We start from the raw sequence: 288,358 nt of genomic DNA, 5'->3' as shown, positions 1-288,358 counted from the left end.
GCGGATTCATTAGTCTTCAAAAAAGAAACTACATTGAAAAGCATTTACGTGTATGCTTTTCCCAACCATGCATGAAGCATGAAACCATGCAAGCAATTATGATTTACATAAGAGGACTTTAAAACAAAATGCAATGAAAGTGGTCAAAAATATACATTGCTAAATCAACTGATCCTACAAGATTACATTATTCCTATTATTAAAACTTTTCAGTGCACCATAAGGCCTTTCATTACCACCAGCAGTCTCTGACAAAAAAAAAAAAAAAAACACCTAAGTCCTTCTATATTGAGTTTCTAGCTTCAATATTGTTCTCACAAAGTGAGATATCTCTTTCTCTCTCGCTCGCTCTCTACAATGCAGTACCAGTGCTGGATGGGGGTCTAATAGACTCTACTGGGACCCAGCATTTAGCACTTCTGAAAGCACTGGCGGGATTCCTCTGCTCCTTCACTGGTTTTGTTTAATACACTATAATACAGTTTTATCCATGGAGGAGAGCCGTTCCATCTCTACCAGCCTCCGGCCTCTTTGATCAGCGGCTATGTCGAACATGGTACCTTCGCTTTGTGCACATTTGCCAATAGAGACCACTTCCCAAGGAGTTGTGGGTATTCTCCGTGCAGTGCTTCAAGAAAAAAAAAAGCTCCCTTAGCCACAATGATGAACTAAATGCATTACAATATGAGAATATAAAATACACGAGGTAAACCAACAAATGAGTACCAACAGTGCTCCTCGCATGCACTTTCCCCTGAGAGGGCGGCCTTGCAATCTAAATGTTTTGAAAGCAAAGAGCAAAAACGCATTTTATGCTTTCAATGAAACAACACACATGGCCTAACTGACCTCTGTCTAATAGAGCACCAATGTAAAACAGCCACTGACCTTTAAATATTATATGCTAATAAATAGCTGTGCTGAGTCCTGGATCCCCAAACATGGGATCTCAGGGTGCCGTGTGGACTTTTAATAAGGCAGGTTTCTTTTTTTAAAGATCCCAATGCCAAGTAATTGATCCCAAAAGGAAGGGCTTTCACCCGCACACCAGGAGAATGACACTCTGTGCATTAAAGGAGTAGTTCACTTTTAAAAAAACTTTTGCTGATAATTTACTCTCCCCCATGTCATTCAAGATGTCCATGTCTTTCTTTCTTCAGTTGAAAAGAAATTAAGGTTTTTGATGAAAACATTCCAGGATTTTTCTCCATATAATGCACTTTACTGGGAACCAAACGGTTCAAGACCCAAATGAGAGTTTTAGTGCAATGCATAGGGCCTTAAACGATTCCAGACGATGAATAACAATAAAAAAATAACAAAATTTAAGTTTTATAAGCTCAAATGGTCGCCTTAAAGCCCTTTGAACAGTTTGCAGTTTGCACTGAAACTGTCTTTTGGACCTTGAACCATTTGGTTACCAGTAAAGTCCATAATATGGAGAAAAATCCTGGAATGTTTTCATCAAAAACCTTAATTTCTTTTCGACTGAAGAAAGAAAAACATGGACATCTTGTGAGTAAATTATCAGCAAAAGTTTTTTTTTTTTCTTTAAAGTTCAGCCACACCGCTCTTTCTCACAGGATAGACAGAGTGCATGAATGAAAACATCCTGAAGCTACTAGTGGTTACACCAAAACAAAAGTTAATAAACTAATGTGGTAGAACGAAACCTGGCATTTGGGGAGATTCAAGGAGTTAAAGAGTCTCTTGTGGCTAAATGAAGGGTGTTTGTTTGCCGCAATCATCTCAAGCTCACAAAACTTGCGAGTGCTCTCATGACTTATAAACATGTTCGCGCGCACAAACAGAAGTGGCGTCTTCTCATCTAGGACGAGAGGCGGAAATCGTTTTCCATTTCTGCAAGTCGATGCAATATCCGCACGCACAAAGAGAGATTATTCCTAAAACAATTAGTCTTCTCCTTCCCTTGTGAAGTGGAGCAATTGATCTGGTGATAAACAAGAGACTTATGGGCTATTGACTCCGGCCGGGTTTAGTGTCTGCCTAGAATTACAGCTGAATGCAATCCATAGAACATCTCAGTGAGACGACTGGACAAACAAAGAGTCAAGGCTTTTCAGGGAGGTCGGAGGCCTGTAATGACCCAGCGGCATTGTACAGGTTTAAAGAGATTGTCTGACTAAGCCAGGTTACACCAGTCAGGATTTATTACAGATGTGATGTATACTCCACAAGCTATCAATCATAAGAAATTTTGTATGAGTAATGTGCCAACAAGGTTGATTTAGAGGGTTGATAACTGTGTGTAGACGCTAGAGGTCATGTAGAGTCAGAGAAGATATCAGTGAAGATGGTGTGTCACAATAAGTTTTCTAAAGTGACACTCCGTCATGTGGCCATCTTGATGATAAAGTGTTGTTCATGATTGCTGATATGCTTTTATGTGTATATGAACAAACTAGAGAGATGAGAAGAAACACACAACTCCAAAATCACAACACTTATCATATCAAATCACTTCATCAACCTAAAGAGATGAGACTTCAGAGAAAATGACTTCAAATGATGACTTTCACACGGCAGGAACACGACAGCAAAACTCAATGGAATTAATCAGTCCAGTGCCTTCGGTAATTGTAAATTCTTCCGTGCAGAATTTCGATATAAATAATATATGCCATGTACACACATCACGATGTAATCAACACTAAAGTTGGAATACAAACAACTGTCAGCCCCAGAAAGAAGAGACTCGACGCCAAGATCTATAATTGATTTATGTGAAAATAAGTTTGGCGACCATCTCCTGGGTAATCTGCTTTGAATGATGCACGACTGCTGCGGGTTTCATATAATTTCATATATCTTGCCTAGGTGCTTCAAGTACATAGAAACTGCAAATAAAGCTATTAAATAAAACGGTAAACACCAGCCGGGCCTGTTGGGGAATAACAAGAAGCCCTTTAATTGACAGATTTGAAATCTGAGGCCAATTCTCTCCACTTCACTGTGATTCCTGTATGCACGTTGCCTCTAAACTGTCCCATAAAATCCTATCACTGCACTTAATTGTTCGATATCAAGCCGAAGCGTCCGAGGTAATTCAAATGTCTTTTGCACGATGAATATGTGCAATGGTTCTCTTTTCCTATTCTAATTTAATGCCATCTGGGCCACATGATTGGCCCGGTGTTGCCATTGCTGCCAACCGAGGTCAGCATAACCATCAAGCGCTGTAATTGAGTAGTTAGTAGCAATTTTCTCCCTTTAATTTCCATCTGCAAAACCCAGGCCTGGCATGGCAAATAGCACATTACACCCGCACAATGCAGCCGGCCAGTAATAACATCATTTCCACAGTTTGAAAACTTCCATGAACAAATGACGAATTGTCGGTGTACATGTCATCTCATTCGCCGCACACAGGCATCCGTACCTATTCGAAACGTGGAGATATTCTCCTTAGGAAACCGATCTCTATTACCAACAAATGATCCCAGTTGAGCGGGAAACAGTTGACTTTCTTCATTTTGCATCTGCGCATCAGATTTATGAAACCCTAATCTTTAAGCGATGCCAATCCGCGTTTATTTCCCGCCAAACAGGACAAGGTGCTACTGCAAACTAATGGTCCAACGCAGTCTATCGTTGTGACTTGATAAGTTTCGCCGACAGATTTATGAGGATCGTAAAGCAAAATCAGGGACGAGAATGTAGCAGGCCGACGTTTAATGGCTGCTTATCACACGAGGGGTTTTATTCGTCTGCACGCGTGTGTACACACACACACATACACACGCGTGCAGACGCACAGGATCGCATTCACGTTTGGCCAAGTGGAAAATGAATGCTTTATTCTCGTCCTAATGATGTCCTTCTGAATGTGAAAGGGATGTTTTTAAGAAAATGTTATTTAAAATAATACATTAAGCACTGTCAACTCAAGACACAATTCCCTCGTAACATAAATTTGATTTTTATATCGCTCGCGGAGAATGGAATGCCTTTTTATAAAATTTTGTAATTACTCTGATGCACTACATCAAAAGGAAAAGTAATAATAGTTGTAATTTAATCTATTCTCACAAGTCATTTTCATAAACTCTCCCTCTGTCTGCCTAATGCACGTTTCATTCATTATTTATAATGCGCTGATGATGTGGTAATGACAATGCCATTGTTTTTTACACTTAGCGGTGATTCAGAGCTTTCATTACGGGCACGGCGGGCCGCGGATTATCAAGGGCAAACAAAAGATAATTAACGACAGGAAGTAGGGCAGCCGAGCCCGGCTGGGCACCGCCAGGAACCCCCGACTCAGGGTTCAGCGAGCACAGGTCTATTTAGAAGACTTGGCTTCTGTGAGGACTCAAACAGCATAATTAGTGAAGGCTCCCTGTTAGGAGGGGAATGCAATTTATTTTTTACCTCCTCCTCTTCTTTGCACCTCCTCCTTCCATTCTTCCATTCCCTCTGTCTCTCTCTGAACAGATATCAACGCTGAGATGGAGGTGTGAGAATCTAAGCATGAACATAGAGCGATCAAGAGGAAGTTAAACAATGGACAGTCAACTAAATGACAAAATGTAGCAGGAATGATCAAGTTTTAAGTCAAAAAGATGATGATGATGATAATTTGTGTGAGCGTATAATTTCATATTTCATATTTGTAATATACTCATAAACTGTGTATGTGTGTGTGTGTATATATATATATATATATATAAATAATAAAAATAAAATGAAAGAATACACACACATATATATATATATATATATATATATATATATATATATAAACATTATATATATATATTTATATATATACATTATATATATATATATATATATATATATATTCATTATTATTTTTTGCTTAAGCTTTTTATTCCTAAAAATATAAATACATATATTCTTTATTATAATTATATATATATATATATATATATATATATATATAATTTTTAAATAATATTTTTTTAAATATATATATATATATATATATATATATATATATATATATATATACATACACACACACACACACACACACACACACACACATATATATATATATGTTTTTATTTTTATTATTATTACTATATTATGACATTCGAAACATAAAAGATTATTTGTTAAGTAGTGCTGTTTGGATGCCATTAAACGACAGTTATACCCCTTTCCTTTTTATTCAGACATGAAATGACATTATTCACATGCCTTACCATCATCCTTTCTTTGTGCTATTCCAGCTTTTCTTTCTCCGCCTCAGACAAATAAACGTTCTGTATGGCGGTGGCTGACAGAACCCCATGTGTTCCTGTATGTTGTTTGACAGTGAGCAGGGAGTGACAGCTGTTCAGCAGTACAGATCTCAATCTGTCCTCAACTCCTCAAGAAGTGTGTACTGCCTTTCACACCTCACACACACACACAACAGGAGACCACTGCACCGACTCCACATCACACCTGGACCACAGACGTACAGTGTGTTAGAATGATTCCCATCATGCATTAGGAGCAGCAAGCCTATGGCATGTGTGTTTCTAAACTAGTTTTTACAATATTGTTCATACTGAAGTAAACCTGAAAACTTTTGGGAATGTTCTCAAATGGAGAAGAGCTTCGTTTCATTTTTTCCCAATGATCAATTTGAATCTATAGCAATGATTATCTATATGTAAAATGTATGCAACTCCTCCATTCAAATACCCAGTTTAATGTGTCTCTGAAATTATTATCCATACTTTTTTTTTTATTGTTCAAAACTGTCTCCAAAAGTGAGATTAAAAAAAGATGTTTAAATATATTATATTATGTACATATTTTTTTACACAAGTCTAAGATATGGCCCCATTTAGACAGGAAAGTAAATGTTTGTGTGTGTGAGAGACTGAACACACGTGGGGTTGTTATGTGCATTCACTCTCTGCCATGTTTTTCTGAAAATATACATGCACAAGAACAATCTGAAGATTCAAAGAAAGAAGTAAATACAGCTAGAAGAAAGAGTTCCTGTGAGAGAGTGTGTGTGTGTGTGTGGGTCTGGGAAAAGCACTCGAGGACCTGTAGCAGACTTGACTGGCATGACACCAAAGAGGAACGCCTTCAGTATGACTACTAAGAGCTTTGGCAGGATTTTTATTAAGGAGTTGGGACAGCATTCATTTTTAAAACCTCCTCAATAAAATATCATACAGTCGTTACATATTCCTCTGGATTATAATGATATGAATATTTAATTTTAAATGCATTCTGAGCACGAGGTCTCCTCTTCAGTAAGGCATCAGATCTCATTTTCTACTTAAGCTGCCCCGTCATGTTTATGCATCTCCACATGCATGATACATCTCTCTCTCTTTTTTTAAAGCTTCTTAATGCAACCCGGGTAATTTTGCCTGACTTTAATAGCCAATGACTTTTCATTGGTGATCTTTTTTCTTTCTGCCTCCAAAAAACTATAATATGATCAAATGTTCCTTTCATGCATAACACACCATTATCTGAAACTTCACACTTTGTTGCACTTGAAGAAAAAAAAAATGAATCCTTAAACTTAATCAGTATTGCAGTTCGTTTCTGATATGGAGAGGTATGATTACCATGTATACACGAGAAGAATGTGACAAGTACTAAGACGAGGCGCTGATTAGCAAAGATCTGTTGTGGGAAGATAAGGTGCGTTACGAATCACAAAAAGTAGCCAACGTTCATTCATTACGTGCTTGGTGGAAACTAGTGCTTCTGTGACAGACCCTAGCGATTTTATCTCTGATCTTTCAACTTCCTTGACAAGATGTTGTCATTTTATTTTTTGATGGGTTTAAAGACGCTGGGAGATCGAAGATCGTCTGACATACAGTAGATGACTCAGTTTAACTCAGCCAATGTTTAATTGAAGAACATTCATCTCTGCTTTATGAGAGTGCCGTATTTCAGTATCAGCGGAGGTGAAGCATGTTAATCATTTCTTTGTTTTCAGAACACAGACGGATATGTGAGAATAGAGAAACTAACCGCAACAGTTGCATAGAGGTCCCTCCTTCCCCAACTGTTTACATTGTTTGGCCAAACAGATAGTCCCGCCCCCATCTTTAGTTGAGCCAATGGTGTGAGCCAATCTCAGGAAAAGCCAGTGTTTATTCTTGTAATGAAATATGACGCTCACTGGACAGAAGAAAATTAAAAATGTTGTTCTGTGAATTTCCAAGGTCCAAATCCAATCATTTCAATTATAATCCATGCAATGGTGAACTTTGTGTGAGATTTTCCAATGCAAGCTGAGAAAAATTCTAGTATATAGACAGTGCTCACAGTGTCATGGTAATGCACATCACTAAATTAGTGCAATAAACATTAGTCTAACAACATAAGAAGTACACTGTAAAGTAAGTTCAGTTTAAAAGTCCCGTTCTTCGTGATTCCATGTTTCAAACTTTAGTCAGTGTGTAAAGTTGCTGTAAGAGCATAAGGGGAGGGGGGGGGGGGGGAACGACACATTGACATGCAGCTTTAAATAAAATGAAACTCCCATTAGTTACTGCTTGTATGAGCGAACACTGGCTCAAAACTCTCCACTTATGTGAGGACGGAGCCAAAAGCGAGGGAATGGATTTCATCCCTCTTGACCCGGTGACCCCGTTCGCCTCTGAGGGTGGTGTGGTTGGCGAGTCGCGGTGGTCCCCGCCACAGTCTTTGATGTTGGGGGTGGAGTAGGTGGGTAAATGGCGAGAACGCGGTGTCCTCACATAAAACGGAGACAGTTGCCGGCACTTGGCATTTCCAGTGCTGACAGGCTGGCTTGTTTGTTCACTCTAACGAGCACTCGGACTCCATTAATGAGCGGACTGAATCCATTATCATCATCATTTCAAAAGGCAGCGCTGCACTAAACAGCTCCCCGCATTAGCTGCCGTTGCCCTTGTTGTTTCATTTGATCAGCGGTGGCAGCAGGGACTTGCCCCTCTCTAGCCTTCCAAGCTTAAACACACACATACACACGCTCGTTTTATTACCCCATTGCAATGGCTGCAAATTTATGGGGTGAGAATTAAGCACGGAGTGAAAGTTACAGATGCCACGACCCTGACAGGAGTTAAAATGTGAGCTAACGGAGTAATGACATTGGAAGTAGGGATGTGCAACATATTTATAACAACGGCTTGTCAATGGGTTGCATGTAGTCTACTTATGGATGTACTGCATAATTAAGCTGATTTGAGTCCACGCGTTTTGGGCCATTGACAGCACGCAAAAGTGCTTTGATGAGTTTACAGACGCAACTTGAGCGTGAAAAAAAAATACACTTTCTGAGAATTATCATAATTCATCCCCCCCCCCCGCATTTGAAAAAAATAAATAAATAATATAAAATAACTGCAATGACAACAACATTATAATTATTACTACTCCTACTATTACTGTTGTTGCTTTAATTTTTCAACATTTTAGCTAAAAATAATCAGATGAAATTGTTAAATAATAATAATTAAAAATAAAAGCATTAAAAATATCAATGTGCCAGAAAAAAATATCAATGTCAAATGTATTATTATTGTTGTTATTACACTTAGCAATGATGTATTAGCTAAAAATACAGGGAATTGTTTTTTTAACAGATAATAATAATAATAAAATTAAATCTCTTGTAACAATTAAAAAAAAAAAACTTGTATTATTATTATAGGATTGCCTCTAAAAGCGAGTGAGGAAAGAAAAACTCACTTGTTGACCTCACTAATCGAGCATCCTGACCCATCACTATTAGAAAGCGAGAAAGAGGCAGGGGAAAAAAGACGCGCACAAGAGAAGCACATCTTTTGTAAATCGTAAACAATCTAAGCTGGCAACCATTATGAAAGTGGGCGACGATAACATTTCCATCTCTCTGCCACCTTTCTAAGGGACATCAAAGACCCAATTAAGGCCCTCTGAGCAAATGGCGTATGTGTTCGCTGCTCTGGAGAGCTGTCACAGCGTCTGCGTGTGGCTGTCGACGTCCCAACTCACTGACAGCCTCCTTTACAATCCCAGCCCAGCTCCATGTGCCCCGCTCTTTCTCTCTCTGTTAAAGGATTTTAATTAGGCCTTGCCTGCTCAGGCTCACACAGCCCTTTTGTATGTGCTGAATGGTACAAGGACTGTGATTTGGAAGCCCTTCACAGGCAGTCACTGATGTGAGAGAGAGAGAGAGAGAGAGAGAGAAAGAGAGAAAGAGAGAAAGAGAAGGGGCTCTTTCATTTTGATATGTGCTACTTCACTACAACGAGCCCTTTCCCCCAACCCTATTGTGCGATCTCCCCTTATGAAGAACTGGAAAATATTCAAATGTTAACGTGCCCGTGTGTTGGCTTTGATATTTAAGACAAAAGGGTACAGCGTGATACTTACAGTGACACTTCACAAACTAGAAACGGGACACTTCATCTGACGCGTCATGATCTACCAATAAGCTTTCAGTCTTTAAGAGCGTGTATTTGAGCGGTTGATTTCTTTAGTGTGTATGTACATGTCAGATTTTACTGTTATAGTTTTCTACAATTAAAATGTTTGCCACAAGGTTTTGCTAAAACAGTATGTATACCAATGTGCTTACTAATGTGAATACATGTACATGTATGTCGGATACAGTTACAAATAAAATCATAAATGTGATCTCTTTAACATCTCAGTTGTTTCTCCTAGACACAGATCAGATTATTTGGAAGTATTTTTTTCTCTTAATAACAGAAATAACAGAAATCTTCCTCAGTATTTTTTGTCTTGTTTTCCAGTAGAAATATATAAACATTCTAAAATCAAGATATATTTCTTGAGAATCAAGATATTAATTGTTAAATTAAAGTGAGTTTTTACCTAAAACAAGATATAATATCTGCCAGTGGGGTCAGAAAAACAACTCTTTTTTTTTCTTTTAACCCCATTGGCAGATATTTTTACTCTCTTTAAACAAAAACTCACTTTTTTGATGAATTTTTAAGTTATTTTGCTTCTCAAGTAAATGTCTCCTGATTTAAGAATGTTTTAGAAATTTGTACTAGAAAAGTTTTTTGTTTTTTGCAGCGTTCAAAAGAGATTCAACAATTTCTCAAACTGTGCTCAGATTTGCAAGCAATTGTACTTAAGCAACTCAAACATTTCTCTCAAATTATCTTGGCTATACTGGCCATAAATGTTTCAGCTACTAATTTTACAGTACGTAAACAATTTCGTCAACTGTGTCGAATTAAATTTTCTATAGAATTTAAAGAGAAAAATCTGTTGACATTCAACTAAGTAACTTTGCAACTAAATGTCAACTAACTCTCATTAGAGTATTAGAAGACTGTAGCAGACTGTTTGTAAACTGTTAGATTAGGTTTAGGGTTAGTTGAAAAAATTAACACGTTACAATATGATTAGTACAATGTCTAAAGTGGAGCACTGAAATAAAGTTTTACTGGAAAATCTCAGTTGATATCCAAAAGTAAAAAAAGTGCTCCATATCTATGCATTAAACTTTCAGTACAAAACATTCATACAAAAATACACATAAAAAAGTCATGATACATGGATACATTTTACAGCCAAGCATTTCCTATCGCAAAAGCGTGTCTATGTATACAGCATGTGGAGCTTGATCAAGCCAACTCTCCAATCTCACAAGCCGATGGCACGCTGCCAGCCACCCTCCTCCTCCTCCATTGCCCCAGAATCCTCTCTTTTGGATCCTGCCGAAGCAGGGTCCTCCGTTTACCAAGTGTGCCCGGAGCAGGCAGGCATCGTAACCCTCCCCAAGCCAAGACGCGGTGTCCCCCCTCTCTCTCCCTGACATTCCTCTGTGACAGCCCTTTACATCTGCCTGCGCCGCACTCCGTCGGCAGACAAAGAAATTAATACCCCAAGTGACTGTGTTTTAATTAAGCAATTTCATGCAAATTACACATTTTAGATTGTCAAATAATATACTGCGCAAAATGGAAGGCTGGCTGATCTGATATGCATGGAGCGTTTTTCTTCCAGGGCACTGTGCATACATGGAAAATGAACAAAAATGCTAATTTCTAATCTATTATGCAAACAGTATGATACTTACATAGATTTGCACGCCTTTCTCGGTATGGCTGAGCAATGCCTTTGTATTGTGTATTTAAGGTGCTCGAGTGTTTAAAAGTCTTGTTTTTGTGCCCTTTTGGCCGCATGTTTACTTGCGAAGCTATTCGGTTTACGCCGCAAATGCAAATGGTTCAAGTTTGTTTTCATTTGTTTGTGTTCCCGTATCCAAATAACATCGCGACACAATCTAGCATAATGAATTGCATGAATGCATAATGAACAAACAAATTATACACCTAAAGTAAACCTATATAAAAACTAACTATTCAATGCAGCCATCATGAAAAATATCGTCCTTGCTTGCCTCACATTGTTATGGGATCAGCCAATATAACTAACAATATGTACAAATTATTCAAATGTGAACAAAAGCCTTTTTTCCCCCTCCCCAAGTTGATTTGATTTAATATTAGAGTAGAACTGCGAAGAAAGGCCTCTTGAAACCACAGGCACAAAAGTCGGTGAGCACAGGTAGCACAATGAGGCCCTCATTAACAAAGGCAAGGGAGGATTCTTGCTGTTTCTTTGTGATTCAAATACATTTAATCAAAGGTTTGTTTCAATATACTAGTACTTAATAGTGTACATTACCACATACAATACGTCTGAATGAATTGCAGTCCTTCGAGTAGGCTTTTTTAATGGGATCAAATAGCAGGATAGAAGTAGGCAACCGAAGCAGTAATGGCAGGGTACGACATGGCTGTTGACGCGGTTTCTTCGTCTTCAGTGCAGAGTTGTTCTTTAAATGGACCCTCATACCAACCATAATCGTTCCCCGTGAGCATTAAAATCAGGAAACAATACAGGAACAGGGATTCACACCCGGTCTAAAATATCCTTTCCCAATTACGAAAAATTACTTTGAAATCAGACTTATGAGCCCCTCATGTGTGTGTGTGTGCAAGTGTGTGAAGGTTTTCAAGCGATCCCACTCACCTTAATCAAGTCAACAAGGGGGTGGAGGTGGGTGCCTGGATGGTGCTTGTGTGTGATTGAATTTTGATGTGCCGAGATTTCCAAGAACCGAACTGGTGGTAGCGCAGCGTGACTTCTCCTCAGGTGGACGAACGCACTTCATCTGAAGGTCACGTCCGTCAGATCTGTTTGAGGTGAAATAATGTTTGAATCACTGACAAACAAGTGAGGAACTAATGGGAAACTCTGTTAAATTCACCCTCGATGAATTGAGTACAAAAAATTAACTAATAGATAAACACAAACTCTTTAAAACGCATCCAAAGAAGCCAATTAAACTTCACTTTAAGGCGAGCCCTTCCACAATTCCTTGTTTCGCTACACTTAACGTTTCCATCTTAATGTTCCTCAGATTCTTAACAGGAATCTGATCTAAATTTGAGTGCCCCTCCATGTCCAACTGGAAGACAGCGGGTGCTGAGTGAACCCGAGGCGTCGGGCGGCCCGTGAGAGTGCCTGCTGTCCTGCGGTCGGATTCGCGGATATAAACACCGCTCCAATGACAGAGCGGGGAATCATGATCTTCCAGCAAGGCGTTCTCCCTCTGTTCACTGTAACCGGATATTAAACAGTAATTATATGATCCTGAGGCAATCTGATTAGCACAGAGAAAAAGCTTTATTGATCCCAGGTGCGGATCAGCAGCCAAGGATAAATATTTATTCTACATCTCTCGCTATGATGGTATAGAGCCATTCAAAACATGCCCGTCAAACAGAGGGAGTTTATGCCAGTATCAAGATGAACCCGGTCTGTGGCGGTTGGTCTTGCGGACAGAGAGGATGGAAATGGAAAGTTGGCAGGGAAACGAAAAAGGGGATAGAGACATTTGAGGTTGGGCATTACATCACTTATACAAAATAACTTGTATAAATATAGACTGATTTTACTCACTGCGGACCTGGCACTGAACTGGGGACCTTCAATTCAAGAGTTTACCATAGCACAGCGATGATAATGTATCAGATATTCAAGGTTCCAATGCAGATACATGGTACTGACTGATTGCTATATTCATATATCATGGTAGTTATATGGTACATCTGGAGAAATGTACCAAAAAAAAAAAAAAAAACACAATGGAGGAACAGTTTCAGTGCCATGGTGTATATGGCAAAGTACTATTTGATTACATCAATGGTACTACCATAGTATTTTTTTAGGGTAAACAAATTGAAATAAATACTACACCATAGAAGTCAAGGTATTTCAGAGAATAACATCATATTTTAAAAATAAAAGGTTCTCGAAGCGATGCCAGAGAATCATTTTTTGGATTTTCCAAAAAACATCTCAGGCAACAGTTCTTAAAAGAACCATTTTTTCTTAGTGTGAAGAACATCTAAATAATCTTTGGCAATATAAAAGTTCCATGGATGTTAAAGGTTCTTCATGGAAGCATTGTTGCAAATAATGCAACAATGGACCTTTCTTTATTGGAGTGTATGTCCAAAAATCCATTGTTTTAGCATAGTACATGTAAAAAAAAACTTGGAATAACTATAGTACTCCAACGAATATTATGGTAGTTCCAGGGTATATGACCAAAAAGCCATAGTAAAAAAGCCATTTCCAAACAATCACGATAAAACCATGGTGTCATGTTCAAAAACAACAACATAATAAAGTGACACTCAAAGGCATTTCATAGAATACCATGGTAATACTATGCGAGCGGTGTAAGTGGCATTTTGGGCAAATATGAGTTCTTTATATCAAAATAAAGGTCTCAATGAGCTCTATCCAATGGTGCCAAAATACCTATCTGAGATCAAAATGTATTGAATAAAGCAACAAAAAGGCGTATCTGACGTATTTGACTTTTTTTATTTTTTTTAAATGTTTTAGAACATGTTCATTGTGTTAATAGGTATGCCATACATTTTTTTACTTAAATACTTATTCATGCAAGTATGCCTGTGGTTGCAGTGTTTGTGGTTTAAAGTTAATAATCCAGGTGATTGAAGTGTGGTCAAAATTTTGTTTTGTCTCTCCTGTAAAGTTTGTTAAAAGCCACTTACGCCCCTCTGGCTCCAAGCCCTCGTATGGTAAATGTCTAAAAATTATGGTATAATCATTGTACCATGTTAAACACACTGTGGTATTCCAAGGTATATCATAGAATACTATAGTAAACTAAGTCTTTCACAAAGTTTTCGCTATTGTTATGACCGCCGCTCAAGACGTCATTTGCTAGAAACTGTTCCGAGAGAATGACGAGTCTCTCTTGCTGAGATGACGGGGGGCCACAAACATCCTTTGCGGTGTGCGGCTCATTAAATCTGCCTCTGGGTAATCCAATTGATCTGCAATTCGTTTTAAGTAGCATTAAATCAATGCGCACAGACATGAAAAGCCGGGCTCCTCGTTGACTTCAGTGGAGCTACCTGCAACACTTTGTAATATTGATAATACGCCACTCTCTCCATTTGAGCTTTCTTTTTTCTCATGCAAATGATTGCTGTTTGTAACCGGGCCTGATCAGTGGGGTAAGAAAAGGGAGTTGAATGCCGCGGGGAATTGATTTAACTCTAGAACAATGCAAGGAAACGCAGCGCTTTTCTCTAAGACTGCCTGTGTGTAGAGATAGTGTTTATCTTGAGTGTAATCCCAGCTTCTCTGCGTCTTTAGCAGACACTGTGGGCCTAAAGCAAGACAGACGCTGTAAATAAGGATTTCCACCTGACGTTTTACACACCATACATGCTAAGTGAAGGACTTAATGGTCCAAACACTAGGGAAGAGGGGTATGATGTGTCAGTGCACTGCAAAAACTGTTATTTTTTAATGAAAATTATCTAATTTAGCATTTAAATTATCTAAAAAATCCTTGAAAATGTACTTGAAAAACCAACACTACATAGGATGCATCTTTACTAAAAAATGTTTTAACTTTGTTTAAGTAAAAACAGGGATGGGGAAATGTGCCAGTTCGTTAATCATTTATAAATGCAATCTATGACAACAAGCTTTTCAAGTATATTTATCTTGTTTTTTGATTTTTAGATATTTTCAAAGAAAGTAATTAAAAAGTCATTAAGAAGTTGTTGTTGTTGTTGTTGTTGTTTTTTTGCGAGGTGGGTAAGATGCGTCACCCTGGCTTTAATGCACAATTTGTCTCACAAGGAAAGTAAACATAATCATGTTGCATTTCAAGTAAATTTCCTACATGACAGGTCAAATTAATTATGTCAAAGGAAATTTAACCACGTCTAAAAATGCAATACACCTCCATTATTTGGCTAAGGAAAAGCAATGACTTCTTAAACAAACAAATCTTTCCCAGAATATGATGGTGTGGGTTAAAGTGTGTTAGATGCTTTGGCATAAAATCTGCCACTCAAAGGAAATACTATTAATATTACTAATTGTTGCACTAATGCATACTCACTGAAAAACTTTTATTTGTACTTTTTTATAGGGACAATGCTCATTGATCAACAAAGTTACTTGCTGTAAACAAGGCCTAGTTAGCTACATGTGCTTGTCCCTAGCCAGATCTTAACAGACACCCTAAAATACAAAATTCTATAAAAATACACAATACATTTAATAAATACTTCCCTAATGTTGGGCAAGTTACAGAATGTATGCTTTCTTCTGATTTGATTTTGAGCAAACATCCTGAAATCTAATAATGCATAGTCAGTGTCCTTTTAATGGACAACTCATATAAAAAGTGGCACAGCTTAACCCACTCTTGATAAATCAAAACATCAGCATGGACATGGATTTGCATATTAATAGCATATATAGTACAAGGTACTAGGGTTGAAGGTATAAACAAACACTGTAATTCCACAAGTAAAGCACTGCATCGCGTCAGACATTACAATCCCAGCTATTGACGAATCAAACTAAATAAAATTAGAAATGGATTCCAAAAGCAAGCTCCCGGTGTGATGTGCAGCCCTTCATCTGAATATTACAGCGTAATTAGGTCAGACTGTTGAATTTTTAATGCTCTCTGAAATCATATTCGTGCTCGCTGTGTGTCAGGTAGAGCCTGGCTCCGACGATACATCATCATGCAGTGACACCAACATAATGGCCATCCCTTCAAATGTGTGACCTTTTCCAAGCTTGCACACCCCAGTGCGACATATCCAGCCACCACGTTTGGCAGGAACCCCCTCACGTGTCACACACACCAGAGGGAATAAATGCTCAATGCTAAACTATGAAATAAGACAGTCCAGCATTTGATTCATAATTATTATAGACAATACAAGGCCATTTTACAGCTACTGTATTCATGTGGTGGACAGTACTAGTGCACTTACGAGTGTAACTAATCCAGCACTGCTTGAGATATTAATGAACTGTTTTTCTAAGTGATCAGACATACAGTTTATTAAAAAGGCAAAAAGTCCAATATAACATATCAAGTGTGGTCATCTATTAACTTGGAATTATTATTAAGAAGTTAATCACACATGCCCAGGGACAGTTACTGTAGCTGAATGTCTAATGTATAAGGAAAAACTTTAGGAGTTTCAAAGTCATCATCTGATTGGTTGAATTCTACAGGATTCGTCGAAGATGTGCGTCGCGTTCTTTAACAGAAACAAAGCCGTCGTAACGCCAAACCCCCTCATGGAAGAAGAAACATTTTTGGGATATTGCACAACAACAAAAAAAAAAATGCTGGATTGAAATGCCAAGACGTGCATAAATTCTAAACGTGCAGAAATGATGGAAACATATTTACAGAATAAGTCAATCAAAGCCGTCAGTCTGAAGGTCTGGCTATGCAAGACTATTAAGAAACCACCCAGCAACACCATAACTTTCACTGAATCCTAACAATTCACTTTTTTATTGCCAATTTATGCTCTCATGCTGAAAATCTCGCTAAAAAATACTGGCACACTGTCCGGACACCCTCACCTCTCTCTGGTGTATGGTATGAGAGCTGATACTCCAGTCCAGAGTGGAAGTGGCCACCGCAAGGCCATAATAAAGAGCCCTTTCTTTAATGTGAGCAGCTCTGTGAACAAGGTCAAAGGTCAATGGTACCCACTTTCATGACACTTTTAACCCTCTAATAGACAAGAAGAGACAAAACATACAATTACCACGAGGTCAGACCGGCCCGTTGCTATTAAAACCGGTAGAGGGAAAAAAGGTGTGGATCAGAGAACTCTAGCTGACACTTTGCTCACCCTCAGTGTGTAAAATCCTTCATTAGAGAGTGATAGCTCATCCCACGCCAGCTTTTCAACACAAACCCCACTTCTGATCCCATAACTATCCCAAGATGGAAATGATTGCATCTGGAGTTTCTGAACTGACAACTCTATTTGCACTGAAATAATCCTCTTTCTTGGCTCCTGATACCTGAGAATAATCTACCCAGTGGAGCGGGAAGACACCGCATCCCCCTGCCCGCACCCCGACGCAGCCGCTCGCTAATTTAGCCATCCAACATGGGCTTTTTGAAGCATGCCGTATTCTAACTGGAGCTTTTAGCTTAGCCAGCTATGCAGTAATTTAGGCCGGGCTCGGAGGATGACAGCTTACATATGTGCCGGGATTGTTGTGGGGATCCAAAGATTACAGCACCTGGCAATAAAATGCGGAGGAGCTTGGTATCGATACGGTGTGAAATGGACCCTTCAAAATAAAGATTTGGATTGATGGATGGATGGAAGATTTGGATGGATGGGAGGAAGATTTGAATTGATGGAAGGAAGATTTGGATGGATGGGAGGAAGATTTGAATTGATGGAAGGAAGTTTTGGATGGATGGATGGATGGATGGAAGATTTGGATGGATGGAAGATTTGGATGGATGAATTGGATGGATGGATGGATGGATGGATGGATGGATGGATGGAAGATTTCGATGGATGGAAGATTTGGATGGATGGATGGATGGATGGATGATTTGGATGGATGGATGGAAGATTTGGATGGATGGAAGGAAGATTTGGATGGATGGATGCATGGATGATTTGGATGGATGGATGGATGGATGGATGGATAGATGGATAGATGGATGGATGGATGGATGGTATGAAAATATTATTTAAAAAGCAAATATTGCAATGTTTAATAAAAAAATAATCATAATAAAAAATAAAATAATAATAAAATTTAATAAAAAAATTTTAATAAAAATTTAACTCAAAATGGCTTTACACACCAACACACACCCACCCACAGAGATATATAATATAAAATAATGCTTCTATACACTTCAAGTTGATATTTTAAAGACTTTTTTTATATGATTACACTTTAAAGCTGTTTTTTTAAACAAACTGCAGAAGAAATGCTGTAGAAAAAAAGTGTTTAATAAGAGAAAACGCGAGTCACGCTGGCTAGAAAATTAATAGAAATTGCACCTTAAAACAGCATTAACAACTTATGAGGGCCATTCATTAACCGGCCGGGTGTTAATCCATCACTGAGAGGGAACCATGAAGGACGTCCTCTTACAGCGCCCTGGCAGGAATAATCACACATTTCTGAAATTAAAATTCAGAGGAGGGTCCATGTATCACCGGCTAGTGAGAAGCCATGAGATAATAAAGGCAACGCAGGTAATAATAAATAGAAGACAGTGAATGGGAGTCATAAATACCCCAGCGAGCGCTAGTACACAGTCACGTTTGACAGTATCGTGATGATGGGTAAATACATGCTGTTTATCCATTTGACCTGACACTTTCAATGAAGAGAAGTGTGTGGGATGAAGGGATGAAGAAAGACTCCCATCATAAGTAAAGATTAAGAGCAACTATAACAACTATTACAAAGGGTTTGTTTTACTGAGGAGTAGAGATGTATTTTGTGATTCACTGATAGCATTATGCCACACACGCTGTTAATAGCCAGAACATTCCTTTAAGACTTTTGCTTTCATATGTCAAATTAGGATCATAAGCCCTTTAAAATGTTAGACTCTGAACTCTTAAATCTTTTAATATACTGTATGGTATATATTCATAAAGAGGCACCATGATTGAATGCATGACACTGCAATATTCAGACAACCGTTACAACAATGTTAATCAATTAACATTGATTTCAAAGACATGGCGTTTCTTTCATGATGTTAGCATCTTTAGCCATTGAATAATAATAATTAGAGCCCTTCCTCTCTGGCTTTACAGGTTAAGTAGAAATCAATAAACAAATAATCACAGTGTTTCTCAATACTACTTGTAAAATAGATTCTGATTTGTTAATGCACCATTTCAGCAATACTAAATACTTTATGTATTTGTATGTAGTTAAATGTAAGAGTTATTATCTATATATATATAATATTACATATGCATTACAAGATTTCAATTTTACAATTTTCAAAAACAGTCATTTCCAGTCCTCAGTGTCACATGATCCTCCAGATATCATTCTGATATGCCGTTGTTGTGCTATTAATATTTTTTGTGGATAAAGGGATAACAATGATTTGTTTGATGAACAGAATGTCTTCACTGTCAATTTTGAGCTATTTAATGCATCCTTGCTGAATAAAAATATATTTTTTTTTAATTAGTTGTAGCCAAGTCGGTTTGAATAACATTAAAAAAAATAAAAGCAATTTAAGGTTACCTGACACCCATAAAGAAACCATTTTTGCCATGAATCTCTGACCTTATAGTTAATCATTCACAGTTCTGAGTCACCTGTGAAAGACCAGAAGAGGTTATGATGGTGAAGATGGACCTCAGTCAGGGTGCTTCAGTCACAGTGTGTGTGACTGTGTGTGTGTGTGGTGGCAGATTCTCCCTGGGCATCTAGGGTCACTAATAAGGAGATGTTTATGCAGAGTGTGTCAGAATCTTGCTGTCTTTCCCCCTCTTTCCTTCCCTTCTCTGTTTTCAATTATTTACCATTTTTGAGCAGGAGAGAGGAAGAGGGAGAAAAATAAGAAGAAATAAGTAGTCAAGCTTTTGGACGTTTCTCGATGCCGTACTGCACTTTTCTCAGAAACATCATGCATATTTAAAGTTAATAAAGCCTATTCCTTACCTTTTATCCAGACTTTTTAATGTTGCGCGAGAGAGGAAGAGCCGGGAACATAAGAGTGCTACTCAGAGGCATCGTTTGTGTCCTCAGGTTCAGTGTGAAGAACCAGACCACGTCCCTGAGGAAGACATACACACATCATTATTACACTAATGACATGAAAACAGCACCAAATAATAAAGCACTGATACTCTAGAGATGCTTTTGGCTCAGAGCGGGCCTTGCTGCTAATCGGCATCATGTTTCAGCTTTGGTGTCAATTAAGTTTTTGTGCACTTGGTTTTCATACAGAATTTACGGAAGAGTAGATTGACAGAGAAGGAAAACAAGAACAGCTTTAAACTTTTAAGATTGTGGAACAATCACATAATGTTGTGTCACTCTCTGCTATCTGTAGCCAATGAGTATTGTAATGGACATTAAATATCTAAAGCAAGTGTATACAAAATAACACTTGTCAAAGTAAAGGCTTTAGCGGATAAATAAAATATAGCTGTTCACCAGTTGGTCGGTAACTTTCGTGGATATTTAAATGAATTAAAATAATGCAAAATATAGTTTCATGTCTGCAGAAATATATTAATATATAATTCTAATAAATAAATTATTTTAATGATTAATTTATGAAAAGATATTTATGGCTAGTAAATGTTCTTAATTCACCCACCATTGGCTTATAGGTGCTGTGGTAACCAAATAGCCGGTAAACGATTATGAAACAACTTGGCATGAAAACCCACTATCAGTGACTTATTCTATGTAAACAGTAGATTTATATACAGCATTTGGAAACAGCCTTTCTTCTCACTGCTGTTGTCTTCTGAAGACAAAATTGACAGTCCAACTGTACCAGTCCTGTGAGCGATTTGTCTTCACCTTGTGCGTATGCGTAGTCGTGCTATCGGCTCAAACGTGGGCATCTCCACTCAAGAAAAAGGCAGCGGGTGGATTTGGTAGGGAGTCTGCCAGAGACGGTCATAAATCAGGGCTGGCGTGGCAGGATTCCGACTGGTATGGCTTTATCTGCTGAACAGCTTTCATCCACCCCAGCCCGTTTATGCATATCCACTGGATATCCCACCTCCATGGCGTCCAAAGCTCGGGCTCAAGGCCTCTCCAAACCCGCAGTCTTCCCAGAGATCCCTATTCCCTTTCCTGCTTAATTGATTCTGCTGGGGTGTCAAAAAAAAAGAAGAGAGAAATATAGTGTATATCTCATCTTTTATTTAGGCAAGCTTTGATATAGGCGATATTTAAAAAAGGTTAATATATATAAGGCTTAATCTCATGGGTGGGTTTAAAATTTCATGAACAACTATCCTCAAAAATAAAAAAGATCTAGTTGCAAGCGTTAAATGCGGGGGTCGGGGGTTCATTAACTGACTTGCAATTTACAGCATCAATGCAGAGAAAAGTTTAACTTTAAACAACTTTAAAGTCAAATGTGTAACACTTTGCAAACCGTTTTACTTTAATGTGGTGTATTTCAGAGAGTATCCAAGAGAAAAAAGAATATAGCATTTTATCCATCAGGAATAGACTGGATCATCAGAATTGGCCTGCGCATGACATGTTCAGAGGGAGGGATTGAAAATTGGAGGGCTTGAAGATGTCATCTGAAAAAGGAAAATTGTTTTAGAAGCGGAGCAAGTTTTATTCACCTAACCACCTACATATCCATCCATCCATCTACCTAGCTATCTATCTATTTTATTTTTCAACAAAACAGAGGTAATAGGTTTAGTTCTTAGTCTCAATGGACAACTACCGTTGATTTCAGATCTCAGACTCTCAGATCGGCCTACAGTCTCCTGACGTAACGTGCCTGTAATCTCGAGCACAAAAAGGGGGAAAGGAGAGGAAGGTGGAAGCACAGGGACGGTGGCGGCCCAAGATGCCGGCCGAGCCGTGGAGAGCGAGCAGGCTTCAGCCCCCAGCATATTCATAAATCAGCTCTTTCAGGAGCTGTCAGCCACTCCATAATGAGGGTTATTATTCAGCTCGGGTGTCAAAGTTACTATCAAAGGACCGTCTCTGGAAGGCCTTCTCACTCTGCTCCTTGTTAAATAAACAGCGGCGTACACAAAATGGCAAACAAGACGTGGGTCAACCTGATACAGAGCGGGGCCACGCGGGCCTCTGGAGTAATTTACCCTTCGGGAATAGCCGACTGGGGAGATGGATGGTATCAGGCCTTTCAGAAAAGATTAATGGAGAGAGAGGACAACAAAAAAGAAGAAGTTAGAGCAACTGAGACGTTGGAGAGGTAGATGGAGGATAAGGAACGATGGCATCACATCTTTCTAACTAGAAGGGGTAATAATGTTTGTGTTCAATGACCAAAAAACCCCAACATGTATCCCTAATTAGCCATTTACCCATATTAAAATAACTACAGACCATAAAAGGGCTTCCATACATTAAGGCATAAAATAAAGTTAAACGAATAACGACTAAGCTATCAAAATTGCATGGCTCCTACAACTGACAGCAAAATTCCCCACATCACTTGACCTCTCGATGATAACAGTCTAATATTAACCCTCTACGAATATAGTATGCTTTAAAAAATTGATTCTCTTTATTACTTTGTTAATATCAGACAGTGGTCTCGGAGCTGAGGGTAGTATTAATTTTGAATACTTGAAGGGGGCAGAGGAGACGAGGGGGCGAGAACTGAGCTGTATGGCAAATGAAAGGGCTAATCTCTGTTTAACATTAACAAGGGCTCCACACATCCAGAGAGCAGCAAGATTATAGCTCTCAACGTGGGACTCCGGGTTATGGCTGCACTGAAATACTTGACTGAATATTAAAAAATGAACTGCGTTTTCATACACAGTAGGTTATGGAGTAACTTCCAATGAAATAGTTGAGTAACACTTTAAAACGACAATAGCAAATATTATAAAATACTTGATTCTGATTTGTCAATCATGTCATTCTGCAATCGAATATTTTTGCATAATGATGACTAAACTGTTTAATTGAATTTAATTAACTACTAATAGTCTCTTATAAAATTAAATCATACTGATAAACTACACTCTAAAAAATGTTGGGTTGTTTTAAAAGATGGACAACCCAATGTTGGGTTAAACATGTAATTTAAACATTTAACCCAATGGCTGAGTTTGTCCATATTTGACCCAAAGATGGGTGAACAACCCAGCATTTTTTAGAGTGTATTAATAATAATAAGCTGTAGTTTTAGAGCAGCCAAAATGCAAGCAGAAAGGGTGGAAAATAATTATTTCTTCATAGAGAAAGGGTTTAGAATATGATTATATTTAGTTGGCATCTTGGGTGGTAAAATCAATTAAATTCTGCATTGAGTAAATGGGAGGAAATCACTGATAGTTGCAGGCCATTCCTCAAATTGTCATAATTACGACAGCCAGAGGGGTCAGCATCACTGACTCTGTTCAAGGACAAAAAAAGACTTTCCCAGGAGGAAGAGGAAGCGCTTTCCTCTTGTGTTTAACTCCAAACAGTGAGGAGTCGTCATCGCGGGCATTGATTTTCATCTCACCTACCTGAAGGCAACAGATTAATCTTTTACATCTGTGAGTTTGAGACAGGCCTTCACGCTGTGCGAAAAATCACCAACGTACCCGAGACCAATTAATGATTTTGTCATTTTGGTGCCGGGACAGTGCATGTTTGTCAAAGTATCTCTGCAACGGTAATTTGTGCCATCTGTTCTCGTAGAAGTGAAGAAAGCTGAAATATGTGATGCGTTTAAACTCAATAATGTGTCATATGACTGGTGTGGGCCTTGTCTGGTGGACATGAAGAGAACATATGTTGTCTTCCAGCCCGCGGGCTGACATTGAAGATGAGAAAAGACAGTACTTCAAGGCAAATGCCGTCCCTGAAGAAAGCCTGCCAGAACCTATATGGCTCAGTGTATTGACAAATCTCTTGTGGACGGCACAGACATGGAGGTTTATGAGGCTAGTCTCTTTCGGTCCCCGTCGCTGTGATGGGAAGAACTGAAGTCTTCAAAACATCACCGTCCCGGGGCGGCTTGGGGGAACCCCGATGACACGCTGACTGACACCTTGTGGGGCCAAAGTTAAACCATCTTGGAATTGAATTAAAGCGCTGAAGATGCAATAACCTTCACTGTTTCTATATTTGATCTGGTTTAACATGCCCTGCTTGTTTATTACACACGAGAGGTTGAGGTTTAATTGCAGTGCTGAGGTGAGACTTTGGCCTGAAGATGGATGATAAGGAGATAGACTCCTGCCATTGGAGACTGCAAAACATCCCGGCACCACCGGTGATGAATGATAAGTCAGAAGCTCAGTTTTCCCATAGGAAACCATCTTGTACAAAAGGTAGAAAGTGTGACAACCAACCTTTACAGCTTCCCAACTCCTCGTCTAGGCTAAACAGTGGAAGTTTCCACACAATATACTGCTAAGCTTCAATGGTGGCAAAGGATAAGCCAACGTTTAGTGTCAAAATATCTTGGAGGATAGACAAGAAGAAAGGGAAACGAGTAGCAAGACGAAAAATAGCAAGTGGCACATCTGCAAATTAGCTTTGACTGCTCAACAAGGAGCATGTGTTGACAAGGGAGAGAGCTGATGTGATTTGCTGACACCAGCAAAGAAAAAAAAAAGAGAGACAAAACAAATCTAATCATCCCTTCCCATCAAGAGGAAATCGCTGCCTTCTTCTTTCCACAAAGACCCCCTTGGCTTAAATCAATTTCTAACAAACTTGATTCTGAGGCGGTAACGGGGGGAATCAACAGTACCTTTCAATTTAATTCAGTGCCGCGCTCTGGGAGAGAGCAACTTTCATCCATCACCATCATGAGCCAGGAGCACAGCTGTAGCGCTTATATACAACACAAGACCCGGTGGAGGGAAACCCCCATGAAAATACATCTTTAAATATCGGTTTACACGGCCAAACCACTCACATCGGGTTGTGATGGGAATCACCGACTTTTCCTATAGAATTCCGTTTTTGAACTCTTGTAAATGTGTATCTTTACACACTATCATAAATATCTGGTAAGAAAGAAAGTTAAGATTCAGTAACTGTGCTTACAAATTCAGTGTGTTTCGAACTTTAACTTTTTGTGTGATTTTCAGCATTTTTTAAACACAAAATTTAGCACTTTCTCCAGAGATAAAAGAAGCTGATGTAGTGAAGTTTGTACTCAGTCAAAGGCAAGAAAAATCTAAAGAGACAAGAAAGAGAGGTCAAAAAACTGTTGTTGTTTTTTTACTCATTTTGTTTTACAAACTAAAAACTGCTTAAAGCGGCAATACAGTTTCCTTCAAATGGTAGTAACCTTAACCCTGTAAAGCCCAATATATATATGAAATAAATCAAACACATTATTTTAAATGGAACAATGTATGGATAGTTAAATAAATAAAGTTGCTTTAGTCTAGTAAGTGTTCACCTAACAATACAAGTTAGCAATAGGTCGGCATGAAACGGAAGTTGCAATAGTCAATTTCCTATTGTGACGTACAGTATATCAGAGTGAAACGGCTTCTCATACAACAAAAATGTAGAGCGGGACTCGATTTTGTTCATTGGGAATTCACTGGTTGGTTGGGGTTTTTATTGGTCGATCTCACCTCATGTGAGTGACAGGTTGTCCCGCCCTCAAGCCAGTAAACACGTCATCACAGAAGAGAAGAGAGGTCGCGCTGCAAGAAGGAGACGAAGATTACGAGGGCGCATGAATAAAAACGGATAAATAATTTACAATAAATACTGCAATATTCCAAGATTTGCCCAAGACTTGTTCATGGGGACTTTAGATTGCGCACAACAAAGCCACGTTTTGATCCGATATCAAAAATGATACTGTAGGCTTTATAGGATTAAAGTGTCTCCAAACCGCTTCTCCACCATGATAGCGGTTGACCTGAACGAGAAAAACTGACTGTAAAAGGACAATTTAATCTAACGCACGTTTCAGCGCCCCTAGTGGCAGTGTTGAAAATGCAATTCACTCTTGCTTGCATAGCTAAAAGCGTCTGCATTCGCAAACTCACAGAGAGTGCGTTTGGAGCCCAAGACTGGCAGCTTGAACATGCGGCAGCTGAAGAAGATGATTTGCAAGAGGAAGCGAAGACCCTTCTGAATCGTTTCTCTTCCTACTTCACTCTGGCCACATCCTTCCTTTCCCTCCACCCCTACCGCCACTTCCTGTCATTAAGCCTCTCACTGCCTGTCCCTAAAATAATCCCAGCAGTTTTTTGTCAATCCACTAATAATTCAATTTAGCAGGCCCGGCGCAGAGCTTCGCCATTAGTTTTGAGGACGTGATTTAAGATTGATGACTTGTGCCCCTTGGGAGTCTGTTTCATGAGGTGCTGGGGGGTAGCGGGGGGCGCCACGGCCAAGGTACGGAGGGAGAACAGGCATGGGAGTCGAGCGAATTAAACTTTGGAATTGATTTTCTTAAAATTTGAGTTGACTAATGTGACAAGTCGCAGCTGTGAACGGCAGAGCGCCGGGTTAAAAAACCCGCGGCCTGTCTCCTCCAGGCTTCTCACAGTGACACACCAGCGAGAGAGAGAAAATGTGTGTTAGGAGGCCTTTTGCGCACACACACACACAAACATATGCTGCCGCTCAGTCGTCAACCTGCTGTCACCGACACAAATTACAGCCAGGAGAGAGAGAGAAAGCAAAGAAGAGAGACAGACCTCACATCACCACAGCCTCAGAGTTGCAGGTACTGCGGGTAGTGCTGACAAGGGACAGGTCACTGCTGTGACATTGTTGAATAATTCAAGAAACGAAAGAAGGAACGAGGGGGGAAGAGAGAGAGGGAGTAGATAAGTCAATGACAAAAAGTATAGAACATGTATGGGTGGATACTCTCGGCTTGTCGTAACACTCTGCTGTGCCATCAAAAGCAACATATTGCAGTGTCTACAAGTTACATCACCGCAATACAATACTTCTGGTCTGGGAGGCCACATCTGCTAACATTTGCATCCGTCTACTCTTCTGAGTGCAAATCACAGGCTTCTCGGTCTTTCTGAAATTTAAGTTGACCCTGATATTAAGTCTCTTAAAGGTATATAAATTCATTTTTTTCTAATGAAACAATGTTGATAAAAAATGAGTGCTTTGAAAAAATCTGTTGAATGTGGAAATAATTGAGCATCAGTAGCCAAATAAAAGCAGTTTCATTTTAACAAGGAGTGGGTCACCTCATGGAGGCCGCCATTTTGAGATCACATGGTCAGTCAAATCCAGTTCCCTTTATCTCGGTCATCCCTCTTTTAGAGACCTTTACTTTACTACTACCTTTACTACCTTTAAAATAAATAAATCATGGACAAGTAATGCATTTCTACAACAGCATTGAAAACCTAAAAATATATAATATACATATAGAAAGAATTATATATATATATATTCCTAGATTTCTTTTCTCATTGAATATCAGAAATATATTAAATTGACAAAGCAAAATGAGTTGCGAATGCTATTTTGTTTAGTTGCACACTGGAAATTAGGCCTTTTAAACCCTCATAATAATTTGCTCTCCAAAGTACAACCTACTAGACCACCAAACACACTGAATTATTTTGTTCATTAACAGCAGCGTGGCTGTAATTCCCCGGCCAATGTGACTCACAAAGCGGTCCTGCTTGATCCAATGGCGCAATTCAGAAACGACTTAAAGAAGCAGTAAGCAAACAGAGCCGAGCGACGTGGCCCCTGATGAGTGAACGCTGGAATTGGTTTCACGCTCGAGCGCAGCCTTTAAGACAAAGTACCTCAGGAGATAATTATAGTGTCAAGCATCAGCCAGGCCGGCCGTTGACGATTGGCCAATATTTAGCTTTAATTAAATCAAAGCAGAAATGTAATTTCTCCTGAGTGATCTTTACACAGAAAGTCGACTTTAGAAAAACACAACATAAGTCTTAACGCATCTCCTTTCGTCCCCTCTGTCACTGCTGAAGTTTATTTTGCGACCAAACACCTCATCCAGCGTATGTGAATCCTACAAACTGAAGTAATGAACTTTCTAAAGTGTTCATTCACCTGAGAGGCATTGATTTAATGAGTTGGCTCTTAACTTTGGGGTCTGTCAGAACTGTATATTATATTTTCATGACACAATACCAGCTGGATTTAATACAAATGATATTAAATGGCAAATTGTGTTAATCTTAAGAATATAATCGAGATGCTACAGAGTTTAGCTTAATACTTTGACACTAGTGGGGTTGCAAACATTTTGGGACCTCAAAAATGGGATATGGACCAAAAAAAAAATGAATGTGCGATTTTACAGCAAAATGACCATAAAGTTGAGGAACGCACTTCATTGGAATGACATGAGGCCATAAGCTTTTTGAATGTTGCTGAGAATGGCACACATACAGCGAATTGTGCACATATCTGCAGTAAGACTATCTTAAAATAGACATCCCACACAAAACACTCACCGGAGACATCACAAATATTTAAAATCTATTACTTTCAATGCCTGTGCTTAAAGTCGTGCTGTTGATTTCATTTGCTGGCATCCCACAGAAAGGGCTGTACTTTTTCCCTGCCGGCTGTTTGGGAATATGGGAATGTTTGGCTATAATCATAGAGTGGACTATTGATCTTGCTATTTTAATATGTTGTGTGAGCAGCTCTGTTTGACTGCCTTTTTTCATTAGCCGACGGCTCTCTGCCTTCAAGCCGGGGAATTAAAACTGCCTCTTTCTCTGTTTGGACTGCCGGATGAAGCCGGCTAAGAAAGGTCAATACAAAATTAATATGGGCATTAATATTCTTAATGCAAACCTGACGCGTGCAAAGTCTTAGTTTTGACTGAGGTCCGCACAAAGTTAGATATGATCCTCCCGAGGCGGCCTCAGGCGCAGAACACCTGCGGTCACGCATTAATTGCGACTGTCTTGTGCACATCATAAACTCACAGCTGATGGTGATCAGAGTGCTTCGGCGATGACTGTGAATCTCCTTCATTTTAATTGATTGTAAAACAGCGGGAGAAAAAGTGCTTCAGCAGCGAAAACATTCGGAGGTTGCCTCTGTGTTAAGAGATTTAATTACATTTATAATATGAGGAGGGATTTGACTATGCAAATGCCTTTAAACTGAAGAGTGTTGTATGTAAACACGCCAGTTGATCGGCGCTCAGGAGGGGAGCGAAGGGATGATCTGTCTGTATAAGAGACCCTACATAGTCGCAGAAGAAAAACCAAGACGATCCATAGTTAAATTAGGCTCATTAGAATTAGTATAGACTAACTAACTGCTAAAGCTACTCTAAACTCTTACTGTCTTTATGTGGACATCTGGAAAGAGAGACATTTGGACCACATAAAAAGCAAAACCTGAAAAAGTACACACTCACAGGGCATTACACTTCCACCTCCAGCTTGCCGTCATCCCACAGTGCATCACTGGTGCACACGTACACGGCTGTGATTTGTGACCACTGTTGGTATATATACATGATCAGAAGTGGTCACTGGAGACGCTTTAAGATTTTTGTGTTCAGATCACCAGAGACAAATATTAATAACAGGATAAACAGCCTTGATTATTGGTAACTAACCAGAAAGTCCCCTTTTTAAGATTTTAGGCTATAGATTTTGTCTTACAGAACAACGAGTACAGTAGTAGCGTGTTTTCCGAGTAAACCGAGGGCTTGGCTGTAGAATTCCCATCTGTGTAGATGTAGATGTACCTGCTGTTATTTATGAGGGCTCTTGTTTAGGCATGCACACCACAGATGCTGGTAATTAATCCAGCGTGCAATTAGATATTGTTTCAATTCACAGCTGAGTGTAATTAACTTCTGGAGTCCTTCCTCTCGGAGCGAGCTGGCACTGGGTTGAATTAGATAGTATAAGCATGATTTCTAATCTCTAACCTAAGGCAAGAAGTGCAGGACTAATTTCATGTTTTCTTTCAGAAATAATCAATTTCCTTTGAAAGTGTTTCTAAGGCTGATTAGTTCACAGACCGTTTAATTGGCATGTTGTTCAGATCATATGAAGACAGAGGTCACATTTGCAAACCATCTAGAAACGAGAAGTTAGTATTACATTAACTTTGGATACCAAATCCAGGTAGTGATAGTGATGGGGCGTACTTGTTTCACCAGACTCGTGAGGGCCAAATTTCTCAAATATAATAAAATGACGTTATTTTTCTTCTATATTACTTTTTTTTTCTCTACCGGCAATAACACTAAACTGAAAATGGTTACAATAACTAATAATAAGCCAATTTTAGGTGGATTTCAGCATAAAACGTGAATATATACAGAATCTGGGGTGCTTTTAAACACTGCTCAGAAATGTATATACTGTATATGCCAACATATCTTTCAATACTTAATACAATGTCAATAAATCAATCGATGGCCAATTGAATTATTAAATGTGAATGTTATTTATCGACACATTATTTTGGAAGAAATGTTTATTAATATAGACAAAAGGCTTAAGGTAGAAAGAAAATTGGTTTCTCCCAAGTCTTTACCCTTTAACTTTCAGCTTTTGAGTAACTCTACAGCTGCCTCCCATAAGACCTCTCTTTGATCCGTGTTAATAGGGGCCGTAAAGGTATTTTTCAGTGTGTGGACGCATGGAGCAGCTCCGTTTATGTTGCTTATGAGCACATCTCGGGTTTTAGGCTAACTGGGAAGCAGACCACCTATGACTCTGGCTCTGCTGGGTCGTATTGCCATATCCTTCACTGGGGTGATGCTTCACGGGTACGCCTTGACCTCCCCACCATTTCCAGCCATCAATCTGAGCCGATATTGCCTTCCGCCTTTGTAGACGGGCACATCTTTTTATTCTAAATCCGCTTTCATTACGGTTCCTCTCAGCTGGTCACTAAGAAGACTGCAGCTGAAAGTTGGGGAGGTAATTGAGCGGATCTTTCCCTCCGCTTCAGTACTGAAGCGAAGGCCGGCCCAGCTCCTATTTGCCTAGATTCAGGATGTAGTGGCTACGGCTGAGCTGTCGGCCGGACTTCATCTGAGCGTTCATGTCTGGGCAGTGGGTTCGACGCCTCATTATCAGCTGGTAGAACTGTCAGAAGTGGGGAAAAAACATGGTTGTAATGTAATCTGGTCACTGGACTTTTTCCTCTTCTTAATGATGGCCTTCCTCGATCTCTCTGCCCTTCTACTCTTCCTAGTCACGTCTGATAGACTCACACGGCGAGGAGAACAGGCCGATTGCATAATGATATTGATCTTCACTCCGGGGCAAATGCTATTATCCCTGATAACCACATAGATGAGACAAACAATCTAAAATGAAGAAAATAATAGAAGGAAAGAATGCATTAATTTGCCGTGCAAACCTCCGAACATCTGTTAACTAGTTAGGCTTGGTTAATAAGCAAAATAATTAGGGTTCTATCTTGTTTGATTCCCTCAGCTTCTTCTTCTGTATTCATATCTGGAGAGCAACGAGCGCTGCGACCCTCAGGCAGAGGAAGCAATAATATGAGCCCAGGAGAGCCATTCACAGGCAGGGAGAGAGGAGGCAACCAGAGGAGGCTCCCTGGCTCTCCACCTGGGCGTCTGGGAGGCTAAACGGCGCAGATATCGCTTATTAAACCATCTGCCTCATGCTAATTAGATTATTGCAGATAAAGAGAAGGAGTTTTCTTTGTAAATTTTAATGAGATAATGTGTCAACCAATTGCACAGGGAAGATGGATGTAATTCGGGGACTCCGAATGCAGAATTTCAGGTGAAGGTGTGCAGAGGAACAGATGCGGATATGAGGGTAATTAATTGCGTGCATCCGAAAAGAAAACAGCTAAGGGGAATGAAAATAAAAACAGAACCGCACATCCGAGATAAAAAAATAAAAATAAAAAAAAACTTTATCCGAGAGCTGCAGCGATATCTTGGATCACATGTTTTGGTTTCTTCAACTACTGACACTTTAGATTTTACTACTACTAGAAAAAACTACGATTTTTAAATTTGCTATCTGAACATCAAACTGATAATATATAAAGTGAAAAACCATTACTGTATGAAAATGATAAATTAAGTAAATTGCATTTGACACTCAACTGTCATTTCCACCATGGATCTGGTAGAAATTAAATTAGTTTGTATCTCTGTTGATGACTGAAAAAAGTGTATATTATAAAAAGACATAGGACTAAAATAGCCCCAAGTTAAATAAATAACATTATTATTCATACTAAATATAATCTTAAATCTGGCACCAAACAAGGTCAGTATTGATTTACTATTGTACACCAGTAACAGGACTGACAAAGAACAACCTGGTCTAACAAGCACCTGGTTTCCCCTTTTTGCCATACGTAGATAAATTTCAGCTTTGAAGGAGAGAAAACTGAGAGCTCTGCTAACTAATGAAGCAGAGGCTATCGATTAGGGCCGTCACAAGAGGAAGGCATAAAAGTACACATTCAATAAGGGACTTCATATCCCGTCCAGCTAGTGTAAAGGTTAAGTGCTAAGGAATATTACCAGGATCAATACGTGACTGCAACTTCACATATGGCGCGCCATGTCTTCTCACAGTATAACTTGACGTATACAGAAGGAAAGGAAGTCCCATTTCCGTGGAAAAGGTAGGAAGCTTGCATCACAGTGTGCCAACCCCAGTTCATTGCTTACTCGTGGTTAGCGCAGTTCTGTAATAAAGCCTTCGCTGTCATCAACAACTCAGCAGTGTAAACTGGAGCTTATTAAAATTTAATAACCGTCACTTTGTCTCTGTTCACAATAAATAACAAACTCAATTTCCTCCCCGTTACGGCAAGAGAGGCTCCTTAAGCAAGACAAATGAATGGTTTGCAGCACAGACTAACAACATTAACTGGCTAATTAAACAACAATAGAGGATGCTGGGGCTTCTTGCGATAATTATGCAATGTAGTTTAATGAAAAGGTTAACTGTGCATGAGGAATACGATGTCTTTGTCTCAGTGCCAGACCATTTGGGGAGCAGAAAAAGAAACACATTTGCTGGATTTTCCTCACTTAAACAAATTAAATGTGTTGTGCAGCTTCTGCTTGGTGTTTTCCACAGATACCAGCCATTAGTATACCAGATAGCTCAAACCTTAAATGATATGCAAGTGCATCCTCCGACCATGGCCTTATGTTTGGATGTGGGTTTGAATCAAGTTCACATTTGGTCCTAGCTCTATCCTCCTCATCCCATCAACTCCTGCCAGATTTACAGCCACAGGCCACTTTATTAGGTACCCCATTTTGTCTTCAGAACTGCCTTAATACTTCATGGCACAGATTCAACAAGGTGCTGGAAATATTCCTCAGAAATGTTGGTCCATATATTGACGTGATAGCTTCACGCAGTTGCTGCAGATTTGTCGGCTGCACATCCATGATGGGAATCTCCTGATCCACCACATCCCAAAGCTTCTCTATTGAATTGAGATCTGTGGAGGTCATTTGAGTTTAGTGAACTCATTGTTATGTTCAAGAAACTAGTTTGAGATGATTTGAGCTTTGTGTCATGGCACGTTATCCTGCTGGAAGTAGCCATAGGAAGATGGCAAACTGTGGTCATGAAGGTCAGCAACAATATAAACTATGTTCAATTGGAACTAAGGTGTCCAAAGTGTGCCAAAACCAGTAACCTGGACGGATCCATGCTTTTATGTTGTTTACGCCCAAATTCTGACCCTACCATTTTTGTCGCAGCAGAAATCGTGACTCGTCAGACCAGGAATCCAGTTTTTCCAATCTGAGTCCCAATTCAGAGGCTGCATTCGAAGGCCGACTGCATCCCCGTGGCACGACGAACTTGAAGGCTGTCCTAATTCCAAGGCTACTTCAAATGCGGCCTCCAAATGAGTCATTCGTTTCCCGTGCAATGAAGGATACAACATATGGATCCTTCGCGGTCTTGCCTATCCCAGAATTCATTGCAAGCCAAGTACGACAGGATTTGTTTTTAAAGAAATTGCAGAATTACACTTTTAAACGCAAGTATTGGGTTTCAACTTCAAATATCGAATGATGATCCAAATCTAATGATAAAAAAAGCAGTTTAAAGTAGTTAAAATGTTGACATATCTTCTAATTGTATGGAGAAATGGACCATGGTGAATTTATTCAGACATGTTTTACCCTGTTTCGTTTTCAGACGGTTTAATAAAACTTTCAAACAAGTCCAGGGATAAACGTTACTGCCACACAGCAACGGCAATTGTCACAGTATAGGTAACAAAAACAATCCCAGGAAGGCTAGACCGTCCCGATTAACAAAGCTTGTTCCGACCTTCGTGGCCGTTTTAGGTCAGCGTCCTTCGAAGGATGCAGGCTCTGAATTGGGACGCAGCGTGGTCCGAAGTGTTGTGCGTTCAGCTCTTCAGCAGACCTCGGTTGTATAGAGGACATCCTCACACAAGCTGACCCGTTGTGCTCCATATACTTGTATGGCTTGAGAACCTGGTGACGGCAGTATTATCCAATTGTGGCCTGCTCTCACTGAAACGTTCTGAAAATGTAATTACAGCCCCTGCTGAGAGGTACGGATAGCCATTTCAGTCAGCCACATTTCCATAAACTAAGCCTTTATTATATTCCATTAATTGATAATGTAAATGCCCTTGAGACGCAGGCTATAAGCTGGTAAACCACTACCAGGGCCTCCTTTCCATTGCAACCCTAACATCTCAGAAACCAAAGCTCTTCTAAAACCTTCCAACGAGCCCAAACGACCCTACTGTTTCTACATCTATACAACAAGCTGCTTTTTGCATCTATATCCCAACACGTGGCCTATAGGTTGATGAAGTTTACTAGTGTGAAGGGTTTAGGTGTGGCGTTAACCCTCCCGGCAGTGAAATTCACCTTGAAAAGTGACTTTTTTCTTCATTCTGTTCATGAACATTTATGATTATACAGTTAGCTAAACTCAAGTAATTGTACTTTGGGTGAAAAGGCCACACTGGTCCTGTTGCTACTCTTCAGATGAGATTGATTACGGTCACTCAGTTTTGTGTACTGACCCTTCAGAATGGCTTTTTGGGAAGGAGATCAGGAGAAATCTTACCTGTATCACCCATATGAGCATCACAGCTAACTCTGCCTGAAGCCTCCAAGGCTCTTATCTGCCTTCGATGGTCTGAAAAAATGAGAGAGAAAATACATTTAATTAAAAAATACATAAATAGACACACCATAAATGCGCATAGCATAATGCTTAGAGATGTGTGAGAGTGTGTGTGTGTGTTTATTAATTGAAATAGAACCCAGAGAAGTCAAAAACAACCAAGGGATCAATAATGTATGGCTGCGCATTGTGCACACGATGCTGCTGTTAATTATTCAGTAAACGAACTGACATAAAAGTCCATTAGTGTTTTTTAAATGCAGAATTACTGTGCAGAAGAGCAGCTAGCTTTCATTTTTTCATGGCTTACGAGCTTAAAGAATTTATGATAGAAAAATATTTATCTCGTTTTGAAAGCGTAGGATGCAAATCTCCAATGATGAACCATAATGGATGATGTCTTTTCAAAAATAAATGCGCTGTACAGAGCATTCCCACCGCACGCATTTGAGAGGCTTTTGTAATGAATTTGTGATGAAGTGTTGGTTGACAAATAGAGAAACATGAATATTGTAAGCATTTACAGCGTTTTACTTACAAGTTGACACATTTAATATGCTCACTAAAAGCTAACAGGTTTAAATGACTTTTCCTTTAGCTGAGTGCAGAAATGTATTTTGTATGCAGGAGTGATTCTGCATTCTTGTTAAGAGGTGCATGTGTATTCTTGTATGACATCAAAGCATCTGTTCATAAAATTTGCATTAAAAAAAATGCAGAATACTACCTTGTTCAGCAAATGGTCACACACTAAGAAGCATGCACATACATGACAAATCTGCCACAGATAATAATTGTAGCATTTTGGGAGAAAAAAAAATTAATTATTGGGACTGTAAACAAGAAAAACAATTACATATGATGATTAATTATATTATATTAAGTTAAGATTATATTTATATTACGTTAATTGCATATTACTATTTGTATTGTTGTATATGAACACACACACATATATACATATTATATATATATATATATATACACACACACATGTATGCTCTGTTGTTGCTCTGTACACATACTATACAAAGAGAATTCTGTAAAAAACAAATTCATGGGTTTTGGTGTGCATACATTTTTTATATAATAGAATTATTTCTTATATAATTTAGTTATTTTGTGTCCTTTCAGAGTCTCCAAGGGTCCTTAGTTTTTGAGAATCGCACTTAATTTTAATTGTTTACTTTATTGGATAGCAAATGACAACTAAATGTGACAAGAAGTGTGCGATTAATCACACAACAAAAGTGTGATTAATCCGATTAAAAATAATCTGATTATTTTATTGCATTGTAATTTAAAAAAAACAAGTATTTTATAATATCTGTTTTGTAATGCCAATCTAAGGATCGAAGGCCCAAATGTTATCCATCATATCTGTTTGTTACAAGTAACCACACCAAGGCCTTTGATCACTGGTTAGCCGTGTATATACATTAAAGATTTATTTTTCCTACACCCCCGGAGGTATGCTTAAAGTATTTTCACACCCTTTCTTTCCATCGCCTCATCTATCCCACAAACATGTCACCTCGTTACGAAAACTGACAGGAGTCAAAAAAAAAAAGCAGAGACTGTAAACAGCTACACGAGTGCGGGACCGAGCATTGCTTTCAGAAGATCACAGAGCAGAAATTGCACCTGACGTTTCAAAAGACAAAAAAGTTACGTGCACACACGCTCCGCTGACAGAGTTTCTCCCCCGTTTCCCTCTCTGGGGTGTTTCTTTATTAATGAGCAGCACACATAAAACGCAACAGTATGACTGAGGGTGTCACTCATCAAAAAAACTCCATTCACAGCCGTCGCCTCGCATGGAGAGGAGCGATTCTTTTTTATAAGGACCAGAGACAATCGCTGATTGCCCGGTCTTTCAGATGACCAGACCTTCAAGCCTCATTTTTCAGACACGGTATGAATATTGTATGCAAAGTGAAGCTAGTTTTTGGCAGCACAGGAAGGAGCCGCAGATATAGAGAGGAAGGCTTTTGCTCAAAGACGGCTTTACTCTGTGAATTTGTGTGTGTGTGCACACATGCAGGAAAAAGTGAAACCAAGAAAATGCTTGAGTGAGTGACACTTTTTTTTTTTTACCCAAGAAAGAACTGTTATTTTATTGTTCTAACGCAACACGCCGACCTCTGGATATTGTTTTTTTTCCCCTTAAAGATGCACAGAAATAATACACTAATATCTTTTCCTAGCAAGAACATTCCCAAAATAGGATCACACTCTTTATTTAATTGTGTGTATAATCAAAGAAGTGCAGCACAACAGAAGTTTTGGTGTGCACAGCACAGTAACTCATAGCTGTGGGGCTAATAGGATGGGGGTGGGGGTGGGGAGTCTGGCAGGGACAGGTTTGATGTGGAGCTGTCACTGATGGAGAAGGTAGCTGAGCATGTCCAAAACACCAAACACAGACCTCTGCTCCTCCTCTGCTCCAAAAAACAGAATACAGGAACACAGTTGTTTGAATAATAAATACTTGTGGCACTCGAGTGGCAGGGTGCCTGCCGAGACGCGCGCCCAGAAAACGATGTTGATGTGTAGGGAAAGCCTGGCCCGACATATGTTGCCATGAATAAGGTATACAGGAGACATCAATGCAGCTTCCGGATTTCCAGGTGCAGGAGTTTCTCTCTGGCGTAAATTGACACATCCTGAGAGGGAATAAACTTTTGGAGAAAAGCAGCGTCCGTCGGAGAAAAAAAAAAAAATCGCCACAATTCATTTCCCGAGATGCTGACCAAGTCTGTGGAACTTTTCTACCTGTTTTCTTGGGTGATGGTATCTTATTACCGATTTAAAACCACACCGCAGAAATATATAAATCTCTAGCTGGTCATTAGCTTGACTCCTAGCGGATATGGCCGAGGTGACCTGGTAGACCATCTTGGCAAAGGATGCACTAATATTAAAATTCTAGCTATTCATGATTGACTAATTATTGTGAGATAGATATTAATGGCTGATATCAAAATGATATACTGTATTTTCTCCAAAAAAATTACAAATAAAACACTAAAAACTAATGCAGTCAAATCTAACATAAATGTTTGTGTTTACATAATATTTGTGTTCATAAATTATTAAATTGACATATATCATGTATGCCTGTGTATATAGACAGTATATATGGGTATAAATTAGGGCTGTGCAAGGATTAATCACGATTAATCGCATCCAAAATAAAAGTTTGTGTTTACATAATATATGTGGGTGCACTGGGTATAATTATATATATATATATATATATATATATATATATACACACACACACACACACACACACACACACACATGCTTGTATATATTTAAGAAATATTTTCATGTATATACTGTATATAGATTTGTATATAATTTATATTCAATATTTTATATTTATATATAATTTATATTATATATAAATATAAATATTTTATATATAAATATTTTTTTCTGTATTTATATATATACAAAAATAATTATACACAGTGCAACCACACATATTATGTAAAAACAAACTTTTATTTTGGATGTGATTAATTGCGATTAATCGTTTGACAGCCCTAGTATAAATATGTGTGTGTGTGTGTGTGTGTGTGTGTGTGTAGTATATATTCACACAGACATAAACAATATATATATATATATATATACACATATATATAAATGTAATATATAATAACATATTATGCACACACAAACTTTTATGTTAGATGTGATTAAACCCGATTAATCAATTGGACAGCACTACTCAACTAAAATCAGCTTCCTAGTCTAGCTTTCTAATAAACCTGGCAATGAGTATTACTGGCTCTGTGATGCAATAAAATCTTTAATGTCTTCGATCTTGGGCTAACTGGATAATGCTGATTAGTTAGTAATATTACAACCAAATATTACAACCTTTCTAAACACACGTTCCCCTGGTCTTACTGTGTCCAATTTATATTCCAAGCTTGCTTCAAATGACTTTTGACTTTCCTTTTTGGGATGGGAAAAGTAATGTTAACTAAGGCTACTAAGTGATGCAGCCGGTGGCGTTTCAAAATGCGACATTATGAAGTAATATTCAGCTCTGGCTCCGTTCTAGTGAGGAACACTTTTCACATTGAATATTGTGTTTCATTCTGAAATATGACACATTACATAAGTAAGATGGGTTGCAAATGTCATTTCTGACTTTAACTGTGTTTCAAGACACACTTTGACCACATTAAGTTAGTATAACTTAGTTTTTTCCAACAGGGAGTGCACTCTAAAAAAAGAAAGAAAAGGAGCTTGGGAAAAAAAGATCACTGAGCAGGTGACTAATAAAAATCAAACTGTACGCACGCAGGTGCGGGTGGCAGAATATTTCATCCATTTTGGGACAGCTGTGTCTTTTGATGGCCCTGTGAATGGAGCCATTTTAGTAGTTGATGTGTCCATCCGTCGCCGATATCTAATACGCGGTTACGCCGCGCGCCGAACATGACAGAAAATCATTAGCCACCATTGGCTGCTAACTGTCAAATGAATGATTGAAGAAGCAGCGAAGCGTTCAGTTTTGCGTGGCAGTTAAACGTCTGCCCGAACGAGCGAAAGCCCAGCGAGACCCATGATGAAGCATCTTGGAGCGAGGCCACAGTCACCCTCCTACACAAAGACAGAGAGAACGAGAGCGGGAGGGGAAAGAGCACCTGTGTTACAACCAGCCGAGATCCGACACCGGGGTCAATCCAGCCATATGGAGTCTGCTCTATACCAAAGAACTCTAAATGCCATGGCTTTGCACAGCTAGCCGGACACAAAGAGGAAGTCAACACTTGGAGGGCACAGAGGGGAATGGTACCTTCATAAAATCTCGGTAATCCTAGTCCCAAGATGCTTTGAGAGGATTTGCCTAGCAGACCAGTGGACGGGTGCGCTGCCTGCAAACTGGAGGAGAGAGTCGCTCTGACACAGTTCCCCCATGTCTGAGCCTCTATACTGTAATGAAAGGCTGTTCCCCATACTGGGCCGTGTAGAGATTCTCCAGAGTTCCCCTGAGCCCTATCAGCTCCTCCTGAGAGAGAGAGAGAGAAACACACACACACACACACACACACAGTGAGATGGAGAACTCCTCAAGGGATTGACCAGTCTGTCTATGCTCACTGACTAGAGTCGCTGTTATTCCGGCTCCCTCTCGTCTCAGCAATCCCTGTTCATTAAGGTCATTACTGTAAAATGTTTTTCCTTCATTTCAAAGTGGGAAACACATGAATTAAAATGGTAGAAAATTGTCAAATTACAAATTGAGCCAGCACCTCAATTATTTGCTTCATTTGATAATAACGTGTGGTTAATTATTCAAAGAGGTTAATTAAAACGAGCTTGATGAAACTGGAATAATGCGAGGGCTGCTAAAATTTTCACGTTTGTGTCCAACTTGCATGTCTGAGCTAAATATTTTTGACAATTAAATCCTAATTAATATAAACATCGAGGAATATTAAATCAACACTCATCTGTTCACTCAATCATGGGTCTCTCAGTGCTAAATGGGTTTACCATAAAATGTACAGGAATATTTTTTTTATGCTTATTAATTTTACTCCAATTTTAATCTTGACTATATCAGGAATCGCTCAAGACCTTGTTCTTTCAAAATAATTTTTACACTTTAAATAAAAATAACAATGACCATGCTCACCATACTATAAAATATGTAAAGACAGGCAGTGTATTGCAGTGATTTTACCACGGTTAACAGTGTAGTTATGCACACTGAAGCAGAGCCAAAAACACTCTTAAACTGGTAAAAACACTATAATAAGCAAAAATGACAAAAGACGCAGAGATTAATAATTACATTATTATTATACAATCCAATTAAAATTATAATGTAATTATTAAACATGGGATATTTTGTTGTCTTATTATTACAATTAGATTGTATAATAATAATAATTCCATCCCATTAAAATTCTTCATTTACTGTGATATACTGGTTCATAGTATGGTTATTTGCTCATTATTTTAAAAAACAGAAATCCAGATAAATCCAGAATTGTGCATTTTATAAATTTGTCATTTTATCATCCAACTATGGGTGTACTGCAGTACTATTAAAGTAAATGCAATTTGATTGGAGTGTGAAAACACTGGTTTAGCTGGTGTGTGCCAAACAGGGAGGTAAAAGCTCTGGCTCAGTCCCACTGGAGCGTCTTGACGTGAGCCCTACGGGGCATTATTATGGGACCCGGAGCGATCCCAGTCTAACCGCCCCGCCAGTCAGCTTGTTTTATTTACTCCGAGCGCTGTGTCCGTCTCACTGATGTGTCTGCAAGGACTGGGGAAATAAAGCTGTTCGTCTTTTTATGGCTGCCGGTACTGTTTACGGCTGATGTGTCCTAACCGCCAGACGACACTATTTATCTGCCTCCAGACGTCCGGCTCACTCGATACCATTCCCTCGTGCAATATTTCACCTCGAAAGTCCATTCCTCAACTGAAGTGTGTATGCTCGTGTGTGTGTGTGTGGGGGGGGGGGGGGGGGGTTTGCCGGGTGAAAGATACACAGGTAATCACTGTTGATACAAAGGTTAACAGCTTAAAATATGGTTGGTATAAATGTTAATCTTTCTAGCAGTGGAAAATATTAACCTTAAGTATACACTTTGACGCGTAACTAATTAGTGTTACATAGATTAACAATATCTTATGATTCACAATTTATTATGTTTGACTGGCAGAAAAAAAAAATCTCTAATTCTCGCATTGAAAAAAAGAATCTGGTCCTTAGCGAGGAGTGTCATAGAAACGTAAGGATCTGGTCTTTTGACTTGGGCCACCTAGCAACCACTTTGAAACCACCTAGCAACACCGCCCCAATCTCCCAGACAGTTTTGGCACAGGTACATTTTCTTCAAAAAATAAAAATAATAATTTAGATAGGCAAATAATACTATAAAATTATTATAAAATTACAAAAAAATAATACTAGAAATAGCTCAAATATTTTATTAATAATTACCAGTTATTAAAAATAACAAAATTTATTAAAAAAAACAACAACATGTTTAGAAATAACTTTTCCATATTAAGATTTTTTTTTTATGATCTTTTACTACATGAAAATAAACTTGTTTCCAATAAAAGCATCATGAAAGAGCCTGCCGTATTTCCTTTTCCCCGGCCATCTCGTCAGTGGGAACTGACCAGGTTTTTCTACTTAAAAATATTTTCATCATGGGCAGGCAGCGCCCTTTCATGCTTTCTCCTGCTGATTTCATATAGACATGCTTGGTCTAAACCACCTTATTAAAGAAAATAAAAAAATAAGAGATTGCAGGAGGAGGGTGAGAGTGCGGAAAGAAAGAAAACGAGAAAAAAAAAAAAAGATGCTGGGGCCTGTAGTAAATCCTGACACTTCCACGCACACTTGAATTTCGTTTCAAACACTTGTCTTTCCGTACCATAATAGATGTCAGCTCCTCTGATGTCGCACTAGCAGGAGGCAGAATAAGGTCTCTCTCTTGTGCGTTTTGAAGCTATCAGTCGACGCGACTGTGTTGTGCCACATCAAAAAGGGGAGACACCGCGTCACCTGCCGTGCTCTGAACGAAGTATCTTCAAATCAGTTGTCCAAGACATTTCCCCCTATTAGTGCTCCACTCCCACACAGGCTTAAGACGCAGACGGGCCCCTGTTGGATGTGTTAAGCGGGCCTCTGTGTTACAGCTGATAGATCATACAGCCTCGCTGCTTTTATTACGCCGTGTGATGACACGTCCGTCAAAGCTCTGCGCGGAGAAGCGAGAAAAGAGGCAGGGGATGTAAGACGCAAGCCGATACGCAACTAATAAACAAAAGCGTGCTTGTGTTCACCCAGCCGCTGGTGAGAGGGTTGGAAAATGCCATGTTTAAAGGACCTAGAGGAACGAGAACAAGGCAGAATGCATTATCATAACAGCTAATAAACAGGCAAGCTGATCAAGATTTCAATATATTTGGGCTGTTGTTATATATGTGTTTTGGGAATCAAAGATAAAAGAGTAAAATGAGTAAAAGTATCATATAACCAAACAGCAAATGTATAATATATATATGAAGAGTTCAGATGCAAAAGCCTCTAAGTGCCATTTGAAATTTTCTTCTAGAATGATCATTTTTATCAAGCTTGTATATTTAAGTTCAGTAATTTCATTTAATTGTCATTTAAGTGAAATTACTGAACTTGAATATATAAGCTTGATAAAAATGATCATTCTAGAAGAAAATTTCAAATGGCACTTAGAGGCTTTTGCATCTGAACTCTTCATATATATATATATATATATATATATATATATATATATAAAGAGTTCCAGTCACAAAGCAGCTCAACCAATTGAAGCCTAATGTTTGTTTTACATGTGTTTAGATGCAATGAATTTGGGGTTTCACAGTTCACAAAGACAAAATATGTCAGAGCCATGGTATATACAGTAGGTAACATGAAAGCTTTTGAAATGTTGTAGCTCTGGTACTCTCATGGGTGACGCGGGTTCAAGAAGCCTGTGATGTTTTCTGAACTCTTCCCAGCAATTTAATGTCTCTTCCTTACAGTATCTCTAAATCTCTAAAAAATAGTTTCAAAATGGCTTCAAAAGCCCACTAAAATAAAAAAAATAAATAAAAGGGTAAATCAACACATGATTTACCCTTTTTGGATTTCAATTTGGATTGTAAAATTAGCTAAAAACTGCAAATAAAATACAATAATAAAGTAAAAATAAAAAAATACATAAAAACAAAACACAAAACAATAAGTGTGTGTGTGTTTCTGCAATGGAAGTAGTGTGAGGTGTCCATATACTACAGGTATGTGTACAGATGCAAGACTCAAGGGTGTCTGTTTGCCTGTGTGTGTGTGTGTGTGTGTGTGTGTGTGTGTGTGTGTGTGTGTGTGTGTGTGTGTTAATGTATTTCCTGAAAGCACGTGGGTACTGGAGCTGTGTGTTTTGGGGGTGAGTGTAATCTGAGTAGATCATGTTTTCCAGACCTCAGATGAAGAAAAACAGCTCTGGCAGTCTGCCGTTTCATCTCCTGCACTGGGGTCCAAAACAAAGAGAAGATGATTGATTGGATGATGAATAATTTAGGGGCAGAGAGCTGTGGGATGAGCAGCACAAGCGTGAGGCTGCCCCGTTCCTGGTCTCTCCTTAAAGATCGCGTTACAAGAAAAAGTTGCCCCTGATTATGCTAATGCCTGTCACTGTTCATTTGCTAAACGGATATATGGAAAGCGAAGGAAGCCAAAACAGAGGGGCACTCTGGGAGACATGGAAACGGAGGATCCCTGTGCAGCCCAACTTGAACTTCCAGTGAGAGGATTCAATGTACCTGCTCATACTCAAACAGAATCCTTTCCTACAGATCTTTAGGCGGAGGTGGCCTCCTCATTACATTATCTCTGTAATGTTTGAACATATTTAATGAACATGCATTAGAGCACACTGAATGAGCATAGATTAGCACTTCCTTAAAATACAGCAGCTCTCAGTTAGGAAGACTTCCAGAGACTGGCTCAACACCATCCCCCATTGCAGTTACACCACTGACCACAGGGGGCGCTGATGTGATGCATTTGCAGCCACACAAAATCAAGAGGAGATACACGCTGGCCTTTTTTTCCAATATCTCAACTCTCATGAAATTTCATTTGGATTGTAAATGTACAGTAATTTACTATCATAAATGTGTAATAGGCCCCTGAATCCACTGACATTGTGCTGGCTAATCAACTCATTTAAAAAATGAATAGAGATCTATTAAGAAAGAACTACGCATTGAGCATGGTTAAAAACTTGACTTTGCGGTGAAAAGCAAGGAACTTTTTAGGGGAGCGTTCTCATTTCGTGCAAAACAGCCTACACTTACATTTATTTCCATTTCAATTTTTCAAAAAGTCCTATTCTCATGTGATTTGAAGATTTAAAGTGAACCAAAATTCTTACACTTATAAAACGAAACAGCATTTGCAATGTTATTTGACATTTTGGAATAGGATTGTGCACTACAAAACATTATAGAAATGTCTGTTCAGTTAGTTATTTATGTTTATATTTTTATTTTATTTTAAATATTTCCAATCTGCACATATTTTATTTATAGAACTAACTTAGAACTTAGAACTAAACTTAAAACGTCAAGTCTAAAACAAAACAAAAATGGAAAATGATATAAGTTCACATCACATTGATGAAAAACCACTATGCTAATATCCCAAGAGGCAATCCACTGTAAAAACATGTAATCAAATTGAATTTCAATTTTGTGACCAAGTGGTGTGTAATGGAAAGATTGCTGGATGCAAATCACCTGCGCTTCTAGTCAGAAATCAAGTGCCGTGTGCATGCGCCGGTGTGTGTGAGAGCGAGAGTATAATTCACCCCCCGGTAAGAGTAAATTCAGAACGGTGAGGGTGAATCAGTGGCGAGGAGAATGATTGAGTCCCTCTTCCTCAGATCCCACCATCAATGTACAAATGAACAGCTTGGAGGTGAGATACCCGGTGAGGAAGAGGCTCTATCACACCAGTCGTCATTATTCGTCTCCTCTAGTCCCTGAGAATACTGACGGCGAGGGTCCGGGAGGGGGTAGGTCGAGATGGTGTCCTGTTCGAGGCTTATAATGGCCTCCAGGACAGAGAGAGAGTGTGACAAGCCGTCGCTGCACTCTTTTAATTCTATCGCTGTCTCTACTCCGTCGCTCCAGTGCGGGTGCGGCGGACGGCGCTGGGAGGGCAGCGGCGTGTGTGATATGAAGAGGACGAGCATCCACACACTCGCACGTGCTAAAAAATTGACTGAAGGTTTAAATATTACAGTGTGTTTTATGGTTGTGGGGCGGTAAGAGTTGTAAGGTCATAGTAATTAAGAAAAACCTGGATATCGCTGCACACCTTAAAGTCCTTTTAAACTACATTCCCTGTGCTTTTTGTGCTTAAACGGTTAGTTCACCCAAAAAAGAAAATGATGTTATTAATTATTCACCCTCATGTCCTCCAAACCCGTAAGACCTCCGTTCATCTTCAGAACACAAATTAAATCCGAGAGCTTTCTGACCCCCATATAAACAGGAACGCAACGAAAAATCTCAAGGCTCAGACAGGTAGCCAAAGACAATGTTATAATAGTCCATATGACTCCAGTTGTTCAACCTTAGAGTGTAGATAAAAGCGCCGATAATACTTTTAGTGTGCAAAAAAATACTTTATTGAATAATTCTCTTCGGCGTAAAGCCCAATTTATACTTCTACGTCGACCTCCCGCCGTAGCTACGTCGTTGGCTGTGCTCTACAAAAATGTAACAACGCGTCGATTCTACACGTACCGCAAGCGCTGTGATTGGTCCGCTAAAACCGCTCCTCGGGTTTCACATGCATAATTGCGTGTCAAGGCAGACAATGACGCAGAAGTATAAATGAAAACCACGTGTAGTCTTTAGCGTAGAGGCTCCGGCGTAGGTCCGACACAGAAGTATAAATCAGCCTTAATAAACACACTGTAATAAACACACTGCGACGCGTCAGGCTCTACATCAGCATTCAGGCTCTGTGTCAGCATCACACGCATGTGTCGTAGTGCTCACGTGAACAACTTCGCCCAATTGGTGTCAGCATTTGACTTAGAACTCGGAAGCGCTGCATTGGGTTTAATACGCCAACAGCATAGGAGACTGGCAAGGAAGAGAAGAAATTCTTTAAGTCGTTAATTTTGTTTTTTGCACTAAAAGAAATCCGAGTAATTAATGGGGTAAACTAACCCTTTAATCACAGTTCACTTCGGCCCTCTGCATTCCACTGTGGTCCGCTCACTGTTCGCATGGCATAATTTACCATCAGGAGGGCCAGCCCAATTTTTTTGTCTGTGTGGACGGTATGCATAGAACAACGCATTTGAGAGCTTGAAAACAAATGTCAACTAGATAGTTTGCACACGCTGAAAGAGTCTTTCCACGCTCACGGCCAAGGAATGTACTTTAAAAGGCGGAGCGGAACGCAGAGAGATTGTTTTCATTATTGAAATGTACAGGTTTTGATGATCTCAGATGCTAAGAGTTTAAAATAGTTCACCTATAAATGAAAATTGTAAGCATTAGAAGTTTATGTTTTCACCAACAAATGACAAAGAGAACAGAAAAAAGTATCTAAACAAATTTGGCACAAAAATTACAAAGCAAATTATGTGAGGGAAATGTAATTTTTGGCAAAATTAACACTTGAGAAAACAAATGAGATTTGAATGGAAGATTTAAGGTGATTAATGACTTAAATTTTGACCTGTTGTGTGAAAAAGTTATGGCTTTAGAAGACTCTGAATGTAGTGTATAAGCCATATGGGCCACTTTTATGATATATAGACTTGTTAAGAACTGTTAAGAACCCAAAAAAGTTGTTTCCCCTTGTTATGCATTGCACATCGTATTGTACCAAAAACCCTGTCAATTGAACCTTACCGTTAAAATGATGCTGCACAGTTCATGCCAATGAAATAAAGTGTCCAACAATCCCCGCTGCTTCTCTGTGTCACTGAACTCGCAGGTAATTTTGAGGTGAGGTAATTTTAACCTCTGAACACACACACACACACAGGTTACAGCTGAAGTCTCTGGAAAAGAAAAAGAGGATGATGGGAAGGCAGTAAATATCAGTGCTAGTGAGGTAATATAGTATTCTCCTGACAGGAACGAGACTGACATCACTTTAAGCAAAGATTGACGACACCACACCACACGCTGAAAACAATCCGAGCAATAAAAAAAATGGATATTGCATTATTGTATCTACATGCAGCAAGTGAGTTTATGCTAAATAATTAAAGAAAAGGGTAATTATCTAAAAAAAAATTTACACTAGCCTTGTAAACGAGTAATTTACTGCAATTATACTTTTCAAACTGTATTTCAAAAGTTCATCCTGCAGTGCTTCACCTCAGTCTTCAAATGTGAATCTGTTACTGTAAATTAAATTTTCTAATTAAATAAATTACAGCAAACCTCAGAAATAAATACTTTTCTAATACATTTGCATGTTTCTTGCAGAATCTGTAAGATTATAAAAATGTTTAGTTTTTTGTTTAATAATGTCCAAAAAAATAAAATCATAATGGAAGTTACCCAAATTATCCTGTTTAGATATCCTTTTTATCCTGTTTAGATATCCTTATCCTTTTGCGTCTCTCAGTTGTTCTGAGAGTGACAGATTCTCAAGCGACAAAATTAGCTCGATTTTAACACCATTGAGTCACTGAGGAACGAACTCAAATGTGCAAAGCATGCTGGGAAACCAAAGAGAGTATAGAACCAAGATGATTTTTAAGGCTTCTCTGCTAAGGACAAATCAACACAAAAGACTGTCACGGATGTTCGATTACGGACCAAGAGTTTGCAAAATTCTAAGATATTTTAAGAGATCAGGACAGCATTGTTTCTGTTCTTTAAAAAACTCTTGTAGATCATGTAAAGTGAATAATCACAAAAGTAACAGCTATATATATGAAATCCAAATGAATTTAGAACAAAATATTAGAGACATAACTTTAAGACACTGAAAACACCTTTAAAGCGGTGCAGCTGAAATACTTTAACCGTCTTCTCCTCAGTTCTTCACATGCCAGTCAAATCACCTCAGAGGCACGTGCGTTTGGAGCCTGTTTAAAAGGCCAGACACATAAATATGGTTTACAACACTGTGTGAGTATAGGCAGAGAGAGAAAGAGACAAAAACACTGCCGATATTTTTGAAGCCGGCAGACGCTCCACATGGGGATTGCGAGCGCTCATCATCTTGTTTAGAGTGTATTAGCAGGCAGTGCCTCTGCCTCCTTTGCTCTAGTTTTCTTGTTGTCGGGGTGGAGTGTCCTAAGGCGATAACAGGAGCTATCCCTCCCTCTCTTTTCATTCGCCAATACGCAGGGGCCTAATTTTCCATCAGCAAAGCATGAAATCAGCAGAGAATGCCACACAACAAGAGTCGCTGCAGCTTCACCCTGTTAATTTTGGCCTCTAAATAAAGTTGAACTCCGGGGTGGAAGTAAAGTGGTCGTGTCTGCTTTTGCACACTTTTTTCTGGTGAGTATAATAACAGACACCCTTGCACTTATCTATCATGCTACTATTGGGGATTTGAACAAACCTCAATCTACTGTACAAACAACATGACTAAAATCATGCTATTACTTTTCTAAGTGATTATACAATTCTCACCAGACTTGATGATAAAAAGTTATATGCAGGGGTCATCATTCTACAAAGAGTTGGATGTGGGCTCCACCTGAAATCTCCCAGAACACCCTAGCAACTACCTAGTAACATCTCCAAATCCACAGCAATCCACTCCAAAATGGTATTGACCAATGTACAAAAAAAAAAGTTTGGCCTAAGTCTCTGTAAAAAGTCACATATGCTCACCAAGACTTCATTTATTTAATCAAAAATAGAGTAAAAACTGCTATATTGTGAACAGTTATTACAATTTAAATTAACGTAGGTTCATTTTTTTTTCCACAAATTTCCTTTGATGGCAAAGCTGAATTTTCAACAGTCATTACTGAAGTTTCCAGTGTCACTTACATTAAATTTCAGTGTCCTTCCGTACTTATTCTAATATGATGATTTGGTGCTAAAGTAATTTTTTTTTTGTATAATAATCAATACTAAAAACAGCTGTACTGCTAAATATTTTGAGGAAAACAAAAGTTAAAAATAATAATATAATAAATCTAATATATACATGTATATATTTATATATATATATATATATATATATATATATATATATATATAAATATATATATATATATATATATATATAATTTAATAAAAAAATAATATTTTTACAACACATTTTTGCCTATAGAGGAATGTGAGGGATGTTTAAGTTTGCTCAAAAAGTTTCTTTTCATTTGAACTTCCAGATCTGGTTGCTTGTGCCACTCCAGCATCTCTCCAATCACAAATTCTGTCTCTTGTTCTGCCACTCAAAACAATTTCCTTCATCAGAGGACAGTTACTCAAACAAACACACACCCTAAGAGAGCTACAACACAAGAGCTATTTCTCTATACTGATTGACAAAAAAAAAATAAAATAAAACATTCAAAATAGATAAGAACACAAAAAAGGGCACATAACAAGCCGGAGCTCAGTTACGATGGTTTTCCCTCTCAATAATGAATCGCCATCAGCGTAGCAACAACATGCAGAGAAGAGGAAAATAAGCTTGGCTCTCTCCGAGAACAAAACTTCTATATTTAATCTGTGCAGAGAGCGCCTTGTGTGCAAAGTACAAAAAAACAAAATGGATCACAAGTTCTGTGGCATGCAAATTGCATCCCGGATACACTCTGAGCTTAGCTGGCCTTGTCTTTGTGATTGACAGGATTTTTTTTTTTTTTTTTAAATGTGCAGATTATAAATATTTATAATTGGGTTGATATCAGCGCCGCTGAGTTGCCAACTGCATCTATTGAACTAAGGGAGGCAAGGAGACAGCGCTGTAAATCTTAGAGCACAATATGGCATGCAGATGGCATGGCACGCTGATAAATAAGCCTAGCTTTTGAGCGCTGCCACTTTTTTCCGCGAGTTAATGAGTGGAGCTATTTCAGTTTGGAGCTGTCAGCGCTGACGTGCGGTGCGGTGCGGTCCTCTGTGGACTGTGCTCGGCTCCTTGGGTTCAGGGTGAAGTCTACGGGAGCTCTCCGGTTCTCACGTAATGGGAGGTGACAGTGAAACGAAGAGAGGAGAGGGTGGGGAAAGATTTGGAACCATGCGCAAAAGAACCTGATCCAGAACCCGAGAAAGGCTGTCCGTTTCGGCACGTTTTATCCCAGACTGCATCTGTCTTACATAAGACGTATGCTATATATATATTGCCTGACGGGGCGACTCCCTCTTTTCCCCGCCGTACACCCTCGACAGAGCCATCCAACATCAACATCCCCTCTCCGAATAGGAGCTCCGAGCCTCCTCTGGTCCTCGGAGTATTGTGGTGGAGTAAATCTCCACACACTGGGCACTATTCTTCTAGAAAGGGCTTCAGGGTGAGGAATTTGGACACAGCCACAATGGCTTCATTATTCTTCTGTTGCCTGGCCCACTGAGAGTCTAAAACAGCTCTCTCCAGACTGCTGTCAGCCTTGCCCGTCGTCTGCCTCGACAGACACAGAGCGAGCGAGAGAGAAAAAAGGGAGGGAAAGAGAGCAAGCACACTGATATGACGGCATGTCCGAGACACAAACATTTTGCCTTTGAAAAAAACGAGAATCAAACCAGGAAGTCTCAGCAGAGGGCTAGAGTTTGACAACTAGGTCACTTAAAGGCTCGCTGGCATATCTCTGCTTAGTGTTTTCCATTAATAAAACCACAGAATATTAAAGCTTCGACTGAAAACTACAGCATCAACTATCTCTGAGTTTTTTGACGCTATGGGAATTGCTTCGGTTGAGGAGCTGCGGTTGTGATTTCAGCGATACGGTCATGTACGGCCTCGGCGGTCGTATTGAACTGGAATCTACTGAACCTCGGCCAATCTGAAATGGCCACCCGTCTTTGATTGCTTTGTGGCGTGTGGTCTCATATCTCACCGTATCACGAGCTCCTCCAGCCGCCTAGGATCAAACATTAAAGTACAGCATAAACTCGTCTGCGTTAAAGGTAGACCTGCACACCTTCTCTTCTAGTTCAGTGTATATATGTTTTTATTTTTTTTTAAATGGCTTGACTGCTGTCACCTTTGCCAATGAGCCAGTGATCAGAGATATTAGCACACCTAAAAGTAAATCTGTGCCACCAAATTGCAAACAAACAACACTAATCAATTTTTCCCCTCGTCCTCTCATTCTATGCTATATTAAGTCCCACGGGGTGTTTGAATTTAAAGCAAGCATGAAATCCAAACCCTTCAAGGAGATTAAATTCAGAATCAAGCAGCCCATGTAAATGCTGTGACAACAGGGGGCTCCGTGCAATTAGTATGCCGGCTACTGCTAGTGCAATTAGGCAAACCAGACAGCAAGAGCTGGGGGCCGGGGACATTGAGGAAGGCCTGTATTTACATTTTATTCAAGACACACGCGTGTGTATCCAAACGAGAGGAATACATGTTCCTGTCTTAACTTCATTCACAGTAATTTTTTTATTTATTTATTTGTTGCTATGGGGACATTTGTCAGTAAACAAGCCCAGAGCAGAGAGACTGTTGGGAGAAAGACCCATTTACAGGAATCTCTCAGGTGGATCCATCAAAGTGGCAAGCTGTTGCATGAGGAACCCAATGGAAGGACCACCTGGAGGAATAAAACGCTCTCATTTGAGGGTACATTATAAACAAGCATGACAGGCAAATTCTGTCCCAGTGGAGATGCATGCAAACACTTTAGACCTAAGCAAGGGGTAAAATTAACATCTGTAAACAAAACCTGAATTCAGAGGGATGCAGAACGGGAGATGAAAAGTACTTGAACTACTAAAAGAAAATGAAATGCAACGGGAGAAAAGCATTACATTTTTAAAAGCGACATGCTAAAACAATTTTTCTATTTCAAATAAATGCTGTTCTTAGTTTCTATTCACCGAAGATAATGAAAAAAAATCAACAGTAATAATTTATTTCATCATCAAAGAAAAAATGTGATTACAAATAATGAAAATATTTTTTACAGTGTTGTGATACTGAAGACTGAATGTAAATGTAGCTTTATATGTTTTTTTGTTTTTTGTTTATGTTTATTAACACACTCTAAAAAATGCTGGGTTATTTTAACCCAAATTTGCGTCACATATGGACAAACCCAAATGTTGGGTTAAAAAATGTAAATTAAACATTTAACCCAATGGCGGAGTTTGTCCATATTTGACCCAAAGATGGGTTAAAACAAGCCAGCATTTTTTAGATTGCAGTTATATGTATTGTGTATGTGAATGTTGATATAATTGTACATTAATATTAAGAGATATTAAAATACATAAAGTTATTTTTTATTTATTTATTTATTTTTTTGTCATTGTACCTTTTATTTTGTTATTGAACATGTTGATTAGAAATATACCACATTAAGGCTATGGGCCTGATATTTTCATTGGTTATTCGCAAGTTAAATACAAATTAAGCTTTTGCACACCTGTAATACTTAAGCCCTGATGAAGGCATGTGTGGCAAAACCTGTTGGCAAAAAAAGCTCTATTTTCAGACTATTTTGATCTCTCCATTTTGCAAGTGTTGCTGGTATTGTCCCAACATTCGAAAATGGACTTTGCCATCACATATATATTAATATAAAAACAGTTATTTTAAATTACCGTTTTTAAAGCATTTTTGATCAGCCTTTGTTGGGCAAAAGAGATTTTTAAATCAACCCTAAACTTTTGAAAGGCAGTGCACAGCGTAATCATTCCACTAAACATCTGCGAAATAAAAAGAAAGACAAACAGGTTTGGTACAGTATATAACGGCAGTGTGACAATTTTCATTTTTAGGGTGAGCTAACACTTTAAAAACACAATTGTGTGGAGATTCGAATCTGGAATGGAGAACAAGACTTTTCTTTTCCCGGGTTGTCAGTTGATTGATCCCTGATAGGTCAAAACTCTTGGCTCCGTTTTGTTATCACATTCATGCATCTTGCCAGTGTGTTTACGTGTCATATTGATGTGGACAGCTGCCACGAGCGATAGTTCCAGTATGATGTGCCAAACCCAGACTGCTGATTTTGGAGAGCTCTGTGATCTCCCATTGGGTTGAGTGTCTTTAGCCCAAGGGCTTAAACTCATCTCACACTCCCAAAGCCCAACTCTGGACACATGACTACCTGTCAGGGGAGAGGCAATTGGGCTGCTCGACTGCAGCTGGGGTCCAGTACACACACACGCGCACACACACAGTCATTTAATGGAGCATGGCAAGGTGATGGCAGACTTCTCCTGCATGTCTAACCCTTGCTGCTCATTTTCCCCCTCAGTCAGTCTGGTGGGACTTATTGGACATCTATTATTATGTGGTATAGACCATAGTACACACAGCATAGCGAGACCGGATATTCAAACACTGTGCTTTACACACATAGACTTTAGTCAGCGCAGATGCCATATTCAATTCGACAAATGAAAATGAGGCTTCAGGAGAAATGTACAGCTTGTTCAATATGACAGACCGTTCAGCCAAAAACACTTTCCACAAATATCCAGTGGTCATAAACTCTGGAAAATAGGTTGTGTGAATTAAACAGGATCTAAGACCTTAAGGCAACATGACATAATGAACAGACCATACACAACCTCATTTTCATTTATAAATTGATATGGCATCTACTGGAAGGAAAATAGTGAATAGATATATAGTTTAATCCAGATGACAACTTTCAAGAAGCTAAAATAAGAGTTTTGATTTGTCTAGTATCTTTTTAGTTACTTCATAATATATACTACCATCCTCTTATTATTTCCAACATGGACAATCGCAATAATGTGTAGATGTGCTAGTGAAAAAGAGACTAAATTCAAATATTTCTCCAATTCAAGTGCAAAGCCCATTACTCATCCACTGCTCCTTTACAAACAGCCGTTGCAGGGAGAAAAAGTAAAGCTGGTATTATGAACGCAGGTTTTCTTTCCTGTTGCATGTGGTTCTCTCTTCCCCTTTAGGCTATTGGTACTTCCTTCTGTTTAGGAGCACATGAACGGCAGCAGAGAAGACTTAAAGAAAACTGAAACTGAAGTAACCACAAAACAATATCTGTGCAGTAAACTGCAATAACATATAGGCATCAATTTTAAACTTTGGTAGGTATCTATGCTAAAGTAATGGTATGCTTTTATGGTAATACCATGGTACTTTTTAACCAGGGTACATGCAAACTATCCATTTTCTCTACAATAACAGGGCTATTTTCTCTTCAAATTAGATAACATATGCTCAATGACTCATGTGTCTCGTAATCATGTTTTTCTTGGCAGTTATTCTAGGTCACTGAAAATGCACTGATCACAACGGGAAAATACAGGAAGCGCTGGAATGGGTCCACTTTGCTCATGTGCAAACGCAAAGAATGAATCACAGAGTTGGCCTATAGAAATCTTAAGATGAAGAGTCACTGACATTTGCAGGACGTACTTCTGATTCCTGATCATACAGAGATAAGAAAGACATTTAATGCCACATGCGTCCTGAAGAGCTGGTTTATGCTATTGTGCTCAGGTGGTGGTTTGACAGAGATAGAGAGATGGAACTTCAATTCTGTATAATAATAACGCTGCACTTAAGAACAAGTAATGTTAAAGCCATGATTATCGCCGAGGTGAATCCTTCTATAGCAGCGCAGTTTAGAGCCACTGCTGCTGAAGACACTACAATCGAGAAATATTTCAGAACTATAGTTGGAAACACAGTGTAAATGATAGGTTATATTTCACACCAAAATAAATTTCAAACATTATTTTCAGGACAATTAAAAAGAATTAATTCTGTATTAGAAATTCTTATAAATTCTTAATACCGTAATACAGACATGAATTTAAAAAAATAAGAATAAAGTAGTAAAATGATATATGTAATATACTATTAATATTACATTTATGTGTGTGCTACAATTAATATAATATAATATAATAATAATAATATAATAAATTCCATGTCTAATTGTGAAAATAAATAAATATCAATTTTCAAATATTTACATCTAAATATATATAATACTTATATAAATAAACACCAATATGCATATACATAATATAGACATACATAAAATATTATGGGTTCAAATATACAAAATCAAGTTTTCTTTCAGGACCAGGAGGATTTTTTTTTTTTTTTTTTTTATGATCCATCTTATTTTGTTAAAATAACATTTTGCAGATTCTGCATTTGTTCAGTATGGAACTATGGAAAAAAAAATATCCCTTTAACATCCGATACCATTCATTCACTCCTTGACATTCTTCTCGACTGCAAATTTCAATAGAGCTACATAACAGATCTAGAAAGAAAGAAAAAAACAGATGAATGAAGACAGCAAGAGAAAGGTAGAGATGGCGCTTGTGCCATGAACTCAAACTCTCATGTGGGTACATAAACATTAAGGCCTTGGAATGGAAAAGAGCATATTTGAGTGTAAACTGATGATCATATTAAAGCTCTGTGGGCTCACTCTGCGGCCCGTTTCAGCTTTAAAACACGGACTTCTACGTTTTACAGAGGGGGTTTTCTCCTCGAGGTTTGGCTGCTCAGAGAGGTCTTTGGACAACAGCCCCTCGCTGGCACGGACAGACACTCGGCACGGACCAGGATGTTTCAATTACGGTCCACGTGAGCGAGGAAATTCAGTACCACTGCCAAAAATGACAGAACAGATGCAAAAGCGAAGCAAAGAATAGGGCAAAACTGCTAGAAATATGAGGAAAAACCTATTTTCATCTGCAATATCACAGAAAGCAGTGAAACAAAAGGCTTCACTAACAAAGCTTTCCATAGAGACTTGACACTGGTGTTAGTATCTATTTACATACTGAGAATGCGCTTGCAGCAATTTGCATAATGTTTTTCTGTAGCCGAGTGCTCTGGGGAGCTGCATTGTAACATATTGGTGCTTAATGAACTCTGAAAAAATTGATTTTCCACAGAGTAAATTAAGAAATGCATTATAGCTGTTAAAGCAATCTTGAGGGAAATCTGAGACTTCCACGGCAAAAGTATGCTTAGAAAGTAATAAATTACACGTTACACTTATTTGCTTTAATTCATGCTAATTTCACCCAATTAATGCATCACAGAGTCTTTGTGCGCTGTCACAAGAGATTTAATTATTTATCCAGGGATTTTGTTTTTCTTCTTGTGTGTTTGGTGCATACGTGTGAAAGCGTCTACCTCATAGCACGCATATCCGTTGAAGTGTTTATGCAAATAAATGTCTGATGTATTTGCACTGCCGTCTTAATGACTGTGTTTACTTTATACCCTGATACTCTGTTATATTTATTGAAGCTTTAAGCGTGGCTGTGTTCCAAATCACACTAATAGTATGTACTTCTCTGATGATGAAGTGCATACTTTTGAATATAGTAAGACAATGCATAATAAACTCCCTCGTCACATTTTGTTTTAGCATTAAAATTTAGCAAATCCAATTCATTTAACTTGTAGGTTTAGCAGTCAACACTAAAGAAGCTTTCCCACTTTGCTTCCATACTATGACGTATTTCAGACAAAATAGGACATTCAACAACAAAAAAAAATATGGGCTCTTATTCTTTCATCTGAAAGAATCGAAACAGAACAATTATGCAACAAACTTCTCTTTTATAGGCTAGCAAAAAAAGAGCTGTGAGTAACAAGAAAAAAAGAAAATGCACATACAGAAAAAGTATGAATCTGGTTAAAAAGAAAGAGAGAGAGCAAAATTGAGTAGGGAAACCCCTTCTGAAAATCACACAAAACAGCATCAGGCTTCTGAATCTCTGTGTTTCGCTGAGTGTGTGTCCAGGCCACACTTCCTGTGAACGACATGGACAGGAGATCTGCCTTCCTTCCTTTTTTTACCCTGGCACATGCCGATGAGTCACCGTTTACAGTCTTTTCAGATCTGCTGCCCTCAAAGCAACCTTCCTGACAGGACTTTTCCATTCACTCAGAATCCGAGCATGTTGAAGCCTGACACTGTGAAGCCGAGCAAACCCTTTTTACAATCTAAGGTTAAACTCTTCTTCTTCTGGGGCATGTCACCATGAAATCAAAGCTAGCTGCCCATAAACACACTCACACTCACACCCACACAATCTGCTTGTGACTCACTGAAAGTCCTACAATAGGCATCTGTGGACAGTTTCAAACACTATACAAGCCAAAATGTCCTAAAGGCATCAATACACATCATTAAATGCCACAAATTCTGTTACACATGCTGGAAAACATTTCTTTTGAATTAGAGCTTTTTTTACAGTCTGCATTTATGCACTACACCAGCTATTTACTCCTCGACAGCGACGCCGTAGAAATATACAGAACGACCGCAAAGACGGAAGTTTAAAGACAATATTCTAAAGATGGCTGCGCGCTTGTTTCTCTGGCACAAAGTCTAGAGTATGAATGAAATTCAGATGTATTACATCCACCATGTAGCCATGGTCATGTGACCCAAGGCGTTCACTTCTATACACAAACCTCTCCTGTGGCCTCACGGGATGGTAGTGACCATCGTATGCACACTTCAGAATCGTGACGGAAGTAAGTCATCCAGGTACTTTTCGCCTACTGTTTTATGAATACTACACTCTAAAAAATACTGGGCTGTTTTGTAACCCAATTTTGGGTAAAATATGGACAAACCCAGCCATTGGGTCAAAAATGTAATTTAAAAATGTAACCCAATGGCTGGGTTTGTCCATATTTTACCAAAAACTGGGTTAAAACAACCCAGCATTTATTTAAACCGTATACACTCTAAAAAATGCTGGGTTGTTTCAACCAAAAAAAATCAGGTTAAAAAATGTACAGTTGAAAGTGAAAGTTAAAGTTGGGTTCAACTCAACATTTGGGTTTGTCCACATTCTACCCAAATTTGGGTTAAAACAACCAAGCATTGTTTAGAGTGTATGAGTTTGAATATACTGCATACTGTATATTCGGACGCAGTGCGTGTGTTTTGTTTTGATGTATTTTATCTCTGAAATGAAAAATATTGAACTAAAAGTTTTTAGTAAGGCATTTTTTCATAGATTTTGGACATGGGAATGTTTTTTGGCCAATAAAAATTTAGTTTTCTTGAACTAAATGGGTGGAAATGCTGCTTTATTTGAAAATTGTTTTGCAATATTTAGATTTTGTGATAAAACATTTTTTTTTGGGGGGGGGGGGGGGGGTGGGGGGGGCAAATGACCATTTATCTTTCTTGAAAACGTGGAATGGAAATTCTACTTTATTTGGTAATAGTCGAAATTTAAATGTATTTCTTTATTAAAATTTTTGGACAATGACCACATTGTTTTCTTTAACACATTGAAGGGAAAAATGTTGTTTATTCCAAAATAGTTGTGATTTTTTTTTTTTTTTTTTTTTTTTTTTGCATACATTACATTCAGAACCTGGAAACAAAGCTAACTCCTGATGGATATAATCAAGCAAGTTCCTACTTTTTGTCATGGCAAATCCCTTTTCCTTCTGAATTCGCATTATGGAAAATGGGTTACAAAAGCAGTTTTATTAGAAAAAACAAAATAATCAGCCCACAACTGACACACGTTAGCCCTGTCAAAGAGTTTTTAGTCGCAGACTAAATGAAGGATAAAAAAAAGCCCTGCCCAACATCCCCTTCCCTAGCGACAACTTCAATTTCTGCGGCAGCGGTGACTGTCCCATTCTCCTCATATTGATATTAAAGGCTTATGTGCTGCTGCTTTTTCCAGTAAATTAGAGAAAACAAAATCTCCTGATTAGTCAATTAAGTGGCACATTAGTCTGGGACTTCATTAAAAGATAGGGCAGCCTCTTTAAGGATATGCTACAATGTGTACGGAATGTTTAAACAGGAAATTGAACAAATGGAGCTTGTTAAAACTCGCTCGAGTCACTTGACATCTTACACGACTGCAACTAGGGCTTCACAAATAGAATGTCAGGCTGCGGCGCACCCCAGATCTCGCTATGCTAATCTGGGACGGGCGAGAAGTAGTGCCGCGCAACACCGTCTGGTACAACAAGATGTAAACACTCATAAAAATCACAAGCTTAGCGGCCCGAAGAGATGACGAAAGCACACGTGGGTGCAGATGCACACGGATACACTCCCGCATGGTCGGCCACATAGGTAAGCCTGCTTGGATTGCACTTTGAAAGACTGAGGGAACCTAAAGACATAATATAGAGAAGAAAATCACAATTGTTTATCTTAGACAGTAATGAAAGCATATCTCTAATGATTATCCTCTCGGTTGTGGCCTAAAGGTGACTTGTGACCCGCTCTTGAGAAAAGCAACTAACCTCCAATTGCTTCCAATGCTCCGGGTGTGTGTCCGCGGTTTGCAGTGTGTGTGTGTGTTCACTAGTGTGCGCACTAACTTGGATGGGTTAAATGCAGAAGACAAATTCAGAGTATGGGTTACTACTTGGCATTCAGGTCACTTCACTTCTTAACAATGGTCTCAAACTGTAGTGAGATTTAGCAAAAGTGTGCTATCAAATTCCAAACTCAATTTTAACAAACGTTTCTCAAATTTTCTCGCAATCTTCAAAAAATGCTATAGGTATTAACTTTTTCTATATGCCAATAAATGTCTAATTTAATCTAATTTCTTTTCAGAAACATCTGAGAAGCAGGAGACTAACATTAAGTCTCTGTTTGCTCTGCATTTACTCTCATTTCTCTCCAGGAAAAACAATAAAGATACTGAAGTTGTTACTTAAAACGTTTCCGGTAAGCAATACTGTGGCGAGCAGGGCGAGGCCGAGGGCCTTGAGAGAACAGCGCGAGGCCGGTGGCGTCTCAAACTGAAGTAAGACTTGCTAAGAAGCAAAAGTGTGCTATCAAATTCCAAACTCAATTTTAACAAACGTTTCTCAAATTTTCTCGCAATCCTCAAAAAATGCTATAGGTATTAACTTTTTCCATATGCCAATACATGTCTAATTTCATCAAATTTCTTTTCAGAAACATCTGAGAAGCAGGAGACTAACATTAAGTCTCTGTTTGCTCTGCATTTACTCTCATTTCTCTCCAGGAGAAACCCTAAAGATACTGAAGTTGTTACTTAAAAAGTTCCCTGTAAGCAATACTGTGGCAAGCAGGGCGAGGCCGAGGGCCTTGAGAGAACAGCGCGAGGCCGGTGGCGTGATGAATAATGAGTGACGCACCGGTCTCGTATCTCTCATAAAAAGGAGGAGCGACGACAGTGAAGATCGAGAGAGACCAGGCCTGTATTTATGTTGTGTTTTGTTAAATGTGACAGCAGTCGTCCGTCTTTAACTTATTGGTTTCATTTATTGTATTAAAGTCTTTGAATGTTCGCCGGTTCCCTCCTTCTTCTTCCCATAACATCGAACATAACTCCAAATACCAATTTAGCTTTTAATTCCTACTGCACATCAACAATTGCATCATTTTCTTCCTATTAAAACTTAAGAGAAACATCCAAGACCAATCTGATATTAAAACATAACTAAAATCCTGTGACAAAGCAACCACTGAATAATAAGATTTCCCTCTGGGTAGACGTGGTATAACTGCTCATTGACATCCTCAGCAGTTGCAAAAATAATAATAGCAATCAGGTATATCGCGTCATTTTCAGGAAATGGCAACAGTAAATTCACAGAGGATGGTCCAGTCGCGGCGCTATAAATTCATATCCGTAATCTAAGAGACGAGAAAAAGGCGGATATTTCCTTTTGAGCTGGAATAAATTATGCATCATTTCATTCCAAAGAGAGGTAATATTATACTGGCTTTGTCTGTCCTACTTCATAAATCCTGAGCTTTAAAACACTCACGAATGCACGCACACCAACACGATCCCTTTCACGCTAACACACACACACACAAGACACAATTTTTGCCAGTGCCCTGAGATTTAGGAGCCGGTACACTAAAACATCACAGTTCACTGGCTGCGTTGCCGTCTCAGCGTCACATTCTATCCAGAACAATGCGACAGCTGACAGCTTGCACAGAGATTCATCACGCTAAGCAGAATTATTTCTGCCACGTGCTAATTTATTAACAACCTGTGCATGCTCTAATGTAGCGAATTTGCATATACATTTTTAACCTGGAAGCAAGTGCATGAATATTCCTCAGGCAGTGGAGTATTTCTCTTTGTTAGTCACTTTCGATTCTTAGAAGATGGGGAAAGAGAAGCCACAATCGCTCCAATCTTGTGCAAGGCACGTTTTCATCCAGGGCAGCGTTCCAGTCCTTCCTTAACCTTTCGCTCAGAACACAGCAGAATCTGACATTAAGCCTTTTATGCTGCAATTTACTGCATACACATGCGTTTGACCTGAAATAACATAATAATGCAAGAAATTTATCATATTCAGTAATGCAGAAGTACTGAGAGCACAGTGGAATGAAGATGGAGATTATTTGAATGAATGAACAAGTCTAGGTCGGGGTGGCAGATTTACAAGAAAGACCACAGGATGTGCAGCTATTATAAGAGGTGGTTACACGGCGTCGGGGCACATGCAGTTATCCCTGCGAGAGAAGGCTGCAGGTGCACATTTCACACACCTGTGATGTTTCCCTGTATTCCCTTGCGCTATCCAGGGATGCAACGATCAGATGCGGGCATAAACACCACGCTGCTGCTGCAATGCAACAAATCCTCCCTGTCAGACTGACAGCTTGCCTCTATATTGTGAATAAACAAGTATAACAGAGACATAAACAGGTGTAGCTATTGTCTGAGGAGCCTGACGAACAAATCAAGAGCATATGCAATGGTGTAATTACAGCAGCAAACAGATTTAATCGGTTTAATTATCTAACCTTCTTGTGAGTGATGAACTATCCGGAAATAAAAAAAAAGAAAAATGAGGTGAATTAGTTTTGGCGCTTTGGCTGCTCATCGTTGATGTAAAAACTGTTAAAAAGCTGGTCAACGCATGGAAGTTGTTTTGTTGGTTTATTTAAAGAATACCTTTGAAAAAGATGAAAGGTTTGTTTGCCGTCTACAAGTGAAGCCTCGTATGTCTTTCAAACAAACTCAATGAGAAGGAGCTTCTAATATCAGGATGGATCTCACGAAAACATGTCCAGCCCCCTGGTTCACTCCTAAAGCAAAAAATAAATATAATAATAATAAATATAATAATGTATTTTTAATAAAATTATTAACATTTTTAAACACATACATGCATACACTCTTAGAAGAAATAATTCTATTTAGAACCAGAAATGGTTCCATCCCCCCATATATGGAACTCCAAAATGGTTCTATATAGAACCATTTTTTTGGTAAAAGGTTCTATTGGCCAAGTATGGAATATAGAACCCAGAGGAACCCTTTTTTAAGAGTGTATAGAACCTTTTAGGGGTTCCAAATACAGAGCGCTGGTAGAACCTTTTAAGGTTCTATATAGAACCTTTTCTTCTAAGAGTGTACATGTATGTGTGTGTGTGTGTGTATATATAATTTAGTCATTTAGTTGTTTTTTGTCATTCTTTTGGTTTTCAGTTGTTTTTTAATGTCTATACAGTAATTATTCATTTTTAGTTTTAGTTATTTTAGTAGGCTACATGTACAAATTAGTACAAGTTAAACTAAATAAAAAAATGAGAAATGTTATTTTAAAGCAACAAAAATGTTTTGTTTATGGTTTTAGTTTTACTTTCTGTTAACTATAATAACCCTGATATAGGGTAATTACAGCAACGAGAACCTTGGAGAAAGTCATCATGAAAATACATTTCACAACATAAAAACCGTAATGGTTCTAAAATAGGCTATTTTTAAAAACACAATATACAATTTCTTTTCTCAGTTGATTTGGGGGTTAAATACAGGTTTCGTGAGATTCATACTTGCATACTCTATCCTAATTTGATGTCAGTGCCAAAATAGCATCAGATCTTCACACTGAAAGGCTTCAGTAAATATGCTAGCCAGATTTGACCTGCCACTTACTCTACCACAAGATATCAGGCTGAAAAAAACAAAGTGATTAAACTGTTCATCTTTCATAAAGCATGCCTGCCATGGCTGATTGACAAAACCATAAATAGCAAAGTACGCTGCAAATTCAAGCATGTATTTAAAGGCCAGAAGAAAACCGATAGGATGTTTTTTTCCTTAATCTAATTACCGCCAAACCCTGTGGATTGTAGCAGCGGTTGAATCGCAATAAACAAGCTCAAAGCATCATGGTAAACAAAATCATGGAGAATGACTACGAGCTATTGAGCCCTTTCATTTATGTGAAGTTAACAATCAACTCCCTTCTTTGGTTCCCACAACACATCCATATCAAAGAATGACAAGTAGCAAAGGTGACATCCAATTTATAGCTCAAGGACTGCGGACAAGCAAATAAACAGGCATTTCCAGACCACGCGTCAAACTCAATTTGCCTCTCCCATGGTTCAATGCATTTAGGGGGCACGGGGAAAAAAAGTTGAAGGTGCAGAACTTTAATGCCTTACTAATAGGCTAGACAAGCCCAGTCATTTACGTTCACAGGGAACCCACAGGCAATCCCATAGTCTTGAAAAAGTTGCGTATGAAAAGTTAAGACATATGTTCAGAATACGTCTCAATGCGTCTCTTTCATTTTAAATCCAAAGCCGGTGTTGTCAGCGTTCGACTTCAAAAAGGCAAACCGTAGAAACTTTGAACCACTCCGTGCCCCGTCTGTGGCTGTGGGCTTGTTTTCCTGATCTCGCTAACTACCGCTTGCTGTCGCTACATTGCTGTTGCTTCGCCTGCAGGTAAAGAGAGATTAAACAGCATGCGGTGCCCTTGTAAAGCAGCAAAGGTTTTATGGAGGGGGTCTTTAAATATTTAAGGTGTGAGTACAATGAGGCAGAGCTGAAATACAAAATACAAACCTGCAAATCATTTACATTTCATTCGCCGTGTCTATTTTACACTTAATAAAATTTTTCAAGAACAGAATTCCGAAAAGGAAGATAAACGCACAATATGACAAGCTGTTTGCTGTGAGGTGATTGTCGTAGGTTAGAAAATAGATGCTTCCCCCCCCCATCATCCCTGAAATAATACACAAAAGAATTAGAATAAACCATCTCGCGCTTGCTATATAAAATAGTAGCTTTTCATGTTGCCATTTTTTATCAAATGTATTTCAGTAAACAACCATTTTGATCAGCAAATTCAAGATCTAAATCAAGAAAACAAAAATATTGAATGCAAAACATTCCCAGCCACTGTCACAGTCAATTAAGTGTGGCTAGCTAATGAGGCCATTTGCATTGTAAAGCATCCCCCATGTGTTAGGGTTTTAATGGGGACAGAAACGGAGGAGATTAATTGAGAGTGACATTTCTTGAACTCTATTTTTCCCCCTCCGTGTCTTCCACGTCTTGCCTTTGCTTACCTGACTGACAGATCTACCTTTCAAACTCAAATATCTGAAAGACTGTCCACTCATACCCCTCATTGACTCTGATGTTTAAAAAGGGCAGGATGGTACATTATGCATATGGCTCTGGCGATGAACAGAAGTGCTTGACTTCAAGACAAGGGGTGGATTTGGTCCACAAAGTGCCTGTGAACGTTAAAGAAATGGAAAACATCAGAAGAATGATGCACTGCCATGTCATTATTAGCACTTAAGAAGCCATAACGTTGGGTTAGCTGAGGGCCAGGTGCCAGTAATTATCATCTTCAAAGGTGATAAAATTCATATTATACTTTTGTTCAACTTTCTTTGCTGTTCGAGTATGAAAAATGTCTGCACAAAGTCACTCCAAAAAGGGTTATTCTCTATATCATTGCGCACCGTTTCTGAACTTCCTGAAACGCCTCGATTGTAGTCCTCTTCAGGCAACACACACACGTCACAATATTACACATTTATATAATTCCCGCCCACGGCATACACGGAGAAACGGGACGAGGCCTAGTTGAGGTTAAACTCACGGTTATGGTAAGAGCGTGACATTTGCCAAACACACTCAAAACTGTTGACCAATCACAACACACTGCTCCAGCCGACCAATCAGAGCGCATTGTGCTTTTCAAATGTATGGGGCTTCATAGAAACCGAAACTAAACAGAGATGCTGCAATGTAAAATATAATGTTTTAGGAACATTCAAGCATGAATACCTATTTTAGGAAACCCAAACAAAATCCAAGACTATAAAAAAGGGCATAATAGGTCCCATTTATCTTTGTTCTTTATCATTCAATATCATAATACACACTTGCACAAATTAAACCGCATATTTGTGTCCTCTTATGATGCAAGCACGATGCAACTAGAACTTTGAATATGCGCTATACATAAGGTGGCGGGTAACAGAAGATAGTCATTTCCCACTATCTAAGGTGGGGGTGGTGGTCACGGGTCTCTAATGACTTATTTAATATTGCAAGAGAAATGACCCAGGGTCCAAGAAGCGCTACGTCTCTGCAGCCTGAAAACAGAAACAATGGAGCCACCTTAATTGTGACATTACAAGCAGTGACACAGCGAGGAACAGAGGGGGTTTGATTAAAAGGAGAAGAGGTGGGTGACTTTGTGAAAAGGTCACTGCACACTTACCTGGACTTCTCAACTCCCCCTCTTTCTGAACAAGAAAAAAAGTGGAAGAATATGGAAGGAAAGAAAAAAAAATCTCCCATGTGATTAGAGACGACTTCCAATATTTCCAGCAATGCCATTAGTGAAATAAGATGGTAATTTTCTGGCAGGCGGTATCTGGGCAGAAAACGACAGAAGGAAGTGAGGGTGAGGCAGCAGGTTGTGGGTGGGAACAGATGGCAGCACAGGTGGGGTGGTGTCGAGGTTAATTGAGAGGTTAACAGGGACAAAGGTTTGGCAAAGGTCAGGAGAGACCACCATCCAGAGGGAAAGGCACAGGTTTCTCCTGACTTAAGCATGTTCCGGATGTAACGGCTCAATCCCTATGTGAGATTGTTTAGAGAATGAGTTTTATCAAAGGCAGATTTCTATATCTAGAAACCAAGGTGGCTGATGGCTAATATAATAATAAAATGTCCAGTATATACTCCACTGCTCAAATGTTTGGAGCCAGTGAGATTTATTTTAAGAAATAAGTACTTTCAGAAAGGACAAATTAAATTGATGATTATTTGATGAATTTACCGTTTATTTTTAATTATCAAAATGTTTTTCACAGAAAAATTAAGCAGCACAACAGTTGTTTTTTTTTTTTTTCAGAATTCTGAATGACGACACTGAAAACTTGAATAATGGCTGCTGAAAATTCAGCTTTGCCATCACTTGAATAAATTATTTTTTAAATTCTATTTAAAACAGAAAACAGTTTGAACTGTAATAACACTTCAAAATATTATGGTTTACCTGAATTTTTGATCAAAGTGAGACAGACTTCTTTCAAAAACATTTAAAAAAAAATCAACAGAATTAACAGTATCGTAAATATAAACATAAATATGCACACACATTAAATGGTAGCAAAAGGGACGGTTATTTTTACTCAATAATACCCAAGAAAAGTTGAATTGCAAATATAACCGACGAAAGTGAAACAATTCTGTAAATTGACAAAAGGGCAGTAAAGTCATATCTTTGGAAGCATTATCCAGTCACCTTCCAAAACTCCTCAGCCAGTTTAATAGAACGTATAACTCCTCCAACCTTTAAATCAGTGCGACATACCGTCCTGAATCAATCACAAACCTTCAAAATCACTCTGGAGACATTACAATTTGATACGCCGACTATGATGCTAACGAATTACATTATATCTATCTCTGGACCTTGCACAGGTGAGTCAATTACCACATGCCTGAGTGTGATGGCAAACAGCCTAGCTGCACTGATGCATGACATGCACCTGATAAACATTCAGACCACGGGCGGCTTTCTGAGAAAACAAAAAACGTGTAGACGATTTTCAGTGAATAATCACACAATGCTGCATCACAAAACAGGTACAGATGTCTTAGTCTCCAGTTTTAGATTTTATTTGTAGAAAATTGTAATGTTGATGGTCCATTAACAAACCAACGCTTGGTACATAATGCAGATATTTTACAAAAAAAAAAAGTGTTTTGAGGATAAAGAAGAAACATAAAACTGTGCTGAATACAGTATGCTGAACAGATACAGATCCTAAGCTTCACATTCCTTTAAAAAAAATAAAATAAAAAACATGTTTCATAATCATGGAAACAGCATTTTTGAATGTGGAAAGCATGATTTTATTAAAAGACTTGTTTATAGACTATTACATCTTTGTCTGGTCCTCTGACATTGCAATTAGCTACAGATTTGCAATTAAATTTAAACACCGGTCTCTGAAATGCATTTTTATTTTTATCTCAATCTTTTTTAATTAGTTTCTTTTTCTCTGAGATTTTACATCAATGTATTTATGTCAATGATGTATATATTTTGCGTCAATGTATTTGTGCATTTCCATTCAAATTAATCTGAAAATCTCAAGTTTTAGTTTGCTTACTATTAAAATGCATTTGACTCAAAAAAGCCTTTACAGTAACAACAAACCTCTATAGTATCATCATAAGTCAACTATACTTTTTTCGGATTTTCAGTGTTAAAGAGCCAGTCCTGGTCAGTTTGGTCTTAAAGTGGGTCTCGTCAAAAGAGAGGTAAGGTCAGTAGAGGTAAAGTTGTTTGCGTTGAACCGGGTTCAGTTGAATATTTTAGGTCACACTGTGTTTCTGAAGTGCAGTTTGGCAAGTATGTCGTAAGCAGTTTTGACGAGATGAGTCAGACGAATCACATAAACGATGTACCGAAGGTTTTATGCGCTTTGAACAAAAAACAACCGTGTTAATGTTATGATGCTAACATAAGCTTACGTAATGCTGAAAAATGCCAGCTTTTTACAATTCACAAAGAAAGTCTCAGGCAATGCAATCTGAACTACATACAACAAATGTAACACTTTCCAATAATGTGTTCAGATATACTAAAGCAAAAAGATGCGTATCTTTAGCAGAGGCTTACTAAAAGAAAAACAAAGTCAAGTTTACTCGCAATTCGCAAGATGCATAAAGTGAATTTCTGCATCTGCTTTCTACACTATTCGGTGTATCCAGTTCTTTTGTGCATCTTTAAAGCACCAGCAAGCTAACAGCTAATGTTGTTTCAAGAGCTTAGGGACATTTAATTAAATGAGCTACAGTAGACACAGTTTAAATAAAGACTTACAAAATTGGCTATCATTTAAAAACAGCCCTCTCTTTTTCAGAAACAGTTCAAAATAAGAATTCCACTCAACACCCACAAAGGCTTGACCTCTCTGACAGTGTGAAAGCTCTGTTTCCACTCAAATTACACTGATGTGCAGTGCGACCTCAAGTGATGTGACGTCTACTGTTTTTAATTCCACCATCTGCAAGTTTTTAAAATTATAAAGTGTGAAACAAACGTCTTTGGAAACAAAAGAACCTCTGCAAAGAGATGAAATTTAGTTAAAACAGTCAAGCTCTGATATATTAAAGCATTGAATATAAAGCGCTGAATATGCTTTTGTGCACTTTTAGTCTACGAGGATATGTGAAGTACATAAATGTGTTTTTGTCCTTTTGTATGACCTTTATGGTCATTTTGAGCTCAGGAACAGACTTTTCACAAGTGTGAAATGAACACACTCAGTAGCTCTCATTCACTCACACACACACTCACTCACACTCAACATCTGTCCTGGCTCTCGCCTGCATGCATCTGGGCTTTTATGTTGGGAAACAGATTCCGCAGCACTCCATGCAGATCTCCAGGCAGTCCGAGGACTCGCAGCACGCATCCATAATGCCACAGTCCATGTCACAGGGGCAGTTGCAGTCATCTCCCAGGTCGTCTGCGCAGCAGCAGCAGCAACAGGCTTCTGACGTGCAGGTGCCGCACGACGCCTGAGCCACCACCATATTGCACAGAGTGACAAATTCACAAAACAGGCAGGCCAGGATGCAGTGGACACAGCAGTCTGCTCTCAGAGGCAGAACAAAACAAAAAACATTGAATAAACATACAAAATTATTTTAGTTTTTAAAGTAGTGTCACTTTTCTTGTGTTTTGCCATTTTGTTTGATGTTGCCAGTGGCTCAAACATTATGCACTTCAGCTTTAAAATCAAATTTAGGCTTAAAAACTAAATTTAGTTCAATATGAAAAATATATATAAAAAATAATAGAATTAATCATTTATAAAGTCTATGTATTTTACAACACTTTGTTTGTTTTAATCATACTGGCTGGCAAGACTAGAGTACGTTTGTCTACATGTGTTGCGTGTGTTTGTGTGGGAGGGTAAGACGGCGGTTCAGCAGCGGTGAGAGCAAAAGAGGAATCAGAGAAATTCAAAAGGAACAAATTCCACTTTTGGGTTGATTAGTAGCTTTGTGAATAATGGGGTTATTATCATGCAAAAGCACAGGGTCGGTCACGTAAAGCTGATTAACAGCGTCCAACATTTTCACCAGCAAATTGGCGTGTTAATGCTGTCGTTTCTCTTATCTCTGATTAACATTTAACCTTCCTCTCGCAGGTGCACCACATACGATGCCAAATTACAGTTGTTTAAGGTGACATGGATACACAGTTTTACATTGACAGGATAACAGGTTATGTTATCTATATTGTGCGCTCTCTCTCTCTCTCTAGCAAAATAAATCATATTAAAAATACAATTATTTGTCAGACTACTGTTCAGCCATCATTTGAGATATTTAATGCAAATAAATAAATAAAATCAACACAAAAATATTAATTAATATTAGCATAACCAAACCAAAAGTAACCTGTTTGTGCAATATTACATCACCCAAAATTCTGGTAGATAATTGACTTATCAAGAACTGAATCCTCAAATCGCTCAATACAATACAAATACAATACAACTCATATTTAATTAAATGGTACACAACCAGACTACAGTGTGCTAATAGATACAAGGCAGAAAAAAATGTAACCATAACAAACAGCGGCAGAACATCTTTTACTCAAACTAAGCTTCAATAATCGGCACGGCGCTCACACTGTGCTCCCGCGTAAACAGTGCCGTAGAGAATAACAGTGAACCCCTACCAGCCGGACGTGCCGCTCGGACCTCTAATCAACTGTAGAACCCAAACCGCAGTGCATCGGAGAAATCACTGCAATGTGGTGTGTATCGTTATCAGTTTAAAATGTAAATTTGCATGACTTTCATCAGTCCAGGGTGAGCTGTCAGAGAGATTGCTGGGTTTGATTGGGGCTCTGGTGGTGGTGGGGGGGGGGGGGAGCAAGGACGAGGCCTGAAGACCACTGGATGTTCATGTTTGTTTGATCAAAGTGATTTCTTTTTGTAGGCGGTGGAGCTGACCAGCGGTGGTGCTGTGCAGCCTGGACAGTGTTTGAACATGAAACAAGTTTGCATGCAGGCCCACCAAAGGCTTAAAACATCAGCTTTCTGAAAGGTCAAACGGGCGTACTTTTAGATTTCGCCTGTGCCAACTACATCAGCTACATCAACTGTTTGCTTAATTCATCTGCTTAAAGTACTCATATACAATACATGCTAATCAAAAGCGTGCACTTGCCACTTGATTACCAATTCATTTAATAAATGATTTGATTTGAGGCTTCCTATTGAACAAGTGTGAAAAATTACACGTGTCCACACAGATTATTTTTTCTTGCCCTTTTTTTTAACCAACAATTTCTTTCTAGAAACGGGTTTAAAAGCAACAGTACATAATGAATTCCCTTGGATGTATAATTTATCAGCAGCGATTAGTGTGAATCTTAAGGAATGAGAGTCTGTGTAATGTACACAGGAGACAAGCTGCCTTATCTCAGCCGCAAAACCGGCATCGCCCCAATGAGAGGGTTCATGTTTAATGTCAGCCCGAGCGGAGTATGCCCAGATTCAGCGAGGCCAAAAACAGCCCCAGCGCCTTGGAGGAAATAGTTTGAGACATCTGGAAAACTCCAAAGGCTAACATCAAAAAGAAAGGCAGCGTGACATAAAACAAGCGAGCGGTGGAGGAACGTTCAAATAAAGAAAGACTGACTGGTGCATGGGTTGTACATGGCGGCTTTAGAGACCAAATGAGAGGGAGATAAAATGAAATAAAAAAGCAGTTAATTTGAAGTCAATAAGGAAGTGAGTGCTGTAAACTTTCTGAAAGAGAACTCTGGATACGCTGGGGAAGCTGCAAAGACGGGAAAAACATGGCATTACGATGCACTGCTAATGACCGCGCTAGCTTTCTGCGTACATCCCGCAGCCTTAATTGAATTTGTCTGAGGGATTTTAGACTACTGCGTACTTGCAACACAACACAATCACAAACACGCCATCACTCAAGGTCCTAACCCACCCGCAACGGAACAAAAGATCTCTCAATTAGTTGATTTTCTGCTGGGGTTGCTGTTATCGCAGCTTGCGACGGCAGCCAAGAACACGAGGAATCGCAATCCCCTGAGCAGAGATCTTGTAAAGCTTTATTCTTCAGCTTCCCAGGCTGTTTAGAGGCTAATTTCACAGGCAAACAGATTATGGTAATCCGTGTAAACATTAAAACACAACAGCTTGCTGTTTTCCAGGGGGAAATTACTACTTGAGAGAGAACATATTGATTCAAAACACAGTTCTACAAATAACACACGCACGCACACAAGCTGTAATGAGACAGACTTATTGAACTGTTCACACACCCCCCATCTCCAATTAAGATGTGAAAACTATGACGCCTTTTAAAATACACATTTCCGTTAAATCCGTAGGGAGATGATGGTGTTTGTTACATGCACCTCTTAGTAGGTTCCTACTCGCAAATCACCTGAGTGATAAATCTGATCTAAAACTTTCCAGTGTTGAAAAAATGTTCACATTCTTTCCTTAATTTTTCACACACAGGATCAAGTCTCCCTAATAAGTGCAGGCCGATGGTTACCTTTGTGCAAATAAATCTTAAAATAAAAAAATGTATTTATTAATTAAATTATTATTTATAAATACATTACAAAAAACTGTAGCAACAGCAAACACCAATGACGTACTTTGTATTATAGAGCATTACATTTTTAACCAATAAATGATAAACGTAAATATATTCATCAAGTTTTCTCTTTCCAAACTTCCTGAAACTATTTCATGAAAACACATTTGGGCCAAGTCACTTATGGGATGATAATTCCCAAATTATCCCTTATAATTTAGCTAACTGCCAGGGCATGTTGTATGAAACATACAAACTGCTTTATTACAGAGAATCTGAAGTTCTCAGCAGGTGCAAGACTTGCTTGATTTAAAAGGGTTAAGGTATCAGACAAGCATGATTGAACATCACGCAATCCATGAGCCAGGAAAGTGGCGCTGGTACACAGAAGCAAGGCAGAGAGCCGGTCTTAATGAGAGGACACCGTGAGAGAGGCTGGCGATAGCCCCTGCTGAGGCGGGGTTGACACATGGCAGACCCCCGCTCTCCACAGTCTTGTTAAAAGGTCACACCTTGGTGACCATTACGAATGCACCAGCGATCTCCTTCATTACTGCCCTCTCCTTACCATCACACCTGACAATGTGCAAGCTGCTTTTTTCAGATCGGCCTTCTGTTTTTCCTTCCCATTTGCGAGACAATACAACACCACAGAAATAAAGAGATCAATCTAGTTGGGAGTTATGAAAGATGAAGTAAAGCAGTGCTTTTACAGGACACAGAACAGAAAGGTAACAGATTAGTTGCGGTTAAGCGGAGGGAAGAAGCACATACGAGTTTGTGTGCGAGTGTATGTGTGTGTGATGTCATGTACCCTCTGGAGTAGAGCCAGGTTTATGGGAACCCGTCGAGCTGCTTTTGCTCCTTCTGCTGCTGTTGCTGTTGACCGACAGGCTAGAGCGAAGCTTTCTCTGCACACGGTGTGAGACAGGCGATGGGTGCTTCTTGGGTTCGGCGGAGGGCGGTTGTGTGACCCCACGGGGAGTGCCATGGCCATTACTTAGCACAGTGTGCAGACCGTTCTGCTGCCTGCCAGCCTCTCCATCAATAGCCTTCTGCAGGGATGTTGCTGGCTGGGGCAGAGGCTGAGGTTGAGCTAGAGAGAGACAGAGACAGACACATATTTTTTTTAATCAACTGTTTTTGACCAGAAAGACTTGAAGGTGTCTGGATGTTATTACTAACCCAAACAAAATTAATAACCTTTATAGCATTTATTTTAATATAAAATGCAAAACAGGAAAAGTTTTATTTTAGTAAATTTTCAATTAAGAAACAAAACAGGAAATGTTGCTTAGCAAATATTCACCAAATTTTAAAAGCCAAGTTTACACAACAGTACGAGTGACATGTTGATGCATCATGCACTATAAAAATTATTCTAACTCCAGTAAACGATTATGGTTTATTAATCATCCAAGGAAGAAAGAATTGGGAAGGGGATTGGGGGACCATGCAATTACCCGTTCACATTTAAGATGGTTCAAACTAGGGGTCGACTGATATGTGATTTTCAGGGCCGATGCCAATACTGATTCTTACAGATAAAATAGACCGATAACCAATATTTTGAACCAATTAAAATTATTTTATCTGCAAATCGGTTTTGAAAATGGCCGATACCGATAACCATAAAAATGCTTAATATCTGCACCGATAATCGGTCGACCCCTAGTTCAGACTACTGCAGGTGATTGATCCCGATTTGGCTACGATGTGTGGCTCTAATGTGAGGTGCTTCCAGATCTGCTCACAGACTCAAAGGGGACTGCCCTGATAAAATCAAACATTGATATTTATTATTTTAAACAAGGATGATTATGACTACAATTACATCAGCACTTTTGCAAGGATATGGAGGTGAATCAAGCTGCTTGTTATGGTTCTGTTGGACAGCAGGGATGGCTAATGGAAGAGTGGCAAAAAAAACGACTGCCTAATCTGTCTTCTATGGACAAAGAGAAGAGCTGGGGAGAAATCGTGTCCGTTTTAAACATACCGGCTAAGTGTAGAAACTGCTAACGCTATAAGCTAACATGCTGACAGTGTTCCCAAACAACGGTGAACATTTTATCCCTTGAGGCTGTGTGTGATGCAACCAGATCTCATAATTTGGTTCAGATTTCATAATTGGTAAGGATTTTAAAAGTAGCCAGACCTGTCAAAAAAAGGAAATCCAAGGCACTCTTCTTTAGAAAATTAAAAAGCCTTTATTGGACTGGCTATATCATGATAGAAAAGTTAAAAACATGTTGGGGAAAAAAATATACAACCCACACGTAGCGGCACAAACAGCCTTCTTCAGGGTATATGTCAGTCCTGTAGTCTAAGCCCAGATTTAGTGCATCAAAGAACCGGTTTTGAATAAGAACAATATCACAATTCCCAACCCTACACTCTAAAAAAATGCTGGGTTGTTTTAACCCAATTTTGGGTCAAATATGGACAAACCCAGCTGCTTGGTTAAATTTATTAATTGCATTTTTTAATCCAACATTTGGGTTTGTCCATATTTGACCCAAAATTGGGTTAAAACAACCCAGCATTTTTTAGAGTGTAACCATAATCCATAACCTGAATACAGTATTCCTCAAACCTAAGCCAAGGTGTGACCGAAACCCAAACATGTAACAAACATGAGGAGGTGGTCATGGACAACAGTAGTGATGGCAAAGTGAGCAAGTTACACTAGTGTGCATTCAGCTCTGCTGGAAGTCTTATTGTACGCTCTTTCAGGATACGCACCTCATGTTTATTGGGCTCCTTCAAATTATTATTCATTTTCCTGCATTTTTTTGAATTATTAATTTTTACCTTATTCTTGCTTTTTGCAGAGATCTCTGAATTTTGTCTGGTGTGTTGTAAGTAGAGAGTGGATTTCCCAATGAAATCTCAGTGAAATTAGTTCTCTTAATTACTTTGTTCTGTTAGTGGGAGGTCCACACTGACTGTGCTATTATTGTTAACAAGAAAAGAAATACAGCCCACCTCTTTATAACATCATATCACCCTGGGAGGACGCTGATGTGAATGTAAAATTACAACAATTAAAAACAGGCCATGGCCAATTGTCAAACACATGTAAGGAGTCAACAGGATACTCTATTGTCTACATTTGTTTAATTATGATTCAATTATTTTCAGCAAATTTTACAATCCGTATCCCACAAATTGTGAAGTTGCTGTCAGCAAAGCTCAGGGCTGGTGACTGGAAGGTTGCTGGTCAGTGATGTTATTGTGAAGTAAAACTATTTAAAAACAGTTTTAGTTAATTGAAACAAAGCTGAAAAAAGTTAAATATAAACGTTAGATGAAAAACTTATTTTAGTTAGGCAACATTTCTAGTTTTCGTGTAAGTTTACATACTAAAACAGATATAAAAATAAATATACGCTAAATAAAAAGTGCATAAAATTACTAAAACCAACTAGAATTTTAATACAAACTGAAAGTATAAAATGTTGATGCAATAATATGAGCGCAACTAGTGGAAGTTAAAAACAAGTAGTTTTTGCAACTCGGTTTTAATAATGTTATCATATTACTCCAGAAGTCGCTACTCCATGAGTTTACTGTAAGATGCTTTAGATATACGATTACTGAAGAAAAATTTTTTTTTTTCACTTTTTCTTTTTTTTTTTTTTGCACCTAAACAACCTTCAAGGTCACAAAATCCTCAATACAAAAGCTTTCCATTGTCACTACTTGGTAACTACCTTACACACAGGAAAAGTTGAGCTTTTAAAATGTATAAAAGCAACATCAGTTAGAAGAACGCAATAATTTATTAAGTGATGTTTGTACATCAGGATAGCCCACCCGGAACAGCCTGGTGTTAAATCTCTTGCTCAAGGGCACAACGGTGATGGTTTATGGATCCCCCTATAAGTGTTTTGAACCAAACCTGATCTTTAACCACAACACTAAATTTGCCTTCTGCTTTGCCAGACAGCCTCAAAAGCAGCCCAGTAAAGGAACACGTTGCACATGCATCTTGCAATACATTCGTAGAACAACAGAACAGAGAATGTTGCGGTCATTTGGTGCACACTGATAGGATAGCACGGGCCCGACGAAAGCCCAAAGGCCAACGCAACCCAGAAGAAAAGTTACACCTCCATAAAATATAAATGTTGCTTTCAACCCAAGGCATGATAGGTGATAAAAATTGAATAGCTGCACTAAGCGTAAAAACAAGCATTGTCTCGCAAACGGTGATTGTACACAAGCTGACAGGTCGCATTAAAACACCATGTTATGGTGCAGAATGGAAGGAGGGGGGAAAAGAAAACAGTTCAAATTGGTCTTCTAACCGCTCTGCTTCCAACATATCAACAACTGTTGAGAGTGTACATTTGTAGTTGAATAATACATGGTATTCCTCTACACACGCTGTCAAACACATCACAGGCAAACAGGGGGTGAGTGCTTCTTGACTGTCTAAGCAGCATCCCAATTTGGTCCCCTGGATCTGACAGCCTCAAATATCCTGGGAGCATTTTTAAAAGGCCAGTGTTTGATGGATTCATGAAGAACACACAAATATAATTGCCATTTGTCACCGCACGTTCGGCGCACGCCCCACGCGGGGACGGCGGGCTGGGACGCCCAGGAGAGACGCCGTGCCACCGTGGAGTCGCTCTCTATGTAAAACTGTGGATAAACACCCCTTTGCCTCGGTGTCACAGAAAATAGCTCCGCTGGAAGAATTCAAAATTGCACCCCAAAGACATGGAAGCAGAGCATGGCGGACCTCCCAAGAACGAATATGTATGAACGTCAATGGCATGGAGCGGCATAAACAAGACGGCGAAAATTCGGTCAAGCAGGAGAGATGTCGGAAAGGAGGTGAGACGGGGCTGAGGATGTTCTCTCATTTGCGCTGTTCTCTATGGAGACTGAAAGGTAAAGAGAGAGAGAAAGAAAAGTAGGTCCTTGTATTTTTGCGGCTCGAGGCCTTTTAATATTTCATCCTGTGAGTGGAGCTGTTTGCTGTGCCCCATTAGGACGCCCATCAAACGGAACATACATTAATTCACTTGTCAACTCATGTCATCCAGCTAAACAGCTCCCATCCATTTCTTATCATCATCTGCTAATGGCTAACAATCATTACCTGTACAAAAGAGTTGAAAATATGCAAAGTACTGTGATGGTGAAAAACCGCTATCTTAAGTTAAAATGGTCAAGTTAGTGAAAATTTCTCTTTAAACGGCTTGATCTTTTGTAGGTTTATTTGATGTAGGGGAAAAGTTACATAGATTACGTTTTATTACAAATGATAAAATCTGTGGACAGCTCATTTGGAACCTCATACTGAACCTGTATGTATACAAACTGTATTTTATATATGTATAGGTCATCAATATATAAATAAAGGACGTCTTTCAAAAAGTCGTTTTGAAAATGTCGAAAATTATTAAAAAATGTATTTACTTTTTAAAATGTACAATAATATTTCAAAAAATAATATTCGATAAAAATAAAAACAGATAAAAAAAAGATTTTAAAATAATCCAGGCTAGGGTTGCTGCATTAGAATTTGTTTAGCTTTGTGTATTATAATATGAATGCAACACAAATATCTGTTTAATGCTCCATGGGCCAGTCTCTCTGATTGAAATGCTAATTTGCAAATGTGCACTGACCTACCAGGAGAGTTCCCACCATCTCCCAAAACAGCCCGGGGTGGCATTTCTCCTCACAAACACCTATGGCAAGCTTACACCTTTCAATCCAAAGCAATATACTCTTTCAGTTGAAATGATGTCCCCGTATTTATAGAAACAAAACCATGGGAATTTGGTTGGAGGGGAGGAAGTAGAATGAATATTATTAAAAAAGGGCTGTGACTTCAACTTCAGTATTTTAAAAATCGTTTACTGCTTGACCTTCCGACTCTGTGGCAAGGTCTTACTTCCCGAGAATTAAAATTTTCACTTAGGTGATCTATTGCCTGAGCTGGATCCATTATGTGCATAAAATGAATCTGAACCGACCAAATAAAACGAAAGGTGCAAAATGGTACACCCAGAACATTCTTGATATTGTCTTATGCACAACAGCTATGTATATTTTTTAGGTAACTTATTTAAACTTTTGTCCAATTGTGTCTTTAATACATTTATTTGAGACTACAGTGTGTCTTGATCACAGTAATTGCCCTGTTCTTTGAAGCCGCCCCAAATGTCACATGCCAGAACTGTTTTAACTCCATTACAGCACCTCCTCCGGTTTGCTGGCACCCTACAATATCTAATTTCTGAGAGACACCGTAGCTCACATCTTATTTTATACTCATTTCTAGCAGAAGATGAATAGGTAGTCACTATTACTCAGCTTTTTTTGTGCTACAGCACACTTTTAATTCTTTCTGACAATCATTTAAATTTGGCTGTTCGAATGAAACCTGCCGTAGAGATGTGACACCTGAGAAGGCGTTTAATATTCCAGGGCTACCCTCTTTCGCAGTCATTCACTGTCTGTCCCGCTCTCGCTCGGCTATTCTTTTACTCCATCTCACTGTAACAATGACAAGACGAGCCAGGCGTCTGGGATTTACTAATTTCAAATTTAGTAATTTGGCTGCTGATTGAGTGGAAAAAAATAACCCCTTCGGACCTTGTTCTGCTTAATTACATTTTATAAGGCAGCCGGCAACTCCAAAGACAAGAAGAGAGATTGTGAAGGCTTAAGCTTTTCATCTATTATACTCCTATTTCAAATCTGCATTTGCAGTATGTGGCATGCTAGCCATCAAAACCATTAAAACCCACCAGAAAACCTTATGATGGTGTGGAGCAGACACAATCCATCTGAAGTGGGGATATGCTAAACTACATATTTTAAAAAATATTTTCAAGATTTGTTATCACGACATATTTTCTTTTGTCAAATCAACTTTATAATAATTTATTTAGTTGAGATAACTTATTATTTTGAGTTTCTGATGGTTAAATTAATCTACTTCATTGTATTAACTCACTTTTTCCAGTTCAATCAACTTAAAATTTTAAGGCAACCCAGGTTACTTATTTTTTTAAGTTAAACCAACAATATTTTTTTACAGTGTAGTAATCACAACATTTTTTCTTTTGTCAAATCAACTTAAATAATTTATTTAGTTCAGATAACATATAATTTTGAGTTTCTGATGGTTAAATTAATCTCCTTCATTGTATTAACTCACTTTTTCCAGTTCAATGAACTTAAAATTTTAAGGCAACCAGGTTACTTACTTTTTTAAGTTAAACCATCAATATTTTTTGTGGTTGTTGCTGCTAAAGTAGGCCGAAACTGCAGTTTTTTATACTTTCACCTTGTTTCGAAACCTGAAACAACATTCAAGCAATCCATATCTGCACCTCCTTCCCTTCCATCCGTTTCCATCACGATGGAATGGAAGAATCCCATAAAGGCAGAAGTTCTACACAAACGTGGTTATAAAACGCACATCTTGCACAGATTTAGCCGTTTTACACAGCTACCACATTTTCTCGAAAGATCAATTATGACGTGACTCAGACCCAGCCTGAGGGAGCTGCCAGACTTCATACGTCGAGTGCTCCACCCTCCCTCCCGACAACTGCAAACAAAAAACCCCAGCAACACAGATGTGAGGAGTCTGGGGGTGTATTTTCTCTTTCAGTTACATCGGTGACTCAATGATTCCACCAATCTCAACCAAAAAAACAAAAACACACATAATCCTTGCATAAGGATTCATAGGCAGCAACCATCTTTGGAGGCCTTACAGAGGGACTCCAGGGGCAACTACAGCCAGCCAGGAGAGTTTATTAAAAATATATCTATCTATGGACAAGGTTTCTTTATTTGCTCCGTTTCAATCTCAGCATTAACTGCACTAATGTGACAGCTGTGGGTCACTGGACTCTGTCTTCAGGGTGCCAATCAAGACCTTAAGCCCGGGAATCAAGCTTAAGGACAGGGGTGCTCGTCTGTTTCTGAGAGGCTTTTTAAAGGGAGATGGCCATATCGATTTTAGCCGTGGCAGGGAGCACCGTCTGAATGGAGTCAGTCGGTGGCTCCCCGGTCACCCCCCAGTGATCAGAGGCCTGACGGAATGACCTAGCAGAGGTGCGGTGAACCTGCAAACATGCAGGGCAGGATGGGAGCACATCACGAGAGATCACTGTAATAGAAAAGGGGTTTAACCTTAATGTTGAAGCCAAAACCCTGTTAGAGGGCCAGTAATCCCTCCCGCTCAACTCTCATTTCAAGTGTTTTTCTGGCTGGAAAAGGCAGCGTTGTGCTGGGGTTGCTGCGGCGGGAGCGTTCACGCTCTCGAAGATGCAGCGCTGTGCTGTTAATCAAAGCGTGGGCCTCGAATCTACATCTTATTAACAGACAGACTCCACTTTCCACTCTATTATTCCTTGCATAGTTCAAACCCCAGCGCCGTTTCCCATAATGCCCACCCTGCGAGAGAAATAACACCGAGCTGATGGTCAATGAGTACAATCAGAAATGCTAATGGTGTGCTAAACCTATAGCTCACAGATGTGTAGATCACCTCTTATCGGAGGTCATTTAAATAAATTTCACACTCATAAATCTGCAGAGCTCCAAAAGGGCTTCGGCACTTTGCGAGGACGCTAATTGAAATGCTGGGAATTTTTACATATGAAATATGTCTACACCAAGACAATGAGGAAATAATTAGCACAGAGGTAGAATCACAATGGCCATTTTAATCAACCCCTGCGCTAGCATTTCACCCTATTTATTCCAGTTTTGATTCCATGACCCACGGCTAAGTAATCACTTGAAAATTACTCCTCTGTTCTAATGGGCTCTTGCTTTTCTGAAAAATTAGCATCTTGAATCAATCAACTCTTTCTGATCGAAATTAAGGCACTCTTCAAAAGTGAATGCAGGTGAAATGCATGTGATTTGATTTTGAGGATTAACAGCAAAGCTAAATTATGAATGTCAACAATAAATACCTCATCCTGAACCTAATGTAACCCCTGCGTGAGACAACAAAAATTCCACACATAACGCAGAGGCGTTGTCATCGTACAGAATGATGTAAATAAAAAATGAATTCATTCAATGAATTATTCAGTGATTAAACACCTCTCGATCATTACATCATTACCCTGAAATTCTTACAGGCCAGAACAAGTTTTTCTGTCGTTCAGCTGAGAGGTTCGCCACATCCCACACATATGAGACTGAATGTGTAATGCGTTTGTTCTCGTGTCTCTACTGGACTGTCTTTTTGGAGCCTAATAGAGAAGTATGCGATTACAAATGACACCGATAACTCAAGCAGAGGACATTTAACCGTAGTCCATTTTTATCTGCCCATGTAAGTCAATGGACAGTGCTGAATAAGTGCGATTCATCTTTAGACAGTGAATTCTGCTAGCAAATTAAAATGGAAATATGATAATAAAAAAATATATATATTTAAACTGTTGTAAAGTGGCCAGTCAAGTTGATTTTCTATAGATTTCCCGCTCATACTTCCCAATCCAATTAGTGCACTGCCTTACAGCCCTGCTCCATCCATACTTAGCCAGACAGCCCCTTATACTGTACATGGTTTAGTCACATATTCTAGAGCCGTATGCAGATATCCGATCACTTATAATTATTTGAGATTTAAAACTAGTCAAAGTGAACCAAATGATTTGGGTTCTGTAAAATCTATTATGCTCACCAAGGCTGTATTTATATAACAAAAAGTACTGTATTGAAATATTAATAGAGTTTAAAATAACCATTTTATTAACTTATTCATTCATTATTCATGTGCTGGTAAATCAGAGATTTCAGCCTTTCTCTGACGAAGCTCATGTTGCGTAACGGTGTTGGAGACTGACAAGTAAGAGAAGAAATTGTTGAAAAAAGTCATTATTTTTGTGCACAAAAAGTATTCTCGTCACTTCATAACATTAAGGTTGAACAACTGTAGTCACATGGACTGACAAAGTCTTTACTACCTTTCCGGGTCTTGAAAGTGGTTATGAAAGTGGTTGCTGTCTCTGATTTCATCTAAAATATCTTAATTTGTTTTCTGAAGATGAGCAAATGTCTTAAGGGTTTGGAAAGACATGAGGGTGAGTAAATAATGACAGAATTTTTAATTTTGAGTGAACCAACCCTTTAATTTGAAATTGAAATGTAAATTTACTTGTTACTTTTGATCAATTGAATGTGTTCTTGCTGAATAAATGTATTAAATAAAAGAAAAGTTCTTTTATGGCAAACTTGCATCTTCTGTGGAACGAGTTTGCACAGTCCATCAGATTTCCACACAAAGAGACTGTGGGAAGTGGGTGTGTCAGGACTTTTTCCCCCTCCAGAAACAAGTGGTGAGAATTTTCCAAACACATCCTTTGTTTCAAATCTTTGTTTCCCTAATTATTTCCAACCGACCAAGTAGTGATGAGTGAGATTTTCCATCACTCCTCATCCATTTGACTAAAACAATACCCTGACTTAGTTCTGATCCACCATTGATCTCATGCAGAGGAACAACCTCCAAGATGTTATCAAGCTCAACATTTTTAGGTACACAAACCCATATAAGCCGAACAAGAAAAGTCTCTATGATGCAACTCCATGCTTTACCAGGTAAGAGAGATACTATTTGAGTACATTCTAGTGCTCAGCCTTGATTTCAAAATCCAGGCCAACCAAGGGCCAAACCTCAATGGGATATCCTTGCTCACAAAGCTTTCAAGACTTTGGCAGGAGAACAACTGAAAGTAACAACTTCACTGCAAGTTGGTTCAAATTCAAAGACACTGGTTCAAATCCGGTACATTTAATCAACACTTCACTAAAACTAATGCTACTGCACCTATAGCATTATCTTACCAATGAAAATAACAGAGCAAAGCGCAGATTACGCATTATCATAATCTCAAATCAAAGATAAACCCAAAGGCAAAGTATATCAGCGCAGCAGTAAATAATGAAACAAATTATCAACACAGTAAACGTTTTAAAATCACATCAGTGATTTCCAGATGTAAGCTTCAGTTTTCAGTAGCGCAGAACTGTAGAAAATGCTGACAAAGGTTGACGTCAGTTGATAATCCAAATGAGATTGGATCGCAAACCCTTTTGAAGTTTATGGTAAAGTATAGACTGGTAACAAATTAAATGCTTTATATGGAAACAGATCTATTTCACATATACATCACTGACTGATAAAAAAAAGGTTCAAGACTAGATATTTCTGATTGGATAAAACTGATAAGAGAACCGTTTTTTTTTTTTTTTTCCTGCCGACATGGCATCTGCTTGGTTATAGAAAGAGAAAGCCATGAATCATACTCAGTCGAGTGAAGACGATACTTGCAGGCAACATTGGCCAAAAATATGCAAAAACAACAGTTACTGGAATCTAGCCAATGATGTCAAGCAAGTATGACTAACATGTGTTTGTAGACTAACACATTTGTCAGCACTTACTTCTAACAAGACCATCATGGGTGTGGTTCTCGCCTGTCATGTGACCCTGCTCGTCTGAAGTGTGATCTCCTGGTATCGGAGTTCGGGATGTTTCTGTAGCATCTGAGGATTCATCAGAGCAGCTGTTGCATTTATCTGGGCAAACAAAAAAATGAACAAAACACAGTCATATTTTAAATCTCAGAGTTTAGCTGCCAGAAGCCAAGCATGCAAAAGGCCAATATTGACTCGCCTAAGTCTCAAGAATAGAAAGACAAGCTCTAATTTGCCAGATAAAACAGATGCCTTTGGTGAACAGTTGCAAAACCGTGTGGGCGGATCAGGTAGGCCCAGGCCAGAACTCTGGATCTCATTTTCTCGATTCTGCTCCTGGGTACACAACACCTGCCAAGGTTTTTACAGCTATAAAGAGCGCATTCATCTAAATTGGAAAATGGATGTGGGCAAAACCTGCCTGATAGGCATACAAAGACATAGGCAACCTTTAAACGCTGCACTTAAACTTATTCAGCTCCCAATTCCATGGAGTAAACGAGATGGTGCGCTTCTCTGATTCGTGCTATTTGTGGCGGCCCTGGATGTGGCCGCACACGTACAGTACAGAGGCTTGCTCATTTATTTAGTATTGTCAAAGCAGTTCTGTTGCACAAACCTGTACTTTTCCATCACTCAAGTGCATTCTGGGAAAAAAAAGCATGTGACTCAGCAAACAGAAGCTTGTTTTCACTTTTGGCGAGCATAGAGTGTTTGGTTTAGTTCATTTTTTTTTCTTTTTTCTACAGCCCTCGTTACAGCGTATTATGGGACAAGATCAATACAATACAGTACCTCTAGATACAGAGATTGATATCACTTCATCTGGGCTTGAGGCTGATGAATGGAAACCCTTTATTCCAGCCATGACTCCTCAAATGCACATACTGTACCAGCAGCCTTGTGATGCATCGCTGTATTTAGTGATTACAGTTTGAAATAAATTGCTCTATTCTCTAAGCATACACAGTCCCCGGGGAGGGAAATCCAGTCTTAACGGAGAGACTTTGAAGGCCCTACAAAAATCCATTTGTCACCGGAACCTGTGATTGCTTACTTTGTCCTACTTTGCCATTTTTTGACAGTGCTATAATGATGCTTGGTATAAATAGGATGGTTAACGGTTCAGTGCCTAAGAAAAAAAAAAGAAGAAGAGGGGGGCCAAGCTTATTTTACATGTGATAATCTCACAAGCAACTAGAAAGTTAATTAAAAACTATAATTGGCAGTGGTTCCTGCTAATAGTTACCAAGGCGCTCCTTCAATCTTTATTGGAAAATAATGAAAACATTATCATGCCTACTGGCGCAACATACATGCGGGGAATCTGTTTGCTAGTTGCCATTTATGCAAGTCAGTTACTGGTGGGACACCAGGTAAAAATCAGGAGATAAATCAGTCAACATTATTAATGATTGTCAATAAGGTCATTCAGCAAATATTTTCAATTGCCTGAAATAATCACAATGGATGTGGTCAAGAGATTTAACATGTTAAAAAATAATTAAAAAAGGAAAACTGCTCTAACAATCAGTGTCAAATTTAGGCAGATGATCTGTCAGTTTTAAGTCAAATCCAGACGCAGACCTAAAATTATCAAACTGAGTTATATTAGTAATTGTTTAGAGGCACACACATACACAAGCAATCCCGTCAATATAAATAAAAAGTCAAGTGTGAAGCTTCTATGTTGCTTTATTGTGCAAAAACTCACTTTTTTCCACAGACCATCAGAGTATAGGCTACTACTTAGCCAATACAAACATACAAAACACCATTTTGTGCAGCAAAATACACTAATTAGGTATTCAACTGAATATGAATCTCACAAATAGAAACTTAATCTCTTACCTCTGTTTGACAGAAGTTGGTTTGTCTCCTCATGAAGCTGCTTTTTTGGCCCTTCAGGCCCCTCCGGAGGTAAAATAGTCTCCGAGGACATGAGCCAGATGTTTAGATACTAAACACACCACAAAAACAACACTGCCCCACGCAATTAGCCCTCAAACCTGTAAGATAACAACAAACTATTATGATAACATCAAGCGCTGATACACTGCGTCAAAGTAAACAAACGCGACCAATATCTTTCCTATGAAGTGACGTCATCCACCGAAATGTCGTTAAACTCGGTGGAAAGTTTTTCTTAGGTTTGTTCTTCTCTAACGAAACTAAAAATCTCGCAAACACACTCCTAAATATCTTACCAACTTTTTAAGTCAATATGATTTGTTTGGCAAGCATGTAACAGATCATTTCAAAGTTGGTTGATTACCTTTCAAACATGTCAACTGAGAAACTCCTTTATTCGCATCCTTTCTCCGGCAAAACCGGCGTGCCGTTAGGAAAAGTTTCCTTAATACCCTGCTTAGAATCAAAACTCCGTAAAAACTATCAGATACCTCCCCAAAATAGTGCAAAAATCCCTGTCAGGCAGACGCTGGATAGTGAGTTTGTGCGCGAGAGTCCCGCGCGCTCGAGCTCCTGCTCCTGGAGAAACTTTGAGCTGAAACATTTTCATCACATCCGGATTCCGATGATCACAACCAGCTGCATTCATACATTCAGAAGTTCCAGCCGAGACTGTGTGAATTGTTCGTGAGACTGTTTATAAAAGAGCATGTCTGTCTGTCTCTCTCTCTTAAGAGTTTACCTAGCGATATGAAGGAGCACGACTTGACTTCTGTTGTTCCCATTCAGACGAGAACCATCAAACTTCTTGATTTGTTTTTTTTTATTATTATTTTTATTACCAGCCTCAGCAATTTCCCTGATATCATATAAATGAATAGGCTTGCCTTACATAGACTTTAATAATAGACTTTCTGTTCTGACCCTTTTCAGTTTTCAAAAGGATTCCTTATTTATGATGAATATGGTAATTATTAACAGTAGCCTATCTTTAATAAATCTACACTCAAATAAGAGTTCACACAGAAAATAGCCCACAGAGTGCGTGCCATTTTTGTTTATTATTGCATTGCCTTGTGTTTTATGGTTAAGGGAAATTTAAAGGGATAGCCAAAAATAATAAGAATAAAAAAATACAATTCTGTCATTAATTACTCACCCTCATGTCATTCCAAACCCGTTTACGTTTACGCAAGAACCAATGATGTTCATTCTGTTCAATGTTTATACAGTAGGTGGATAAAAGCCTAATCTGATCATCATAAAGAAGTGATTGTGTCTCTTCAGAAAACTTGTATCCGCCCAATTCATATAGATTATTAATATGTAAGACTGGAAAATTGTGCGGTCTATGAGACGAAGGACCTTGGCAAACTAACATTTGAACTCTCACACACACTTGTTCCCCACATCCCCCACTCTTGCATAGATCACCCAAACTCACATAAGAATCCATAATTTTAATTTGAACAACTATCAACTATCATGTGTTTATACATGTGTTTAGTATTATTTGAAATGTCTACAAGTGTGACGGTACAAGTGTCCTATTTCCAAATATGTAAAACAAAAGGTAATAATGTTTTCAAGTGTATTTTGATAACATACCCACAAAGGAGGGTGGATGGGTAAACCCTCCTGCTCTCAGAAGGTGTGAACTCAATGCTAATTTCCACTGTTAGAAAATACCACTATACCTTCAGCCCCAGTAAGTTTGGGGAGGGTGAAGACAGTAAATTTCCACTGTAAACTCATGTTTACATATAAAATGAGGTCTGGCTATATAATGAAATGCAGCGGCAGGATCAGGGCTTTTCTGTATCGGGTAAAGGATTTTCTTATTTGTTCTAGAACATTTGATGGTTTGCATTGATTATCTTTCATTTGATTATGAAATTGTAATAATACATTTACCTGACATAATTAATCGTTATATTTGATTATTCTAACAGACTTTATTTTCATTAGAGTTAAAAGGAATGGTCAAACATTCACATAGATTTAATGATGCACAGACATCATTGAAAAACCTTTTCATTTATGGAGTCAGATGAAATAACGAGTTAATACATAAGATAAAATGGATTGCATTTAATTAAAAGTCCCTTTGCCATGAGAAAAGACAGAACACGTGTGAGACCTCTAATCGAATACCGCCATTGGATCGAATTAGACAGCCTTACATACATACAGTATATACTTCCTGTTGCGATTGAATCACTGCTTACTCAGAGTCTTTAAAACCTTTACATTTTCAGCTGTCTGAAATCTGCACGCATATACACAAAGAGCCCTCAACTGATTCAGTCCATTCTCGTGGTGGCCTTGCTAGTGCATAAAGCCTATGAGCATGGAAGTGATTGATGTGAAATATGCCCTCCTCATTGACTGGGTGAACTCCATTTTCTGCTCCTAATACAGAAATCACTCCAGGTCTGTGGCATAATGATTTACGATGAATCTGTGTCAATGTTGAACTCACAAACCCCACCTAATCCATCTTGCAAAGACCCTCCTCGCTGTGAAGAAATGCTGCATTCTCCATTTATAAGTGTTGAATCTATTACCCCACTGATTGGTAATAACTTTCGGCCTTTGCGCCCCTTAGACAGTGATTACTCGGATACTGATGCTCTTTGAGACCCGGCACCGAAGGTAAAACTCTGTATCAGTAGGGCTAAGTTGACCCACCTTGCTTTCAAAGTTATCACTTTGAAAGTTACAACTATTGTTTAAGGAATAGTTGACTGGAAAATACTGTCATTATGTAAACCAAGAAAGTATTCAATTTGACTCTGAAGCCATAATCGTGTGAGAAACAGAAGATGAATGTGTCATTTTGTTATATGTGTTATTTTGTAATTATACTGACTTCTTTCATAATCTTTCATGATGGAAAGGCGCACCACTGCCCTGAGATATGATTCAATAATGGCAGAATTTTATTTTTTGGGTGCAAACAATTCCGTTAAAGGAGAACTCTGGCGCAAAATGAACCTTTGGTCTAATAAAACATTGGTACCATAGTCGACCGTTCTCTTGGATTTGTTTTCATGATAATCGAATGTAAAGAGTTTTATCTCTAAAAGCTGTTTAGAGTATAACGCTAGTATATAGGGCATAGAGTAAGCAAAAAGAAAACGTTAGTTTATACCACTAACAAGGCTCAAAATAGACCCACACTAACACAGTAACATAATGAGGGTCCCTACATGCAAAACGAAGCATTGAGAACGTTGTAAGTGTATAGACCGTTTAATAAGAAGATACTTTATAAAGACAGTTCACTTTGTGTATACAGGTGGCGCCATCTTTGGAAAACAGTCTCGACAAGTCGAACCACGAACACGTGCCAAGTGAGCTGAACTGTATGAAGTTTCATCGAACTTCTGAACTGTATGAACGGCGTTCGTGGTTCGACTTGTCGAGACTGTTTTCCAAAGATGGCGCCGCCTGTATATACGAAGTGAACTGTCTTTATAAAGTATTTTATTATTAAACGGTCTGTACACTTACAAAGTTCTCAATGCTTCGTTTTGCATGTATGGACCCTCATTATGTTACTGTGTTAGTGTGAGGCTATTTTGAGCCTTGTTAGTGGTATAAACTAGCCATTTCTTTTTGCTTACTATATGCCCTATATAGCGTTATACTCTAAACAGTTTTTAGAGATAAAACTCTTTACATTCGATTATCATGAAAACAAATCCCAGAGAACGGTTGACTATAGGTACCGATGTTTTATTAGACCAAAAGTTCATTTTGTGCCCTCCTTTAATATATAAAAAGAAAGTATAAAAAACACTATGTTTCCATGAAGAACCTTTAACATCCATGGAGGCTTTTCCATTGCACAAAAGCTTCTTAGATATAGATTATTAAAATGTTCTTCACACTTAGTTCTTTTGGGAACCAAGAATGATTCTTCTGTGCCATTTACTGTGAAAACTACCTTTTGGAAACGGTGAAGTTTCTCGAACATTCCCATTTGAATATTTCATTGTGTTTCGTTCACACGGGACAGCGGTTCTATGACTTCCTGTGTATTCCACGGTGACACCCCTGACAAACATTTATCTTGTGTTAAATCATGCGCTTCTGAGCCGGAATAAGTAACTGAAGTCACAGAGAGTGCGTGAAGCCGTCATGTCGTGTCACTGTTGTGTCAGCAAAGCATCTGTCAGAGTCACATTTCAGAGGAAAGGGGAAACGTCTCTATTGACTTCATCTGTTTGTGTGGCAGGATGCCTGATTGCTGAAACACTGCCAAATCACCCTGGGTAATCCCGCTCGATGGAGTCCCACCGAACGCTGGGGTTCACAGTGCATGCATGCAAGAAAACAGCCTGTCACCACAACAACACTGCTGACAAAAAGCCACCTAGCGTGATGTAGTAAATATTTGAGCAATCACAGCAGGCGTGGAGGAGGAACAATCAGCAAGGAAAATCTAAACTTGACCAATTTTTTTTTAAGGAAGCTACACTAACCCAAGCCAACTTAAAATAGTTCATCGAGTCATTCTCACACTGCAAAGTAATTAGCATATGAATAACTGAGTATGAGATATGTGTTCGCTCAGAGATCCGCCTACTGGAGTCTCTTAAGGTACCCAACTTTGAAGTTGGCGATTTCCTCAACTTCTAGATTGGCTTTGCTGAGAAAACTGTGCCACTCAATTATACCTGTTATTCATCAAGGAGAACAAATTGCTGGAAGCAGGCGAGCGGGCAGCGAGGGAGGGTTACCTGTAGCTAACAAAAAGCCGCAGAAGGCCCCTCGTGGAGCGGCGCGACTCTGCTCTCTGTGTTCTTACCATTTGGTTTTTGTTATGGAATTAAAATTTCACACCAAACGGGTAGAAGGAAACGTGGTGGAATAGGAAACCTGTAATTAGCACTAATGAGCTTATTCTTGGGGTCTGTGATTGGAATAAAAATGCGAGACTTACTGATTCTTTTCCCATCTCGACTTTAATGGCCAGCAAAAGAAAGGTGTCACTTTGAACCACGGCGCAGCCACAATGCACATCAGTAACTGATCAAATCTTCAAAGAAAGCTTGCGGCAGTCTCAGCTGAATATATAAAAAAACGTAATAAGTCCCTCTTTGAAGCCGAGAGAAAGCCCCCCTACTTCTCAAGCGGACCATGAAAACTGGACGAACCCTGGCGACCTGGATGATTAATGGCGTTTGGGTTATTTTTGACGATTTTTTTCTCAGATTCGTACTCCTTTTTTAGCTCGCTCTCTGATCAACATGCTGACGGCACTTGTCGTCTGTTTTATCAGCAGGGAGATGTTGTTTCAGTCGTGCTAAGTCGAGGGACATTATCAGGGCAGCGCGAAGGTGGCACGGATAAATAAACTCATTAAAACAACAGGCCTCGTGATTAACGATGTGTAATTGCTTTGATAGAAATGAAAACAAACATCATTTATAGCACGGCGAGAGAGAGAGAGAGAGAACAGTGGAGCGGCTTATGTAGGCTAATGCACATCTGGAAGGAACTGTTCAACCACTGAAATATGCAGGTGTAATCAGTAGCAAATGTCCACACCGACATGTTTCAAGTTCATAAATATGTATCTCTCAAATAAGAGGAATGTTGTTTTCTCTGGGCCTGAGAGCTGTTAGGTAACTAATAACATATTTTTGAAGTAAAAGGCCATCGCAGTGTCTGCTGGGAAGACCGGAGCGTGCGGTACACGTGAACAGCTGCAAAATAACTTGTGATCAAAGTGCAAAGCCATATGCAGAAAATCTGACCCAGTTGACATTTCACTAACTACCTAAAATATATGTCAAATTATCCAGTCTGTCGCAATACCGCAGGTTTGCTTTTAAGGACGTGGGTGTTCATGTATATTTAAACAGAGAAATCTTTGGAAAGGAAGATACATTCTCGGTAAAGAAATCCAAAACCATCCCATTTACTTTCTTGATACACATTCCTGACCTCACTGTACCAGATTTATCACTATCCATTTACCATTTATATTTTATTTAAGTTCATGCAGAATCGAAGCCATGAGCTTGGTGGTAATATGGTAATGTGGTGAGTTACAGGAACTCTATACTTCAAAATGTTAATCAAAAACTCTTTCAACATGCACACATGCATGCACAATGACTTCATAATGATATTTTGATATTTCCATTGTTTTTCTGTGTAAGCATCTCACGCTCTCGCTCATGACAATTGTTAAAACGCGGCGCTCAAGTTAAAAGAACGTTATAAAAAGACACACACTGCCCTGTGACAGTGTTTTTAAATGCAAAAATGTGTTCTGTGAATAGTCCCTACGACTAGAAGAATGCTCATAAGCAAATGCGAACCTTCTGTCACTTTCCACATTTTTAGTGCAATATGCATCATGCGCTATTGTGGTAGTAACAAAACTTGTTTATTAAACACCACAATTCACATAACAAATGCAAAAAATAAATGTGAAAGGAAAAACAGTAATTAGAGAAGTAAACATGTTTATATTTAAAGTAGTTAAATAACGAACGAATTGACTCGGAAAAAGATTCGTTCATTTCACACAGAACAGAGCAAGGCGAACATTTGAGCTTATAAAACTCAAACTTTGTTATTATTTATTAAATGAGCGATCTGGAATCGTTTAAAGCCCTTTGAACAGTTTGAAGTTTGCACTGAAAGTGTTTTTAGGACCTTGAACCGTTTGGTTCCCAATGAAGTGCATTATATGGAGAAAAATACTGGAATGTTTTCATCTAAAACCTCAATTTCTTTTCGACTGAAGAAAGAAAGACATGGACATCTTGGATGACATGGGGGTGAGTAAATTATCAGCAAAAGTGTTTTCAAAAGTGAACTACTCCTTTAAACCAATATATTAATAACTCCAAAGCTACACAGAAGTCTCTGTATAAATATGCAAGGCCTATAACAGGCCTTTTACTTTTTTTGTTTTTGCTTCTGACATCATCCCAGCTACAGCCGCATATGTGTTTGGATTCATCTTAATATCTCTGTGCATTATTATTATAATCTATAAGGCACTTGTTTATTGGTATGGTAGTGTTCTAATCTCAGTTGTTTATTGTGACTCGCAGATGTGGATTTAACATAAACATTAGCTGGTATCACGGGTCGCGTACAGGCAGGGGGCGGCCGGCATTTATTCCAGGCATACGTGACGCCCCATATTCACACTGTTCTGTAAGCCACCTCACGCTGAGCATACATACCCTTGAGTCCTGTTAACCCACCCCTGGGTAACCGCAGATCAGTCGGGACACACACGCTCATGCACGCGCGTTACGGAGAGAAGCCTCCATGCATTATTGAAATTCAGAGAGAGAACACTAGCATTTCCACCCACTCTGATTAATTTAATGCTCTCCCTAAGTCCAAGATTAGGGCTCTGGCATAGGTCGTTATTAAATATTGAAAATAGGAAAGTGCAGGAATATTCAATCCTTTTTTTAAAAATCAGAGTTTTAATTTACCTCATGTGGCGGCCGCCTCGGTCACCTGCCGAGAGAGAATCCACACCGCATCACCACATGCATGAAGCCGGGCTTGGCGAGGTCGTTCCAATTTATAGAACGGGAGTCAAATATTTATCCAGTTGATGAGGCAAACGCAGCGTGCCGCACTGACAATAATTAAAATCCGGCCCAGACAAAGGTGAACACCTGATCATTTCTAATAGTGTGTATTCGTGTGGTCAGGCCTGGCGCTGCTGAATTCAGTCGCTGCCTGCAAAGTGTGAAGCAGTCTGAAGTGTATTTACAATACGGTAAACACAGCACGTTGGGCCCGACATTCGTCAGAGCGAATGTTTCTGTGTGGTTCGCCGTTATTAAACTGTTTAAATCACGTCGTTCAGGCTATTTTAAAAACTCTAGCCACCCACTTCAGAGCAGAGCTTTGGAGCGACTGAGTAAGAGGAGGCTCTTTCATTTTATTGCTCTTTTAATTTCCTCTCCTCCTCTTCAGAATGTGAAGAACAGCTTTGACTTCAGTACGGCTGGTGCTGTACGAGTAAAGAGAGAAAACCTGTAGGACATTAGGCAAGATTTTGTAGATTTGTAACTTCATAATCTGCTAACGGTCTCACAAATCAATCAATCAATCAATCAATCAACCAACCAATCAAGTCCTGCTGAGAGTCCATGCTTTCTTTGACCGAGAATCAGTCTGCAACTCAAACCCTCTGAGAAAAAAACAGAAAAAAACAATGAGACACCCTACCCTATCTCACGACCAATTCGTACGAATTCGTACGATTTGTCTAAACCCACATGACGTTTATGTTTAGGGGCGGGGTCAGGGGTAGGTCATTCCTACGAATTCATACGAATTGGCTAATTCGTAAAATATGTACGATTTAGCAAAATTGTGCTAATTTGTACGAGTGAAGGTCGTACAAATTGTTACGAATTAGCCACCTCGTAAAATTCGTACGAGTTCCCGTGAGAACGGGTTGAGACACCACATTGCTCTCACTCATATCATATACATCATATGTGACACTGTATTGTTTTTTGAACTACAGATTTTTTTATTTTAATAATGAAAAATAATAGGTTCTAAAAACAGATATGAAATTTAAATATTCTTTGATTTCTGAAATATTCCTCAATCTGGATAGATAATTGTGAGGGTTTTCTCTTCAGATAAACATTTGAAACATCAGGCTGTGTGTCTTTTTTTTTCTGAACGTTTTGGTGTCGTACAGTTAAACATGTCCTTCTAAATGTCACATCTAAGCCAGGGACTAGCCGCATCGTGGCATGGCACGAGAGATGCGTGTTAAAATGAGGATTCCACAAATCACAGATCAAAGTTGTCTAATTATGTAAATCATGAATTCTCCAAATGTCAGCATTAGGAAAGAGGATTAGGATTTGCTATGGTAAATGATAAATTACCTATCAAGCAGACGAATCAACAAAAAATGCTGCTATTTGGTCTCCACAGTTGCGTGAGGAGGGTAACTTGTCAAATAAACACAATGAAATGTCTTTAATCACAGTTTAATGGTGGAAAAGCAAATATCATCAGGGGTTCTGTTGGCATTTCAGAAAGATACCAACAAAAAACAGTGTGAAAAGAATAAATGCTGTATACCTTCACACATAAACTACAGGTGACGGCACAGATGTTGAGATGTTATCAGATTGTGCGCGGTCATGATTACAGCCGGGTGTGCGTTTGAGGACACATTCTCCACAGATGGCATTAAGAATCTGATTCATATTTCCAGTTTCTCTGAAAGACAGGCCAGCTGCAGACACGGAGCGCTGGGCTTATGAGACCACTGCATGTTCATTGATTTCTTGTATTGATGCCCAGCCAAAAACAAATAAAACACAATCATGACTGCTTACCATGACACTAAGGGTCTGTCAAATTTATGAGGGCATATACCACCCTTTTTAGAATGTGTGTGTGTGTGTGTGTGTGTGTGTGTGTGTGTGTGTGTTGTGGTTTTAGAGTCAACTGATCATGTTAATGAAATATATTCAGTCTATAAAAAATGATTTTACATTAGTTGTTTCAATGTATTTCTTAAAGTTGATACAACTTGTGGTTTCTAAATTTGTTAATGCAACTTACCATGTTAGATTTTCTCTATCTCAACTAACTTGACTTAACTGGAGTATGTGTCGCCTCAACTTAAAAACATATGCTGAAACAGTAATGTTAATCTCATTATTTATCGCGAGATCATATCACGTGAGAGAAAATATCAAATTAAGTTTAATGAACATACATTTTAGTACAGATAACTTGAAAATGTAAGTTGTCGTCTTTCAACTAAACTTTTCAAGTCTACAGTATGTTACTTGAAATAAGTTGTTGGGTCAACTATTTGAACTATGTCAACTTAACTTTTTAAGTTGAAAATACTTATAAGATTGAGTAAATAAAACTTAAATGAGTCAAAGCAAAGGGATAACTAAAAAATTGATAATAAGTTGAGTGAACACATTTTTTTACAGTGAAGAAAACTGATGTCTATACTGATGCCAGCTACTGTTTTGAAAGCAAGTTACTTCAAGGGTCAATAGGCATACATAAATGTAATCATCAAATGTTATCCTGCCTTTATTTTGACACAAACGCGTGCGTTTTGGATGAATAAATAAATGAGGTTACAATATCAAACTTGAACAGGTAAATTAACACAACGACTAATTAATGAACCAAATTTAGTGGACTCGAATCAGTGATTCATTTTTGTGATTCAGTTACTTTACACACACCGTCTGAATGAACTGATTCGAAATGAATTTGACTTTTCAATGCTTCATGAAGGATATTCTCCAATAGCTCGACTGAAGTCTGTGCTTTGTTAGCAAACCCGAACCGGTGTGATTGCACTTGTAAAATTCACTGTAGAATCATGCATAAAAAAACATCCCTGTTGCCTGCAGGTCTGTGGTGTTACTCACCTCCACGCAAAACACCGGAATAAACTTGAGACAGAACAAAACATTTGATATTACACCCCCATTTGCATATCATTAGCAGAGCAGGGACCACCACCCCCTATGGGTTACTCGCTTATAAATATATTTAAATATATAAATATCATGAATACATTAATTGATATTGCCCTCACATCCTCGAAAATGCATTGCCATCATTGTATAGGTATTTCTCCCGGGAATAAAATGACATATTTGCAGAATCTCAGTCAGACACACACACACACACACACAAAAGCACTGAACAAGATGCTGTTGGTGTGTTTTTCCACTTTTATCATCCTCATGCTGGAGTCGGACTTAAAGCACACTACTTTTTCTATTTTTGCGGTTCACAGGACAGAGCGATTACATCAGCGTCTTCAAGCCTGAAGACATGAGCATGGCTCGGGGCGAACACTTGGCTGTGGTTACAGCGGTGTTTGAAGGGCAGAGCCTGTATGTGTGTGTAGCGGAGAGATACACAGCCACTCTGATGAACTCCCTCACAACCTCAGAGAAGCCCTCAGAAACTCGTATCACATTCGATTAATATTACAGCCCTTCAGTTATGAGACAAGAGGCCACCCAAGTTTCCCATAAGGCCTCTGGTTTAGCGCTGCTAGCCTGTGTCTCACTGTGTGTGTGTGTGTGTGTGTGTGTGTGTGTGTGTGAGGAGCGAGAGAGAGATGTGTCACCCTTCCTGTTTCAGATTCAACCGCTTGCTGCACAATATCCTGGAGATTTAACAACAAGTCAACAGAGAGCTTTATAAATAAAAAGTTATAAAATTAGGGCTGTCAAACGATTACTCGTGATTAATCGCATCCAAAATAAAAGTTTGTGTTTACATAATATATGTGGGTGCACTGTGTATAATTATTTTGTGTGTATATATATATATATGTATATGTAGACACATGCATATATATTTAAGAAATATTATTTATATATAAAATATTTATTTAAAATATATATAAATCTATATACAGTATATGAAAATAAATATATATATATATATATATATATATATATATATGAAGAGTTCAGATGCAAAAGCCTCTAAATGCCATTTGAAATTTTCATCTTTAATGATGATTTTTATCAAACTTTATATTTAAGTTCAGTAATTTCACTTAAATAACAATTAATAGGTAATTATCATTGCCATTTAAGTGAAATTACTGAACTTAAATATACAAGTTTGATAAAAATCATCATTAAAGAAGAAAATTTCAAATGGCATTTAGAGGCTTTTGCATCTGAACTCTTCATATACAAGCATGTGTTTATTTATATATATATAACAAATAATTATACACAGTGAACCCACATATGTTATGTAAACACAAACTTTTATTTTGGATGTGATTAATCATTTGATAGCCCTAAATAAAATACTTCCCTTTTTTGTCGTAAACATTATTATTGCAAAATATTTTTAAATAATAATATTAATAAATATTGTACAATATTTACATGAAAATATTATTGCTTAAAGATTTAACAAAACTTAACGATTTGATGTTCATGTTTTCATGTCTTTTATTTTGAAGTTCTCATTGTTTCCCGTCATGTGATCTAGTCACGCGCTTCCTTTTTTGTGCGATTGGTATCATTGTTTGATTACTCACACGTGCATCTTGTTAATCTTTATTCTTTGTGTATTTATAGCTCTCTTCCTTCCTTTGTCTTTTGTCTTTGTTTGTTGTAACCCACTTTTGCTGAGTCGTGGACTGGTTATGGTGCCGGTTTTATTTATTTATTTAGAGACATTTTTAGATGTTGACTGGTTGCTATATGCATTTATTATGTGGGAAAAGCATTGTTTCCAGTTCAATTCCATGGAAGAAAGTCATTTGGAAGTTTCATTTTTGGGCAAACTTCTCCTTTAAGAACAGCTAGGAACACTTTCTTGTAAGTGACAAGTTTGTTGACCCCTGTGTGACCTCACTGTCTAAGCCTGCCATGTGACCGTGATTCATCCAATCCCCTGCCCTCTTTCGTTGTTACTTGTTGCTAGCGCATTGCTGCGTGCTCCACTTAGCCAATTAACAGTAAAATAAAGCCAAACAGATTTGAGCTGATAAATCTTTAATGGTACGAGGGATTTTACACAAACGCACACTTGACAGTGCTAATTTAAAATAAATACTGAGCTTGATTAAAAATTCCCTCGGCTGATGGAAGATAAATGTTTAAATAATTTATCAGATTTAATTGACATGACTGTGATGATGTAAACAGAAATGTTTTGATGTTCCTAATGTATTTTGACACCATGGCTTCTTGGGCTGAATCCAAGAGAGAAACTTGGAAAAAAAAAAAAAAAGCTTTGTGTATGCATGCAAATGTGTGTGTGTGTGTGTCTAGCTGTCTGTTCATAAGATGGCTATGCACTGTGTAAATGAATCTCATCTGTATTTACATATTACAGAGTTTGAGTATAAGCTGTACCGTTGGGCATTTTATAATGAGTAATTATGAGAAAAAAGATAAAAGGATAGGGAGAGGACAAACGAGGAAAGGAGGGTAAATGAGAAGAGAAGAGAATTGCATTCCTGTAGTTTAAAGAGTAAAGCATGGTGCTTGTAGCTAATGCCAAGGTTCAAGAATTCGATTCTCGGGGAAAATGTAAACTGATCAAATGTAAACTTTAAATGTACTTTCTTTGGATAAAAGTCCCTGCAAAATGCATTACAAATATAAAAAGAGAAAAGAGAAGCGAGATTGAGAAGAGAAACTGATGACCCCAAAATAATTCTCTACGAATATTTGAAAATGGCATCTTGCATTTTTCCTTATCCACACTGAAACTTTCTTACTGCGCATGCAGAAAATGCAAATGCTCACTCGGATGATGTCCAGGCCATTCCTAATAAAGTTCTCACAATTGTATGTGTTACTGTTTTGTTAATTTGCAATAAAATAAAATAAAATAAAAAAGACGAACATACAATAAAAACAGTTTACAGTTTCACACTGTAAAAAAAAATGTATTTACATGATTTGAAGATCATTACTGTGGTTCAGATAACAATATTTTGAGTTTCTATCTATTAAACCAATCTCCATGGTATTTTAATTTCAATTTTTAACACAGTCTCATCCCAAGAAGTCATATAACTGACGTCTTGGGACGTCTTTTGACCATACGTCAACATCCGCCTTAAACGTCGGTAGATGATGATCCCGGGCCGTCATACAACTGACGCTTTACCTTTAACGTCAGTTAGGTGACAGGTTAGGTTTAGGGGTAGGTTTAGGTCTGGGGTTGGGTTAGGATCCGATAACGTCATCTACCGACGTTTAAGGGGGCCCTAAAAAGGTATTGACGTATGGTCAAAAGACGTCCCGAGACGTCAGTTATATATAAAATTGCGCTGCAATTTTTAAGGCAACCAGGTAACTTACTTTTTTTTAAGTTAAACCAACAATAAAGAGCAGATAACTTTCAATGAACCTTCTATTAATGGAAGAACGTTTATTCGTGTAATTTTGAGAGAACGTTCTCTGTTAGCTGGGACAACACGAACTCTGAGTGTGCTTCATGCAGGCGAACGGTCTTCAGCTTGAACCCTGAACAACCGACACTAAACAAACAAGAAGTTCATTGTCATCTACTCACCGTCATCTAGCGGGGCAGGCCTTGAGGGACGCCAAACTTCCTGAGACGCTGTGGCGTGTCAACCAGCTTCCATCCCAGATAAGACTCATCAGAATGCCGGAGAAACGGCCGCCGACATCCGCCAAGCAAACATCTCATCTATAAACAAACACTCTCAGTCACCACTGTAAATGAATACATCAAAATTTGATGGAGCCGCCATGTTGCAGACCCATGACCCACATCAGCGAGACATGCCATGATACAATGTATACCAGCATACATGAATAGCAAACAAGAGGGTTGCGTTCGCCAGACTGAATTGTTAAAGATGTTTTTGGGGATTTAACACATGCAGGTGTGACAGGCATACACAACCAACCCAAGCGTCCTGACCTGGTAAACAGAGAAGATTTGAGGGGTGGAGCACAAAATCTCACTTCCAAAGCCACGCGGATCACACCGAGTTTACTGAAAACGCAGCGTTTTCGTACACACTACCTGTCTGCTTTGTGCTGACATTACAACGCGAGACGGTTTATTGTGCCGCACATCAAAGGCAGACGATGCCTTTAAATGAAGTCGCCCAAGTGGCGGAGCGTTTTATTAACTTCCAATCAATAAACATGCAGTCGGGGCGAGAGGTAATCAGGAAACACTGCCAAATAAGCTGACAATGAATCAAAGCCTCCGCTCGCAGGCAACAGCTAAATCCTAACAAGCAGTTTATTACCGGTAGCTGTTACTGACATTAGTCAAAACCAAGAAAGATAAAATAGAATAAGGAATGTGATGCTGGGAAAGCGCCCACGGGCCGCGGGTTCCTCGCATGCTTTTGATAACTGCACGCCTCCTCTTTGATATGATAACAAATATAAATTGTTTAAAAACATCAAATGCATGGGAAGTCGAGGCCCACGCTTCTGCAGAACACTGTAACTCAAGGTGCCCAAAGTTCTGCTGTGTGGGTCTATCTGCTAAACTTTCCTTTTGTTTACCAATGCAACTCTCTCAAACCAGTCAATCGGCATTTTAATGCTTAACATTTTCTGAGAAAAAGTTCAGTTCCAGCTATAAGGAGTTGTAGGGTATTCTGGTCAGTTGCTAGGCCATGCTAGGTGGTGTAATGCTTAAGTTTCAAGGGGTTTGATCAAAGTCTCTGTACGTTCTGGCATAATGTATCAGAATCTCTGCTGGTGCGTCAGACGGTGTGAAGAGCTGGTAAAACTCACTCCAGCTTTAACCTCAGGTGAAGGGGCAGCTTGAACTACTACAGCCTGCTCTTGTTCAGGGGTTTGTTTCAATCCTGGGATAAACTCAAGCTGGAGTTATTAAAGGCTTCTATGGTGGATGGTGTGTGTGTGTGAGAGAGAGAGATCCATATGCCTCTGGTGTACTAAGAAGATGCTACTGAGAAGAAAAAAATCTCATCCAAATAATTTTCTTGCCCCACAGGCAGTTACATGCAAATAAGAGATCAAAAGCGTGTTGGATGAAAAAAAAAGGCAGATTGGTGTGAATATCATCAGGCAGTGGACTACATGCACTGGAGAAAAATGATGCTGATGCTCACTGACCAGGTGTGTGTGTGTGAGAGAGAGAGAAAGAGAGGCAGGAGAGCTCTTCACATGAAACCACAGCATCTTTGATCAGGACACACACTCATACACTCATAACACATTTCCTCTTTCCTCAGGTTCACCAAAGTAAGGATGTGAGACTGTAAAGGATAGATGTGCAGTTCTTTGCTGTTGATGGGTTACTGTAGCCTATATACTCTGTTTCATTACATCTTCCAAAATTTGTTTTGGATATATGAGGGGGAGGACATAATTTTCACAATACATACAAGACAATACATATCATCCAGTCAGAATGGAAATGGAAAGGTGCACGTGTTTGTAATTTCATTCTCTAGTTATAGTGACTATTAAAATGTTAATCCGTTTCAATCCCAAAATTAAAAATGAAGTGAAAACGGTGAGGTCTGTAATAACAAACCTAAAGAAATATTTTGTATTTTTTAGAATAAAACAAATTATGAATTATTTTAATCATTTATATATATATATATATATATATATATATATATATATATATATATATATATATATATATATATATATATATATATATATATATGATTTATTACATTATCAGCAGTTTAAATGTTTGCAGTGATGACAGCTGATGGTCCATAACACATGACCTTGACCAGAGGTCACTATAAACTCATTACAGCATCTTTAAAGAAGACGTGCTGAGTTCCTAATATTTGCATATTTAACATCCGTTAAATATTTACGCATTTAAATGGCCAAATATATAGCCTATGAAAACTACACATGATAAAAATTATTTTATTCAGCTCCAAAAGAAATGTGATTAATTGTGCTCTAAGAGTATTTTTAATTGAAAGATTTCTGCATGTATAATTTAATAAGATGTACATTTGAATTCTTATTAATGTGATGTTCTAGGGCACAGGCAAAAAACCCTGTGTATGCATTGAGACACAAAAAAAGCGAGTTAATTTCGCTGGAGAAAAGATATTTGCTTTAATCTCTAAGGAGTCATGCCATTTAAATCCTGCAGTCATGCGCGTGAACGCGGGCGCGAGAGGGTTCATCTGGCCGGATTACACACACAAACACACCGAGGCGTTTTAACACTGGTCAGCAGAAGCATTGGACAAAAAAAACTGAAAGCTTTTCCATTCATCATAAACCTTTAATCCATCTCCTCCTGTCTTTTTCACCCTCTCGTCCCATGCCTCATTATTGCCAATCATCTGAACGCGAGGGCCCACTGTCACCTGCTCTGTAATCTGATTACTTCATGCAAGAATTAGTATGTATATTTAATGCAGGATTTTCTTTTTTTACCCCTCTCTTCTCAATCTTGATGAATGCAGTGACGAGGAGCGCGCGCGCCCGCCAGCGCCATGCTAATACATGACAGCTGATTTATGCATCTGTATTCTTTTATTTATAAAAAAATAGCAAGCCGTCCGATATTCCGATATTAATAATACAAGTGGATCCACTTTGATTAGGCCAGCGCGGCGAGCTGTGCATATTCAGCATTACAATTAAATCTTCTGATGTGAAATAGGAATGACACGCTAATGAAGCGAGCCAGCGAGCCTGAACCAAGACTGTCCAACATCATTATGGGATATCTTAGATGAAGAGTAATTACGCGCGGAACACTGAAATGTCATTAAAAATCTTCAGTAAGTGATTTAACCCACTATTCCTCACTAATGCCAGACTGTTTTTTCTCCTATTTCCCCCTTCACTCCAGGCCGAGGCCGAACAGAAAGTTCATCTTCAGAAGTTGATGAAAAAAAAATAATAATAATAATAGAAATGCATGGATTTAAGAGAGTGATACAATCGAGTGTCCTAATTTAATTTTAATTCGGTGCGTCAGTAGCCTATACTGGTGGTGGTACGTAATTGAAATCATTCTTTAATAAATTCGGATGAATTGGCAATTAGGTCGTGATCTGTTTCCCGAGGTCGGCCTGATATTGATAGAGCTGCAGGTCCGACAGCAATATTTCTCAGGCATTTTTATAAAGGCTATCAAATCTCATATTTTGATTTGGGCAAGTGTTTAATAAATGTTCTTTTATTTGATTACACAGTTCATCTGATTTCATTTTGATTTGACAGCAGGGAATTATTACCTATCTAGCCTATATCTATGTTAAATTAAAATTATTATTATTTACAATTTTTAAAATCCAGGGGGATTATCTGTTATCTTTTGAAAAAAAAAAAACATTATGATCCAGGAAATTATATATATATATATATATATATATATATATATATATATAGTGTGTGCATCTGTATATATATATATATATATATATATATATATATATATATATATATATATATACTGCATATATATATATGTATATATATATTTAAATTCTAATTTTGATTTGATGTTAATAATAATTTTAAACAATAATAATAGTTTTATTAATAGTAATTTACAATAGCAATTTTAATTTATTTGATAATAAAAAAAATATTTTTTAAATAATCACTAACACTAGCAATTCACTAACAAGTGTATACATATTTCTAATATAAATCCCCAATATGAAAAATATAGAAAAATGTATCAATGTCAGCAAGCATTTATGACTTTAAAAAAAAATCTAAAAATAAGAATGAAAATCTAAAAAAAGTCTAAAAAAATGTACCTTACAAATTCACCTGCTTATGTAAATCACTTTTAATTCTCAATTGTGCAATTAATGTGCTATATTATAAACAAACTTCTCTCTCTTTGATGTTATATACAGAGCTCTCTTAATTTCACCAATGCTTGTTCATTAAAATACATATCATCATCCATAAAAACCCATCACACAAACTATTTTTTGTCCTATTTATACCAACATCCACAATAAGTCTTGCATTTTAATCCAAATGGTCATCTGCATCTTTAAGTGGCTCAGTGATCTGTGATATAATGTGTCAGTGGTTTTTGTGGCGGTGCAGAAAAGCAAATCAGTAATGGGGACATCCAGGAGACAGGGTGTACACCAGCAAGCCTGAGGAGGAGAGACAGAGGGAGACAGATAGACAGAGAGAGAGAGAGAGAGAGAGAGAGAGAGAGAGAGAGAGAGAGAGAGAGAGAGAGAGAGAGAGAGAGAGAGAGAGAGAGAGAGAGAGAGAGAGAGAGAGAGAGGGAGCTGTCCAACCCAAACGTGCCTTGCAGCCATGCAATTATTTTTTTGCAGTGTGTTCCAATATCAACTCGAGAGCAATGCAAATTATTTAAGACACACTTTTTTTAGGAGCTGCAATTATAATAATGATGATCTCAATTAGCGTTGCCATCGCCTCGGACTATTTAGCAGGCGATTCTGGAGCCGCAGGAGAGTCCCCAATGGAGAGCAGGAACACAGAGTCAGGCCTGAGTGCAGAGGGACACTTTTGGACACCTCTCAATCTCTAAACCCAATGTTTTTTTCCCCTTCAAATAGCACATCATTATTGAAACCTTTTGCTGAGCGACAACAAAATCAGGCTGTTGTGTGTACATACTGCCATATAACATGCAGTCGACTATCATGCACAATCATTTCAACAGGCCTCTAGTTTGTCAAAAAATGATACGATGCATTTAAAATGGAGGTCAATGGGGCTTTGCACAGGGATATATGTTTAAATACACACTGTTTTGAAAGTACAGCTCTGCAAGAATCACACATTTGTTAACATTATGATAAAATCTTACAGTAACATGCCGGTCTAAAGAAATATACTAAAGGGAAAGACCTGAACAGTTTAAAGCATGTAGGCTAATGATTTTTTTTGTTTGTTTTTTTGTTTTTTGTACAGAATAAGCAGGCCAAATACAAAAACTAGGCGTAGAAGCAATTTGCACTCAGAAATTGCTAGTACATTAAAATCATTATAAGTAATTACAAATAAACTGCACTGACATTGAATTTTGAATGCTTTTAAACCCTGCAGAATGTCTTGCCCCATAGACTTCCATTCTTAAGTTCTTCACTGTAAATATGATTTTTGCTTGTTTATATGGAATGAGGAACACATTTATTTACTTATTCTGTTACCATTCATGTATTTTGACTTATAATAAATCCAGCAAACATTATAGGGGCAATATTAGTTATGGCCGCTTTCCTCTCAGTAACAACACAAACACTTACCTTGAGATGGCAATGAGAGTTGGGGTAAGGAGTCGACTTACCCTAAGAATGAGATGGTAAACTCTGGGTTTTCGATTACAGAACAGCTGAAACGAGTTAGTTCAATCAACTTGAAGTTGACTGACTCTGAGTTAAGCGTGAGTCACCATGGCAACAGCGCCAGACAAAAAGAGTTCTGCATATTTCTCACCAGCAGGACTGTTTTAGCTTGGGAGAAAATAGTTGCTTGAGTCAATGCTAAAGTTTATATTTTTTTTAATTTACTTTTCACGAGTTCACACTTACATATAATTTCGAGGAAGTAAGATTTAATGCGTATTCGGCGTACTGTCCGGAGGGAGGGCTCCGAGCTCGGAATTTTTTATTGTGATATAATGTGTTTTTTTTATTGTGTCTCTTTGTATCTTGTCAGTAAGAACTATGGGCTCCTACTTATAAGCTTCTGGTGCTTGTTTGGGAGACCCATTTCACTGTACCCAATCTAGTCTGTACCTTAAAACTATATTATTGTAAAGCTTGACGAGGTATTGTGAATAAACAAAAAAATTCAGCCCGAACCCAGAGTAACTACCCCCTGTGATTTTTAGAATTGGGAGTGTGGAGAAGGGATGGATACTGCAAAATGTCAATGGATCGAGGTAAGACTGCTGAGTCTATACCCTCTTATCATTGATTGCTGAGTGTTGTCCACTCGTGTTAATTCTATATGAACGTGCTCCTAACAAACTTGGAATGGGATGGAGATGGAAATGCAGAAGAGATGGAGAGGAGATGGAGATGGAGATGCAGATGGCACTGAGCCTGAATGCTGGAAGGCCAATTTCTGAGGGAATTCCTGGAAGGACTTCATCAGAGCTATTCACTCCCCAGGATTCAAGGATTCATAAAATTGAAGAGGTCTACATGTGTGTTATTTTTTTTACATAGGCTATTTTTGATATTTCCATTTATTTAACTTTGGGTTGGGTTTTTTTGTTGGTCCCAAAAGATTTTAATGGGAATATGGGTCTTTTAGAGCCTCCTGTCCCAACAGAACCCCAGGCAGTTGTAAGTACTCAATACCAAAAACTATGACAAATACTATTATAACGTTTACTCAATCAAATTTGAATCTTCACAGGACGATGGGGATGAAGAAACAGTTTTTCTGTAAATGCCACACTTTGAATTTGTTTAGAATTACATCATGTAATTCTAATCTACTGTCTTTTCAGTTGCCAGTTATTTAGACTTCATCTTATTAAAAAAATAGAAAATAAAAACAGAAGTAAAAACAGCAATGAATAAATGTACCAAAAGAATGAATGAGGTGTTTAAACACCGCTTCCACTTTAAAAAAAAGGGGGAGACCGAAATAAACTCTAGGTTTACTGAAGAAATACTGCTCCAGGTTAGGTTCACAGAGTTAGTTACCATGGCAACTGACTCTGAGTATAAGTTACCTCTCTTTCAGAAACAGGCTTGACTTGCTCTGCTTTCTCAGGTTGGACATATACCTCCCATTCTGACATGGAAAACCCCAGCCCATTCTCACCCCCAAGGCGTCACTTAACTGAAGCCTTGGGAAGCATTTGGACATGCTTCAATATCTGACGCTTTAGGCGCCCTTTAGCGTCAGTTAGATGACGCCCTAGGATCGCGTGTACCCTACCCCCACCCCACACCTAAACCGAACCGCGTCCTCTAACTGACGCTTTCCTTTAGCGTCAGTTAGATGACGCCGTAGGATCGCGTCATGTAAGTGACGCTAAAGGGCGCCTAAAACGTCAAATATTGAAGCATGGTCAAAGGTGACGCCTTGGGGTGAGAATGCGTTGAAAACCCAGAGTTTCCCTCATTTCAGGGTTAACCTACTCAGAGTTTTCACTTAACCTTCTTTCTGAAACGGGCCCCAGGTCTAGTTAAAAAAATCATATGATCATAGTGGAAGAGAGGCTCTTTCTGAGTGCGCGTAAACGTCACAGCCTTTTGATTTTCCTGGCTAAAACGCCCAGAGTTCTTCACATAAAAATCAGTCTGCAGGCTTTCATATAGACAAGCTATAAGAAGGGAAGGTCTCGTTTTTTAAGTTTTGGTAAGCCGTTCACGCATTGGCAATAGAAAAACCGATTAATACATCTTATATACACCCCCTCAATTGTCATTAGTAGACTATATTTCATCAGTGGATGTTTATGACAAGACCTCTACCTAAAGAACAAAATTTATGCTGACCTATTTCGGCTCTTTCAGCTCATGCGGAAAAGGCTTGCACCACTATCCCATTCTTTTATTCATTGCTCTGTAAATAACTCCGCTTTATGAAAAGCAGCGAATGTGACTCACGGATACCTCTAACCACAAGCCATTATTATTTCATGGCCTTTGAAAGAGGGGTCTGTAATGTGGCTCACACTTTAATGTCTGCGCTCGCTCTGATGTTGTGTGGTACACAGCGGCCCTTGTTGCACGTTGTGTGCCATCCCTCACTTGAATTCACAAACACTTCCAAGTGCATAAAAAGCACAGTAGAATAGCGTCCTGAGAGGTTCTGCAACGTGGAAACAGCCGGAGTAACTGCAGCAAACTGGGCGCAGGGGGGCGTTTTGATTGGGCCAAGCCTAAAAAAGTCCAAATTCTTCTGACCATTCTCAGGTGTCTTTGTGGTAAAGAGCAAAAACCCAGTAACGGAGCGGCTCATCAGTCACGCATTAAAATGAGCGATGGGGTCACACCAGGGATTTGGGTTCAATCACGACCCGCCTGAGCACCTGCCCGTGACTTTGACAAGTTTTTTTTGAATTTTACAATTTCTTGCAAATTTGTGGTCAACGCATTTCAATTTCAAAGACAGAAATGAGGTTAAATCGCATCTGTCTGTGCTGACCTCAAATAAAACGTGCCGTTTCCTTGGGAAAAGGGTTCATTTGTTTGATCAGAGTAAAACCAGGATAAGAAATAAGATTTAACACCCACAAGCATGCTTTTCTTAAAGGTACAGTGTGCATTTTTTTTTTTTTTACAGAAAATGCAGAGACTATTGAAAGTTTAAACATCAATCTATATGTATCAGTGTCTTGAAACAGCAAGATTGGCTCAACAAATAGCGTTTTTATCGTTTTAAAGCTTAAAGGAGTAGTTTTTTAGTCTTTTGCTGATAATTTACTCGCCCCAATGTCATCCAAGATGTCCATGTCTTTCTTTCTTCAGTCAAAAAGAAATAAAGGTTTTTGATGAAAACATTCCAGGATTTTCTCCATATAATGGACTTCAATGGGAACCAAACGATTCAAGGTCCAAATGAGAGTTTCAGTGCAAACTGTTCAAAGGGCTTTAAATGATTCCAGACGATGAATAAGGGTCTTATCAAGCGAAACGATCGCTCATTTAAGAAATAAATAATTTTTTTAAAGTTTTATAAGCACAAATGCTCGACTTGCTCTGTTCTGTGATGAGCGTTCGTGACTCTCCTGTCCGAACTCGTTCATCAAAACGAACAAATCTTTTTTCGAATCATGACTCGAAGGGTCCTAGATAAGACCCTTATTCATCGTCTGGTGTTGAAGCTGCACTGAAACTCTCATTTGGACCTTGAACCGTTTGGTTCCCATTGAAGTCCATTAAATGGAGAAAAATCCTGGAATGTTTTCATCAAAAAACGTAATTTCTTTTCGACAGAAGAAAGAAAGACGTGGACATCTTGGATGACATGAGGGTGAGTAAATTATCAGCATGAGTTATTTTTTAAAAGTGAACTACTTCTTTGAATCTCAGCGAATCGACAACATGCAAGGCAGGCTACGCAGAAGGCCCAGCTGCACTATTTCCTGCAAATAAACCGATCCTCTACATCAGTGTTCATGTAAACACAACACACACTGCAACTCAACTAGGGGCCTCAGATCGAAAGAAAGCAGCAAAAATGCATGGAAGTGCCGTTTCCCCCACAGAGGCCCGACTGTATCCCAAATAGCCTTTTCAAGTAAGCAGTGCCGAGCCACGCTCTCTCTCACTCCTCAGATCAAAGCGGGGGACGGAGAACATGGGCCGAGTCCATTACGAGCACCTCATCTAAACAACACTCGAGGTGCCAGGAGCCGGAACAAAGCCGTGTAAGTCCGCTATTAAAGTTTTATTGTTTTTCTTTTTCCCCGCCTCTCTTTTTTTTCCCAGAGATGTTTTTGAGTTCCTGCGACAAATTCCTCCACGCTGCATAAAAGCATAACGCAGCCCCATTTCCAGGCTGCGTCTTTGTAGAATAAAAGATATATGTGTACAAAAAAAAAGTAAGAAGTCCCTGATGTTGGAGGTAGACAGTTGCTTTTCAAATCCTAGTTTTGGTCCTTTATTTTATTCAGCAGTGAAAAGCCATGAATACAGAAAATAATAACGGCCGTTACAGTTCTCAATCGTGACCTCTACTCTCGCAGAAATCCGTAACATATGGACACAGTACACGGTAATGAAAAGTATCAAAAAAGAGTCTCAATTGGAAGGAAACCAAACCAAACTGAAAGGCAAAAACAACCAATTACATAAACATGTTTTTTTTTTTTTGTTTTGTTTTTTGCTACAGTCCCAATTTACTGTATACATAGGGGATCATATTCCCGGAGAATGATAGTTATTAGAAAGGATACATGACTCAACTGCCAGACGTAATGCTTCAGAACGTATGCACAGAGGTACAAGCAATAAATACACACATTAGGAAAAGCCTTACAGCTACGCAACGCAGATGCAGGAAAAGCAGGTTTGCTATTCTTAGCAAGCAATGAGAGAACAGTAAAAATTCATGAAATTCAGGAAAGAAAAACAAAAAACACTTAGCTTTTTAGCTTAGAAAAAAATGTTTGGTAAATTCATGGGTCCACCAACATTTTTTTTTTTTGTATCTTTTTACATAATATGCACAATTATCAAAATACAGACAAAATCATCCCAGAAAAAAACCCAGACAATCCTAAAATCTATTGGAGGAGATTGCCGATCTGGAGGTTCTTCTGGTATTATGTGCAAGCAACTATTTTAGACATTTTTTTTAAAATGTTTTTACAAAACCCATGCAAACTCTACAGGAAATATGCATTCTGTGGCTGAGAGTTTCTTTTGTCCATTATCATCATCATCATCTCCCCCCGGGAACAGAATAGCTGAGGTATGCACACTTATGCACTTAGTCCATCAACATCATCATCATCCTGATGCTTTATTATATGTGTTAATTAATTCTTATTACCAGTCCACCAAATGAATTTAGACATGCATTTTTTTAATAACACAATATCCCCTTACATGTATTTTTACATATTCATTCTACAAATGTCTGAGGACAAACTAGTTCAATGCAAACCTTCCACATCTGCCTTTGGGAATGTAAACTGGCGCTTTTGGCGAAGTCCTGCGTGAATTAGGCGGAAAAATGTGTCGGTGGCGTTCTAACGACTCGTGCAATCTGTTGTGAAGAGGTAGAAGCCTTTTTTGGATAAGTGGGAGAACCCTTTTTGTATCTTCTTATTCAAAGACGCTGCGTCCTTTTATTTGGTGCCATAAAATTATTATGAATGTCATCTTCAAGTCAATTTGCTGACTTCAGCAAAGGATAAGGGATACGCTTTGTTCCTGGATCCAGCTCGGGTGTCTTATTATTCGTGTGTGTGCTAAACTAGCAGCCAACCCCTCGGTTTGGCACGAAACGGGAACAACTGCACAGTATGTTTCACACAGACAGATACAAACTTTGACATTATCGGTTACAACACAAAGCAGTTATCCGTTTCAAATGGGTTTTCTGCATTAGAGAACAATCAAAGAAAGTGAAAGAGGAAAAGGAAACAGGCTTTGCGTTATTTTCATCTCCATCTGCTGTATAAGAAGAGGCAGAAATCTGTATAACTTTGGTTTGACTGACAAAAAAAAAACAAAAACGTTTAACTTTAAAGCAACAACCGCTTTTCCTCGATGACATCAGCAACGTCCGAATGAAAGCGGGCGATCGCTTCTCGTTTCACCTCAAATAACTGGTTGCTACTTACGGTCTAACCACAAACCTTCCCATGATCCAACACTAGGTGTGTCTGTATAGCCATGAATTATACAATGAGTCTGAATCAATGGAGCAACTTCCTGTCATGGCTCTGTTATTTGCTTTTACAATATAACCAAGCCACATCATTTCATATCGACTTGAAATCATGACTTTTTTGGCTTCACTAGATATCTTAAAGTTTGGTTATTATATTTTCGGTTTCGGCTCTGAAGAAACTGACGGATATAAGACATGACACGCTGGACAGTCACAATGAACAGTAAATTTCACTAGTAAAAAACGATGACAAGATGGCTTACGCAAATAATAATAAGAGGAATACAAAAGTAAATAAAAAAAAAAAAAACTTTTTTTTTTTCTGCACTTCCACATAGTTATTTTGGTCATGATCCATTTATAGCTGCTCTCTGGACCTCATGACGAGGCCAGAGCGATCAAATTACATCTTTATCTTTGTACAGGGCTGAAGGAGACAATCCCAGAGGTTATTCGAAGGTAGTTAGTGAAAAAAAAAACAAAAAAAACAAACAAATTCTCTTTGTACTAGTTAAAGTCACAGAAGACTGACCAAAGAGTCTGGCGGCTTCTGTCTAAGCTATTGGCCGTTGATAGTGTTGGCTTTGGTTTCTAGCTGTTGCCTGTGACTCTTTGCAGGTAGACAAAGCTTTAGAACAAGGAGGTAAAGAGACTAGAAGAATATGCAGAAACGCATCTTTTTCTTGCGTGTTTTTCCTCTCAGCGGTCGAGTTGCACCTGAATCACATTTCACGAGCTAGTGAGACTCGAGACCTACTTTTTTTTTGTGTACTTGTTTTTGGACGGCTGCAACAGTCTTGATACCACGGTTGTGTTGTTGACGTGACTTTAGGAAATGCCATTTACAGTTGGTGGTGCCGCAAACATGACTTGGAACGAACATAAGCTTAGTCGCAGGAGGAACAAAATGACAACAATGGAAAAAACAAAAAAACAACAACTTTTTTTCTTTCGTTTTCTTTTTAACATTTTGTCGACATACAGGCAGTGACACTAATTTTTGATACTACTCATGTGCAAAAAATAACAGAGCAACAACTTGAATTGAACCAGCAATTGCATCTAACACCGACGACTACTGTGGCTTGGATATTCACAAACTTAAAACTTCTTCTTTTTTTTTTTGGCAGTATATGTGGCCGTTGGCTTTCTACAGAACGGACTCGCTCCCGTTTCGCTTCTGTCTTTTTCGGTCCATGAGCCTCGTGTTTGTTGTGTGAGGTGGCCAAGCTGATTCAAATGAAGTCTTGTCCTTTTATGTTTGTTTTTAAAAAGCAGACGTCTCGTGTCTGTCCATCTGTGGTCCCAAAAGATCCGCGGTATAGATTTTCTTCGGGCCAGTCTCCAGATGCATGCTAAATAAATACTCCCGCCTGCTGCGTCCAGTCTTTTTGCTTTTGCGGTGGTTGTGTGTTAGTTGAGGGGCGGGGCCTGAAAGGGGCAGAACCACTGCAGAGGGGTGGGGCAAAATAGTCATTCCAGGTCCTCCGATAGGTTGCCCTCCTCAAGCTCCCGGTCATCATCCAGCTCAGGACTGTGATTGGCTGTGGTCACCAATGACATCGGACAGTCCTCGTCGTCCATGTTCAGTGGCTCCTCCTTGACGTGTATTGGATGCCTGCGTGAAAGACAGATGATCAAAATTATTTTAACAAAACTACAGTAAAAAAAGTAATACTATTATTACAATATTTTAAAAAGTCATTTATTCCTGTGATGCTGTCATTACTTCAGTCTTTAGTGTGACATGATTATTCACAAATCATCATAAAATATGCTGATTTAGTGCTTTTGATGAATCGTCAGATGAAAAGAATATGTATATATTTTGTAACATAAAAGTCTTTACAGTCACTAAACGTTCTTACAGATCCCAAACTTTAGAACAGTAGTCCATATAATAATAATAATGTCCATTGAAGAGATTTATTTTGCGATAATGATCATCTAACTGCACACAATTACTTACTACATCGATAAAGAAATGTACATTACATACACTCTAAAAAATGTTGGGTTGTTTTAAGCCAATTTTGGGTCAAATATGAAAAAAAATCAAACATTGGGTTAAAAATGTAATTATAAAATTTGACCATGTCCATATTTGACCCAAAATTGGGTTAAAACAACCCAGCATTTTTTAGAGTGTATGATTAGAGTTCGAATGACTTAGTTACACGAGAAGGAAAGAGACAACTTGCACAGCTACATAGAAAATTGGTTCTGTGACTGACCAATCACACTCGAGTATTCCAGGAAGCTGTCAAAGTAAGCTCTCCTAAAGCATTGCCAACAGAAATGCAACTCTAATTACAAAACTGTAATGAAATAAACGTGTAAACTCATCACCAACACAAAAAAGTAGGCCCGCATTCAACATGGCATTGGAGACAAACTTAACTCAAGATGTCTGTGTTTTCAAAGTTGCAAAAAAAGCGTTAACAGCAATTAAACCCCCGATTAATGAAGCGCGTGTGGAAACGCGGAAGCGTTGACAGTAAAATATGCTCGCCGCTGAGAAGTTTACTGATGGCACCTGCTATTTAAAAGGGAAAAAAGAAGTAGCAGCAGCCCCATTATAAATAATGGAGAATTTCTCATCCTCTCGCCCCTGGAGCAAGGGGGGTTTGTTGGGTGGGTGGGATAGAGTGGAGCTTTTTTTTTTTTTTTTTATCTTGTTAATAGAAAGTGCAGGCCTTCGTTAATATGCAGGGGCCGTGGTGGCACTTCTCGAGTGAGGAGACAACCTGCAGCTAGACTCCACCATTAATCAACTTCAGACTGCCAGTTGCCTCGGACACCATGATCCATGTTTTTAACTCCAAATGGATGAATATCTTTACCGACTGTCAATAAGTGTAGGGAGGAGGGTAAAAAAAAACACAAAAAGACACGAAGCGGTTTGGCGAGGAGCGGCGAGATGCCGAAGAGAGGGTGGAAGTTAGGTTACTAACAAGAATAATAACTCTGTCATACACAAACAAGGCTTAACATGATCTCGGGCACTTGGCAGGGAGAGAGGTTTGTGCTACCATGATAAATCTGACAAAACCTAATTATTTCTGACACGTCGGATGCATCAGGAAATCCCGACGGACTGGAGAGAGAGAGAGAGAGAGAGAGAGAGAGAGAGAGAGGAATCCTTATCAACTAGTCTCTGTATTAGGCCGTGTCTGGCTGCTCTCTCCTGGGTCGCGCTCATCAATGGCACGGGGAACTTTGAATATGAAAAGAATTTTAAAAGGTACAGATTACTTTAATATTTATAGCAAAATAGATTAATATTCAGATGTGGAAGCGGCAGGATGTTTCTGTCTCCTGTACTCGGCTACGTGAGCTGGAGAGAAATGGGGCGACTCTGTCGGACCACCACAGTGATATATTTCACACCCTCAAGAAATACCTGCGAATTAAAAACTTCTCCCTCCTTTATTAAAGCAATTAATTCAAGCACAATAGTGTCTGCTTGTCACACGGTGTAATCTTGGGTAGATACAGCACCATCGGCCTTTAATATAGTTCTTTTTCGTTTGGCTACTTTAACAGTTTTATATGATTTTAATGATTTGATGGAATTCATAAACATCTAGTCAACAACGTCTTTTATAGCACCATTTTGATCCAGTCGCTGGTTATTACTAAAGTTCTTTCACATATTTTTGATCTCCGCTGTATTTATCGTACAGTAAAAAACTGATATCCACTTGAGGAAATAATGCAGCAACAAATGGCAAAGATTTAGTCTTCAAACTATGGCATTTTGGGTGGGAATATCCCACCATGCCTTGCTCTCATTGGTATATCTGCCATTTTGTTATCAATTTCATTCGGTTTTTTTTATCATTTAACAGGCATTACAGCCATTAAATGAATCTAAAATGTTAACATATTTTGTCATCATAGTTTTACTGTGTGAAATCTTTGATTCCTGTCATTTCTCTGCCATCATAGTCAATAATAATAAAGCTACAATGTTAAGAAATTGGTCTATTTGGGACCAGCAAAATGGGTAATGTTTATTTATCGTTCAATAACAAACTGAAACATACTTATATTTACACAAATGATCAAGCTTTGGTCTTCAAAAAGTGTTGATTTAGGCAAGAATATCCCATCATGCCATGTTTTTTTAATGTTATAATTTGGCATTTAAAACATTGAATAATTGTACTGCTCTTACAGCCATAATAATGAAGCTGTAAAATGTTTGATGGGCCAACAAAAGACACCGTTGACCGTCAGCGCTCACCTAATGTCCCGCTGGCCACATTTATCGTACAATAACAAACAGATACACTTAAAGATATTACGGCGAGACAAATGATCCCGGTCGGTCCGACGTTCCACTGGCCATTAAGCTCGACACAGGCCTTTACTCCTAATGTGGAGAAGCATGGCTTACAGCTTTCATTTGCATTAATTATAAATCAGCAGCATGCTGGTGAGGTTGGAGGAGGAAGAGAGAAATGATTAGTCCTCGTCGTCCCTTCTCCACTGTATTAAGATGTCAGGATGAGACATTTAGTGTTTAATGAGAGAAAATCTGGAGCCGGAGTCTAACACAGCACTCAAGGAAGACACTTCCCTAAACCAAAGTGATCAGACTAATACGGCAAACACTATTTTCAAGTGTGTTTGTGCGAACGTTAAATACGTTTTAATACCTGGTTCTCTGGAATGCTTGATTTTGATTGGTCAGTCATAGCAAATAGTGATTAAATATGTATGTTCTGAATGATGACTGCAAAAATGACTGGACATCATCCCTTAAAAACAAGGGCAAATGAGCAGTTTGCAACCCATTTTACTTCCAAAAAAACAGGACCTGATTTTATCCATCGAGAATTCACTGAATATAATCATTTTACATTGAAGAGACTGTATTTTGCTTATATAAAAGCAAGCTTAAATCGTTCTCCTCTAAAGAGATATGGCCAAAAATCATATATGTGTACATGCGTGGTTATCTGATGCCATTAATGCAACATGTTCAGAGAAAGGTTAGTCTAATTGTTCTGTTTCTCAGGAGACAAAATGTGAATGTGTTGTCCTCTTTAGCTTCTTCATTATTAAATGCAGCCACTCGCAAAACATACTTCTTCCATTTTGTTCATGTACAGGTCATGTAAGAGAGATTTCACCTTTTTTGAGCATTTATGTCTGAACGCTTCAGCCAGAAAGAGAGAAAATGCGAAAGACGGAGAGGCAGAAGGAGCGAAAGAGAGAGAGAGAGAGAGGGGTCTAAAAACACCAGACTTAACTGTCCATTATTAAAAGTTAAATAACCTGAGGGAGTGAATACACAGGGATTCGGTCTGGATCTCAGATTTGGCACACTTCACACTACTGTCCCACTTTTGAATCAAACACACTCCCATTAACACACATTTCTGGAGCGTGCGGTGTGTTTTTTTTTTTAGCTAATAGTGTCTTTGGGTTACTGAAAGCGCATGAAACTAAAGCGCGAGTCTGACTGCGTACGACACACTTCCCGCTGCCCTTGTGCGACTATCTTTGGCTCGGTAAACACAGCCATCCAGCATGAGTGACATCACTGATTAGGGCGAGCACATGTTCTATATCACCATTCCTCTGACCGGCACCGCATTAATCTTTCATCAGCCTGTGCTCTCTCTCTCTCTCTCTCTCTGAGTCTGAGCCATTAAAAAAGATGGAAAGGCAAAGATTTTAAAGTAATTAATGATATAGTTAGCTTCTAAATATTAATAGGAACAGTCTTGCATAAAATATAACATCTAAACCTCTGCGATGTGGACAGTGGGGTAATTACAAGGGAATCTATAATTATGGCAGCCTTTCACTTCTTACCTATTTATAGGTAAGAGCTGTAATCCAAGAACCAAATGTACACTTAACCTCAGGTCTAGATGACTTTGTGTGTTTCTTTTTTGTTGAGCATATGCATTTTAAATGTAATTTAGGAACCTTGCAAATATACATACCACTGCAAGTTCAGTGCTAAAACTCCTGATCTGAAAGAACAAAATATTTAAATGTTTTATTATAAATAATAAGTTTACTTTGATCATAATTAACCAAATTTTTTACATCGTTTTTCTTTTCAGCTGGTGTAATTGATTGAATTGATTAAAAAAAAAAACAAGCAATATAAGCCAAAAAGTATACTTTTCAAGATCCAAGCAAATTTTGTTGGATAAAATCAAGCCCTGCCCATTACATCCCACTGAGATGTGTGTAAATGCACGGGTAAACTTACAGTTGGGTCTGCGGGGAGTATCCGGGACTGCTGTGTCCGTTAGTGTCCAGGTGATCTAGTGTGCCGTTGAGATCTTCGTGCGTGGCGCCCTGCAATAGGCCGGTCGGGCTGCCGCTCATCAGTCCATGAGGACTCGCCCCCATCATACCTGACGCGCTATTCATCAAGCCTGGATTACCCAGCAACGGCAAAGAGGTCTCCGCCAACGCAGCCTGTGAGAGAAAGAGAGAGAGAGAGAGGGAATAGTTACACTCAAGCATTTTCATCAGGCGGCATGTCAAGATTATCTCCCCTTTTTTATTGAGTTACTTCCGAATTATTGCTGAAGAATCGGTCTCACCATATGATAAAAACAGAAGAGAACTGCCAGGAAAAAAACAAACAAAACAACGGGAGAGTTTTCAAGTTGGAAAAACAATCTCTTCACCTTACAAGACAGGCCTCAAATGAACAGCGAATAAAGAAAGCACAAGCATCCACATAATAATGAAACCATCCAAAACTTTACCTCAAAACAGTTAAAGAAAAAAAAAAAAAAGACTCCTGACATTTTTGCCTCCTGCACATTAAAGTTAGATACAGTAATTAAATTTTAAAGTTTTTGCCACGAGCAGCTCGCTGGCCGACACTGCGAAGCCAAATCATTTATGACAGTTTGGATAAATATTAATGATTATGCCCTCGCATTTGCACAGGCTGCTATCAATCTGAAGGTACCTGCCTCTACCACACGGTGTCCTTCTAGACTCTCACTGCCAGTGCCAACCTCACACACACACACACACACACACACACACACACGTTACCTGTAAGCTGGCATTGAGAGCCGCACCATAACCCAGACTGGATGGCAAGTTCTTGACCAGCGTTGGGCTCCTGAACACAACAACGCTTACAATTAATCGGACTGTAACAACATCTGAAAGACATTTATGCTGTGTGTGTGTGTGTGTGTACCCTGTTATCTTCTGAGATCTACGTTTCTGATATTCCATTTCATCCACGGTCCACACGGCACCCTTCACGTTCTCCACCCGGACAAAACACTTGTGCAGACTGAGGTTGTGTCGCACTGCGTTCTGTTAAACACACAAATATGGAATTAAAGTCGGGCATATTTAATATATATTAATGTATTTAAAGCTTTCTGTTGTCATAACCAAGGCCACATATGTGGAGAAAATATGAACCACTAATATCACAGCCACATTTTCACTATCCTAAAATAAAATGTTTTTGTTGAAACACGTTATGGCAGATTAAACTAAATATGGGATAAAGGAAACTAAATTATGGGACATTTTTCAGCAGTATTTCTTACAAATAATTAAGAACACAAAAATACATTTATTCGTTTTTTTTTTTTTTTCAAAAATGACACAAACACTGTTTCATAATCATGAAGCGTTGTAAAAATCATAATAAAATAAAGAAATACGGCAAGTCTCGTATAATGTCGCCATAATATAATCTAATTAAAACACGCAGCAAAAAAGCCAAATAATAACCTTTGCTCATATTACATTTTTTTTTCATGTTTTATTTGAGGGGTGGGTGTTTTTTTGCTCTAAGAAAAGGGAGAGAGAGGAATAGAAAGAAAAAAAAAAAACCCTCATAAGCAGATCTCGCATCTGACCTGAAAATCCCAGGATTTGATTGATCTTAATGCCCATGGCTCTGAATATGATAATTTTAATATTAATGAGCAAATGAGCAGTTTTATTATGCATGCTATATAGTTATAACTAATAAGCTGGCGGGGCTGAGAGCTCGATCCCCAAGCTGAGCTGATGAGACCAAGCACAGATATTAAATCACCTTTCATTCCTTTTTAAAAATTCTCTCTGTTAATCAAATGACAAGCCCGTCACGAGCCGGCCCTGCCTGGGCCCTTACAAAAGAGCAGGGAGGATCCGAATGGAAATTCCTGCTCCGCTATTGTAGAAGGAGGGACCCGAATATGCCGAAAGCCCCTGCTTTGCCTCTTTGTTCCAGTCGGGACTAGATTAAAATATTTCGGTTGATAAGGACAGAGGGAACAGGGATGAATTTGCGGCCATGAAATGCCTAAAAACGCTCATTCAAGCGTCTCCGAACAGGCGCTCTGCCAGTAAATGAGTCGTGGCCCAGCATGCATCTGTACGGGGAGCTATTGCACACCCTTGTGGAGCTGTAATCATACACCAGCATCATTAGCAATCCAAATCCAAATTAATTCACTTTGCTAAATCTAGTGCTGGGAAATGCCTGGCATGCTGATGAGAGACGGAAAAAGAAAACGGACGCGTACTGTATCTTATCGACACGCACTGCTACCCTGTCTAAAAATAGAGGATGGCTTTTATCGTATCCCCCTTTTCTTTTTATCCCCGCCTGACAATGTATTTGTTGGGACAGAGATACAAATGAGGCCTTTTGTCCTGGGAAATAAAGTGTGTTTTCTGGATGACAGAGGCATTAGCGCTTTAGAGCCAGCCAGGTCTTAACCTCTCTCTCTCCATTTGTCTCGTTCTCCTCGGCTTTTTGTCTGGCCGCGTGAGTTATAGAGTGTCATCAACAACAACAAGAAAAGGGATGTAGTGGTGTGCGTCTACAAGGCAAACAGCCATCCTTCAGCGTAATTAACCAATAATATGCAGGGTGGGGAAGGAGGAAAAAATGAAAAGGAGACACTGAGAAAGCAGTAATACGCCACCACGGCTAACAAAAGGTGCTGATGATTGAGTGGCTGGTTAGTAATTAGCGCGTCAGAGCACACACCTCCCCGTCAAGACTAGGCTATTAATTGCACCAAATTAGAAAATGATATCAGAGGCTGAATTATTCTTTCACTTGTCACAGAGTGAGCGGGCGAGATAAAAGAGAGAATTGGCCCTTTTCAGGAGGCAGGTTAAAAAGAGGCGCAATCGCTGCTAACCGTAACACGTTACCTTCCAGGTGGCGGCGTTGCGTCTGAAGTAGGCGAAGGTGCGCGTGAACCAGCTGTAGATTTCGTTGAGCGTTAGCTGCATGTCACCTGACTCCATGATAGCCTGCGATGAGATGCCATTAAGCGGCGCGTTAGCGACTGGAGAGCGTCAAGGCTCTCTCACCCAGACTTAATTCAAGCAGCAATTAATTACAATCTAATCAGGCTAAAGCTAATTTATTTCCCCACTCACCTGCCTGATGAGGGTTGCATAAGTAAACGGTGGCCTGACGTCAGCGTTCTTGTAAAACTCGTAGTTTGGGGCGATCTCTGCGGAGAGAAAAAGAAATAAAGAGAGCGTAAGAAGCAGCAGATAAATAAAAAAATAAACCACCACCTGGGATAATTGCTAAACGCGCCTCCGCCAGGAATTCATTCAGGATTTTATCAAATTAAAACGGCAGAGGCGGAAGGAGTTGGGGGGGGGGGGGGGGGGGGCACCTCAAATCAGCATTTTACATGTCCAACTAAATACATTTTTAATTAATCTCTCTCTGGAGAAATCTTAAACACTAAAACGCTCATGAAATTAGAGCCCACGTCGATATTTTGTATGTGTTTGAATAATTCATGCCTTCCCGCTGTTCCGAACACTTGCGCAAGACCAGTAAATATAAACATCAAACAAGATGATGTTTTTACATGCATCGCCTTCTTGAATATTGCATTATTTTATATTTGCCTGTAATTAAAATTCATTGAATATTGATGATTTGATATCAGCTCACCGGAACAAGCACGCTTCTACAAACCTGAGGACAAGGGCATGGAGTATTTGTCGGTGTGGCGTCTGCGCATGGCGCCCATGCTGGGCACGTTGGCTGGACTGAGAACGTTGGGCACCTGGGGCATCTGGGAAAGGGGCGTGACTGGAGCGGTGGGCGTGGTCGGTGTCTGAGGTAAGTTGGGGGGTGAGACAGATGGGAGGTTCTTTGACATTGTGACGCTGGAAACGAGATTCAGCTGTAGAAGAGAGAGAGAGAGAGAGAGAGAGAGAGCACGTTTTAAACGAGTGCTGGCTCATTCCTACAGCTGTGTTTCCCCTAATAAGCATAGGAGGAAGCAGCCAATCTGCACTAATTACAGGATGAAATCGTATCATAAGAATTCTAATTAGAGCACGCTGTTAAAGATTATCTAATGATCAGGCTGTGAGTTATCCCGGCCCATCTCCATCCCATAAGAGCTCCCTGCACGGTAAGGAGATCACCTGGCTTTCTGCCATAGCCTGGTACCTCGCTAGTGATCCGTCTCGCTTTCTTCCTGTCGTACCAAACCAAACACAGTGGCAGGTTTTTAATCGATACGCACTTTTTGTGTCCCGACTTCACCCGAGTGGAAAATTCCACCCTGACCTTTAGTCTCTTCCTTTGAATGGTAATGACATCATTACATATTCAAACCAAATGGCCTTAATTGCGAATTGGCAGGCGGAATTCCGGTGCTTTTGGAATTGAAAACGAACATCAACAATCGCTTGTGGCACGTGACAATGAAATGTCAAGCTGGCTATTCTCAGGCGACCGTGTGGCTGCTCTATAGACAATTACAGCTCCACTTATAATGATAATGAGATAATGCCAACACAGAGAGTGGCACGCGCTTTACCACTGTGAGAAATCAATGACTCCTCTAGGGGAATGTTGTATTCTGGCTAACGACTGGAACTAAGACCTTGAAAGGAAATTAATGACAGAGACGTGATGTCTTAGCAAAAGGGTAAACGGTTATGTTTTTGACATCACAACATCACATGCTGAGTCAATACTTGTATCTTAAAGTCAATATGAAATTAAAAAGGACATTTACTGTGTATTGCAGTGCACAATATTAAAAAAATAATAATTAATGAGTGAATAAATAATACGTAAATAAATACTGTGATTTCCCCACATTGAATATAGACCTTATGTAGCCCCGCCCCTTTTCAGCGTTGCGCTCGTTGTCTTTTGACTTCCGGTCTGTATTTCCACAGCGATCTTGCATAGGTATGAATGAACTGCTCGTAAAAAAATTCGACATTTGTTAAGACATCTGCTTTACAATGCTTATTTTCTGGTGCATAAGGTCTATACAAATTACGTTTTTAAATTCACCACAGATGAATGAAATACAAAAAAAGCAACACTACAGTTAGCAATTATTGTGTGCATTATCGCTTTCTAATATGAGACACAAATATTGCCATTTGTACATTTGTACCCAGCTTTGTACCCAAACACAGTTTGGCAGTTTCGTCAGGGCCAGGGTCACGGCACCAGATTTAAGGATTGTCCTTCTAAATGTCTTTCTCACCACTGCATCAGCCCGTAATTACACAGTACTCATCTAAAAAGGTTTTGATACACTGTCAAACACTGCTAAAAAGCACTTGATAATAAATCCTATCAGTAGTGAGTGAGTGAGTGAGTGAGTGAGCGAGCGAGCGAGCGAGCGGGGAAACAGATAGAGTGTGCTGCATGTATATTTAAAATGTTAAGACAAGATTTTCCTTCCTTCTCCTCACCTGGTTATGGCAACAAGCGTAACATGTTTGCAGGCATACAATCCGGTGTTTGCAAAATGGAATTTATTAAAGCTTAACTGAGCAGGAGTGAATGAGACATAGGGATCAGCCCCTTACTACTGCTGCTCATCTGAATATATATTCAAGGTTGGCTGAGAGGAAGGGAAGGGGTTGGGAAAAAAAGAGAGCCCCTCATTATTCAGGACTAGCAGCCTTGGTAACTTTGATTTTCAGCCATCCATGGCATGGCCAAAAGGTAACATTTAATGAAGTGCCATTCAGAGTTTAAATGGGGTCGTATAGCAGTATACCCCGCACCCTGTGTTGGGCTACTGATAGCTGTTGAGGGTTTGTCTGTGCTAATAAATTCTCACTATTAATATTTATCAAATGTGTGGGATGGTTCTCTGATGGCCCTGTGCGTACGAGGGTGTGAAAGTACCGCCATTTAATCTCTAACATCCCCTTTTTTGCGGCGAGGATACACGTGTTCTCTTTTGTACCTGTGAAACTGATAACGCGGAGCCCAACACTTGCACTAAAAGACAAAAAGGAGCATGCCGGAAAAAATCACAGACCCTCGCTGATTATTTAAGAACCCGCCATTAATTGCTCATCATCAAATGCAATTAGCGGCCCTTTCATGTGCGGTTTATGTAATGTAATACTTCATTAATATTATTCATTCGTATGCGATTGTGGATTATAGGCTGAACGTTTTTTATTAGAGTCGATTTCACCGTGCTGCTTGAGTTCTGAGAATGGAAAGGAGAAAAAAAACTTGAATAATAAATCGACAGAGGTGAGCAGTCGATTCCTGATGGATTTACAGGATAATTATTCTGTCTTGTGATTATCTGCTTTATACGGTGGGAGGTGATGAGTAAAAAATTATACTGGTGAAATTAGCTACTTGCTAAGCGGCAGAAACACATTAACAATGTTTTCCCTTGCAAAATATTGAATATCTAATAAATAATTCTGATAAATAATATTTATCAAAGCCTACTCTCTTTTGTAAACACTTTCACTTCCAGCACAACACTCTGTATTTTTTTCTTTACGGGGATCCAGACAGATGGGCCATTTTCAAATATTGCTCCATTTTTTTTCTTCAAATACACCGCAATATCTCTGAATGTTTACAGATTACTGGTTATTTCTATACAGGTCATCTTATCTATCATTTCAAACTGTTTGTTTTCTAAAACAAAGCATCTTCCCCCTACTTTAAGTGTGCCTGCGGTCGCGGTGCTAAATAGCTTTTACCCGCCAATAGGTTGTTTGCCGTGCCAAGCCATCAAAGTGTAATGGCTCTGCGTTTTTGGTTGAGATCGGGTGTATGATTTAATGCTCTCTCCTTCCTGATAGGGTCCCAAGAAAGCAGGCATTACAAATCCCATTCTCCTCTCATCCTCCAGCCGTGTTTAGAGAGCTCATTTACCATCCGAGTCCTGTTTACTGTACGCGTACCAATATGCACTCACCGGTTTTGGTGATGGTTTGGGCTCTGAAGGCCTCATGTGCAAGTGTGCCATCATCGCCTGAAGACGCTCACGTTCTTTAGAAAGCTGTTAGTGGAAAGAGGGAGGAAGAAAAAAAAAAAAGAAAACAGACCAGTTTTAGAAATGAGTGATTTTCCCCAGACTACCACAGTAATACATCTTGTTATCGAGCTTGTCTGCTTGTAATAAATCCTGCATGAGGCCGAACAGGCTTCCTTAAAGGAGTAGTTCACTTTTAAAAAAACTTTTGCTGATAATTTACTCACCCCCATGTCATCCAAGATGTCCATGTCTTTCTTTCTTCAGTCGAAAAGAAATTAAGGGTTTTGGTGAAAACATTCCAGGATTTTCTCCATATAATGGACTTCAGTGGGAACCAAATGGCTCAAGGTCCAAAAGACAGTTACAGTACAACCTGCAAACTGTTCAAAGGGCTTTAAATGATTCCAGACGATGAATAAGGGTCTTATCAAGCGAAATGATTGCTCATTTAAAAAAATAGTGTATAAGCTCAAATGCTCGCCTTGCACTGTTATGTGATGCGCGTTCGTCACTCTCTTGTTCGAACTTCGAACAAAATGAACAAATCTTTTTCCGAGTCAATTCGAACAGGAGAGTCACGAACGCGCATCATAGAACAGAGCAAGCGGAGCATTTGAGCTTATAAAACATAACTTTGTCCTTTTTTTTATTAAATGAGCGATCGTTTCGCTTGATAAGACCCTTATTCATCGTCTGGAATCGTTTAAAGCCCTTTGAACAGTTTGCAGTTTGCACTGAAAGTGTCTTTTGGACCTTGAACCGTTTGGTTCCCATTGAAGTCCATTATATAGAGGAAAATCCTGGACTGTTTTCATCAAAAACCTTGATTTCTTTTCGACTGAAGAAAGAAAGACATGGACATCTTGGATGACATGGGGGTGAGTAAATTATTAGCAAACGATTTTTTTAAAAAGTGAACAACTCCTTTAAGCTTGCCTCAAAGAAACAGATTTGAGGAGAGAAAACATCACATATCTTGTCCGAAGCATCAACTGTTTTAGAGCAATTTCACTTAGAAAACTGTAATATTAGAAATACTCGTCCTTTTTATGTACCTATATTGACTATTTCTTAAGAGCATTTTTTTATCTTGTTGACTGTTAATGTTTGAAACATTAGTATGTGCAGAAATACCAAAGATGAATAAATGCGTAAAAGTATACATTTATGTAAAAAAAAAAACATTATTATATATATTCAGTTTTGTTGCAAAGTGTTATGCTTTAATGTTTGATTTTAAAGCCATTTTTGTTACTTTAAGATGATAAAAATAGTTTTGTACTGTGTTGGACACCTGAAGCAAAACCAGTTGAGAACCACTGAGAGCGAGAGAGAGAGAGAGAGAGAGAGAGAGAGGCGTATTAAAGCAAAGATAAGAGAACCATTCCTCGTGGTGCGGCGATGGAGAGCTGAAGGTGGTGCTCGGAGGTCACAGAAAACAAATAGCACTTCATCTTTTTGTCAATAGCAGAATTTAGGTCAGCAAAGCTCTGACAGTAACAAGATACTCAGGCCATAAATTAGAGGGTCCTGTTGGTCGACTCAAAGTCCTGTGGACACTGTTAGGGCTGGACTGGATCTAGCAGCTGCCGAGAGGTGAAGGGGTCCCGCAAACAGAGTGCCAGCCGGTCCCGCCTCCCTGCCTCCTCCCGGGTCCAGTTAGTGCCCCGGCGATCCGTTATCATCAATCTAACTCACGGAGAGTGACAGGGACCGGCCCGCACAGCGCACCGCCTTGAACTCCGCCAGCGAGCCGGGATCCGAGCTCTGAACCGGGCCTCATTACCACTGACGGAGGACCGGAAAAAAGCCCAGAAGGACAGAAAACAGCAGCGCTGGTGTAATTGGTCACAGTGTAAGCACGCCGGCTTTGTGGTATCAGCGAACACGAGAACAAGTCAAGGGAGAAATCGTGATGTCCGTCTGTTATTTTACATATAAACAAGAATTATTCATCGTTCTGTTTCAAGAGCCCAACAAATAAATAGGGAGGGTTTCGCCGAGCGTAAAAACCTTTAAAGGTTGAGGGGAACGCTTGGCTTGCATTCAGATGGGCATCACAGAGGCTTAGAGGGGCCACACTACAAAGGCGAGTAAACGTCGGGGAACGGCGAGATCTGCATAAGCACAGGCCGCAAATACACAGCAAGAAAAAAACGGTTATTTATTTGAAATGAACAGAAGGATGGATTTTAGCCCCGGCGCAACCCTTGCGGCGTATCCCATGGTGCACCGGAAGGTGTGAGGCAAAGGACAGAGCGTTAACTGGTGGGAGAGATGGTCGCAGCGCTGAGTAATAGCATCCCTCAATCACTGCTCTCATTATCTCGCCAGCGTGACACCTTAATAAGGTCACGCTCCAGCTACTGAAAATAGTGGCTCTCTTTAGAGGTTCCTTCAGGTGCAAAGTGTATTTAATTAACACAGTCCAGCCCAGATGCGCGCATATTAATTGGGCGGGATAGAAAATAAGCACAAACCATGATTCAATTATAAAGGCCTGTGATGGTTTTCACCTTTGTTGGGATGGATTTGCTCAAGGTGTCCCTTGTGCATTTTTACAGTTTATGCGCTGCATGTTTTTTATGGCAACAAGCTAATTAATAAAACGTGCTGGAAATGTTATAAGGGTGTGTTAACTTTTATTAAGCCCAACATGTTGGCACTGAACACCCACTTTTCACAATTCATTCGTGTCCTGACGACAGAATTAAGTCGCTTTAAATATTTCCTGCTTTTAATACACAGCAAATGCAAAAACAGGCTTTCCGAACACTCCCACTATCTGTCATTGGTCAGATAAACAGATACATTTTTATAGACGTTGTTATCCAAATGACAAACACCACAGGCAATTTATATTGTTAGGAATAATATTTGCAATGCTAAGACACAATGCTAAGTTTCAAATATAAGCTGGGGTTACACCTTATTTTAACGTTTACTAACTATAGAGAGCCTAAGTCCCGCCCCTCCGCTTCCGGGACCTTATTTCGGAAAAAATATGAATGGTAGTCAATGGCGAGAGACAACTTATCTTTTTATTCCATCTGAACTGTGCCCTTAATTACACATATGATGTTTGTCAATTTAAAAGATAATTCTGAAAGTCAAAAACGTCGCAGTTTAACATTTAGTAACACAGAGTAACATTTAGTTTTATGTGAAAATCGCTCTATGAACTACATCTCCCGGGAAGCGAAACAACGAGTGAGATCCGCTGCTCGTGTGTGTGCAGTCTGGTACAAAACATTCAGGTATGACGGCGTAACGTTACGATTATAACGTAAGACTATAGAAACAATGGCAGACATAAGCCTCAGTAAAGTTAGCTTCATTCATTGAGAGAAAATGTGCGCCTGTGGGGTTTGTAGTCTTTGTAATTACGTATTTTCACAGTCTTATACCTCAACGGTTTTACATCAAACTGCGACTATCTTTACTTTAAAATGTATCTTTTAAATTGACAAACATCATATGTGTAATTCAGGGCACAATTCAAACAAGATCAAAATATTTGTTGTCTCTCGCCATTGACTACCATTCAATATTTTTCCGAAATAAGGTCCCATGGTGGTCGACCGGAAGGGGAGGGACTTAGGCTCTCTATAGAGTTACGATTAGGAGTACACGTGTAACTATGTCACCCAAAAATAAACTGTTACATAAGCTAGTATGCTAACTAGCTATAAAGCTAAGTTTAACAGTTTTGGTTTAACGTGTTGTGAAGAAATTAGCATGTCATTTCATGTTGTCTTTAAGGTGAAAATTACAATTCTGTCATTTACACACCTTTGTGTTTCAAACCAGCCGAGAAACAATGAAAGTCAAAGGGGTCCAAACCAATGCTAAACCAAATTGACTTGTATGGATACACAACATTTTCTTTGGTGTTCCACAGAAGATAGAAAGCCATAGAGGTTTGAATAACATAATGGTGAGTCAAGAATGTGAGAACTGTAATGTTTTGGCTGAACTGTTCTTTTCAGTGTGTGTTTGTATTCATGAGTCTACTGTACCTGAATCTCTAGCTGTTGTACCACCTGCATCTGTACTCGGCACTGGGCGGTACTCCTGTCGTCCAGAGCGTGCTCATTGTTAAGGTGCCTGTAGGCAAACAGGAGAAACTGATGAAAAACCAAGCCCACATATACACACACACACAGGCTGGACTAATAACAAGCTGATCAACTACCACCGTTGTTGATGAATATGATTTCTGGATTACAGGACGTCCAGCCCATTAGCTTTTAACAAACCGCCGCCGTCTAACAAGTGTGTCTCCCGCTTGCTGAAAGCCGGTGTTTAACATCACAATAGAGCGACTGTCATGTGAATGAGAGGCAGCGCTCCGAACACAACAGCTTATGAGGGATGTTGGCGTACAAAAGGCCTCGCGCAGAGGTTTTGTCTTCTACATTTATCAAGAAATAAATATAATAAATGCAATTTAACTCGAGTAACGTTTAAAAAGCGCCTCCTACGAAGAGTGCATTATTCCGTCGACGTATTAAATGTATCTACTCATCCTTTCATTAGAATATTACGCAGGGGAGAAAAAAGAAAAACACTTCAGACTGCAAGAGCAGTCAATGGCGGTTTTCCTTGATTGGATTTTGTCTGCAGGACACAAAAGAAGCCCACCATTAAAATAGACCTTTATTCCCGGCAAACGCACGGAGGCGAAAAGGTTTTTAAAAGTGTTGTGATGTTCGGTAATGAGCCTCTATCTAAATTATCATTGGTGACAAACCCACAAAGCGCTCTTTTAGAAGACATGCTTGTGAAATGCCAATGCTGCCACTCTCTTTCCTGTAATTATAGGTTAGCTTGCAGACCCTTCAATGATCATTTACAGTACAACCTCCAGTGCATTAGTGTGAGCTCAAATTGCGCACGCACACACACACGCGCACGCAAACACACCCACCCACCCACACTGAGCTAGTTTTAACACTACTAAGCATTTTCGCTATTCATTCTCTATTCATAGCGTGAGCTATTGTTTATGTGCAAAACGCAAAATAACAACGTATTCATAATCCTCCTCAAACACGCCAATCAAAGCAGAGGACATTTGAGAACACAATGGCCACCGCTACCTTTCAATTATGCCTGTGCCCATTTCAAATTATTTCATTCCATCACGCCCGCTTTTGCTATTGTAACCGTTTCAGGTCTAATGCTCAGATATTCTCCATTATAAATCAAGAGTGAGATAGCATTGAAAAAAAAAATGGTGAGGATGACTGGAGAGCTGGTGCCTTTCTCCGGCCCCGTGCCTAATTGCTGTTTCAGAATGCGCATGCAAAGGGGCATTTCATTAATCATGTAATCAGGTCCCTCGCAGGGAACTAATGCTGCAAATACCCTTTTCATTTCAATGCTCATAATGCTATCTTGGGCACTTGATGTATGGTGGATGTCATACATTACAGCTGCTTCAAAAGCCACGACTGGCTAGTTCCTCTGTCCCGACAGGTAGCTTGCTAAATAACACATCTTATCTCGCACGCCCCGTTTCTCATTAGCAACCATCTAGATCTTAATCTTGTTTCTTTTAGGAACGTGAGGTTTTCTTTTCTAATGGAAGCCCGTTTCCACTTCCAAGCGTCAAATAAAGAATTGCAAAGTTTAAAATATTAAGTTCTTTAAGCATGTTTTGGAGATGGAGAGAGACCGTTGTTAACATAGTCACAATTGCGAGATGTAAAAGCACAGTTATGACAAAGTCATTAGTGTGAGAAATGAAGTCACAACTGTGTACGAAGAGGATTAGGGCTAAGCGATAATAATAAAAAATAAAACCATCTCGAGATTAAAGTCATTATAATGCGAAATTAAACTCGTTGAATTCGTTGAATGGAAGTCGAAATACAATCTTGAGAATAAACTCATTAAAAATCGAGAATAAAGTCGTTGTGTTTTGAGGAAAAACGTGTAAAATTTCGAGATAAAAGTAGAAATACAATCTTGAGAATAAACTCAATAAAAATCGAGAATAAAATCGTTGCGTTTTGAGAAAAAAATCATTAAATTTAAATATATAATAAAGTCATTGTGTTTCGAGAATAAAAGTCGAAATGAAATGTGGAGGCGTACACAACCACGATCCTAAAGTAATAGCCAGTTAGCTACTTCATAAAAACAGTTACTGGCATAGGAGGGTGTCCCGAGAGCTCCGTGCAGACATGGGGACCGAAAATGGTAGTGTGGCAGTAATACAAACGTTTTTACAAAGTAACCATGGAGATAGTTTCTCGGAACACGACTTTATTTTCGAAATTTAAAGAGTTTTTTTTTTCTCGAAACACAACTACTTTATTCTCAAGATTGAATGAGTTTATTCTCAAGATTGGATTTCGACTTTTTTCTCGAAATTTAACGAGTTTTTTCTTGAAACACAATGACTTTATTCTCGATATTTCATGAGTTTATCCTCAAGATTGTATTTCGACTTTTTTTCTCGAAATTTAACGAGTTCAATCTCAAGATTGGATTTAGACTTTTTTCTAAAAATTTAACACGTTTTTTTCTGGAAACACAACGACTTTATTCTCAAGATTGTATTTCAACTTTTTTCTCGAAATTTAACGAGTTTAATCTCGCATTATAATGACTTTAATCTCAAAATGGTTTTATTTTTTTTACTATTGCTTGCCCCTAATCCTCTTCCGCAACTGTGCAATATAATGTTACAATTGTAAAATATAATGTAAGTTGTATGAAAAAATACAGTTACAACTGTTAGATCGCAATTAATAGGGAACAAATTGGGAAAGAAAGTGACAATTGTAAGTTATAGTCACAATTAATTAAAAAAATAAATAAATTGTAATAAAGTGACAATTAACAAGAAAGAATTGCAAGAAATTCATTTATAAGCAATAAAGTCGCAATTGCAATTTTGTGAAACATAAATAAATTGGGAAAAATCTGTTTTAATATAGTCACTATTAAAATAAGAAATAAAATGTACTATTATAGTCATAATTGTGACATAAATTACCAATTGTATATATAAAGTTAAATTAAATGGCCAGAAGAAAAACATATGAAACAACAGAGTCTTTTGCGAGTGCTAACGTTAGCGAGAGCCAGTTAATGTTGGTGATTACATCCAGATTACTGCATGGCTATGAAATATTCAGGCTGTAGGTGTTTGACTATGCATTGATAAAAGCAGGGGGCTGGAGGGGGGTTAGATGCAGTCACCAATATCTCTTAATGAGCCTGTGGCGCTGGGTTTAGTTCAAACAGAGAGGTGAGAGGAGAATGAGACGGGCCGCCCGCTCGCTCTGAGCAAACATCTCTGGAGCCTCCTGTAATTTATGGGTCACTTTATAGGCATATTGATTTTTGTTTTGAGATGGGGAATGAGGGCTCTGATGGTCTAAGGAACAGATGGACAGGTACGCAACGGACTGAAAACCACAGATGGAATAAAATCAGTTGAGTTAAAGCTAGCTGCAAAATATATGCTTTAAATCTCTCCAGTCAATGCGGACCAATCAAATCGTTATGCTAATTTCAAAGGACGCATCTCCCTCAACCGGACATGGACTTGATTAATCAAACCCTGTTGGCTTTCATTAGCTCCCATCTACGCTGCAGTTTAAGTGGTGGAAGCTCGACAGGTTGCTTCACCGGTGTGAAATGTTAGCTATAGCTGGGATTTATTTCCCAGCAAAAGCCCGATTAAGAGAGGCAAGGATTTGTTTACTGAGATGAAATCCACAAGCCCTTATTGCGTTAACGTTGCGAAGACGCCACTGCAAATGCTAGCATGCGATGACAGCGTGTCAATCTTTATTACAGGCCAGCAGGTATGTCTGTATTTTCCTCACCACACTCATCCTGACTCTTCTCAAGCATGTGAGAGGAAATCAATAAGAGAACTAGGGCAGCAATCTGAAGCTTAAACAATAACAAAATCGCCTGCGTGGCAGAACAACATTAGAACGCTATGAATTCATTAGCCCCCTCTTTTAGCTGCACATAACCCCCAAATAAGTTGCCCTGAATCAGACCCGCAAGACGTGTGCTTTGTTGCATTAATACACACGTCTCAAGGTGTACCCGCTCGCATGCATGCTCACGTGCGTCTATTTGAACTTCAGAGCTAATATAATGTGCCAGGCACCTCTTGGCTACCCCTCTCCAGGTGCGCGGCGCATGAAAGAGTGCAGAGCTGCACTTAAATGCTGATCTTGACAACTTTCTCTGCAACACAACAAAGATTACAAAAGCGGGGCTGGTTTCTTCTCCACGAGCTACAAGCTCACGCAGGCTGGGTGAATCCCTCCGCCCTCTGCTTCCCCATCAAAAGGTGCCATTTGAATCTGACACCTATTTTATGTAAACCATTTTAAGCGTGTGTACCTGGATGATACGCAGCTGTGACTGGCATCTCCGAACGACATTAAAAGCTTCTTTTTGACACCGACAATCGCTCCTCCAAGGCACAGCGCCACCCGGCATCTCGCCGGCTCAGATCACACTGTCTTTTTGTGGGAGTGTTTTCATGTACGAGTTACAGTACGGGCGTCTCCGGCTCCGGGAGCGAACGAGGGTGTCTCGCCCCCATTTCGACAAAGATTTGGAGGCTGATTGCTGTAGCAGCGTCCTACAGCACGGCTCGTCAGACACAGAGCAGTTTTATTAAGTTCTCTTCAACCATTGATTTGCACACAGCGGTGAGCTGAATTTGGCAGGGAATAGATCACATGATCTCTGATTCATGCTATGCTGCAATGAACGAGTAATAAACGAGTGTCAATGGGGTAGACGGGGAGAGTTATCCCTGTACTTTGAGGTAAATATGGTCTTTTAGTTGACAGTCAGAACTAAGCAGTTAAATGGCTCATTTTAAAACGCACACAAAGACGTTAAATTGTTTGATGTGGACTCTTTAGGCGTTTGTAAAAGAAGAGAACGATGTCGCCACTCTCAAAAGCCGTTTACAAGAATTGACGTGGACATTTACACCCTCCAAACGCACCAGATTATTATTTCACAGTTAATTACGGATCTAATTAGAATATTCAAATGAACCCTTTTCTCCATTCTTTGATGGCGAGGCTCTTTCCTCAGAGTGGCAACGTGATAACCTGCAATCTCCAGCACTGCAAACACCTTCTCCTTTGATGTCCCCCCACTCACGTCCCGGCAACAAAGCCGACCAATTACAAATGAGCTAATTAACTAAATTGTTGATGGAGCATGAAGAGTTCATTTCACTCCGTTAGCCACGCCATGACAACACTGCACGGCTATGCGGGTTGCCATTAGCTTCTGCCACTTGCCTCCAACCCATCATCCACTCACAAAGCCTTGGAGACGCACGGTCATTCTGAGCACCAAGTCTGATAGGCTGACAGGTGTACCGAAGAAATCTGTTGGGAGATTTGCTATGTGTTTTGTGGCTTGACAGCTAAGTGTGAGCTAAACTAGAGCCCGACCGATAAAGGATTCTGAAGGCCGATACCGATACAAATATTTGTTGGTTTTAAAATCCGATATTCCGATATATCGGCCGATATTTTTTATTTAATTTTTTTCAGGAACGCACAACAAAACATTAGTTATTTGTAGTTATGTATGAGTTTTAATTAAAATAATATGATAATGCATTTTAAAAAGAAATTCATTTCTTTTATTGTCGCAACAGAACAGAGGAGGAACCAAAGCTCATTAATTAATTAACAAAGCTGTGGTATAAGTGGACAAACTTATACAACTCCAACACTCCAACATGCAATGGTTGAAGCGTGTTTCATCCATTTTTATTTTATTTTTGAAATATTAATTTATCGGCCATTATAACTGCCGATACCGATAGTTTGTAAAATACCTAATATCGGCCGATAATATCGGCCGATAATATCGGCCTGCCGATATATCGGTCTGGCTCTAAGCTAAACTCTGGAAAGTTTTGAGATTGAATAATTTGATTTTGTTAATTAAGATATCAAAATGTTTCTATATAGAGACAAACAGAGCAAACAGACAAACTACTTAGTCCAAACGAGTGTCCCTTGATGATCACTTACTTCAAAAACTGTCCAAAGTCATCACAAATACTTTCACATCCTGGCCACTTGCACACTCCATGCCCATAGAGGGAATGTGACGCTCCAGTCTCTTCATGCAGTGAACTGAAAGAGAAATAATGAGCATTAAATTAAGAAGAAAAAAAAAAACTTGCCACCTGTTATGACCTAAAGTGGGGTTAGAACGGCTCAGTTTAGTGCACTTCTCTGGCATGAAAGCTTGTGAAGAGAAGGTGGACTTGAAGCTCAGAAAAGCTGGAAAAACACAAGCTCTCTCTCGCCATCAGGCCACCATTTGATTATTGATCCAGAGTATTACTGAGGAGACACGGGTGTCTTAAAAAAAACACGGCCCGGCCAAGTAAAATCACCCATCAAACTTTCTTTCCACATACTTTCACCTTGTAAAGCCATTACGGACAACTTGTGAAAATATCGAAAAACCAGCAGCTGTGCTTTAATTTTCACCAGGAGATTCATTTGTGGCGGAACTGCCGTTTTTAAGGACACAACCTGTTGTGAAAAGACATTGCGATAAGTTACGACCGCCGGTTCTAATGGTGCTGAGGGGCTAATGTGCGAAAGTGAGGTTAAGCAGACCCATGCGCTGTGTTTGTGTGCGGCACACGCTCACACACACAAACCTCACCGGCTGTTTTACCTTGCCGTTATCGATCCAGCACATCTTAGAAAGCAGCTGGCTCTGACAACAAAACACACTCCGTGATTACGAAAGACCGTGGGCCTGAGAGACTGCCAACACACAAGAAAAGAGGGTAACCTATTTCTTAAATTATTTCCCTGTCTCTCTATAGCTCTGTTTTTTCCTTTTTCTTCTCTGCCTCTAGAAAGATATCTCTCTCCAGAAAGGGCTTTCTTTGAAGACGCTACATACTTGAAACCAATTACACAACACATCCACCCCCCAGTGAAGTCAACGGCTGTTGCTATGTACAAACATATGGCCGCTACAGACTGAATAATACATAGAGAAATATGCGAATCTATGTTTCACAGCAGACGCGGAGCATATAAAAGGGTCGTCGTGCGGATAAACGCTCAGGAAATGCCACCCCGGCAAAGTGTATTCTATTTACATGACAAGCCGTGCCGGCAAAGCAATTTCAAAAGAAAAGCGAGGTATTAAATACTTAATGTACAGTGAGGTGAGCTGTGTGTTCCTGCCACTGAAAGTTGCACCTCCATGCGTTTGATATACCGGAAGGCACTGCATTCAATAGCGTGCTGTCTCAAGGGAGGTTTTGTCTCATTTCAACTGTTATCCAGACATTAATAAACTATTGATGAGCAAACAAACAAAACACACAGCCCTCTCCCCCTGCAGGAATGAACATTTTTGTTTTGCAAATGGTGACAAACAGATCAACTGTTCTTCTGTTTTTTTGTGTCGCACATGAAAAGTAGATTAAATGGCTGTTTGGTTTGTGTTTGTTAACCCATCTTTGTGTTCATGTGTACCCTTTATCGGGGGGTTTGTGATCACGCATGTCTGAAAAGCGAGAGTTTGCATCAAGCGACGCTTTTATCCATGGCCAATCCAGCTGGATCTCAGGGGCCCAATGGTGATCGGGTAAGTAGAAGAATAATCCAGCACCTTTCTGATTAGCTTTAGCATGTGTGCGTGTTCAGGTACCTCTCTCTCCGGTTGTTGAGGGCTGGGGACTGGCCGTTGGAGATGCCGTGATGGGTGATGGGCGGAGATGCTTTGGGGTTGCTGGTGGAGGTAGTGGACGAGTTGTTGGTGGTGCTCAAGTCCAAGCCGCTGTGTTTTAGCCCATTGTCCTCCATTGCGTGGCTATTGGTGACGTCTTTCCAAAGTTGCTGGAGTTCGGCGGGGCTCAGACCAGCTGCAAGAGAACCACAAAAAGCTTTAGAGAAACAATAATTCGCAAAACTCATTATGAGCTACCGTCTGCCCTTTTCTAACAAGGTAGGTAAACCTGTTCTGCTCTGCGGCGAAACCTGAGCATCGCACTTAAGCATCTGGAGGTAAACCGGCACGAGATCGACCTGGACGCTCATCCCTCGCTTCGTTTCCGCGGTATCCGAAAGTACAAAGCAACCAGGAACTCATCTGCACATGATTATGCATTCATAAACGAGCCTCTGTGTGCAGAATCAAATCATCATATAATCCCTCGGATGATAAAATGACTATTCCGCTCTCTGTCGCCCCGACTGTACTCCAATTAAGAGCCATTTTCGAACTATCGTCTTCCAGCGCCATTTCGATAAACACAGTACAGCACCAGGTGTTTGTTCCAGGAAAAAAGCAAATGGCAACAGCTCGTCTTCCTCACAGCTCTGAGCTCGCACTGCGAGTCCGTAAACAACAACAACAGCCAAGGAGGGGAGGGTGAGAGAGAGAGAGTGAGAGAGAGAGAGAGTGGGAGAGAGGGGGGAGATGGGAAAACAACAAGAACACAGACACAGGCAAGAGAGAAAGAGAACTAGAAAAAAAAAAACTGAAATGGCAAGGAAACTGCAGCAGGAAAAAAAAGAGTTTAAAAGAGGACGCAGCCACACACGCAAACTCTCATATGGTCACGTGACGACATTACCTGGCGGCAGAGTCTGTCCGGGGAGGGTGGGCTGTCCTGGGCCAGGGGGCAGAGAGAGGAGGCCCTGCCTCTGCATGTTGAGCAGGTGCTGCTGCTGCTGCAGTTGCTGCATTTGCAAGAGCTGCTGCTGGAAGACCAGCTGCTGTGCTGCCAACTGCTGCTGTTGCTGCTGTTGCTATAGTGAAACAGAGAGAGAGAGGAGCGAGTGAGTGAGCATACACACGCAAAACACTAGAAAGTGCATGTGGCCCATGGAAACCTTGCCGTCTCGTTCTCTTCGCGTGTACTAAGAACTGTGTGCGAGATGTGGGTGGGGGGTGGAGCCCCCTCCTTCCGCCATTGATAGTTAATTGTCTTGCATTTCTAATGGTCCATTACAGCTTATGGGGCCACAGGGAGGGGGTGACGGTGGGAGGGAGGCTGAGAGAGATTTACAGCACCCACCCCCTCCATCCCCCCAAACCCTGTTTACCGCAATTCGAGCCTCTTGCATAAGCTGGCTAAGACAACAACAACAACAACAACAGCAGCAGCAGCAGCGGCGGTGGAGGCAAACCTCAGAAAAAACAATGCAGCGCTTCAGTGATAAAAGCACAGCAACTACGCTTGAAATCTTTCCACGGACAAAAATAAACCTGCTAAATCACATAAACAGGATTAGCCGAACTAAATTCACATCATTCACAGTGAACAAAACATCTATGTAATGTAACATAGAGGCATAAATCATTAAGGGATAAATTGCCCCACTTTGAATTGTTAAATAAAACCCCAAAACAAAGCATTTAACTAAGTGAAATTAAACTGAAAATAACAGAATTTACAGCAAGCAACATTTGCGTATACTGGATCTCATTCATTAAACTGAGTGATATTAAATTAAATAAGCAACACCATTTTGGCCGTGTGTGTTAAACTGTTCGTAAAATCATCCTTACGTAAATTGTTGCAGATATAGTTTAGACTTTTATACAGAAATTCATTCAGCGCGTGTAATGAAACGGGCCTAACATAAAATGTAGTGAACACCATTTTTACGTAAATTCTCATATTCATTCGGTTAGTGAATCATGAATGAGGCTCAAAGTTTGCATAATTGTGTACGTGAAACAACGTCTGCGACAAGACACTGTGCTTTTCGGAAATGTAAAGTGGTGTACTAGTTGCATCTCCATGTCGTACAGACTCAATTTATTAGCCGTTTTTAAGGAGGTCTGGCTTAAAAATGACTGAAGTTTGCTTCTGTGGACAAAGTCTCCAGAGGTCCATTAGCAAACTGAGAGCTAGTTTCTGCTGAGACCCTGTTAGCTCTCTCTCCCGTCCCCTTTCCCTGTCAGAATACATTACAACCTACTCAGTGACAAGAAAGCAAAGACCCCCATTACAGGAGGAAAGTTAAACTTCCAATTTTTGCATGGAATTACACTAGCGGTAGGACTGAGCAGACTCCAGAGGAAGACCTTCAGTCAAGAACGGTGAGGAAGACCTCACTCTCTTAGTTTAGGGATGAGAGAGCGAGAGAACGAGAGGCAAAACTTGTGATGCGCTCACTGGAAAACAGACTGCATAATGGAGTGAGCCATGCGGATTGGCCCTGCTGTCTCGTGAGAAATAAGGGAGCAATTTCTATTCCATATTTGATGGCTGGGGCCTGAAAAAAATCTATTCGCAAATCCAAACAGAAACAAAGCCTCCGGGAGGTCAGTCCTGCTTTCTGTAGGCCCTGCATAATGGCTTGCTTGAAGACAGACAATGGTATAAGGTGCTAGTTGAAGAGACTGCTGGGGGCGGGGGACGTTTCCCGTCCACGTTACCTAGCTGATCAATTTAACTGCTTCCACACGTTTTGTTTGGATTGCCAGACGCGCCTCGCTTTTTGATGCCTCCGTGTCAGCAACCTACTCTCTCAGTCTGTCTGTCAGACGGATCCGCACTCTGACTGTCAGTTTGATTTATGAGCTCGCTGCGGTCGAACTTTTCTGCTCGTCGGCCCAAACTCGCCGCGGTGGTTCATTAACGAACAGACCCCGTGTGGTACACTAAAACAGCCGTTTCTGCGCCAGCATTGAGTTGAGATCACCTGACAACATTGTCTGCCTAATTCGGAAGCATGCAGAAGAGGGCGTTCTCTCCAATGGCGATGGCAGCAAAGACTGATTTATTTGTGGTTGACGAACGTGGAGGAAACCTTTACTTTGCATCATGCATATGTTTATTGGTGTGTGATTTGTACCTCTTTCACTTGTTTGCCAGGGTGCTGTTGCTGTAAAAGCTGTAGATGGAGTTGTTCCTGTTGTTTCTTATAAAACTCCTGCAGGTGTTGCTGTGGAAAGACATGAAAAAAACAAACTATACAAAAAGAACATATGCTTACAGCAAATGTGCTAACCGCTAAGCTACATTTGGATTAAAATATTTCATGCGACATTTTCTACTGATTTCCTTTTGCCCAAGAAGGACGACTGCTTGGAACAAATGCGGTTTATATAGCAAATGCTCCAAACCCTAGGCTAGTTGTGACAAAAGAAGGAGTTGTTGCATATGGCTTGAAAATCTATCTATTTATCAATTTATTCCCCTTTTCCATAAAGTTCATCACAGGAGTGCTTGCACTAACTGCTATACAAGGAGCTACATCTGTGACAAAACAAAGCAGCTGTTGTAAAATGTATCTACTACTTATTTCCCTTTTCCCACATAAGTGTGGCCATACCTCAAAGCAGAGCTACAACAAGACAAACCGATTGGTAGCCAACTCCAGGCTCCTGAGGCTGCACAACATGCCTGGATGTGCTTCTGCACGTCACACCATAAATAACGTCTCTCTGGTCGAGACAAAGAGACCAGCACTTCCCCTCATCATGCATCTCCATACGGACTTTTATGCGGCTGCACATTACCGCTAGAGTAACAATTAATCTTACTGGCTATATATTTTTTTCCTCTCAGATGCCTTGACAGGCAGTGAAATTCTAAAATGAATGTGAAGCACTCAAAGGAGAGGATTCATCATTGTGAATTAATGCATTTAGCACACTTCTCCTCTTCTTCTCAGAGTGCTGTCCTCATCGTCAGAACACAGGAGCCGAGCTCTCCCATCTCGTTCAGCGGGAGACGTCTTCAGTACACTTGTCACCGTTTATACAGACCTAATTATAATCAAGGCTAACTGAGTTAATGGAGATGTTTTTAATGAAGAGCTCACTTTTAAAATCACTTCTGAAGATATAATCTACTCTTCTCAGAGATGTGGCGTAGTTGTTAGCTACGGCACAAAATGGCGCTCATGTGGACAATGCAATTTTGAGTCGGTTTTTGTTCTAAACTCCCCTTTTTCCTCATTATTTCGTGTCCTTACTGTACTTCCACTGCCTAAAAATGGTTTGCTAGCTGGTTAAAGATAGCCTCTCAGTCAAGCCAAACTGGTTTTTAGCTAGTTTGGCTGAGCTTGTCTATAACTAGCCTGGAAAGACAGTTGTTTCACAGCAGGGATCGCTGCTCCTTTAAGTCACAAAAAGACCCTTGGTAGATAGAGAGAGAGATACAAGGCAAAGATAGAGTTCAAATGTCTACTGTAACTACATTACCTAACATGTTGACAGTTTAACTAACTGTAAGACTAAAGCTGTCTTCAATATGCTGCTTCATTATGGTAAAGTAAAAACCTGTAGAAGAAGACCATGCTAGTTTACTCTAATGATCATTATAGTAGCCAATGCCACGCATCTCGCAATGCTAATTCTGCTGAGACATTAAGAAACCAAACAACATGTGAAAATGCTTGTGTTGTTCAAACCATTCAAGTTCACATACAGCTAACTCTTGTTTCTGTGCTCCATTTGTCCCCAAAAGACGTCCCCACTGACAACAACTAATTACACGCTGGTCCATATTTGTTTCTCTGATCTAACTATGTCAAGGACAGATGAGAGCAAGAGAGGATCTGCATGCTACCATTTCAAAACATGAGTGCGTATGGGTGTTTACGCGTGTTCACCTGCTGAAGCATGACTGCCTGTTGTTGTTGTAGGAGGGCTTGGAGTTGCTGGGGGGACAGGACCTGCTGTTGAAGGATCTGCTGCATCTGTTGGGGTGTGATCACCTGTGGACTCATCATTGCCACAGATACTGGCACCTAAGAGAGAGAGAGATGCAGAGAAAGTCACATTAACCACGTCACATAAAAACTCTTCAACTGTAAAGTCAAGAGCTTTTTCTCGAACTCTCTGGAAAATGGTGCGAGTGCAGTATATGTAATCATTTGGCAGATGCATGTGTACTTTCTTACTCTGTCAGCTACTCCCAGTGGGAAAAGCACTGTGCTTTAAATAGAGGAGGACCTTAATTAGCTGAACCCTTCAACTCTCTCAGGCGAGTTCTAGCGCTACAACACAGAAAGACACACATCCAGAGCCGACTGTTGGTCGAAAGCGGACACATGGCCCGTTGATGAGCGACTAAGCTAAGCAGCACGGATTCAGGCAGCCGTGGGTTTGAAGCTTTGAAAAGTCTGCAAGAAACTCCTGATTGAAGCTGAGCCGCAGTGAAGAATTCTGTTTTACAGAGGTGAGGGGAATTACCAGTTGTCTCTCGCTGCGCATTGAAGTTTCCAAGTTGCACGCTTGGAAGAAAGCAGCCAGAGGCACAAGTCTTTCACAAGATGTCATTTTTTAAAATTCATGTCATTTTTTTAAATGATAAGAATAATTAAAATGCCAGCTGTCAAAGCGTGTGAGAGAACTTTTTGGGCTAAAAACAAAACAAAGATTTTCGCATGAAGTGAGCAGGAAACACGTAACATTTACATTAACGTGACTCATTTCTGCGCTTGTATCTAAAACTGAACAAAAACAATTGCCAGACAAATGCTTTTTAAGAACAATTGCCCTCTCCTTTTTTTCTTGCACCTGTCTTGTATATTATGAAGCATGCTGTGTGTTGCATCGTCCAACAGAGCAGCTTCGACAGATGCTGTCTATCATCAAGACAGCCGAGCCTTTGGGCGTCATGACGGGTAAACATCTCTATTGTTGTGGTTTTTGAGCTTGAGAAAAAGATGTGAGGCTCCATTAGACGTCGTGAGGAGTCCGAGCCGCTCCTCGCGCCTGCTAATCAAGGCCGCTTGATTGCTTTCCGTACGTCTGAGCTCTCAGGGCCTTGACACGTCCTTGTTTCAGTCTCCTGGCTCGGCCCAGCTCAGGTTCCCCTCTTTGATTAGCAGAGACATTTGCATGGTCACTACACATTTTTCATTTTAGAAGTCATTATGCATTAGCGCTCCTGAGCGCCGAGCTTGACTAATCCTGATGAACTGAGTAGTGGAGCTGAAGGTCACACTCCATCCCCACTCATATTCATATTCAAACAAATCCAAGCACCATTCTTCATTAGACTGGCCCCAAAACTCAATGAGCACCACCACGGAGGGAAGCGCACACACAAATACACTTTCTTTCTTTCTTTCTTTCTTTCAGTCCGTCTCTTTTTGGGGAGAAAAGGTGTGACGAGGGAGGGGGTGGCGGAAGAAGAAAAAAAAAAAACCAAAGGAACAGAGCAACAAAGTCACAAATTAAACAGCTGCATGTAATTATGCAAATGTATGCTTACACCTTCAATGTTATTAAACCTTAAGACACATTTGTGATGTGTAATTACCCCCAGGTTCAGCCAGGGTTCTGCGCCGGCCTAAATGACAATATAAAGACCAAAGCATGAAAATACAAGAAGAGATGTTCTCATTACACTCATTATTTGTATATTTAAATGAGCTTTGGACTGAATCACCAACGATCACCTCATTTGCACCGCAGCGCTGCGAATACAATAAACATGTAAATTTCAGAACAATTCACAACGTTTATTTATCGACTACAACCGACTGTGTGTGATCCGAAGTTGCATTTTAGCCTCGAGAAATAAAATGAAATCAGGATATGGGCCTCAGCCTCTCATTAGCTTTTTAGTAGATCAGATCGACAGATGATACACATCTTCATTTCATTGCTTTTCCAAACAAAAAAAGACGAGACAAAGTTGAAGTTTCGGCCCACTCACTTCCGAGTCGCGCACAATGCTAATTCCAGCATTTAACGCCGGCGTTTTCTGCATGATATATCAGAGCTTGAAAGATGAAAGCAGATAAGTAATTGCTCTCCTGGTTCTTATTCTTCACTGACAACCCATAAATTTAATTTTACACACACGTTCATTTACATTTTCGAGTATATGACATGATAATTGGCGGAATATAACACCTCCATTCCGTGGGATACTGCGGGGGGCGATGATTGACAAGCCGGGTGAATTGAAAGGAACAGAGGCTGAATTGCTTCTCCCAGAAATGATTTCACCAAGACGGGGCATAATTAATGAGCGTTTGCCAAAGGATCGAGCCGTAAACAGTCGCAGACAATGGGTCTTTTCCCTTGCAGGGATGCAAAATGGAGAATATGACTGCTAGAGGCAATGATGCAACCCAACGAGTGCTAGAAAACTTCACAGATAATGGCAATCTTCGCAAAGCAAAGCATCAACTTCAATCATCTGCACTTGAAGCACTCGTGCTGTGAGAAAATTTACTTAAAGACCAACAACTGATCTCTTTTTCTCACAACAAGCACGTCCAAAAATGACGATCCGCGAAGCTTTGATTTCTATTGGAAAACTACTAAAAAAGCTGATCTCCATTGACCTGTACGTTAGATCCACGAAGCGCAGCACCTGAGAGAACAAATAGCTTCAAATTGGTCAGTGATGAGAAAACATCAGTGGCCCTCCTGAAGAACGAGCAGATCATTACAGGGCTCTCGCTATATTGAAACAGATCTTGACATGAGAAATGTCAACTCCACATCATAAGAACGACGAAACGCAAGACTTACGCCTTCCTGCATTACCTTAAAAGACATCAAATGTCCAATTGGTGTATTCCAAAACAACATATGAGATAACACTGGTGAATAACCATAATTAATATATGAGCAAACTAGCTAAAACACCTAGTCAAAAGTGATGGGATTGCAGCATTGTTTGGCTCGATAAGGGACGTTTCCAGATCAGATGTGTGCTGAACCACTTGCCAGAGATACTGTTCAGAGAAATAAAATGAGAATCTGGGGCGTGTGATGGCAATTACTTTAGCAGAAAGCAAAAGCATGTTAATTAAATGGTAAAAACCTGTTTAAGTTGGAAAAAGTGAGAGTTTGGAAAAACAGATTATTATGCTCACTGTCCCACTAATTAATCTCTTTGGTAACTTTGGTAAAGATAGCATTGTTTATTCCGTCAATAATTTATAGCTCCACAGTCAAGGGCTTTTTTTTGATGGAGTTGTTTTACTAGGGGACCAAATACACACACATGGATTCAAGAGCCATTGACAACATAAACAAACACAGTCGCACTAATCTAAACCTGAAACACGCTAACATGCATCGTTTGGATTAGAAGATCAATGCGAACGCTCCTTGAGATCGGAGTTAAGTTGATTAAAGGAGCGTTTTCCCAAATCAATTTATTTTACAGTTCAGCAAAACAGTATGGGAAGTTTAATGCACTTCAAATGATGATAGAGTGAATGTGGCCTCAGTTCATACAATAAACAATTCACCATATAGATAACCACACTTTCATTTCTGTCAATGAAGGGAGCATCAAATAGTTTTCAAAGGGAGCTATGAGAGGAATTAAAGAGACTTGCGGACCTTAGTACCCTTCTGCCTCATGGCAAAAAAAAAAAGTAAACCAACCAAATGTGATCTTCAGGAGTTTGTGAGATAAGAATTAAGTCTACATGACTTAGTTTTCCTCTAATTTGTTTCTCACCATATCTGAAAGAGAGCATTGCCTGGCATTTACAGGGAAATCTGTCTCTCTAGCTCACTCTGTATCAGCCCCCCTCCTCTTCTCTCTCTTGAAAGCTTTGTGATGTCGCAGGTAATAGGGAGTCTGTTGGATCGCTCTCCTCGTCAAGTGACACACAGTAAATTACACAAGCTTCAAGCAGCTCGGTGAATTATAGTTCATCACTTGGAAAGACTTCCCACCACTGGGCTACACGTATCAGATCTGCCAGTTAGGATCCAATTAACACCCTGGCCAGAGTAATCAGACTGCATGTGTAAGGGCTGCTGGAACTGGTTTATTACTCTCATGCATCTTCTGTCAGAAGGTACAGTTGTTGCTTCTACATCAAAGCTGTGCCATGGCACTATTTTTCCCCTCACTCCCACCGTTCCACTGGTTCTTGCCTAAGGGTTATGCTTCAACTTCCTTTGCATCGCAATGTGAGTCCCTGCAAACCAAATCCCTTGCAATTTACACATGCTGTCCACTAGAAATGAAGGATGGTTCCCTAGTTTCCAAAAATCTGAAAACTGCAAATGCTTTTTTCCCTCCCTCTTTTGTTTTGGAGCAGCCAAAGTTATTTGGTTTGTTGTTTATGTTCCTTCAGTTTATGTATTGGCCACACTTAGGAAGTTGATTTGGACTGCACAGGAAATTTCTACCTCATAAACCTTCAAATTTCAACACTTTCAAACAAGACCGTCAAGTCAACATTCAACGTTTTTCTTGCCAAACTTTGCAAAGTCAGGAAAACTTCAATTTCAAAGTATTCGAATTCTACTTTTAAATTCAAATTCAAACTGCAGTTCTGCATTACTTGCAACTTCAATTCCAATTCCGCAACTGAACTGGAATTTAAAAGGCATTCCAAATTCTCTGTACTGTTGGGTGAACGCTGTTAATAATCAATGTTAATATGAGTCCACTTTTTATAAATTCCGCTGGCTTTGTGCACGGTTCCAGTTGACGGTCTGAGTAGATGAATTTTAAGGAACATGGCGCAGGAGTCGGACGCTCAGATGAGCTGTGCGTCGCTGACCTTTAAATCGGCGACACTCAGAGGATGGCTCACTGCTCAGGAAGTGATTGGGTTGAGCTATCGCACGCTTCTCTCTAGTCTTGGAATGCGCGCGAGCAACGAGCCGCTCAGCCTTCCTTCCCAAACGCGGGATTGACGAAGCCTCCGGAAGGATGTATGGTTGCGAAAAAGTTACATTAGCAGAGCGTGCTGGGTTTAAAATGAACAAAAAAGGTCAACATATTGGCCGCCTGTTTCTGTCGTGGAGGCAAACGTGACAGAAACAGAGAGTGCCATAGCTGAAATTGGTTTGTTTGGTTGGTTCACCTTGTTAATGCTGGTGTATCACTCTGCTAACAGGTCAGAGGTCAACTTTACCTCTTTAAACACGTTTCTGACACCTAGATGGCTGTGATATGTCATCACAACAGCCCGACGTCACGCCTACATGCCTCTGGTTGCTCAGCTTCTTACCGCTGTTTCGCCAGTGTTCAATATCGCTAACATGTGTTTTCACACTGTTAAATGCCCATTCTGCCATCAGGACTAGACGCCTGGGCGGCACATGGAGCCAAACAAACAAACCGGCATGTAGCTTATAGTTGGAGAATGGCAGCTGGGCTGATTGGTAGGGCAGGAGACACAATTGCCAGTCGCGTAAGCTTTCTGTAATCCCCCTTCCCTTTCGTCCTCCCGCTTTTTATTTGTGTTTTAAATGTCAGTGTATAAAACGCACAGGAGATATTGCCACTCGGAGGGAGAGGACTGTTGTGTGCCTTGGGAAATCCTTGTAAGCAGCATGAAGAAGGCACACGGATTTACGGGGAAGAAATAGGTGTTTATTGACTTCTCCTCTGGGCTTACGGAGTAATAATAGACCTGTCACATTACGCAAATGTGGAAAAGCGGCTTCTGAGCGCATCAAAAGCGCGAGATGAGACGCTGGATAGAATTAGTCAGCTGACAGGCTTTAGACACTAATACAAGTAATTAAAACCGTGAGCTCCAGCACTTAGATGCTCGTGCGGTAAATAATTTATACGCCATGATCTATGGATCACTTTCCCTGCCTTTCCTGGACAGGGAAAGGGGCGGATTCATCAGTGTCAGGGAAACGAGCAGGCGTTTACTTTTTAATGTCAATAAGTCATTCTTCAAAATGCTTGTTACGTGGCATGTCTAAGTACACGCAACACAATCTGAATCGATTTACCGCAAGTGTATAGAGGAGATATTTGAAGGTATATTCCATGTTTAGTACAAGGTCGACAGCATTTGTGGCGTAATGTAGATTACCATTAAACTTAATTTAAGGCCCTTGGTCACCGAGTCCGAAATTCACATCCGAAATTTTCACACGTTAAAAAATAAATATGACCTCACGTTATGTCAATCACGCTTGCACACTGCCTCCGAAAGGGATCGGGTTCGATTTTCTGCGTTTTTCGCATCCGTAGCAAGCAGTTTGAATGGTGTTTTGACAATTCAGAGCCACCCAATCACGAATACGACAAAACGCATATGAAAATTTCGGTGTGATCACTCTTTTTTCTTTAGAAAAAAGCTAGTATCCAATCAGTCAATGTTTAAATAGTACAGTTGAAGACGTGAAAAACATGTTAACATTATATTAATGTGAAAAATATCTTTCTAACCGGTTTAAACGTCCATCAATTTTACAGCTTTGTTGCTACGACAGTGTAACTCCACCCTAAAATGACTGTAAAAATGATGATTTAAACAACTTTATGGCTCAAATAATACAGACGAATTAATGTCAATGCATATTTCTGCTTTTAAATGCTTTAAAAAATTGGCCCTGTTGACTTCTATTGTACACACCTCAACTTAACCGTGATTTTTTTTTTTCAAAGAAAAGGAGTTTAAATTATTTTTTGTGGTAATCAACATGCTGTTGATGAAAACAGCTCTGAATAAGTTAATAAAGTAAAGGATCGACAGCATTGATTAACTACACCCGGAAGACGGCACTGAACAAGCCCTGATTCATATTGATTCATATGGCTAACATGAGGCAAGGATGGCATAAGCAAATGTAAATATTCAATATTTACCATCCTCTGGTGTTATTAGAGTCAGGGGCTCGGTCATGGGCCACCAGTTATCACAGACCTTCCTCATCCAATATCACTCGGCTTCCTCTGGAAGTATCGCACGGCAATTTGCAGTCACGCTGTGTGCCGGGAATCCATTCTCTGAGTATACAGACGGCGGCGAAACTACAATAGATACACGAAAGCGCATCCACCTAGGCTTTGTTTTACAACTAACATCTTTGCACAGAAGGGGAAAAATAATAAAACACAAAGAAAAACGTTGATTTCCGAAATGCAAAACTCATATTTGCATGGAACGGCCTGAATATATTAAAAGCGAAAGGCACCAAAACTTTAACTTACGCATAACTAGATACACATACGCTTGGAGAAGGTGTCGCCATCGTTATACGCTGTGAAAATATTAACGATGAGGGTTAGCGCCCATTTTCCCTTCCTTTAATTAAATGCCCGGGGTACTAATGAGGTAAACCACCACTGATAGCGCTTATTAGCAGGGAGGAGGGCAAGCTCTCTCTCGCACTTAATTTAAACCTAAAAATACGAAGCCTGGCAGATGTCAAGCGCTTACATAATTCGAGGCGGCGCATTTGTATTGTGGGGATGTGAGAGAAATAACACATCGGCAAGTCAGCGAGTAAGTAAACAGGTCTGGTAATAGGGGATGCGACGTGCGCAATGTTGCTGTGACCTTTACCAAATCACTGACAATAGCGATGCGGCACAGCTGGAATCAATAATGGCAAATTATCTTGGAGGGGTACAAATGACAGCTACTTAGGATATGCAATGCTACAGGAAGCTACAGAGTTGAACTTGGCACTTAATGTACAATGGAAGTGAATGGGGTCAACCCACAAACGTTGAAATACTCACTGTTTAAATAATAGTATCGCTTCAAGAGGAGAACAATATGTGAGATTACACATTTCTGTGTAGTTGCACCCAATTTCACTAGTCTAAAATGATTTAAACAGCTCAAATAAAATGCAAGATAAGCGCTTTTATTAAATGAAATGCTACACATTTCACTTCTATAGTAAATGCCTCACTGTAACTTTGATATTTGCTTTTTTTAAAGATGTTTTGTGGTAATCAATGCCACAAATGCTGTCTTGAACCTGAATATTCTCATCAAAATCTTTTGTCACAGTGTGATTTCAAGGTTGCCCAACAGTGATGGTGAGATGAAGTAGCTGTAGACAACAAAAAGGTTTCAGGTGTGAGGTATTTTGTGTGGTTTCTTTTGGAGCAGGGAAGGTCTGACAGGTTGAAATTTTACTGACAGCTGCAGAATTACATCGCCAAATCAAACAGAGTAGCTGGAACAGAGGAAATCTTTTCCAGAGCGCCATGTATTATGGATGGACTTAAGAGATTAGCGAGGAACTGCTCACCTGCAACGGACGCTGTTTGTCGTTGTTCTTTGGAGATTTCAGGCCACTGCCTGGTTGCTGTAGGAGTAATTGCCTCGCTGCTTGTAGGGCCTGCAAAGAAATGAGAAGAGAGACGAAAAATTAGTTTTTACCCCCCCAACCTTTTTCCTCCACTTCAACTCCGGCACACTCAAATATCAACCCCGCACATACCATCCGCTACACTCGTCATTGTTGTTGATGAGCTATGAAGCATCTCTAAGATATACATTTTTCATGATAGTCCACAAAGGCGTGATGAAAGATAAATACAGTTTGTCTAGCACCTATGAAGAGCACGAGGGGAAAAAACACACAGAGAGTGTCAGTGGTATTGACCCGTCTAGTGTGTGCTCAGCTGAAATACCCACTTCTCTGCAAATTACCGTCCCATTTGCATATTCATAATATCAATTTGAAGTAGAGGCAGGCGATGTGAAGTGTTCCTAGACGCTGTAATTAAAGTTGACAAAATCAACATCAGATTACCTCAGGAGTGAATTAACAAGGAGCTGAGCATTAGCAGGGCCCCTGAGCACGGGGGTGACGCCGGCCCCTCTCTGCCAAATCACTTCGAATACCTACTTATCCAATGTCATATAACAATACAATAACACTGGGTTGCTAAGGCAAGCATCCCTATTGTTCATATTTTGTGTTAAGGCTTTGTTCAAATATTTTAACCATTAAGTATTCAACTTTGGGACGCGCAGTTTGTGCTACAGACATGAATGACAGCTCGAATTGTGCTATTACTTTTCTTTCCAAGGGACCAAACTAATGATTTACGCACTGATCTATATAAATGCCTGAATTGCTCGTTGTGTTTTTAAACTGCCAGCAGGGAAGTGTTCGATCGGCCATATTGGTATTCTCTATCGACAAAGGGCAACAATGAGTTTCATCCAAAATATTGACCTAAAATCAGCGTATCATTCGCACGCGAATAGTTTTTGAGACATAAACGTATGTATGTACATTGATACTTTGAATGTTATCTATAATATTTATGGTCTTTTCGAAATCGTTAAGATGGGTGTGTCAAGGCTACTGCAAACTGACGAAACGGGGAACTGAACTAACACAAAATAGATTTTTTAGGTACGCATCTATGCAGGAAATATTAAGCATGAACATATTTCTGGGATTATTAGCAGACATTTATTTTAATATACATTAAATATTACAATACATACAATCCCCTATTTCTATTGCACTAGACTACAGTATATTAAAAATGTAATCATCTTGCTTGGAGCAACAGTATAAATGCTTGGAAATAAAGGTTTCATGTCTTTTAATCCATACGCAGCCAGTGTAATTTCTCTGACTAAGTTGTAAAGCATGTAGGACACTATTTTCTGATGTCTTTTTGTTGACCAACATCCACTTTTTTTTTTTGTTGACCAAGCCACAAGTCAGCTCAAATGGCTTACAATGCATTAATCTGTATTGTAAAATCATTGAATCATTTGTAATATAAATACTGAGGTGTCTCATTCGTTGGCTGATCAAATAATCACAAATGAAGATGAACGTAACTTTTAATAAGCAGACTTTAAACCAATAACCATTAAAATGTTTAGGATGTTTAGGATGTACAGGGAGACTTGTAAAAACGCTGACTCGTTAAGTAATGTTTTCTCATTAAAATCAGATGATTTCCTATTAATTCAAAAGAATGTGAGGGAATACATTCTTGTCATGACATCATGAGAAATCCAGTCATTTATATAGATCCGTGGATTTACGGCATGTAGATGAAAAATGGGTACAAAAAATAATACATGGTCCCTACTCAGGACTCTTTTGACTTGGACCAGTTAGGTTGCTTACCCAGAACACCCTAGCAACCACTTGAAATGTCCTAGCCATCCACATCATCACATTTCACCTCAGCAATGAACCCCCACATACCCCAGCAATCACCCTCAACACCCTAGCAACTTTTACACGGGCAACCATTTTTCCTCCGAAAATGTGAACATCTTTTGAAATGCATGTTACGGTAGTATGTGATGTCAGGTAGGTTGAAATGATGTTCCTCAATCATCTACAAGAATACTGATACACTCGCTCAAGGGTAAGCAACTCTTTCCAGACTTCCTGGAGTTGAACAACGGCTATGTGAACACACTTGCAGATGGCCTCAGTGCCCCGGCACGAGGAGAAAGCAACAAAATAAATAAAGCAATACAAACAACACAATAACTTCACAGGTGTTTCATCTGTCTGGAAAGAGGAGAGCGAAGGTCGAGGGGTGCGATGAAGAAAAAACAGATAAAGAGTGACACTTCTTCCAGCAGAATCAAGGGCTTGCTTTATTTCCTGGTGCTTGCCAGTATCCATGACAACAGCTGCCTTGACAGGATGTGCATATGGCACTTCTCTGCCAGCTGGTGAGAACAATGTTTGAACTAGTACATTGAGATGCTGAGCAAACAGGGGAGCGAGAGAGGTGAGGGAGAAAGGAAGAGAGAGAGAGAGATAGGGGGAAAAGTTGCCACGTCTTAACCCGCTGGGAAGACAGCCATCCCCCTGATCAATTATGAAGAGACAGGGCGAGGAGCTGCCACTGTCTGTCTGGCTGTGCGGTGAGGAGCCAGGCTCTCCGAGCTCCTGGTAAACAAACACAACACAGTGGCGCTGGGTCCTAACAGCATCGATCTGTCTCCTCTGATGCACACACACTCACAGCCGTTGTCTGATACTTCAGGGGACACCAGGATGTGGAGAGGAGCTGGACTTCTTCAGATCAGATCCCTGTCCTGTTCTGTCTTTGAAGGAACCAAACAGACAACAACAAATGCAACCAGAGTCTTGAGCTTTGAATGTGGGACAGGCTACTTGTTTAACTGGATACGTTTTGGGAAAAAAACCCTCAAGGTTTTAGGTTCTCTGAACTAATCAAGTAACATCCGAAGTTGGGAAGTTTGCAACAAGCAAGTTTCCGTACTTCATTGTGCCTTATTTTTCCATTCTAAACGATGCATTTATCGATTAGTCATGGCGCTTTCAGATGCACGAGTGAGTTATAAGTACCCTCGCCAAGTCATTATCAGTTGGGCCGCGTGGATGAGATTGTAAATTGCGGGAGATTTCACGCCCATCCAAGCGGTGACTGTGATTGTGTTGCTTTAGTGGTCGGTTAATGGCTTTAAGCACAACAATTAACAGGAGGAAATGTTTATCCGTGCTCCGATCAATACAGACTCACTGTCCTCTGATGAATTAAAGGACAAAGTCAAAGAAGTCATTCAATACAAGGTAGAGGTCAGGAGAGTGGCGCTTCCCACAGCACACGGATCGAGACGTTTAATGGCTTTTCCGATATGAACATGAGCGCTGGGAAGGTGGGGGGAATGTAATCAAGTTCACTTTGCATATTAGAGGGACACTTGTTTTGAACTGTTAAAGGGATAGCTCACTCAAAAATTTAAATTATGACATTATTTACTCAGTCCAAACCCATTTGACATTCACAAAATCCTGGGACGTAATATAATAAAGGTGAATTAGAAGTGGTAATGTCAAGAATTAGGGCTGACAAACGATTAATCGTGATTAATCGCATCCAAAATAAAAGTTTGTGTTTACATAATATATGTGGGTGCACTGTGTATAATTATTTTGTAAATATATATATATATATATATATATATATATATAAATACACACACATGCATGTACAGTATATTTAAGAAAAAAATATTATTTGTATATAAAATTTTTATATTTATATATATTAGAAATCTATGTACAGTATATACATGAAAATATTTCTTAAATATATACAAGAATGTGTGTGTGTATATGAAGAGTTCAGATGCAAAAGCCTCTAAATGCCATTTAAAATGTTCTTCTTTATTGATGATTTTTATCAAACTTGTATATTTAAGTTCAGTAATTTCACTTAAATAACAATTAATAGGTAATTATCATTGCCATTTAAGTGAAATTACTGAACTTAAATATACAAGTTTGATAAAAATCATCATTAAAGAAGAAAATTTCAAATGGCATTTAGAGGCTTTTGCATCTGAACTCTTCATATATATATATTTATACACAGTGCACCCACATATATTATGTAAACACAAACTTTTATTTTGGATGCGATTAATCACGATTAATCATTTGAGATTAATCAAGAATCTCAAAAATGAATTCCAGAACCGGATAAGTCTGACTTTAGACTGATTTCATCAATGAATCAGATTCGTTTGTTATTCTTTTGTGACAGACTTTGTGTAAATAAAGGCCAATTCATTAACAACCAAATAAGATTAATTGAATCTGTTCATCAAAACTAGTCTAAATAATGAATTGTGAACACAACTTATGATCCGAACACAATGGTGAACAGTCCGCAAGTTGAATAACCAATTCGATTTTACTTCTGACTGCAGAAGACTAAAAAAAAAGATGTTAAAATGGTAAGTTTTTTCATTCTGGAGCCTCATTCCTCATTCACGTTCATTGCATGGAAGACAGACCAGGAAAAAATGATCCTTTTATGTTCTACGAATACGAAGAAAGTTCGAAATAATGGGTGAGGGTGAGTAAATGATGACAGAACTATCACTTTTTGGCTGAACTATTCCTTGAAATTTTTGTCTGCCCTTGCCCTGTAATAGTGCAAAAACATTCCTTATTAGTGACAACACCGGACTACATTACTTATATTCGCCTCTGTGCGGAAAAAAACACACACGCAAGAATGCAACAAAAACATATTAGGTGCTTTCCAGATTCAACAAAAGCAAAGAAACCACTGAAGTTTTGCTGGACGTCTGAAAGCTGCTTGCTTTGCTTTGCTTTTCTTCATCCTATAAGTTTTGTTGCTGTGCAGAAGAAATGCCGGCTGCCATCCATTAATGCACACATTGTATAAACAGCACAATGCATCACATTCCACAGAGCTAGGAGCTCAAGGAGAACCTAGGCTGGAGCGTAAATAACAAGGCACTCAGGAACATATTTGATGTTGATATCTATCTCTAAGGACTGGGGAGGGAGAACAGAAAGAAACAAACTTGCACATTCAGTACAATGAAGAGCACATGGAAGACACACGCATAAACATTATTGCGAGGGCTTCGCAATCCTTACGAAAATACGATTCGGCCCAAACGGATCAGCTGTAATTGGTTTCAGATAGCGAGGTCGAGGAGGAAAGGCGATACCAGTCGCTATTATACGGAGTGGAGGGGAGAAACACGAATGTTTACACAGGCGTTCCTCAGCTACGTTAATAGCCAAGCAGAGATCACCAGAGACAGGCGAAAGAAACATATGTCAGCTCTCTCACCCCTTTCAGTTTAGCCTTAACACAGGGGTAATGAGGAATACATTGCAACGTTGAATACATGCGCATGAAAGGCATTAGCAGCCAGTCGCAGCTTGGCACATCATCACAAACTCGTCCTCGTTTCCAAGGATCAGCCTTTAAAGCAAGCCTCCTGCAACCGTGACCAAACGTATTACAAGACTACACAACAGTGTTACAGAGGGAAAAACGGAAACACAGCGGATTAATCTGGATTTCCGAGAATGCTAGGTACACAATACTTTCGGCTAAACAAGGGTGGGGTGCCTGTGATTCAATTGAAATGTGTTTTTTGGAGACGCAAGACTTCTCTAGATTACAATGCCACACGCGTTCTGCAGGAAGTTTTGTGCACCAGAAGATCTCCGGGCTTGTAGTCGCAGAGGGCACGTCAACCCTCGGCTTATGGAAAACACGCACAACAAGACAGAGATAGAGCGAGAGCACAACCCTTATCAAGCCGACAGGAGTCGGCTGCCACGGAAAACAAAGGACAAACAGTTTAAGCTGAACAAACAAACAGAGCTGATTGGCCGGTGGTCTGCGCAGCCTGTGCAAAGATAGGGCCCCACTCTTGACAGCAAAATATTGACACCATATCTGTTATGTAAGTGTGTTTAGGACATAGGGGTCTGATGAGGGGCCAGGCCACTCATGAATAGAAAACGTCGCTCCAGGCACGGATTTCATAAACAAGACGTGCGCTGAGGACATAACAGCCCCGCGGCGGCCCACGCGCTCGTCAGTATGAATGACAGCTGGACACGTTAAAGGTCCGTTTGGACACACAACAGCAGTAGGTCAGTCTGTGGACAGTGTACCAACCTCTGTTGTGATGCAATGGTGGAACAGACCGCCTTTTATCAAAGGTCATCCATAGCTGTGATCTGTGTTAGCGCACCAGTGAACCAGGGCTTATCGAGGTGGCTGGGCTGTCTTTTTGAGATCCACACACTGCATTTGGCTCTATGGAGACAAATTGTCTTTAAATTAGTTACCGTGAAATTACACGCTGAATTTAGTTTTTACGTGAACACTCGTGATGTTTGGCGAACACCAAACTCGGACTATATCAGATGGCAAGTATTAGGGATTATTGGTTTTGTGATGATTATATGATACACAATTATCATCATTTAAAATAAAAATACAACAAATAAATACATTTATATAATTCAAGTGATTAGAGCAATTGTTATTAACAAAAACAATAATAATGAACATGATCATCTAATTATTAATATAATATAATTTTATTATTAATAAAATAATGTCCAGTTTAAAAATTTGGGTCAAATACGGACAAAGCCAAAACCAAATGTTGGGTTAAAAATGTAATTTCAAATTTTAACCCAACTTCAACTTTCACTTTCAACTGTATTTTTTTAATTTAATTACATTTTTAACCCAACATTTGGGTTTGTCCATATGTGACCCAAATTTGTTCTGTGTTTTTTTTTTTTAAGTTCACAAGAGTTTGTTCAGTCTCTTTAAGCAGGATGTTTCTGTAGTTTTCCCTTGCCGCCTAAGAGAGTTGCATAGACAGGGAACTGGTGTTTTTTTGTCAGCTTTGGATTCCAGAAAACAGCCACACTCTAAAAAATGCTGGGTTGTTTTAATCCAATTATGGGTCAAATATGGCCAAACCCAGCCATTGGGTTACATTTTTAAATGACCCAATGTTTGAGTTTGTCCATATCTGACCCAAAATTGGGTTAAAACAACCCAGCATTTTTTAGAGTGTATGAATGAAATGACCAGTAACAACTTAATGGATCAAAGCATGACCTAAATCCACTTTTAAGACTAGAAACTGTGAACGCAAAGAGAATTGAGTTATTTTTCCACTTTACAAATTTTTCAGTCCACTCATTTGTAGAACTTGTCACTTTCGCTTGGTCTTATTTAGATTTAATTATAAATAAGATACACTCTTGTTTATTCTTTAACTTCTTCTTCCATTTCTAGTTTTAACTAACGCAAAAGTCTGCCTGTCATCTATGTGTGTATGTAACAAATAAATAACTTTGACTTGTGAGGTCTGAGTTTAGTTCTTTAAAAAGGACTCAAGTGGGAAAACACCCCAAGACACAACACGTCCAGTAAGGATGAGCGGTGTACGCACAGCATCCATTCGTGCAGCAGACACAAATAAAAAATGAGGAGAGCGAGGGAGAGAGAGAGAGAGATCTCAGTTATTGTGGATACAGACACAGAGTGTTTTTCCTCAGCCAAACGCCATACTTCTCAGACAAGAGAAAAGGATGTGGGAATAATGAGTGTTTTTATGTATGACTCAATAAATCAGCGGTGTGTGCAGCTCGCGGGCCGGTCCGTGGAGACACTCCTCAGCTGCAGGGCCAAGCGCGAGCTAACCGGCAGAACAATGGGCTTCTGTGAGCTGCGCTCTCTCTTTTTCTCCTTTCATTCCTTCTCCAGCTTTTCCCCCTCAATCTCTCGTACGCAGTTCCCACCTTTCCTCGCTCCGCGCCTCACATCTCCGTCTCCCTCGCTCGCTTCTTGTTTATTGATTTTCTAGATTAAGGATCCCATGGAGAGGGATTGTAACACAACCATAAAATTATTTTGGGGTGTGCTTATTTGCCTTCCCCTTGCATCTATTTGGCCTGTGTCTGTAGACAATTATGCTTCCCCGGCCCAGTCTCAGGTGCTAATAATGAAGGACAAATAGAATCATATGTGTAAACTTCCCCTTCTGATGAAAATTTATATTAACTTTCTGCCACTGTAAACACAGAGGCATAGCCCAGCCCTCCCTGATGAATTTGAGATGAATTCGCTCATTTCTACCCCAGAAAGCCGGGCATTTACGGGAGGGAGAGAGAGAAAACAGAGATCTGCTTCATTGTGTAACCTCACACTTATTTTTTCAAGCGCAAGGAGACAAAACACGAGCCTGTCCGGCCCATCAGGGTTGGTGTGTGTGCGCAGACAACAGTGATGTGTGCGTTTGCCAGTGTGTGTGTGTGTGTGTGTGTGAACGCACGGTCCTCGTTGGGGAAACGGTGCCAGCAATAACAGACCAAACAGAGTCGGCTTCCACCGTTCACTGCAACCACAAACATTCATACGCTTCCCGCCTCCTGCAGACATCGTTATGGATGGTTCTCGCAAATCCGCGCTGCACTTTAGCACTGGACCACGTATAATAGTTTACAGTATCGCCAGCAACCTGTGGAGGGAATTAGACGGCGGGGGCCCCGTACTGAAAACAACATCTGTATCCCATAGAAATAGAAGAGCGAAAGAATTTCCAGAAACAAAGTTGAACATCACTATTACTATTGATCATTAGAGTGATTTGAACAAATCATAAACCTTAGTTTTAAACTGTGGCATATAACCCTTTGTGATTGATCATCACAAATTATAATTATACAAGAAAATCCACAACAGCAATAAATTCATAAACACTTTTGTTTGGAAATAATGGCATAAACGGCAAAAAGAATCGATAACCAAGCTGACAAGTTGAAGCTGGCAAGCAGAATTAATTTCCAAATATCAAAGAAAAACCAAATGTTTGAAGGGGTCATGAACTGGCTTTTTACATTTTATTATATTGTTGTCTGAGGTCAACTTATGACGTTCACTTCAAAAACATCAAAATGAATAAGTAATATTTTCTACCCTTGTTTTGAGTCTAGCTGAAAAACGCTCAGTTCTTATGGGTGTCTCGCACTGAAGACTTGGAAGTAAACGCTTTAACGGTTAACGGTTTTGCGTATCATAATGAGGTTCACCCATCGATGCACTTGGGGGAAATTGTTCGGAAAACGTCCAATGTTGTAAAATGGCAACCGCAATGATTTGCCCATACATGTTCGACCCAGAGTCCGTGTGTTGCACCCAATAGGTCCAATATAGATGGCACAACACCGTTCGTTACTCTTAATCGGTCTGCAAATCCAGTCTATACGCACAGTCTTCTTTCACAACCAGGCGCTGCACAATGTTCAGTATTGCTTGGTAACTCGATCCGGTTTGTCATCACGAGGTAGGCATCTATGTTATTTAGCTATGTGTGTAATGCGCGAATCGGTGGGCGGGGCTAAAACTAATGATTTGAGTAAAATTTGCTATCGTGTAATCTCATGCAATTCATTTTAAAGATGCTTAAAACGTCATAAAGAAGTATCGCAGATCAGTTTGAGAACCAAGTGCCTCTCCTCCTCTATATCTCTCTGGGAGCTCAGACATTGTTTCTGCACATCTCTGTCTGATTTCTTCGCTTTATGAAATTCGATCTCTCCCTGCTTCTCAACGGCTGGCTTTGGTAAAGCCCTTGCTTTCAACTGCTGTATATCATCTGGGTTTAGATAAGGTGACTCTACTGGGCCTTTTATCTGCCTTCTTTACAAAGCCTCGACCAAGAGAGAAGACTGCTTTTCACTTATACCATCAACACGTGCAAACTAGTGTAGGTCAGTGAATTAAATAAAGGAAGAGAGAGGCGGCGAACGAGTCCCCACTTCCTAGTGTGTGCATTCTTGGCTTCTTTTTCAAGTGATTATGATCCATCTCTTTTTAGCAGTTCCACGCCACTGAGCATCACATGGTTGGAGGAATACCTCTTAATAAATGTTGCATTCAGGGGCGAGAGAGAGCACACTCCACACTTTATTTAGAGTGAGGCCGCAGGAAATAAAAAGGAAAAGAGTAGCACAGGGCTTTTGTCAGAGCGAACGAATGGACGTGTACTCAGTTTGGGCATTGCGTTTGTTGACAAGAACTTATTAAGAGGCTCAGACAGCAGAGTACACAGCTAGAGGCGAAGTGTAGACTCTCTACAGGAGGGGAGAGAGGCACCAATCTCTCAGTCCCATTGACAAAAGAAGTGTTTGTGCAGGGTGTCGATAGAAATACACAGATGCAATGAAAAACAAACTACAGGTCTCAAGCAGACCTAGGTAGGAAATTATTGCAGTTGACTGAGCAGGTGGTAAACTTTAACTCTACGAGTGAATGAGATCATGGTGTGCTTATGTTTCTATTTAAAATAAATAAATAAATGAATGAATAAAAAGACAAACTCAAAATTACATTGCCCACATGGGCAACACTGCAATGAACTAAACCTGGCAAAACCTAATTTTGTAGCCTACTCAACTGGATTTTTTTTTAGTAAATGGCTATAAGGTAAATAATGTTGTCTCTTTTATTCTAAAAATGTTTAGGGTTAAGTCTAAATAATCATGACTAGTTTCACATAATATCCGAGCATGTGTGAGCTCTTATATACACTGTTACCCACAAGGTTGCCTGGCCACTTTGTGACCTTCAACATAAAGCACAAACCTTTGATTACCGTGCAACTAACCAGTAACCACAGTTGAAATGTTGTAGAGTATGCGACTTCTTCTCCAACGGAAAAATACATGATAAAGGAAGCTCAAAAATGGTGCTCCGGCTAGTGCGGAAAAAAACGATCACCGCAAAATGGAATCGGGTTACAACAGCACGAGTCACTCCAGGTGAAGACAAACTATTGTTTTCAGTCCATTTACCTGAGCGCTCAACTGTCATTAGTTGGCGGTGGGCTGGTAGTCCATTCAGCCTGGGTGATGGATCTTCCCAGCCCATCTCAATGAGCGTTGAGCTGTGCCGGAGATCAGTGGAGTTAATAGCGTTACATCTAGCCGGTGGTGGGCCAATGCATCTCCGTCAATCCTTCCCGCTGATGGAGCACTGGGGCCCCGGGCCCTCCTGGCTATGTGTGCCAGCGATCTGCGGCGTTTGTCTTGTGAATATTCCAATTACAGTGCGTGCCTGACCTTTTGAGTGAGCTGAGCTGGGGTAGAGTTATCTTCCCTCCTGACACACAGCGCCTATCAGTCAATGTTTCAGCGAGAGAGACAGATCTGTTTCTAAGGGTTTCAGGCTGATTACAAAGAGCTTTGGATTGTTACACATAGCCCTAGATGTGCGGCGATTAAGATGCATTCAATGCGCAGATAAACATTCGTGTTCACTCAAACACGCCCGCTCTGTGTATCCACATGCCATGTATCTGCTATAATCATCTGGCTAACTGCCTGACTACACTCGCTCCCGTAAACAAACCCTGTGACGGGCCTGTACGCCTTTTTACGGGGTTTATTTCACAGACCTAGCGTGAACAAAGTCATACTTTTGTAGTTCCCTCACCCTCCCGGCAGCTAATCTACATCTTTCATTGAATCAAGAATGGAAATGGCCAAGAAATGCTTCTTTTTCAATTTCATGCTGAGGTAGCTCAACTTAGTACAAGTAATTTCTCCTAACAAGAAAATTCATCACAATGTCGTTCACTTAGTTCGACCATGAGAGAAATTCCCCTCCTTCTTTCGCTTTTTTTCCCCTTATTCTACGCTTTGATGAACATCCCTAAAGCATCCCCACTTCTTCCATAACACTTCTGACCATAACTAGACAATTAAGTCAGCTTTTGAAAAGAAACAAGAGACTGTGATCTACATCGAAAAGAAATTAAATGTAAGAACATGCGTGCCTGGCAATGTAAACCACAAATAATATATAACTTGTGTACACAAGATGAATTATAAACCGTTTGATGTGGGATTTATGGTGAAACGATTTTCACTGAAATTGCTAGAAAAAGTTCATAAGTATTCATTTAAACACAAACTTCTAAAGTAGAAAGACTGAAATAGTATATTCTTATTTTTTTTTTACTGTTCATCACACATAATTATACAAAAATTGTTATGTTATGGCTATAAAAATGACTGGATGAAACAACCACAGTCAAACTGAGGTAAATGCCCAATGTCACCACACAACTAAGGAAATACCTAGCGGGCAAATTCATCCATCAAATAACTTCTGGTAAATACCTCAAGCAATAACAATCACATTTCAATTGAAATGAAGTAGCTTTGGAAGATTTGAGCGTGAAAGCAATATCAGCTTAGCGTCAAATCAAGCATGAAGCCTCACACACAACCTTAATTCATGTTTTGCATACGACAACAGCATTTCCTTATCACGCCGTTCACTCAATCCCTCTCATGCACAATGTGGCGTGCGCCGCTAGTTCCCACTCTTTGCACGTGCTGACATTCTCGGCTGTTTTCTGGCTTGCGATGGAGATGTTCAGGCCAAAATGACAGCGATGGAGAGGGGATATAGCATCTATCCTACACTTTAAAGATAAAAAATGTTCCCGTACGAGCCCCCAGAAATAACACCCGCTGAGAAAGCCTGCAAGCCCAGGCTAAGTGACACATGCGTGCATTTGAAAAGCCTCTTGTGTATTTGCGAGCTGAGGCCGGGCTTATTTACAGCATTTGTTGAAAAGCCCTGAAGAGCTGCAAGCTGAGAGGGTCTCTTACATATGTATTCAGTCTGGGGGCAGTGAGCTATGAGCCAGGCCAGACGCCACTCATAGGATCTCCCTCTCGCTCGCTCTCTTCCAGCACTATGGAATTGAAATATTTAAGTGGAAGAGTGGCAACATCTGACTACCTTGTGCATAGTAAATAGAACGAGGGAGAAACCGGGAGAGAGAACAGCTCGGGCAATCGCAGCCCTCAACTCCTTAACCAGATTTACATCATTTTAATATTTGTTCCGGAAAACCATCACACACAAACATCCCCAGGCAGGCGTTTCACAGGCTGATTTGTTACTATTCATGGATAAACCGGAGAGAAACTGTAATACTAGACATGCTTGTTAAATTCACAAGGCGCCAAAGCTGCCTTCTAGAAAATCCTGCCTCTTGGTTGTCAGCTTAAGATGCCGGGCATCTGCATATGTGAGCTTTTTAAGCTCTGTTAAATGGTTTGTGGTGTCATAGGCTGTCAGAGATACTGGGAGGATGAGGTTCAGGATGCTCCAGTTTCCTCTCCATGTTTTTATTGAGTTTGAGTTCAAGATGACTCTAAAAGATTCCTTTCTCCGAATGACCTGCCTCAGAACATATAATGTTCGGTTCACTGCTCTGTTCGCCACACAAGGTTTGGGCAATGAACTAGACTACCCATAAGCACCTGCTCCACATTCTTAAAACAGTTTTTTGATGGCATAATCCACAGTGAAAATACGTCACTTTTGTCTCTGGTGGAGGCTTCTGCCCTGAGGGCTGTTATAGATTTCAGTGCTATTAAATTCCACAGGCAGGGCTGTTAGGAAACATCAAAACAGTAGGAAATGAGATGTGAAGTGGTCATTGATCTTGACCGACCGACTGCTGGAGTTTTATTTACACACAGAGGTTAACGTAATTGCTAAACACAAGCGGCTGGTCAGAGTTGTGGCCTAATGGTTAGTGGTTAGCCCCTGTGCTAACACATTGAGCAGTGGTGCCCGGTTGGGGTCAAGGGAGTTTGAATCCGGGAAATGTCATTTCTTAATAACCCACTAGCCTTCACCCTTCTCCACTCTTGAATCAATAAAGAGGTATCAAATTAAATAAAAAAATATAAATAGTATACCATACAAGTACACCATAAATAGTATACCATACAAGTAGAGTACTTATACATGTTAAAGTGGCCCTACAGGGCCAGATTTGAGGAACCCTGATATAAAGTATAAAATAAAAAATATAGGGCTGTCAAACGATTAATCGCGATTAACCGCATCCAAAATAAAAAAATGTGTTTACATAATATATGTGGGTGCACTGTGAATAATTATTTTCTATATATAAATACACACACATTCTTATATTTAAGAAATATTTTCATGCACATAGATTTATATATAATTTATATTATATATAAATATTTTATATTTAAAATATATTTTTTTCCTAAATATACATACATGTGTGTATTTATATACAAAATAATTATACACGGTGCACCCACATATAGTATGTAAACACAAACTTTTATTTTGGATGCGATTAATCGCGATTAATTGTTTGACAGCCCTAAAAAAATATATGACAAAAATGCATAAAAAGTATAAATACACCATCAAGTATAAAATATAGTATAAGATTAATAACGTATAAAATAACATAAAACAATTTAAAGAATCAAATAAGCATATAAAATACGTATATTTCAACATGACATAAGCACTATAAACTATACACATAAAACAATTCTCGTTTGTAGCCTAAATGTGCAGACATGGCTTATTGAATTTATAACTGTAAGGCTGAAGGTGTGTGTTTCGCCCCCATGACGCTACTAGGGCCGCCCAAGCTTGAGCAATGTTCATGAGTGTTTGTTTCCAGCACATTTCACTCTGTTCCTTTCTCTCGCTATCCCTCCTCCTCATCCTGTCCCTCGCTCGATCTCTCTTTCAAAGCCACGGATTGACATTTCGCCCGGTCTCTAGAGACGCCGATGGGAAATGGAGTTACTACTGCAGGCACACTGTAATTTCCATACAGCCACATGTTATGTGGCCTAAACACAAGTGACCACTCCAGGATCTGAGTCTGTGGCGATAATAGAATAATGCCTGCTGTTGTCTGGGGAGGCACATCAGTCACGGCGAGGCTTATATCTTGCAGTGTCATCGCGAGAGGCGGCACGCCTCTATATGTCAAAGCTCGACGTCTACAATGTTCGCTGATAGTGAAATGGCACCGTAAAACACAACAGCAAGCCATCGAGAGTGCATAAAACACATTTGTATTTTGTTTCTAGCGATGATGAGAGCTTTATGAAAGGTGGCTCTGGTGAAACAGTATGTGTGTGTGTGTGTGTGTTATTTACACTCTGTAGTGGAGGAGTCTCAGGCCGGTGTGATAAAGCTAATGAGCTTCTTTGTGCTGGAGTGTAAATGAGACAGTCACCTCGCTTTCGCTATCTGCACGGTAGAGACTCCAGGGGTGATTACTGCTTTAAATTATGCTCAAGGGCAAAGTGTTATTTGCATCAGAGGGGCTTTTATTTGGCTGATGAGCGGCGAAAGCCGTCATCACCCTGCCTGAAGATGTTGCACTCGCAGCTCCCGGTGGACGGTGGGGGAGACGGGCTGTTTGTGTGGCGTCTTCGCGTTACTTTGTTACTTTCCCCTCCTGAATGACAGTCAATGGACCCCTAGAGACGCCTCCTCCCACCTCTTCTGAACGCATGCATGTGTGTTAATGTGTTTGTGGGGTGATGATGGAGTCAGACTCATTGAATATCAATTAGCACACTAGTTTTCCTCTGTTGTGATTCCGTTCATGGTCTATTGTGGGGTATTTTCCAGGTGTTTTCTAGCAAAATAAGTCCTTTTTAGATCATTTGTTTTCCGTGGTCACCCCCTCCCTCCTCCCCAAGTGGTTCCCTCAACTGCGACACTACCTCCAATTTCATTTGCTCTTAAACCTGAAGAAGACGGGGAAAATATGGCTGACACTGGCTGTCAGGCGTCTCATCTTAAATTCTCCTCAAGCTAAAATGTCGGGTTAATTGCTGTCATTTTTACATCGGGCCAGCGACTTACACACCGCTTCCTGTAACAATTGCTGTTAGCAGAGGAAAAATATATAAAATGAAAAGTGTCCTGTGCATCTGGACACACCACTCATAAATGCATGGAAGTGTGGCTAATAAAAATCACAAAAAACAACAGAGAAAAATTACTGCAGAATTCTAATGGATGAAGGTGAAATAAATTAAAATGACGCTTTTTTTTTCTTTTTTTTTTTACTTATCCTCTCCAGACAGGAAGTTCATTTTTTAGAGTATGGCTAACCACACTATAAATATATACGATCGCAGATTATTAAACCAGGACAATCATCTAGACGGTCCATTATATCATATCACATTATCTACAGATCAATGCAAACCTTCTTGTATACATGCACTACTATTAATATAACAACATTAAAAGCTCATTTAACAACAGCCCACAATCAATGAAGTCCATGTCCTTGGCAACCATTCTCGTCACAAACACTAATTCCATTAAAAAGGTTCTTATTACAAAAAATAGCTAAAACACACCATAAAAGTTCATGCTTAATTGTGCAAATCCTGGATTTAGTGCCTTAATCAATAATGAAAATTGAAAGGAAAATAAATAATAATATTAATAATTCACGGGTGTTTTTTTCCTTAGTAAGAAAGTTTGGCAATGCACAAAAACATTACTAATACTTATTTTTAATTGGAATCTGTCATCTTTCTCTAACACACATTATTAGGCAGATGTGTAGTAGGAATTCTCTGACTGTGGCGTGTGTGAGAGGGAACTGTGCAGGAAGTGTGTGAAGTTAACAGCACCTGGCCTCCCTTTAAAAAGCCTCCCGAGGCCTGTTAGCTGGCCCACTCATTTCAATGTGTCTGTCTGTGCTCTCTCGCTCGCTCTCTGTACGTGAAACATTGTCACTCTCTCCACTGTCTCTATGGTACTTATCTCTCCTCTCTTCACTCTTTCTGCTTACACTGCCCTTTTCTTCCACTCTTAGTGCGAATTATCTACAGACAGATAACACAAAATTTATTCAAGTAAAATCCAGCTGTACAGGAATAATATTACTAACTTTTATTACAAATTATTAACAATAACTTTCGTACAAATGAAATTTTACTATTCAATCTTTTTTTAATAACGTTATTTGTTATTGTTAAACTATTTAAGACTATTAGCAAGTAGTAACATACAAATTTAATTTTACAATTTATTGATTTAATATAACAGTATGTGTTATTGTTTAACTATTTATGACTATTAGCTATTGTTTAACTAATAAGTAATACTATTATAATAATAAACAACTTTAATACTATTGTTAGATGCTTTCGTATTGTGATGCTTAATCTAATCTAATGTTGCGATATAAAAGCTATTTAAAAATAATTTTTTTTAGTTATACATATATTTATATTATATACATTTATATTTATAATAATAATAATACTTTTTTACTATTTCTAATTCTGTTTGTTTACTTAATAATAAAATAAAACTTAACAATATTAAATACTGTTAAAAAGTAATAATAATTAAAACAATGATGATGATTATTGATAAACTACTACTATTAATAATATTAATAATATTAATAATAATAATAATGATACTTAGATTAGATGCTTCTGAATTGTACAGGCTTTGTACAGTAGCCAGCACAAGACTCATTTATTAATTTGTGAAATAATTTATATGAATTTACATTTTTGTAATTTATTTTGTAATAATAATTTAGATTTATACAAATTAAAAAGTCAATACCCAATTTATATTTGTATACTGTAAATTGTACTGTTATATAAATGTATATTAACATGACAATTTTTTACATTTTTAATTGTTTATGTTTACAGTATTATGAAATATATAAATATATAAAAATATATGTTATATAAAACATCTATTTTACATTCATTTTAAATTACAATAAGTAATTCAAAATTATTAGATTTATTTATATTTAAGTCTGTTTATAATATATTTATTATAACAAATAAATGCATATCTATTTATTTTTAATATACACATTTAAAATGAATATAAAACTAAAATATAAAATATAAATATTTCAATAGGTTTAAAATAATAATAATAATAAAAAAATCATCATCATCAACTACTAACAATTCACAAATCTGAACTATAATCAATAACGTCTTTGATACAAGTTTCCAAAAACACGTTTGAAGAGCACACCGTTAACCACAAAACACTGCTCATCTCGATCTCGCACACAGTGAAGAGTGCAGGTTAAAACAGAAGTCAGTAATGAGAAAGCGGGGGGATTGACCCCAATCAGACACGTGTGTGAGACACACACAGAGAGAGAGAGACGGCCAGTGTGATGATGAATGGGAGATGGGGGTGCTGTTGTAATCACCAGCTGGAGAGGGTGGCCGGGAGGGGGGTGTTCCAGGGGCCCACAAAGAGCCGCGGGACACACTTCACTCTGCTACACTGATCCTGTCTTACCCACAGGCTCATGGGCTGCTTTCAGCTGCTGGCAACAGGACTGAGCCACTCACACACACACACACACTCACTCACACTGTAATTTAATAGCTATAAACTTCAATATGAAACAAATACAAGCTTATTAAGGACAATCAGGCACACACACTCACACAGGCACACACACACAAACAAACAAACAAACAAACAAACAAACACACATACTTGTCATTTAATACCTATAAACTTCAAGATGAAACAAATACAAGCTTATTTAGAACATTGAAATCAGGCACACACACACACAGGCACACACACACAAACACAAACACACACACACATACACTGTCATTTAACAGCCATAAACTTCAAAATGAAACGAATACAAGCTTATTTAGAATAATTACATCTAAATTAAAAAAAGTCTAAAAATATGTATTACAAACTAAAATTCTAAATATAACCAAGAAATAAAAACAAACTTTTTTATTGGCGTTCTTTAAGCATTTTTTGAATATAACAACTCACATGACGACCAAAGTGTTGAAAAAGTAATTGAAATCCTTGAAAATCATACAAATAATGACTGAGGATTCACAAATTCTGTTTTCACAGACACAGTGACACACTCGAGAGTGAATAAGTGAACACACACACACACACACACACTCCACACACCGCCCGCAGACTCTCCCTGAGCTCAGCCTGACCTCACGCTGCTCTTTTGGTGAGCTGTCAGACCCATCATTCACCGCACCGAGACGCACGCATATACATCAACACACAACACTTCTGCTTTTACAAGTCAAAAATAATCAAGCACGCATTGATAATGCATATGCAGACAGAAATACAACACGCATTGGTCAGTTGAGCTTTCCGGAGATGCCTGGCAGCCCATACAAGGAGGAGGCCCTCTAGTGGCCACAAAACAAAGACACACAGTACTCGGGCACACTTCTCCAACAGATTCACCAACAACACTGCCCAGATTTCTTCACAAAGTCTACAAATGACATCCGAAAACTGACCACCACGATAACTAAGAAATAAAAGTCCAGTTCCAGTGTAAATGCACACAACTGAAGGGTGTCAGTCAAATAGCAGCCTGCTGAGTCTAGTGTGAAGCCTGTGAGAGAGGGGGGAGAGAGAGAGAGAGAGAGAGAGAGCGAGCGTGGCGGATGACAACGGACGGGGGGAGAGACGTAACTTACCTGCTGTTGTTGCAGATGCAGCAGCTCGACTGCGCTTACTTCACCGCTCGTCTCCCCACTTGATCTTCCATCTCTACTGCCAGCATCTAATTGGCTGCTTAGGCTGCTCATTCCATTTTGACTCATTGAACTGTTGCTTATTGTCTCATTGGCCGACTCCTGCATCATGACTTAATACCTAGAAGTGATTAAGAGGCACCGGTTAAGGCTCTTGTTACAATCCCCTTTAAAAAAAGGGGGGGTAAAAAAAGAAAAATGGGGGCGAAAAAAAAAAAAAAAAAGCTTTCCATTATCAACCCCTGCTCCCTTTGCAAATTAAAGCATTTAAAGGGGGGAGGGGGTGGAATTATGCATTCACTGTGTAAATGAAGCAATACAAAGAGATGCACGATTGCACGTTTCTTCCTGCCTTTTATTTTATATTTCCCTTAATGAATGCTTTTTTGAATTGTGTTTTTTTTTTTTGCATTTCGACCATCCCACACAGATAAACATCACAAATGGAGTTTAAATATAAATTATAGGCACATGTTTGAAATATCCCATGGTTGTTTTTTTCCCCCTCTTAAAATATCCCCGTTGCGTCTCGACTGAACGGAGTTGCTTAATGACGCACAGCTAATCATGCAAAATTAAAATTTGGTACAGGAGGTGTGGGGAGAAGAGGGGGAATTACAAATCACATGCTTCTGTACTGTGATGAACGATATAATGGTCTTTTCTTTTAGCTGGAGCAAAATAAAAATCGCCTGCTAGTCAAATGAGGAGGAATAAAAAAAAAAAAATCTTCTGTCACATATAGGGTAGTTCTGTTCTGTTCTTTCCCTCCCTTTTATTTTAATCACATACTCAAATATTCATTACTTCCGTATATTTAGTGGCGTCCGCCGAGCGCAATTAAAATTCAAACAGAGCAAAAATCGTCAATTTTTTTACCCAGGCAAATAAATGAAAAGATATTAAATTAATTTTCACTGGCATCTATTGGAAATCAAAACAGAGGAGAGTGGTGGATGCAAAAAAAAAAAAAAAAAATCACGAATATCACTAATGATTGTGCTAAAACAGCATAAATTATGCATATTACCTCTTCTCTGGTAATAAATGTTTTATCATTTTCCCTGCATAAATGTTGTGTACGTTCACATGGACCCTGGCAAGATCTGTAATAAAAGAACCGTCCGACCCAACAAACTCAATTCAAGGTGTGTTCTGCATAGCTAATACACCCACAAGAGCCTTAATACACACACACACACACACAGAGACACCCGATCTCCTCCGTCATTCACAGATTCATCGAACCCCCCTCCTCTCTTCCCCTCACACATTTTGTTTCTCTCAGAAAATGATGACAGGCCGTCTCATATTTCAGCGCATTCAAACATAAACAATATTAATTACGCTAACGCACAATAAAATATCCCTAATCTCGTGTAATGTTTAGAGGGGATTCGTTTTTCCTGCAACACTTTCATTTATTTCCCTGACAGCTCCGCCATCCTTCTTTCCACAGATTAAACACATCAATTTTGTCACCTGCTACGTACGGACAATTAGCAGCGATCTTTGAACGAGAGCGTACAGTAACTCGACAGCCGAGCCACGGGGAAAAAAAAGAAAGAAGAACGCCGCTAATCAAACGCACGACACAACAAAGACACAGTCTTCTAATCCACGGCTGCTTTTCAGATCAGCGAATTACATTTTAACGGCTCGGCTCGCGTTTTATGACGCAAAAAGATTGTACATTTATTTAGAAAGTACACCACTGGTCAAAGAAGTGCAGAAGATTAACAGACAAGGAGAAAGAGAGAAAGAAGCAGACACACACACACACACACACACACAGTGTGAGTGCTGACGAATCTCTCCTGAAGAAACACAAAGCTGCCGTAGAGATTAGGCGACTAATAAGTATTCAAATTAGGCATAAATTTTACATGCCCAATGTTTAAAATATTCAGAGAAGGGCCTCTTGATTGCCTTTACGCGAATTTTATGAACAACGTAATGGAGTGTTTTTTAATGCCACAATGAAGGAGACTAAAAAAGTAAGGCATGAGTTTAGGACACTAATTAAAATTACATTTCGGATCACCGTAATCCCGGTTTTCACTCTAGAAAATCAAATATGACTTCTATGAAAAGACAACCTGATTATTCCCACATGTTTTGAATTAACCAAAGAACAGATTACATTTTGATGTAGGCTACAAAAATCTTTTTCACTTCAAATTTGGTTTTGCGTTTAATGACGCGGAATACTGATCCTGTCATTATAGAAACACACATTATTAACACTGTATCCTCTAAATCCACATGATCCACAACTGGCGTGTAGGTGTCTAACCGAACGTAATGCTCATGCAGATGTATGCAAAGTGTATTCAGAGAGATCAGGTGCTGCTTTAACCTTAATGACAGCGGTGAGATAAATTAATTAGCCATCTGAAGGCAGCATCCAAATCTGCCAATTACAATGTCAATTAGAAACACATCCTCGCTCGCGATCATGGCGCGGACGCGAGGAGGGTGGGTGCGTGAGTGAAGTCTAGTACGGGACTGTACCGCAAGCACCCAAAGTCAGTCTTCATTCTATTGCGTGACCCTCGTTTCTCCGTCTCTGACCCTTGAGATCGAACGCCTGTCACTTCTACAACACACTTGGTTTTCCATAAAAACCCACTGGGGTCGAGGGTTTGTGCTATTGGAACAATATTTACAGCCCTCGCCGTCCTCCTAGTGTGGAAAAGCTCCGGTCCATTTGACACCGGAAAAATTGGACGAGCCCTAAAACACATTTCAGTGAGTCGCTGTGATAAACACACAGCTTGTGAGCCGTTATTACCCGTATCATCTTGATAACAGTCATAATCTAAAGGAAAATCTGTATTCGGGAAGGTGTATAAAAACCAAATCGCTCCATTTCTGGAATAAAAGATGTTATTTGGATCTTTTTTGTGTGTGCTTTAAACGCTGTAACAGTACCAGGCGTGCGATTCCTTTCTGGCTGTGCAAATGTTTGCTCTCGAATCGTAGGCTGTGCAAATCTGTCCTTTCCATCAGGTGAAAAATCCCAGACAGGATCCTGACAACACATTCAAGGGCTACGCCTGTGATTTCGGGTGGGTGGGTAAGCAAAGAAAGGTGTGGGTAGAGAAAGCCACAAATATAGCCCAGATGTTTCTCATACACACACACTCCTCCTCATGAAGGAGTAAAGTTACTCATGCTTGTTTGAGCTGATCTGATTTTACAACCGCGAATGTTGCCTCATTATCAAACGCAGCACCCTTCTTATCGGGGCTCGGATATCAATTCTAAGTTGGCGCTCGGAAACCGCGGGACGTTTTATACAAGTCGCTGAAAAGGGGCACCAGAGGCTGCAACTGTGACATTAACACACACACACACACACACAGAGAGAAATCATCCACTTCATTTTCCCCCTCCCCTGATAGGACGAGCAGAACAGACCTGAAAAAGAGCTTGATGATTATTTCAGGGAGGCATAGGAAAGGCAGACTCTGTGATCCAAGAAGACTAGTCATTATCAGTGCATTGCTCAGGTGCCCAGAATCCTAACATTGCAAGGAAAAAAAAATACAAAAAAATTACATTTCACAGTCTGCTAGCTTCACTCGCTCTGATTCAGTTAAGATATGGATACCATTTAAAATAATCACAAATTCTGTGCTCCACTGAAATTAATTCATCATTGCCATAAGTTACAACGCATACAAAATAAAGCAGCGCGGCGCTCCACTATTCTCAATATTTAACAGTCGGGAATGCTTAATAAATCAAAATGGCAGATTTCAAAAAGTTGGAATTTCAGCACGTGACATGGAGGATATGATCATTAAACACCTAAAAAAACATGCAGTCTTAAAGTGAAACAACGCATGCCAGCAGTCCTTTTTGGCCGTATAGCGTTAATGACTCTCCTCTAAAGCTGAATGTAATATTACAGACCCCCTCTTCTCAGTCAGAGGGATTTCAAAGTGATTCACAATGGACGAGATTACGGAGTAAAAAAGAGCAGGAGGGAAATCATATTTATACCACGAGTTCAAAAAATGAAAAGGGAGGATGAATACATCGCTTTTCAGGATTAATAGTATGCAAAGTAAGCGAATCAAGTGTTGTTATCGGTGGTAAAATGAGAACACATTCAAGAAATAAAAGATAAATAGACCGGCTGTGATTCGATTCAATGTTCAGAACTTAATTCTGGGCTATTGACATTAAAAGAAGGAGACTGAGGGGACAAAAATTCAACACACACAGTTCATAAATGCTAAACACAACAAAGCCGGAGATTCGGTTCAGATTTTTCCAGCGCTTCCAAAAAGAAAAAAAAAAAAAAAAAAAGGGAAAGTGAGTGTTTCAAGTCTTTCCATTTGATTCAAATTTTACCCAGCAAGCACCTCCCTCTCCGAACGTGGGTGACAAGACAGTGACGCTGGTATCTCATCAAGCAGTCCCTGCGCTTGCATTTTGGGTAATTTCTTTAATTAACTCAACCCACCTAATCACCAGTAATTGACCTATAAAAGTAGGAGGCCCCATTGTCTGCTCCAATCGGAGACAGTCTCTCCCTCACTATTTATCCGTCTTCTTTCACTATTTACCTGCTTCAAAACGCATATTTCATTTCATTTGGTGCCGCAATTATCCTTCGTGACACCGGCTGCGTGCGGGGCGAGATTAAAAGGCTCGGGGTGGAGGGGGCAAGCGTGCTCGCCCCTGCCCGGGACACGCGGCCGCGTTAACGACCGGGACGGCCGCCACACAGACACCGACTCAGAGAGACATAGCTCATGGTGACGTTTCCACTTATTTGAGGCTGATTAGGGTCATTATGTCCCACTGCTCTGATTTATGTTGTCATTCTTTCGGCCTGGTCCTGCATCGATAGATCTTAATGAATTGGTAAATAAGGGTGAAGATTACACTTGACAACACCGCAACATTTCTCATTCATACCCGACAAGATTTATGTAACCAATTAGGGCGGTAACAGGCGAGATTGGTCGAGAGAAAAATAATCTTTCCCGAGGAAAATTACCCAGAGTCTAAAACCTCGACAAAATAGATAATGGGCAGTCTTTAAGGGAGACTTAGTCACAGAGCGAGAGCCTGGGCTGAAGGGTTCTCAGAAGTGCGTTTAAAGAGGGAAGCGGCTCTTGTAGGACTTTCAAATTGATTTTTTTTTTTTTTTCTTAAAAATTCAACCGGAGCACGCACACACATACACACACGCACTAACTAATCAGCCGCCATCTGCATGTCCAAACCAGAGGCCATGAAATCAATGGATTAAAAATTAACCTCTCACCAACAAAGAAGCACTTTGATGTGCAAATGTGAACTCAAGGAGGTAGATTGCAAACTAGTACAATGCACATAAGAGAGAGAGAGAGAGAAAAATATAATACAAATCAATCGTTTCTCCATGACTTCACTGTGTGATGATGCCTCGACTGAAGAAATCATTTGCATTTTACAATAGTCTGGTATTTCAATTATTTAATTTACATCTGTGCGGTGTGAGAGTAACCAGTCGACTCATTTCGCATTAAAATATCAGATAAAAAAGGCCGATCATCAATGAGCGCAGACAGGCCGAGGAGGACCCGGAGGGACGTGGGAGAACAGAGGGAGGAAAACGAGAGTGATGCTGCCGTCGTCTCCCTTCAAGCACATGCAAATAAGGCTGTGATGCTTAACTGCATCATTTATGGGGATAATAGCGGCATCATCATTACGGGACTCAAATTAAATTACATCACAATTAGCATAACAAAGTGATTGGTTAAACTTTCAAAACAAATAACCGCCTCGGCTAATGAGCGATGTTAATTGGCATGGGCTCTTTCTGAAAAAAAAAAAAAATAATAATGTAGGAATTAAAAAAAAAAAAAATTCATATTGTTTGTTGTTTTCTTTTTTTATTTATTTTTTGAGAGGGCATGAAAAAAAAAGTGAATTTGCATAATAATAATTAAAAAAAAACACCAAATATGCAAGCTATTACAATCAAACTCTCAATGTAAATTCTCCATATGTAGTACTAATCACCCAGCTCATTATGCATCAGAGTATTAAATAATAAAGAAGACAACGTCCACATTCCAGCACAAAGCCATATAAAAACTTAATAATATGCTCACAATAGCCCAATAGTCAGCGTCGCTCACCCTTATGAATATTTAAGTAAACAAATTGTCTGCCCGCCTTTGCTAGGGATAATTAGTACTCGAGGGCTAATCATTTGACTGACCCCACCTCCAAAATGGGACAGGCTCGTTGAAGTTTTAGGAGACTGAAAACTTAACTCTTTCAAATAAAAAAAAATACACACATAAAACTAATTACTATCTTACATTTATAAGCCTGCTAAAAATTCCAATAGCTGCTCACAAAAATATTTAATTGCAAATACACAGAAAAAAAACAAAAACATAAAAAGCACTCAAATGATTTAATTTCCCATCAGCACACTATAAACTCCACAAACACTTCACTTCAAATAGGCAAAGTCAAATCACATGAGAAACACACACACACACCTTACGGCACGCGCACACACACCCACACATAACCACATTCATTATCGTCATTGCCATTATCACCAGCAATTAACCCACAGATGAAAGCAGCCCACAAACCAAGCCGGAGAACGCCTTGAGGAATGAAAAGTCCCGATGGATGGGTGAAAGTAGGAAAGCATGGATGGATGGATGGATGGATGGATGGATAGAGGAAAAGGTGGTTTTATTACCTGCAGGTGAGCAGTGTGGTACGGCAAGCTGGACAGGGTGTTTCGCGGAGAGTCGTGCATCACGGGGAAGAGCGTGCGATTATCAGTGTCATCACTCCAACTGTGTTTATACAGACTCGCATCATAAACAAGCGCCTCTTTGGCCCCGTCCCTCACGCGTCGCTCATGCATACTTAAATCGGCAGTGCACCCATTAAAAAAAACGACCCCTATCTCCTGACAATTATTCCTTCATCTCCACTTGTCACCAAGCAATTACGACAGCGCGCAGACAGGGCCCAATAGGAGACGCGGGGCTTTGGGAAGCCGAGCGACCGGCCGGGAACGAATGAAAAAAGTGCCTAAAATGGAAATGTGTCGCCCCGACCCGGAGCTTTTCTGCCTTTTGTGACGCACTGGAAATACTGGCATCATTAGCATTACATCTCTCAAAATTCTCCAAAAATGCCACTGTGCTTCCTCTTAAAATGCTCTTCAAAAAAGTGTTACTCTCCCTCTTTTTCTTTCTTTCTTTCTTTCTTTAAAAAAAAGGAAGTCTTTCGTCTTGCTGACTGAGTTGCTGAGTGAAAGAAGCGAGTGTGTGCGAGTGTGTGTGTGTGTGTGTGTGTATGTGTGTGTGACCATGCGCACCAGCGTCTGAGCGCTCCCTCACAGCCTGCGCGCGGAGCCGGGGACTCGGATCGCTCTCCGCCAGACGCCTCTCGCTGCTCTCATTTGAGCGCGCGGCTCACCACACACGCACACACTTTCTTTTCCTCCTGCGTTCGGACTCCAACCGAGAGGGGATTTAACACACGCGGCCAGCTGTGGAGGACGTCCAGAGCCTCTAAAAACGCAAGGTACGTGTTCCTGCCTTTTCTAAAAATTCATGAGATTAGCAAGCATGTGACCTTCTCAAAGACGGGGGGCGACGCAAGTCTGCAAACAAACTAAGCTTAGTGTTTTCTAAAATAAAAACCACAACACTCTCAGCCAGGAAAAAACAAAAATTAACCTACCTTTTGAGAAACGACACGCAATCCCACTCCCCGAAGGTAGAGGCATTTGAAGATATTCTTAGAAGCCTTAAAGCATTAACTTGCATCAAATATGAGGAATAGGATGCCACTGGTAGGCAACAGCATCAGAGCAAGAAAAAAATAGGAGGGGGGGAGTGGGGAGTGGGGGTACGAAGAACGAAAGAAAGAAAAAACTAGCTGACGTTCACTGTCAAAGCCATCATTAGAGAACTATTTACAGCGGTATTTATGTGAGCAGCGCAAAGCGCCTCTTGCTCGATCACGTCCGAGAAACCCGTGGCATTTTTACGCCTGTAATTAAAACAAATCAAGCAGACCTCTGATTGTTTTGGCACCCGAGGACTAAACGTACACAAAAATCAGCGGTTTGATTGTCAGGGTGGGGAGGTGTGTGTGCGTGTGTGTGTGTGCACTTTTCGCCGTGTTTCCTTCTTTTTCCTTTCGAGATGGATGATAGGGCTACTTTAGCAAGTTGAGTGATAGTGTGGTGGAAATAATAAATAAATATGCCTGCTGCTTTCCTTATTAGGTCAAACTAACCCCAAAAAAGTCCTTACGAGGGAACTATTTGAGCGAGGAGGGAGAAAAAGCTTGGAAACCACTTTGCAAATTTGCCTTTACGGATGTCAATCGAGATTATTTGCACTATGTACTGCCTGTTGTCAAAACCACAAAATCTTTCGCTTTGGTATCTGTGGTATTGTCAACGACTGAACTAATGGTGTTTGTCAACCCCTTCTCTCGTTCCCTCACCCCGCATGCCACAGATGTTTCTCCTAGCAGTTCCCGCAGACAGGAATCCGCTCGCAGAGACGAGAGCCGCGCTCTCCCCCAGGAGAGCAGCACAAAGGCCAGTCTGCACGCGGCAGATGCAAAATCGAGTCCATCTGCTGCAGGCTTCCCATCGCCTCATGGAGATTGAAAAGTGAGGGTCGTTGGGAAGCGTTCGCGTTGACGTCGCTGGAACCAGCTGTTGGTAAACGGGGCAGATTTTAAGTACAAAAGACTGACGTTGATGCTTTTTGCACTGAAAATGGACTAAACGGTTCCATATTTCAAGCTGCTGGTAAAATCAATTACCTCATATACAAGTGTAGAAGGTCACACGTCACGCGTGTCGTTTTAAATGTTGTGAACAATCCAGCCAAGCCAAGCATGACAAATTTATTTAGTTAAATAAAAAAAAACTAAACCCAAGCCTCAAGTCGCACATCATCTATTTAACTGTATTATATCGTTAGAAACTATTGAGCTCGAGCCAAAAGGCCACTCCAGACCAGAGCAAACGCTCAATGAGGAAGTGTAAAAGGTGTCTCTGGCAGGCATGGAAGGCCTCCAGATCTCGGCGTCACCACATGAATCACGTCTTACGCGTCATATTATTTATATTTCGGCTCAATCGCTAAGGGCAACATCGCGCCCTAACCTTCACTTCACGAGACAAACAGGCCGATTTAGCTTTTAGCGCTTGATAGCAGTTCTCAGTTCTCCTATCAGGTTTTATTCTGTCCGTCTCTCACTTAACTCTCTCTCTCTTTACTCCCCTCCTCATTTCACAGGGATTTGGACTGCAAGGTCAATGAGGACAAACAATTCCAGCAGCGTCTCTCGAGCGCGTGCAGAAGAAAGTGTCGTTTGAGGGGGGATGGACTCGATGGCAGAATTGGTGTCTCTGAGCGCTGGCATCATTTCCATGGCAACCCCTCGAACTATTAATTTTCAATTAAAGCAGACACAAAACGTCCTGCCCCGAGACTAGGGAAGGTGTCAAGAGCACACTGGGGGGAAACCAGGGCTTTTTTGGGAGCAAGTGACACTATTGGGCTTGTTCATAGCGACAAAAATCACACCACTGAGCATCTAAGCACTGCTTTTATTTCACAATCACACCAGTTACAACACCAAAAACCACTGAAACTCATGCATGCTAATATTAGCAATTGATAAGATAATAATTGAACATGCTAGCATTATCATCTCTATTATGTCCCTTGACTGTTTAACAGAGGTGTTACCTCCCCCTTGTGTCAGTTTTAAAATCTGACAGGATTGTCAATTGCAATAAAAGCTTATGGTTACAATTTATGCAGAACTTTAAGTAAATATTGTGCACCAACCTAATTTGCGGCCATTCAATTGTACTAGAAAGTTGGGATCACTAGAAATATAATTTATAGAAATCGAGTTAACATGCATGAACTCCACTATGTTTGTCCACGTGTGGAGATGATCCAAATTAATCCTGAAATGTGACCATCTGTACAATCACATTATCATGGTCACAAATTTGAATATTTAATGAGTGACCTATATATATATATATATATATATATATATATATATAGCGATTTATCGCATCCAAAATAAAAGTTTGTGTTTACATAATATATGTGGGTGCACTGTGTATAATTATTTTATATATATATAAATACACACACATGCATGTATATTTAAGAAGAAAAATATCATTTATATATAAAATATTTATATTTATATATAATATAAATTATATATAAATCTACACACAGTATATACATGAAAATATTTCTTAAATATACATGCATGTATATTTAAGAAAAAAAATATCATTTATATATAAAATATTTATATTTATATATAATATAAATTATATATAAATCTACACACAGTATATACATGAAAATATTTCTTAAATATACATGCATGTATATTTAAGAAAAAAATATCATTTATATATAAAATATTTATATTTATATATAATATAAATGATATATAAATCTACGCAGTATATACATGAAAATATTTCTTAAATATACATGCATGTGTGTGTATTTATATATATAAAATAATTATACACCCACATATATTATGTAAACACAAACTTTTATTTTGGATGCGATTAATTGCGATGAATCGTTTGACAGCCCTAATATATATACATATTTATCTTTTTTTTTATTCTTTCAAAAATGCAAAACTTAGATTAGATTTTTAATTCCATGCATTTTCAGTGTGACCTTATAAACCTCACAGTATATGGGTATTATATCAGCCACCCTGCTCTAGATATCAGCATCAGCCCATGAAAGACTCCAACCGGTTGACCACCACTAAAGACTGAGCTAACAGCAGATTACGCTGAGCTAGTGTGCACTCACTGAGAGTCTGATGTGTGTTTCAGGCCTCACAGAAAGGCCGGCAGCATTAAAGCTGTTCTCTGGCTGGAGAGTTATCCACTTGAGCTCATCTCCGCCTCCGATCCATTCGGCTGATGACTGAGCCTTTGCAACGCACTTGACTCTTGTAAACAGCCCTAATAAACTCTCAGCTGTGAGTCTGCATGTATACAGAAAATATACATGCACGGGATTTAAACAAAAGGAACGCTGTAAATTCAAGTCCCTAATGAGTCAATAACCACCTGCTTGGTCAACTAACAGAAGTTTTAGTTCCCCCTTGTGTCAAAATCAACAAACAGCATGACCAATGTATAAAGCATTACCTATATGCACCCATTGACCATCCTGGCATGTACAAAACAGAAATAGATCATCCGCTATTATTTATAGGTGATACTCATATAATTACTTGTAATTATGCATAGTGTTATTAACATGTAACTACGTCCATGTTCAAATAAAGTCTTACCTATTTGTTTTTCAAAAAAAAAAATGCTTATTTCAGGTTTTAGCTCAAGAATGTTGCATCTGTGGTGATTCTTACCATTTCTCAAGGCAAGAAAATCACAGCTCGATTACCATGACTTGATCTATCCATACCCCAATTCTCTTTTTAAGAGACAAAACGTAAAGAAAAAACAGAGATTAATGGTAAACTCATAAGACCGGCCTCTCTTCATCTTAATGACGCTCTTCATCGCCGATCGATATGACCTGAAATGGACCATTAGAGCACAATGATTATATAACAGGCAGCTAAACATTATAATATACTGTACTTAAGTGCCGCGGTATCCATGGCAACCTCCTTTCGCCTTGCATGGCGGAACCTTAATGAAGTCCTATTAAGTAGCCTATAATGATAGTGTCCAAATGTATTTGCATATATACTTCAGTAGGCAAGGGAGGGGGGGATGCAGCAAAGCTCAACAATCACAAGAGCGCAAGATAAGATGTTGCGTTTAATCCACAGCATTACTCTGAAAATAACAACCCCGAGTCTCAAAGAGCTCAGAGTCGTAACGCACATCAAAATAAGCTGCTATCTGCGCCGGTAAATAGTGGCACCTCCATTAAAAAGCTAATTAAGCTCGGGGGCCAGGAGCGAGGCGGGGGCCGGCTTCATCCCTGTGCAGGATTCCTCACATGTGACTTTCATTTGCGACGCTGGCCGGACGCCCGACAGGACATCCCAGAGAGAGTGTTTGCTCGACTCAATATCAACAGGCGCGGCGAGCGGCCCTGCCTTCGGTTCCTATTGAAAACAAACCAGTCCGCACTCATCAACGCACAGAACCGGCAGCCGATGTTCTCGCTTTCTCCGTTTAATGATACCTGCTCCACTCTAGCATCTGTAGGGAGGATTGAAGTACACGTTTCAGTGGAGAAATAAAAGAGATCGAAATGACAGAAGTCAGACAGTTCAAGCTGACCGGCCACTTCAAACAGAAAGCCCCGCAGAACGAGACAGACACTCCAGGTTAAATTGGCTCTTCTGTGTCTACCCTTAAAATGTGGGCTTCTTCAAAAGCGCATTTGAATTAGATGAGTTGATGAAATCAAAGACTTGACTGTGTGGGTAAATTTATACAAGCAAGTGCAGCTCACAGCAGTTTACCTGTTATGCGGCAGGTTGGCGGCAGATGAAAGCAAACTGAATGGCAGCCGACTTCCTCTCTCGCTCGAGAGATATTATCATACTGTAAAGGCTGTAATTTGTATTAGCGTGGCATTGTTGGAGATACGCAGGTAATGGGTATTTGATGCGCTCCGAGCTGCCAAACTTGTAATAAGATGAAAGGCAACACGACAAGCACTCGACGATGACCACGTTTGTCAACATGACAACAAAAAAACAATCATACATTTCGTTTTTTAGACTCTTAAACAACTCAAAAGATTAAAGACGGGAGAAAAAAACAGTAACGCAAAATAAAGAAAACTAGGTCTTTTGTACATTTCGTGTTTTTCGTCATGTCTAAAAACAGTCATACTTTTGAATTTTAGACTTCTAAACAACTCAAAAGGGGGTTAAAAACATATTATGGTGACGGAAAAATAAAGAAAACAGTTTTGGCAATAAATTTAACACGTTTGTCAACAAGACAAAGATAAACAAACAATCCCTCTAAAACCGATTATGCCTTTGTTTTAGTTTTTTTAAGACTCAAACAACTCGAAAGATAAGAGACGTCTTTGTAACAAAAAATAAAGAAAACAATATGTTTTATAAATGGTTTTACACAAATACATTTAACACAACGAGCGTATCTATTATTAGCTATTTTTATAACACTAAAGAAATTTGCTCAGTCTGCGTAATTCTTTAAGGCCTGTTCACACCGGGACGAATTTCGCGTGCGTTATTTCTCGACGTTTAACGCCTTGTGACAAAACAAAAGGCGCCAATGTGAGTGTGCACACCGACGCGTAAAACGCCACGCGTAAAAGCGTAATTTTTTTAAAAACCGTCAAAAAACTAACCGACCAATGAGATTGCCCCTTTTGCTCATGTGTTAGGAGCTGAAGTTACAGTAAAACACAACTTGGGGGCGCTCAAACACAAAACGGTCTTGCCGAGCACATACGCAACAGAGAAGAAGATCTACGCCAAGTAGCGTCGCCGTCTACACTGCCGGGAAGAATTAAGACGAGGAAGATGCGAGGCGAGATGAATGTAGAGCTGCTGTTCTCGTTGGTGTTAGAACATAAAGAACTATGTGACAAACGCGACAGCGACTACAAACATCTCGATAAAAGAAAACTGATATGGAGTGGTGTTGCAGAGCAAATTGGTGCCATCTAATGTCAGGGAATGAATTTGCATGTTCACTCGGCTCATCGACAGCGAAAATCGCGTGGGTGTGAAAACAAAAAAACACGTGCTGATATTCGTCCCGGTGTGTACGGGCCTTTATTCTTCAAATTAAAACACATAAAGTTAGCTAATAAGTAACTACTAAAATACAAAGTATCATGGAGAAAATCCTGGAATGTTTTCATCAAAAACCTTAATTTCTTTTCGACTGAAGAAAGAAAGACATGGACATCTTGGATGACATGGGGGTGAGTAAATTATCAGCAAAAGTTTTTTTAAAAGTGAACTACTCCTTTAATAGAGATGCTTATAAATGGTCTTAGTCTGTTAAATTTGCTATTTGAGGACAGGGTAGGTAATTTGTTCCAGATTTTTTTTTTTTTTTCACATCCTGTGAGGGTAATCGCTAAGTTTAGTGGTCTAAATCTATTTATACTGTATTTCGTCTGTGGAAGGTGTAAAATGTTCGCCCAATCATTGAATTCGGTCCGAATGTGTGGCTTTAGAGGCGCTCTGAAGGGAGGGTTTGGGATCTTATGATTTCAAAGCTAGCCTCTAGGAAAACAGGACCTTTAAAGTGTACAAATTCAAAAATCAGATCACAGATACTCCAAACATTCTTTTATGAAATCACAAAGATGGGGGGAAAGAAAAACCATGATAAAAAGCAGCAGAAAACTTAGACATACAGTATCTTAGCTATTCTCACATTACACCAGAACCCAAACATAGCATGAGCTACATCCAATCCAGAGGTTTGATTCTATTCAATCAGACAGCAAATTACTTAAAAAAGCGAAAAAGAATTAATACGGGAAAATGGAATCTCACCAAAGAATAATAAACTCATTATAAGGACATTTTAAACTTAACCGTTCTTCATGCCACAGCTAATTTAAACCTAATTTTTACTAGCCACTAATTCAGTGGGGGCGGGGATAGGAATTACATCTGGAGGTAATTCGCTGAATGGAGGCTAGCCAAATAAAAAAAAAAATATATATGAGAGAAAGAGGTCCAGATTTGGCTGGGGGCGGGGGGGGGGGGGGGGGGGGGTTGTCTCTGAAATTGCTGAATGTCTTCACAGGTCAGAGAGGTGTTACTGCGGGAGAATCAGACAGAGACACTGAAGTCCTGATAAAGGCACCCGGTCCCAGATGATCTGACTCCAGAGAGAGGTGGCAGCCCTGTTTGGACTAGACGGTCTCACCCCACCACTGATATTTAAAACATCTCATGCTGGATCACACGCCTGAACATCTGTGTCAACACATGACAAAATCTGAAGCAGCGAAAAGTTGTTTGGGTGCATCAGACAGCCTGAGAACGCAACTCCCAACCACAAATCTGAGACAAATGGGTGTTTCTTCAACTACAAGTGCTTTTATGGCCAAAAGTTTGATCTTTATTAACACAGATTTCTTTGTTTTATGAAGGTTACATTAAAACTTTTAAAAACAAGATTGCTTATAGACCCAAACTTTAAATGTTTATATTATTAATATTATAGTGAAGTTACGACTGCATCACTAGCATCCTTTCCATCACAATTAATAATTAAAAAACAGTATACTAATGTACTTAGAGTCATTTTTAATCAAGCAATCAATCTGTTAAATTATACAAAAAGTGTGAAAATGTTATTTACACTGTAACCCTGATATTAACCAGTCAAAATTAACCAAATATAAAGAGTTTATTTCACTCAAATATTACTGAAAGTCATTGTAATTAATCGAAAAAAGTTAAGTGAACTCAATATATGATTATGTGAAGCTGAACTTAAACTAAATGAGTGCAACAGAGTTCTAGTTCCCAGTATGCTTTGCATCAGACTGCATACTGAGAATACATGTGTGTGTTTTGCACAAGATTAATAGGTTAACCTAAATAATGATTAATTGGTTAGGTTGAAGATGGACAGCAACATTTCAAGATTATTGCTTAACCGCATACACTGTAAAAACTAATATTCTTGATTTGTTATCACAACTTTTTATCTTCCGTCAAATCAACTTAGTAAATGAATGTTGTTCAGATAGCATAATATTTGGAGTATCTATTTTTTAAACCAATCCCCTTTGTTGTACTAACTAATTTTTTTTTTATTTCAATGAACTCAAAAAGTTAATGCAACTAGGTAACTTGCTTCAGTTAAACCAACAATATTTTTTTACAGTATGCTATCAAACTACTCGTACTTAAATGAGGCAACTGAATACCTAATTGTTTTAGTTCTGCCAACTTACTAGGGTTTAGGCTGTAATTGTGTGCATGCATGATACATAAAAGCTGGATGACTTAAATTAAGCTAAACAAGATGGATTTCTAAATGAAAACCAAACAAATATTTTCACTACAAAAAGCTAAGTGAAGCTGGAAATGACATTTGTTGCTTAAGAAAAAAACGTCCTATATTGAGAGTGTGTGCAAAGTTAAAGAAATACCCACATATTGAACATTAACAACCTGTGAACAATCAGGCAGGCTCCATGAATAGTTCAGAAACCCAACAAAGACTCAATGTGAAGGACTAAGACTCAACGGTCTCGTTTGTTGGCACGGCAGATACACGTCGGAGGGGTGGGAGAAAATGAAAAGATGGACTCCAATAATCTATAGTGAAAAGTGACTAAAAGAAGACATTTACATTCGACACAGACCCTGACGGCCCCCTCCTCAATCCCAACTACCCCCCGTGTCCTCTTGAACAGAAAATGTGTTTTCCAAATGAAAATAAACTGAGGCCGGCCAGTTCGAAGCAGTTAAATTCAGGAATATGAGATCAAATAAAGACTCCTGTGGCGGCTGAAAAGAGAAATGAAATCGCTTCTGAGGAGAGATGTACCGGGTAATAAAATCACTCCTTTATATCTTCCTAAACGGCACATGTTCCTGTGGAGTGGTGGAGCTTTGGCCCGCTCGGTCAAAGACAGTATGCAAGTGGCAATTTTTACTTCCTGAAGATCTCCCTACCGATATCCTTCTTCAGTCTTGCGCTCTGCAATTTTGGCAGAAATGGCAAACTCTTTTAACGTCGAGTTTGAGGAAAACTTTCGGCCAGAATTGCTTTAACAACACACGGTGAGCGAGAACTCCATATTCCATTAGCCGAGCATAACTGGAGGTCGTAATCAGGTGCTCCGACGACCCGTTTCCATTATGGCGGGAATGGAGGATGAATACTTGCTCTTGATTGGATGCAGTCAATACAGTGCAGAGTGCAAACAAAAAAACACCACAGGAACAACCACTTCTCTCTGAATCGCTTCAATTCATCCGCCAGTCCATTGACGGCGGAATTACGGTGCATTACCAAAAACATGTAATTGATTTGCCTTTGAAAAGGTAGACACAGTAACTTCAGAGCACGTTTTAGGCGGCTATATTGAAGGGCATTAGCAAACGCAGGAATACATTATAATTTATAATACAGTGGTTATTAAAGTCCCAATAAAAAGGGTTTAGAGAGTGGAATGATTCACTTATCAGTTTGCTTGTGCGGTACTTAAAAGCAGCCGTCTTCTGTCATTTTAGCCACAAAAAAGTAGCCCGTGATGACATTGAAAACAGCACTGCATGTACAAATGGTTTCCATTAATTCCTGGAATTGAACAAAATTATAATTGTTTATGCAAAAGGAAAGAAAAAATAAATGAGAGTTCAAAATGGAAGCATTTGCTATGAAACACGCACCAGTCCCAAATTGATTTTGAAATACAGGCCAATCAAAAAAAGTCCAACAAACTTATTCACTAAGCAATAAGGTACGAGCTGTATCGTGAATTAGTAATGGCTGAAGGGCGTTGTTATTGTAGGCACGACGCGAAACATAGTTTCCTGCTTTTATAAAACGGTTACCTGCTTTTATGAGCGGAGTTTGCCTGACGGTTACCACACAATAAAAATATTAAAGTAAAAAAATATGTATTACTGCAACTTTCATTAAGTAAAATCACTAAAAGCCTTCCTTCTGCTAAAAAAATAATCCCTGATTGTGAGCAGTAATGTGCATGAACATAGGAACTAGGAAGCACAGCTATTGACCAATCAGAATCAAGGATTGGAACAAACCGTTTTATAAATATATAAAATTCAATCAAAATATAACATACAACTACCTGTTTCCATTTTTTTTTTCAGTTGGAGTGGCGTTTATTCTCTTTAGCGTTTAGTTCACTGATCATTCAGCGAGTCTTTCCTAGCCGGCAAGTATTCAGTGAAGTGATTGATTCCCATGAGTGTGTTATGCCAGTGTTTTTAGTTTTAAAACTTCAATGTATTTAAAGGATGTGAAACTATGTTTGATTTTTGGGTAACTATAAAACGTGTGCGAGACGTGCTTCTTCTTTTTTACGGAATAAAGTTGTTTTTGGCTTAAATTCTCAGGGACTAAAATCTTTGGCTTGTCAAAAATGCTACATTCAGCTGTTGCAAATGACTCTTAGAACAAAAATATTTCATTTGAACCCATGAAAAATAAAGATCCTGTTGTAAACAATAATGAAAAATCACTTATCCCTTAGGAGATTTTGACTAAATGATATAGTTTCCCTCTTCTCTTTAATTGCAGAATATCATCGTAGAAGTTTTGATCAATCAAATTGCATTTCCACACGCAATTACAATGTTTACACATGTTGATGTCATTCTGCTGTGCTTTAATTCATTTCTCAGCAGATAGTGAACATTCATTTATTAATGAATTGATTAACTACTGTACTACTCTTATAATGAGTGTTTTCAGCCACACATTACAGACACAAACACACACGGTCAACACATTCTGACAACATGTTGTATAATCTTAGAGGAAACTGTGCACGTGTGCTACAACCATGAAATATTTGAATTCACACATCGAACCAAAGCCTACAGCAAACTTCCAATGTTTTCCCTTATTAGAGTTTAACACTTACAAGACTCTCTACCTTTTACTGGATGGGAGGCAGAAAGGGAGACATTTTCTGACAGTTTAAAAGTGCCCAACAGCTGCTGTCGGGTCATCTAAATGCACATTCCCCTCCCCAAACAAACTCAGACACGACTTCAAATACTGCACATAGCTGGACTGTTAGCTAATCCTACCATTGTTCAGGCTCACAAGTTTCGGCTCCTACTGCTCAGACTACACCCTTGGACTAACAACCCATCCCTCCATGCGAGCAAACTGCAACAGTAATAAATATCTACAAGAACGTGCATGATGCAAATTTTCCCCAGAGGACACTGAGAAGAAGTAGCGAACTGTGGCTGCAGACATACACAGACGCTCGGGTTTGTGTTATGAAGTGGTATTGGATGCCACACAGTAAATTAAAGAATGGTTTCCTTCTGAAAAATAAATATATTGGGGTGGACGGTTGCCACTGATGTATGTGCCAGAGAGAACCTGAACCTCTCAAATGTATTTTAATTACTTAAAGGAGTAGTTCACTTTTGCTGATCATTTACTCATCCATATGTTATCCAAGATGTCCATGATTTCTTTCTTCAGTTGAAAAGAAATTAAGGTTTTTGATGAAAACATTCCAGGATTTTCTCCTTATAATGCACTTCAATGGGAACCAAACGTTCCCATTTCAGTTCAAGGTTCAAATGAGAGTTTCAGTGCAGCTTCAAAGGGCTTTAAACGACACCAGACGATGAATAAGGGTCTTATCAAGCGAAACGATCGGTCATTTAAAAAATAAATAAAAAAGATGACGTTTTATAAGCTCAAATGCTCGCCTTGCTCTGTTCTGTGATGAGCGTTCGAGACTCTCCTGTTCGAACTCGTTCATCAAAATGAACTAATCTTTTTTTCGAATCATGACTCGAAGGGTCCAGATAAGACCCTTATTCATCATCTGGTGTCGTTTAAAGCCCTTTGAACGAGTCGCCCCCCTGTCGTTTAGAGTAGTACAACGATAATTTGGGAAGGTGTGCACACAGTCAGCAGAAGAGCCAGGCAAAAGTATAAATCAGGCTTTATGCTGGCAAACCAGATAGAGGAGCTGACATCCAAAGTCACCTGACTTGAAATCAAAGTAAAATGGGTAACACTTTACTTGAAGGGGTGTGCATAAGACTGACATGACACATTCATAACCATGACATAAGTCTTGAATATGAAGTAGGGTTTATGACAACTGTCATTAAGTGTATTTCGCTCAATAATGACTGACTGTCATGACAAAGACACTGACAGGTTATGATGTATTGGTTTATGTCAAGATGTCATAACAAAGACATCTCAAACAATGTCATATTTGCATTAAAAATGTCATAACTGAGCGAATGACGCTTAATGACAGTTGTCACAAACATGCATAAGACTTCCTTCATATTCATAACATATGTCATGTCATGGTTATGAAGGTGTCATGTCGGTCTTATGCACACCCCTTCAAGTAAAGTGTTACCGAAAAAGGATTCATTAGCATGGTAACTTTTTTACAAGTCTCCGGCAGTTCCGATCACACACACGCATCCATGAATGAAGAGAAATGTACTCATGCAAATTATAAATGCAAGGCTCTTGCATTGGGGACTTGAACTTTTCACACCTTTCAAAGCCACAGAATTGGCTGTGTTCAGCCTCTCTGCAGCTGCTGCTCTGCACTAATGCAAGACGGTGTCATATGAAAACTATTCCTCGACCCAAACCACAGAGCTGGTCATTAATGAAACACAGCCCGCACAGTGAGGTCATGAAAAGTCTACGTTTCAGCAGCCACATATACAGGAAAAAAAAAAGAATAATTCCCAAAGAATAGAGTAACAGGAATAAAAAAAAAATTCTGATTCCAGTCCCAAGGACAGGGAAAAATAAATAAATGGCAGGGAACGGTGGCCTCTCACATTTTCCCCCCGCGCTTTGCAAACAACAGTCAACTGGTGCTCAGAAACAGCGCGGCTTCAAAATGAGAGCAGACTAAACAATCCCATCCCGGCCAAGGCAAACGCTCTGCAACTCTGCACACAGTCGCATTTCAGGATGTCTCAGCTTAATTGCTAACTATCAAATCTCACAATGGAATCTGTCCATTTGGCAAGGACCCCAGCGGCGGACCTGATAAAATGTTGTTTAAAAAGTGTCAGCTTCGTCCCGTGATGAGAAAAAAAATCATTTTGACGGGATTCGAGTTTCGGTTGTTTCTTTTCTTTTTTTGTCAAAAAGTGGTGGGGACCAACTCTGCATAGTTACATTCGCAAAATCATAATGCAGTGAGCGAGTTAAAGACACCTTGAAAAGTACCAACCAGCCGACATTGTTGTAGGTCTAATTACTAAGTAATCAATTTAAACTATTTGAAAATAACATTTTATTTAAAAAAGTGCACACTTTGACTCTTATTTGACATATGCCTTATATGTCAAGCGCAATTGTTTATTGTCTCGTACATTCATTTATGAATTACATGAATCATGGTAGCATATTTTCAATTCAAAACCATGAAACATTTGAAAGTTTTGAATAGTTTGCATCACTAAAAAGTCTATTACTGACGGTCGCTGAACATTTCTATCATAAAACAGTTGTCTAATAATACTTACTACTTACACCTTTCCACAAACTCTCATTCTACACTGAAATAAGATAAGACAAATAAAATGAGAAAATGTGAGTTCTATTTTTTTATTATTCATAGCTGAGACAACATTATTGGCTCTAGTCTGTTTTCTTTTCCAGGAAAACAGAGAAAATAATATTGATTGTTCTTTTTTTTTTTTTTGTCCAATCAAATTCTCCCTAGAATAATAATGTCCCTCTCCCAATGAATTAAATAAAATTTATAGCATTTTTTCAAAGTAAATGTATGCATTCATGTATGTATGTATACACACTCACCTAAAGGATTATTAGGAGCACCTGTTCAATTTCTCATTAATGCAATTATCTAATCAACCAATCACATGGCAGTTGTTTCAATGCATTTAGGGGTGTGGTCCTGGTCAAGACAATCTCCTGAACTCCAAACTGAATGTCAGAATGGGAAAGAAAGGTGATTTAAGCAATTTCGAGCGTGCCATGGTTGTTGGTGCCAGACGGGCCGGTCTGAGTATTTCACAATCTGCTCAGTTACTGGGATTTTCACACACAACCATTTCTAGGGTTTACAAAGAATGGTGTGAAAAGGGAAAAACATCCAGTATGCGGCAGTCCTGTGGTCGAAAATGCCTTGTTGATGCTAGAGGTCAGAGGAGAATGGGTTTTCAGCAAAGCATTCGTGAAGCCACAACACGCACAACCTTGAGGCGGATGGGCTACAACAGCAGAAGACCCCACCGGGTACCACTCATCTCCACTACAAATAGGAAAAAGAGGCTACAATTTGCAAGAGCTCACCAAAATTGGACAGTTGAAGAATGGAAAAATGTTGCCTGGTCTGATGAGTCTTGATTTCTGTTGAGACATTCAGATGGTAGAGTCAGAATTTGGCGTAAACAGAATGAGAACATGGATCCATCATGCCTTGTTCCCACTGTGCAGGCTGGTGGTGGTGGTGTAATGGTGTGGGGGATGTTTTCTTGGGACACTTTAGGCCCCTTAGTGCCAATTGGGCATCGTTAAAATGCCACGGCCTACCTGAGCATTGTTTCTGACCATGTCCATCCCTTTATGGCCACCCTGTCCCCATCCTCTGATGGCTACTTCCAGCAGGATAATGCACCATGTGACAAAGCTCCAATCATTTCAAATTGGTTTCTTGAACATGCCAATGAGTTCACTGAACTAAAATGTCACCAGATCTCAACCCAATAGAGCCTCTTTGGGATGTGGTGGAACTGAAGCTTCGTGCCCTTGATGTGCATCCCACAAATCTCCATCAACTGCAAGATGCTATCCTATCAATATGGGCCAACATTTCTAAAGAATGCTTTCAGCACCTTGTTGAATCAATGCCACGTAGATTTAAGGCAGTTCTGGAGGCGAAAGGGGGTCAAACACAGTACTAGTATGGTGTTCCTCATAATCCTTACATATATATATATATATATATATATATATGTGTGTGTGTGTGTTTTAAGAAATTGATATATAAATTCTGGAGAGCTTTTGTTTGGATAAAAAAAAAAACTGTAGTGCAGCACGATTTCCGAGGAAGAGACAGCAAATATGAATAAATAATAAATATATGATCATTTCGTAGGGGACTTACACCACACCTCAAGAACACCACACCTCAATCAATGTCTGCACAGCAAAAAAATGCTTTTTGTACAAAAATGCTACTGGTACCTGAAGTGCTTGGGATGCTAAGGCTAACCCAAACCGGGGCGGGCGAGCCACTAACCGTTCAAACCCGCAGAGGGGACGAGCGCTATCAGGACTACGAGGGCAGGATAATCGGTTTGTCACTCAGTGCGTCTTGTGGCATTCTGTTTTTCTAAGTCTGACTTTCAAACTCCCGGATCCCAAAAACTTCAAACAACCAAAATACCAGCACATTCATAAAACAGAACAGAACCACTGGGAATATAAGACGTGGAGAGCGAGAGAGAGCGAGAGAGAGAGAGAGAGAGGGAGAGAGAGAGCGCACACACACACTAGCACAAAGGTAGCAGGCCTCGACAGCAGATGGTAAAATTAACATTTCAACAGTTCTCTTCTTTCATGTAGGTCTCGGCAGAACCGCCTTTTTTTCTGGAAAAAAATGTAAAGGCTAGGGTTTGGAAAGATGCAAGGCTAGAGAAAGCATCTGGAAAAGGGAAGGAGAATATTGGCTTATTGCTCCTGATGGTCCTCCTCAATGAAAAATTAAATAGGTCTGTTTTGCAGGTTTTGCTCTCTGGAGTGCCCTGCTCTGTTATGGAAACATCATCTCAGTAATTTATATGTGCTAGAACACCTGGTGATGAAGGAAAATAAACTTTTTTGGGCTTCTTTAAAATCTAGTCCTTTGACTTTTTCACCCTCGTCTAATCTTATCCGTCTTAACGTCCAGGCGGGCGATATTCGCAAATGCATTCAGGAGAAATAACCTGGAAATAATGGTGCTTTTCATAAATTAACACGTGCAGCGTCGCTGAGATATATTCAGAAGCTGTCTAATGCATTTCAAATAAATAAAAATCTAAGTGGGTGATGGGGGGGAAGGAGATCAAAATACAAAAGGTGACAGACTCATTTGAGTCCGCTGAATGGAACGCCTGAGTAGAGGCCATTAATTTGGACATAGTTATGGCTAAATTACATGTGTTTCACCTCTGTGACATTTTAAATGCAATTAAAAGCTGGTTATGAAAGAGCGCGGACTTCCTCGTGATGCGGGAAATCGCTGCGGTGATTAACATGCAAACGAGCTTGTGCCGGCGGAGTAGATTGAGGTTTGAAAACCCCATTTACTTTTGTGTGATTATCTATTTACCAGTACACAGCCTTCAATCTCTCGCCGTTCCCCCGGCGCACATCACTCAATTACACTCGCACCTTTATTTACGAAGGTGGGACTCGAAGCGTCCATTCCACAGAGCCATCTTTTGTCTAGAAATCGTGAGCCTGATCTGCAGCGGAGGGAACTCGCAGCTGGAGCATGTCAAATATCAGCCCTACCATTTGGCTATGAGGATGATTCTGTAAACGGTTCATTAACAAAACGTCTCCGACCGCAGTTTTACAAGTTGGCCCCTGATAAATTGTTAAGTTGGAGGAGATGTTCCAGATGAAGATGAGGGGGTCTTCTGACGGGTCTTGCCAGAGGAGCTCTGGATTTAGATTGAAATGAAGTGCACTGGAAACACTCAGAGTGCTATTATGTTTCGGCGTGTTGATGCAATTATCATCTGAACGCCTGGCAGCATCAGAGGAATCTAATTTAATTAATTTAAACGGATGAATAACCACGAAATTCCTGTTGTAAAAAATGTGCGAAGGGATGAATGCTGGAAATATAAAAATAATTCAAATCTTGCTTCAAAAAATAAAAAATATTTTTTTTTTTTATGGATGCATACAATGTTTTTTTTTTTTCAGCAAAATTAAAATGTTATTTTAAGTCATTTTAAAAGTCATAAGAATATATAAGGGAAATGTACCATAACTAGTCACTAGCTCATTGATAAATGATTTTTAAATGCACAAACATATGCAAAATGATTATGATTATATCATTAACGATTAATGATATAAAAAAATGATTAGTAAATGCCGTATAAAATAGTTTAAATGCATGTGCCTGTCACACCGCAGGACATAACTTTTCCTCACTTCTCAAACTACTTCAACTTAAAAATAGTGAAAAACATTTATTTCATACTAAGTATACTATAAAAAAAATCAATTAACATATCTAGCCTAAAAATAAATCAACAAAAAAATTAACATAATTAGCCCTAAAATGTGTTTAAATATCACTATTAGTAAGGATAGTATGATTTCTGTATAATATCACTCTTTAAATGCGAGATATTTAAAGTGTACCAGATACACTAGCAATAGTTCCACTTTTGCTATAATCAATTGTACTTAAGTATATCTTTAGTTGGACCGCACTATTTCTGGACAACTAAAGTAAATTAGTTGTTCCAATTAGGAAACTTAATGTATATCAATTTATTATACCAGCAGTACAATTGCAGGGGCTTTATAATAAGTACATACATATCTACAGTAAGCATAAACTAAATGTATTTCAAATACATTTATTTTTCACGAGGGTATGATCCTAAATTTTTTTTACAGTAGCCTATATCCTCTAAAATATGTGTTTACACTGTAAAAAAAAATATTTTCATGATTTGTAATCACAACTTTTTTTTTCTTTGGTCAAACCAACTTAGATAATTTATGTAGTTCGGATAACATAATTTTTTGAGTTTCTAGTAATTAAATTAATCTCCTTTATTGTATTAACTCAATTTTTCCATTTCAATGAACTTAAAATTTTAAGGCAACCAGGTTACTTATTTTTTAAGTCAAGCCAGCAATATTTTTTTTACAGTGTATAAATAAAAATAGTTTCAATAAACAAAATGCAGATGCTCTCACTTTGGGCCTCAGGTATTACCACCCACTCCAGGCAGAGGAGCCTGGTCTGTATATGATCTGAAGGGACAGACTTTCGAGAAGCCCTCGGCTCTCTTAAAACTCCTGCTTTTTCAAGTGCTCTCAGCCTGCTTAAAACAAACCCTGTTGATCCAGCCGAGGGGGTTCAGGAGAGCAAAAAATGGAAACAGTGCCATCCAGTGATGTGTCTAGGCATTCTTCAAGTGCTAGGATTGCACTATCCTGACCCAAGGAAGCCCACAGACTGATATGTACTCTGGCAAAAGCCTGTAATCTGTCATTTCTCCTTTGTGGTGACTAAAGACAGAGAAACGTCTTCTTCCAAGCAGCGGTTCAGCAAGTCCGTGAAGAGAAAAACCTGACTAAAACTCACATATCGTAACCTAATCTGTGGCTCTGAGTGGAAAATAAGCAGATAGTTTGAGTCTTGAACACGTTTGACAAGCATGCCACGCTGCTATTTACTACTGATCATCTCCAAAACGCACAGCAATTTGTAATGAAAAGCATTTATTGTGCGAAAAAATGTTATAGAAACAGGGATTCGCCATCATTTAAACCTTGTAACACTTCACATCACGGGATCATCAAACACTACAGACTTGCTTTCTGTGTGTGAACTAGCACGCAACTATTAAAGACAGGGTTAGTATGCAATAAAATTGACCCTTTTTACTTTGGTCTTATTGTGCATACATTGTTATTATAATTATTTGTCATTTTTGTCAATTAAATTTGTCATTTTTGGTAAAAATGTTCAAGTCAAAATGTAAAACCTGCTCCACCTTTGAAACAACTTTTCTGTGTGCTTTCTTTTCCCAATCAATTCCCAATCCAATCAATTCCTTTTTTGTTTTAAGAAGTATTATCCCATTCCACTCATAAATGCACTCGATCACCAAAGAAAAATAAGCTTTGAACACGTTTAATGGTGTTTTTCAGATTTAACAGCATTAACTGGGTGGTTCACGTTGAAAAATTTGCTTTGAAATGCTGTATTAAATATTCATGTATTGCATACTCTGTCCTTAAACACTATATTAAATATTGCATGCAATATAAAGTGTATAGCGTCGTCGCCAGTATGCCGTACCATTAAATGTGCGTTTAATTAAGCATATATGAAAGCTAATTATATAAATAAATGAGAGATTGGTCTGCTAAAAAAACATCAGAGGGATGTTTTGTTCAATCCACCCCCTTATTCCAGCTCTAAATCAACTGATCTATGAAACACAGAACTCAAGGCAGGAGATTCACTTAATATTATACAACTAATCATGAGATGAATAATGATTATACCATTCGGTAATTAAACGTCTTACAAACCATTTAACTCACTGTACGTTGGAAAGGGCCACCGGAGGTTGAATCGATTGTTTTGTTTCTTTTAGTTTTCAGTCGCAGTGTGAATCAAGGGAGGGAAAGCCAAGGGAAGGGGAAAAAAACATGCTATGTGACACAACGCTGAAAACACGTTGATGGTTGTTAGCGGTTATGCTGCTAATCCTCTATGCTGTCAAGGCAATGAAAGGAAACAATTTGAGAAGGGAAAAAAGCCACACAAACACCTCGTTCTCATGGTGAAGTGGGTAAATTATATATTTTGGAGGCTCATTAGTTGACATGCGTGGTTTCATAAAAAGAGAGAAACAGCAAATATATGCAAAAACTCGTAAGTGTGTGTATATGTTGTGAGAGAGTGTTCTTGGCACAAAGACCTCTGTGTATCACGGTCTCCGATCAACACGCAGGTGCGCGAGACACATGCTAAAAGCCAATTTGCTGTCAACAAATCCTTTCTTATCCCTACTTAAAGGTAATAATTACCCTGCATTAGAGCTGTCAGTTTGTTGTCGAGCATGATGGGCGGTCCTATGAACATACAATGTGTTTGTACATGCAGGGTTCAAAATTAACACTTCCCAAGTGACAAACACAACTAAGATTGGATTTGCATGCCATTTGGCTGACAACTTCAAAAAAATGCAACATTATATGGTTTTAATCAAACTGTAATGGTGCGTTCACACCGGACGCAAATAGCGCGTCAGGCACGAGTGATTTAAATGTAAAGTCAATGCAAGGACATATTACGTGCATAAAAATTCCTGCGGCGCAAATGAGGCGTAGAGTAGACGCGAATATGCCTTGTTCGCGCGAATTGAGCGTCTGGCACGTTAAACGCGTTACGCGCGAATGATTTAGTTAGTGCTTTCACGCGTTTGACTCGAATTCGCGCCTGCCGCCCGAGTTGAAAAATCGGAATTTTGGCGTCAATTCGCGCCGCGTTAACCAATCAGGAGCCTAGCTGCAGTATCTGGATGCTTCAATAAATTATTTTGTAATATGACTAAATGCCTGGTGTGGTTCTAATGTACAACAAAGCAAATATTTTATCACTTAAAACTTTATTTCAACATATATAATATATTATAATGTAAAGACAACCAACATACATGTGCATAAGTTCGTGTCTGGACGTGAGAGAGAGAAAAAAAAACACAGGACAGATAAATAAGTTTTGGAGACTGGCTCTATTTATCATCAAAATAAAAATAAATGACAGATTAGGTCATTTAGATGGACGAGCGCTCCGATGCGGGACAACAGGTCATCAAACCGACATATTTCTTGCATTGAGCCACCATAAATATAGACATGAGAAATATGAGAAAAATGATTGGACAGGCAGCATATGATGATGAAAGAAAATGGCAAGTTTCTTATTTCATATAAACATTAATGCACGTGTGGTAAACTTTCTGAAATCATCCACTACCCAGTAAAACGTGAATTTTGGAGTGCATTAGTGCATTATACAATGCAAGCACACACACAGACACACTCATTACCGCTCTCATGTTCTTGTATCATTTATAATACTTCATGCTTTTTCCTGAGACCAGTCAAAGGAAACATTGAGGTACTTGAGGTTTTATTGAATGGTGGGCTTGTAAACGCTGTTGCGAGGAAAGGCGTGTGTATTAAAATCCTCTAAAAGGCATTGAGCCGGGCAGGAGAGGGGCTAGAAATCCCAACAATGGTTTCCAGGAGGGCAGTATCACGAAATGCAAACGTCTGCCGTGATGAGCGTGCGAGAGATTAGAGACGGACTCCCCCCTCCACCATTTACATAATGTAAAAACTCTTTTCTTTCATTCTCTCTTTCTTTCTTCCTCTCCAACTATTCACTAAATAAATGAGGAAACTATCAAAGCGTTGGGATGTTTGATAAAAGACAGACAGAGTGGATTCAGAGCGGCCCGGCGCTCTCCACAATGCATGCGGCGAGTGGCAGCATTCAGAGGCAGCCGACTGAGGAAGGCCTGGCAGAATATTTATAACGGAGGACAATGCTAATGTATTAGGGTGACACCTATACCTCCTCTAAGCCAAAGGGAATCACATTCTGACGCTGGCTTTATCTTCTGAGAAAGAATGCAGTGCTCAGAGGGGGTTGTATAGAAATTTGGACAAATGTAAATGTATTGAGGACGTGGATGATTCTTCACTTGGTTCAATAGGAACAAGGATCTTATTGAATGTGACCTGTTTTTGTTCGGCTTCTGTGTTTAAACCTGCTGTTCATTCAGATCAAGATGCAGCCAATAGACTGACCTCTTCGGATTGGGTCCAAGACGAAACCGAATACTAGCCGCTATTAGGATGTCTTCTCGTTTTCTTATCCAATTCAGAATTAAACTGTGTACAGTTAAAGGAGTAGTTCACTTTTTTAAAACTTTTGCTGATAATTTACTCACCCCCATGTCATCCAAGATGTCCATGTCTTTCTTTCTTCAGTCGAAAAGAAATTAAGGGTTTTGATGAAAACATTTCAGGATTTTTCTCCATATAATGCACTTCAATGGGAACCAAACGGTTCAAGGTCCAAAAGACAGTTCAGTCAAAGGGCTTTAAATGATTCCAGACGATGAATAAAGGTCTTATCAAGCGAAATGATCGCTCATTTTAAAAATAACAAAGTTTAAGTTTTATAAGCTCAAATCCTCGCCTTGCTCTGTTCTGTGATACACATTCGTGACTCTCCTGTTTGAACTCGTTCATCAAAATGAATCTTTTTCAGAGTCAATTCATTCATTTTGTTCGTTAAATGAACCAAATGGATAATGAAAAGTGGGAGTGTCATACAATTCAATTTACCTTAAAAAGGTAAACAGGCTCATTTTTATACGCTATAGTACCTTATAAAACAGCAGTATGTGGTGAAGATCCTTCTGTGGACAGCCAAAATGATCAAATATGTCTCTGAGCCTTTCATGCAATGACTTGTGTAGCCCGAAAACAACTTGTGTAGCACTAAAACTAAGTAAACAGAAAAACTAGATTGCATCACCTGACAGCAATGACTGAGCTCTGTGCTATACTTCAAGAACTTCTGAAAGTCATTCCTTAAAAAAACGGATTTAAATTGAGCCGTTTGCTTTCTCTCAGCCCTTTTAAAAAACATTGAACTTGTGAAATTCCTAACTCTCCCATACCTCTAGAAAACAGCTCATCCCAGCCATTCACCAGGAATCTATGAACCAATCAGAGAAGCGTGTGTGCAGGTGTGTTTTCTAGATCATTCTGGTCTATTTCAGTGAATTCTCATAAAGAAACCTATTTTATTTACTTTATCTTCAATAAAATGGTTCAGTGAGCATTAGCAACTTTGAGACATGAGTTTCAATCAGTGCTCTGCCAGCACTGTCAGTCTGCATCCAGATCTGTCTGTGTGTGTGTGTGTGTGGTGCAACATGCCGCAGACAGGCGAGACAGAGGGAGAAAGTAGTCTAATAACAGAGAGAGCGAAGCTATGAATGAAAGACAGAGGGAATTAAGTGATGAAAATAGGTCAGGAGAGAGCAGGAGAGAGAAATATTTCGGATAAAACAAATGGAAAAGCAGTGGAATGGGACGAAAAAAAAGTGAGGATAAAGTCAAAACAAAACTAATTTCACTTATATTACAATTAAAAGCTTTATCAACAACATCCCCTTTCACACATAAAGTCTTTACTGCTAAATTACCATTTTAAGATCATGTGTGAAGAGAGCCTTTTCTAAAATACTGATAAATAAATTTCCAGGTAAGAGAAGTTGTAACATTAACAGTAAGTTACCGGTATGATGCCAATCATAGGCCAATCAAAAAGCTCTGTCAGAGCCGTTTACAGTAAGTTCCACTGCTTTTAACTGTTTATTATATAAACATGGGCTAGACGAACATCTGATCGATGCGCTCGAGACCCTGCGTTCTTTTCCATTCATCAGTGCTCTGCAGATCGTAACCGCAGTACTATATGCTTCTCATATTTTTAAGAGCAGAACCACGTTCTTTGTGATCCTCCCCTTACACCTGTCACTCAGAAGTAAAAAAAAAAAAAAATGAAACTGAAGCACCTCTCCTCCCCCAGGTGGATGAAGCGAGCGGCTCAGCATTTAAAGGTCATTTGTGATGAGTGACAGATCACAGAGTTTTCCGGTATTTTGGTAATGATGTGTGAATGGTATCTTACCAGTAAAAAGATGGAACGCCATCGCTTGTGTGAACATCACATTTGTGTTTTTACCAGAAAGAAAGTTCTGGTTATTTTACAGTAATTTACCAGAATTCAACTCAAATTGTCCCCAGTTCATAAAGACAAAATCAATCAATCAATCAATCAATCAATCTATCTATCTATCTATCTATCTATCTATCTATACTGTAAAAATGTTGGATTATGCTGGATTGAACCCAATTTTGGGTCAAATATGGACAAACCCCGCCATTGGGTTACATTTTTAACCCAATGTTTGAGTTTGTCCATATTTTACCCAAAATTGGGTTAAAACAAACAACCCAGCATTTCTAGAGTCTATCTATCTATCTATCCATCCATCCATCCATCCATCCATCCATCCATCCATCCATCCATGCATCCATCCATCCATCCATCCATCCATCCATCCATCCATCCATCCATCGTCTTGGCTTTTCAAGTATAAAATCAGTTATGTTTATTATTTTTTTGTTTGTTTTTTTGTTTTTTCAGTGAAAAAATAAATCATTCGAATTACTATTAATCTTGTTTGCTATACCTCAATGAAAATTCAAATGTCTTGCAACAAATCCAGAAACTGAGCTACTGGATCTGTTCTTGATTTAAAAAAAAAAAATGTTTAGCCTATTGCTTTGCACCAAGCTAGAGAGAAAAGAAAAAAAAACAGAAGTCTAAATTGATTTTAGAATGATGCAAAAGGTATCTGCTCTCCGAGAGTTTCATTTAACAGGACTTGAAGGAAACAGCTGGAGAAGTACGAGAGAAAAGGAAAGGGGAGACAGACAGGAAAGGATTTGGAAAGGCTTCACAGGTGAGGTGGGCTGAGGGACACCCTGTCTGTTCGGTCTCTCGTAGAAGAAGAAGGGCATGTTTATGCAGACGGAATCTCTCTCACATGACTCCCTCTGGCTTCAGCACTCAACATCACTCCACGAGCCTCAGAATCAGGTAGTGTGACCACAGAATTGGCCCAGAGGCATGGCTTTCATGAGAGAGGGTTACAACAGTGAAGCACACGCCATGGAGAGAAATCAGAGACTCTTGGATTTGGCAGCAAGGTCGCTCCGACAAACACATTCCAGTCTGAGACGGACATGTGACCCGAATCGGGTTGCTCTCGTCCCAACAACAAACAGTTTCACCATCTATCAAGGCAGGTAACCGTGACACAGTTTGATTGTACAGGTTTGCGGTGGGGAAGCCAAATTCCAGGCTCTAGTACCTCTCCCTCCGCAAGATCACTCTTCAAACCATGATCCAATTTTTGCGAAGAACAAAGCGGTGGGCTTGCATCTTTTGTAGTAAAGCTTTTCCTATGAATGAGGCCAGACAAAGCGTTCAAATGGAGAAAGCATTTCAAAACAGCGTTGCGGGAGAGCTCTGTTAACGTATAAGATTTCTTTCTTCCGACGAAAATAACACTAGCTGTTTATAAAAAATATCAAATGTGAGAAACTCATTGGAATTCTTGTGAGAAGAATCATATAAAACACACCAACACACACAAAATAAGACTAAGCTAATTTAATCTAATTTACATTTAAATGAATCCTTTTTGTGGCCAATTATTCACATAATCTAGGAGTCTTACAACTCCACAGGAGGCCGAAATCCTTCATACTCAGTTGGTTCAAAGCCTCTAAATAAATTGGCAGCGAGAAACCAATAGCCGCTTCCATCGCATGGTCTGTGTTGTAATCCTAGTTTAGTCAACTCAATTGGAGTTGATGTGACAATTCTCCGAACATTTGTTTCTAATTTAAATCTGGTGTGTTTAATACATATCCTTAATGATGAAATTGGCAGAAATTGGTCTTTGGACTCACATTCTCATACATTCAATCAGCACCCATTCATTCCTAATCCACCCATGTCTATTCAACACCGCGATCCATTTCATGACTGCGTGGGGGGGAATGGGACGACACGCAGAGGAAGAAAGACGGCGTGAGACCAATGCATCGGACATAATCACCTGCAAGCAAAGTCTCTAATTCCCACCATCTGGACCGGCGGGGTCAGAGCCATGTCAGACCGCCCTGATGTCAAAAAGAGGGTCTCGTTTCAATTGTCCCGCCATTCCAGCACTCGTGACTTCTCCACAATAAACCATGTAGATTTCTGCTCATCAAACCTGCTGTTTACGTATTGAAAGACAAAAAAAGATCAGCAGTCTCAGTGAAGGACACTGACTCCCGGCCCATTCAGACGTCTGATTAGCATAGCACTCCTGCCGGATCAATAACCTCATTGACTCTTGTCTCCTCTATCAGGAATGATGGTAGACTCTCTTTTGTAACTCTATTCTTGGGGAAACCGTCCATTCTCCATGAACTCTTGCTCTATTTTTCAAACAGCCTCGATTTGTTTCCTTCTGTCTCGCTGTCTTTGAGAATGCGAGTAAATAAAGCTGTCTAGATGCCACTGAGAAAGATTAGCATGTAGCTTTTCGCTTTATCCGGTTCTGAATGCCTGGAGAACAAAGGTGCCACCATCATTGCCAGAGTTAACTTTGCAAATCACTTCAAGAGAAACATGTCCACCAAGAAAAGCACGTACTCAAGCTCCAATTTGCTCACAGCAAGCAAGCCCTTTCCCGAACTTAACAGAAATATGGAAAGTTGGACCACCAAAAAAAAAAAAAAAAAGAAAAATCCTTCTTTCTAATTTGGAGACAAAACTCTGAAGCGAAGAGAGTTTAAGAAGACCAGAACTATGAAGTGAACCACTGATGGCCTAAACTTTTTTTCCCCATTCATCATAAAACGACTTAAGTTAAAATATTCGATCAAAATGGGGGGATTGACCAGTGACCTGATCCCAGGAGCGGTTCTGAGGGTTAATGGGGGATAAAGATTAGGAGGAACTGGGCTTCGCTTCATCTCCGTCCCCAACCACCTTCCCTTTCCAATCCCAAATCAGCCACACAATGAGACCTGCCAATGGAGACAGAGCTCAGTTTCCTTTGATATCCTTCCGAGCTTTCGGCTCCGAGTGTCCAGAGAAAAGCTCCATGGAGGTTGCTCTCAACTCCGGGGAGTGGAAGAGCTCTCTCTGAGCCATTTTAGATGGAAATGACAGGCACTCTACTAGAACAAGAAATCAATTTTCAAAGCGAAGAACGCACTAGGCCGTCCATCCGAAGAGTGAGCAACGCCATCCCTCGTCTTTAAACTCGGGTGAGATACTGTATGCTTAATTGCTGTAGATTTTATAATGTGTGCATTGGCGGTGTGAAGTTGGGCGGCAATTATACTTTCTCTTTTTTTACGCACTGATCAGAGGACTTCTGTTCCAGAACAGATATGCTTTAAGAGTTCATCTTTGAAGATTTAAGTGGATACTCGTCAAATTAAAAACTAACATTTAAATCTCTTTAAGGTGGGGAGAGAGGAGCTGGGTTTTGCTTAGCCTTGTGATGCAGTGACTTCTGGGGATTTCAGCCCCTGCCGTAAGCCAAGCCTCCCAACCTCTTCAGCATATGCAAACTTTAATCAGCCCCGCACCTCAAAGGCAAAGTAATGGCTTGGAATAGCCTCGCTGATGGATGCTTCTCTACAGAGTTGAGTTTGGATGCTGGACTCTGCTGAGTTTAGCAATTCAGCAGCAAAGTGTGGGCTGTTATTGCTTGCTCAGTGTGATACTTTCTTAACTTGACATATTAATGCAAGAGTATTGACAGAATCCCATATCAACCCCATTTTTTTTCTTCTTTATGTTAAAGCAAAATATGCATTTTTTTTTCTCAATGATGATCTGTAGACTAATTATTAAAGGGGCATTTCGCTCAAAAAATAAAATCGTCATAATTTACTCACCCTCAAGTCGTCCCAAACTCTTTTCCATATAGTTAAAGTGAATGGGGATACATCATTAAATTTTCATGGAAGCAGTCAAATAAAATGTAACTTAATCGCTTAAAATCTTCTATTCTTTCAGCTCTCATTCGCACTTCTACAGTACATATTAAAACAAAGTTATTTTGATTAAACCTTACATGTTGCATTTAAACAGGTAATGACTAAAATGTTTGTTGCAAAAAGCTATCATACGATTTTCAATCATCTTGGAATATGGCACATATGACAACTTTTATAAATTTTTTTGGTCCTCAACAGCCCATATATTAGCTTTCATGAGTGGCAAGTACAATCTTTTTGTGTTACATGGAAAAAAGTAAGTCATATGGGTTTGGAACTGCATGAGGTTGAGTAAATGATTCATTAAAAGAAATCAAAATCAAACTTGATATTTTTTGTTAACCATCCCATTAGAGCAGAAAGTACAACTGCTAATATCAGGTCCATGAAAATTCAGTTACACTTTATTTTAAGGTGTCCTTGTCACAGTGTCATTATACATTTAATGACTGAGTAATAATAATGTACTTGTACTTACTATAGGGCTAGGGTTAGGTTTTGGTTTAAGGTTAGTTGTAATTGTAATTATGCCTAATTTATAGTCAATTCTACAGTAATTACATGTAACAAGGACTCGGTAAAATAAAGTGTTACCTAAATCTCTTGCTCAAATCATCAAACATGACCTAAACTCTGCATGACCTTGAATAGGTGCAAGTTTTTCCAATTTACCCTTCGCAACTGTAGCCGCTCGTCTGGCAATGTCTACATCGCTAATGACGACGACCACAACCTCCGTCACATAATCAGCAGATGGAGAGATTCTTTATGCGTATTTTCCACTTACTTGGTGACAAACCCATCATCAGAGCTTCAAGGGAGGGCCGGAGGGAGCCGGACAACACGCTTCAAACCTTTACCTGCTGTTTATACACCGCAATTGATTTATCTTCAACTTCCTTTAACATGAAACCCCACGACCGTCAAGAAACTAAGTGGACTCTCTCAACTATCATGATGCATCAAGAATCTTTAAGAGATCCCCGGACTCCTCATTATTAACGCTCCTCTCAGGATGTGGTTGATGGAATATATAATGGAAGTGATTTTTGAGAGGACATATCAATTATGGCTGAGACAGACAGACCGAACATGCAAATTAGCCCTTTAAAGATTGCTTTTACTCACCACTTTCGCCTTGGTTTTCAGAATACTCCTGCTGCGCTATGAGCAACGGCCATACCAAGTCTCATCCTGACCGAAACAGAATAGGAAACATGTAAACATACGTATAGGATGAATTTAAAATAAAAATATTAGCTTATTTGAATGCTATAAAAGGTGGCAAAACCACAAAAAAATGACAGTGTAAGCACGTTGTCAGTGATATTTAGGATAATGACAGTGTTTTTCATCTCCACAGCAAAATAATTACAACAAAGTCTGTCACGGTCCATCAATACGACAGGTCAATCAAATAACTGGATGTGGGCTCGTTTCACGTCAACGTGCCGCAGTCGCGTACGATCACGCACTCGTTTTTATCTCAGTTTCAAGGAGTGCGTCTGCCAAAAGATGAACGCGTTGACAGAAGTACAAGAGAAGCTGTGTTTTCCGATCTTACCCTGAGGGGAAACTTTCAGTTGATGTCCGTGTTTGTTTGGGAGAGGAGAGTCCAAGTATGAGAGAATCTGTCAAAAAACAACAAAAGAAAAGGTACATTTTTCAATTGTGAATTTTTCGAGAGCACTTCCGATCCCTTCATCTGCATTTCAGACTGACACGTATCACACTCAGAATAATAATATCAGAAATGAGGGGAAATGTTTTGCCCTCGAAACAGCTTGCCATGCCTGGCAGGTTAAAACTAACCGAGCATAAATCAAACTTTCCATTGAGGCTTCTGCCGCTTTTTTGCTGACACTTACAAATGTGTTCGACTAAATGAGCATGTGCAGCTCAGTTCACCTCATTAAAAAAACAAAAAACTGCAAGTTGTAACATATTTCTTTTTTTTTAAGGGTACAGTTCACATGTGAAGCTACAGTATGATACACACACACCCACACAAATCAGCCGAACGGCTTCAGATTCTCTCTGTCCCAAATTTCCGAAGACCCCTGTAGGCAACTAACAACTTCAGGATCCCGAGGAATGTGCTCCCTGAACTGTATGAAAAGAGGAGGGGGTTTGCTTAGGAGAGCATTTCTGCAAACACAAACCCGCCGCTACTTTAACCGCTTGTGTTTGAGGAGGTGTTACAAACTGAGATGGAGTGTTTGGAGGAAATAGCACAAACTGTCTATTAGCCCGAGTATTAAGATACACATCTTCTGCACTCAATTACATGTGCACGTATGTGGTGTTCGTAATCCTAGAAGTACGCTCGGTTAACAAGCACAAATAGTGTATGTTTAAGCTCACTAGCTCAGTCAACATTTGAATTAGGGATTTATTATCAAAATTAGATTTAAGACTGTGCTTTTTGCATGTGTAAATGTAGACAAACTTGAAAAGGCATATAAAAAGCTCTGAATAATCATCCTGAAAAAGCGTTAATGTCCCGTATATTTCAAACTTTTGGTTAATAACGCAATGTCTTTGGACTAGGGCAGCAAGATATAACGTTTTAGGATAGATATCATGATATGCGCATCAGTCACGTGTCAAGTATAGGGATCGCAGTTGATCCGTATGGATCAGGCACGACATTTCGAAATGCATGTGATTCTCAGATTAATTGCAAAGTTGAACCATTATAGAGCGAAAGCTTATCGTTTGCACATGTTTTAGCCTAGGTGCTGTCAGTCTTAACATTTAAGTGATTTTACTAGAGCCAGACCGATGTATCGGCAGTTATAAATGGCCGATAAATGAATATTTCAAAAATAAAATAAAAATGGACGAAACACGCTTTAATCAACTCTCCTTGGCCTGTTATATTGAAAATGTATGTTTTACAATTTGCAGTATGATGTTATCTATTGCTAAATTATGGCTCATCATAGACTAGCTAACCACAAAGCTAGCTAATGCCACTATCATCAGTTGGAAGACCGCTAACGTTAACATTAATGAGCTTGGAAACCACAATGAACTTTTTCTGCCTAAATAAAGTGTTTATTACAGTATTTATAACTAGCATATCTCTAGTTACAGTCCCTGCATTGTAAAATGTAAGTTATACTTGCGAGGAGTGAACATTTAGACATAGATAAAAAGTATCAAACGTATATTGTGCAGAAAAGTTAGCTTTTCTTTTACACGTGTGTGAAATCCAACAATATTTAATAAAAAAATATATATCGGCCGATATATCAGAATATCGGATTTTAAAACCCCAAAATATTTGTATCGTATCGGCCTTCAAAATCCTTTATCGGTCGGGCTCTAGATTTTACTCAATTCAAGTGATTTTACTCAACTCAATTCGGACACCGAGTTACATTCTCTTCCGCATCTGTTTGTGATTGAATGACACATACACGCAAAATGATATCAAAAATGTCTAGGTGAGTATCCTCAAAAACGCGTATGGCTTACGTGAACGCGAACAGTTGAGAAAGAAAACGGATGCATATCACTATATTGGATCCTTGCATTCGGTCTTAAAGTGACAGCAGCCTAATATTCCTGCTGCTCTCCATCTCATTAATGTTAATCAAACAACAAAATACACAGAGAAAATGCCTTTTGTAGCTTTATCAATGATTAATTCTATTTAAATTATAAAGTGAAGACTAAGCAGTGCTATTTTACATTTGATTATTCCATTTAATATCTTATTTTCCATGAAGATTTAATCCCCTAAAAAATCACCCGATCATTCTACAATGATTCATTCTTTCCAAGTAAAGCTATTTGGTGAAATTGTTTTCATATCCCAACATATTGCGGAAATACAAAATATCGCAATGGCAGTTTTTCCCAATATTGTGCAGCCTGATAAAACTCGCATTTAAATCGACTTACCGATGTTATTAGTTCGCATGACCTCATTGTGACAAGTTTCCACAATACCGGACCCGTTTCGATTCGAGATCTCTAAATACTTAGACACACACACACACACATTGCATTAGCGCAGGTCGTCCTAATGTCACCGTCTGATATTTACATGAAGCCTGGCGTTCGAGTCGAGATAAACTATTTCAAATCAAGGCCGAGAATACCTCTCCGGCCCCTCCGCTGGATGTGCGGATGAAAGAAGACATTATGCAAACAAGTCAGATTACAGTACACAATAAATTTTTACCTTTTCATGTAAATACCATTCCTGTGTTAGGAGGTGGAAGCCAACGCAATACATTTTGACTGAGGGCCGAACGGCCCTTATCAGCTCTAGTCAAGCAATTCAGGCCCCCTGAACAAAGATGAGTCTTCAAACTCCCTCCATTCATCAGTGGACGTGTAATTACCCCCGGTTCACAGTCTAGACGTTACCGCTTTCAGGGTATTTAAGATCCCCTTTGCAACACGCAGGATGCTTGCACCCGGCCCAACGTTAAATCTGCCGCAGATAAATTAGCAAAGAATGCGAGTTAAAAAAAAAGAAGCGCGGCCACAATGAAAAGAACTTTATCCTCCCCGCTGCTAAATGAGATTTCTTTGAAATGCAGATCAGTGGTGCTAGATTAGTGAATTTTAGCTGCTGTCAACATCATAACAAAATACAAATGCGATTGTTCGCCTGGGCCTTATCTCCTTGCTTCCATCTGCTTCTTCCCGTATTTACTCGGGTCGATTTACTATGCAGATCTAAATAAGACGCGCTCGCGGCACAATGGCTTCTTAAGCTTCTACATCAAGGTATTTGAGAGCGCCGTCACATGAAAAGCTGCCCCATCAAAGGCACATCCCTAATGAACTTCCCTATCACAGAGGGATGGCGCGGCTCTCCGGAGAGGCTCGTGGAGAGGCGCTAAATCACAGGAAGGATACCTCGGCGGCCCGCGGAGATTAACACACGACGGGGACCCTCAAACAGGAGGCCGTCCGAGCCCAAGCTAGGGCGGCTCGCGGTTCAACGGCAGATTAGCGGCCAAATTAAAACACCCAGGTAGGGGAAAAACAGCGTGCACTTGGAGGTAAGATGGACGTTTGTAACTAATACAAGCGGCGGCGTTCGCCACACCGATGACAGTAATCTTCAAAAGCAGAGGAATAACCTCTAATTTCACGCCATATTTGTTGCATCCTGCGTACACAGATGGGATTACAACTCAAATCCCACAACTTACTCACAAAAAGCACGGAGAGGGAGCATATATATGGGTGCAAAGAGACATTTCAGGTTAAAATCGTCATGCACCAGTGGTTTATGGAGGGGGGCTGGAGCAATTAGCCCCAGAGGCAGCGCACACACGAGACCGGCACATGTGGCTTGGAGTCGAGCTCTGACATCACGGCGTGATGAGAGGGCAATGGGAATACGGTGGTGGTGGGGGTTGAACGAGAGCGTGTGCCAGCCACGCGTGTGCCAGGTTCCAACTTCCGCTTCATACCAAGGGGGGGGGGGGGGGGGGGGGGGGTTAGGTCCTTTCGGAAAACATCCTCACACGGAAGAGGCATCCAACGGCCGCAAGTGTCTTTTGCTCATCTTTCCCTCCTCCCCTCGCTGTCTTCACCCTGCCAAGTGGGCTCGGTGCCAGTCGCATTTGCAACCACGAGGGACCGTTGCCTTTTTTTCTTGTTTAATGAAATGACAAAACAACAGATTTACATATGCAGAAACAGGTGTTGTAACAGGTTTGACTCCTCTTGACCTAAAACGTGTTGCGTGGGGGGAAAACGGGGGGGGGGAAACAGGGAGGGGAAAGTTTATTAGCAACAGCTGCCTGGAGGGTGTTTAGGCTCTGATGGGCATTCAAATCTACACCATCTGCCCTGCTGGTTGCCAGAAGTGACAATCTAAATTAAAAACCACTCATCAAAAATCATAAAAATAAACTATTGTATTGCTGTGGCCATATGCTGTAAGTGGCCCTATGAAAGACAAAAAGGGAATCACACGGTGTATATTAATTAACCCTCTGCGGTCTAAAAGACATTCCTGAGCACCAAAAACAATAGCTTGCTTTCCATCCACGAACACACACTAATACTCATATTTACACTTCACAAAGGATGCTTTCAATATTCATAGTGCTATTAAATTGGGCTACATATGATTGTTAGATACAATTAGCCTAGAGTATAATTGTAAAATCTCACGAAAACTACTGTGAAAGTACCATGGCATAGTGATGGGACCGGTATTTTGATGGTACAAAATAATTAAAATATTCGTAATTCACAAACAGGCAAAGTAATATCAATAATAATAATAAAATCTATTCCATCTGCATTAACCCTAATTAAAAAAAAGCTGTATCATACTTTGATATGTACTAGGCACTGCATGATTACCAGGTTTATCATGCGTAGGCCTATAGGCTAAGATTAAAAGTAATAATCCTTACAATAAATGTGGTGGTGACATGGTAAAGACGGTGATCCCATGATGTATTTACTGAATGATTACCATAATCATGTCCCATACATAGTGTAAATTTGTCAATATTAAATCAATATTAATAAAATGTTAATGGGTTTACATGCCACTTAAAGTTACCTGAAGAATACCATGGTATATGTCCACAAGCCAATATCACGGGTCCAATTGGGCTGTCAAACGATTAATCGCGATTAATTGCATCCAAAATAAAAGTTTGTATTTACATAATATATGTGGGTGCACTGTGTATAATTATTTTATATATAAATACACACACATGCTTGTATATATTTAAGAAATATTTTTATGTAAATACTGTATATAGATTTATATTATATATATAAATAATATTTTTTTCTTAAATATACATGCATGTGTGTGTATTTATATATACAAAATAATTATACACAGTGCACCCACATATATTATGTAAATACAAACTTTTATTTTGGATGTGATTAATCGCGATTAATCGTCCAAAAAAGCATAATTAATGTCCAAACGTTCACAAATTAAAACACAGCAGCAATCAGGCACTCCTTTAAAACAACAGAGAAACATGAAGGTCAAACTCAAACACGACAGCTCAGTAACTCAACAACAACATGAAGAGAAACTGAGAAAACAACAATTCGGGCCAAAGAGTCAATCTAAAAATATTCGCTCTGCCCTTGTCAAAGACAAAGGGAGCATTAATTTGCCCTGTTATTATTTAGAGAGGGCAGGAGGAACAAACCTGAGCCCGTCGTGACCCTGCCACAGTGTTGCAACTTGTTTTAGAGCGATGCCAGCAGAAGGCAGTACCATATGCCCACAGCCTCGGGCCCGATGCTCTTTCTGCAGCCTAATACGCCTGTCAGGAGACGTTACTGTCACAAATCCTCTGTTTTTCCATAACGTGTTTCAAATAAACAGATTTTTTTTTTCTCTTACTAACAGAATTGTCCTCAGAGATCCCAGTTAGAAGGTCAGAGTTTGATTCTACTGTAATGACAGCAACCCATGTATGGGTTATATACAAACAAACCAATTTTTTTTTTTTTTAAGTGACCAAATAATTTGTGGAAAAGCACTTATTTAATTAATGAAAGTAGGCTGAATTTCAGCAATGATGCTGTAAGCGTGACATTAATAGTATCACATAGACTAGCATTATGTCTACTTCCACACTCCCTCCTCAGACCACAGGCAAGTTTGGTCTGACCTTGCCGTTTACTACAAATGAAGCCCTCTTGCATCCACAACCACTGGGGTTTTAAGTCAACCGGAGACTAAAGCGCTCAGTAAATCATCAACAAGACCCTGTCATGCCTTCAAATTGACAAAAAAAACAGATATCAGCACTGATATTATCACCTTTGCGTACAAGTAATAATTTCAAGGGCATGTGTACTCTAAGATAAGATGCTTATGGGTGATTTTAATACCTCTCCATAAAGGTCATGTGATATCGTAGATGTGAAAGAGCGCCGTCACAGTCAAAAGACTAGAGTTAGGGATTATATGGCATGTTTAAGGGAAAGAAAAAATGCAATCGAAAGAGCGACGCAACCTCAAATGCAGACGAATCAGTTCCCTTTAGACATTTTTAACCCATAGAATAAGCATACACTGTATGTAATATTAAAAAAAAAGCATTTCTCATGACCGTGCCCGTGCTCTCAGCGCCTTAGTTACTGAATCACACCAACCGTCATTAGGATGATGTGGATAATTATGGCGCATAAGACCTCTTAAGCATGTAATACAGTCTTTTATCTGGAGAAGTCAATCTCTGCGAGGCTGACAGCTAGAAGCATATGATCACGGTAAACAAATACTTTCACGCGGCACCAAAGTGCCATTAAAGGCCAGAACTGTCAACACAAATTCCACTCTTGCGAGGGAAAGGAAAGGGAGGGAGGGGGGAGAAGAAAAAAAAAAAGAGTTGATCACCTCTGGTTGCCTTAACATGCATGGGGGTTGTCATGGAAACATTTCTGTGAAGTTAACATGGATACAAACAGAAGGCTTTCCAGCTTAATTGCCATTAGAGTTTTATGACCCTGTTTAGGGATGTGTATTAAAACACACATGGGGTAATACGTCGCTTATCACCGAAACGTAAAGGAAAAATAGGCTTTGACTTTCTAAACAGCAGAATATGTAGAATATACACTGTAAAAAAATATTTTTTAAACATAACTTAAACTATTGATATAGTTCAGATAACATAATATTTTGAGTTTCTGACCTCCTTCATTGTATTAACTCAATTTTCCATTTCAATGAACTTCAAATTTTAAGGCAGCCAGGTTTACTTGTTTTACAGTGTAGGAAGAGGGCAGGATGCAATATGAAATAACTAGTGATTTCAAACTAAATGGTTCCACCCACATTACAGTACGTATAAAGGCGTAACCTACGAAAAGTCAAATCATGCACAATGCCATCTTAACCCAGCCAGATCTTTTTATTTTACTCAATGCACATGCATTTTTCTTTTAACGCAAAGCAGTGCATGCACACACCCCAGCCGTAATCAGCCCGTGCCTACAAAAACATCAGGATAATTGCAATATCGGCCCCTCTTTCCTGTCTCAGGTCAGCCAGCCCCCCCTCCCTTTACATGTCGTACGTGAAACATCACGCTCACTGAAACAGTGCTAATTAAAATCACCTGGGAAGAACTGCGTGGGGCTAACAAAGGGCCGGGCTTCACATTACAGGAGCTGCCGAGGTGTGTGTGTGTGTGTGTGTGTGTGTTTGCTTGAAATTTTACTACTGCTATTACAGCCTTTTTGAAGCGACACAGCGTTGAGTGACGAAACACCATGATGCACACCTGCACTTCACCTGCACAGCTGCTGGAGCGAAACAGAGGAAAACTCTCAGAGTTAATCACAGCCATGATACGAGCTGTAATACTACACACCTTGTTAAAAAAAAAAAAAAGTCCCAGCACCCTTGAACCCACTGAAACTGCACTGGCAGTGGATGTGACTGTGTCTTAAGAGAGGAGTGCTGTCCATTAACACTCCAATACATCAGGCTTACTGTCCTGACACTCCAAAGCTGAAGAATTCACTCCGGATCATGGAAATGGAGCAAGCAGCCACGGTAAGATTAATGTTAACCTTGATGATGATTATAATAATGATAATAATATAAATTATAATAAATTACATTAGTAAATGTCACTTTTAGACAATCTAAAATGTTATATCTCATGGAAAATCACAAAGTTAAAACACAGACTAAAACTAAATAATCGTTTAGGCAACGTAATCAGTGTATTTATATATATATATAAAAAAAAACCTGATTTAATTTTTTTATAAAAACTATAAACCTATTAAACAGTCTTAATCACTTAAAATTATTATAAAAACAGTAAATGTAGTGATACGGGTGTAATAATAGATAATTTCTGCATATTTACATTTACTAAATGCATAAACTAAAATCATTCATTTGTAAACGGACAATTATGCTGCTGTTATTATTATTTTCAAATAAATAAACTAATGTAAGCTACGTTTACATTTCACTCAGGTTGTTTTAAAACTACAAACAGCAATAAACATAACGAAAGTTGATGAGCATTAAAGGGCGATAATGCCACAAAACTGTCACTGGATGTTTATTGATTATGAGGATAGAATCACAGTACTGACTTCTCACAAACTCTCTAACAACACAAACACTTTATAAAGCATCCGACAAGCACTAAACAACGCATCAAGTGAAGTCAAACTGAGAAGGTCAGTGTATGAAAGGCAAAAACGTGAAAACTCACCAAAATAAGTGAATGTATGTCCCTCGCGGATGCAAAGTTTCTCGTGTTTACAAGTCAGTGGTTTTAAAAAAGCGCTACAAACACGCACAGCACGCGCTGTTGATATTCCTCCGCTCGGAGCCGCGAGACGCTGCTTGTCTTCAGTCAGTGTGTGCTGCTGTTATTACCGACGCAACAGTATAAAAAACGCGCGAGTAACACCGACTCCTGTTTGAATGCGCTCGCGTGACGCGCAACGCGAAGCGGCAGCTTGTTTTTTTGTATCTCGATTCAATGCATCGCAATGTTTCGGCCGAGTTTTTTGAGGGGGGACTAGCTTATTAGAATGCGAGGGGGCACTTATGCGGACGTACATGTTGTTATTTTTTGGCGTACTGCGACCCCACGTGACACATGTCCACCTGCCGCGTAAACAATACAGTCATTAGAAGTTTGTTTTGTTTTTCGAGTCACTAATCACAAATCAGAAGAAACCATGATCAATAAAGAGATTAATATAGTGTGAGGAGTAGGAATATGAAGTGCTGTCATTTATTTTGTTTACTAATTTATTTAGGCTATATTATTGTTATTATTGTCACAATTTTGATTACGGTCCAGTTTTTACTTTTACCAAAATTTTAACTACTCGTAATTACTGCTTATTAATAATTAGTAATGCAGTTTTTATGTTTAGGTATTGGGTTTAAGGGAACATGGTCTTGCAGAATAAGTGCTAATAAACAGCCAATATCCTAATATGCATGGTAACTAGTTCATAGCAAGAATTGGATAATAATGTTACACTTATTAATATCAAAATGTGTTGTCCATATTCGTTTATGTTTGTGATTAAATAAAATTAATATTGTATTATGTATTGCACATAAATAAAAAAATAAGCAAACAAACAAAGTCTTCAAAAGTGTAATGTATGGAGATTAAGTCTATATAATTCTGAGCAATGAGCAGAACAAAAGAACAGAGCATTATTGTTTTTTGCTTATTTTATTAAACAATTTTTATATCATTGCACATGAAATTTATCTTAACAGTTCACACACCCCTGAACCTTGAGATGATCCATTGTAGATCGACAGCATCTGTTCGTTTTGATGAGATATTGTTTATTTGAGTGATGAACTGCTGGTTTTCAAATCATTTTTGCTTGTGACCATTTATATCCTTAAGATGAGAATGATGCACATATACTGTAATGTTACGTTCTGCATCACTTGTGTACTGTAACTGTGTGCCACTGCCTTGCAATATTCATATGAATAAAACTGGATAAAAAATAAAAGATTTTCAGATTAAAGATTAAAGATTGATAATATCAGAAATCTCTCTTTGTGAATTAATAATCTGTCTCTGTCTGAATTTAATATCTTCATTCTATATTTTGGTTGAAAACACTGGGTGTTTTAAAAAAGGGATCTTAGTACATATTAGATGGCTGGTGATATTTGCATAACATCAAAATAAGTTTGATCAAATGCATGTTTAAATAAGCAGGCGATACAGCAGATTTTGACCTGGTTTTATGAGTGCATTTTAACACTATAAAATCACAAATAACAAAAATCTGTCAGATGTCTGCAAAGGTGTTAAGGATTTTTTTGTTTGTTTTTTTCAATGATCAGAGAATTTTAGATCCCACATTCATGCCATTTAAAAAAAAAAAAAGTTTAATCAAGAAAATGCAGATATTTCATGGCTTTTATCACAAAGAAATCAAAAACACCAATGTATTTTCTATATCAAATTTTATAGAGGGGAATCATTTTCATAAAAACTCTACGATAGCACAAAACATAAGAGTTTGCTGCCACCTACTGGAATGCTTTGGAATCCACATTTGATTGCCAATGAAACGCGAGTGTGCACAGAACTTTGATTAGACACTGCCATCTAGTGGCCAATTGAGTTCATGCTCGAAAACACTGAATACAAATGGCCTGCAGCACATTTTTGGAATTCACAACACACAAGGATTTCATCATTGATTAAATAATTATAAAATCCCATAAATAAAATCCACCCAAAAAGTAAGCATGATTTTATAAAAAAAATAATAATGAAGCAACACACATACAAACAAGTGAACAAGTATATAAACAAGTATATATATATATATATATCATTCATGAATTGAATCATGACAACTTGCCCCCTGACATGTTATCATTATAATATCTGAACATAATTAAATAACAGTGCAGTTTTATTGATTTCACTTGTTTATCCAACATATATAAATAAAATTTCACACCCAAAATTCACAATGCTGGGTTGTTTTAACCCAATTTTGGGTAAAATATGGACAAACCCAGGCATTGGGTTACATTTTTAAATTACATTTTTAACCCAATGGCTGGCTTTGTCCATATTTGACCCAAAATTGTCTTAAAACAACCCAGCATTTTTTTGAGTGCGCCATTGCACCAAATATCAGTTTGTTTGGATGACAGAATTCACAAAAAAAAAAAAAAAAAAATGTCTCAACTATAATTTCTATGAGTTTTATCTACGTGTTTGATAGCATTTACCGAAGCTATCTCCAGGTTCAGCAGAGTTCAGCAGATGACATGGACACATCAAAGTGTGTCACGTCAACCAGACTCTAGTGACCAGGAAGACAAGCATAGTTCACAGCTATTTTTAAGCCTGGCAACCACACAATGTTCAGCTGCAACTTGATGCTGTGTGCCAAGTCACGTTGCGAGTGAGTCTTTCAGGCGGTTAGTGCTGTTACCCAGTCAGCATTACCCAGGCATGTCTGTGGAAGAGCTTGCACCCTCCACGGTCTCCTACAACATGGACATCTGCAGGGACTGGATGATGAAAAACAAAGAGGAAATCATCAAATTAGAGAAAACCGTGGAGCGGATTTCAGATGGAAGCTCTGCAGAGGAATCGGAGGAGGAACCCGAGCCCCCACCGGTAGCCGTACGAAGAAAGGTGTCGTTTGCGGATGCCTTTGGTCTAGACCTGGTTTCTGTGAAGGAATACGATAACCGGGATGTATCAAGGCCGGAGGTGGACGGTATAGAGGGTGATGAATACTACATCTCATGCCTCTTCACCCTCCCAGTCTTAAACGGGGACATGGAAGTGAGACTTCAGAAGCAGAAGCTGGAGCTGGAGCGCATCGAGCTTCTCCCTGGATCCACCACGATCCGGGGCATCGTCCGCGTTCTTAACCTCTGCTTCCACAAGGCCGTCTACATCCGCGTCACGCTGGACGGCTGGCAGAGCCACTCCGAGCTGCTGGCCGAGTACGTGCCCGGGTCTAGCGATGGAGAGACCGACTGCTTCTCTTTCCTGCTCGTGTTGACGCCTCCGTTCCAGGTCGAAGGGGTTCGGGTGGAGTTCTGTCTGCGCTACGAGAGCGACGTCGGAACTTTCTGGGACAACAATGGAGGGACGAACTACATCGTCTTCTGCCACCGAAGACGAAGGAGTGATCAGAGAGAAAAAGAGAAAGAAAGTGAAAGGGAGAAGTTAGTCGAGGAGAGTAACCAGAAAAGCATCAGGAGCTGCCTTAAAGCAATCAGGTAGGAAACACTGTCATCACTTTTACTCATCCGTACAGTCAGGATTTGAACACAGAGCTTATTGGAAGTATTAAACTTTGGTGTGAGACTCACCCCGGACATGAATGACAGCTAAAATCATGCAGATTACTGACGAGTTCAAGAGACTATTATATGGATGTAGATGGTGAAACTATCCAAGAAAAAAAAACCCAGACGTATTACTCTGGTTGTCCAATCAAGCGCAGAACTTTGTTTTGACTGGAGATGGTATGTTTAAACACATGGCTGGGGTGTGTAATTGAAAACCTGCCGTATATTTACAGTAAAAAGATCTACATAGAGACGACACCCGCAGAGGCGAGCGGGGGGATCTCAGGTGGGTTTCTTATGTGGAAATCTGGAAATAGGGTTCTTTGATTCTTCATGAGACTGAGTTTGAGTTTGTTTTCTTTTCCAGAGCAAGACAGACCCAAAACGGAGGAGGAAGCAGGAATCACTCCCTACAAATCCATTAAGGACTGCTGCAAAACCCTGGTATTGTCAATGAGTGTCCTGTCAAGGTTTAGAGACAAAGAAGTGCATTTAGTGAAGTGAAGTGAAGAGAGAAGAAGAGAAGTGAAGTGAAGAGAGAAGAAGAGAAGTGAAGTAATGTGAAGTGAAGAGAAGTGAAGTAAGGTGAAGTGAACAGAAGTGAAGTGAAGTAAGGTGAAGTGAAAGTGAAGTGAAGAGAGAGAAGTGAAGTGACGTGAAGTGAAGAAGAGTGAAGTTAGGTGAAGTGAAGAAAAGAGAAGAGAAGTAAGGTGAAGTGAAGTGAAGAGAAGAGAAGACAAGACAAGAGAAGAGAAAAGAGAAGTGAAGAGAAAAGAAGAGAAGTGAAGTGAAGTGAAGAGAAGAGAAAAGAGAAGTGAAGAGAAAAGAAGAGAAGTGAAGTGAAGTGAAGAGAAGAGAAAAGAGAAGTGAAGAGAAAAGAAGAGAAGTGAAGTGAAGTAAGGTGAAGAGAAGTGAAGAGAAGTGAAGTGTAGTGAAAAGAAGAGAAGTGAAGTAAGGTGAAGAGAAGTGAAGAGAATTGAAGTGAAGTAAGGTGAAGAGAATTGAAGAGAATTGAAGTGAAGTGAAGTGAAGTGAAGTGAAGAGAAGTGAAGTAAGGTGAAGAGAATTGAAGAGGAGTGAAGTGAAGAGAAGTAAAGTGTAGTGAAAAGAAGAGAAGTGAAGTAAGGTGAAGAGAAGTGAAGAGAATTGAAGTGAAGTGAAGAGAAGAGAAGTGAAGTGAAGTGAAGTGAAGAGAAGTGAAGTGTAGTGAAAAGAAGAGAAGTGAAGTGAAGAGAAGTGAAGTGAAGTGAAGTGAAGTGAAGTGAAGTGAAGTGAAGTGTAGTGAAAAGAAGAGAAGTGAAGTGAAGTGAAGTGAAGTGAAGTGTAGTGAAAAGAAGAGAAGTGAAGTGAAGTGTAGTGAAAAGAAGAGAAGTGAAGTGAAGAGAATTGAAGTGAAGTGAAGTAAGGTGAAGAGAAGTGAAGAGAATTGAAGAGAAGAGAAGAGAAGAGAAGAGAAGAGAAGAGAAGTGAAGTGAAGTGAAGTGAAGAGAAGTGAAGTGTAGTGAAAAGAAGAGAAGTGAAGTGAAGAGAAGTGAAGTGAAGTGAAGTGAAGTGAAGTGAAGTGAAGTGAAGTGAAGTGTAGTGAAAAGAAGAGAAGTGAAGTGAAGTGAAGTGAAGTGAAGTGTAGTGAAAAGAAGAGAAGTGAAGTGAAGTGTAGTGAAAAGAAGAGAAGTGAAGTGAAGAGAATTGAAGTGAAGTGAAGTAAGGTGAAGAGAAGTGAAGAGAATTGAAGAGAAGAGAAGAGAAGAGAAGTGAAGTGAAGTGAAGTGAAGAGAAGTGAAGTGTAGTGAAAAGAAGAGAAGTGAAGTGAAGTGAAGTGAAGTGAAGTGAAGTGAAGTAAGGTGAAGAGAAGTGAAGTAAGGTGAAGAGAAGTGAAGTGAAGTAAGGTGAAGTGAAGTGAAGTAAGGTGAAGAGAAGTGAAGTGAAGTAAGGTGAAGAGAAGTGAAGAGAATTGAAGAGAAGTGAAGTGAAGTGAAGTGAAGTGAAGAGAAGTGAAGTGTAGTGAAAAGAAGAGAAGTGAAGTGAAGTGAAGTGAAGAGAAGTGAAGTGAAGTAAGGTGAAGAGAAGTGAAGTGAATTAAGGTGAAGAGAAGTGAAGTGAAGTGAAGAGAAGTGAAGTGAATTAAGGTGAAGAGAAGTGAAGTGAATTAAGGTGAAGAGAAGTGAAGTGAAGTGAAGAGAAGTGAAGTGAAGTAAGGTGAAGAGAAGTGAAGTGAATTAAGGTGAAGAGAAGTGAATTAAGGTGAAGAGAAGTGAAGTGAATTAAGGTGAAGAGAAGTGAAGTGAAGTAAGGTGAAGAGAATTGAAGAGAATTGAAGAGAAGTGAAGTAAAGTGGGGGGGGGGGGGGAGTACACCAATTTGTGAACTACAAATTATTAGTCAGGATAAATTTAAATAAATGAACACCATTTTGCAAGAAATTAAATTCCTCTCATTACAAACAAGACATGATAAAGTAATGATAAACATTTTCTCCACGTTGTCTGTTTTTTTGACAGGCGGATCGTCGCAGGAAACGTCAAGCTGCTCGTTTGGCACACGTGCAAGACTACTTCGCTCAGAAAGCAATAGAAACCCAGAATAGATGTAATTCCAACACAAATGAAAGAAGGCTTGGTATGCCCAGTAGAACTGACCTGCCGGTTCTCCACAGCCGACAAGGACACGGTATGGACACGCCACCTATACTAACGTACCACCAGATCCCTTTACTTTCTCTGGATTGGGGCAGCACAACAACGACAACAACAACCCCTCCCGATGCCTACAGTCAAACAAGCTGGCAAGTTGAAGATCACCTCGCAAAATCCACTTTTCTTAACAGCACTGACACAACACACACTCATATACAGGAACAAACATGTGCTCCAGAGACACTTTGCCAATCAGAAGATGTAGATTCAAGGGACAAAGTCGTAATTTCATTGGAGGACAAGGGATCTGAGAAAGGCAACAACCATGGATCTGGTGACATGACAGCAATGGAAATTGTAAGATGTGATCCGACAGAGCAATCAGAAGGTCCTTCTGGAGATCAGGTTTTGGGTTTCCAGCCAAGGCTCATTAGAGTAGCATGTTCTGCTCTGGGATCGGAGCCAGAGAGGGCGGGAAGAGAGTTTGAGGCATCTCGTGACCGCCAAACCTCACATCACGAGCACACAAGGGGATCTTTGAGTCAGGACACGACCAAGGCCAGCTCGGGGGACGAAACTCGAACCGCACATGACACCGAGACTCAGAATTCAGAAGCCGGAGATGGAATCTCACCTGAAGAATTCACAGGCAGCTTCGACACCTCAAAGGTTAAAGAAAACACACACAGAGCGGTCAAAGACACCCTGACATTTACGCCTATCGGGGACGTGTCGCTCACAAATAGACAGGCCGAGAGATCTTCTTCAGAAAGGAAAGATATAAATAAAGATGATAGCGAAGAGCAGGTGGAAATCAGAGAGTTTTATAGAGGAGTACATGAAGAGGAGACGGAAAGCAGCGCAAAAGGACGAGATGAAACAACCACGGATCACAGCGCAGAAATACAGAGCGTTAATGAGAGCGATTTATGCATGTCGAACGAGAATCTAGAGCTACTGAAAATCGAAGAGCGAAGGTTTGAGGCAAACGAAGGACTTGAGACGACTGCTGAAGAAGGGGAAAGCGCTGGGAAACGTTCAGAAAGCAAACGAGAGCTTGTGGAGGAGAAAGAGTTTGAGTTACTCGAGGCGAACTATCCAGCAGTTAGCACTGACCCGTCCAAACACACAACATCGGCAAATAAAGGTGAGGTTACTTCTCCAGATGAGGACTTTGAGCTTGGAAAGACTCTCAGAAACTTTCAAGAACCCCAGCGACCCAAACGAGAGGGTGAACACCGCACGCCGTTACCCAGCATGCACCTGTCCTGGGTGGACGGCAGCAGTGGGATGTTGTCATGGTGGAGGGAGTTCTGCTCCATAGGTCACATGACCAAGGCTCTTGTGTATGCTATTCTGTTTGTGATCTTCATAACGGCGTATCTGTACGACCTGCCGACCTGGCTTGGACTGTCGGTTTTCTCTGTGCTGGTTGTGCAGCCAGGGCATGAAACAGCGTCTGGATGGGGCTGTTGATCAGGCAAGGAAGTTCTTGTCAAATGATGTGTGTTTCTTAAACGAGAAGTGACGTGAAGTGATGCTACGGGCCAAGCTTTGTTTTTCATATCCTTAAAAAGTCCTTAAAAGAAGGAGCAGTTCACTTAAAAAAAAAAAACGTTTGCTGATAATTTACTCACCCCCATGTCATCCAAGATGTTCATGTCTTTCTTTCTTCAGTCAAAAAGAAATTAAGGTTTTTGATGAAAACATTCCAGCATTTTTCTCCTTCAAAGCGAACCAAGCGGTTCAAGGTCTAAAAGACAGTTTCAGTGCAAACTGCAAACTGTTCAAAGGGCTTTAAATGATTCCAGACTATGAATAAGGGTCTTATCAAGCGAAACGATCGCTCATTTAAAAAAAAATAAAACAAAGTTTAAGTTTTATAAGCTCAAATGGTCACCTTGCTCTGTTCTGTGATGCACGTTTATCAAAATGAATGAATCTTTTTTCTTGTCATTTTGGTTCATTCAACGAACGAAATGAGTTGACTCTGGAAAAGATTCGTTCATTTTGATGAACGAGTTCGAACAGGAGAACATCACAGAACAGAGCAAGGCGAGCATTTGTGCTTATAAAACTTAAACTTTTTTATTTATTTATTAAATAAGTGACCTTTTTGCTTGATAAGACCCTTATTCATCATCTGGAATCGTTTAAAGTCCTTTGAACAGTTTGTAGTTTGCACTGAAAGTGTCTTTTGGACCGTTTGGATGCCATTGAAGTCCATTATATGAAGAAAAATCCTGGAATGTTTTCATCAAAAACCTTAATTTCTTTTCGACTGAAGAAAGAAAGACAAGGACATCTTGGATGACATGGGGGTGAGTAAATTATCAGCAAACGTTTTTTTTTTTTTTTTTCAAGTGAACTACTCCTTTAAGCTACTTGACAAGAAACAGCACACGGAGATATGAGGACTTGTTTTGATTTCCATATGTTGTATCTTGTGTAAGTGTAAAAAAGATAAGACAACAACAACAAAAAAACACTCATTTAATGTCTCATAATGCCTCATGTTGCTTCTCAGATTGATCTTGTTTCAAGGATTTTAGATTTTTCAGAATTAAAATTACATAACAATAATAATTACACATTCATTTAAATTGCACTAAATATTTTTGTAAAAACAAAAAAACGTATTCCAAAATTAATTTAAAATACGGTTATTTCAAGTACAAAAACATTTACTGACCTATATCGCTTGAGACTTACTGATTTAAATATTACAATTAAACTTTATTTGGAGTACTTCTTTTTTGCACAATCACATTTGTATATATTAGGCCTTTTAATAAGGATAATATGATCTCTGTATAATATCACTCTTTAAATGCGAGATATTTAAAGTGTACCAGATACACTAGCAATAGTTCCACTTTTGCTATAATCAATTGTACTTAAGTATATCTTTAGTTGGACCTCAGCACTATTTCTGAACAACTAAAGTACAAAATTAGTTGTTCCAATCAGGAAAACTTAATGTATATCAATTTAGTATACCAGCAGTACAATTACAGGGTATTTATAATAAGTACATACATTATATGTATTTGTATTATACTTAGCATAAAACACATGTATTTAAAATACATTTATTTTTCACTAGGGTAAGCAGAGTTTATAATTGTACACAAAATGTTAACAATTTCAAGTGTCTGGATCATGAGGAACATATACTTAGTTTTGCGTATCCAAAATTGTGACTGGTACTGTACCTTTATGAAATGTTTCACTGGGGTTATACAAAGGCGTATCAAATGCACTATATAGCCCGTGAGGACATAGAGGGCATTTCATGTCTCTTTAGGGATGTGTGTGACAGACGTGACATTTCCTACAAATCCCACAATGTCTCTGTTCCCATCAGACAGGAGAGAGTATGAGACAGAGACTAAAAAAGGGACATGGTTTCTAGACCCTCTGATCTGTGAACATAGCTAATTCATACACACCAGTTAAAGGCATACTTTATGGATAAGTGATTTACACACCCTTATGTCAGAACACAAAATTAGTTTCCGATGCAATTACAATGAATGGATACTCAATCTTTAAAACACCAGTATCATAAAAGTAGTTCATATGTGAAAAAGGCAAAATCTAATTACATACACGCATGGTGTGTTGGGTCAAAAGACATGATTTTTAAGCCTTGTTGTTGAAGTGGATTATGGGTGCTTAGTCAGTAAGATGCATGACTGTGAGCTGAGATGTGACACAAAACGGTGCAACCTTTTATTTAATATCCCAATGTGTGTGTGTGTGTGTGTGTGTGTGTGTGGTCATATGATCGAGTTATTATGACTCTGACCTTTCAGCGTCTGGCTGCTCACCTCACATTCACTGGAGCCGTTCATCTGTACAGAAAGAGCACACATTCATAGTTTTACTGTTATTAATATCTCTATTCACAACAATATTTACACTATGTAGCCATTCTAAGAAACATTAAAATTCCCAAACGTAGGAAGCCAAGTATTATCTTTTTATTTATTCACACATTAGTGACAAAGGTTGAAAATATTACACTGGAATATTCATTTTATGAAAGTTTACACTGCTAAAAAAAAATATCAGCATAACTATCCACATTGGACCATTCTGGTTAGAACAGAAAATTATATTGTATTACATCCAAGGAAGTTTAAAGTTCATCTAAACCCCTCATATGTGTATTTTAGACTTGTCTGCTAATAATATCTTCTATGTAATTTCACGTAGGCCTATTTGAATGGCATACAGTGTGTGCAGATGATCCAGGTGGTATTTTGTGTTGATGTTCAGGAGAAATGCTGAAAAATGAAAGCAAATGAAAAATACTGAGGTCAAATTCAAATAAAAACACTTTCATAAAAACAACTCAATGATAAAAATAATAGGCATTGTTGAAAGCAAATATTCCAGGGCACTTACAATATCTCATAGCAAACCAATTTGCACCATCTGGCATTTGTGACTCTATTATGCAAGTATGGCTGATAAATAAATAAATAAAAAATAAATAATCGAAGTGACTCAGGAGAAACATGATATTCCCAAACCCGCTCACAGATGAGAGACACAACGGCCAAGAGCTAAAATGTCACAACGATCACATGAGGGATTTCTTTGCAGGCGTGAATACTTCAGATTTTTCATGCTTGCTTGCTTTGTATTTAATTATGTGCTGCATGTTGGCACCCTTTCTTTCTTTTTGCTGATCAGTCTAAACATTTCTGGGTTTCAAAAAACCACATACAGTATACTGCCAGATTTAGCATCAAAATTAGTTAAATGTAATTGTAAAATAATCAATTCATTGTAAAAATTTGTTTTTTTTATTTGTATCTTATCATTTTTATTCATTTATATACCAGTTTTAGTTTTTGTATAGGCTAGTATTTTTGTTTTGTTTTGGAATGGAATATAATGGAGCGCCACTAGATGGAGCCACAACAGCAATTTTCCTCAAACAGGAATAAAGCAGTCTGGAGGGAGCGTACTGACAGATTGTGCTGGGTCAAACACTCAAACAGCAATAGAAGCCAATGAAATATGTATAGCTGCCATGTAGAAAATTGTAATACACACAAATATTGATTGAATATGTTTGTTTTGGGGACTGAAGGGCTAGCATTAGCTCCCAGCTAAAACAGAGCACGCTAGCAGACACACGATGGCAGCATGTCGTGCAGCTTTCTCATACACCCACACATGTAAAACACATAAAACACACAACAGTCATCCGTCTTCTCGCACGTCCGAGCACAGAATCTGGGTTACATCCTGGGTATCCCAGGAGGCCAAGTGCTCATACATCATTATTGAAACATGCAAGCACACGAGGACAGATCACACACACCTCCAACGCTCTCTAATCTTTCTCTCTCCCCCTCTGGGTTTCGTGTGGGCTTGCCAAGTTACCTCATCCCTCCCTGTGCACATTTATATAGTGCTGTGTTACCAACAGAATGTATAGCGGTGTTCTGCAAACTCTACAGAAATTGCATAGGCTACTGTAAACTGTAGAAGCAATCAAGTTAAATGACTGTTGTCCTTTCCAGCTAAATTCACATGCAGCCTAATAATCCATTTAATAATTTGAAACATTGTGCAATCAGACTGAAAAGCCTTCATGTGGTTTGAGGAGATCATAACTAGCCAAAAAAGCCTCTAACGCCACCCAATCAGTAGGCTATAAGATCAGCAAATCATCTTAGGCTGGTTATGAATCTTGATTTAATCAAGATTAATCTGATTGAAAAATAAGGTGTTGCATATCTTTAAACAATCCGAACAACAACAAAAAACATCTTAAACCAGCCTAAATTTCTTTGCAAGGCAGATCTACGCCAGATGTCGTACCCTTAGAAGAAAAGGTTCTATAGAACCTTAAAAGATTCTATCAGCGCTACCTATTTGGAACCCCTAAAAGGTTCTATACACTCTTAAAAAAGGGTTCCTCTGGGTTCTATATAGAACCCTGGGGTTCCATACTTGGCCAATAGAACCTTTTACCAAAAAAATGGTTCTATAGAACCATTTTGGAGTTCCATATATGAAGCGGGGGATGGAACCATTTCTGGTTCTAAATAGAACCATTTCTTCTAAGAGTGTACTTCCACTCAATTTCAGTTCGCTTCTGTACTCAGTATGAGATAGCGACCTATATCTCAGTTTTCATTCACATTTCACTTTTTGCATGGGCCATGCATTTTGTTCAGAATACACATGACCCAAATCGAATTGTACATTGTCATTCTAACAAAGTTATAAAATAATAGATTTGCAATCTGCATTAGAGTTATTAGACTGATTATATACACACATTTAAATTCCTATTTGATCACTATTTGATCTGAGCTATCAGTCAGTCAACTGAAGGTTATCTATCACCTCATGTGGATCCAAAGCCATGTCTTCAAGGGCAGAGTTGGGAATGAATAGAGGACTAAAAAAAGAGATTGTGAAGGAGGAGAAGTGTTGTAGGTGTTTGGAAGTGTGCCTCTGTGGTGCCCTGGTGGCGATGTCTCCACTGGATGAATCACAATGAGGTGTCGGCTTGTGCTACAGCTCGGGCCCTGAATGTAAGAAGACAGGTTGCTCTTGAGACAACGTCCCACGGGAAATAGGGGTTGACCCGGGTTGCTCTCTCTCTCTCACACACACGCACTTTTGTGCCGCAGTTTGTCACAGGGCCAGTTCGGACGGCCACTCGGCCTGAGCCAATCACTTCAGTTTGTTTTTGCAGTAATTAGTCATTACAACAAAGGCTATACGGATAAGTGCCAAGACAAAGTAAATGCTAGCATAGCGTAGGAGCTATGGAATAGCAGTTGATGCATAAAGATCTTTAGTAGCAATAATGTTGCCTTTACGTGCTATCAGAATTATCGTAAATACTACTTTTCTAGTCAACCAGCCTCTCCAGTCAAATTTACCACCGGAAGGCTCGAGGATCATTTTGATAGCTGAGTTTCCAAGTTGGGCGGGCTGTGAACTTTAAACATGTGACTTTATTCGTTATTTTCCCACAACGGTGACATCGCATCGTTTCGTCGTTAAAGTAGTGCATATTTACATACATGAATAATCATTTGAAGCATAATTTATGTTTTATACACAGTGCAAATAGCCTGCATTTGACCGAAATTCCTGAGTAGCGAGGTGAATGTTTAAATGGTTGTCAATGAATGAGACACTAAATATCATTTTGGCTTTTAAGGGATAGTTCCAGCCCGTTCAACCCCCAAGGCGTCATCTACTGACGCTTTTGAAAATGCGTATACATCCAACGCACATGGCACCCTTTACGCAGATATATATGGGCCAGAAGGCGCCTCCTAGTGGTCTAACCCTAACCCTACCCCAGACCTAAACCTACCCATAACCGAAGCGTGTTATTGACACTAAAGGGTGCCATGTGCGTTGGATGTATACGCATTGGCAAAAGCGTCAGTATATGACGCCTTGGGATGAGAATGCGTTGATAGTTCAGAGCTCCACGTCCGCGGCTAACTTAGACTTGACAGAGCTTCACGAGTCACGACTTGACAGCTTTATTAGACAGGTGAGCAAATATACATAAAACAAATCAATGTTATATAAAGTTAGCTCAAAATGATATGGTCAGTATGTTATTCTAAAGTTGATCTAGCTTACTGCTAGTTTCATATAGCAAACAAACTAACACGTGGTATAACATTATAACTTTCAACACACATTTAAATGCCGTTTAGTGTGATAGTGTAACGACCAAGTGAAGCAGCGCTGTGTTAACTTACCTCACAAGTTTAATTCATTTAATAAACTGACCTATGTGAGTAATCCAGCAATTGTGGGTAGTTCTGTAGAATTAAATGTCCTTATTCCTTTATATCCGCGGGACTCGCCTGTGATATCTGTCTCTTTAGCAATCGCGACCAGCTTCGTACCACTATAATGTTAAAAAACATGAGTGTTTGCACTCATCCATAAATATGATCAGATCCATCAGCTTGACAGCAAGTCCCATTATTCAGCTCATCACTGCGTCATCAACCTACGCCTTTGTTATTGTTTGTAAACTGCGCCCTCTTGTGGCGAAAAATTAGATATTGTAATTACAATTGTGTAATAACTACATATTGTGCCTTTAACATCAGACCAGATATGTTCTTAAACAGACAATTGACTTGTCACTGGAAACTTGATGCATCACGCCTGGTTCAACATGTGAGAACATTACCATGTAGTGTGTTTTTTAAGCATAAAAACTGTAATACAGAGAGAGAGAGAGAGAGAGAGAGAGAGAGAGAGAGAGAGAGAGAGAGAGAGAGAGAGAGAGGTGAAAACTGGATGATTCATCCCAACTGCTGTGAAAGAGAGTTTCACTCCCCCGCTACTCTGAATGTTCTGTCTCATTCTCTTTCTCTCCTTCACACACACATACACTGAGATTGTGAATGTCAGATGAGTACGTCTGTGTGTGTCATGCTCTTTTATTCCCCAACTCTTTCTGTTACACACTCACTCTCTCACTTTCTTCCTGTTCCTCAATAACGATGTTTTATTCTATATACAGTATAGACTCAATGCCACATGATTACACAAAATTAACTAATCTTTTTTTCGTGTAATTTGGTACATTCAACGAACAAAATGAACGAGTTGACTCTGGAAAAGATTCGTCCATTTTGATGAACGAGTTCGAACTTGAGAGTCACGAACACGCATCACAGAACAGAGCAAGGCGACCATTTGAGCTTATAAAACTTGAACATTGTTGTTTATTTATTAAATGAGCGATCGTTTCGCTTGATAATACCCTTATTCATCGTCTGGAATCGTTTAAAGCCCTTTGAACAGTTTGCAGTTTGCACTGAAACTGTCTTTTGGACCTTGAACCACTTGGTTCGCTTTGAAGGAGAAAAATGCTGGAATGTTTTCATCAAAAACCTTAATTTCTTTTCGACTAAAGAAAGAAAGACGTGGACATCTTGGATGACATGGGGGTGAGTAAATTATCAGCAAAAGTTTTTTTTGTTTTTTTAAGTGAACTACTCCTTTAAGGGAATAACATATTTTAATATGAAAAAAACGGTGGAGTATCCCTTTAAAAAATAACCCAACTTGGGTTGTTTTATAACCCAACCGCATTTCGTAAAACATTTCATAACCCAGCGGTTGGGTAGATTAAATAACCCAGCAGTTTTGGCATAGGCACAAATTTTTATTGTTCGTGAAAGCAGAAGAGTTCTGCAGTGATATACGGCATAGGGTCACACTTCTACACACACACACTGACACACATCCTAACACAGCAGGATGAGCTAAAGAAGACAGCAAATGGATTGCGGAAGTGTCTCCTCCGTCCACTGGATTGTGTGCACGAGCCTCAGAGCTTTCAATCACCCGCTCCCGGTCCAACTCAAAGCTCGGCTCCACAGCCATCGAATCACGCTTTATTATCGCTCCCTGTCCAACACATGAGCCTCAACATGACATCCATCTCCTCCACTGCAGTGTTCACTGCCTGACAAGTGCTCAGACTAGGCGTAAACACAAGCTCTGCCATCAGTTCCAGTGCTGAAGGCAAAAAACGGCGGCACAGATGCTTGGCTCCGAGTCCAGTCTGAAAAGAAAGGGACCGGCGAGATGCTTGTGTGTGGACATGAAGAGGAGGTGTGTTGGATAATGATGGCTAGTTCGTGATGGGTATATTTGGTGTGGAGGAGTGTAGGTGGAAACACAGAACCTGGTGGGCAAATAAACTGAGGCATATCGTCTGGGGAGAGTCTATTAAAACCGGTTTAGGAATATTTAGGTAGCATTCAGCAGTTGACTGTGAAAAGTCACCATGTTTAAAAAGCCACAAACACACACATGGTATAATGATGAAGTGCAAAGATGCAATGTCTGACATATTATTCTTGTGCATTTTGTCCCCACAGCCGTCAACGACTGTGTATTCGCACAAAAGCAGAGAATAAGGCTTCGGGCGATCTCAAAACGCCTGGCTTCCTCTTTTGATGCGCACACATCCTCCGTCCCATACAGCGGAGAGACGTCGCCAGTGATTCACATGGGGTCACATCACAGGGTTCTGCGGCTGCATATGTTTCCGCCACACGCAATCAGACCGTGAGGGTATTACAATTCAACATCTAAAAACTTCAAGACAACCTTTCTGTTCCACAGATGACCAGTGTGTCACGTCGAGGGTTCTCCTGCTCTGTGCGGTCTTGTAAACAAGCACATATTGCTGACGGTTACATCAGCAACGGTAATTAATATACGACATTTCATCATTACCTCCTTTCTGACTAGGCTGCCAAAACATGTCGGTTTAAATCAAGTTTAAGTCCTCCAACCAAGAAATGTTGCTGGTTTATTTTCTATACAGAGGTTTAACACAGTATAAGACATGGTACCACTCAGTACTTTTTTGGTGAGGGTGACAATTCAAACCTCACAGAGCCGAAGCACAAATAAAATTGTGTGAATGAGTGATCTCATATTTTTCAAAGAAGAAGAAAAAAAAACATAACACCACTCTTTTCACCCAGCAAGCCATTTAATGGAAGCAGGGAGGTGAGGAAACAAGGCACTTTGCAGAGGATGTGAAACAAAGTCGACAGCCCTGCCTTTCACCTCTGCAAACGCTGGCAGCTCACACTCCTCCTCCTCCTCCTCTGAGGTGCTCACACACACTGGAAAGCAGCTTCCACTGTAGTCACAAATTACACCTGACTCACAACCTCCAAAAAAGAAAAAAAAAAAAGCCTGGCCTTGATTACTAAAACCAGTGGGCTTGTTTTTATTGCTCTGGTGGAGGTTTTATGCTTGCTATGCACAGGAGGAAAAACGTACATTTCCTTGCATGGCTTTTCACAGAGATTGATTTCACCTTGAGTGGCATGCTAGACAAACAGCACCTCGGCCTGCAGCTGTCAGCTCATGAGAGTTACTGGCTTCAGCTCATGAGGCTTATGTATGCGTTTATGTCTGCTTAAAAATGTTATACCAGTCTAAGGTGTTTAGCTGGTTGGCTATAGCTGCTTAAAACCATAGATATAATAAACACATTGGCCGCTTTAGAACGTTGCTGCATTACGCCAACGCGTCCGCCATTTTGTGTAGGGCAAGACTGCACTGTAAATACAAGTAAACGGTTAGCTAGGGTTTTTATGCATAAAACAAAACAAAAAATACATTTATTAACCGATTTCAGTGGTTTGTACGTGATGTATACAAAAAGTTCCATCTAAAATCTCGATAGTTAGACTTATAAAAAAAAAAAATATTAATAACGAATTGTCAAAGCTCAGGCTTGTCATGTATCTGGCTTTTTAAGAATTGTGAAGACCCCAGTGCTGAGATATAATTTATTTTCAGATTAAATTAAATAAAGTTTTCTTATTGTGTGGAAAGCATTTTCTGTGACTGACCTGATTTGAGCAATAATAAATATAACTGATGGATCCATTTGGTAATAAGTAATAGCAGAAGTAATGCCATTAGTTTTTATAAATACAATTACTTTCCCCAAAATTACTTTCATTGTAAAAAAAAATGGACCTCTTGTTTATCAAAAAAAAAAAATGGACATAAAAATAGGCTACCGAAACAATAGTAAATTATACCGTTTTCGGTACAAACATATGCAAATTCATTTAACTGCAAACTGCAACATTGACCAATCAAGTATTACAGCATAAAGGTGCCATCACATTTACTATTGTTCAGTGAATTTTCTTGGGCTAAATCAAGTAATTTCAATAGTAACCACACAATAAAGAATTTCGCTTTAGGGTGAAAGATTTCCTCACACAGATTGGTCGATCGGCTAACAGAAAGCTGCTTGGTTCGACAGAAAGCTATGCTTCATACAATCGCTACACTATTGACAAAGGGTTTTTTTATTTATTTATTTATTTTTGCTGAAAAATTATAGCCTTGACCATAAGGCAAGACAACTTTGCTACCTATACTATTTTGAAACGCATTTCCATCAGGTGTGCACCTGTGATTCCTGGATGTACAGCAAACGTTGGAACAGAGCTACAGCATGTGGTCTGACGGGTCTCTTTCTGCGAAGAAACACTTACTTACACTCAGTCACACACGCCAACACAAGTGCACCCCAGGCCATTTGTGCTTTTCTTAAGTGAAATGGGTCACTAGACTCCATATGGGCAGGTAATGATGGCAGAGATGGAAGTCGTCCACTCTGGTGGTTTTCACAGCTGTCAGAGAGCTATAGGAGGCATCACACATCACGACTGCATGGCCTATGCCTGGCATAAAAGTACGAGGGGGCGGAAAAGCTCCCTTCCAGACCCGATATGTTGCCATAGCGACTGTCTTTGCATTGAATCGATATAGCCATCTAAAAAAAGCCATGCATTTCAGCTGTAGCCCAGAAGAAAAAAACAAAACAAAAAAAACAGATGAAACATGCCAGCCTACCCGAGACAAATTCAGCTTGATTTGTAAATATGGATACTGTTTGCATTTGAATAATTCCCATTTGGTTTGGTCTGCTTGTGTTTGGGAGGACAAAACAGGTTTCCTTTGCCACCTGTAGCCGAGTCCTGCCAAACAACAAAATCAATTAAGTTTTCAGCTCTCTGTAGCGTTACGGCGTTTTATATTGACGCACACAAAATATGCATGCTACACGTACAGAATCAATATGTTCCTGGATCAACAATCCAATCAAATTTACAGTTTATGTCAAGTTTAAGCTTACAGCAGGGTTAGGTGCTTCTACACTCTAAAAAATGCTGGGTTGTTTCAACCCAAATTTGGGTCAAATATGGACAAATCCAAATGATGGGTTAGAAAATTACAGTTGAAAGTGAAACTCAACTTCAACTTTCACTTTCAACTGTAATTTTTAACCCAACATTTGGGTTTGTCCATATTTGACCCAAATTTGGGTTGAAACAACCCAGCATTTTTTAGAGTCTACATCAGCATTATTCACCAATAATTTCCCTCTGATTTTAGGGATAATTCATGGGTAGGATTATGTTTAGGGTTAGGGATAGCACAACACTTTTGGACAGGAATATTGTTCCAGGATCAAGAAAATGTATTGACCCATGAGCGTATCAACACTCTAAACAATGTTGGGTTGTTTGAACCCAAATTTGGGTCAAATAAACCCAAATGTTGGGTCAAAAATGTCATTTCAAATTTAACCCAACTTCAACTTTCACCTTCAACTGTACATTTTTTAATTGCATTTTTTTTGGGTTTGTCATTATTTGACCCAAATTTGGGTTGAAACAACCCACCATTGCTTAGAGTGTAACTAGGCAAAATCAGGTTGGTGTCGACGTTACCAACCAGGAAACACAGGCTTTCAGTCATTACCAAAATGACCAAAATAAACACATGACCTGATTTGCCATAAAGACAGATTGGTTTGTGTTTGATGTGTGTGAAATTTAATTCGCTCTGTATATTCGTTTGAGGTGTCTGAAACGGACCTGGCCTCATTTCACAGCAAGGGAAATGATTCCTGCTTAAAAAGGCACAAAGTGTCTTCTGGGAGCAAGAGAAAGAGAAAGGGAGAGAGAGAGAGAGAGAGAGAGAGAGAGAGAGAGAGAGAGAGAGAGAGAGAGAGAGAGAGAGAGAGAGAGAGAGAGAGAAAAGAGGGATGTCCTTCTTCAAGCACAGACACAGGGAATAGTCATCAGTAGCTCAGAGACAGCCGAATACATCAGGACAGAAGCTCACACGTGTGGCGAAACGAAGGGTTTCCAAGGCTACCCCTTCTCCCTCGTCTCCGTCCCCTCTGTCTGAATGTCAAACAGCTAATAAACGTGACTGGAACAGCTCCATCAGCTTATAACCCTCTGTGTGCCTTCATACAAGATCTACAGCATATGAAGAAACTGTTCCCTCTAATCCTCTGAAGAAAAGGTGAAAGGTGCTTTCCTCATTGCTAGGTGTTTTCTTTTTGGTTGCTAGTGTGTTCTGGGTGGTCTAAAGTTGCCATTTCAAATTCTCTGTGAAATTGAAAGCTTTTGCCAGATTTATATTTTTCAGCTGTCGCACCAAACAAGCCATTTTTTTTATTTAGAAAACTTTGATACTTAGGCTATGTTTACACGGAAACGATTCTGAAGAGAAAATGCAAAAGTGGCGTTGCGTTTTCGCTTTTTATTCTGTGTTTAAATGAGCGTTTTGGGTGGGAAATCCGCGTGCATATGGTGACGCAAAAGTGTGTGAAATTCAATGTAGTATGCACTCCAGGCGGCTAGGTGGCGACGTCAAGCACTGCCACACAACAACACCAAGTCCGTGCGCCTGCGTACAACCTTCACTGTCAAGCAGACTTTTGCGTTTTTACCTGTTTTTACCCTTCACGCGGGAACGCAGCAGTGGAGCGTTTTTAAGATTTCCACTCTGGAGGGTGATTTCACTTTTTTTTTGCGTTTTTAAGCCCTAAAAACGCTGTCGCCATGTTTAAACGAAAGGCACATCCAATAAAACATTTTTACGTTTTCACCCGCAAGCGTTCTCGTGTAAACAGGGCCTTAGGTTGCATCCAAAATTGCATACTCTCTAAATAGGTGCTTCTTTTGAATTGATTGTAAAAGGTATGATCTATACACTCCTGAAGGAAAAAATGGACCAAGCCCAGAATGGCTAAGCACTAAGCTTTTCATTGTCTAGCAAAATTGAAGCAAATGCGCTCAAAAAAACATTGCTGTCTCAGAAAAACATCAAAGATAGAATGACGTTTTTTGGCAGAATATGGGAAGTGTGAAGTGTGTGGAGTGATGAATCACAATGAAACACGAGTACGGATGCTCCAGACGTCTTAGAAAGTCTGAGAAATATAATAATAAATATATCTCTACCACAATGAAGCATGGAGGAAGAATGTGTCATTGTGTGGGGAGCCTGTTATTGGTGAGCTATTTCACTGTGAAACATCATTACCGTAATTCTTCCCACAAATGAAAAGTTGTTACCTAAAGAGGAATGATCAGAGGTTGTTTTTCAACAAGATAATGTTCCAGCCCAAATTGCAAAGACAACCGAGAAATGGCTTGAGAACAAGTTTTGTCGCTAAACTGCCAATCACAAATCCTTTCGCATGACTTTATGGGATATTAAAGTGTCCACCGGGTGTGAATTCAGACATTTCTTTTTTAACCACTATAGGGGAATTTAAATATTCAGATGAAGAGTTGGGCTTAGCTCTAACCCTAAATATGAGCAATAGCAATTAAAGCGTGATGTTTGCCTTGGCAAGCACCACTAATAAAAAGCTACAAATACCCAAAAGGGAGCCTTTTGGTCAAAGCTATTGAGTAAATGTAGTTCTTGAGAGGGATAATCTCTGTTCCCTTTGGAAATGAAGAGATAATCCATGTGTACGGAAGATCTCAGCCACGTGCCTTCGGCTTGTCAAAATGAGAGGCAAATTTAGTAAAACCATTTTGTATTGGTGAGGATGGGTTATTGAAATAGAAATAATATAAATGCTTATAATTTCCCAAGGTACAGTACATTATCTTCTTTGAAAATCATGAATATCACTTCGCAGTTTTCTTCACGAACATAATGCCTCAAATTGTGAGGCTTATTGAGGTGGGTCATTACTTTTCTAAACAAATCAACTTGCAATTTTCATACAAGGAATGAGGGACCTGAACCATATTTAGAGACTTTGGCTAGTAGGCGGCCACCTAGCAACCACTCAGAACACCTTAGCAACCTCAAAGAAAAAAAAAATTGGCAACACCCTATGGGCATTGTGGCGGTGGATTTTGCCATTGATTTTCACCAGAAAATGTTTGAAGTGAAAGAGCATCATACAAACAAGACAAAATCCTTCTTACTGAGTCAACACTAATATTCCTTTCGTTTAGAGACTCCAGTTTGTGTGTCTGTGTGCATCGCTTCACAGTTCGGTGGGTGTTCGCTTAATTAATCTGACTCTTTGGCCGAGAGGGGTACTGGTCTGTAATAATGCATGCAAACGATCGGCATCTCTTAACAGCAGAAACAATAAACAGCATCAGATATCGACCCCATTGAATTACGGCACAGTCAGCTGATTTCTTACAAATGTTGGTTAAAAACTGAATGGAAAATAGCTAGTTTGAACTTTTTTAGGGGAGACAAATCAAAAAGGACATCTTTTAATATCTCAAATGTTTCTCCTAGAAACTGTAGCGAGACATTTCCAATCAAAAGTCTCTAGATCTCAATATGAACTGAAATATTTCACATCAAAGTCTACAAAAGTAATCAGAGTCATGCCACCAACATTCATTTTATAAATAAATTAAATGAGCCTAAGCTGGTTTGGTGGTCTCTGAGCCCGGTCAAGAGTTTTTCGTCAGCCCAACTTAAACCAGCTAAGACCACCAACCCATCTTAGGTTGGTTTATGTTTATTTAGAGCCATAAAAAATGGCTCATTTGAAAGAAACAAAATTTTAGGACACACGGTTGACACATACAGGTACATGAAGCATATCTCAACTTGAACTTGACAAAAACACACTCCTTTAGGATCAGAAAACAATGGTTTTATTTGCTCTAGCCCAACGTGAAAGAGGCCTTTGGTTCCTGCTGCACATCAAGAGGTCACTACGTAAAAATCAGTAGCGCGTCTTAGGAAATTGTGAGATGTTTGTCCTCGGGAACATCTTTCTAGAATCATTTTTCACCTCTATTGATTGTGAATGAACATGTCATTTCACGTCCTTGGTGAAAGAGGACAATGAGGGACTGTGCTCGGTACGTCAACAACCTTACATAATCTTAAGATTGCTTCCTTCCACTGAACACATCAAAATGTTCTCTTGGTGTACTCCGCTGTTATGTTCATGTTCTTTCATTGTGACAAAAAGAGAGGGCACATGAGTTTGAACACATGACTCAAGGTTGTGTCATCTTACTTATCACAGCTGTGGAGCATCTGGTCTTTGACAAAATATATTTAAAAGCTTAAAATTTGTGCTTTTGCTACTCTCGAAGTGTCCACTGGCTCAAACATGCTAACATTACATTCAGAAATATGTGAACACAAAATGACCTACAGGAGAAAGCTTTGGAGTTGAAGTGTAATCAATGACAACGTTGGGGGAAATCTATGTAAGCCTTGTGTACATAATCATGTTTTTATAGATTAGGCAAGGGAATGACAAACAGGCCGCCGCTGTAATTCATCCGTACCAGTCTGATAATTCTCAGCATTGCAAACATATTTGCCGGGCACCGGCTCTGTAGACATGCAAATCGTGTGACGTCATAAAAAACAGTTATTGGATATGTTTTTCTACTTCGCTCGGGTAAATGTCCTTATGAGGTGGCCAAAATTAAAATATTAAATGTGGCTAATTACAAAGCTGGGAAACTCCTCATGTGATAAGTTAGCCATCAAACTTGCCACTTTCACCTGACAAATGATAAAACTGGTAGGGGAAAAATCCCATAAACGTACATATCTAAATTATTTACACTATCTCTTTAGAGAACAGCGTGTCATACAAATTTAAGCATGGACTTTTGTAACTTGGGCCAGTAAGAAGCCCATTAGAACCACCCAGACCACCCTAGCAACTCCCTAGCAACCACCCAGAACACAATAGCAGTAACTTAGCAACACCCTAACATCCATCTGGTAAGGCTCTAGCCTGTAAAACGTTTTTTTTTTGTTTGTTTTTTGTTTTGTTTTTTAAAGAAGATTAAAATATATATTATATATATATATATATATATATATATATATATATACATACACACACACACACACACACACACACACACACACACACACATATATATACATACACGGAAACGATTCATATATAGTTAATATTCATATATAGTATACATATATAGTTAATTGGTCTATTTTTAAATTATTTCTCCATGAAGCTTTTGATATATATTTTTTTAAATGTGATTTTGAGAAAAAAAAAAGTCAAAAAGTCTGCCAGTAGAAAAGAGTAGAAAAGCTGAACCATTAAACCCCCATAACTCACAGAGGAAATGTTATTTTTAGGGGCAGATGTTATAAACTTTAAGATTATCATGAAAAATCTCCACAGAAGTTTCTTTAAAGCACTTTTAGCATGTAAATGAGCTCTAGATGGTACCATCATTTCATTCAAATTGTATTTAGACCTCTTAGACAAAATTGCTAGTGGAAAAATCACGGTTTTAATGGCCAGAGATGTTTTATGCAAGTACCTCACTTATAGCGTACGACTGGAGAGAGGATCCCAATCTAAATGGAACATAGTTCTCGAAAACGGTCTTCTTTAGACATGTGCGTGTGATATGCAGACTCTGAGAGATTTCTTTTAACTGCAATGCAATGTTAATAATGTGTTGTGCAAAGGGCAGAGGCATTAAAAAAAATCTAAAAAAAAAAAAAAAAAAACCTTGGGAAGAAAGCCAATGGAAACAGCCTTTTCTACACTCATTTCATTAAAGGAAGCCAAGTCAGGGAATTTTACATTCATAGGGCATCCAAACATCAAATTACGGCTAAAAAAAGATGTGCTAATTGCATTAGAGTGACTTGTAACCACAATTTCTTGCTGTGCAGATGACACCAAGAGTTACAACATGCTGAAAGATGTTATGGTATGAAAAGCAAAGAGATTAATTATCGTCTAAAATGTTCACTCCAATAAAACTGAACGTCTCTCCAGAGGGAAAACAAAGGCTTGCAGGATCTCTTGTGTGGATGTATTTTACCTTTATTAAAGCCAACATGAAATGGCATTCACAACACAATTCTACTTATGAGTGAAACAGAATATTCAAAATATCTTGCAAATCTGTTGAATATCCTAACACAGTCTCATCCCAAAAAGTCATATAACTGACGTCTTGGGACGTTTTTTGACCATACGTCAATATCCGCCTTTTTAGGGCCCCCTTAAACGTCGGTAGATGGCAATCCCGGGCCGTCATACAACTGACGCTTTACCTTTAACGTCAGTAAGGTGACGGGTTAGGTTTAGGGTTAGGTTTAGGTCTGGGGTAGAGTTAGGATCCCATAACCTCATCTACCGACATTTAAGGGGGCCCTAAAAAGGCGAATATTGACGTATGGTCAAAAGACGTCCCAAAACGTCAGTAATATGACGTCTTGGGATGAGACCGGGTTGAATATCCATATAAACCATGCACAAATAAGAAAGTTAATAGGGAGAATTTTGATTTCATGTTGACTTTCTAGTCACTGCAACACATGCGGTGATTGTTTAGACATTGAATAAATGTACTTCAAGCTCTATTAAAAGTGACTAACTGATGAGAATAAATCTTGCTGTCATATAAAGCAGCACACAATGGACCATATTTCCTTGGACTGAGAGTTATGTAGATCGGCTTGAGTCATCATTTAATCAGCAACCCATGTGGTGCTATTAGTGACTCACCACTTTATACATATCTGCCAAAAAGAAGATATTTACAGAGAAAATCAACAGTTGTCTAGTGGTAAACATGTTTGAACAGTTCAAAAACGAGTCTGTGATAGCTACAGGTCGGAGAAATCGAAGTAAATATTATATACTGTTATTTTCTGTCGCTCTACATATCTTGTATCATTGACCCGATTGAATATGAGCTACGTACAGGCGCATTTGATAGACATTCGTAGCACCCAATAATGCGGCTCTGGGCATTTGTAAACCATGCCTCAAAAACGAGAAAATGAACGTGTGGTTTCCAGACCACGTCTCATTCTCAATGATACATGGTCTGGCGTTAGCCAGGCTAATATATTCCCCAATTTGAGCAGGAAACCTGTTTGAAAACAGTACTTTTTGCAATTCTGTCTGGTGAAGTCAGAGGCACAGAAAAGTCTCTTCCTCCCCATCTTGTTTTTATCACAATGATTTTTCAGTTTCTTTTTCACCTCTCATCTTCCCAGAAATCCAAAGACATTCACCTGGTATTTCAAAATGAGTCTCTCTAATGTGTAATTTCTTCATCCCATCACCCCATCATCTCCATATATTTTTTGTTTTCTTTTTGTCCATGAGTAGCCTACATTTTTTATCTTTCTGGAAGAGAAAGACAGCGAAATTTAGTCAACTTTAGCACTATACTAACATGTTAATGGATTTAAAGCTAACAGACTAAATGGACTAAAACCCAATAAACTCAATAACTTTGATTTCACAAGGGTCTCTAAAAGCATTGCAAACGGATATGGACACAATGAGCCTCAATGGAGTAATTTGCTTTGAAACTATTCTGGCCGACAAAAACATACTTTTGACCATATTTATGTCATTTTTAAAAAGGTTACCCAATGAAGGATAATGATTGTCTCAGTACTCTGAGCCATCTTTACCTGTAAGTCCTTCCTGGAATACAGGAGAAATGCATGGTTAAAAATAACCCACCTCTCTGACACAGCAGAGCTTTCACTGCACTCTGTAATTACCAGCAGTGCAATCAGCAGAGTCGCTCATTTCCCCTGATTGGCAGGCGCTGACGGCTCAATTGTTGGAAATATACAACTACCATCTTCATAACTAAATGGAACTGACATGTATGCGGTTGCGCAGCTCTCGTTGCATTCATGAGATACTTCCACCGTGTGACACCTGACCGCCAAGCATCAGTATCCATCAAACTTCATCTAAAATAACACCTGCTACGGACTCCATGCCATATCTCGAAGCAGGAATGTAGATGTCAATCCCTGGCGGAGCTTCCTGATCAAAACTGCATGTAGCCAAGTGAAATGGATTTTGCTATTTGAACCAAAGCCAATGAATCTGCTATACATTCGCAGTACAGTCTTGAACCACTCCATGTAATCTTAATATTACAGTAGAGTGCCTGTGCTTTTCTCGAGGAGGGGGGGGGGGGGGGGGGCGTTCATCGATTTGAAAGCGAAGCATTCTGAAGTGCTCCACCGCAGACGTTCAGCCAAAGTAATTGCCGTGAGTGAGCTAGCAGAACTGGCCACGGACAAATAGGTCACTTAATAGGTTGTTTACCACGCACTTGGACATGATTCATTGAAGGAAAGCAGCAGAGGTCCTGTGGACCGGGCCGCGGAGGGAATACTGGGATGGCGCTACGATTATGATGGACAACGCATTTGTAATTGTGGGCTTGCTGCCACTTTCGACAGAGCCTTGCACAACCCCTACAAAAAAAGACCAGTGAAAAATCACCAGCATATGTTGCATCCCCAGCATGCATTGCTCCCTTCTGGACTGCTAAATGAACAGAATATCTTGTTCAGACCAGAACAGCAATGGTCGATCAACTTCATCTTCAGGTGAAGGCTGGTCTAACTAATATTATTAGCCTAAACCATGGTTTAAGCACCGAGATGGGCATGTAGCAGTCAATTATGGTTAAATATGCATTACATACCAGTGACAAAAGATGGTCTCTTAGCCTGGTCAAGGCTACTTTTCATCCGTTTTAGTTGGTCTGCGAGCTACAAAGTGGCAAATTTTCTTTAAAACTAGTCAACAGTTAAACATTGGATTAACGATGTTATGCACTATTTATCACTTGAGCAAATTCGCTATAATTTGCAGGGTAATAACATTAAATTCAGTAATATCTGGCAACCTGTTCTTACATTAATCGAACAAATGGACTCTAATGACATTGTATGATGTTTTTTTTTTTTTTTTTTTTTCCTGCTATTATACCTGTAGTGTGATGTGGGTGGATGGGTGGGTGGGTGGGTTTTTGGTTGTTAAGTTGTTGTTTGTTGTATGTTAAAATCCAATAAAAAGACTTTGATCAAAAAAAAAACTAGTCAACAGACCAGCCTGGAAGATAATAATAATTAATAATAATTCATTACATTTATATAGCCCTTTTTTTTTCTGGAAACTCAAAGCGCTTCACATAGAGGGGGGGGGGGGGATCTCCTCAACCACCACCAATGTGCAGCATCCACCTGGATGATGCGACGGCCGCCATATTGGGCCAGAACGCTCACCACACACCAGCTTACTGGTGGAGAGGAGACAGTGATGAAGCCAATTGGTGTATATGGGGATGATTAGGAGGCCATGATGGACAGAGGCCACTGGGCAAATTTGGCCAGGATGCCGGGGTTACACCCCTACTCTTTCGAAAGACATCCTGGGATTTTTTATGACCACAGAGAGTCAGGACCTCGGTTTAACGTCTCATCCGAAGGACGGTGCTCTTTTGACAGCATAGTGTCCCCATCACTTTACTGGGGTGTTAGGACCCACACAGACCACAGGGTGAGCACCCCCTGCTGGCCTCACTAACACCTCTTCCAGCAGCAACCTGGTTTTCTCAGAAGGTCTCCCATCCAGGTACTAACCAGGCTCAGCCCTGCTTAGCTTTAGTGGGCAACCAGTCTTGGGCTACAGGGTGATATGGCTGCTGGCAAGACCAGCAAACCAGCTTAGACAGGTATAAGATAGAAATTTGCTAGCTTGTTAAATGGTCTCCTACCCATGTGAAGGTGATTTTTGGCAGTGTTAGCTATTTTCCGAGCTACAAAATGCCAAAAAATCTGTCTAAAACCTGTCAACAGACCAGCAAACCAGCTTAGACTGGTTTAAAATTGCAGGGATAGAGATCAAGTTGTATTCAAGGCATGCATTCTATCAATTCATGGATTCCCATAACCATAACCTGCTGTTGCTAGTGCTATTCCAGCCCGGTCTCATCCCAAGGCGACAAATACTGACGCTTTTGACATTTCATCTACATCCGACGCACGTGGCACCCTTTAGCGTCAATATGAAACACAGATATATAAGGGCCAGAAGGCACCTCCTAGTGGTCTAACCCTAAACCTACCCCAGAACTAAACCTACCACAACCGAACAAAGTTCTGTGTGTTTTATATTGACACTAAAGGGTGCCATGTGCATTGGATTTAGACGAAATTTCAAAAGTGTCACTATATGACGCCCTAGGATGAGAACGCGTTGGCTATTCTCCACTATTTGAGCAACAGGAACACATCTTGTCACCGTGTCTATGCGTTTACACTTTTAAACAACACGCAGAGACAGCATAAACAAACAAGAAATCACGGAAAATGACATCTCACATCGATCGTTTATTCACATCCAGAGCGGAGAGAAAGCAAGTGTGCTGATCTTTCAGAAATCTGAAAGACTGACTAAATTCATTTCAACTGTGCACAAAAAAGGCTTAATAAAGCTAAAATAAGATTGGTCAAATGAAAATCAGTGATACTAGCATCAGAAGTTCCCACAAGAGGTGTTGGCATCTAACTCATTTTTTTGACAGTTTGCAACTGTCACTGTGGAGAAAACTTCTGACAAAGAGAATTCTTGATGAAATCGGCTTTGAGGAAACAGTCAGAGCGCACGTTCACTGAGGGCTTGATGGCCCAATTATTAGTCTGTTGACATCCCTCTTGGAAACTGCCAAGAATCCTCTCCTGATGCTTTCATGTGGACTGTGAACCCCGAGCGAGGGCAGAGAGCTTCATGACAACAGCGAAAGCGAGGCTGAAGTCTGCATCACCATGGAAACAGTGAAACCACTGAAATGTTGCCGTCTCTTTACCCTGAAAAAACTCCTCTTAGCAGAAATACACTCCATGCAATCACTCAATGAGGAAAGCATTAATGTTAACAATTTGATGACTGTTTTTACCAGCTCATTTTTTCAAGCAATTTGTGCATAGCACTATATTTTGTTTGTGGGCATTATTTAGAGAGCTAAAAAGCAGTTCGGAATTTTTTACATAAGGACTGAGCCCACATTGAAAATCTTTTAGCATTTAAACCTGGACATAAACTGAAAGGTTCAGAAAAGGTTAAGAAATTATTTGAGTTAATGCTAAAGAGGGACAAAATGCTTACTGAGACTAAATTTCAATTAAAAAAAAAACTGTATCAAATCAGAAAAACACAATTTTAACTAGTGGTTTCAGACTTTTGGGCTAGAGTTCTGCATGGGATGGATTTATGTGGTGACTGTGGGGGCCAATTTAAGACAGTGAACTCATTGGCATGTTCAAGTAACCAATTTGAAATGATTCGAGCTTTGTCACATGGTGCATTATCCTGCTGGAAGTAGTCATCAGAGGATGGGTACATGGTGGCCATAAAGGGATGGACATGGTCAGAAACAATGCTCAGGTAGGCCGTGGCATTTAAACGATGCCCAATTGGCACTAAGGGGCCTAAAGTGTGCCAAGAAAACATCCCTCACACCATTACACCACCACCACCAGCCCGCACAGTGGGAACAAGGCATGATGGATCCATGTTCTCATTCTGTTTACGCCAAATTCTGACTCTACCATCTGAATGTCTCAAAAGAAATCGAGACTCATCAGACCAGGGAACATTTTTCCAGTCTTCAACTGTCCAATTTTGGTGAGCTCTTGCAAATTGTAGCCTCTTTTTCCTATTTGTAGTGGAGATGAGTGGTACCCGGTGGGGTCTTCTGCTGTTGTAGCCCATCCGCCTCAAGGTTGTGCGTGTTGTGGCTTCACAAATGCTTTGCTGCATACCTCGGTTGTAACGAGTGGTTATTTCAGTCAAAGTTGCTCTTCTATCAGCTTGAATCAGTCGGCCCATTCTCCTCTTACCTCGAGCATCAACAAGGCATTTTCGCCCACAGGAGTGCCGCATACTGGATGTTTTTCCCTTTTTACACCATTCTTTGTAAACCCTAGAAATGGTTGTATGTGAAAATCCCAGTAACTGCCTCAGACCGGCCCGTCTGGCACCAACAACCATGGCACAGCCAAAATTGCTTAAATCACCTTTCTTTCCCATTCTGACATTCAGTTTGGAGTTCAGGAGATTGTCTTCACCAGGACCACACCCCTACATGCATTGAAGCAACTGCCATGTGATTGGTTGATTAGATAATTGCATTAATGAGAAATTACCAGGTGTTCCTAATAATCCTTTAGGTGAGTGTATATAGAAAATGAAGGTGTAAGATATTTTGCTTGAGTGACCACACAGGTTAATCTTTGAGAGGGAAAAAGGTCCTGCTGTAACCACCCAGGCACTGGCCCATGAAATGGTTTTGGATTTTGGTTTCTTAGATGGAGGCCTGCACTCGAGGGGTGAATTCAGAAGCGGTGGATGAAAAGGAGTGCAATCACTTCTGTGCAATTTATCTTTGTAAAAAAAAAAAAAAAAAAAAAAAAAACACCAGACAGAACACAAACAAAACAAGAAAATAAAGCAGTTTGGTCTCAAAACCATTGATCATAAAATCCATTAAGATTTGACAGCGCACCAGATTGAAACTAGGGCAGTGAGCTTCCTTCACTTTGAGATGGAGCAATATGGAGAAAAAAAAAGAAGCTCAGTTGTATAATTGGATTAAAAGGCAATCAAACGACTCTAAGATGAATTGATTTCATGATTATTGGCCCACAACTCTCAGATTTTGAGTGCAAACACTAGCTGCTTAGCATATTCACCATAAATAGGAGGAGATAAATATGGAGAACACATCCAGATGCTTTGAGGGAGAAACTTACCTTGAAGTCATTTCACAGTATCCCTCTTTCAGTTGTCCGGCCATGAGTCATGAGACCATTCGCCCTTCGTCTCTGCCAGCAATCTGAGCTCGGTTAAGTATTTAACATCCAGAACATTAGCACAAAAGCCACAGGACAATCCATTCGTCATGTCTCCTCAAAGGAATTCATTATGGATGTACCAAAGTCTTTGTACAAAAACTCCCATGGTTTCCAAGTCTTATCTCTACTAAGAAACCTATTTTAGTGCACAATTAATCAAGAGTGTTTTGTTCTATTCCAGTACAGATGCTTTGGTCTGTTGTATAAGTGAACGACCGCACGTTTACTAAGGGGCCGTTTACACAACACCATTTTCAACTAAAAAAAAACAACTTCTTATGCATTTTTTTGGCGTTCATTTACACGACAACGGTGGTTTGGTCACCTGAAAATGCAAACTTTTGAAAACGATACCACTATCATCTCCATGTAAACTACAAAATGTGATTATTACGTGTTCAAGTTATAGGCGTGTAGTGTTTCTTAACAAAGTGACACTGCCATCTACTGGCCTGGCATGCACAACGGTTTCGCAGATCTGTGTAAACGGGGATAGTTTTGACAACATTGGCAACATCACAGTATGAGAATTCGATTCGAATTTTAATTAATTTTTAAAACCAAATGTTTTTTGTTTTTTTCTAATATAAATATATTGCAATATACAATGGCAAACAAAATGATCTTCTACAGTGATATAAGATCATACTCCTACTAAGTTAAATATAAGACCAGTATTGCTAGTCGCCAACATATACAAGTTGTCTCCATCTTCTTATATACCACCCATGTGTCTTTATCATCGAGTTCTCCATAACCCTAACATCCCATCCGGCTTTGAGCGCCATGTAGAGGCCCTGGTCATCGATTAGTGCTCAAATCGGCAAATGTCGAAAAAATGTTTTTTTTTTTTTTTTAGCAGGTCAGGACAGTGCCATTCATCTCCTGCCATATGTGTCCTGCATCTAAATGAATGCTTTAGCAGAGAGCACGCATTTCAAACCAGGTGATAATCTCTGAGCCAGCATGTGGGAGGGAAGGGAAACGAGTCAGTGGGAGGAAGACAAGGTCGTACAAGCACCATGGCAGGCTTACAAGGTCAATACTTTTTAGTTTGGCAGGTGTGCTCTAATTAAAAGACATAGGTCTGCGCGGGACACTGATAGCGAGATGCAAAAGTGCTAAGACCCCACCATGACATCCGCCAATTAATCTGTGGCATGGGCTAAAAAGAAACATCAGTTGCGGAAACAGAAGACTGGAGCGGATTTGTTTTTTTGGACAACGGTGCAGTCAGAGCTGCCAAGATCCCTGTGAGATGTCATTTTCAGACATATTTGGAATGAAAAACATAAGCTATCATTCATGGCATTAAGTACACAAAGTTAGACAGTAATTTGACATGGAGTGACGCTCCTTTTATCTACGACTATAAATTGTCAAGGGAGACCTACCAATCAAAATGAATCATTACTGAAGACATTTGATGGCTTGATAATTTATCGTAATTTGTACTCTTCAGTCTCTCACCTGCTGTCAGCGTGATAAAGAATGATGTTCTCAAGAGGTTTCTAAAAACCACAAGCACACACATACATTCATCTAACAACAAATAACAAAAATGCCAAATTAACTCAATATGTTCACTAAAGACAAACTTAGATATTATTGTTCTGGTTACATCCACTGACATGTTATAGACCATTTCACAAGATGTAAACAACACTGGTCCAGAAAAACTTCCTGTTTCAGTTTGTAACTGTTTTCTTTATTTCACATGTAAAGAAAACATATTAAAGATGTTTGTTTAACTTTTTGATTCAGTTTTAAATGTTCTGTTGGTTGTATTTTATCCCAGCTTTTATGTAGTGTTAAAAAACTGAAACAGGAAGTGCTTCTGGACCAGTGTTGTTTACATCTTGTGAAATGGTCTATAGCAGAGGGCCTTAAATGAGTAGTTAACTTTTAAAAAAAACTTTTGCTGATAATTTACTCACCCCCATGTCATCCAAGATGTCCATATCTTTCTTTCTTCAGTCGAAAAGAAATTAAGGTTTTTGATGAACACATTTCAGGATTTTTCTCCATATAATGGACTTCAGTGGGAACCAAACGGTTCAAGGTCCAAAAGACAGTTACCTATATTGTATTTATATAAAGCGTTCACAGGCAAATTCGCTTTATGTTTAGGTCTATATTGCTTTTATTTCCCCAGTGTCGAAATCAGGCAAACATATGTCAGGCAACTCGATTCCTGGCTGCATGTCACTGAACACAATATCGAGTCCAAAATTTAGTTTAAATTGATAAAATTGTTTGTTATAGTCGCATTTTCGCAGTTTCCCCTATTAAATCCAGTCACACAGCAGATCTTTTGCCACTCAGTCAGGCTGAGGGGGGTTGTTCCGGCGGGAAAGTGACGTCGTCAATGCATTCCCTCTATTTTTCTCATTAATTGAAACGCTCTTTTAAAACCCTAATAGGAATTTCTCCCAGCTGAGAGTGCAATTAGGCTATTTTCTTTCGTTTTTAACATCAAACTAAACTTTTTTTAAAAACCAACTCAATTCAGTGCAAGCTGGTAGCTGGTTTAGCTGGGCATTAACTGTTTGTTCCAAAAAAAGAGAAAAACCATCAATATTTCAAGCAAGAATGAGGGGCGAAATTACGAATCCTACTGACATGTAGGATCATGAATAATGAGGCTACCCCATGCAGACGTTGTCATCCAATTGGAAAAACGTATTATTTAAGTGTCGCTTGACGTTGCGTCGTTGCTTTTCAACGGCTCGTCATAGCTTAACAATATTAATAAGCAAACCTTCCCCATAGTAGGGTATGTAAAATCAGGAAATGCAGCGAGATCACCTGACTCGTCGTCATTGCAGTTGCGCTTCCCTATCCCTCCTCGCAGCAGACCAACAACAACATGGCTCCCAAAGACCAACACACACACATGGTGCTCTGGCTTTTCCTCCTGGCGCTTATCCAGACCGCCGAGGCGTTTGACGGAGGAGATGCGCTGGCTTTACTGTTGGGCGCGACCGTGACGCTCGTGGGGATCTGCGCGTGTTTGGGCTGGTACGCGCGCACACGGAACAGCCAGTTTTGATGATCAACCTGCTGATCAAGGCCTCATCCGGAAATGTGACTGAGTGCAGAAGGACTGTCATGCATTTCTACTGAAGAGAATTGGAAATGCACGCAGAGAAAGGACCTAATAATGGATAATATTAAGCTGTTGGTTTGTTTGGTTCTACATTATCAGCGTTGAAAAGTCCATTAGATTATCACTGCTTGAGAACAAGATCATGCAGACGTTCTCTGACACATTTCTATGGACTTGGACATTCTGGCGGGCTTGTGATGGTCTCCTGCCGTGTAACAATCACTGCAAGACAATCTGCTTTCAATTTCACTCCTGAAATTGTTGATTGCTTTCTCTGTCTACATAAAGCATTTACTGTCTTTGCCAATGTGCTTTAGAGAGGGAGGGGGATGCTGTTTGCTTTGTCTGTTTAAAGGTTATAAATGTTATTAATGTGCCTATCTGTTGCAACTTAATAGACTCTGGTAATGGAAAAGCTCTTTCATTTTCATTAATTTTTAATTCTTTGTAAAATGCACACCAAAATACAATGCATATACAGTGGTCGCAAAAGTCATTCCTTCTAAGTCATTGAAATAGCCTATATAAAATAATAAATCAAGTTACATTTTCAAAAAATGATCACAGTCATATTTCTCAAGCAACACATTTCACAAAATGGTTTTAAATTGATATAAAACAGTATGTATAAAATGAAGACAAAAAGGATTTGGACACTTTATTTATTAATTTATGCATTTTTACTCTTTTACAATTTACATTGCACACAAGGTGTACTTTTTTCAGTTCATGCGATTTATAGGATTTAAACCCAACACCGTATTTTACCGTTTGAGCTAAAGGAAATTTAGCCACTAGATGCCGGTCCAGCTTGTAAAAGGTTGCAACATGTCATGATATTAGTATTAAGCTATTATTAAGTGTTCAAAAACAACCTTTGGGGTCACTGCATGTCCAGTGCCAAGTATGCAATAGAACTAGACACCCATGTTGGTTCTTATCCAGGGCAATGAGGTGTATCACACACAATAGGCAGTGTCAATTACTGATGCTGTGTAAGTGTATCCTGTGCTGAACCATATGTATTCTGGGCAAGCCAGTCCTCTAACATATTCAAATACACAATGAAAGTAATACCCCTATTTAGATATGTTTAAGTTCAAGGTTTCATTAGTCAAATACAGTATGTTATACAGTGATACAAAATTGGTGAAATGTGTGACACAATATAGACTCCAGCATAAACAATAATAAAGTTTTGTTAAATATAAGGTGGCTTTATTATAAATAAAGCCCACCATTGTTTCTCTCTCCCATACCGATAGATAGATAGATAGATAGATAGATAGATAGATAGATAGATAGATAGATAGATAGATAGATAGATAGATAGATAGATAGATAGATCTATAGATAGATAGATCTATAGATAGATAGATCTATAGATAGATAGATCTAGATTGTGGCAAATAGGGTATTGACAAATACAGTACACACAGTAAACATGTATTATAACACTTGCGACGATACATATTATACAAAAGGGCAAAAGGGATCCGTGATGCTGCACCCATCAGTGCAGATGATGCTGCTGCCGGGATCACAAATAGCGCCAGTGCGCATGCGCCGTCCGCACCGTTTACTGTATAATCACAGTGGGGGGAAAAGAGCAGGCAACAAAACTAAACCTTTTTTTACGGCAAAGTGACTGCTGCCATGTAAATAACCGCCAGGGAAACAAAGGGGGAATATCAACAGGTATGTTTTTAATTTATATTTTAAAGCGTTGTCTCTGTTGCTCTCGATATTTGCATGCATGTAGCCTATTTGAAGGAATTGCTGTGCCTATAATGGACGCTCAGCCATCCAGAAATGATTCCGTTTTAAAAAGCAAAGGGAAAAATAGAGCGCTTGTGTGCTAAATTCACACGCATTCACCCAAATGATCCTGTATCTGTTGCTTATTTTGATACAACGCACTAAAACGTCTTAAATTGTGGATGCTTTTGTCAAAATGCAACTGTAGGTTTATTATTTATTATATAGGGAAAAGGGTAATCGTGCATTTATAGCTATGAAAGAAACGACGGCTATCGTATAGAGTCGGTTAATAGCAATCCATTGTTTGTTTATTTTTTAACTCGAATTCATCGTCATATCAATAGGCTACTAATATTAAACAAATAAATAGTGAGATTAAAAAAAATAGAGATGTAATTCCAAAGCATGTGCCTTTCCCCAAATGACTTGCATTATATTGTGTTGTTGGACTGAACGTCTGTATGGAAGCCACAAATAATCGATATTTTTATATATAAAATATCATTTCTTCATATTCCTTTACACAGTCAGTCAAATAAGGATTCATGATAGATTTTCCACAGCATCATGATAAACAAGAGAGAATGAACACGGTTAGATTCTGCAGGATCTTTGGGTGTGATCAACAGCTTTTCTTGCTGCATTTAGACAAATGTTCCTTTCGGGTGTAGCTGATGATAACAATCATTAGATCTCCACGTCTTTTTCCATTATACCACAGATGAATATGCCTGTAGACGGATGTCTGGTCGTGGTGATGAGCATCTTGTCGACTGCACTCTCTTTCTTTGCTATTATTTATTTAATTTGCCTTGGAAAAGGGGAGATGTTGGGGGTGGGGGTCTGTTATTTTAACCAGGATTTACGTTGGTGTCCAACGGCGAATCCTCATGCTGAATTAAGCAACTGTGTGAGCTCGACATAGACGGCATACCGTTGCAGCCGCAATTTTGTGTGCAATTAGGAAAAGAGAAGCTCAATGACAAAAGAAATGAGCGATGCAATGCAAAGCCCCCCAGTTTGTTTTGTGTGAGCGAATCCTAATGGGTGGATCGTGTTTTTCAGGCATCCTTTTAGGTGTGATGAGACAAAGGAACAAAGGATGCCTTAGAAGAGAGGCAGCGAAGAACAAGGCTGGAACCTGCTTCAAAGCACACCAGATGGATCTATCGCTCCACTCTCCATCTAGATCATGATACTTGGCTAAAGCTTTAAGCGTTCTCTATGATCCCTTCTCCATCTATGGCGAACTACAGCCATGCAGGGGACCACAACATCTTGCAGAATGTCTCTCCGCTCACCACTTTCCTTAAACTGACCTCCTTGGGTTTCATCATCGGCGTCGGCGTGGTCGGAAACCTCCTGATCTCCATCCTGCTGGTCAAAGACAAGAGCCTTCATCGAGCGCCCTACTATTTCCTGCTGGACCTCTGCGCTTCGGACATCCTGCGCTCGGCCATCTGCTTCCCCTTCGTGTTCACCTCCGTCAAGAATGGCTCAGCCTGGACGTACGGCACGCTGACTTGCAAAGTGATCGCCTTCTTGGGCGTGCTCTCCTGTTTCCACACTGCCTTCATGCTGTTCTGCGTTAGCGTGACGCGGTACCTGGCCATCGCCCACCACCGTTTCTACACCAAGCGGCTGACCTTCTGGACATGCCTGGCCGTCATATGCATGGTGTGGACCCTGTCGGTAGCCATGGCGTTCCCTCCGGTGCTGGACGTGGGCACGTACTCCTTCATCCGCGAGGAGGACCAGTGCACCTTCCAGCACCGCTCCTTCCGTGCCAATGACTCGTTGGGCTTCATGCTGCTCCTTGCACTCATCCTCCTGGCCACCCAGCTTGTCTACCTCAAGCTCATCTTTTTCGTCCACGACCGCCGAAAGATGAAGCCGGTCCAGTTCGTGCCCGCCGTCAGCCAGAACTGGACCTTCCACGGCCCGGGAGCGAGCGGCCAGGCCGCGGCCAACTGGCTGGCCGGCTTCGGCCGGGGTCCCACGCCTCCGACCCTGCTGGGAATCCGGCAGAACAGCAATGCGGCGGGCCGCAGGCGTCTGCTGGTGCTGGACGAGTTTAAGACTGAAAAGCGGATAAGCAGGATGTTCTACATCATTACCTTCTTCTTCCTGAGCCTGTGGGGACCCTACCTGGTGGCCTGCTACTGGAGGGTATTCGCCCGAGGCCCAGTGATCCCGGGAGGCTACCTGACGGCGGCCGTGTGGATGAGCTTCGCCCAAGCGGGAGTCAACCCCTTCATCTGCATCTTCTCCAACCGGGAGCTCCGGCGATGCTTCAGCACCACGCTTCTCTACTGCAGAAAATCCAGGTTACCGAGGGAACCCTACTGTGTTATATGAAGGTTCGGTGGCGATTTTTTGCTTTTTCTTTGGATGCCCTGGTCGATCAGGGATGTGTTCAATTGTACAGCTCCCTCCTTCTCCTCTTCCTCTCGCTCCCTTTTCCCGAGGCCTGTAGTTGAACCGTCCGAATGGAATAAGATGATGAACTGACAGAGGACACATCTCACGTTTATGTTCTAGTAAACAACCAATGCGAAAGGCCATTTGAAACCCAATACGCAAAAATAAAAAATAAATGAAAAAATAAAATAAAATGGATATATCAACAACAACAACAACAAAAAAAGGACTGACCTTTGTTATGGATATCTGGAAGACTCTGGAACGGGTGTAAAAGAAATCAAACTGTTACCTTAAGGAATCACTGGATTTGTTTGCGTCTAAAAAGTTGCACTAACGAGAAGACCGGAAGATGCTTTTTTCGCTCAGTTGCATTGCAAGGATGTCTTGTTTTTCCCAAACTGAAATACGAATGCTTTAATCTGCAACAGACTTCTCTTTCACTGTAAGTAAACAAAACATGTGGGGTGACTAACTGTTGGAATACACCTTCACGAGAGGATAAATTGGTTTAAATGTAAGTGATATCTTTTTTCCTTTTAGGGTTGGGTTGGGTTGGGTTGGGGCGGGGCGGGCTGGTGGGCGGGTCTTAAGGGGGCGGGTCCTGTGGTGTGGTTTTCGATTTGCAACTTAAATTATTTCCTGTAGTTTTATGATCCATATGGTATGTCTCTGTTGTCTGGCAATGTTATTTTCTTATCTCATTTTTCTAAGTCGAAAAACAAATGTTTGACTTTTAAAACGTTGCTCTTGAGAACCTTGTACTTAATCTGACAGTGGAGAACCAGTTAAGCTAAGTTGAGTACGGCATATCCATGTACCCGAACACGCGAATTTTGTTACAGATACCACTCCAGCTGTTCTTGCCTTAATGGTTCTGGTGTTTTGTTCATGTTTTCATTTGCAAGGTGAGGGTTGTTTTCTAAATCCGCTCCTCTGAAATGTCTTTTCACATGAGGGTGAAGTGCATTTTCATTTGAAAAACAGTATCCGCCATCACACGCACAGCCCATTTCTTACCCTGTAACGTTTGCTTCACCCCACCGAGTGCGCAGAGCACAGGGAGCATGTGTGTGTGGATGTCTGTGCGTGAGAGTGAGTGTGCGCGAGAGTGCTAGGCGAACAGCTGTCATGTCAAGACCAGAGCCTTAGTCTGAAATCTTGCACAATTTGTAAAAAATGTAATAGGAAAAACAAAAAACATTGTATTTAAGGCACAGAGTCTTGTTTCTACTTTCCCGACATTTGCTCTCTACTAATTGTTTTGATTAACTTACTTTTTTCTCTTGTGGCCATTTTAATATTTATTCTGTATTCTTTTTGTATATTATAGGTAGATAGTGTGTAAGTTTGTGAGTCTTTCATTTTGAAGTCCCGAATGTGAGTACTGTTTAAGTTAGGACTGCAATTGCTGAAAGTTAACTGTGTAATCTGTTGCTTACATTTTTGAAAATAAAATTTTACATTTTGCAAAACCTGTTCTTGCTATTTACTCCTTGGTTAAGCAGGCCCAAAGCAAAACGAACGCTCAATTAGCGGGGAAAACATGTATAAATATTGACCGAGGCAGGTTAACAAGCTTATCTTTGCTATTAATGATCGCTTCGCATTGAACCGTCATGATTAGTCTCTCGCTAATATGTTTCTGTGGCCTGTTTGTGTCCCTGTTTAATTACTGTAAAAATGTCCTCTCGTCTCCTCTCCGATATTACTAGGCTCGCTTTAGCCGTTATGTGCTTTTTGCTTTGTCACTTTACCTCTTCATCTTCTCGGTTTCCTTTCTGGCTAATTTCAGACTGTGTGGAGTTTGTTTGGATGCCGCTTTTCCCTTGTGAGTGCTGTTGAAAGTGATGAATTATCTCTGCATTCTGCAATACGATACAACAACAGAGTTTTTCCTCTGCTAAATGTTACATTTCTAATGCGTATTTCAAACTGACCTGAAAAAATGCTTCAAGTGTGCATTTGCAGCAAAACCGCCCACTGTTATGATGTGAGGAGTGTCATTAATACGGCAGAGAAGTTATTCATTGAACGGCAGCCTTCGTCAAAATCCATTTAGATTTTGTAGGCGACCAGGGATGCTTTCATTTGAGTCCATTAGGCCTTAACTAATAGAACGACTGTTCGAAAAAATCCTGCCAAATATTTCAAAAGCCTTTGGATTTTATGTAAACACCCATAGAAATTTTGACATATGTGGGGCGCTGCATATCTAAATTAATAATGGAGCAAGGCCTGGTGAATTTTTAGCAGTAGTTTTCTTTTGTAAAGGTCAGTGCTGTCTTACGACCTAATGTCAAAATTATATAATCAAGTGTGTCAAGTAAGATCAAAGTCATTTGGGCCTTTCTTGTCCTTATGATTCATGCCTTTGAGATTAGAGTCATGCCTCTACTTGTATGTATTTTGATTATGCCAATTAAATTACACAATTTTGACATAATATACAACATATGTTCTTTTCGGTTCACATTTTGTTGCATTTGTGCATTACAAACCTCTCATTCACCAATAATCCACAGTGACTTTACAGAGAAGACATGGTTGAGTCATCATCATTTGTAATCATTGATTTATTTTTTTGTACTTTTGTCTTGTGGACCTAGTCCAAAAGATTCACCAAAATTCAGTGACCAATACCATGGTAGAAATATGTTCCTCACACAGGCATATTCGTCACTCATGATTGATGAATTCTGCCACCAAACGTGTTCAATAATGAGGAAATGGGGGATATAGAGAGCAAATCAATAGTGTTCAGCAGGTCATGTGATGTCAACATGGCACCATCCTTATGTATGTAGAAAAAAACCTTTTCTAGACCACTGATAATACATAATTTTAAACATGTTTGTAAAACATGCTCATTCATTATTCATTTTTGTTAAATGTTAACCCTAAAAAATATGAAAAACAGTTCATATTTGAGCATTACCGAAACTGTTTCTCACAACAATAGCTGTCTAGTGAGACTGAGTTTGCATTTATATTGAAATTTATTAGCCATCCATATGATTATTGTATTTTATTCAGATTTACTTAATACATGTTTCTGTTGTGTAGGTGTAGGCCTACATAAAATGCATTGATGACTCTTTTATCAAAGTATGCTGGTGTAACAAAACCCTCTTACCCTTATCCTTTTTCTCTCAGAAATACTGTACATAATGTTAAAAAAGTGTCATCAACTTGTATCTTTCATTGGGAGGAATGCAATAATGCATGACGAGAATCCTGAAAGACGATTTCACAGTTTGTTTTCTGCCAAGGACATGATGTATTCTTCGTAGACCTATAGTAGCAGAGGATGGCATTGTTGCAGCCGAAAGCAGAATAAATGCCAATTATAGTCTTTGACAAATTCTTCTAGGCTTTGTTCTGTTGCTGCCTTTAACGTGCAATGAACCTCACATAGACTTGTGAGAGTCAAAGCAGTCCATAACATGGTTGACCAGTCAGGCCGCTTTAATGGGCCTGATGTACTGGGATGCATCATGCTGAAGTACTGGGAAGGCTTTATGCATGCATGTTTCGTCAGTTCATTGCTTGACGTGTGTGAGGAAGGTGGAGCGGAGTGGATGGGGCGATGGGGGAAGTTCATTACCGTGCTGTTAGCGTGAGCCGTAAAGCTCGATTGGGGCCACCGGGTCCTTACTTCTCTCAGCATCCCTGGTGAAATAGCAGTTATCAATGTTTCAGGAGACGCCTGGTGCTGCCGAGGCCGAGGTTTATTCTAGCGCTTGTGGATCGATACCTAAAGTGAACAATTATGGATAAGTCATTGTGTTCGTTGTTGAATTTGTGCTCTACAAACAAAATTGACTCGATGCTAACTACAGCAGAGGGGTTCTCATTGTTGCTTCAAGCAGTCCACATTTATTAAAACTCAAAAATCACCATTTGCCAGCGCAGAGTTAAAGCTGAACTGAACTTTTGTTGTCTTCCAATGATTTCTGATGTTTTGCTATTCTGTTTGCATGACATACTTCACTTTTAACAGAAATCAGAACATGTTCTGCATCACAAACAAATCTGTCTGCAAGTAACAAAAGCCTGTCTGCTTTAGTCTGAAGATGGGTTGACAATATGGAGTTTCCTTTGTGTCTTTTTTATTCAATCTGTTTGAGAGTAAAACTAATGAATTTGTAATTAAAAATAAAACGTTATGGGAGAGCATAGGAAGAAAATAATTCAGTTCACTTGTCACTGAGTTTATGATATTAAATCAGTAAACGACCTGTTGCTGGCCATGTTACAAGTTTGCTTGCTCCTCTCTCACAGACACTCTGGGGTGCGTTTCCCGAAAGCATCGTTAGCCAACTATGGTCGCAAGTTCCGTCGTTACCAATAGAGTTCAATGGAAATTGCGACCTACTTGCGACCATAGTTGGCTAACGATGCTTTTGGGAAACGCACCCCAGGGCGGTAGTGGGCGTGGTCAACCTGTCATTCCGATCCAGGGTGACCAATAGAAAAGGACCTATCATCCTGGTTGGTAGAGCCCGCCCACTTGCTTTATTAGTAAGCAAAACTTTTCAACTTATAAGCAAAAGATTTTCGAATGTGTTTTTTCGTATTTGTGATTCGCTGGCTCTGAATTGTCAAAACACCATTCAAACTGCTTGCTACGAATGCGAAAAACACAGAAAATCGAACCCGATTCGATTTTTTTATGATGGACAAAAGTTTCGGAGGCAGTGTGCACTGTGCAAGCATGATTGACATAACGTGTGGTCGTATTTATTTTTTAACATGCTGAAATTTCGGACTCAGTGTGGCCTTTAGACTCGCAAAAAAATACAGCAGAAAAGAGAGCAAAATTGGTGTGTTTTTGATAAAAAAAAAGTGCACAAAGAAAAATAAAGGTTTTCAAAGATTTACACACACAGCAAATCATGTTGTTATCAACTTCATATTTTTGAGACTTTTTTTTATTGCAAAATAATGAGTTTTACTCTCAAACACAGTATGATTCATCGAATAAAAAAAAAGACACAAAGGAAACACCATAGGTCGAAAGCCCTTTATCTGGAAGGAAATAAATGCATGACGGAGTGCAAGATGGAGGTGCTTGAATGAAAGGCCAATAAAAATCAAGATGATGATGGCCGTTCCCTTGGGACCTGCTGCGTTGCTGTATTTATCATCATTCTCATTCCTGTAACAGCCCATTGGGGCCTTTGAATACAAATGATCGCGTAGACCGGACCAGAAGTGTGTGTGTAAAACTAGATCCTTGTCTCGAAAAGTCTGCATACTTAGTTTTATCTGCCTGACGTGCTGCTGGCTTTGTAAAAATATCCCTGCTTTAAATAATAACTGATTAAATAGCAGGATATGAATAGAAGAAGCTTCAAAGGTTGCCTGCAGCTTATTTAAAGGGATTGAACTAATGAAAATCTGTCCGCATTTTTTATCACTCTCATGTTGGAATATTTTCTGTGGAACAAACAAAGAGAAAAATATCAAAAAATAGTTACTAATCTGAATTTATTTAGCAGAAATTAAGAAAGTATGTTCTAGTATGATTGTGTGTAGTATGAATGAAATTCATGTCACTGTCATGTGACCAACCAGCATCAGTTGCTTCACTTCACTGTCATTCATAAATCCTCCTACAGTAGTAGAAGTAGGACATCCGGGGACTGTTTTTCAAATACTATACTCGTACCTTTTTTTCGTAGAGAAGTATTTGATTTTCGACGCTGCATCTGTCACGTCATCATAAGTGAGTCACTGAACCATTCACTCAACCAATTCGTTCAAAACACAGATTCATTCACGAATGAAAGAATAGTCATAGTCAGTGACTTACTGAATAATTCACTTAGCTAATTTGTTAAAAGAAAAAAAAGAAACTAAAGCTAATTTGTTAAAAAAAACACGTAGTCACTGAGAAATAAAACTCGATTGTGTGTTGCTCAGAGATGCACATTGCCCATTTGAATTTTCATTAACTTATTTTGAAGCTATTTGAGTTGGTAGAGCAAAACTAAACAAATTAACTGGCAGCATTATTATGTCTAAAATGAAGGTCACCCAATCGTATTTTTAGTGAACTGTTGTAGAAGCAATATCACACTTGTAATATATATACTATACTGTATATAGTTTATATTACAAATAATCTACTTAGCTTTCATTTATATTTATTTCATTAGCTAAATTTCTAACTTAAGTTTTTTAAGTTAATATTAATATTTTAGTTTCAACTAACGAACATTTTTACGAATATATCTTAATTTAGTTTTAACCATAAAACACTGTATACATGTGAAGAAACATGTGTGTTACACACAAAAAAAGTCTCCAAATTTGAAATAATGACAGAAACGTTTACTTTTAGCTCTTTAAATCCATTTCTTTGTGTCTTCTCCTCTGAAAGAAGGATTAAATGTAGTTTCATTATACCATCCCAGAGGAATTCAGGCATTGTCAGATCATCAGTGTCATACTCCGTTATGGATGACGTGACCGGCTGCTTATTTTCCTCACATCAACTTGACAGAGGACATTATTCATTCATTCTCTATCATTTCCTTCATGTCGGCGCAGCATAAACAGCGATTATCTGCTGGAGATCACAGATCTTTCCTATAGCTGGGTGGAAACCTTGATTGAAATCAGAATGTTTGCTTTTGTACTCAACTACTGACACATCCCCGAAAAACCCCTTTAGGGTGACTAGTAACTGAATGAACACATGCCTCGAAATGCCTCTCTTAGATCTCGGAGAGAGAGCTAATGGCACTATATGATATTAAAAAAAAAAATAGCAGTCAGTTTATTTCACAGGCAAGTCGTTATGATGATTTTTATATTGTTATGATCGAATGTTCCTATGCAAATTATTCAGTTACACTTTATTATGTCCATTTTAGACATTCTAGTACCTTTGCAACAACATGTCAAAATAACTCATTAATGTATTAGACTGTTAGGTGTAAGGGTCCGGGTTATGTATTGTATGTGCATTTCAGCAGTTTACCAACATAAGATCAATGTTTCTCAACTGGAAAATTGAATTTCGATGGTTTCATGCTCTTGGCAGCCAATAATTCATCTCACATTGCGGTCGACACAAACCATATTTATCTTTTTTATAAGCAAACCCCATAGTCTGGGTTGCATTTTCGTTTACCTTATGTGGTTTTATAGGGGTTTTTGAGGATAAAGATATGTCACACAACCTGTTTTTCCATCAGTCTTCCACCATTTTCCTGTTTTCCACAACAAGAACAGACTCATGTGTGTGTTTCAGCATCTGCCCAGTCGACCGCCAATGCTTTTAGAGCATCTAAGCATGAATCAGGATTCCTACGGCGAATGTGTTACATGTTTATCTGTCATCTCATTTCCAGCCTCATGTAGTCCAACAAGCTGAGGTGTTTGACATGCGAGGAGGGGATGTCATTTGCATATCATCTCTTCTAGTTACAGTGACAGAGAGCATCTTGGGGCATACAGTACAGACGACAAGAAAAAACCTTCTTATCTTATAATTTAATTTAAATTATAATTTACTTATTTAATATTAACCATGGTTATAATTATTATTAACTAAAACTATTAAAACATTTCTGAAATAAAATATAACTCTACACCCTTGCTTCAGGTGGAATCATGAATATGCAAATTACTCCCCGCCTCCACTCACTCAAAGCAGAACTTGATCTAATCGGTCAAATGTAGTAAACACAACATTGGTTTAATTCAGCCATATGTTTGAACCAGAAACTGATTCAGAAGAAGAAGAGGGAGAGCGATTATACTGGGTCATCTACAAGTCAATGTATCAGAATGTTAATGTGTTTTATATATCGCTCTCTACAACATCGGACACATAATGGTGAATGATATGATTAGCCTTTGGCTTGACTACGTTATTAAACAGCTAATAATGTGTTTCTAATGTTACATAAACCTGTTCCCGTTCGCCATCTCTGAGTCAAACAGCATCCTTCTAAAAATCAGCATCATTAGAAACACTTTGAACATCAGAGCAAGTCAGTGGAGAAAAGCCCCGCCCACACATCGACGGGATTGGCTACGTGAGTGTAAAAGTACACTCTTAGAAAAAAGGGTTCGTTGGGGTTCTCTATGAAGCATGGGGTTCTTTACTCAACTCCAAAGAACCTTTAATGCTAAAAAGGTTCCATAATGACAAGAAAGAATCCTTTTGGCACAAAGGTTCTCCATAGGCTATTATACATATATTACATTGTTCTGCAACATTTTGTAGTTGTAATTAAATTATTGTTTATTAAACTATTGTTGTAACTTTTTAATCATGCTGATTTTTAGAGGAGAACTGAAAATGGCACTCTTTGTGTGATATTAACTACATAAAATTATATGAATATATATATTTTCTAACCCCCATGTCTTGAATTTTGTGATCATTCACATGCATTCATAAATACATGTCCACTGACTTCCATATAGAACCTTTTTCCTGGTTACGATGAACTTATTATTCTGTTTAGAAACTTTTAGGGGTTCCAAATATGTAGTGCTGATAGAACCTTTTAAGGTTCTATATAGAACCTTCTCTTCTTGGAAACAAGGCGGCTTCAGACCACGTTTTTGAGACTGTGTATCATTTGAGCGATATATACGGCCCCACATGAGGGATCTTTATTTCTGTGCCCATGGGAGCAGTCTCACATTTATCACTACTCTTCAGTGTTCTCAGCCACATACTGTTTATTTTAGTTTACATACATTTAATACATGCATATAAACATTAATTCTTCCCCTGCCATTGACGGAATTTTACGTAATTTATGACACAACGCTCTCCAGAATTTTACGGAGACTCTTTTACGATATCAATTTTATATTAAAGGACATATTTATAGATATTTTATAGTAGAACTACCAGTATTTGTTGATGGTCATCATATGCTCAAAACTCATAATTACACATTCTTCTTAAGCATGAATTTTGTAAATTTTGAAAAAATTTGAATTTTTTTTGAATTCTATAAATTTTGAAATTTTGAAAAACTCGGTTTCACTTAATTACAGAATCAGCCCAGAATATAGGACTGTGAAGCTTCGGGGGTGTTGGTTGACTCAAACTACTCCATCTATGTTTTGATCATTGTTCTGAATCCAATACAGACATAGTCTTTGACTAAAACATGATTTTCTCAGCCTTTTGTTAAAAATTTATCTTTTTTTATCAAACTTAACCACATTCAAGTGTTGATAAAAAAAGAATGCATGAAGCTAGTATAAAATGTTCGGTTCTATCTTTTGATGTATTGTGTGTTCAGATATTCATACAAAAGATTCTGGGGGCCATGAAAGTTTTGTGAAAAAACTGGAAAGAAAAAATGCTGGCACTGGCTGGCAACTTAAAAAAAATGTTAAAAACTTGTTTTTAACCACATGGGGTCTTTAATTTTTTTTTTTAGTATTTGGCACTAAAATACTTTAGCTAAAGTGACTATTGAATAATTTGTGAAATGTGAGGTGATGACTGGCTTGCGTGTGCTTGGCCTCAAAGAACCCTCTAAATTCATTGTCAAATTTGTTTGTGGCAAGAAACCAGGATGTGAAGGCTATTTTGAGCATGACGGATTGAGGGAACATGTTTTGAGTGGCTGTAATGGGACACTAGGATGATATAATCAAAGTATGGATTAATTACCATCTCTCATTCTCAACGAAAGAGCTCTGTAGTTCACACTACATCTCCATCTGCACACACACACCATCATCACCATTGAAAATGAGGATATCCCGCTCCCTTTGGACCCAACTGGGAAGGTGTTTCCGTGCTGATTCTGACCGAGTGGATTATAATCTGAGTCGTGAAACACATGGACCCGTGCCTGGCAGATGGGGGAGAAACGGAAACCTGAAGAGGATATTAAGGTCATGAGAAACCGAATGGGAAGCTTTGCTTTTCTTTAACCACCACATGCTGGCCTTGGTTGGTTTTTCCCAGCAATGTGTTGAAACACCAGCGGGATTAAACAGGCCACCACAAACATTTCCCATTTGTTTTATGAAATATTTAAAAGCCACTTAGACGAGGATGAACTTTTTCCAGGAATAAATTCTAGCTTTAAAAACTCTTTATAGCATCTGTGTATGAATAGCCAATAATATGAGTTAATATACATTTGTGTACCCTTTTTATTTCTCTTCCTTTATATACTAGACAAGATTTTACTATATGTTCTGGTGTGTATTTGCCATGTTTACATCAAATGAATGTACGGCATTTGAATGCTCTCCAGTAGAGTATGAAAGAGCCAACAACGCATCAAAGACGCTCGCAGACACGTCGCAAAGCCCAGAAAAATCATGAGCTACAGCCAATCAGAGCAAAGCATGCGTTGAGGTCACCGGGTAAATCTTATTCTTATTCTTTTTTTTTTTTTTGCGTTTTTTTTTCTCAGAGCAAATCATCGCGCAAACAGTTTGCAGTAGTACTTTCTGTCTGACGTCCATATTTGTTTGTTGTTTTCTTCATCTACTTCGCTGGGTATTGGCGTGCGTGCTGTTTCTCGTCATTTCCGGTTCGTTTTTCTCGTGTGATTTTTCGTGACAAAATATTAGGTGACAGTTGTTGTCAACTCGTGTAGTGCGTTACCTCCTGTTGTGGATCAATCACGTTGTGTCGTGTGGTGTGAACAGCGCAACAACCTGATTTCACAGAGAGCAAGTCATGTAGTGTGAACCGCACAGTTCAGCCCGACGTTTTAAAATCATGTAGTGTGAACTAGGCTTCACTCGGATTAAAAAAGTGTCTCAAGAAGAGTCGCTCTGGCTGCCTGAGGAACTAGATCAGCGATGATGGCATTCCTCAGCTGACACAGATCAACCAATTATCACTGCGTCACCTTATAAACCTCGCCATTATGAGAGCGCTACCCTTTTGTCATCACAAATGATTGAGTTTTGAAGCTCTTGCTGGTCTGATTGTGTTTGTCAGCCACGCTGATGATGCGGAGAGCTTGTGGTTTTTGAAGCCACTGTGTGTGTGTGTGTGTCTCTATGGTTTCCAAGGCAACCAAATCAGCTGTGTGAATAATGCAACACTATAGAGTTGTATAAGAGTCTCTCATGTTACTGTAAACTGACAGCATCAGGGAGAAAATAAATATATCATTCCCCTTGTTTAAATGAGGAAAGCCTCTGTCCCTGATGCACTGAGGACAGTCTCTCTGGTTTACTGATCAATGGCTCAATGGTCCAGTGTAGGGTGAACCTACAACCGCAATTACCAGTTCTGACCATCTGAATTTGCAACTTTCTTCTTAGAAAAGTGCAACAGAAACACTTCTAAATTGGAAATTAATATGGAAATACATAACATAAGATACATGTATGCCGTTAATAACAAAAATTAAGTTTTGAGCAAATCAAATGCATAACTGAGTCCACACATTAAAGTGCCCCTATAATGCTGTTTTAAAGATTCCTAATTTATAGATGCACATGCATCAAAGCCTACTCTTCTCTGATTGGTCAGTCTGTTGTGATTGATATATCACTGACAGCATGTGTCAGAAACTAAAAGCCCATAACGCAAATTTCAGATTTCTCAGGACAGCATAGCCTCAAGTGTCTTTAAACTTTAATCCACAGTTAGCACTTAAAAACCAAGTGTGTACTATTTTTTAAACATGTGTACTATTTCCAACTTAAACTTATTTATTTCAGTTAGTTTTTTTTTAGTTGTTTTAAGTTGAATTGTTTCATCTAATATCTATATTTCACTCTAGAATGATTTCTGAAGGATCACATGACTGGAGTAATGATGCTGAAAATACAGCTTTGCACCACAGGAATAAATTACATTTTTAAATATATTCATTTAGAAAGCAGTTATTTTAAATTGTCATAATATTCAACAATATTACTGGAGTTTTTTGTTTGTTGTATTTTTAATCAAAGAAATCCAGCCTTGGTGATTATAAGAGACTTCTTTTAAAAACATAAAAATCTTTCCAATCCAAAACTTTTGAACTGCAGTGTGTATATATGTAGAGAGAGAGAGAGAGAGAGAGAGAGAGAGAGAGAGAGAGAGAGAGAGAGAGAGAGAGAGAGAGAGAGAGATGGGTTTGAAATGGGATGCAAATGCACAGCTTTAAAACTCTAAAATATATCCACTGCGTGAGTCCTTGTTTCTTTGTTTTTTTTTATTTTACCCCTCTTGAGCTCCACAAATGATGATTTATTAACGCGTCAAACGCTTTGACTTGTTTTACAAGCGTAGCCTTTGAAAACCTTGAGGGTTACAGAGGGTCAGACCCATCAATGAGAATTTTAAGAGCCGCTGCTGCCATTCCACCAATGCACGTTATTTACATCAACGCATTCACGCAAAGAGGAATCTCGGATAGGATTCAGGAGGGATTGTGTCTGCATACATCCATCTGCTTGTATATTTCCTGATTACAGAGCCACCGTTAGCATCAGATAAACCTGAAAAGATTACCCAGAGTGAGTAAAGTTCACTAAAGGTTCTGCGCTTAAATAAACAGTCTCCTGCAGCGGGGGCGGTTTGCATAATCAGTGTCGACACAATGCAAAGTGGGAGGAAAGGGAGCTAGATGAGAAAAATAACCCTTCCTCTCTCCCTTCAACACGAAATCTTGCACAGCGTGCAATTAAAAAAGCAAGCAATAGGTATACTGCATACGCACATGGCCTTCAGTGTTGTCACGCCGCCATGGCTTATCATGGCCAGAGAGGCCTGTTGGGCTGAGGGGTCTGAAAATTACAGCGCCGTGAGATACCGCTGAGACTTGGCCGCTGATTCCACCTCGCTTTAACAGAGCTATCACTTAAACCAAATGAGCCCCGTCAGATCGCCGAGGTCAAGTGCTCTTCGTGCTCCAATTAGATCACAAATGGGACTTTCTACAATTACAGTCATGAAGCATCGGTAGCAAGGACTGCGGTATTCATTTATTCAGACTGCAGTTACATATGTGTGAAATAAACACTGCGATGGCACTTGGAGAAGAATCAGGTGTGATCTGTTTGTTGACGTGGACGCATGTTTCCTGCCACCTGAAACGACAGTCTGATGTATTGTGTCGACACTGGCAAATCAATACTAGAGGAGATATTCTGCTGTTTTTACAAGTCAGACATTGATTGATAAGCAGTTTACTAGTGTTTCTTGTGACGTAACATAAAATGCATTGTTAAGAGAAAGTAGCAATGCTGCTAACTTAATATTTTCAGTTGCTTGGAAACTTGACTGTTTTTTAATAGAGTAGCAAGCGATCAAGCTGTTTTGCCAACACATAGCTGTGTTTCTTTTAGGGTCAATGTAGTTTATACACTTGTTTGTGTTTGTGCATTTGAGAAAGAATATTTTATTGACTCTGTCAGTGTCAAACCAGTAGGTATTGACAAGTTACTGACTTTATCAGAGAATCATTAACTCTGTTCAGAAACTTTGAATGCAAATGCTTTGCTGCATACCTCGGTTGTAACGAGTGGTTGTTTCAGTCATTCATTCTGACATTCAGTTTGGAGTTCAGGAGATTGTCTTGACCAGGACCACACCCCTAAATGCATTGAAGCAACTGCCATGTGATTGGTTGACTAGATAATTGCATTAATGAGAAATTGAACAGGCGTTCCTAATAATCCTTTATGTGATATATATACCAGTATACATGGCTTTTAATCACGTTTATGTAGTAGGGAGATTCTCAATACTCTTTGCTCTTTCGTCCTCCAGCCAGTGACCTGGAAATCAATCAAAGTCATAAAGGACATACGTGCACTTTGAGGAGGTGAGATTCAAGTAAAGAAGAGAAAACACAAAAGGCAACATGAATAAATTCTCCTCTACCTTCACATCTGCCACAACAGTTTAAAGTCACGTTTTACCTTTGCTGTTTAATGAATAACATATGTTTCACATATTTCAGCAGCGCATCTTGTTTTGTAAGATTTATTAAGGATGTCTGGATTAATCAAGCTCTGAACCTAACAGCAGATCCCATAAGAACAGTGAGGTAACAGAGATGTTGCTTTGAATGGACGCTTGAGTGTGCAGGATATTCATTTTTACAAATACGTCTTGCTTTGGTTATCGCATCTCATCCTTGTGCCTTTTCCATGCATCTTAAAATGCAAGAAAACAACACAAGAAAAGGAAATGAAAATTTTAGGAACAACTTAAAAAAAATACCACGAGACTGCTGCGTTCATGTGCTATGGTAATTATGGTAAATACCAAAAGCCGATGTGGAAAATGCACATGAACACCCCCTCATGTGGTATTTTCCACTGGGCAACTCGTACAATATTTTGATGGACGAGTTGCCAAGATGAGATAACCTTTGATCTTTTCAAAATGGCGGAGAGCACCGCGAGAGTCGTGAATGGTAAAAATGTATACTATTCATGATCTAGAAAATATAGGCTACAGCATATTATTTACCTTTTGAGTTTTGATAAATCATTTTCTTGCTGTTGCAGATGACTTAAGCAATCTAAAATAGTTTTAGCTAATAACAGGTCCTGATCTCCATCTTTTTACCACATTACGACAACAAAAGCACTTGAACGCAACACACTGGTGAATACCAGTTCACAAGTGGAAAATATCCTATTTTCCACAGCACGTGAACGCAGCATAACACAAATGAGTTTGAACGTAGCTTCCCCAACATTGATGCAAAGAAACAGAAGTTAAAATCTCATAGTTAAAAGTTAATACTCTGTCTAGTCATCTACTCTTGGTATTTCTCCAGCAATCAAAAGCCTCTCTGACATTTCAGAAAGTCAGCCTGAAGAGGCAGGTGATGATTCTTCTGCTGAAAGAGCTTCTTGATCATTAGCTTGGACTTGTGTATTTATGGGATAGCTAGAGAGAAATGTCAGGTTAGGTTATGCCTCCGCTGCATCATATTCAGCTGTCAGAAAGAGAATGTGAGAGCTAAGAAGAGCGAGAAAACAGACTCAAAGGATAAAAGAAGCAACTTATTTCAAAGGTTTAGGCAAAATGGGAGCAGGAGAAAGAAATGACGAAAAATATGCTTTCTCTTGAATGAAAGGATTTGTGCTTTTGTGGCAGTTTTTTTTTTTGGCATTTTTCTTTGTCTCCATGCAGTGCACCACTTTTCCCAGCAGAGAAAACAATTCTTCTGTTTTAATCTATCCATCCATCCACCCACCCATCCATCCATCCACCCATCCATCCATCCATCCATCCATCCACCCATCCATCCATCCACCCATCCATCCACCCATCCATCCACCCATCCATCCATCCATCCATCCACCCATCCATCCATCCATCCATCCATCCATCCACCCATCCATCCATCCACCCATCCATCCACCCATCCATCCATCCACCCATCCATCCATCCATCCATCCACCCACATGGCCAGCACATGGCCAGCTAACAGGGATTGTTCTCAGCAAGGTTCTCTGAAAATTATGAACAAACAATCTTCCAGTAACATTTGTAGAATTTTTTTCAAAGCAAAACACCAGACCCAATTCTCGTTGAGACTTGGGTCTGGGAACCACATTTTCTCGTATTTGAGGCGTGGTTTACGAATGCCCGGAGCCGTTTATTGGGTGCTAAGAAAGTCTATCAAATGCGCCTGTATGTAGCTCATAACCAATCGTTTCAATTAGAAAAACACAAGTATTATGTACAGTTTAACATAGATGTTGAAGTTGTTATTTGCATGGAAATTGTTTGCGCTTGGACTTCACAAGTTTAAAAATTAAAAAAAAATGTAATGACTAAAGTGTCAACAACTTTAATCGGGTACGTGTGCACAGTTGAAAGTTATGCTACTAAAGCCGTAGCTGTATATTGATATTAAAAAGCAACACAACTTAGAGGCACTGCGACAACCACAGTAGGTAGTCTACAGGCATAATGACAATACTTACCATTTATAAGTTAAATGGACTTTGTCGACGACGATGCCTATAGCAGGTTGGTACTATACAACTCCGTGGCTAACATGTCTCGCCACTTTGCGCTCATCCAGATACCAAAACATTTTGTAAACATAACGTTGTTGTCGTTGGAAATCTCCAATCTCCAAATCTCGTTGGAAATGGAAATCTCCATATTTTGTCAATTTTCTTTTGTCATAAATCATTACTATTGGTTACTCTTTACGTGTCTGTGAGTTTTGCAAATATTTAACCAATGAAAAGAACTTGTGACTAATCCTCGTAACTCCATCTGCCTCTATTGTGAATGTTAGTGTTGCACGCAATTTGGACCATCTTTGCTGGTTTGTTATGCAAGGGTAAAAAAATTACTGCTTCTTCAAAACATAAACCATTTTCTTTACTCAAGAAGCACTATAATGCTAATATTTGATGTAGGAGCAGAGAATAGTCAAATACTTTAGATACACACAAAGCTCAGGATGAGCTTTAGGACAGTTAGCGGTTTTGATGGACTCGATCTACTCCATTCATTACCGCTCTGAACCCCATCCAGATGTCGACTTTGACTTTTCTCAGCTTTTTTGCTCAAAAATTTGTTTTTTTTAAAGAATCTTACCCACATTCAAGTGTTGATAAAAAGGAATGCATGATTTTTTTTTGTTTCAAAGCAGAGGATCTGTTCTTTCTTTTGATAAATAGCACCTTCAGATACTCATACGACAAAATAAGCTGACTTTGGCTGGCGGGGAAAGAGTTATTGGTCAGTTTGGGTAACAGTTTTAGAGATTTCAGTATTCCCCCATTCAAATATAGGATATTGAATGCCCTAAAAGAGCTGCAGATGTGGCCACAGAGTGAACAGACTTTCCTTGAAAGGGACTTTGGAAGAGTGTCTCACTCTTGCATTTGTTATCGAGCCATAGCCAGTCTTAAATAGCCCGTGGGTTTACTTCGTCTTTAATCACATGAGATTTTTGGCCAAACCAAGTCTAATGCTATTTTATTGTTCAAGGGGCAGCTCTCAAGTCAGAAACCTGTGTTTGGTCAAAGCAGGCGTCGGTGCCGCTCTCTGTCCCTACATGCATCTCTGTCTCTCTTATCTTTGGGGACCATTGCTCCAGCAGCATGTTTGTGCCAGGACCACAACTCAAGATAAAGTTAAAAGTAAAATCATGCAGCCAACAACCTCTCGGTCTCAGATAAGCATCCCGTGTCCACAGGTCCCGCAGGGTGTTTGGTGTAAAGAAGAGCAACGAGAATTAATGGAGACAAAATGGTTCCACCGGTAGCCATCATTTTTCTGCCGTCTACTAACCCCAAAACCTCCAACTGATAAATGGATCCTTAAACAGATGGGTCACTGCAAATTCTCAAGAGAATCCTTACTTATTTCAAAACAAAAATATAAGCACAGAATATCAAACTGAATGTGAATGTTCAATTCAGAGGAATTTCCACCGCACACTTAATCAATACACATTTTAGTGAATTAGGCCATAGACAGGGCCGAGCCATCAGCACAGCGGCTTTCGGGAGCCTCGGGGATCTCTGGTCTATGTGTTAATGCACAGTTCGCAGGCTGAGCCAAACTAATCCTCTTCAGGTCCATCCCTAACATTGACTCGGTGTTGTACAACATGCTATTATATCACAACAGAGGAAAGCGCTGTGGGTGTGTGTCGTTTTGGAAATGTGGGCTTGGTGATGACCTTTTTTCGTCATTTTCCAGTTGGAATTCCTTAAAGGACTCGTAAAATGGCATTAAAGGAGTAGTTCACTTTTAAAAAAAACTTTTGCTGATAATTTACTCACCCCCATGTCATCCAAGATATGCATGTCTTTCTTTCTTCAGTCAAAAAGAAATTTCGGTTTTTGATGAAAACATTCCAGGATTTTCTCCATATAATGGACTTCAGTGGGAACCAAACGGTTCAAGATCCAAAAGACAGTTTCAGTGCGAACTGCAAACTGTTCAAAGGGCTTTAAACGATTCCAGACGATGAATAAGGGTCTTATCAAGCGAAACGATCACTCATTTTTAAAAAAAACAATAATAACAAAGTTTAAGTTTTATAAGCTCAAATGCTCGCCTTGCTCTGTTCTGTGACGCGCGTTCGTGACTCTCCTGTTTGAACTCGTTCATCAAAATTAACAAATCTTTTTCATGTCATTTGGTTGATTCAACAAACTAACTGAACGAATTGACTCGGAAAAAGATTTGTTCATTTTGATCAAATTACTCTGTTTCAAGTAAATGCGTTTTTGATATATCTACTCATCAAAAATGTTTCAGAAGTGTTTCTGGAGCAGCATATTAAAATGATTTCCGAAAAATCATGTGACACTGCCTCGTTTAACGCTTATCTCTGTTTACTTTGACTGCATAAACAGAGGTGGAAACTATAGGATCCAATTCAATTAAGGACAGAACAACAATCAATGTTCAGGAGGAGCAGCTCTTGACTCGGTTTCTAACTAAAACTGACAGTGTGAAAAATGCACACACAGTTGTTTTTACGAGATAACTCCGCTGATGAAGGATTCTGGGCCGTCCGACCCAAATCACTGCACACTGATATTAAGCATTCGCTGTATGAACTAATTAGAGCACCATTAGCACCCGCCTTTCCTTTTCTCTCTTATTTCATTATCACTTGTGCAGCAAGAGCTGGAGGCGAAAAAAGAGAAAGAAACCTAAGAAAACATGCATTAATCATCCACGCTGAAATCCTGGTTGGACTACGGAAACATGCAAATTTCGAATATTGTTTTTCCGTGAGTGTTAACTAATATTTTCCGGCTTTCTAGTTAAGATGAAGTGTCCTTCTGGTAAGCACATATGTTTAAACCTTTCTCAGTATAAGGGAATTATTGCTGAAAAAGTAATTATGGTTTAGAATTTAAATGTGCTGAGAGAAACTAAACAAATGCTAATTTCAGACTCATTAACATATTTTTGGGGGGATTTAGGCCTAGTTTCACAGACAGGGCTTATATTAAGCCAGGATTAGTTAGTTCATTTAGGACATTTTAGTAGCTTTTATAAATGTGCCTTAGAAAAATAAAAACATTATTGGTGTGCATCTTGAGACAAAACAACAGCACTGAAATATTTTAAGATATATATCAGTCCAAGTTACTTTTAGTTAAAACATCTCAAACGTGCATGCATTCAAGTCTGGCACAAGTATTAAAGGAGTAGTTCACTTAAAAAAAAAAAAAAAAACGTTTGCTGATAATTTACTCACCCCCATGTCATCCAAAATGTCCACATTTTTCTTTCTTCAGTCGAAAATAAATTAAGGTTTTTGATGAAAACATTCCAGGATTTTCTCCATTTAATGGACTTCATTGGGAACCAAACGGTTCAAAGTCCAAAAAACAGTTTCAGTGCAGCTTCAAAGGGCTTTAAACAACACCAGACGATGAATAAGGGTCTTATCTGGACCCTTCGAGTCATGACTCGAAAAAAGATTTGTTCATTTTTATCACAGAACAGAGCATTTGTGCTTATAAAACTTCAACTTTTTTATTTATTTTTTAAATGACCGATCCTTTCGCTTGATAAGACCCTTATTCATCGTCTGGTGTCGTTTAAAGCCATTTGAAGCTGCACTGAAACTCTCATTTTTATTTTTTTGTATTCCATATCTTTGACTTGTGATGTAATAACAACAATCAATTGACCAAGCAACCTAAAGTAAAAGACTTGTGTTATTTAAGGTGCTTTTAACTAATATTAGGATGTAGTTGTTAAACACAAGAGTCTGCATGCACATTTTCAAGCCTCACTGCTTTCTGTTTCATGTAATTGTATATTCTGAACGATGTTCTGTTTTTGGCACAGCGCGCACAACTGTAAATAGCACCGGGAGCTTGAGCGGTGTAAGCCAGGCGTTTTGTTTTGCCAGGGTTTTGATAAAGAGAGTCTCTCAGCGCTGATCAGAGGAAGCTTTGTAGACGAATCTTTGGCGATTTATAACCAAACATGACATGAATCTTTATGAATACACCACTGCTTTTTAACAGAGGGACGGGAACACAATAGGGGCACCGTCAACACACTTAACAACCAACCGTAAAAAAAACACACAACATATCCAATGACCATCATACATATACAAGCCAAAAGCTTCATCTCTGCCTCTGACCTATTTGTTTTGCATGCAACGGAAAACAACATTGCAGCTTCTTACATAAGAGTATAATTATAGTCACTGTTGGTGGTTTGTGATTGGTGCGCATGCTAAAACAAGGAACGTTGAAGGCGTTACATGCCTGGATTTTGTTTTCTTCTTGACAACCCAAATTTTTTGGCTTGAAATTATTGTTTACTCAGACAGCAGTGTTTTAAAACAGACACACATCAAGCTTTTATCACATTTGATTAATGATTTCCAACCAAAACAACACACTGAGAACCGACGGGAGCAAAACTGTTCAGGAGAACATGATGAATGTGTATTTTCCTCTATACTTCAAATCAAAAAATGGTATTTTGCACCATTTGAGAATATTACATATAGCTAGCTGAGAAACAAAGACAACTGGGATTTAAAGAAAGAAAACATTTGAAACACTGTATGATTGAAGGAATGAGTCGAAAGCTCTTCATATTTTTCAAAGCATCAAAAGGCCTTCAATATGTCTCTCTGCTACTACACAAAGAATAGCGCTTGTTTTCTTTACGCCTCCCGATTCTGTTCACTTCATAGGCAACAAAGCCAAAACACAAAATGAATTGATTTTTTCATTTATATTTTTTTATTTTCTTCATTGTGTGTAAGCTCATTAGCATTAGAGGTCTTAAAATGTCATGAAACGATTGATTTTAGCAGTTGCATATGTCAAAACTCACATGCAAATGTCCATTTTGTATCTCAAATGTGTTCATCAGGCTTCATTTCCTATTAAGAAAAGATAAGTACATTTTGCAAGGCAGCAAACCAGTCAAAACTGTCATGCATAATTCATCACATTTTTCATATCTCTGAGCTTGTGAATGTCTTGTAGTGTCAGTCTGCTTAAATAGAAAAGATGTGATGTCCGGGTTAAAGAAGTCACTTTTGAATATATGGTGTTGCGGACGAGGAGCCACCGGGCATAAAGAAACATTTTGTATGGATCTCCATTCATGGTGGAAAGAAGGTAATGGAATGAAATCTGATTGTGAATGAGAGCCGGTATGAATGCATCACACAGGGCGGCTGAAATAACACCATCACCGTATTCACAAATACCTTTTAAGATCTTATTCATCTCAATAATTTGCACCCCTGCAATGTGATAATTTTCCACTCACACCCTGCATATGGTGTGTAACCTCTGAGTTTAGACATTTAGCATTAAAGGGATAGTTCTCCCAAAAATTAAAATTCTGTCAGTTTTTACATGTTGTTCCAACCCCGTAAGACCTTCGTTCATCTTCGGAACACGAATTAAGATATTTTTGATTAAAACTAAGAGATGGATCACTCCTCCATACTAGTCCATAGGCTTCTAGAGGGATTGAAACTTGTTCCCCGAAAAGTCCAAGTGACTACAGTGGCTCAATCCTAAGTTTATCAAGTGATAACAAAAATAACGACTTATTAGTTTCCTTCTCTGTGGGCCTCTTGTCAGGTTACTAGTTTGATCTAGTATGATCTGTTGTTGTACGTCACACACATGACCAGCGTCGGCCAATAGTGAGCCTACGTGTGACGTAGCTCTACACCATCACACTACGTTAACTGACTAGAGGCCCACAGAGAAGTAAATGAATAGTTGAAATAAAGTCGTTTGTTGTTTGTTTATTTTTGTTTGTTATTTTTTGTTATTAGTGGTTTATTTTTGTTTGTTTTTGCGCTCAAAAGGTGTTCTCGTCGCTTGATATAGCTGAGATTGAGCCAATAGTCACTTGGACTATTTTAACAATGTCTTTAATAACTTTTCGGGGCCAGCAAGTTTCAATCCCTCAAGAAGTCTATGGACTAGTATGATCCAGCTCTCAGTAAAAACTGACAGAATTTTCATTTTTGGGTGACCTATCCCTTTAACAACCTGTAATGTTACATATTTCAAAATGAAACTGTGTAAAAAGGGCGGCTAACTGGACCATGGTAACTAGCAAAGAAGGAGGAGATTGTAAAGAATTAAAAATGTTTAATCAAATTCAGTTTTTTACGTATTTGGAAGAAAAATCAGATTATATAAAACAAAATCATATTAAAACGTATCTCACAAAAGGTGCAATTACACAACCTCGCTTGCCGATGTTTTGAATTCCCCCTATTATGCAGTTTTAAAGTTTGATTGATTCACAAACAAGAATGATTCATGTTCAGGGATCGGTTTAGGGGTAGTATCTGAATAGCCAGCCCGGTCTCATCCCAAGGCGTCAAATACTGACGCTTTTGCCAATGCGTCTATATCCAACGCACATGGCACCCTTTCACAGATATATATGGGCCAGAAGGCGCCTCCTAGTGGTCTAACCCTAACCCTACCCCAGACCTAAACCTACCCATAACCGTAGCGTGTTATATTGACGCTAAAGGGTGCCATGTGCGTTAGATGTACACGCATTATCAAAAGCGTCAGTATATGACGCCTTGGGATGAGAATGCGTTGGAATAGTAGTGCAGAAAACTATATGGTATTTCATTCGCATAGACAGATAAAGGCATTTGTGAAACAAGTTAACTTGACCGAACCTCGTGAGTTCAAAAGACAATAATAAACCAAGAAATTTGGGCGCATTTTGATTTAATGCTGTCTAATAAAACTACAAAGATGATACAAATTTGTAATAATATTTCATCCACAGTTAAAAAGACAAACATAAAGGATAGTTTGCTTAATCTGAATCACAACAAGCTTCTTTGGAGGCTCAACTTAGAAAACATCTCTTTAGTCTCTGCAGGAATCATCAACACCGGACTCCTAAAGATTCACAGCAGCATAATATGAGAGGGTTTGTTGAGCTGTATCCCTGATGTACAAATATTGCAAATTTCGCTTGCATATTTATAATATTTTATCCATTTTCTTGTTGATATATGTGCCAGCCCGTGCACGCTCCACCACGGGAGGTTGTGTGATTAAAGGTGTTTATCAGCTGGAGTGGACGGGTTGCCAGCCAGCCATGGTGCGTCCTAAGATCCATCGTTCAGAGCGGAGTTCAAGAGCGCTGCTGATCCACCCCGCGGGCAGCGACGTCGACACAGCATGGCACACCTGTTTCACTGATCTGCTTCAAAATCAACAAATGACTGGCTGCCAAAGCGAGCGCTATTCCCCCATGAAGGGAAGACTGGAGGCCAGCTCTGCCGAGGTACTAATATTTCAAACTAATGAGGTTCTGCGCTACTCATAATTATACTTAAAGCAGACTCTGTAGCCCTGGGTCTTTCATAGGATTGCACTGCTAAAATGCGATTTGTAATGCAATCTGATTAAACAGAATCCGTATTATGCACATTCTTTGATTTATTTTGCCATCTATCCATCTATCTAATGAGAACTAACTACTCATTAGCTGCCACGTGTTCCACATATCAGGTGGACCACCTTGACAACCTGTTTGTTTTTTCTGTAACACTTTACTTGAAGGAGCGATGTGCATAAGACTAACATGACACCTTCATAATCATGACAAGTTATGAATATGAAGGAAGTTTTATGCATGTTTATGACAACTGTCATTAAGTGTCATTCGCTCAGTCATTTGAAAAATATTCATGACACAGTTATAATGCCTCATGACAGCCAATGTCAAAGCCAACCACATGACAGATTAACTTAATTTTATGTCAGGTTGTCATGACAAAAACACTGACAGGTTATGATGAAGTGGTTTATGAAAAGATGTCATAACAAAGACTTATTAAACAATGTCATATTTGCATTCAAATTGTCATTATGGAGCGAAAGACACTTGGAGTAGTTCACTTTTAAAAAAAACTATTTACTCACCCCCATGTCATCCAAGTTGTCCATGTCATTCTTTCTTCAGTCGAAAAGAAATTAAGGTTTTTGATGAAAACATTTCAGCATTTTTCTCCATATAATGGACTTCAATGGGAACCAAACGGTTCAAGGTCCAAAAGACAGTTTCAGTGCAAACTGTTCAAAGGGTTTTAAACGATTCCAAATGATGAAAAAGGGTCTTATGAAGCGAAACGATCGCTCATTTAAAAAATAAATAACACATTTTAGGTTTTATAAGCTCAAATGCTCACCTTGCTCTCTTCTGTGATGCACGTTTGTGACTCCCCTGTTCATCAAAATGAACAAATCTTTTACCGAGTCAATTTGTTCATTTCATTCGTTGAATGAATCAAATGACTCGGAAATGACTCGGAGCTTGAAACCAACAATTTCCAGCAAACAGTTCTTACCAAACTGCCAGCTTAGTGTATTTTAAAACAGGGTATGATTGGTTCTGGTCTAAACTGTTCATTAGCTGGTTGACTAAACCACGTTTCAAAAACCTGCTAAATGTTGGCTTAGCTGGAGCAACATTAGACCAACTAGACACCAACAATCCAATCTATCAGCATAAGATGGATTTTAATAAAGGGGATGGCTGACTCAACATAACAAACTAGGACAGATGATTGAAAAAAAATCAAATCATATCCAGCCTGACTGTGTCATACATGCACACACATCTTCCTGACACACACTCCACATGTCTCTATGGGAGTTCATGTGTCTATTTGTTGTTATACAATCTCAGTAGAGCTTGTCAGCACAGACTCTCACGTTAACTCCAAAAGCTGTTGGAAAGCGCCCCCTGCCAAATGACAGCTGCTTCCCCTGGAGCGTCTGCGTTTGCCCCCGCTAGCATTGCCTGCCAGGTAGCTGCCAAAGGGGTGCGCAGACCCTCATCACATGGTTATGTCACTCGCCACCTCAAGCTCAATATCTGCACTTGCTAGGTTTTTCTCTTTCTTCAGTTCTTTGAGGATAGAGTTCCAACACCAAAGAGTCAAAAGGGCACTTCATTCTGTCTGCCACAACATATATTGCATATCATTTTCATATAGCTACTCCCAAGGACATATGTTCCTGTATATGTACTGTATATATGATATTTTAGCCCGTTCTCATCCCAAGGTATCATATCCTGACGCTTTTGCCAATGCGTAGACATCCAACACACATGGCACCCTTTAGCGTCAGTATGAGACACAGATATATATGAGCCAGAAGGCGCCTCCTAGTGGTCTAACCCTAAAACTACCCCAGACCTAAACCTACCATCACGAACAAAACTCTGTGCGTGTTATATTGATGCTAAAATGTGCCATGTGCGTTGGATTTAGACGAAATTTCAAAAGTGTCACTATATGACGCCCTAGTATGAGAACGCGTTGGATATTTCAGCCTGTTCTCACGTAAATACGTCTCTATAACACGCATTGTGTATTGTCGTGCAAATTTATACGCGAAAATAAGTTTTTACGTGCATATGAGACGCAGTTTTTTTATACGCAGTTCATACGCACCCCACACCAATAATTCTACCCAAACGTATAATACACACACACACCCTACACCACTACTAAACACCAACCCTATGCATGTAAAAACTCACTTTAGCGTATAAATTGCACAATAAACACACTGCGTGCTATAAAGACACATTTAGTGTGATCAGGTTGGATATTTTGTATCCTCTATATCAAATTAACTACTGACGAACTACTACACGGATTTAAGTATCTAGTAAAAGTAATGATTCACTAACATGAACGATTCATTATTGGGAATCGGATTACACTGAAAGTTTTTGATTCAGCTTTAGGTGCACCTTAAATGTCAGATTACTTTTGGGTCATTTAGAGGTCTTCAAGAATGGTAAAACTCTCTGGAAGATATTTTCGGAGGGTAAAGCCAACAAAATTCACATCAAATTTCTAAAACAGACCAAAGATGACAGCGTCTGCATCGGTCGCCTTGGATGACTCCATGGGTCTTTTGAATCTCAGAGAAATGTCATTAGCTTGGGATTCAAAGCCCTAGAGATCCTCCAACCCAGTCACAATGAATTTGAGTTTCATGTTGATGATTTAGGTGCGAGGTTATTTTATTTATTTATTCTAACACACACTCCAGTCAGGCAGTGTTCCCCGTCTACTTATGACCTTCTCCGCAGCCATATTCTCCACAGAGTGAGAACACAGCCCTTAGCAAGACACAGTCTCTCTCCAAAGTCTCTCTTGTTTAAATTTTTCCCACCGAGACAAAAGACGGATTAAGTAAAGTTGCTTTAAATCCTCGGCAGGCGAGTTAAGGGCTCTTGCTGAATAACGATGATAAACATATGCTTTTTTTCCATCTTAAAATTTTTTAACAATGCTTCAGTTTCTTTTCCGTCGTTCCTCGCAAGTTAATATTCTTACGACCGATTCTCCCTCCATGAACGAATGCCCAACCCAGGCTTGAAAAACAATGCTTAATTTTACAAGTCCCTTTAGCGATGGCGACGACGTGAATTATTAATCTTTCACAGCTTTCCAAGGCTTGTTTCAAAGCTTTGTATTTCCAGAGAGGGGTGGGGGGGGGGGAATCAAACACTAAGAAAGAGGAGTCAGAGAGGCACTTGCAAGGGTGCAGAAAGTCTTCAGAGACAAACATGCCACTGTGAGAGGAGAGAAAAGGACAAGCCTGACCTCTGCGAGCACGGCTGAGCTTCACCTCAGGTGAGTTTCTGCAGCGCGTTGGCATGTTGCTACCGCAGTACCGCATCTGTCTCCCTCTCTCTCTTTCCTGAGGCCTGCTCATGAAGGGAAATGTTATATTTAGCTGACCAGTATTTTGTTTGTTCACTGGATGTAACGGTGCCCTTGGAAGACTGCCAGATTGCTGCAGAGCCCAGCTCTCTCTCTCTCTGTCTCGAATATATAAATTTCTAAACATGTTTGATTGACTGCCTCGAACCTTTCAGTACAAGACAGCTGATTTATTGTGACATTGCAGAGCTCATATGCCATATACAAAAGTACCAAGAAGTTGACTTGATCGCATTCCCGAATAACAAATAATCTTGAAGAAGCATCAGGTGTTATAAAAAAAAGTGCATGCCCATCTTATCATGTCAATCACGAAACACCTTGGGTGTAAAATAATAGCGGTTGTAGTGTGTGCACTTATTTACTTGCAGTGTACTTACCTAAGTAGGCTACAATTCTCCCATCACAGACCCTCAAGCCTGTTCAGCTATCTTTTATTTCATAAAGGAGAAGTTTTGAAGAATGATCATGCTGCTTTTTTCCATACAATTAAAGTGGATGGGAACCAAAGACTATTGAGCTCCTAAAAGGACAAAAAAGCACCATAAAACAAGCATGAAAGTGGTAAAACAGTGTAAAGTGTAATTGTTCAACCCATTTTTTAAAATCTTAAAAAAAGCTGAAATTGGCTACATCATTTTTGCGAGTTAAATGAAGGTTTTTGATGAAAACATTCCAGGATTTTTGGACTTCAATGGGAACCAAACGGTTAACGGTCCAAATGAGAGTTTCAGTGCAGCTTCAAAGGGCTTTAAACGACACCAGACGATGAATAAGGGTCTTATCAGGTAACACGATCGCTCATTTAAAAAATAAATAAAAAAGTTGAAGTTTTATAAGCACAAATGCTCGCCTTGCTCTGTTCTGTGATGCGCGTTCGTGACTCTCCTGTTCGAACTCGTTCATCAAAATGAACAAATCTTTTTTCGAGTCATGACTCAAAGGGTCCTAGATAAGACCCTTCTTCATCGTCTGGTGTTGTTTAACTTTGTGTGATGTTGCTTAAAAATCACCTTAAATATATAATGCATTTGTGTACGTTTAGTATTATGTTATTAAATGGTATTGACACACTTCTGTGACGTTCCACCAAAACCACAGAAACCCACATAGGTTTACCTGTATCTGACTCAAGGATTATATCAAAATATGAATTTACAGGCTTAATCGGATACATTACCTTGCTTGGCAATGCTTTTACAAGCGCGGGTGCCGTGATCCTGGGAGGTTTCGCCATGTAAATACGCTTTAAGGGTCATAAACGTCATTTGTTTTTGAAGACAAATATCCCGAGCAGTCATTTAGGCTTCAAAGGACCCTGACCTATTTCTAAACGTGGACACACTCAAGAAGAAACAAGTGAATCCATCTGATTGCTTTCTTGATTATAGCGTAAAGTGCAGCAAATGGCTGCCCGGGCGGTTTTTGACACAAATTCTCTACGAATGAGATTACTCTTCTCAGAAAGCTTTTGTGCACTCTAAATTTGTTTTCCGTGTACTCACCGTGTCTTTTCGCAGAATCTCTACTCTCCACGCGAGAGATTAATGCGAGCGGACAGGAGGGAACAGCTGAATCACATTTTCAAAGGCTGCGCCGCATGGCAGTGGGGTGGCCACCTCTGCTCCGGCCTCGTCTGATCGCTAGACCACGCTGGCTTTTATCAGCACAATCTGCTCCAGCGTCCCTGGTGAGGAGAAAGCACTCGTCCACCACTGCCCACACCAACCGACTTCCCCAGTTTGTAGTCCGCAGTCCGCACCTTAAAGGGATAGTTCACTTTGAAATTAATTTTTGATATGTTTTAGCTTATCTCAAGGGCATCCAAGATGTAGGTGTCTTTGTTTCCACGGTATTTTCATTTTTGATATTTTTAAGTCAAAGCGTTCTTGTCTGTCAGTCATATAATGGAGGTCTATGGTCACCACCTCAAAGAGCATGCACAGAGAAGTCCAAATTAAACATGGTTTAATGACTCGTAAATGTAAGTACACATTGACACGAAACGAGCGGTTTGTGTGAGAAAACGGACAGTATTTATATCGTTTTTACCTCTTGTAACCACAGCCACGTCCAAGTGATCTGAAGGCGCGGGCGATTCGGTCTGCGCAAGCAAAAAAAATCAACGTTGTCTGTTGATATATCGAAATCGTCTTCCATTGCGATTTCCTGTATATCTAAATATGTTTAGATCTTCACAGTGAAAGGTAACACTTCTGAAATCTCTGTGTAAACAATGAGTGACGTACACATGCGAGAGATCACTTCTGGGTCACATGCGAGAGATCACTTCTTGCGCAGACCGAAGCGCCCTCGTACTTGGACGTGACTGTGATTACACAGGTAAAAACGATGTAAATACTTTTCGTTTTCTCACACAAACCGCTCGTTTCTTGTCTTAGGCCATCAATGTGTACTTACATTTACGAGTCATTAAATCATGTTTAATTTGGACTTCTCTGTGCATGCTCTTTGAGGTGGTGACCATAGACCTGACAGAAAAGAACGGTTTGACCGAAAAATATCATATGTAATAAGACAACTACATCTTGGATGCCCTTGAGGTAAGCTAAAACATACCAAAATTTAATTTCAAAAGCGAACTATCCCTTTAACACCCACAAATCGAACGTCGCTGCCACCTCGCCCAGGCGAATATGAAACCACACCGGCGGAAAGACTCAAAACACAAACATTCGACTGTTAATCATTACGAAATGATTTCTGTGGAAGCGTTTAGATTGAATTTGCTCAGTTTAATTGGATGTATGGAAGGCAGCTCACATTTCCTAAACAAACAGTGGGAATTGATCTTTTCCATTTTCCGAGTGCAATGAGTCTCATCGCACATCAACAAATGGAAAGTGCAATGAGGAGGAGCTGTGAAATCATTTACGTATTCATAGAGAATTATTCAAACTCTGCTCTCACTTGGAGAGCTATGTGAAAGCCCTGTTGTTTTTGGACACAAAAAAGCAACAGCATATATTGTGCAAAAGTTTTAATTTGTGTCAACAAAAATGATGGACTAAGTGAACTACACTCAATTCAAATTTATTTGTATAGCGCTTTTCACAATAGAGAAACAAACAGTACCCAGATAGCAAACTGACATTGAATCAACGTGGAAATATGACATCAAAACAACGTTGATCTGACATAGTTTTGCTCATCGAATTAACGTTGAACCAACGTCAGACGCGTCATTCTTTCAAAACTAACGGAAAATCAACTTGAAATCAACGCGTTGTGTCAACGTTATGAAAGCAAACCAATTTTCGATTTTTATTTAGCTTTGAAGAATGCCGCGTCTGACGTTGGTTCAACGTTAATTCGATGATCAAAATCAACGTTGTTTCAATGTCACGAGAGACGTCGTTTCCACGTTGATTCAATGTCAGTTTGCTGTCTGGGTATCTATATCGTTTTTACCTCTTGTAACCACAGCCATCTGAGGGTGTGGGCGCTTTGTGGCTGTGATTACAAACGATATAAATACTGTTCGTTTTCTCACACAAACCGCTCGTTTCGTGTCTTAGGCCATCAATGTGTACTTACATTTACGAGTCATTAAATCATGTTTAATCTGGACTTCTCTCATAGACCTCCATTATATGACTGACAGACAAGAACGGTTTGACCTAAAAATATCAAAATTGAAACAAAGACACCTACATCTTGGACACCCTTGAGGTAAGCGTAAACATATCAAAAATACATTTCAAAGTGAACTATCCCTTTAAGTTTCCAAGAAGTTTTGAGTTCTGTCGATTTTGATCTGAAAAAAATCAACGTCTAGAACGTTAAAAATTGAACGTTCACCCATTTGGGTGCATTATGCATGTGTTGCAGGAAAGCCATCGCAAACGCGGCATCGTTGAGGTCCCGTAGGCGGGGAATCGACGCCTCCTCGCGTTGCAGCTACGCTTATCTCACTCAACAGGCTGCGCAGAGTCTGACACACGCTTTTGTCTCGGCCCACATGCACTCCTTTATCTCCTTCTTTCCTTCCTTCACCCTCCTCTTCCTCTTCAACAGCTGTCCAAACCGCAGCACTCCTTAGCCTGTTCATCACCCACACAACTTTGAGAGGCCAATTAGCATGTTAAATCCCAATCAAAACAACAGGCTGTCAGTCTGTAAGGGAACGGCACTTGGCAACTGCCTCCATAATCCATATGCCTGAGAGTTGAGCTTCGTCAGTACAAGTGTTCTAGCTGTGGGGATATCCGTGTGTTTGTCTGGAGACTTTAAACATCCCGACACAAACCTAGACTCTCAATGCAACACATATAGATTATTCCAGAATGGTAATCTGTGAATTGTAGCCCTCAGGGCAAAATCATTAAGTGTACTAGTGCTTTGTTCAGCACATTTTTTTTAATTGTGTTCATTTACTCTAACAGGCTTAATATAGTTTGATTTGGTGGATATGGGACTAAAATTAAACTTGGCGACTGTGATTAACAAAATTAGCAACTAACAACGGACATTTCCATAGCATGCTTAATGTATTGTTCAACGGCTGCTGTTGTTATAATTAGCAGGCATTGGTAATGTCAAACGGCCAAAGGGTTTCTGCCACCTGCAAATGAAGATGTATGACTCTACATTTCTCCCAGTTCAAGTAGCATTGTGGGCTCTCTGGGAAATGATTTTTCCACCACAGTTTTCCCAGCTTCATTCTGTATTCATTTCAGCATAAAAAAGAAGAACATCTGCAAAGGGTGAAGGACGTGTCATTGGAGGACGAATGAGCGTGTTATTTGCATAAGCTGTCTCAGCATTAGCTATAAGAGGGATTTTGCATCACTAGTTTTGTGATCCCAATTCTCAGAGTTCCTCTGAGACACCGGACAAAATTAGACATCTTTTAGATTTGATAGAAGGATCCAAGTTGTTGGATTTAAATTTTTTTTTAAGAGTTTAAACCTAATACATGGTTTAAAGGCCCATTCACAGCGAAAATGATAACTACAGTATAAGGATATTAGCATGATATCATTTTTGGCTAACACTTTAGAATACGGCTCATTTGTTAATGAATAACTACACAAGAAACTCTGATCAACGAATTAGTAAGTAATATCGCACAGATGAAAGTGATATAACTAATTATTTGGATCCGTATTATAAAGTGAAGATCAACTAACTAGTGACTCAAGTGTTACTACATGATCTAGTCATGATTTGTGCAAACACACAAGTCATTTCAAGCGTTTGAGATGTTTGGTGAACGTTTAAATAGTATATTTTTAGAACATTTCTTTAGAAGTATGTAGTAAGAAACACTTTAGTTATTACTAGCTAGTTCCCATGGTTAGAATACGGATCCAAATAATTAGTAATTCCCATAGAAGTATGGGTAATGCTTCCTTTTACAGTCCAGTTACCCATGTAAATACTATGTACTTATTTTAGTAACTACAATTACTCTGTAATAACTAGTATGTACAGAAAAAAGAATGAATGGGTCATTGTACCCAGCACTTTTCCGAATGCGTCTCTGTCCCCAGCACATTTCAAACCAAACTGGACACAAAAACAGTCACTGGCAATATTTTGTCTAAAATGTCAGTTACTCAATATTAGCTTCTTGTTTATTGAACAAAGCTAGTATATCTCACATGTGAGGATATAGAGAGATTGTTTAATATATAATGTTTGGCAAAATAAGTGCCGTTTGCCGCAAATCTACAAGGGAAATATTTCGTTGTCACAGTGACATGACTGTTTTATAACGAGATATCGCAAAATACATTTTCATGGCCAGTCGGAAATATTTATGGCCAGTAAATTTACTCAATTCACCTTCTTTTAGCAGGTGAGTCACAAAGTAATTTTTTGACCTAGCTTGTAAACACTTTAAATATATTCTGCACTGTTTGTCAAGATGGAAAGTAGCACAGTGGAGAGACAAATGGGCAAGCCAAGGAAGCGCCACAAATTATTTTTCAAAACAAATTTGTCCAGCGATTCCCTCAGGTTGTGGAGCAAGAGAGCAGATTTAATTGGGAAGATGCCCTAGAATGGGAGCTCACCTGTTTTTTTTTACACTCTTTCCTTGTCTCTCTCGCCCTCCCTCTCTCTTTTCTTTATCTTAGTCTGTCAGATAGGCCCTGTAATCACTTCATCTGTTATCAGTCATTCCCACTGTTTCTGCCATCCCAGAATGCTCGGCTCTTGGTTGAAAATCTCCTAGACAGCCCCGGGTTATCAGCAGCCTGTGAGGGAACATCACTCTGATAATACATTTGCTGTGCACGTTTCATCTACATTTACATATTTTTTTTTTATTCTAATCTAGTTCATTAAAGGTAAACTTAGTCATTTTGTCTTGCATGATACACGCATGGTACTACATCGTTATTGGTTAAAAGTAGAGATGCACAGATATCAGGCAGAAATCTCTCAGATTTAATCATAAAGATCTTCATTTGTGTTCCCGAAGTTGAACGAAAGTCTTACGGGTTTGGAACAAGTAATTGATGACCATTTTTTAAATGTATCTAGAATGAACTAACCCTTTAAGATATGTAATTTAGTAAAGATGCTCTTGGTTGGTTATCCTGCTGGAAGTAGTCATCAGAGGATGGGTACATGGTGGCCATAAAGAGATGGACATGGTCAGAACCAATGCTCAGGTAGGCCGTGGCATTTTAACGATGCCCAATTGGCACTAAGGAGCCTAAAGTGTGCCAAGAAAACATCCCCCACACCATTACACCACCACCACCAGCCTGCACAGTGGGAACAAGGCATGATGGATCCATGTTCTCATTCTGTTTACGCCAAATTTGGACTCTACCAACAGAAATCGAGACTCATCAGACCAGGCAACATTTTTCCAGTCTTGAACTGTCTAATTTTGGTGAGCTCTTGCAAATTGTAGCCTCTTTTTCATATTTGTAGTGGAGATGAGTGGTACCCGGTGGGGTCTTCTGCTGTTGTAGCCCATCCGCCTCAAGGTTGAGCGTGTTGTGGCTTCACAAATGCTTTGCTGCATACCTCGGTTGTATCGAGTGGTTATTTCAGTCAAAGTTGCTCTTCTATCAGCTTGAATCAGTCGGCCCATTCTCCTCTGACCTCTAGCATCAACAAGGCATTTTCGCCCACAGGACTGCTGCATACTGGATGTTTTTCCCTTTTCACACCATTCTTTGTAAACCCTAGAAATGGTTGTATGTGGAAATCCCAGTAACTGCCTCAGACCGGCCCGTCTGGCACCAACAACCATGGCACAGCCAAAATTGCTTAAATCACCTTTCTTTCCCATTCTGACATTCAGTTTGGAGTTCAGGAGATTGTCTTGACCAGGACCACACCCCTAAATGCATTGAAGCAACTGCCATCTGATTGGTTGATTAGATAATTGCATTAATGAGAAATTGAACAGGTGTTCCTAATAATCCTTTAGGTGAGTGTATGTAAAACAGTTTTGGAATGACACAAGAATTTTTGAATGATCATATTTTTTAAAAATACTATTCCTTTATT

General features: G+C 39.4%; 6 protein-coding genes and 1 long non-coding RNA gene across 17 annotated transcripts; 4 read left to right on the top strand and 3 right to left on the bottom strand.

Annotated features, from left to right (window-relative positions):
* Positions 1-20,025: 20,025 nt before the first annotated feature.
* On the bottom strand, positions 20,026-46,168 carry LOC148965134 (uncharacterized). The gene is made up of 8 exons (XM_089127311.1): positions 46,133-46,168; positions 40,127-40,176; positions 39,964-40,049; positions 35,082-35,153; positions 33,296-33,459; positions 30,989-31,091; positions 29,399-29,447; positions 20,026-20,137 (listed from the first exon to the last, which is right to left on the bottom strand). The coding sequence occupies exons 1-8, from the start codon at positions 46,166-46,168 to the stop codon at positions 20,026-20,028; spliced, it is 672 nt and encodes a 223-aa protein (XP_088983437.1).
* A 21,572-nt stretch (positions 46,169-67,740) lies between these two features.
* On the bottom strand, positions 67,741-86,797 carry mdfic (MyoD family inhibitor domain containing). The gene is made up of 5 exons (XM_039667929.2): positions 86,508-86,797; positions 86,084-86,241; positions 84,200-84,334; positions 73,563-73,844; positions 67,741-69,750 (listed from the first exon to the last, which is right to left on the bottom strand). The coding sequence occupies exons 2-5, from the start codon at positions 86,172-86,174 to the stop codon at positions 69,500-69,502; spliced, it is 759 nt and encodes a 252-aa protein (XP_039523863.1). The 5' UTR covers positions 86,175-86,241; positions 86,508-86,797; the 3' UTR covers positions 67,741-69,499.
* Positions 86,798-110,205: 23,408 nt separating this feature from the next.
* Positions 110,206-215,322, bottom strand: foxp2 (forkhead box P2). 11 transcript variants are annotated; one of them, XM_039667923.2, is made up of 20 exons: positions 215,067-215,317; positions 206,417-206,483; positions 205,981-206,046; positions 169,608-169,785; positions 150,201-150,290; positions 141,860-141,997; positions 140,096-140,185; positions 137,863-138,037; positions 136,935-137,148; positions 135,281-135,385; positions 129,248-129,335; positions 125,169-125,252; positions 121,928-122,138; positions 121,369-121,445; positions 121,138-121,239; positions 119,165-119,286; positions 119,014-119,083; positions 118,208-118,419; positions 117,933-117,962; positions 110,206-113,587 (listed from the first exon to the last, which is right to left on the bottom strand). In XM_039667923.2, the coding sequence occupies exons 4-20, from the start codon at positions 169,773-169,775 to the stop codon at positions 113,443-113,445; spliced, it is 2,121 nt and encodes a 706-aa protein (XP_039523857.1). In that variant the 5' UTR covers positions 169,776-169,785; positions 205,981-206,046; positions 206,417-206,483; positions 215,067-215,317; the 3' UTR covers positions 110,206-113,442. The 11 variants fall into 11 exon arrangements, with proteins under 11 accessions (XP_039523857.1, XP_039523860.1, XP_088983258.1 ...); XM_039667926.2 differs by lacking the exon at positions 117,933-117,962 and having other exon boundaries at positions 215,067-215,310; XM_089127132.1 differs by lacking the exon at positions 117,933-117,962 and having other exon boundaries at positions 119,014-119,286; positions 215,067-215,322.
* On the top strand, positions 177,052-179,784 carry LOC120476781 (uncharacterized). Its single transcript, XR_005622264.2, has 3 exons — positions 177,052-177,236; positions 178,184-178,392; positions 178,976-179,784. It is a non-coding gene; the product is annotated as an uncharacterized LOC120476781 (long non-coding RNA).
* Positions 215,323-217,311: 1,989 nt separating the features above from the next.
* Positions 217,312-222,916, top strand: ppp1r3aa (protein phosphatase 1, regulatory subunit 3Aa). The gene is made up of 4 exons (XM_039667883.2): positions 217,312-218,602; positions 218,908-218,960; positions 219,042-219,118; positions 221,173-222,916. The coding sequence occupies exons 1-4, from the start codon at positions 217,821-217,823 to the stop codon at positions 222,781-222,783; spliced, it is 2,523 nt and encodes an 840-aa protein (XP_039523817.2). The 5' UTR covers positions 217,312-217,820; the 3' UTR covers positions 222,784-222,916.
* Positions 222,917-249,688: 26,772 nt separating this feature from the next.
* Positions 249,689-250,540, top strand: LOC148965133 (small integral membrane protein 30). Its single transcript, XM_089127138.1, has one exon. It carries the CDS (start codon positions 249,743-249,745, stop codon positions 249,923-249,925), a length of 183 nt encoding a protein of 60 aa, XP_088983264.1. The 5' UTR covers positions 249,689-249,742; the 3' UTR covers positions 249,926-250,540.
* A 993-nt stretch (positions 250,541-251,533) lies between these two features.
* gpr85 (G protein-coupled receptor 85) lies at positions 251,534-254,713 on the top strand. The gene is made up of 2 exons (XM_039667574.2): positions 251,534-251,680; positions 252,809-254,713. Exon 2 carries the CDS (start codon positions 252,968-252,970, stop codon positions 254,099-254,101), a length of 1,134 nt encoding a protein of 377 aa, XP_039523508.1. The 5' UTR covers positions 251,534-251,680; positions 252,809-252,967; the 3' UTR covers positions 254,102-254,713.
* Positions 254,714-288,358: the final 33,645 nt, after the last annotated feature.

Source organism: Pimephales promelas, chromosome 24, assembly GCF_988280905.1.
Source record: "Pimephales promelas chromosome 24, fPimPro1.hap1.1, whole genome shotgun sequence".
NCBI lineage: Eukaryota > Metazoa > Chordata > Actinopteri > Cypriniformes > Leuciscidae > Pimephales > Pimephales promelas.
Note: the sequence above shows the minus strand (reverse complement) of the source record. Positions and strands in the feature narration are given on the sequence as shown.

Excerpts from the sequence above, each read along its gene's own strand:
- LOC148965134 (XM_089127311.1), bottom strand. The coding sequence starts at position 46,168 with ATGAACGGAGGTCTTACGGGTTTGGAGGACATGAGG. Across the intron at positions 35,154-39,963 it reads ATTACCGAGATTTTATGAAG|ACCATCGAAGGCAGATAAGA; the intron begins GTACCATTCCCC and ends TCATTTTTTCAG. Across the intron at positions 29,448-30,988 it reads CCACTACATCCTGAATCTAG|TGATGCACTGTGGGATGACG; the intron begins GCAAATAGGAGC and ends CGTGTGCACCAG.
- mdfic (XM_039667929.2), bottom strand. The coding sequence starts at position 86,174 with ATGTCCTCGGAGACTATTTTACCTCCGGAGGGGCCTGAAGGGCCAAAA. Across the intron at positions 73,845-84,199 it reads CCATGATGGTCTTGTTAGAA|CTCAACCTCAGCCTCTGCCC; the intron begins GTAAGTGCTGAC and ends GTCTCTCTCTAG. Across the intron at positions 69,751-73,562 it reads ACCTGGCTCTACTCCAGAGG|ACTGCTGTGTCCACTGCATC; the intron begins GTACATGACATC and ends CTCTGAGAGCAG.
- foxp2 (XM_089127131.1), bottom strand. The coding sequence starts at position 176,568 with ATGCATGAGCGACGCGTGAGGGACGGGGCCAAAGAGGCGCTTGTTTAT. Across the intron at positions 129,336-135,280 it reads GACTTTGGACAGTTTTTGAA|GCACCTTAACAATGAGCACG; the intron begins GTAAGTGATCAT and ends GTTTGCCTACAG. Across the intron at positions 122,139-125,168 it reads CCAAACCATCACCAAAACCG|CTGAATCTCGTTTCCAGCGT; the intron begins GTGAGTGCATAT and ends TCTCTTCTACAG.
- ppp1r3aa (XM_039667883.2), top strand. The coding sequence starts at position 217,821 with ATGTCTGTGGAAGAGCTTGCACCCTCCACGGTCTCCTACAACATGGAC. Across the intron at positions 218,603-218,907 it reads AGCTGCCTTAAAGCAATCAG|TAAAAAGATCTACATAGAGA; the intron begins GTAGGAAACACT and ends GTATATTTACAG. Across the intron at positions 218,961-219,041 it reads GGCGAGCGGGGGGATCTCAG|AGCAAGACAGACCCAAAACG; the intron begins GTGGGTTTCTTA and ends TTTCTTTTCCAG.
- LOC148965133 (XM_089127138.1), top strand. The coding sequence starts at position 249,743 with ATGGCTCCCAAAGACCAACACACACACATGGTGCTCTGGCTTTTCCTC.
- gpr85 (XM_039667574.2), top strand. The coding sequence starts at position 252,968 with ATGATCCCTTCTCCATCTATGGCGAACTACAGCCATGCAGGGGACCAC.